This window comes from Bubalus bubalis, chromosome 4, assembly GCF_019923935.1.
Source record: "Bubalus bubalis isolate 160015118507 breed Murrah chromosome 4, NDDB_SH_1, whole genome shotgun sequence".
Taxonomy (NCBI): Eukaryota; Metazoa; Chordata; class Mammalia; order Artiodactyla; family Bovidae; genus Bubalus; species Bubalus bubalis.
This window is the reverse complement of record NC_059160.1, coordinates 9,937,242-10,185,436: the sequence shown is the minus strand read 5'-3', so window position 1 is coordinate 10,185,436 and position 248,195 is coordinate 9,937,242. Positions and strand designations below refer to the sequence as shown.

The window sequence follows — 248,195 nt, the reverse complement described above, 5'->3', positions numbered from 1 at the left end:
ACACTAGGCCTCCCCGTCCATCACCAACTCCCGGAGTTTACTCAAACTCATGTCCATTGAGTAGGTGATGCTATCCAATCATCTCATCCTCTGTCATCCCCTTCTCCTCCTGCCTTCAATCTTTCCCAGCATCAGGGTCTTTTCCAAGGAGTCAGTTCTTTGCATCAGGTGGCCAAAGTATTGGAGCTTCAGCTTCAGCATCAGTCCTTCCAATGAATATTCAGGACTGATTTCCTTTAGGATGGACTGGTTGGATCTCCTAGCTGTCCAACGGACTCTCCAGAGTCTTCTCCAACACCACAGTCTGCCTGGATTACCTTCTCTTCCTCCATTACTTCCGGTTTTTCCTCTTTCCATCTGCAGGCCCCTCTCTGGGAGGCTCCATCATTTTGACCCTAAAGGTGGTGGTTGTGTCTCAGTGTCCTTGCCTTTCTGGCTCTCTCTGCCCCTCTGGCATCTTGTCTGTCCTCAGCTGGACGGCTCTCTCTCTCTAGCACCTGGCCCTGCTCTCAGACGCTCATCTTTCTCTCTGTCTATTTCTCATCTTTCCCCACCATCCCTCACCTGCTCTGTCCCTGTACCAGGAGGTGTGTGTGGGGGTAGGGTGGGGAGGGTGTTGTTGCCAGGGGTCGGAGGGCCCTGGGAAAATGAGAAAGATGGGGAGAAGCGACTTAGAGAGGCTGAGATTTGTACAGAGCAGCTCTTGAGGCCGAGGGTGCAGGGCCTCCTGTCCCGACCTTCAGGGTCCTCCCCACCTGGCTCCACGCCACCTCGCCCGGTCCACCGCCGTGCCCTGGGCCCCTGCTGCTCCCTCAGGCCTGTGCTAGGACTGTCTTCCTCTTGTTTCCAGAGTCACTGCTGCTGCCTCTAGGGCCCTTCACCCTTGCCCCCACTGCACCGAGTCTGGGAGGTGGACTGGCAGGAGATGGGGCTGGAGGATGAGTTGATGAGTTCGGGCCTTCCTGGGGCCATCCTCATTGAGTCAGACCCAAGGATTTGTACCTGATCCTGGGGCAGGAGGCAAAGGTTGCAGATACTGGTGGCAGAGCTGGTGTTTGGATCCCTTCGTGTGTTAGTTTTCCAGCGCCCAGAGAGTCAAGCTGATTTGCTCAAGGTCACGCAGCAGGCCCATGGAATTGGGACAGTGGCAGTGGGATGGTGGAAGGTGGACATGGAGGGGAATGGGGAAGGGAACAGTGTCTTGGTCGAGAAGCCAGGGACTTGGGGACAAGGCTGTGCCACAGACTTGCAGAGGGATGGGACCATGCTCTCCTCCCTCTGGGCCTTAGTTTCCCCATCTGGGCAGTGAGGGCTGGCCTCGATGGCTGGCGCAGTGTTTCCCACTCATTGTCTAAACTGGTAGGGGTGGGGGTAGGGTAGAAACAGGAAAGGAAGAGATGGTGGGTTTTGACTCAACAGACCAGTTCCTCCCTGTCCTCCAGGCTTGGAGGATCAAAAGAGGCCACGGGCACCTCTTGTCTCTCCTCAGTGACCTGCCAGGACAGGTGGCGTCTGGCCTCCAGTCCTGTTAACCCCCTCGAGGCCGGGGCGGGGCCAAGGGTGCATGCCTTCCAGCTGCCCCTTGAAGGAACCTCTCTGGGGACCAAGACATCAGGCTGGCCCCAGGGTGGAGGCCGTAGACCCTGGACCTCCCAGACTTCGGTGGAAAGGCCTTCTGGCCACCAGGGTCTGGCAAGAGCCCTCAGGGGAGGGGCTGGGGTCAAGCTCCCCCAGGAAGGTTGAGGTGGCCCTGCTCTCCCATCATGGGGATGTCTTTCCAGGGGCTGTGGGCTGTAGGAGCCCTTGTTTCTCCTCAACACCCTTTCTGCACCCCATCCCCTCTCGGTCCCCGGCCCTGGGTGTGGGGACATGCAGAGGAGCAGCCAGGAGAAGGGTTAAGTCAGAGACTCTTGGGATGGCTTTGGCCACGGCTATTCCTCCGGGAGAGGAGAACAAGGGGCCCATTCTGTGTGTGGGAATTAATAGCAAAGAGTCATCTGGGGTGTCATTCAAGCCCTGATCGGCTCCCAGAGGAATGCAAGGGAGAGAGAGAGAGTAAAGGAGTTGGGGTAGGTGGGGGGGGGGCGGTGGAGATGAGGCCTGAGGCAGAGATGTCAGAGGAAGGGCAGCAAGGTCCGGCTGGGAACCGGAGCCGGCCCTGAGGGTCCACCGCCCTAAGATGAAGTCCTGCTTTTCGTCACAGATGTGCCCCTCAGCCTAGAGACCTCCCCCGCACACCCCGCTCCACCTTCCCTCGCCAAGCGTCTGCTCCTTCTGTCTTCCCTTTCTCCCAGAATGGCTGTACCCTGTACCCCCACGTGACTGTCTCCCTCGAGCCCTGGAGCTCAGCCCGGGCCGTGGGCCTGTCGGGGCGGGCCTTCGGGCCTGCTCTCCGGGCAGCCCCGGTCCACACCCGCATCTGCCTGAGGGTCCCTGGTGTGGCCTTCCATCTGGGAACAGCCCCATGGCCGGTGCCGTGGAGTGCCAGCCTGGGCTCCTGAGTGGTCCCCTCTGTCCCGGGGTCCTGTGGCCTGGCTCCGGGTCCCGTTCGGACACATTCCTGCCTAGTGACAGCAGGCACCTTTGGCCGCGTGCTTGTGGAGGGCACCGGGGCACTTAAGTCACCACAAGGCTGCAGCCTCCCCACTCTCTGCCAGCCTCAGCCCGTGGCCCATGGGCCTGCAGGCCTCCGAGGTGTCCTGAGTGTCATGGCCCAAGGAAGGGCCTTGGGGAAGGTCCAGGTCAGACCCCTGCTTGCCCCCTGGGTCACCTATCTCTCAGCCCAGTGCCCTGACCCCACCCCGCCTCCCAGGCCACTGGGCAGCAGCTGTGGGGTTCGAGGCCGTCAGAGCAGGGGACCTCCTTCCTCCTTGTGTGACGGGGGTGGAGCTCCTTAGTCTCTTGAGCCTGGGGGGGGTCTCGTCTGTAAATGGGGTCCTGTAACACTCACCCGACAGCTCTGTTGTGAAGTGAGAGAAGGTAACAGGTGTATAGCGCCTGACACAATAGAGGCTGCTGAGTGCTGTTGTTGTTTGTATTGTGATTATCATTATTTTTGGCGGTCTGGGCGACATCCACTGCCCTTGGCTGAAATCCACTCCAGGCAGGCTGTGTGCATCTTCTTGGGTGAGTCTTAGGAATCCCATGGTCGCCGCTCCTGGGCTGTGGTTTCAGTGGGGGTGAGATTGCCAGCCCCCGAGCCTCCTGGTGCCAGCATCATTTCCACAGCTGGTGACTCACCCTGTGGGTCCTGCTGGAACTTGGTGCCTCTCCGCCTGATAGTCAGGTGTGGGGACAGAGTGTGCGGCCGCTGTGGGAGCTCTGGAAAGCTCTGGGCCTCTGTCTCTCCTCTGTAACAGGGCCAGCCTCCTCACCGTGGTAGCCTCTGGGCATGTTGAAGCTGAAGGGATCTTAGAAGTTGTCCGGTCAGATCCTCTTATGGTAGAGGTAGGAAATGGAGGTTCAGGAAAGAGGTCTTCCTGAGGGACTGAGAGCTGAACAGAGCTCCCAGGCCCCTCTGCGTTGGGCTGGAGTCTGGACTCCTGGGTCCTGGCCCCAACTCTGCCTTGAGGAGCCAAGGGGGCCTGGAAAATTCCTTACCCCTAGCTGGGATGGAGAGAGGGTCAACTGAAGGAAAGGAGGGGGTGCCTTTTGCAAACTGAAGTCTCCATACTTGGGAGGTTCTCAGGAGGGCCTCTTGGGGCCCCGCTGGCCTAGAGGTCCAGGGAGGAGGGCAGCAAGTGGCCAGGCCTGTCCCTGTGCTCTTCTGAAAACCCTGTGTAGTGGTCTAGGGTCCAGAGGATGCTGCACTGAGGCCCCTCCCAGAGGGACAGACTCGACTGGTAGGGCAGGTGGGGCAACCCAGGAGTTCCCTGCCCAGCCTGGGAGGTGGGCCCAGTGTTTGAAGGTGACATTCTCCAACATCCTCAAAGGGAAGGGCAGGCAGATGACGTCCCACTGTCTCTCTGCTCTGGGCTCAGTCCCTGCCCTTGAGGAGCTCACAGCTCCTTGACCATCACTCATTCAATCCCATAGACCTTTCCTGAGTATTAGGCATGGTGCTGAGTACTAATGGCATTCATTATTTTAGTTCTAGTTCTCAGCCTGGTGCTCAGCTCATGTACTCAGGAAAGGTCTATGGGATTGAAGCGGGTGATGGTTGAGACAACCACTCCAGTGGCGGGATGGAGTGTATAGGTGGAGGCAAGGTCTGCAGTTTGCCTGGAAGCACAGTGATGGACGTGGCGTGAGTGAGGAGCGATGGTGGGCCCTGTGGCCGGCGAGGGAGGGGTGGGGAGGGATGTTGAGGACAGTGAGTCAGACAGTCATGAGTTCATGGCCTCACTCTGTGAGCTCCTACTTGCAAACCAGCTCCCTGCTCTGAGCCTCAGTTTCTTTATCTGTCAAATGGGGATAATAGGATCTATGTCACAGAGTCGTCCTGAGGATCCAGAGAGGTAACATGTGCAGGCTCTCAAGGGCATGCATGCTGGACACTCACACGGTGTGATGTGAACAGGGGTCTTTGGAGAGAATGGATATAAATTACAGAAATATGTTATAAAAATATAGTCGACAGGTACAGAAGTAAATGCAAGTTGCGTTGTCTTAGATTCAAAGAGACGAAAGATAGATTTTTAGGGGAGTTCATGAATTTACCCATTCTGTGGACAGTGCCTGAGTGCCTGCTCTGTACTGCTGGCTGCTGGCCATACAGAGAGAAATTAGGCACTGTGTTGACACTGAGCTTCATGGTCCTGAGAAGGACATAGGTAGATAAACACCTAATTCACTGCACCCGATACATGGGCAGCACTGGGCGGGGTAACAGCACCAAGGGAATCATCTTAACTATTGGGAGGAAAAGCTTTTTTCTTTCTAGTTTTTTTTGCAGCACTCTGCAGCATCGGCATCCTAGTTACCTGACCAGGGCTCAAACCCACGCCCCCTGCATTGGCAGTGTGGAGTCTTAACCACTGGATGGCCAGGGAAGGACCCGGAAGGCTTTTTATCGACCCATAAAATGTTTGAGAGCTAAAGAAAAAAATCACCAGCTTCAAATTATGTAAAGAACCAAAAAAAAAAAAAAAAATGGGGAAATTAATCAAAATTTCAAATGAAGAATTACAAACATCCTTTAAAAACTTGTTTAAAGCCAAATGATTATATTTAGTATGTAACATGAATACATTTTAATGTGTTTGATTATGCTGTGGGATCAGTCTGGTACTTACGAGGGTCTGATGAAATGATTCTACACACCAGGAATTGAGAGTGAACTTTAAAAAACACTCTGGGGACTTCTCTGATGGTCCAGTGATTAAGAATCTGCCTGCCAATGTAGGGGACATGGGTTTGATCCCTGGTCCAGGAACTGAGATCCCATATGCTGCAGGGCAACTAAGCCCATGGGCCACAACTATTTAGCCCAAGCACTGCCACTACTGAGCCTGCGTCTGCCAACTACTGAAGCCCATGTGCCCTTGAGGGTGCTCAGCAAAGGGAGCTGTCTGATTGTCTGGGGCAATCAAGGAGGGCTTCTCAGTGGAAGTATTGATATTTGGGGCAAACCTGAAAGAGAGAGGAGGGGTTGAACAGAGGGAAAAGCAGCCTAATGGTAACTGAAGGAGCTGCATGAGCAAAGGTGCAAAGGAAAGCATGTGAAGAATTCGGGAGAAGACCGAGATGTTTTGGTTTTAGGGTACGGTGGACAAGCGAAGGTCCAGAGTGGCACTAGGAAGGTTGGCAGGACACTTTATCTGGAGGACAATGGGAGCCAAGCAGAGTGTTTAGGAAGGAGAGGGGGTGGTGACATGGTCAGACTTCTTTTTTTGGCTGTGTTGGGCTTCGTTGCTGTGCACAGGCCTTCTCTAGTTATGGTGCGTGGGCTGCTGACTGCGGTGCCTTCTCCTGTTACAGAGCACGGGCTCCAGGGCACATGGGCTTCAGTAGTTGGCAGGCGCAGGCTCAGTAGTGGCAGTGCTTGGGCTAAATAGTTGTGGCCCATGGGCTTAGTTGCCCTGCAGCATATGGGATCTCAGTTCCTGGACCAGGGATCAAACCCATGTCCCCTACACTGGCAGGCAGATTCTTAATCACTGGACCATCAGAGAAGTCCCCAGAGTGTTGTTTAAAGTTCACTCTCAAAGCATCATGAAAGATGCATGCTGTGTGGAGGAGAGGGAGGTGCTAGAAGAGAATAGAGGCAGGAAGGCCAGTTGGAAGGCTGAAGTGTTAATCCCAGTGAAAGATGAGGACTTGTGCTGGGCAGGGTCAAGATGGGGAGAGAAGAGGAGGAGAGATTTGAGAAGTAATCAGGCAGTGATTGGAATGAAAGATGCTAGAAACAGGTGTTATACCAGCACCTGCTAGTCTCCCAGACTTCTGTGGGTCTGACATTTTCATGGTGTATCTCCTGGCTGAATCCCCATGAGAGGAGGCGGGCTTCTCTTAACGGAAATCTGCATTGTGTGATCCTTCAACTAACCATAGTCCTATGTGCCCTGAATTTTAAAAAATGTCAAAAAGGAAAAAAAAAAAGCCCACATGTAAATGATATACTGACAAACTAGAAAATATAGAGAAGCAAAAATAAGAAAGTAAAACTCACTCTTAATTCCATCCTTCGGAGAGTGGTAACAGTTTGGTATAAATGTGTGTGCAATTAAGTGTACATCTGAACGTTCCTGTGTGTCTGTCTGCCTGAGCAGTTCAGTGCACAGTAGATGGGCTCGTCTCTAGGTGGAGGACAAGGTTGATGTTTGGGGTTAATCTCTGTACCACGAGGCTCTGAGTGTTTCAACTTCATGGACAGCAAGCTGTTCTAGAAAAACAACTTTTTGCTCACTGCAAAAAGTCTCTCTGTCAGGGACTGAGAGAAGCTGGATCAAGTTCCCTATACTTTGTTTTTTTTTTTTAATATGCATTTACCCTGTCACTTTATTTTTTAATTTAATTTATAAATTATTTTTTGGCTGCATGGCACTTGGGATTTTAATTCCCTTGCTGCTGCTGCTGCTAAGTCGCTTCAGTCGTGTCCAACTCTGTGCGACCCCATAGACGGCAGCCCACTAGGCTCCTCTGTCCCTGGGATTCTCCAGGCAAGAATACTGGAGTGGGTTGCCATTTCCTTCTTCAATGCATGAAAGTGAAAAGTGAAAGTGAAGTCGCTCAGTCGCGCCTGACTCTTAGCGACTTCCTGGACAGCAGCCTACCAGGGGTCCTACCAGGGGTCAAACCTGTGCCCACTGTGATGGAAGTGTGGAGTCTTAATTGGATCTGCCAGGGAAGTCCCCCTTATTCTTAGCATACTTCAATTTCTCCTTGCATCTTCTATAGTTTCCATTTTACAGATGTTGACACTATGTTATTTGGTGCATAAATATTTATATTTTTATATCTTTATTGTGTTTAGTGTTAGCTTTGTAAAGTCTACTTTCTCATCATTTTTAATGGTCTTTGACCTAAATTTAACTTTGTCAGATCATAAGGTTGCAAACCCTGGTCATCTGTGTATGCCTTCACCATCAGCAAACAAATATACACTATAGATATTTAAACGTTTGAACTCCAGAGGCCAATAGAACTGAGTTGGAATCCTGATTCTGATACTTGTTGGATGTGTGACTGAGTCCCTTAAAGTTTCAAATCTTTATTTAAAATTTTTTAAAATTTATTTACTTATTTGACTGCATTGACTCATAGTTGCATCACTCAAGATCTTTCATTGTAGTGCACGGGCTCAGTAGCTGCAGAGCGTGGGCTTCTCTCTAGTTGTGGTGGGCAGGTTTAGCTGCACCGTGGCATGTAGGATCTTAGCTCCTTGCCCAGGTATCGAACCTGTGTCCCCTGCATTGGAAGGCAGATTCTTAACCACTGGACTATCAGGGAAGTCCCTAAATCTTCATTAATTTTTTTTTTTAAGTAATTTACTTATTTGGCTGAGCTGGGTCTTAGTTGCAGCATGCTGGATCTAGATCCCAGACCAGGGATCGAACCCGGCCACCTGCATTGGGAATGCACAGCCTTAGCCACTGGACCACCAGGGATGTCCCCAAATCTTCATCTTTTATGAAAGAGACTCATAACAACTACACAGGGTTGTTGTGACTGAAGGAGAAAAGTCCAGCATTAAAAATAAAAGATTGTCATGAATGGGCACCCGCAGGCTCAGGGCCTTGTGCTGAGGGCAGTCCGGGAATTTCTAAGCAGCCACTTCCAGGGCCCATAGGGCACGAGCATATTCACATGCAGAACTGATCACAGTGCCAGGTGGGGTACCCGGTTTCTACAGGAGTGGCCAGGGGAAGGGCTGCTGGAGCGCAGAGGATGGAGGCAGGCAGCCTAAAGGTCTTCGGGGAAGACCGAGGGCTCAAAAAATCTGGAAGCAACTTGGATTTTACCAGTCACAAGTGCTCCATTTTTCAGTGAATTAAACAGAGCGGTTTGGAGAGGGCCAAGGATACGTCTGAGGTCACCAGTGGGAAGCAGCAGCTTGGGTCCTTGAACCTGAATCCTGACTTGAGGTCCAGCACCCAGCACCAGGCACCCCAGGACCTGGAGCAATATCACAGCAGGGACTGTGTCTTCGGTAGGCGCCCCCGCCTCAACCCCTTCCTCACAGGGTCCCCTGACAGCGCCTGTGCTGGACTGCACCTGGGTGGGAGGCACCTCCTGAGGGGGTGGCAGGTGGAGGGGAGCAGGCGCGGGACAGGGCAGGCCCTGAGGAGCCGGCAGGGTGGCTGCCGGGCAGGAGGGGCACCCAGCTGCAGGGACTGGAGTCCTGACTCGTGAAGATGAGCCAGAAAGAGGAAGGCCCGGGGCTCAGACGAGGTGGGAGAGGTGCAGGAGCCAGGATAGCAGAGAAGGAGGAAGCCGGAGAACCCAGTGGTCAGACCGGGGGGTGGTCAGACCCAGCTCAAACTGTGGGGCAGCCCCGGTGCCTCCCAACCCTGCTTCCACAACCGCAAGATGAGGGTGGGGGCGATGCCTCCCGGGGGTCCTTGTGGGGGGCAAAGGGCAGAGCTGCTGCCATGGGTCCTCTGGTTCCCAAGAAGGTGGGCCCGAGGCCCTCTGAGCCTCCCAGGGACTGTGCACACAGGGCCTGTAAATACTTGCTGAATAGTGAACCCACGACTGCCTGAATGAGGGGCAGGGGGAGACTAGTTCTAGCCAAGGCCAATTTCTGTCCTGAGGACTTTGAGAATTACAGCCCTGTTGGCTCCCCGTGACCCGTGGGCAGGATTGAGCCCCACTCAGAGTGTGGCCTGCATGCACTCCACTTCCCTGCAGAGCCCTGCCCCCTTTCTAATGAAGACATTTGTTGTTTTTTTTTTAAATTTTATAAAGAGCTTGCAGTTATTTATTTGCTCATTTATTTGCCATACCACGAGGCATACAGGATCTTCGTTCCCCGACCAGGGATCGAACTCCCGCCTCCTGCAGTAGAAGCACAGTCTTAACTCCTAGACCACCAGGGAAGTCCCAAGCCATTTATTTTTCTGGACCCTTCTACTCTCCCTCACGTTCCTCCTGGACCAAGGCAGAGAGAACACCAAGAAGAAACCAGGAAGGGTTCTGATTGTTGTTGTTGTAAGATCTGGTTCAACCTCTGGAATTGGGGTGGGGGCGGGGCCGCTGGCGTGGTTGGGAGGAATCAGGTTGTAGCTGTCAGGTGTGACCAGAAGCTGTGACCTGGTGAGCCGGCCACTGGGGAGGAGACAACAGAGCACTGGCTTAACAGCAAGGTTCTGGAGTAACTCTGGGCATGCTTCACCTCCCTGTGCCTCAGTTTTCCCATCTGTAAAGTGGGGAGAATTATAGCACCACTTCTGGAGGTCACTATGATCTATGAAAAGCACTTAGGACTCCTGGAATGCAATAAACATTCCTTTAACAAGTATCTATGGAACACCTACTTGGGATCCTCAGATTACATCAGGGAACTATACCAAAAGCACAAACTCCAATTGAGGGAAACAAACAAAGCCCCAAATAAGTGAATTCTATATGGTTTGATAAGGCAAAAGGGGTGTCACAAGTAGGGGGAAGGGTGGCCCACAGCTTTAAGCAGGGCCATTAAGGCAGGCCTCACTGAGTGAAGACCTGAGGTTTCCAGGGTAGTTGAACATAGGGGTCTCTGGAAAGAACATTCCAGACAGAAGGAGCAGTCAGGGCACAGGTAAATCAGAGGACCGGCAGATTCCTGGCTGTGTTTGTTTTCCCTTTTTAAAAATCACTGTGTTTTAACATCTTTATTGAGGTGTAGCTAACATACAATGGGCTTCCCAGGCTCAGAGGGTGAAGAATCTGCCTGCAATGCGAGAGATCTGGGTTCGATCCCTGGGTTGGGAAGATTCCCTGGAGGAGGGCATGGCAACCCACTCCGGTATTCTTGCCTGGAGAATCTCATGGACAGAGGAGCCTGGTGGGCTACAGTCTATGGGATTGCAAAGAGTCGGACACGACTGAGCAACTAACACTAACGTACAATAAACTGCACATGTTTAAAATGTGCACGTTGATGAGTTTTGACACATCCGTATACACATGTGAAACCATCACCATGGTCAAGAAAATAACATACTTGGGGACTCGCCTTCCAACGCAGCGGGCCTGGGTCCGATCCCTGGTCAGCCTCACTGTGTCCACCACCTGTCCTCTGGCTTACCTCAGTGGCTTCCTCACCGGTCTCCTGCTTCTGCCTGGCCCCTCAGGCCGGTCTCAGACCTCCTCACTCACTGCTCCTGTCCCTCTAGTGCTCAGGCACGCTTCCCACCTTAGGGCCTGTGCCCTACTCCTTCTGCCCGGTAACTAAGCCGAGTGCTGCAGGGAGGAGCCCTCGTGCCATGAAGACCTGATGTAGCAAAATAAAATTTTGTCCCTGTCCTTTAAAGAAAGAAAATAATATATTCATCACCTGCAAAACTTTCTTTCTGTCCCTTGGTCATTCTTTCCTCCATTTCCACCTCATCCCCAGGCAACCATGATCTGCTTCTGTCCCTGTAGATTAATTTGTATTTTTAGAGTTGTATGTAAATGAAGTCATATACTCTTTTTTTTTTTTTGGCTTGGCTTCATTCACTCAACTTAATTCTTTTGAGTTTATCCATGTCACTGTGTATATCGACAGCTTATCCTTTTTATTACTGAAGAATATTCCATTGTATGGATAGACCACAATTTGTTTATCTGTTCACCTGTTGATGGATGTTTGAGCTGTTTCCAGATTTTGTCTATTACAAATAAAGCTACTGTGAACATTCATGTAAAGTCCTTGTGTACATATGTTTCCATTTCTAGTAGGTAAATACTAGGAGTGGAATGTCTGGGTTGTGTGCAAGGTGTATATTTAACTTTTTAAGAAACCATCAAACCATTTTCCAAGGTGGTTGTACCATTTTACATTCTCCCTGGCACAGTATGAGAGTTTGACTTCCTCCACAGACTTGGTATGGTCAGTCTTTTTTTTTTTTAATTAAAAAATTTTTTAAAGTTGGCTGCTGTGGGTCTTCATTGCAATGCACGTGGGGTTTCTCTAGTTGCAGATCACAGGCTGTAGCGTGCCTGGGCTCCATAGCAGTGGCATGACGCTTAATTGCCCCGAGGCATGTGGGATCTTAGTTTCCTGACTTGCGTCCTCTGCATTGGATCAAACCTGCGTCCCCTGCCTTGGAAGGCAGATTCTTAACCAATGGACCACCAGGGAAGTCCCTGGTCAGTTTTTTTGAAAAAATTATTTATTGGCCACGCCAGATCTTAGTTGAGGCATTTCAGATCTAGTTCCTTGAACCTGGGCCCCCTGCACTGGGAGCATGGGAGTCTTAGACACTAGACCACTAGGGAGGGAAGTCCCCCCAGGTCAGTTTTTCAAATGATAATTTTAGCCATCTAATAAATGTGTAGTGACTTTAATTTGCATTTCCCTAGTGAATCATGAACTTCTTTTCATGTACTTATTTGCCATCTGTATATCTTCTTTGGTGAAGTGTCTCTTCAAATCTTTTGCCCATTTAAAAAATGGAGTTTATTTTCTTTTTATTGAGTTTGGAGTGCTCTTCATTTATTCTAATTACAGTTCTTTGTTAGTTATACAACTTGCAAATATTTTTCTCCAAGTTTTTGGCCTGTAAAGGTATCTTTAGAAGGGCAAAATTTTTAAATTTTGAAGAAATCCAATTTATCATTTTTTTCTTATGGGTTGTGCATTTAATGCTGTATCTAGGAAATCTTTGCCTGACTAGGGTCCTCAAGATTTTCTCCTATATTTTCTTCTAGAAGTTTTACAGTGATCTGTTCAGAGGTATTGAGGTTTTTGTTTTTCTTCTGCAAATGGCTATTTAATTGTTTGAGTACCATTTGTGGAAAAGACTCTCCCTTCCCTGATGATTCGTCTTTTGCACCTTTGTTGAAAACCAGTTGACCATATGTTTGGGTCTGTTCTTGAGCTTTCTGTTTTTCCCGTTCACGTTTTTCTTTATGCTAATACCACACTGTCTTGACAATTGTAGCCTTATAATAAGTCTTGAGATTAGGCTGTATAATTCTTCTGACTTTGTTCTTTTTCAAATCGTTTTGACTATTCTAGATTCTTTGAATTTCCATATAAATTTTAGAATCAGCTTGTTAATTTCTCCAAAATAGCTTGTTGGGATTTTTGTTAGGATTTAAATAAATCTATAGAGCAATTTTGGTGGGGGGGAACTGATATTATAATAATATTGAGACTTTTAATCCATGAATGTGTTGTATTTCTCCATTTATGTCTTCTCTAATGTCTCTCAACAATGTTTTATAGATTTCACATTTTGTCCAATTTATCCCTAAGCATTTTTATTTTATGCTATATTAAATGATATGATTAAAAAACTTTTTAGTTTGAAATAATTTTAAACTTACAGAAGAGTTGTAAAGACAGTACAAAGAGCCCCTGTATATCCTTCATCCAGTTTCCTCTAATGCCTGTTTTTTTTCCCCAAGATCCAAGTCAGGATCCCACATTGCATTTAATTGTCGTGTCTCCTTAGTCTTGTCCCATCTGTGACAATTTCTCAGGAATCTTTCATGACCTCAACATTTTTGAAGAATACTGGTCAGACATTCTGTAGAATGTCCCTCAATTTGGCTATTTCTGATATTTTCTCATTATTAATCTGAAAGTATGAATTTTGGAGACAAACACTACATGGGGAGGTCCCCTTCTCATCACATCATATTAGGCGTATGTGCATGCTAAGTCATTTCTGTTGTGTCTGACTCTTTGTGACCCTATGGACTGTAGCCTCCCAGACTCCTCTGTCCATGGAATTCTCCAGGAAAGAACACTGGAGTGGGTTTCCATGTCCTTCTCCAGAGGATCTTCCTGACCCAGTGATCAAACCCTCGTCTCATATCTCTTGCATTGGCAGGTAGTTTCTTTACCACTAGCGCCATCTGGAAAGCCCCTTGCATTAGGGATAACATGATATTGATATGGCTTGTTAATGGTAATGTCAACTTTGACTCCTTGGTTAAGGTTGTGTTTGCCAGGCTCTTCCATTATAGGGATACTGTTTTCCCTTTTCTTACTCTATCTGTTAGAAGTGAGTCACCAAGTCTGGCTGACAGCTGAGGAGATGGAAATTAAGCTCTACTTCCAGCACGACCTGGACAGGAGACCTGGGGTCGATCCCTGGGTTGGAGATCCCTTCTTCCTTTGGAGAAGGGAAAGGCTACCCACTCCAGTATTCTGGCCTGGAGAATTCCATGGACTGTATAGTCTATGGGGTTGCAAAGAATCGGACACGACTGAGCAACTTTCACTTTCCAGCACAACAGAGTTTATTCTAGGCTTTCCCTATTACTTATTTGTAATTTGTTTCTTTAACACAGAGAAATAGAGCTCTTATTATCTATAGCATATTTACCTATTTGTTCAAACAGTGAACGTATAAAACAGTCTCAGAATTGCTAACCCATGCCTTGTAAAAAATAAATTCACCAACTAATATATAGTATTTGTAAACAGTTGCTTTTGTCTCTTGCTTTACAGTGTCTAGTAAAAACACCATTGTATGAAGTTCCCTAGGTCAGGTCTTCTCTACTTCTTAAGCGTTATTATATCATGAATTTATAATATGAATTTATCCCTATTTCACATGTTATACTTTTATGTTAAATGACATGGAAAATCTTAAAACTTCTACTGTTTTACGAGTATATAAAAATATAGTTGGTTTGTTTTGTATATTGATGTATTTTGCAACCTTGCTAAACTCACTAACTTTTTATAGTAGGCTTTTTCTGTAGATTATTTAGGATTTTCCATAGAGATGATTCTGTTGCCTATGAATAAAGATAGTGTTGCTTCTTCCAACCTATATGTTTTTTATTTCATTTTCTTGCTCTATTGCACTGGCTAGATTTTCCAGTACAATGTAGAATAGAAGTGAGACCGGGCATTCTGGATATGTTTTGAGGGTAGAGCTAATCTTATTTCCTAAAGGATTGGTGTTTAGTGATTATTATGAACACGGCTTTCTTCTGCTGGAGGAATAGTCAATGCCCACATAAGGAGCCTGGGGTCCCAGCAGGGATGGTGGGGATGGTTTATGGGGGGCAGGAATGGTCAGAGTGTTATCAAGAGACCCCTTCTTAGCAGAGGTGAGAGGTGGGTGAATAGGAGACTTTCTTATGCATTTTCCTTCTTCCAGTTTGGGCTTAAATGTGAAGGGACTAAGAGGATTCCATGCAATTTTTTTTTTTATTGAGGGAAGACAGGCTGAAGTTCATTTTGAGATTAACTCCCAAATAGGTCATTAAGCACTTTTTTGTCCCATAATCCCAGATTCCTAATTTGAATGTCCATCCCAAACCAGTTGAGTAAGCAGGATTCCTGGGTTTGGAGTATGGAAACTTGGTTGGAATCCTGGGTCTGTAAGCACTAGCTATGATCCAAGGGGAGTTCCAGCCTCATCTGCCCATCTATACGACCATGTTATGAAGCTCAGGCTGGCTGTGAGCACCATACCATCACCACCATCAACTGTAATAATAATGGTCACACCTATTGAAATTTAACTACATGCAGGCTCTTTTCTAAGCATCTTATTTGTATCAGTTCATCTTTCCAAGTATCCTTTGAGGTGGATATTTTTCTTATCTCCAAGTTGCTAATGAAGACCTTGTGGTCAAGTGGTGGAGCAGGATATGTGATTCCTGACCACTTTTGGGGACTGTCTTGCTGGTGCTGCCTCCTCAGCTCAAACATTACCTCCTGCCAGAACTCTCCCCTGATTTTCCTTCCCTGGGCTCCCCCACTCCCCTGGGCTCCCCCACACCCATCAACCTGTGCTTTCCCAAATTAGGAACTATGTCTGGCTTATCCTCACACCCCAACATCTAGGGAGGGACTCAGCACCCACTAGGACATTGGAGAACAAATCTTTTGCCCTGAAAGCAGGGCTCAGGAAGCAGCCTGCGTCGCCATCTTGTAGATCTAGTTGCGGCTCTGGTCACACCTCTGGGGGTCACTAAGAAGAAGGCCTCCATCAGTGAGGCTGTGACTCCAGATGAAGCCCATGGCCTGAAGGCATCTTGGAGCCTGCTCCTCCTCCCCCTGCACCATGGCCAGGCAGCTCCAGGAAGTGTTGTGCATGACACACGCCCCCCACTCACCACCTCCCAGAGAAGGGATCATTGTGTCCGAAGGGTTAATGAGGGATGCGAGGAAGGGGCCCTTTAGCCATGATGCCCTCTGACCTTTCATAAATCAGAGGGGATGGGGGACAAGGGGGCTGCTTGGCAGGACTTGGTGGGGTGGGGGCTTAGAAGCAGCTGCGCGCGACGTTGACATTGTTCCCACCATTCTAAGTGCAACAAATCCCTCTATTGTGTTCCTGGTTTATCTGGTTCCTCTTGTTTATTAGCAGGGCTCCTTTGGCAGTGGTTCCAGCCCTGGGCGGGTGGAAAGAGTGCTGGCACGCACCGTGGGGGGAGGGGGCTGCGAGGGGGCCTTCGTCAATGCCCGCATTGTCCCGACACTTTTTGTTTCTACTGTAATGACATGTTGGAAGAGAGAGAGGAGGGGAAAAAAAAAAAAGACGTGAGCTGGGGAGGGAAGAGGAGGGCAGAAAAGAAAGAGGGAGCGAGGGCCCTGGTGTGGATTGATGTCTGGGCTTGGGCGGATGTGCAGGCAGCTGGGCGGCCGGTGGATGGAGCCAGGCCGGGATGCCTGGGGGGGTGGCGGCACAAGGGGCCGTCCAGCCCCCCATCCCAGCCTCTGCCGCCTGGCACCAGGTCCCCCCACCATCCTCCAACCCCACTGGGGCAGCTGTGGGGCCGTGTGAGTGGGGCAGGTGCCAGGGTCTGGGGTCCGCATCCTGACGTGCCCCTGCCTGGCTGTGCCATCCTAGGCAGGCTGCTCAGCCTCTCTGGTCTTTGTGTCCCAAGTTGACAAAATGAGGATGAGGGGAGGGCGAGGCCACGTGGGCATTTTGAAAACGGTGGCAAATGTCCTGCCAGTCCTGGGTGTGTATTTCTGAGCCTAGGGCGGAGCGGGGACTCACACTGGGACAGAGAGCCTGTCTGGGATGGAGTGACAGTGCCCGATGGCCAGCTTGGCGAGGTGGGCCTTGTCTCCCGCCTATGCCTGGTCCAGACAGCTTAAAGGGCTGGTCAGAGGAGTTGAGCAGGGAAGGGTGGAGCTCTGGTCCCACCTGGTGGGGCTGGGTCTCTCCCTCCTGAGATGGTGGCCTAGAGGCCTTCCAGGTGTGGCCATCAGGGTTGGGAGGAAGCTGTTGAGTGAGGCGTGAAGCTTCCTTGACATCTTGGGGCTGGGGGGCCCTCCACTTCCTGTAGGCCTCTCGCCATCCGACAAGTCCCCCACCTCTGTTGGCACGCCTCCAGTGACATGGCACTCAGGCCTCTGCACGCGGCTCATTCTGTCCTTGCCCAGACCAGAAGTTTGGGAAATGCTTTCTGAAATGTCTCCCTATAGCGTCTGTCTTTCACTTCCTGTTCTATTCATTGGAACCACGCGGAACAAGTTAAGCCTCCATGCGAATCGGTTTCCTCACCTGTAAAATGAGGATAGACCCCACCTCCTGCCACGTGGCAAAGGCTGTCATGTGGCTCTTGTGGAAAGTTCTGCAAGTCTTCCTAGGCTTCAGCTAAGGTTTCCTGAACTTGGGAAAGGAAGGTGGGGCCAGTCCTTCTGTGAACAGAGGCAGAGTTTTCTGAGAGGACTGGTTCTGGACAAGGCCTCGGGCTTCAGTCAGGATCAGGGCTAGGCTACAGTCAGGGTTAACACTCAGTCTGGGGCCAGGGTCAAGGCTCAGGCTGTCACTGGGGTAAGAGTTCATTCTGGGAGAGGTTAAGGGCTCTGTCTGGGGTCAAGATCGGGACTCAACCTTGGGCCAAGATAAGGGTTCACTGGGGTCAAGATCAGGGTCATTGTGCTTTGGAACAGCACTCAGTTTATAGACAGTGAAATAGTTGATTTTGGAGTTAGAGTCATGGCTCAGTCTGCCATCAGGGCTCAGGCTGTGAACTAGAAAAGTGTTCATGTTGGGTGTCAGGATCAGGATCCAGACTGTGGCCAAGATCAAGGCTTTTTAGTATTCATTTTTGGTTTAGGGTCTGGCCTGAGGTTGTGGTCAGGGTCAGGGTCAGGCCATAGGCATAGAAGACCAGGGTCAAGGTTCAGGGTATCAGCCAGATTTGATGGACAGTCTCTAACTGGAGTCAAGGCTCCATCTGTGGCTGGTTTGCGGTCAAGGCTCAGCTGTGATATGGGTCAGGACTTGGTTGGAGGCTGTGTTTTGACTACTAGGTGACATTCTTCAGGGCTGAACTCCGGAATATGCATTTTTTTTTAAAATTTTTGAGGGGCTGCACAGCACAGTTTATGGGATCTTAGTTCCCTGACCAGGGATCTAACCCACACTCCCTGCAGTAGAAGGGTGAAGTCTTAACCACGAGTCCACCAGGGAAGTCACCTGTACACACATTTTTTGCATCTTACTCCCTAATGACTAGGCTCACCAAGGTTTTCATGGCAAATTCCAATCTCCAGGAGCCGTCACCAGAGCTGGAGGCACCAGGGTGTGCCACGAGAGCCCAGCAGGGAGACACATCTCTCCATGCAGCCCAGGGTGTGGTGCATGTGAACAGAGGAGGCTGGGGGTCAGATACAGGGTCAGGGTCAAGATGGCCTGGGCAGGTGAAGTCCTGACTCACCAGGGGTGTGAGAACTAGGCTACCACCCTCAGGAGTTCCAACAGATTCTTGGGGGTGGTATAGTTGTTGGGACACCTGGCTGATGTGGAGAAGAATGGCCAGGGTAGGGTGGAAGTGAAAGAGGGTGGAACAGGAGAGAAAGAATGATTTCAGGAGCATCCGGCCCTTCTTTCTTGCTTGATGAATCGTGAATGTGTGTGTAGGCTTGTGTGTCTGTGTGTGGGCTGGGAGGGCTTTGATGGGGAAACACTTGTGCCTGTGAGCCTGAGTGTATGGATGTACCTGTGTCTGAAAGTGGGATAGTGACAACACACGTGTGTTTGGGTGCACAAGTATGGCTGTGGGGGCTTCCCAGGTGGTGCTAGTGGTAAAGAACCTGTCTGCCAATGCAGGAGACATAAGAGACTCAGGTTCAATCCCTGGGTCAGGAAGATCCCTTGGAGGCAGGCATAGCAACCCACTCCAAAATTATATTCTTGCCTGGAACATCCCCATGGACAGAGGAGCCTGATGGGCTACAGTCCATGGGGTCGTAAAGAGCTGGACATGACTGAAGCGACTTCAGTTCAGTTCAGTCACTCAGTTGTGTCCGACTCTTTGCGATCCCATAGACTGCAGCACGCCAGGCCTCCCTGTCCATCACCAACTCCCGGAGTTTACTCAAACTCATGTCCATTGAGTCGGTGATGCCATCCAACCATCTCATCCTCTGTTGTCCCCTTCTCCTCTCACCTTCAATCTTCCCCAGCATCAGGGTCTTTTCCAATGAGTCAGTTCTTCGCATCAGGTGGCCAAAGTACTGGAGTTTCAGCTTCAGCGTCAGTCCTTAGCACACACATATGGCTGTGGGTGGCGTCCACGAAGAGTAGGTTGACACTGTCCTCCGCCCTCTCCACCCTCACTGTCCCCAAGTTGCTGGTGCCCTTTTTTCAGCTCCCAACTTCTGCATGCCCTGAGGGTCTTGGCCATCCCTCATGACTGGCATCTGAGCCCTTGACAACCCATCAGCTGAGAGCCCGTGACCCACCGCCTGGTAGCAGGAGATACTCTGGGCGCAGCCCTCTCAGACACAGTCGTGACCTTGCCAAGAACATCCTCAGGAGGTGGTGGGGGAGTGAGACTCTCAGGTCGTGGTTATCACCCTGTGGACCACACAGCTCCCAGGTCACCCAGGAATAGCCTAAAACTGTCTCCATTTACAGGAACCTGCTAAGTGAAATAGACCAGTCCAAGGCAGGCAGAGGGGGTGCTATGGGAGGACAGGGGTGGGCACAGAGTGGGAGTACCTGCTGAGCTCAGGCCGTTGTCCGGGAGCAGGATGGCCTTCCCTTGTTATATGGATGTGGCCCACTACCGTCAGGGTCTTTTTTTTTTTTTTTGATTGTGTCAGGTTGTGGCGTGTGGGATCTAGTTAGCTGACCAGGGATCGAACCCAGGGCCCCTTCATTGGGAGTGCAGAGTCTTAGCCACTGGACCACCAGGGAAGTCCCTTCAGTGCCTTTTGAGAAGGTTGGGTGGTTTTGAAGGTTTCCTGCTTGCCCCTCCCGCCCCCACCACTGTTTTCTTGGTTCTGTTTCACTGTCAAAGTCCATGGGCAGAACAAGTGGAAGGTGGCTCCTGGACGTCTCTACCCCCTCGTACTCTTGCTTTCTCCTTTTCTTAGCCCCTCTTTCCCTCTACTTACCCCCATTCCTCTGGGGTTTCTTTGTGATCCTAAGGTCAGCTGCACATTGACCTTCCTCGGGGTCAGGGCCACTGTAGAGTGTCGTTGTCCAAAGGGACCCAAGTCCCACACCCGCACGTGTGGCTGAGTAAGAAGGCTGCCTGTGTGCGTCACTCCTGCCCCTTCACTCAACTATTTACTGAGCCCCATCATGTACCAGACGTGCCAGGCCCCCGGCCAAGCATCCAGGGCACAGTGGAGGGTCCTCAGGGAGCCCACTGCCACATCGGGGGACTACAGCCAGCAACGGGAAGGCCAGGCTAGGGGAGGGCCCACCTGGGGAAAGGCAGCCTTGAACCTGTTCAGGTGTGTGGATAAGGAGGCATGGCCAGGCAGGGGGTGTGTGTTGTGGGGGAGTGGCCCAGAACTTGCTGATAAAGAGGGAACTTGGCTTCGGGGCTGCATTTGCCAAGCTCCTCCTCTGGTTCGCTGGGAGGCACTCTGGAACACTGTGTTGTTGCTCAGTTGTGACTCTGCAACCGGAATAGTATAGTCTGAGGATTAGATCCAGGTGGGTTAAGTCTTGACTCTGATGTTTTCTAGCCTTGTAATCTTGAAGAATGTGCCTTTCTGAGCCTCAGTTTTATTATCTATAAAAGGGCATAATGGCATCTGTCTCCTGGGCTCGATGTCTCCTGGGAAAATTATAGTCTCACCTCTTCCATCCTTTAAATGGGGCCATAAGACTTCACTCCTCCAATGGTCCAAGCAGCTCTCTCTGATTTTTTTAAATAACCAGCTCTCTCTCTCTGATTTAAAAATAAATAAATAAATATTTAAAAAATATTATTTATTTGTTTGGCTGCCCCAGGTCTTAGCCGTGGCCCGTGGGATCTTTTTTAGTTACGGCATTTGAACCCCTAGCTGTAGCATGTAGGATCTAGTTCCCTGACCAGGGATGGAAATCTGAGCCCCCTGCTTTGAGGATGTGGAGTCTTAGCCACTGGGCCTCCAGGGATGTTCCTGATGCTTTTGATTGTGTATCCTTTTCAGTAAGAATGTGGGGGCACAATGTCCCAAATTTGTACGAATATTCCTCACCATTAGAATCTGTTTGGCTCCTGAGTTGAATGGCAAAAATCAGAGGCCAAGTTTGATTACTGAGGACATTGTAGAAATACATTGGTCTGAAATATATTGGTTCGAATATACTTGAATATATTAAAATATATCAAATATATATTTGAAATATATTGGTTCCTGAGTTTGGGGTGTGAAAGATATCACAAAGAATTTCTCAGAATGTATTCAGTTCCTGGGTCAGATCTAAAGGCATTTGTTTGTTTATTTATTTACAAATTACACACATGTACTACTATAGAAAGGCTTCCGTGGCGGCTCAGTGGTAAAGAATCTGCCTGCCAACGCGGGAGACCTGGGTTCAATCCCTGGGTCAGGAAGGTCCCCTGAAGAAGAAAATGGCAACCCACTCCAGTATTCTTGCCTGGAAGATCCCACGGGCAGAGGAATCTGGCAGGCTATAGTCCACGGGGTTCCAAAGAGCCGGAGAGAACTTAGCGACTACACAACAACTCCTGTAGAAATATACACAAAGCAGGAGTTTCCAAAGAATAAGAGTAAACTTATACATGGAAAGAAATGCTAACCTTTCTGCACGCCACTGGGTCATTTTGTGTTTCCTGGGGGTGCCCTACCCTTCTCGGAAGATTCCTGGGCTGAAATGAGGGGTGTGGGGAGGGAAGGATGCATCTGGAGTGGTCCCCCCAGAGGGTCGAGGGAACCTCGTCAGAGAAGCCATTGGTCACCAACACGCTTCGCTGTGCCTCGGAGCCACCTACGCCCTTCGCTGGGCCGGAGACGCCAAGGAGACACGTCTGCCTGGAGGGAGTGGGTGATGTCCGTTCATCTTTTTCTATTATTCCTATCAGGTTACACAAAAAGACAACTGTTTCCTTCTATTTAAAAAAAATTATTTATTTTTTTATTGACGTATAGTTGATTTACAATGTTGTATTAGTTTTAGGTCAGCAAAGTGATTCAGATACATATATGCATATATACGTATTCTTTTTCAGATTCTTTTCCCATATATGTTATTACAAAATATTGCGTATAGCTCCCTGTACTGCACAGTAGGTCCTTGTTTTTTACCTATCTTGTATACAGTAGTGTGTGTCTGTTGCTCCCTAATTCCTCTTTTACCCTCCTTCCCACCTTTCCCCTTTGGTAACCGTAAGTTTGTTTTCTATGTCTGTGAGTCTATTCCTATTCTGTAAACAAGTTTATTTGTATCTTTTTTTTAGAGTCCACATATGAGTGGTATCATATGATACTTGTCTTTCTCTGTCTGACTTATTTCATCTAGTAATGATGAAATCTTAGTAATGATGATAATCTCCAGGTCCATCCATGTTGCTGCAAATGGCATTCTTTCATTCTTTTTTATGGCTGAGTAATGTTCCATCGTCTACACACACCACATCTTCTTTACCCATTCATCTGTCGAGGGACATCTAGGTTGATTCCATGTCCTGGCTACTGTAAAGAGTGCTGCAATGAACATCGGGGTGCATGTATCTTTTTAACTTATGGTTTTCTCCAGATATAAACCCGGGAGTCAGATTGCAGTATTCTATTTTTACTTTTTTTTTTTCTGCTTTTTAAAGAAACCTCCATACTGTTCTTCATAGTGGCTGCCCCAATTTACATTTCCACCAACCGTGTAGGGGTGTTCCCTTTAAGAAAACTATTACTTAAAATCTAAAAAGAACTTCCTTGAAAAACTCTTTGCCTGGTGCTTTTCCCCCTCAGTGGTAAACTATACACGGCGTAAAATTTACCATACTAATCATTTTTAAGTATATTTAAGTACACTTTAAGTACATGAAGGACGTTTCTATTGTTTATGTATGTTTATATTGTTGTACACTTACCACCGCCACCCACCTCCAGAACTTTTTCATCTTCCAAACAGAAACTCTGCCCATTAGACAATAACTTCCCATTCTCCACTCACCCCTCAGCCCCTGATAACAGCTGTTCCATTTTCTATCTCTATGAGTTTAACTACTCTGTGTATCTTATATGAGTGGACTCTAACACTACTTTCCATTTTCACTTAGCCCCCATCCTCAAAGTTCACCATGTTGTAGTATTTGAGAATTTCCTTCGTTTTTAAGACTGAATGATACTCCACTGTATGTATAGACCACATTTTGTTTATCCATTCATCTGTCGATGGACACTTCGGTTGTTCCCATCTTTTGACTATAGTGAATAATGCTGCTATGGACACAGGGGTACATATACCTAATTGAATCCCTGTTTTCAATTCCTGGTGTCTTTTACAGAGAGGACTCTTGGATGAGTTTTCCCATGGTTCTGAGTCCAGGGACCACAGTTTTGTAAACTACGGCATGCCATGAGGATGGTCTCAGATGTATGTGGGAGCACAGGACAGAGTTATAGGGATACAGGAAGGCAGGGAGAGGGATGACTCGGGGAAGGACCAGCACTTGGCTGCTGAGTGACTAGGATTCTCCAGTCAGATCGCCAGGGGAGGGCAGAGCTCAGAGTGTGGCAGGAGGGTGGCTGGAGGCACAGGGAAGGTGAATTGACCCGGCTGAAAAGTGGGAAGAGCAGGGCAGGGACCAGACCATGGAGGGTGTGATCGACCCTCCGAAGAGCCTGGGTTTCTACTGGAGGGAAGAGGAAGCCAGGGAGAGTCTTGCATAAGCATGGTGGGGGTGCCTAGGTAAGATGGCTCCACCCAAGATTGCTGGTGCCTCCTAGAACCAGGGAGGCCTGGTGGAGAAGAGGCCTCAGCCCACAGCTGCTCTCTCCCTTCTTGGTGCCTCGTGGCCTCTTGCTCATCCAAGTGGCCTGGTCTCCTTTCTGGTTCCTCCAGCCGCCATGAGAGAATGTTTTCCAGCTGCTTGGCCACTTCGCGCATCTGACCTTTCAGTCTTAGCTCCATCCCCTTCCCCAAGAAGCATCCTAGGTATGATCCTGTGTCCGTACACACACACACACACACACACACACACACACACACACACACACACGCTCCTGTTTCTGCTCTCACTCATGTGTGCACTTGCATACAACCACAGCACCCCCACACACACGCACAACTCACCCTCTCACGTGCATGCACACTCACAACACCCCTCACTCCTACATGCACACGTGCACAGTCACTCGCACACTCGCACATCAACGCACTCGTTCATACATGTACACGCATGTGAGCACAACACTCTCACACACACAGTCTCCCCTCCCCAACTTGCTCCCATCTCTCTCATTTCCAGACTCCTCGGGGGTGGCATGGGGTGGGGCAGCAGATTTAACGTTTTCTGAGAAACTCTGGGGTGTCAGTCACTGGGTTTGGCTCTTCTCCCACGTGCTCATGGCAGTCGTCCTGGGTGGTTACCATCCCTGCATCCCACAGGTGCACAAACAGCTGGGGAGCTGGCAGTCTTACGGGAGCTGCTGAGCCCTAACTCTGCACCCTCATGTGCTTTTCATGGCCAGCTCAGGGTTTTTCTTCTGTCATAAACTCACTTTGTCTAGTTGGTAAGATCCCCAAACCCAGGGTCAGAATCATGTTCTCTCCTCTGTGCCGCTTACATGGCCTAGAACTCTGGAGATGCTCAATAAATTCTGTCTCTCTTTTTTTTTTAATTATTTATTGGCTGTGCTGGACCTTCATTGCTGCTGGGCTTCCTCCGGTTGTGGCAGGCTGGGGCTACTCTTTGTGGTGTGCAGTTTCTCATTACGGCGGCTTCTCTTGTTGAGGAGCTCGGGCTCCAAGATGCGCAGGCTCATGTGGGATCTTCCTGGACCAGGGATTGAACCCATGTCCCCTGCACTGGCAGGTGGACTCTTAGCCACTAGAGCACCAGGGAAGTCCTCAATAAATTCTCTTAAATCAATGACTCCGAGGTCAAGCGGTGGTGTTGGGAGTTGCAGTTGTGCCCTTGGGCTGTCTCTGCTGCCTGGAGTGTTCACCCATCTCACGCTCAAACACACCTCTCAGGGCCCAGCCCTTGGGCCATTTTTTAAAAGAGCCTGCCCTGAAGATCCCAGTCCTCTGTGTTCACAGGGTTCTGTTTGCACCTCACTCCCCACGGGACTCTTTCACGCTAGTTGTTTACTCATCTGTCTCCCCCGGGGGGCCAGGAGCTCCTTGGGGACAGAGCTGTCTCTGATTCACCTTTGGGAGCCCAGATGCTCCCAGGGTCCACGCAGAGCCGACTCCTGGAGAATGTGCCTTGAGTGGGAAATCAATGCGGGATCCCAAACCTTCTCTGAATGCGCATTTGGTTCAAATGAAGCGAGGTCTCCTGCCTGCTCCTGGGAAGGCTTTGCTGGAGGACTCCCGACTGGCGCCACTGTCTGAATCTCCCGTCGCCCCACACATGCTGCCTTCAGATGCACCGGGATGGGGAACAGGCGGGCTCGGTGGGTGCCCTTGGCCATCCTCCTGGGCACTGAAGCCCCAAGTGGGCAGCTTACTAGCAGAGCCACCAGTTCTTTCTCTCTTTTTCGTTCCTAGGGCAGCTGGCTTGGTTGATCTTGGGGACCTGGGGTCCCATCCCTGAAGCCCCTTCTCTTCCAGCACAGACAAGCAGTGGGTACAGATGCGAGAGTCCAGGGTCCTGGATCAGCCCTTTCTCTGCCACCAGCCACCTCCCTGGGCCTCAGTGTCCGTCTCTGTACCACTGAAGGGGGGAGGGTTCCCTGACCCTCAGGCCCTCCCCAGCTGTGTCCTTCTGCGACTGTGAGATTCTGAGAGCAGAGGCGGGAAGGAGCGATGGCCCCTCTCCCCACCACCTCTCCCTGTCCCTCAGGGTCACCCCAAAGACACCCCCTCCCCGGCTCCCTGGAACTTCCCTGCAGCTGCAGGCCTGGTGAGACAATTGGGTGTTTTAGAGAAATACATTTTTGGGCTAATTTGCCATGCATAAGTGTTTCTCTTACCCTTTAAAGGCGGAGAACAAAGAGGCCTTTCTGCACCCGTGCAGGCTGCTAGGGAGGGGACCGCAGCTGTACCGGGCCGAGACCCTCCTCCCTCATCCCTTCGAGCGCCTCGCCATGCCGCCCACCGCCCCCCAGGAGAGAGCCTGGACTTTCCCAGCCTCCCCCAGTCCCCTGCCCCCACTGCCGCCACCGCCACCGCCACCGAGGCCCCTCTGGCCCTGCCCCGCCCCAGCCCCCACCCTCCCACCAGCTGCCCCAGGCAAGAGGGAAAGTGTGCGTGGGTGGGAGGATGGATGAGGAGGGGGCACAAAGGAGAGAGAGCAGCTTTCCACGTGGCTCGCGGGGGTGGTGAGGGCCTGGTGCGGTGTGTGTCAGAGTTCCTGTAGCTTGGGCCCTGTGGTCACAGAGTGCGTGATGGGGGTCTCTCATCCGGTGAATCGCCAGTGTGTAGAGGGATGCGGCAGTCACCGCCTTTGTTCACTCATTCATTTGTTCATTCATTCATTCATTCATTCAACTGATTGCTACCGAATCCCCGCCATAGGCAGGTCTCGGGTTCCTGTCCGGGAGGGATAGAGAGACCCCAGTGACTACAGGGAAGCAGGTTAAGTTTACACGTTGTTTGGAGGAGATGATGCCGATGGGCGGGGGGCAGGTGCCGCGTGGAGGAGGTGACATTGATAGGCAGGGGCTTCAGGAACAAAGGTGCAGAGGCTTGAAAAGCAGGCGCGTTGTCCTGCGTGAGGCTGGGACCTCATGCATGAGGGGGCACAGAGGATGGAGAGCAGCCCCCATCCAGTGCTAGTGGTGATGGTCCGGGAGCTGGTGGGTTCTGCAGCATGGCCCTCCCAACTCTGGACCACTGTTCCTCATCACCAAGGCCTTTGGCCCTTGGATTTCAGGACCACCTTTGTTCAGGCCACTCCTCCACCTGGAACTCCCTCCTCTCACTCTCTTCTGAGGCCCCACCTCTCCTCCTGGCCCCCCGACCCTCTGCCATCAGGGATGGCACCTCAGCTGACCCGGCCTGTCTCCCCGGCACACGCAAAGCCAGATGCCCATGTGTAACACGGAGGCCTGGAGCTGCTCTCTCCCTGTCTGCACCCTCCCCCATCTTCAGGAAGTCACAGTGGGCAGGACCGTGGGTGTCTTCGCAGCACCCAGCACAGGGGCCGTGCTCAGGAAAGGAGCAAGGAAGGCTGTCCTGCCCTCCCCCCACCATCCCGACTTCTAGCAGCAGCACTAATATTTCCTGAATACTTACTGCTCACCAGACACCCGATGTGGACACATCTGTGAACTCATTCAGCTGTGACAACTTAATAAGGCAGGAGCTGTGACCTAGCACTGTTCACAGATGGGGAAACTGAGATCCGGAGAGGTTTAGGATTTAGCTAAAGATTATGCAGCTCCTGGGAGAGGAAACATTAGAGTCTGGGCTGCAAACCATCATGTCTGCATCACCGTAGAGACACTGCTCCCTGGAGCCTTCTGGGCTGGACTGGCCCACACTGCCTTCTCTCTCCATGTCTGCCGGTTTGCTCTGTGGGCTCCATCCCTGGGCCCTGAGTCTGCTCCAGGCACCTGTGAAAGATGGTGAGACCCCAAGTCCTGCTGCAGGGGGTCGCCTCACGAGAGCTGCAAGGGGCTTAGACAAAGAGTCAGGACCCGGATGGGTGGGATGGGGGAGCGGTGGCTGCACAAGGCTGCCTTGGGGCAGGGACAGCCTTTGGTCCTTGGATTTCAGGACCAACAGGGGATTCAGAGCCCCTTCTAACAATCCCATCAGGTCCCCTCTTGGTCAACATGCCCAATGGCATGAGTGACACCTCTCCAAACACCGGCACAGGGAGACAGATCCGCAGCTTCACAACTCCCCTGAGTGGACGTGTGTGTGTGCATGTACGTGTGTGCTCTTGCATCTGCCTCTGGGTGTGCTCAGGTGGTGAGGACAGGGCAGAGAGTGAGAGGGGACAGTAGCTTCACAGCCACCCGAGTCCTCTGCGTGTGATGGGGAGGGAAGGGCTGCCATCTACCCCCCTACACACACACATACACTACTGTACACACACATGCTATGAAAGTTGGAGCAAAACAGGCAGAGATTGGGATGTGGCTGTTAGCCCTGGGGGCTCAAGGGGGAGCTAGGCTGTGAGGGGCCGGCTGCTCTGGGCGAGTCTGAACAGGGATGTTGAGACTTGCCAAAGGGCCCTGCAAGTCTCGGCTGCTCCCTCACGGTCCATTGACGGGTGCTTATGGGTGCTGCATGTCTGGCCTGCAGATGCGCGAGACCACCACTCTTTCTGAGGAGCCTCTAGTCTAAGGGAAAGGGCACCCAGAAAAATGGGGTCCAGGGGTCTCAGGCTGAGCAGTGCATCTGCTGAGGGGTGTCTGGGGGAGAGGTGAAGGTGGCTGAGGAAGGGGTGTCACCCACTAAGGAGTTAGAGAAGGAGACTAGAAGGGGAGAGACTCATGGGGAGGGGCGTATAGTCACAGAGCCCTAGAATGTGAGAGGTGGGTTCTTGGCGATTAACCTCGTTCAAGTCTAGTTCATTCCAGGGGCAGGGGAGAGGAGGCCTCGGGGAGAGGAAGTGACTTGCCCAAAATAGTGATGGAGCCAATCCAGCGTGCAGTTCCTAGACTTCCCTGGTGGTCCAGTGGTTAGGCCTTCACGCTTCCATTGCCGGGGGGGGGGCACGGGTTTTAATCCTTGGTGGGAAGATCCTGCGTGCTGCTCAGTGCGGCCAAAAAACTCCCAAGCAGTCCCTAAGTCTGTGGAGCACCGGGCTGAGGACTCAGCCTTAAATAAGGTCTGAAAGTGGTAGTCGTTCAGTCGTGTTCAACTCTTTGTGACTCCATGGACTGCAGTCCACCAGGCTCCTCTGCCCGTGGGATTTCCCAGGCAAGGATACTGGAGTGGGTAGCCCTTCCCTTCTCTAAGGGATCTTCCCAACCCAGGGATCAGACCTGCATCTCCTGCATTGCAGGCAGATTCTATACCACCTGAGCCACCTGAGGCCTCTCCTGCTTCAGCTGGCTGTGATCTAGTGGATGATGGACACACAGACAGAGAAGCACTGCCCAGTGCCAGGTGCAATCATAACAGCAGGGGGGCGAGGGGGTAATGGAGGGCTATGATCTGGGCAAGACCTCTCGGCAGAGGTAGCATGTGAGCTGGATTTTGAAGGATGAAGAGGAGTCCAAAAGGCTGAACACAGAATGAAGGGATTCGTTTCCAGGTGACCTGGTGGTTTCAGTCGATTCTTGCTTTTGCCGCCCCTGAGGGCAGCTATCAGTCCGTCCTCCATTAACACCCCATCTCCCTGGAGACCACAAGGCTCGGATTGGCAGGAGGATTTTGGTGTGTTTCCGTCCTGAGGCAGGGGAATGGATTCAGGGTTTCCCAGAGCCCCAGGCTCTGCAAAGACTCCAGTTCAGTCCTGGGTGTAGAGGCTTCAATTCACCCTTTTCCATTTAGTCAAGGAATATTTACTGACCACCAATTATAAATAAGGCTGACAGAGCAGGGAATATTTCAAGAGGCAGAGATGAGGGATGGGTACTTCAGGAGTGGGGAATGGCAGGAGCAAAGGCCTGTTCAGGAAGAATCCCCTTTTTTTCTCCCACTGGAGCACAAGGGCAGGAAGGGAGCAGTCCAAGACGCGGCAGGAAAGACCAGCTAATGCTGGGACTGGAGAGCCCTGTGGCGAGCAGGAGATGCCACTGGATTTAGCACAAAAGCAACTCCCCCAAGAGCCCAAGACTGGGCTGGGTGCTTGGGAGAACCCAGAAACTTGCAGGGGAGTCAGGAGGCGGGACTGCTGGGCAGTGGTGTGCTGGTAAGTGCTTAACAACCGGCTCTGTCAGGGAGGGGATGGCTATAGAGGAGTGAATCGCTAATGTTCACACTGTAAAACTCTCACTGGGGCCGATTTCAAGCTTCCAAGGTGACATAACAGGCTTGGAAAATTTCAGAAGGTTTAGCAATTGGCTCTCACGGGCCGACACCAGCACATGACTGCACCCTGAGTTATAAGCTGTGCTTATGGGTTCTGGTGCTGTCCTCCTTGTCCCCTGGTTCACTCCCAGGGTGACTGCAAAGTAGGGGCCCAGGGATGGAGCAGTATGGAGAGCGACCTGGTTTGTCCAGACCTCAGAGGGCTCTGCCAGGGTCTGAGACCCCAGGCCCTGAGGGTTTGAGCCTTAGCTCAGCTGCTCACGTGCTGAGTGGTTCAGGCCAACCCCTGCCTCTGCGGGGCTGACTCACTTTTTGCGGGATCACTCCTGGGATGAGAAGACAGTGCTGTGGGGAAGAGGGGATGGGCCAGGACTGAGCTGTGAAGCCCTGGGAGCAGGGGAGAGGGGACAGGCTGCACCCCCACCCCTCCACCCCTGGCTCATTCATCTGACAAATCACCAGCAAAGGATGGGGTAGGTAGGTGGGGCCTTGTGAAATGAGGGGCCTGGGGACAGGGTGGGAGGCGGGGTAGGAGGCCCCGGGTGAGAGGCTACAGACCCTCAAGCCCTGCTGATGAATGGATGGTATTCCGGGCCTTGATACACGTTGATTCCTCTGTCCTGTGTCACCCCTCCCTCCTTGTCACTTGGGAAACTCCTACGCATCCATCAGGCCTCAGTTCCAGAACACTGCATCTAAAAAGCGGGCCTTAAGAGCAAGAGTTTGGGCATCATGAGACATATAAGGCCCTGGACCAGCCGCTTAGTTTTCTCAACTTTATCTGTAAAATGGGGACAATGCGTGTGCATAGCGTGTGGGACGGTTGCTAGGATTACAGGGGATGCGCTTTGGGCAGGGGCCCCATTTCTGATAACCCTGCTATTATTATTCCTTGGTTACTGCTCCTTCCCTCACATCCCCTGCGTCCCCACATTGCCTCGTGGACACCCCATCAATCAGTTTGCAGTGATGCCCATGTCTGTCTCTCCCAGGGGACAGTGACTCTGGTCTCAGTCTCCCAGGGTGAGGACTGGGTCTGACTTGCCTCCAGGACTGACCCCTGCCAGGCCCCCAGCCTCGGTCATGACATCAACCGCTGTAGTGTCCCAGCCAAGTGGCTGCTCCTCCCAGAGCCTCTGTGTGACCTGGATGGTCTCTGAGGCTGCTTCCAGCCCCAAATGCTGTGCATCTCTGTCCCAGACCCGAATCACCATCCTGCCCCCAAACTAGCCCCCCCGCCACCCTGCTTCCCTGCCCCCATCAATGGCCCCACTGTTCTCCAGTGACCCGGGCGTGAAACTTCAGAGTCATTTTTGACTCATCCGCCCCTTCATCCCCCCGCAGCTAATCATCAACCACGACAGTTTTTCCTTCAAAACGCGGCTCACATCCGTTGTCCCCTCCCTGGTAGTCTAGTCCCCTCTGTCTGAAGTCTGGATGATTCCGTCCACTTTCTAACAGGCCAGTGTCCCCTCACCTTCCATCACGCCCAGCAGAGCTCCAGAAATACCACCAGTACACTCCTCCTAGGCGCGCGGCCCTGTGACCCAGCAGGGGATGAGCTGACCTTGACTCAGTCGACAAGGAGCCAGATGCTCCCTCAGTCTGAGTGGGCACCGTGGAGACTGGGAGGGTCACGGTCTTGGGAGTAGAGGGAGCCCCGAGTGGAGGCTGGGGATGCATGTAGTAAACTTTGACCCCTCCCTGTCCTCTCCTGAACAGGCTACCTCCTGATCAGCTCTCCCGGCGCTCAGGCACACGTGCACACACACATTGGCTCGCTCACACCTGTTGACGCTGTTAGGCCCAGCGCTGAGCGTGGGGCAGGGACTCCAGGGTGGTAAAGACACAGGCCCCACCCACACGGAGCTCACACACTTGCTGGGATGCTAAGATGGCTAACGCCACACCTGACATGTTCATCCTGCCGAATGTACCAGGGGAAGTGGGTGCTGCTCGCCCCCCTGGAGTCAGGATGCTTCCAAGAGCAGGGACCATTGAGCTGGGTCTTGGAGGACAAGGAGGACTTCTGCTGAGGAAAGACCGTGTTCAACGGGGCGAGCACCCTGTCTATGGAGGGGACAGAGGTGTTTGGGGGTGGCTGGTGCTGAGAGGGACAGGGTGGGCCAGGGGCGGGCTCCTCTCTGTTCAAGGGTAAGCAACCACAGGGACCCCATATCATCACCTGTAATTCACGTTCTCCTTCTTGGAGCTGACTCCCAAGCCGGGGAGGCAACTCCTCTCTGTAAAATATCAAAGTGAACATGCGTGGGCCTGGTTCTTTACAGCTCACGCAGTGCCGTCCTTCTCTAGGCCCAGGTCTCTCTCTCCGGCGCATGAGGTGGGTCTGGGCAGGCCTTGTTGCTCCCATTTGACAGATGAGGCCACTGAGGCCCACAGCAGCTAAGGACTTGCCCAGGGGACCAGCTTCTCCAGGGCAGAGTCAGGCCTGGAATTTCCTTGGCCCTGTATCCCAGAGTCTAGAGGTCGCTGGGAGGGAGGGAGGGGGCTCAAGCTCGATGCCCCAGGTCCTCCTGGGGAGGGCCAGCCTCTGCGCGACTAGATGGGTGGACAGGCCCGGATGCTGGGAGCCCCGGGGCTGAGGACCGTGCCCACTGGGTCTTGTTAGGGCAAACCTTGCTGGGCTGGCTGGCCTCTTGGGTTGAGCCCCATTCCGGGGTGCGCTGGGGGGCAGGGGCCTGGCCCAAGGGAGCGGGAGGGCCTGGGGTGGCGGATTTGTGTTTCCACTTGATTTCCTCAGTTGTTTTCCAAGAGCGGTGGCAGGATCCCCAGGGGCAGGGCGGGGGCGGAGAGGCCACCGGAAGGCGCCACGGCCCCTCGGCCCGCCCCCCATGTGACTCCACTGGCTGACGACAGTGCCGCGTGGAAGGGCCTCGAGGCTTCCGCCCCGGTGAGGGTGTGACGTGGGCCCGGGCACCGCGCCCGCGCTGGGTGACTTCCCGCGTGACCCACAGCGTCTCCAGTGCTCTTTCCACTCAGCCCAGCCCTCAGCCTGCGAGTGCCCGTGACCGCCGCCTGACCCCTGCTCCCAGCACCAGCCTAGGGCCGGGCACCGGGGACCCCAGTTCTCCCAGTTCTCCCCCTCCTCCTGTGGCCAGCTCCCCCTCTTCCTGCTGCCTTGCCACGGGCCATCGGCCCCCTGCCACCCTGGGCTCTGGCCTCACAGGTTGACTTCCCTGCCTTCCAGGGCTGCCCGTGGTCCCTGGCCTCAGGCCCGGTCTCTCCCCTTTCACTCAGCCCTATATCCTGGGCCTCTTTGCACCTTCTCAGACCGGTTGTGGGAGCAGTGGGGTCAGCCACTCCCAGCGTCAGGATCCGCCCCAACACCAGGATCTGCCCTGCCACCTCCCGGTGGCATGGTAGCACTTGAATTTCAGCCCTTCTCAGGGTCCAAGAAGAAAGAGGTGCCCGGCACAGGGTGGAGCGGGGAAGGTAACATAGGAGTTCACAGGCGCCAGGCCTCTTGCAACGTTAGGATCCCAGCTCTGACGCCAGTCATGCACCCCTGAACCATGACGATATCTCTCTGAGCCCGAGTTGTCTCCTCTGTAAAATGGGTATAATAATAGTTCTTTCCCATTGGGACAGCACGAACTACTTCCAGGGGAGGGATTCTCAACCTGGCTTGGGGCTCAGGGAGGACTTCCCAGAGAGGGTCTTTTTGCCATATAGCTCTCAACAATGGGTTGGCCAGTAAAGACATGGGGTGTGTGCCCCACAGGGAGGGTAGGATTCGAGCAGAGGCCAGAGATGGAAATCAGGCGCTTTAAGCCCAAGGCTGGAAGAGGTGGAGGTGAATCTCCGAGCTCTGGCCTAGGAGGCTGTGGGCTTCCCAGGATCCCAACCCCAGCTGCCCCACGCCACCTTGCTAACAAGGGCTCTGCCCTTCTTGTTCCTGTTCTCCCTGCTGGTTCCCTTCTCTGTGCCTTTACTTGTGCTAGCCCTTCTGCCTACAAGCCCTCCCTCGCCTCCTGGCCCATGCAAACCCTCCCATCCCCCATGATAGTACAACTGGCTTCCTCCAAGAAGCCGTCCCCCCTTCCTCCCCCATTCCCTCTCTCTCCTGCCCCTGTTTTCCCTCTTTCCTCTGCAGCCCTGCCTGGTGCACAAATCCACCATGTTAGATCATTTTGTCAGGGGTGCACGGGCCTGGAAGCCAGCAGGAATCCCATATAAAGTCCCTCCGGCTCCCTGCGTGCCCAGCTTCCCACTCATCTGATCCTCACCACCATCCTCTGGGACCAGAGAGGAGGGGGCCCGTTTGACAAAAGAAGATGCAGAGGCTTGAGAAGCCAGGCTGCTTACAGCCAGTCGGGGTGGGGGTAGGGGGAAGTCAGAATCACAAGGTGCCTCTCTCTCACTCTACCAGGGTGCCTGCCAGGGCTGGGGTGCTTTCTGTTCAGTTGGAACGCCCAAGTCTGTCTTGCTTTGTCTTCCTGGGTCTCACAGCCTACCTGTCCTACCTGCTGATGGTTCAGACGGTGAAGAATCTGCCTGCAATGCGGGAGACTTGGGTTCGATCCCTGGGTTGGGAAGATCCCCTGGAGAAGGAAATGACAACCCACTCCAGTATTCTTGCCTGGAGAATCCCATGGGCAGAGGAGCCTGGTAGGCTACAGTCCATGGGGTCACAAAGAGCTGGACACAACTGAGCGACTAACACTTTCATTCCTACCCACTGGCCCCTCTGCCATCTGAAGCCCCTCGATACTGTCACTGCTTTCTGTAGTATCTGCCCTGCTTCAGCATGCAGCTCTGGGCCTTAGAGGGGACGGAGCTGAGGCCCCACAGGTGTGTCAGGAACATGCAGAGGTGCAGGGAAGGGCCTGGCATTAGGGGTCAGCAGGTACTGCCCCTTCCAACTGGTGACCAAGCTCCATCATTCACCTCTCAGAGCTTGTCTCCGCCCCCTGAGGACTGAGTTGTACTCAGCAGAGCTGCGAGGTCCATGTGGTGTTACAGATGAGGAAACTGAGGCTCTGGGAGGCCAGGGACCTGCCTGAGGTGGGAGGCGGGGCACTGAGCCCCTGCGTTTCTGGGCTGTTTGCTGATGTCACAACACAGTGGGGCTTGGGGAGGAGGGTCCTGAGAGCCCCTTGTGAAGCTTCAAAAACTGCCCAGGCTTCATTCTTTAACCAGGGGTCCACAGGCAAGGCTCGTCCTTTATTGGGTCCCCTTTGGGTGCCTGGGACCCCTCCAACTGTGAACCGCCCCCACCCCCGCAGGGCAACCTTGCTGTCTTTAGGATCCTGTCTGGCTTAAAGACCAAACACCTCATTCTTAGCACCTAGAAGGTGCTGGGCCAACATTTACTCGGAGAATGGTTGCACCTACGATGGGAGGGTGGGCAAGCTGGGGAGGAGGAGTGCTGGGGAGGGGAGCACACAGGGGTTAGGGGGTATGACAAAAGTCCTGTTAGGTGTTCAGCTCTCACCCTTGACCCCTGCAGTTTATTCCCCACAAGGCAGCCAAAGAGTCCTTGTTGAAATGGAATTCTGACCACGCAAACCTTGCTCCAAGCTCCTGCGGGCCCCCACGCGCCTGGGCTCTTCCACCCTTCACCATGACCTGACCCCCTGATGTCTCTGCTGCAGCCACTCTGACCTCCTGGCTCTTCCCAGACTCCCCAGGACGGTGCCCCTCAGGGCCATTGCATGCTGTGCCCACTGCCTGGAAATTCTTTGCCCGAGTGTTCCTCCTCTCTCCATTCAGATCTTTGTGAAATGGCAGAGCCTTGGGGGGCTTCCCCCGACCAGCATTTCTAAAGTTATCCCTCTTGTCACTCTTTCTCTTTGCCCAGATCTGTCACCATCAAGCTTGCGGCCACCTGCCGTTAGCTTGTCTTTGCTTTTTTATTGCCTACTCCCTGGTGGCACGGTGGTCTTTTTGGTCCACTGCTGAGTCCCAGAGCTAAGACAGAGCTGGGCACATGGCTCCACCTGTATTTCTAGAAGGAAGGATGGAAGGAAGGAAGGAAGGACGTCTTTCTTCTGCTTATTCATGGGGTGCCTCCTCCGTGTGGCCCTGTGTTAGCTGTTTTTAGAGTAAGTGGTGTCGGCAGACAGGGTCACAGCTCACTCCCCCCAGGCGGGCCCTGAAATGCATGTGAGGGGCCCAAAGCACAGCAGCTGCTTCTTCTGATATCTTCCCCCTTCCTACCAGGTATGGTCTCTAGGAGCCTGAGAACCAGTGCTGGTGGGTAGAGGATGCACAGGGCTGAAAGAGATTTAATGAAGTTTCAGGAAAAACTTAACAGCGAAACTGTGCAAAGATGGAAGGGACTTCCTGAGGAGGAACTATGCCGCCTGTCAGCCAAGGGAGGCTTGTGGAGGTCATGGGGCCCTGGAATCAGGGCCAGTCCTAGGACCTGCAGGTGTAGAGTCTGGACTCGGAGTTGGGGGGTTGGGGGTGCCCTCGGGGTGGGCCAGGCCCTGGAGCTGGGAGCAGGCAGAGGTCACACATCTGGCCAGGCCCAGGCAGCAGAAGCCACGGCTCCAGTCCCCTATCCGAAGGCTGCTGGGCTGCAGCCAAGCGGCCATGTTGGGACTCTGGATCCTCCGACCGCAGACCAGGCCTGGGAGACAGGAAATCACGGGCTCAGGGCCCGAAAGGCCCCCAGTGGGCGCTCGCTCCCTCCCGCCTCCCACGGTGCCCTCGGGCCCCTGTGCCCCGCGCCCATGGGGTTAACTCTCTCCCGGTCTCTCTCTGCTCCAAGTTGTTTTCCAAGCGAGGCAGAGAATGGTTCTCTTGTTACCAACATGGCTTCTGGGCATTGGGTAATGCGCTCCTCTTCTCGCGGCCGCTCCACAAAGGGACCTTTTGTTCACCTCCCTGCCCCTCTCCCTGGCTCTTCCCGGCCCCCCGCCCCCCCACCCACCCCACTCCCTCCTGGCCGCGCCTCCCGCCCCGCGCTGCACCCCCGGGGCCACCAGGAGTGACCGTGGCCTGGCCGTGGCGCCCTCCCTCCCCGGGCGCCCTGCTAGCGGGCGCGGGCCCTGCTGGCTGCGGCGGCCATATTGTGGGCGGCCATGCGGCTTCGGGGAGGCTGCGGGAGCAGGATGTGGGGTGGCTGGGGTGCGATGTAACGTCCTGGGGTGCACCCCCGGTCTCCAGAGAGGGGGACCCTCCGCCCTCCACCCCAGGCCACCTTCCTGTGCTGAGACAAGTCGCCTTCCCAAGTACCATATCGCTTCATCAGCACAGCAGCCTCCGGCCGGGAGTGACAGCCCATCTTTCGGAGGTGGAGGCTGAGGCTCCACAGGTGAGTGTCCCAACCAGGTGCTCAGCTGGACCCGGCTATGTTCCCCGCTTCCCAAAACCTCCTTGAGAAAGAGCCCTCAGGTCGGGAAACATTGAGATGGGTATGGGTCTCCAGAGAACGCCTAGAACCAAATTTCCTGGAATTTTTTTTTGAAAATGAAAGGGAATGTGTCTGAGATGGGAGTGTCAGGAAGCCAGTACCTCAGGGAACACAGTCTCTGTCTCCTCCCGACAGCCCCGCAAGGCAGGCTGGGATGAGCTGAAGTTGCTATGCTTCAGATGAGGAAACTGAGACACAGAGAGGCTGCTCAGTCAGGACTTGGGGCTCACCCAGGTGACTCCAGCCCTGGTCATCTCTCTCCAGGGCTGCAACCCACCCTCCCCTTGAGAGGCCTGGAGGCTTGGGGCGGGGGATCCCAACAGCCCTGGTCCCTTGTCTGGAATCACAGAAGCTGGAACCCTGGGGAGATTGTGCTCAGATGCTCCATTCAACAATTTGTCCATTTCACGCTGTCCCAGCATTTATCGTGTCGTGAAACAGAGCAAAGTGACTGCTCATGGAGCATGCACACGGCGCCAGCAGCGTGCCCTCAGATGTAGCCTCAGGGCTGGGCTGGGGCCTTTGGGTCATGGCGAGACCGGAAAAATCAGTTGACTTGGTGATGGATGGGGCGTGACGGAGGCCCCCAGGTTTGCCCTCCAGAAACCACAGTCCAGGAGGAGAGACAAATCAGTAAAGAATCAGCGTGCTGGAGACAGGCGGCCTGGGGTCTCATCTAGGCTGGAAGGTTGGGGAAGGAAGGCTTCCTGGAGAAGGTGACTGTGCCCGGAGCCTCAGCAGATGAATATAAGTTCACCAGGCAAAGAAATGGAGGGAGAAGGTGGGAAAGGAGCTGGCATTGGGGGTGAATCTGGGAAGAAGGTGAGTGGTGTGTGCTGGGGTGGGGAGGCCCCACCAGGCCGGTGCACTGGATCAGGGTGGGGCAGGAACAGTGGGAGAACTAGGCAGGGGGGAGGGGCAGTGCGGGCTGCAGAGGGCAGGGAGGAAGGGCTCCTGAAGACCCAGGGTGCCCTGATAAGGTACAAGGACTGCATCCTGAGGGCAGTGGAATGGTCACTGAAGGATTTTCAAGGGGTCCGATTTGTGTTCTAGGAAGACCTTATGGGCTGGGTCTATGCTGGCTTTATTACAGTTTTCCCAGCACCCAGCTCAGTAACGAGCTTCCCAGGTGGCGCTAGTGGTAAAGAACACATCTGCCAATGCAGGAGACGTAAGACACGTGGGTTCGATGCCTGGGTTGGGAAGATCCCCTGGAGGAGGGTATGGCAATCCACTCCAGTATTCTTGTCTGGAGAGTCCCATGGACAGAGGAGCCTGGAGTGCTACAGTCCATAGGGTCGCAAAAAGTCGGACATGATTAAAGTGACTTAGCAAGGACTCAGCTCAGTAACTGGTCCACAGTAGGGTCTCGATAAATGTTTTCCATCAATACATGATTACCAACATGATTACAACTGGAGGCAGTGGTTGACTCCAGCTGCGGGCCCTTGGGCCTCAGTTTTCTTATTTGTAAAATAAGGGTAACAGCATCTGCCTCCTGGAAATGTCGTGATGGTTAAAGAAAGCAGGGCATGCGAGGGCTGCCTCGGGGTCCTGCACGTGGTCAGCCTGTCATGACCGGCACTGGAGGTGCTGCGGGCAAGGTGGAGGTGGGGACCGGGCTCAGAAGTAGTGGAGTCACTTAAGGGAGAGAGTAATATTAATAGCAACAATAATGCTTATCAAGAACTTAAGCTGTTCATATATTTTATTCATATAGTCCTCAAGACAAGCAAATGGCGAAGGCATTCTTTTATAGGACATTTTTATTTTATCATCTACCGAGGGACAGGGAGGCCTGGTGTGCTGCAGTCTACAGGGTTGCAAAGAGTCGGTGACTGAACAACAATTTTATTGTCCAGGAATCTGAGGCTCAGACAGGTGAGGTGACTTGCCTGAGGCTCCTTGGCCGGTGAGTGGTGGACAGAACTGCATTGGAGACCAAAGCCCAGCATTGGACATCAGAACCCAGCTCGTGACCACTAAACTGGTGATGGAGGCAGGTCGGGGTGACCACCAGGGGAGGGAGAGTGGGGAGGACATAGTCAGACTGATGGACCAGGTGGCAGGGGTGGGGGAGCAGGCATGGGGGAGGGGTGCCCCTCGTGTCTGGTCTGGATGACCAGGTAGACGGTCATTCCATTTCCTGAGTGAGGGGCACGGCGTGGGAAGGACAGGCAGGCTTGGGGAGGAAGGGAACGCTCAGTCTGAGAGGCTGTCAGGATGTCTGGATGGGGATGCCAGGGAGGTCTAGCGTCTAGGCTGGGGGTCTGGATAAGGGGGAAATGAGCTCACAGGGCAACTGGAAGGCATGTGGACGGGCGGAGGAGCCCAGGCCCTGGAGATGATGTCGACAGCAGACTTTATACAGCGTCTACTCTGCACCAGACATGATCCTAAGTCCAGGTGTTATTTAAATTCTCTGACCAAATCCTGTGAGGAGGAACCATCACCACCCCTGTTTTTTAGAGGGGGAAACAGGCAAGAGTTCGGTCTAGAATGTCCAGAGCAGGTACATTTGTAGAGACAGAAAGTAGACTATGGTTACCTCGGGCTAGGGAATTGAAAAATGGTGGCTGAAGGGTACAGGGTTTCTTTCTGGGGGTGATGAAAATGTTCTGAAATGATAGTGCTGATGATGGTTGTACAACTCTATAAATACACTAAAAAACATTGAATTGTGCACTTTAAATATGTGAATTGTACAGTACGTGAATTACACGTCAATAAAGCGGGCTTCCTTGGTGGCTCAGTCTGTAGAGAATCCGCCTGCAATGCAGGATACCTGAGTGCGATGCCTGGGTTGGGGAGATCCCCTGGAGAAGGAAATGGCAACCGATTCCAGTATGCTTGCCTGGGAAATCCCATGGACAGAGGTGCCTGGAGGGCTACAGTCCATGGGGTCACAAGAGTTGGACACGACTAAGCAACTAAACCACCACCAAAGCTGAGAGAACCAGCTGTATAGCACAGAGAGCTCAGCTTGGTGTGGGAGGGAGGGGATGTATGTATACATAGAGCTGATTCACTTTGTTACACAGCAGAAACTCACATAACACTGCAAAGCAATTATACTCCAAAAGGAGAATCCGGTGACACAAAAAGCTGAGAGAGAAAAAGACACTCAGCAGTAGGAGGAGGCAGGGCTTGGAGGGGCAGGGAAGCTTTGGGAGCTGGAAGGAGGACAGAGGGGCAGGGAAGCCTGGGCGTGGGGCAGAGGCGGTTTGGGTGAGAAGTTTGGGCAAGAAGCTGGAGGAGGATGCCGTCTGTAGCGCTCATTTACTCCCAGCTGGTCTGGGACTGACACCTGGACATTCTTTGGCATTAGTCAGTCCAGGTTCCCTAGTGACCTGGTCCACACTGGCGGGTAACCCAGCCCTGTGGGGGGGACAGGCCCTTTTGGGAGAGGAGATCTCGGAGGAGCAAGGCATCCTTTTAGACCTGGACATCCTGGCCCCTGGATGGAGATTTCTCCACCTCAGGAAGCGGCTGACCTTCCACCAGAAGTTTTTGGAGGCTCGCTGCCCTTGACTTTGGGGGTGGAGGTTGGGGAGGGCTGAGGGTGGGAATATGCCTCAGCTGGGTCTTCCTGGAGGAGTGAGAGCCCCAGTCAACAGCTCACCTGGAAGCCTCACACCTCAGCCTTTCCCTTAAGAGGGCTCCAGTGTCTCCTGGGAGACCAGGAGGCCGAGAGGGTGGGAAGTGAAGGCTGGGGTGCCGCAGTGCCCCTCCCCCTCGACACCGATGGCGGTCACCAGCAGGAAGACACCCAGGCCTCCCAACTGAGAAGGGGTGATCCAAACTGCCCCGGTGCCCAGGGCTGTGACTGGCCCGTGGTCCCAGCCACGGGTGGAGATGCGTGGAGAGGCTCCAGGGATCCCCTGGGTGTGAGCGGGGCACGGGGTATCTGAAGAGTGGGCGAGGCGGTGGCTGTGGGCAGGCCACCATGCCCCTTCTGTGCGGGGGTCCATTCAGTACTGATGCCCCCTACCCCCTACTCTAGACCTCAGGCCTTGTCTCTCTGATGCAGGAGGCCGGCAGGGAGACCGGGCCAGCCCTGTGTTCGGGACCTCCGTGGGGCCTGGCTCCCCTGAGGGAGGCGGAGCACCTGTCATTGTCTCAGGAGACTGAGGCTCGGAGGGGCCTTGCTGGAGTCCTCCCACCTCCATCAGGCACTTCTCCTTGGGGAGCCCCTCACGGGCCCACTCCGTGTCTATTTCTTCTCCTTTTTGATGTGACTGTGATACCTTAGAGCTTTGATTTCCTAGATCAGAGCAGAATAAGAGAAGATCATTAGAAACATGCAGGGGCAGGAATTCCCTAGTGGCCCAGTGACTAAGACTCTGTGCTTTCAATGCAGAGGGCCCAGATTCGATCCCTGGTCAAGGAAGTAGATGCCATATGCTACAACTAAAGATCCCGCGTGCTGCAATGAAGATCAAAGATCCTGTGTGTGGCAACTAAGACCCAGCGCAGTCACATAAATCAATATTTAAAAAGAAGAAGAAATATACAGGGAGAAAGGGAAATGATTGCAAAAATCTAAACATTTGCTAAGAGGGTCTGTGGTAAAGACTATGGACTTGCCTCATAGCTCAGTTGGTAAAGAATTTGCCTGCAGTGCAGGAGACCTGTGTTTGATTCCTGGGTCGGGAAGATCCCCTGGAGAAGGAAATGGCAACCCACTCCAGTATTCTTGCCTGGAGAATGCCACGGACAGAGGAGCCTGGCAGGCTGCAGTCCATGGGGTTGCAAGAGTCGGACACGATTTAGCAACTAAACCACCACCACAGTCTGTGGTAAAGAACCCACCTGCCAGTGCAGGAGATGCAAGAGACACGGGTTCAATCCCTGGGTTGGGAAGATCCCCTGGAGGAGGGCGTGGCAACCTACCCCAGTATTCTTACCTGGAGAATCCCATGGACGGAGGAGCCTAGCTGGTTACAGTCTATAGAGTCGCAGAGAGTCAGACACGACTGATCACACACACACTAAGAGAGGACCCAGAGCCACCAGGCAACCACAGGCCACCTGTGGGCACTGCCAGGTGGCTGACCCCAGGACCCATTGAATGCCTGTCACTGCTGAATGCCTTGGGACATTCAGTGCAGGAGACCCGTGTTCGATTCCTGGGTTGGGAAGAGGGGGAGGCTGCATTTGTAGGACATTTTGTTAAAGCAAACTAGGTGTAAATAAGGACTTATGCCCACGGATGTCTGCTGCAACTGGCCACCACCTCAGTGTTCAGCAGTGTTGGGGCTTGTTGAAATGAATTATAGCACTTCCTATGACAGAATATGATGCAGCCAGTAAATATGACACTTAGCAAAAAATTGTAATTACATAGGAAACGCTTTTGGTGTAACATAAAATCAGAATATAAAACAATATGTGCATGTATGTTACATCAATAAAAAGGAAAAAGAAAAAACTAAATGCCGTGAGCTCGACTTCATTTAAAGACATATAAGGAAAAAGTGGAAAGAAAATGCCCCCAAATTCTAACCTTATATATTTCTGGCTGGTGATTTTTAAGTTTTTAGTACTTGTTCTTTATTGTATTTCCAAATTTCTACACTAAATACTTTTACGTTTTAAAGTTATTTGAAATAAAAGTGAAAACTGTATCCTGTATTTAAAGAGAAAGTCTCATTTCTCTGAAAAAATGTTTATGTGGATATGTAAGTTCTTCGAGTGTATTTTATACTTTCTATTCTTCAGTTTGAGGCATCAAAAAGCAGAGACATCACTTTGCCGACAATGGTCTGTATAGTCAACGCTATGGATTTTCCAGTAGTAATGTATGGATGTGAGAGTTGAACCATAAAGAAAATTTAGCTTTCTTCCGAAAAATTGATGCTTTCAAACATCAAAAGAGTGGTGCTGGAGAGTCCCTTGGACAGCAAGGAGATCAAACCAGTCAATTCTAAAGGAAATCAACCCTGAATATTCATCGGAAGGACTGATGCTGAAGCTGAAGCTCCAAATAATTTGGGCACCTGATATGATGAAACGACTCATTGGAAAAGACCCCGATGCTGGGAAAGATTGAAGGTGGGAGGAAAAGAGGGAACAGGGGATGAGATGGTTGGATGGCATCACCGACTCAATGGACACAAGTGTGAGCAAACTCAGGGAGATGGTGAGGGACAGGGAAGCCTGGTGTGCTGCAGTCCATGGGGTTGCAAAGAGTTGGACATGACTTAGTGACTGAACAACAAAAGGAGCTTGAACCAGGAGAGCATTTGACAACAAGTGACTGAAGACCCCACTAACAGAGAGGCAACAGGAAGTCCCCGTTAGGCCAGCCAGGGCTGATGTGGTCCAGTGATGCTGTGGCAGAAACAGACCTCCTGTTGTCCACCCTGAAATTGATGGTGGATAACCTCAGGCAGACCGGGAAGCCCAGGGCAGAGTGTGTTTGAGGGAGGCTATGCCAGAGGAAGAGATCTGTCCAAGGTCACACTGCTGCTCAGTGAGCTGAATGACCAAAGGATGGATGGCTGCAAGGAAGGCAGGATTAGAACCTGGCTCTTAACCCTTTTCTGCACTGCCAAGTCTAGCCATCTGGGCATGTGAGGCCCCAGAAAACCTGGCCCTGCTGACCTACCTACTTAGCACTGAACTGCTGCAGCTCACACGCACCCACAAGTTTACTCTGTGCTTTTGCTCATGCTCTTCCCTCTGCCTGGATGCCTTTCCCTGCTGTCCTGCCTTCCTTGGTGTAGCTTCTACTCACTCTTTGAAAATCAGCCTCATTTCCTCTTGGAGGCCTTCCTGACTGCCTGGCTGGGCTAGTGGTCCCTTTTCTGCACCCACAGGGTTCTGTGCTTGCTGCATTTACCGCACTTATATTTCTCTGTTCCCGTGATGACTCCCCTCTTCCCAGCCTCCGAGCCCCTTGAGGGCAGAGTGTCAAATTCATCTCAGCATCAACCTGGCCCCAGTCCAGGCATATTTGAGCAGAAAATCCTAGGACTGGTTATCCCTCTGCTCCCGCGGGAGCCTTGACAAGTCATAACCTTGTTTCTCTGCCCCAGATGTCAGGGAGCTGGACTTCACCAGATCCCTTCTGAGACGCAGCCATCCACAAGACAGGCAGGGCTGGCACGGGATGGCCTGTGTTGGGTGCCTGAGATCCAGCGGGGCAAGGGACCCTGGGGCAGGACGCCCACGCCGGCCACCTGCAGCGCCTGATGGTCGGGCCAGAGTGGAGGGTGCATTCTGGGCCCCCACAGACCAGGCCCCACCAAAGAGAATGGCCCGGTGACCCCACAGCAGGGAGGGCAGCCCCCAGCCATTATCAAAGGCCAGCAGGGCCCCCTCCCTCAGAGGATGACTGCGAGGGGGAGGGGATCTCCCTGGGGCTGCTAAGGCTGGACCACTGCCACTGACAGGCCAGCCATCCGTCAGCCCTGAGCACAATGCCACCATTAACCCCTGCCCCCTGCCCCCTTCCAGCCACTTCCTCTGGAGGGCTTTCTCCCTCCCCATGGAGAAAGGCATGGAAGATTTCCCTTAAGCCTTCCTCTTCAGTGAGGGGCCCAGTCGCGTAGGCCCCTTGGCTGGTGTAGGGAATCTCAGCTCCGTGTCCCTCCCAAAGCGTGAGGCCCCAGGTTTCCAGGCTGTCTCGTTCAAGTGGTGCCTCTGCCTTCTGCCACCCGTGGGAGCACTCCCTGAGCTAAAGCAGTGTGTCTGGGGAGGGATAGAGGGGGACCCTGAGAGAGCGACAGGGACAGGGTCTGAGATTCTGAGAGACACACGTTAGACTCGGGGATGGTTCTTTTCTATTTGCACAGAACATTCAAAGGAAACGGGAACAGACCAGTCCCGCTTGTGGAATTCAATGCAAGAGCCCTAAGTAAGATATTAGCAAAACAAATCTGGCAAGGAATAAAAAGGATATATACCCCATAACAGAATTTGGTTTATCCTAGAAAGATAATGCTGGTTTTACATTTTAAAGTCTATAATTTCATTCATCACACTAATAAATTAAGGGAGAAAACTCACCTCAGCACTGGCATTAAATCTTAACATCGACTTTCAATAAAAATGTCTTTGTAAACTTGGGATAGAAAGGAACTTCCTTAAACTGATAAAAATTATCTACAAAAAGCAGCACAAGCATTGTTCTTAAAGGGGCAACAGATACATTCACTAAGTCAGGGACAAATTGGCCCTCATGTGTACATCTATTCAACACTGTACTTGAGGTCCTAGCTGGGGCAGTAAGACATGAAAAAACAAAAACAAAATACCAGGATTGGATGAGAAAAGTAAAACTGGGATTGTTTTCAGGTGATATGATTGTCTATATAGAGAATCCAAAATAACCCAGAGGCAAATTATTAGAACTAAGAAGGAAATTTCACAGCTAGAAATAGGGTATTCCTATATCAAATCAATATCAAAAACCAATTGCAGCTACAACCTGTGAATGGATGAACCCTGAAAACACGATGCTAAATGAAAGAAGCCAGACACAAAAGGCCAATGATTCCATTGATAAGAAATGCCTGGAGTAGGCACACCCATAGCAACAGAAAGTAGATTAAGTTGCCAGGGACGGGAGATGAGGAGTGACTGCTAACAGATACAGGTTTCTTTGGTAATGAAAATATTCAGGAATTTGATAGAGGTGATGGTTGTGCAAACTTGTGAATACATACTGAATTATACACTTCAAAATGGTGAATTTTTTGGTGTGTCAATCATATCAATAAAAAAGTAATTGCTTTATAAACAACAGAGCAAAGAAAATATAATTTAAAAAAATCCTCCATTTAACGATAATTAACAAAAATGAAATACAACAAAATATTTACGGAGAAGAGCATAAAATATTACTGAGGTATAACCACCCTGGAAAATAGTTTGGTAGTTTTTTTAAAAATAAGATGTCCATCAATCATATAACCCACTTCTGGGCATTTATTATAAAGAAACAAAAACTCATATCCATGGGACTTCCCTGATGGTCCAGTGGTTAAGACTCCATACTTCCACCGCAGTGGGGATGGGTTTGATCCCTGATCAGGAAACTAAGATCTCACATGTTACATGGCACAGTCAAAACAAACTAACAAAAACAATGTCACCCCAAAACGCACATCCTCAATAACACATGTACATGGTTGTACACAGCAACTTTATTGGTAATAGTTAAAAACCGGAAGCAACCTAAATGTCTTTCAGTGAGTGAATGGTTACACAGACTGGTACCTCCATATCACAGAATACTACTTGGCAATAAAAAGGAATTAACAGCCAATACATGTGATGGTCTTGGAGAAGGCAATGGCACCCTACTCCAGTACTCTTGCCTGGAAAATCCCGTGTATGGAGGAGCCTGGTGGGCTACAGTCCATGGGGTCATGAAGAGTCGGACACGACTGAGCGACTTCACTTTCCCTTTTCCCTTTCATGCATTGGAGAAGGAAATGGCAACCCACTCCAGTGTTCTTGCCTGGAGAATCCCAGGGATGGCAGAGCCTGGTGGGCTGCCGTCTCTGGGGTCGCACAGAGTTGGACGCGACTGAAGCGACTTAGCAGCAGCAGCAGCACATGTGATGGTCTGGATGGTGCTCGAGGGAATTACACTGAGTGAAAGGAATCTATCTCGAAAGGTTGTGGTTTCATTACTGTGATGTTCTCAAAGTGACGACAATGGAGAGATGGAGCACAGATTAGTGGCTGGAGGAGCTGGGCAGGGATATAGGTGTTGCTGTAAATGAGTAACACGAGGGGTCTTGTGGGACAGTATTCTGTATCTTGATCATGGTGGTGACTATATGAATCCACACAGGTGATGAAATTGCATGGACCTACACACACACACGCACACGCACACACAAGAATACAAGGAGAATTAGTGAAATCTTAACAAGGTCTGTGGATGGTACAACTGTCAATTTCCTGCTTTGATAAAGTGTCATGGTTATGTAAGATGTCACCATGGGGGGGAACTACACTATTTTTGCAACTTCTTGTCAATCTGTAATTATTTAAAAAGGAAAGGAGACCAAAAAAACCATTACTGCAAGACATTCATGAAGACCCCCAAAGAGTAGCTGGGAAAAAATGAATGGGGGGATGGGAGTGGACAGGGTCATGGCTGGAGATACAGCAGCTGCAAGATTTAACTGATAAAGCTTGGTGCTGGATGAAAAAGAGCTTCGTCATTCTTTTTTCTCTAATCTTGTACATTTGAAACTTTACTTAATAAAAAGTAAAATAAAGAAACTGAAATAAATGCAGAGCGACAGCCACAAACTTGCATAAGGAGATTCAGTGTCTTAAGACTGTCAGCTCTTCCCAAATTAATGTCTAGATTCAATTCAGTCCGGATCAAACCCCAACAGGGTTTTGGTGGTGCCTGTCAAGCGGATTCTAAAAGCAGTAAGAAAAAAATAAATAAATAAAAGCAGTAAGAAAGGGCAAAGCACTGAGAATAGCTGAAATACTCCTAAAAAATAAGGTAGGGGTGCTTGCTGACTGCTGCTGCTGCTGCTGCTAAGTCGTTCAGTCGTGTCTGACTCTGCAACCCCATAGACGGCAGCCCACCAGGCTCCCCGTCCCTGGGATTCTCCAGGCAAGAACACTGGAGAGGGTTGCCATTGCCTTCTCCAATGTGTGAAAGTGAAGTCGCTCCTAGCGACCCCATGGACTCCAGCCTACCAGGCTCCTCCCTCCATGGGATTTGCCAGCCAAGAGTACTGGAGTGGGTTGCCATTGGCTTCTCTGGCTTGCTGACTAGCCAGGCTTATTAGAAAAGCTCTAGCAATTTGGCCAGTGTGGTATTTATTGGTCCAAGACAGACAGCTGGACTGATGGGAGAGAACAGAGAGCCTGACGCAGACCTGACACGTATGGATACGGAGGGCGGGGTGGAAGAAGGGCAGGTCAGAGGGGCAAGCAGGGAGAAGACACAGTCACAGCTGTGTCATGTGCCATCCCCACACCTTCCCGTGGCGCTGGCTTTGCTCTTAGCATCCTGAGATGCCATTTCACACTTGGTGGAACTCCACGAGGGCCAGGGATGCCTAAGGTCCCAGGCTCTTCCCAAAGCGGGGTCCTACTTGGCCTCCCAGCCCCGTGTCTGAACCCTGTGCCCCCATGTGGGGCCTGAGAATCTGTATCACCTCTAGGGGTGTTCTTGGATCTGCATGGGAATTAGCTTCCCATTTGTTGAGTCTGAGAACCCCTGACTCAGTGAAAGAGAGAGACAGAGCAAAAGTCAGTCCCTTGGCAGCCAGCGTGGCCGAGCTGCCAGGGGTGGAGAACAATCAGGCACTGTCTGCCCCCCCCAACCGCCTCGGGGGTCCCACCAGCTTTCATCACTGACCTAACCCAGGGGGCAGAGCACTAGGTGGGGGGGAGACAGCGGGGAGGTCAGGGGTCGGCCCATTACATGCCAAGAAGAGCCAGGAAGAGAGCTGCTTTGGGGGTGGCTGGGAGAACCTGGGGCCCCGTGGCAGCCCACATCCTACCTCTAGCCAGGGGTGGCCGACTGGAGGAGGCAGCTGAGAAGAGAGTAGAGAGGTGCCCAAGGAATGAAGGCCATGGAGCCATCAAAGGTGGAGAAAGGCTTCTGCTGCTGCTGCTACTAACTTGCTTCAGTCATGCCCGACTCTTAGCGACCCCATGGACTGCAGCCCACCAGGCTCCTCTGTCCATGAGATTTTCCAGGGTAAAGTACTGGAGTGGGTTGCCATTTCCTTCTCCAATGCATGACAGTGAAAAGTGAAAGTGAAGTCGCTCAGTCATGTCCAACTCTGGAAGGATGCAAAGGCCTTGGAGCAACGCTAATTCCCTCCTCACCCATGGCTGCCCTGATGGGAGAGGGTTTTCTGTCCCTGGGGGAATCTGGCCCCCACCAGACGGCTTCCCAGTAAAGCGGCCCCTGCACCCTGTTCCCCGCCCCCACACACTTCAGATTCAAGGAGGGGAGGCAGTGCCACCCCTCCTGTCCCCCCCAACCTCAGGCCTCCCTGGTTCCCTCAATCTGCCAGCACACAGATCTAACTGCTCTGTCCCTCCTCGGCTAGGTTTCTGTGGCCCCCCAGTGTCAGGCTGATAGGGTCTGGGGTCCTGATTCTAAAATTGGAGGCCTCTATGATCTCTGACCACTGCCTGGTCTCTGGGTTCCTGCTCTGGGTGACACAGTGATTCATGCCAGACCATGCTCGGTGTTGGTGATAGAGGCGTGACCTAAACAGGCCAGGTTCCTGCCCTCCAGGAACTTGCAGCTTGGAAAAAAAACTGTGCTATGGGTCCAGGCAGGAGACGAGCTGGTGTTCTGAACGAGATGAGCAAAGGGCTGTGGCTTAATTGGTGCCCCTGGAGGGCTTCCTGGAGAAACTAACAGGGACATAGAGATATGGATGAAATGAGGGAGTGAGCATACCTGGGGGAAGAATGTTCTAGACAGAGGGAGCTACAGGAGTAAAGGCTAGGTGGAAACATTCCAGCATGTTCCAGGAACACAGGCCGCCAGAGGCTCTGGAACAGAATGTGAATAGGGAGAAGCAGCCAGACCCAGCTCTCTAGGTAAGCACCAGAGGTTTATTCTGTGATGGGAAGACCTTGGAGGGGCTGGTCATGGACTCAAATTTGAAATCAACACTTGGGCTCTTATGATACACATTTTACCCTTTTTAAGGCTCAGAGAGGTCAAGGGACATTTCCAGGGTTACACAGCTGCCGTGGAGCCAATGCTCTGTCCTGCCCACCCACCAGCTCCCACGAATCTGCAGTCAAGCCCTTCCCACTGGGCTTCCCTTTTATTCTGGGGACCCACTCCACGCTCTGAAGTAGGTGATGTCACCAGGGCCAATGCCTGCCTCTCCCACTCATGTGGGCTCTGGCTGGGCAGGACCTTGCTTTTCTTGTCCCCTGATGTGGAGATGCCCAATATATGTTGGCTATTAGTAATACTGCGATCATCTGTTTGCTTTTAAAATCCATCCTCCAAATCTCTACGCTGCTGATGAACGGATTCCAATTCCACCCACCCCTGTTTCCTTGACCTTTCCATGGGCCTGTGATGCCAGCGGTGAGTCAATGAGGAGTCAGGCCTTGGACCTGGGGCCATGGCAACACTGAGGAGTGGGCACATCGGGCACAGCTCAGCACCCATCCCCCACAGACTACAAAGACTGCCCAGCCAGCCCTGAGCTAGGCGGGGCGGTGATACTGACAGGAATGGTAGAATGGGGGTTCTGGTTCCCCAGGAACTTTTTCTCTCAATGGCCACTGGGTGGCAGCACTTCCCCAGGAATATGAGGTTGTTCAGTTCAGCTCAGTTGCCCAATCGTGTCCCACTCTTTCCGACCCCACGGACTGCAGCACGCCAGGCCTCCCTGTCCATCACCAACCCCCAGAGCTTGTTCAAACTCATGTCCATCGAGTTGGTGATGCCATCTAACCATTTCCTCCTCTGTCGTTCCTTTCTCCTCCTCCAATGGGGTTGTTGAGGGGTAGGCTTTCCCCCAATTGAATCTGAGGCTCAGAACTCGAAAAACAGAATCATGGAGGAGACCTAGGCCCAGAGAGGACTTGCCTAGAGTCACACCGCTTTCAGTGGCAAGGCTGGGCCAGAGGTCACCCACCTACCTGGATGATCTCTGGAATAGCAGGAGAGGGAGGGGGAGTGCCTGTCCTCTGGTCAGGACTTGGTGGTGGTCTCATCACGCCTGTCACTGCCCTCACGTCTGCCTCCCCTGCCACACTGTGATTCTCTGAGGACGGGGGACTGTGCCTTGTACCCCCTGTCGCCTGCACCAGCTATGTCCTCTGCCTGGGTCACTCTGCCATTTTTCTGGACCTGGGTCCCCCCAGCACCTCCTTCAGCACTCAGCTGTCAGTTCCTCCAGGAACCCTTCACTGGTTCTTTGGCCAGGGCAGAAGCCCCTCTAGATGGCGAGGCCCGCAGGGCAGGGATGGTTGGTGTAGCTGAATAGTCCCACACTGAGGAGGCACAGACACAGTCCATTCTGAGCCTGCGACACAGTGGTCCTCAAACTGCAGGAGGCATTGAAGCCACCCACAGAGCTTTGTGAAAATGCAGCCTTCAGGGTCCCCCCTTCCCTGGGGACAGAGCCTGGGAGCCTGCATATGACATATTTCCCAGGCGAGTCTGATGCAGGGGTCTGAGCAACCTTCTGAAGGAATGGGGCAAAATGATCATGAGGAATAACAATAAAAACCTCTGATGTCTGTGCCAAGTGAATCACTCTTAAGGCATTTTCAAGCTCGTTTCTGCTTTTTCATCTTCATCTTCATAGCTTCTATCTCGGCAGGGGTTGGGGGGGGGGTCATCACCCCCATTCTCCAGGCACCGTCTCAGAGCCAAAGGTTGGTGTGTCTGAGAACTCCAAGCTCTGAAACCACAGAGCTCGGGTCTGATTTGGGACCATCTTGGGCTGGGAAAGCTGTGATCTGTGGTAAAGCCTCTGTGTGTGGATGCTGCTGCTTGTTAAAAACACACATTTCAAATTCAGGACCTAGACTCGGTCTGGTGATTCCTCCCTGTGGAGGAAGCTTGGCCACTGGCACCATCCAGGTTCAGGCCCTTATCATTGCTCTCCCTCTCTGCCCATCCAGCCCTCTCCTACAGGGCCCAAAGAACACCCCACCTCATACGAAAAACCACAGCTACGATTACCGCACGTTGTCTGCAGCCAAGTGCTGTGGCAGGCTCTGCGGGAGATACAGAGAAGGACAAGATCTGCCCCCAGGGACTTCCTGTCCAGCTGGAAAGACAAGAAGTGCTTACTATGGCGATGGAACAAGGTACTCACACTTTCTTTCCCCTCAAATGAATTCATGGTCCCAACCTGACCCCATGAATTGGCTGGAACAGGTTCCCATGCTGTGTGGTCAGACCCAGGAGAGCCATCCACTGATAAATATAGAGTGAGTCATCATATTTTCACACAAACATGTATTACAAAGCACCCTGATTTTCTTTTTCAAGTTTGTCACAGTGACACCTGTTGATGGCTTCCTGGCATCCTATGGAAGGGGGGATATGCCAGGGACTATAAAGTCAGGACAGAAAAGGAACTCAGGAAGGAGAGAGATAGGGAGAATAAGATTATGGTTTGTCAAGACAGGACCCCTAAGCCCCAATTTTAAAGGGGAACAGAACTCCCCAGGTAAAATTCAAACATGTGATAAGTGAATCAACACAGAATTGACTCAGGGAAGCCATGAAGGGATTTCACAAGATGACACATAGTTAATTGCCAAGTGAATGATCCAAATAACAACTGTTTCAGGGGCTCAGAAAAAGAGACAAGATCTGTGAGCCAGGACTGTCTGGTAAGGCTGTCTGTGACAGGTGGATTAGAGCTGGGCCTGGGAGACAGGGAAGTCAAGGAAGAAAAGAGAAGAGGCTGGGCATTTTGCCCTCCCTTGGGAAGAGGGACTGGAGTGGGCTGGCCGGGGGCGGGAGGGGGGGGGTTGTCAAGAGACTTGAGTGACATCTGTGTCATGCGAATTGTTTCCAAAGCACTCACATCTGTTTCTCCTTTAAAACAATATTTATTTTTCTCTATTTGGCTGCATAGGGTCTTAGTTGTGGCACATGGGATCTAGTTCCCTGATCAGGGATTGAACTCAGGCCCCCTGTATTGGGAGTGGAGAGTCTTAGCCACTGGACCACCAGGGTATTCCCTGTTTCTCCTTTTTATCTTGACTTTCACAAGCACTTTTGGGAGAACCACTGTCCCCAGTCTACAGATATCTGAACTCAGAGTCAGGCAGTGACTTGCCCAAGATCCCCCAGCTTCAAGATGGCAGTATCTGGGAATGAGCTAGGGCTACCGTGAGGTGGAAGAGCCACAGTCCACATTAAATAATCTGGCTTTGGAGACTGCTGATTTTTAGAATAGAAATTCTGGCCTGCAAATAGGACTTGGAAATGCCAGCCCTAGCTCTGCTACCAACCACCTGGGAGACAAGGGGCAGTGTCTCTCTGAGCCTCAGTTTCCTTACCTGCACAGTGTGGCTGACAGTACTTGTTCTTCTCTCATAGGATCAAGGTGAACTTTGAAATCCTGTGAAAGTGATCTTAATGGTGGAGCCAAGGGTACATGGAAAAGTTGCTGCTATTGTGGTACTCTGCACAACCCAGCACTCAGATAGCTCCCGAAGGGCAGGGTGGGGCTCCCATCAGGCCATGGGCTATGTGGATAATCACCCTTCTGCACCTCTCCTTCCTCCACTGCCCCTGGAGGAATCTGGACAGGCCTGGTCCCATGCTTCCTGGATGAGGCAGATGCTAGGGCTGGGGCTCTGGGAGTCCCAACCCCTCCAGGGAACTTAATATACACAATACTGCAGCAGAGGTTGGCGGGGAGAGGAGATTTGGGCTTGTCGGCTGCGAAGCACTGATGGCATTTTCAGAACCTCAGGTGCACAGGGCTGTGACCTTCAGTGTGACCCCAAGGGGGCAGCTCCTCGGGACTAAGGAAAGAGAGGGAGTGTGAGGCGTCTTTTACTAACTATCATAGAAAGCATCTGCCCCGGTGCTCTTAGTTTGCATTTGGAGAAAGGAGGTATGTAAAGGGAAAGGAAGGGAATCCAACCTGTCTGTGGCAGAGCCACTGACCACAGGTGTGCAGGTGTTAGAAAGGCGCTGGACGAGGTGGCAGGCGTCTCAGGGTTGAGATCTGGATCTTACTCCAACTGTGGAAGGCTCTGGACAAAATCTCTTCCCCTAGCTGCTGCTGCTGCTACTAAGTCGCTTCAGTTGTGTCCGACTCTATGCGACCCCATAGACGGCGGCCCACCAGGCTCCCCCGTCCCTGGGATTCTCCAGGCAAGAACACTGGAATGGGTTGCCATTTCCTCCTCCAATGTGTGAAAGTGAAAAGTGAAAATTAAGTCGCTCAGTCGTGTCCGACTCCTAGCGACTCCACGGACTGCAGCCCACCAGGCTCCTCCGTCCGTGGGATTTTCCAGGCAAGAGTACTGGAGTGGGGTGCCATTGCTTCAGGTTACATGTGCTTTAATTTGCTTCCTGGGGGTCCCAGAGGCTGCTCTCCAGACGGAGAGCAGCCTCTGGGACCCTTACTTCCCTTTACTGGCACTTAGTTTACTGGCCTGCAAAACTCAGATTAGATTGGCATCTCGAAGGATCCTTCCAGCCAGGACAGTCATTCTAGTAGAGGAGTCACAGCACCCTAACACGAGGTGCTGAAAATGTTAAAGGGAACCTGTCGAGGTTTGTAGTCCACTGAATTTCACTGGAGGTCTCCCCGTCTGAGGATGCGTTTGTTGCCACGGCAACCAGCCAGGCGTCTTGGTCTCCTGCGTCCCGCTAAGGAAGCTGGGAAGAACCCTGCCCTTATCAAGATGGCGGCGGCCATAGGACAAGGGGCGGGGTTGAGCGCCGTCGGCCTCTCCAGACCTTTACTCTGTTTCCGCTTTTTCATGCTAAGGGGGAGCTTCCGTCAATACTTATTCTCTTTCCTGGTTCTGGGATCCCCGGGAGGCTGGGAGGGAAGGGTTCCTTGCAGGGATCGGGGCAAATACCCAGGGCAGGAAGGCGGGACTTCCGTGTCCCGCCGGAAGTGACGCGACAGTCGCGGCCACGGACAGGTGGAACGGCAGGTGGGTTCAGGTGCCAGCCTGGCCCGGACCCGTCTGTGGGACTGACGCTTCCGGTGAGCTACAGAGGCAGCTCCCGAGGGCCTGGAGACCCGTGGGGCGGGCTCTGGGATCTGAGCCCCCAGCCCTGGCCTGGAGTCCCCCTCTGTACCTAGTAAGAATCACCTACCCACCCCCGACCCCGGGACAATCCCCCGTCGTCCGGAGGGGAGGAGGAGGGCCTGGCTCTCGCTGATAGCCGGGGTTGGGGTTGGTATTTAGGCACTTTGGTTTCCTAAGCCCTGCCCTCTTTTCTCATCCGGATCCAGTTCCCCATTCCCCTGCCGAGCTGGGCAGTTAGCCAGCCCACTGAAACTCTCGGAACCATGTTTGCAGACTTGGATTATGACATCGAGGAGGATAAACTGTGAGTATGTTGTTACCCCAAGTCCCACGAGTGCAGGAACCCCAGATCCCCTAAATCCCTGGACTTTCGAGTTCCACAGACCCTTGCTTCTCAGCGTAAGCTTAGAAGCTGCAATGAATCCTGCCCTTCCAGGAGCTCACCATCTGTAGGGGGCTGTGGACATATTGATGGATAGTTGCAATTCAGGACCACAAGGGCCCTAATGGAGAATGACATGGCTACAAGGAGAACCCAGCCAGCTGAGCAGTGCCTCTGCTGGGGTATTCAGGGAAGGCGGCACAGAAGAGGTGGCAATTGAGCCAGGTTTTGAAGGATGAATAGGAATTTCATAAATACACCTTCCTTCCCAGGATAAATGATTAGTGGGGCAGATTTTAAAAAATTAAGTTAGTCTTCTTGTTAGAATTGGAGAAGGAAATGACAATCCACTCCAATATTCTTGCCTGGAGAATCCCATAGACAGAGGAGCCTGGCAGGCTTACAGTCCATGGGATCGTAAAGAGTCGGACATGACTGAGCAACTTCACTTTCTTTCTTTCTTTCACAGAAGAGGTGGCAATGGAGCTAGGTTTTGAAGGATGAATAGGAATATCATAAACATACCTTCCTTCCCAACATAAAGGATTAGTGGGAGAGATTTTAAAAAGTTAAGTTAGTCTCCTTATTAGAATGTATCCTCCCTCAGAGCGAGGCTGGAATGCAGCGCCTTTCTGTGTCCTCAGCACTGATGGTACTCAGCATCAGCAGGTTGTTAGCAAATGTTTGTCGAGTGAATAAGAGAATAAATGAGAGTATTTGCCACAAAACATAAAAAAGTGCTAATGTATAGTGAAAATTGAGAGGTAATTGAGTATAACAGTTGAGAGATGGGTGATGCGTGGTTTAACAGGAGAAGGCTTCCTGGAGGTGGTGGCTTATGATTTATGTAGCTGAGAAGGTGACAAGAATAGAGTCTGACTCAACTCTTAGAGGGAAAATGAAGAACAGGGAAGGGGGACCTATTTTTTTGAGTACCTACTCTTAGCTGAGTTGGTGTTAAGTGGCTTCCATGTACTTTTGAAGTGGCCATTGTTTTAATCTATATGATTTTATGAATGAGGAAATTGAGATGCAGAGAGGGTGACTTGCTTATCCAAGACCCACAGCTGATAAATGGCCAAGTTGGGGTCTGATGCCCCATTAGCATGGATCCAAGAGCTCTGTGGTGTTCCAGCACAAAATGACAAAATGCTGTCTTTTTGGCCAAATGAGAAAGAGCTTCCCTCTGTAGCACGTGTAGCACTAGGAGGCTCTTGGGGGTTTTGGAGGGCCTGTCTCCATCCCCATCTCCTCCAGTCATTCTTCCAGGAAACTCAATTGCACGTGCTTCTCTTTCTAGCGGAATCCCTACTGTGCCTGGGAAGGTGACCCTGCAGAAGGATGCTCAGAACCTGATCGGGATCAGCATTGGAGGAGGAGCCCAGTACTGTCCCTGCCTGTATATTGTTCAGGTATTGAGTGCTTTGGAGGTGGGAGGGGGGTGCTGGAGGGGGCGAGCCACCTGGCTACTTGGACATGACAAAGGTTCATTCCTCCGCTCTGTAAAGCTGGCTCCTTCTCATTCTCTTCAGAGGGGCTTCCTTGAACACTCCCTCTCAGAAGGCCTGCCCTTGTTTTTCTGTCATTTCAATCTGGTTTTTTTTTCCTTCTCAGCACTTACCACCATCTGTACTCTCATGGATTTGCTCACTAATTTTGTATCTAGCCACTTTTTCAGACTCTCTGCACCATGAGGGCAGGATCCCAGTTTGCTTTTTCACTGCATTCAGCACCTCGTACAAGGCCTGGCAAATATTGGACCTTCAATAACAGTGTTGTCAATGAATCAACAAAACCATCAACCTTTGGTACTAACACAGGTGTGAAGCATAGTAGAAAGATTAAAAGACTATGAATGGCCTGAGTTTAAATGCAGGCTTCCCCACTTATTAACTTGTTAACCTCTCTGGGCCTCCGTTTTGTTACCTGGAAATTGGGGATGTAAAATGCATAGGTCCGAGCATCTTTGGGTTGCTGTGAAGAATAAACTCAACAATGACATCCCACAGTTTCTGGCCCTTAAGCAGCACTCCCCCAGTGGCAGCTGTTACTATTTTTACGACAATTCACTCTCCCAGATGATCTGCCAGCGGTACTTTGCAGGTTTGTGGTCCTTATTGCACAGGAGCTGCCCTGGTGATGTTCTGTCAGCTGTGACTCACAAGTGGGCACTGGCCTGCTTCACTGTGGGGCTGGTTGGAGTCAGTGATCTTTCTGTAGTCTTAGAAGGAAGCTTGCTCCCCCAGACATCAACTTGACCCGGACTCTGCTCTACTCTAACCTTCTCAGCTAAGTAGCCATTGGTGGCAGATGAGAAACATCAGTCTCTCTGAGGCTCTCGCAAAAGAGTCACTTCTAAGGCCTTGAAGATGGAGATTCCCTGGATCTGGTCTTGCCCGCTCAGAATGTGGCCTTTACAGGCTCTTTGGCCTCCTCTGACCCAGGAGGTGTTGGGGAGGCCTCCCCCAGGCCTGACCTCCTCGAAATCTGCCCTTACAGCCTCCTGTGCCACCTCCCCCTCCCTCCCCGCCCCCCCCCCCCCCGAGGGCCAGGTTTGTCCTTAGTGTGAACTGTGATTATAAATAGTAGAATTGATTTTTTTCAAAACTCAGTTTTATTTTTAATCAAAGACTCTCTGACTTGCTTTTAACAAGTCAAGAGTACTAAAAGGCCCATGTCAAATAAGCAGTTCCTGCTCTACCCCATCTCGCCGCCCTTCCCCCTCCCCAGGCCTGCCTCCACCCCAATCCCAGAAGCAACACTGCTTCCCACCCTTTTAGCTGTAGATTCAGGTCGGAGGTCCCATTTTTGTCAGTAAGATGCTTATCCCGTTACTTCTTGATCTGTCCCTTGTAAACATCTATCAGCTTCTCTCAGCCAAGGAGACGAGAATTTAACTTTCTTCCCAAACCACTGTCTCCTCTCACCCCACCTTCCTGGCGTGGTGATCTCGTCAGTTTGGTTTCAGTCTGTCACTGCAATAGGTGTCGTGTTCGGGAAATATTTTCTCAGGGCCTGGCCAGGGTATTTTGCAGACACTAGAGTTAAGAAAGCAAGAAAACAGAGGCCCTCCCCACCCCCCTCCCTCCAGAGAGCTCAGAGCATAGTAAGGTGCTGTTTTAGGTACCGAGCTTAGTGGTCTTCGGCGTTTATACTTTTTCAAAAAATATTTTTATTGTGGTGAAATTCACATAGCATACAATAATGGTTTTAAAGTATAACAACTCAGTGCTATTTTAATGCGCTCATGGAATGCAGCTACCATCTCTGGTTTCAGAACTGTCTCATCACCCAGACAACCACCCATGCCCTTGAGTGATCATGTTGCATTGAAGTTCATTCACGTTGCAGCCCGCTTCATGTTCCTTCTTTTCGTGGCTGAATAGCATCCCATTGGATGGGTTGACCACCATTTGTTTATCCATTCATCTGCTCATGGACATTTGCGTTGTTTGTACCTTTGGGCTGTTGTGAATAACACTGCTATAAACATTCATGTCCAGTTTCTGTGTGGACATATGTTTCATTTCTTTTGGATATAAATCTGGAGTGGAATTTCTGGGTCATATGCTAACTCTGTGTTTAATTTTTTGAGAAAGCCTGTAATTCTTTTCTTAACTCAATCTTCTTTTTTTAAAACAAGCAATTTCTTTTTTTTTTTTCCTTCTTTTTTCCATTTGCATTCTCCTTGTGTTTTCAGTACATTCACCTCAAACATTTCCCATCAGCTTTCTGTCCTCCACCACTGGTCTTTCCTCTTTGAACCATCCCTTCCCTCTCCTCTAGAGAATTGGATTCCCTCGTCTCCAGGATCCCTCTTTCTTGGCTTACTTCCCCATGTTGGTGGAGCATGTTTCCTGTAGCTTTCTGAGAAAGGCTGCTAGGGTGGTAAATTTTTTGAGAACTTGTATCTCTGTAAGTGTCTCGTTCTGTTTTAACGTTGTTGTTATTCTCATATTCCTTTCAACTGACACTTGAGTGGGTCAAATTCAAGAACGAACATCAAGGTTGAAAATAATTTTCGCTTAGAAGTTGGCTGGTGTCATTTCATTGTCTTTTGCCATCAGCATAGTTGTCCTTTCTGGTGATGCCAGTCTTACTTGTGATCCTTTATTTGTAGTAACGTGTTTTATTCTTGGTCCATCAAAACTCTTAGGCACTTCTCTTTGTCCTTGGCATTCTGAAGCATCGTGATGATGGCTCTTGGCGTGATCCTTTCTCTGTCTGTTGTGCTGGAACCTCAAGGGGCAGGTTCATTGGAGACCCCATGTCTTTCTCTTCTGCATCTCACATATTATCCCTGATGCTGTCCTGCTCTCTGTTCCCTCTTTTGGACTCCTGTTGGTTAAACTCTGAGCTTCCTATTGGTTAAACTCTGGGCTTCCTCTTGGTTAAACTCTGGGCTTCCTGTTGGTTAAACTCTGGGCTTCCTCCATTGATCTTTTAATATTCCTTTTCTTGTTTTCTGACCATCTCTTTTTTGCTTCCCTCTGCTTGGTTTCCGAAGTTCCTTTGGCATTTTCCATTTCAATTATGTTTCGTGTTTCTATGAGATCTTTCCTATTTTCGAAATGATCCTTTACATCATCCTGTTCTTGTTTTTCAGATCTCTGTGAAGGTGTTAATTGTACTTTTCTTTTTATTTTCACATTATATAAGATGAATATATCTGAAATATATTTGTATTATATAAATATTTCCTGTTATATAAATATTAAAATATTTCATATTATTCCATGTGTTTTCATAATATTTCATATTATTGTCCTTGCTTTGTTCCTGTTTCCTGTGGTTCTTTTTTCTATTTAAACGTTTCGGTGTTTTTCACACGGGACACTTTTTCAAGGGCCCAGTATTCCTCGCCCGTCTTTATATCTAAGAGCGAGCCCTCACAGTCACGACAGGTTTCACAGTTCTGTGTGGTGGCAGAGTCAGCTGGTGGGTTCCGCTGTGGGGCATCAGCCAGTCTCCCAGCGCCCACAGAGAGAGGCCTTTCCTGTGGAGCTGTTGGATGGGGTCCCCCCTCCAGGCTCCTGAGGCTCCAGGTAAGCCTGGCTGCCGGCGTTCTGGGGCCCCACAGGGACTATGGGGCTGTGGGACTCAACGGCACCCACTTTTGTCACCTGCTCATCCTGAGTATCTCCCCGTATCTCTGTCCTTTTAACAGACACATTCAGCCACATTGAGCCAGTGAGCACAGACCCCCTGGACGGGGGCACTTTGGGAGAAGAGGCTTATGTGTAGGGGGGCCCTTGCTCCCTGGGGACTGCAGTGAGGTTGCAGGAATTGATCAGTGGTGCTTTGGCGCTCTGAGTCAGCTCCGAGCGGTGTTGTTGGAAAATCTAAAGAAATGACTTTGGAGGAACAAAGCCTCCAGTGGGTGTGTAAGGTTGGGTGCAGTTGATATCAGAAAAGGGACGTCTCATCGTCACATTCCTGTCCTCCTTCCCTTTCCCCCAAGAAGGTGGGTCATTCATATCTGGCTGTTGGGGTGCTCTCTCCCCTTGCCCTTCTCCTCGCCATGTAAGGGACAGAGTAGAGACCAGGACAGGGCTGGTGCTGGTTGGGGTGGAGGGAATGCCCGCCCGCCACCAGCTTTGTTCCCAGCTCTCCTTTCCTCCCGCCCATCCCCTTCCACACCCGCAGGTGTTTGACAACACGCCCGCCGCGCTGGACGGCACCGTGGCAGCTGGCGATGAGATCACGGGGGTCAATGGCAGGTCAATCAAAGGAAAAACTAAGGTGGAGGTGGCCAAGATGATTCAGGAGGTGAAGGTAAGGCTGCGGCGGCAGTGGGGACACTGGCCCTTTTGAGACCTCCAGTCTGCCTGAGGCCTCGGTGGGCCTGCAGGGGGCCTGGCCCTCACCCAGCTCCCTCCTCGGCACCTCAGGGTCTATCACATCCCAGCTCCTTCAGTTTCCCCCAGGTTCACTCGGGAAATGCAGATTATGCTCCAGGACTTGTGCTGGGCCCTGGCGAGAGAGTGGGCACCACGACTCAAAGGTCCTGCCCTCGAGCTCCCAGGGGAGCTATCAGACTCAGAACCACACCTCAGGGCGAGCCAGCGTGTCCCCAGTCAGGGCTGGAGCTGAAGCTAGAAGTCCATGGTGCACCTACCTGGGTCAGTAGATACCCAGGACATGCCCTCTGAGCCGTGCTGGGCCCAAGAGGGTATAAGAGGGAAAAGGCACCCCACCCGCATTCCCTGTAGGAACTTTCAGTCCTGTGGGTCCTCCTGGGCTCGCGTATCCCCCGGGGACCCCTCTGGGCCCCAGGGCAGCTCCGTGTCCAGCTGCTAGTGTCCTGTTCAGCAGGCCAGACTGCACGCTGCCTGTTTCCTGCTTCCCCCACCCTGCTCTAGGCCAAGGCCTCTCCCTACAGAGCCCCTCTCTCCCGCCACACCCCAAAGCATGCAGCCCTTCTGCCATGTTTTTGGAGATTTTTGCTGCTGGTAGCTCTTGCGAAACCAAAACAGTGAAGAAGGCGCAAAGCCACAGATTGATTTAACACTCTGAGAGTCAAGCACCCAGCTGCCCGTTGAGCTTGGTCGAGTGTTTGGGCTCCCTCACCCCATCCAACCACACCTCTCCTCACTTCCCTCCCGTCCTCTGTGTCTTAAAGGCCTGGTACCAGCATCCCTGACGGTCCGTCTTCTTACCTTAGCCCCGGACCCACGGCTTCCACCCCCTCCCCTTTGTTCTCCTCTTCTGCTCCGCCTGGTGTGGAGTTTACTGTCCTGGGCATTTCCTGTTGGGCAGAGGAGCGCATCATGGGAGGGGGTGGGCCATGTTTCCTTCTGATACGGAGCTGGGGTGCATGTGCCCCCTCTCTGGATCCCTTTTCTCATTTCCCCCATCTCTACCCACCAGAACCCTCCTTGTCCTCCCAAGCCTGTCTCACACCAGCCTCTCACATTACCCACAGGAACAGGAGCTCTTGGCAGGTGCGCGTGGCCTTGCCATTGCCTGGGGACTCCCCAGCCCCCACGTTTGGCAGAGATCCGGGCACCCATCTCACCAGTATCCTGCAGGAGGGAAGGAGCTGCTTGTGGCCGCACGGCTGGAGCAGAGCCCAGATCTGGTCCCTCCTTGGTGCTCCTTCCTCCCCCGCAGCTGTGCTCCACGGCAGCCCTGAGCACCCTGCGAGGCAGCCTTTTGCACCCACCCCTGACTCACGGCCTCAGCTCACTTTGGTTTTCCTTCAGGATGCAGTTTTGAGATCCTGTTTTGTATCTGAATGAATTCAGCCCCCAGTTCAAGGGTCTTAGGATTTCAAGCATGAGACGGACTGTGGTGGCCTCGTGGTCAGGGCAGCCTTCTCGAGGGAGGCCGGCTACTTCTCATCCAGTCACTGGACTTTGATTGGTGTAATTCCGCGAATCGCATCAGCTTCTCTTGCTGGCCTTGGGCTCTGGGGGGCTGCGGCCACCCTTGTACCTGCTCCCTAGCACCCCCAGCACCCGACACAGAGAAAGTGCTCAGATGTGTTTGTGGGGCAAATGGCGGGACTCCTGAGAAGGGACCTGGTTTAGAAGACCCTCTCAGAGGACAGGAGAAGTGGCTCGGCAGAGGGCTGCGCTGTGGCCGTGGCGTGGGGGAGGGCAGGGGCACACAGTGTCACAGACCGCCGGGCTGTGAGCTCTGTGACCCCAGGGACCCTGTCTGCCCTGTCCTTGCCGACTGTCTGGGGCCTGGTGGGTGGAGAGACAAGGAGGAGCCCTTTCCCAGGGCTCAGGATTCTTTGATGACCACAGACACCAGGGCAAACAGGCCTCCTCAGAGAAGGGGCTGGGGCCCGGGGGCTCCGTCACAGCTCTGCTGTCCTGCTCTTCCAGGGGGAGGTGACCATCCACTACAACAAGCTGCAGGCGGACCCCAAGCAGGGCATGTCCCTGGACATTGGTAAGCGGCGCCGGGGCAGTGGCGTCCAGGTGCTCCACAAGCCCCCGTTCTGTCTCCTGTGACAGTGTGTCAGTGATCACGTGGCTGTGCCCTCTGACCCTTCTGACCAAGCCAATCCAAGCACCTGGGAGGACCCAGGGGTACTCCCCTTGCAGCTGGTCCCCGGAACCTGTCTCTGGTTTCTCCCTGCCTAATGTTTCTCTCTCCTACCTCCCCCGACCACCTGCTCTGGTGCCTTCATGCCATAGGCTTGTCCTTTGTAGGGCAGCCCTCCAGCTCACTAGGCCCAGTCCCTCACCACTCTGAAAGGGGAGGGCAGTCCAGCCCTGCCTGGTACCACCTGCCCACCTGCACACCCCACTCAACCCTGGCCTCTTCTGCCCACTTGCTGCCAGAAAGCCTTAGGGTCTGGACTGGCTCTCAGGTTTGGGGCAGAGGCCAGTCCTTCTCTGCCCACAGCATGCCCTGGGACATATTACCTCCTGCTCGGGGGCTGGGCCTTGCTTCTGTAGAAGCTTCCAGGCTCAGGAGCCGGATGGTAGCTTCGAGGTCCTCTGGACCAGCTACCTCATTGCACATCAGAGCTAGGACCCAGGGAGGCGCTGTGCCCCCAGGTGAAGAGCCACCCAGATCTCTTGGCTCTGGGGCCCAGCACCCTTTTCCTCCACCCTGGGGCCACAGTTGCCTTCTGGTTTTTAAGAAAAGAGGCTAAGGGCAGGTCAAGTCTGTCCCGGAAGTTCTTCCTCTAAAACCCTTTGGTCCCATCCCAGTCCCGTTGCAAAGACTATTTGACCACACATGCACTAACTGTCTGGAGCCTGGGGCCAGTTGTCATGGACGGTGCTTCTGCTCCCGGGTGTGGAGGAGAGACGGAGGAGGGGGGTCCTCCCTGGTTGGCCTATCGGCCAGTGTCAGGCCTAGGCAGCTCTGGATCTCAGTGGGAGTCGATAGTCACTTTGAGTGCCAAACCCTCAGTTAAGTGCCTTACATATTTATTGTTTCCAGGCTCCCAACACCTCTCTCAAGTAGAGAGTGAAAAGGGCAGGGAGCCCAGAACCCCCGCAACCCCCGGCCAGGACCCTCCCTACTTCATAGTCACCCCCGCCCCAAACCCCAGTTCCGGCCCTGCAGTGCTCCCAGTTGAGTCGTGATGGAGCGGGATTGGCCCCGGGGGCCCAGGCTCCACCTCATGAGTCCTTTTCTCACCTGGTCCCAGTGTTGAAGAAAGTGAAGCATCGGCTGGTCGAGAACATGAGCTCGGGGACGGCAGATGCTTTGGGCCTGAGCCGGGCCATCCTGTGCAATGGTGAGTCCCCTTCTCCCAGCCCCCACCTCCAGTCCCAGGGGACTCAGGCCCAGGCCTCCGGGGGAGGGGCGCCATGGCCGCCCACCAGACCTGTGTGTGTCCTGCTGGCCTGGGCCGGGCCTCTGCTGGTGGGGCTGATACTCACATCTCTTTGCCTCCCCGGAGGCCTCTCCAAGCTCCCACAGAGCACCCACAGTGCACAGTGAAGGCCTCTTACAGCCCGTGTCCTCCCGCTCTCCAGCAAGGGTTCACAGGCCCAAGTCACAGATGAGAGACTCCTGGTGGGGAGGTGCCTCCTGCCAAGCTCCCCAAGCTGGTGCCTTCGCCACTGCCCCCTAGCTGCTCTCACACAGCCAGGCCACCCTCACCCCAGCCCCAGTCACCCCAGCATGTCCCGGCTGCTCCCGGGCTGCTTACCCGGCCCCCCGCCTCTCTCCAGGAGGTGGTGCTGCTGCCTGAGTCCCAGCAATTCCTGCTCAGACCTGGAGGTGGCTGCGCTCACCTCCCGCAGCGGGAAAACCGAGTACACGCACATTCACACCCACACATGCCTGTGCACACACACTCTCTCCCCACACATTCACACCCACCCATGCGTGTGCACACGCGCTCTCCCCAGGGGGTTGGGGGGGGAACCAGTGAAACACTCAGTCCCGTTCCTGCCGTCACCAGCCCGAGTTTATAAATAGCAGCAGCTCTGCTGTGTACGTGTGGGGACAGATATAAATACCGATATAAATTGTAGGCTCAGCTGGGCACACTGGGCTTTATGGCTGGGACGTCGGGGTGGGGTCTGAGCTTGTTCCAGAGGGTGTACAAAAGTGGCGGCTGCTATTTCCAGCTTCTTGGTGCCTATAAATCCCTGTTACTGTAGTTACCATGCGTCGAGATGAAATTAGAACTGGTTGTTGTGTTTTTTCCCCCCCAAACCTTGCAATTTCCCCAGCCTTAAATAGGGTTTCTAAAATTGAAGCTGTCATGATGTCCCATGACCCAGCTAAAAACAACAGCATGGCGCTTACGTGGCTCCTTCGCTGCCAGGCTGGCCGGGCGCCAGGGCTCTGGGGCGATGGGGCCTGGAGGCCAGCCCAGTGGCTGAAGCCTCTGAAGACCTCTGAGGCGCGCCCCACCAGCCCCCAGAACCTAAACCTTCCTCCCTGACAGCCTGACACACACTGCCTTCTCTGCCTGGATTTAAGAATCCAGACCCGGCTTCTACAACCCTCTTCCTCTCCTGCCACTCAGAAAACCCTGGCCCAGGTCAGCACAGGAAGCTGAGGGGGCAGAGGGCACCCTGGCCTGCACAGCCCTCGCTGTGCGCCTTTGGGCAAGTTGCTTCACCTCTCTGAACCTTGGTTTTCCCTGTAAGATGGGGGAAGTAATCTGCCCCGGAGGGCTCATGTGGAGAAAGGACTGAGCTGGGTGGAGGGCTTCACTGAGGCCAGGCTCTGTCTTAGGAGGCTCTGGGCCAGGCAGCCACCGGCATGGACCCTGCCCCGCACTTGCTGCCCGTGCTCCTGGTGGGGAGGTGGGTGTGGACCTCACCCCATCAGAGTGGAGGAGGGTGGTGATCACTGCTGGCCGGAGCCCCGTCCCACCCTGATCTGGAATGCAGCCCCGGCCCTGGCCATCCACGTGTTCCTATCTTGAGCCCTGGAGGTGAGGCAGCTGCCCCCACCCCTCACCCGGCAGCCCTTACTGCCCCTGCCAGCCGTGGCCTGGCCACTGTCAGTGCTAGACCAGGAGCCTGGAAGGCACCACTCAGATTTCATTCACCAAGGTCATTCCCTGGCCCAGCACAGGGTCTGGCACATAGTGGGTGCAAGATAAACACCTGTGAAGCCAACGAAGACGATCACCAAGGCCCACTCCAGTGCAAGCTCTTCCTCAAAGCCCTTCCTGCCTTCCTCTCCCCTCCCAGATTGCTGTCTCTTCTGAGCTGCCAGGAGGTGGTGGGCTGCCTTGAGCCTGCCTTAAGAGTTACTGTCAATGCATCCCATCTCTCCCACTTTCTCTGATTGCCTTGCTTCTTGGCCGTCGGCAGGGTGTGTGTTGGAAATTCTGGCTAGGTCCTTGACTGCTAGGCAGGGGCTTGCCTTCCACCGGCCGTGGGCAGCTACCCTTGGGGAGGGCCCAATCTGGCCTTCACTCCTCACTTCTGGAAGCACCCGCATCCTTGTCACCTTTCTGCCCCTTCGGTGTGTCCAGCCTCCTGGGGTGGTGCTTATCACAGGAGCCTCCTGAGGGTTGCCCCGCTGCCCCGCCTTGTCTGGATGTACTTGTCACAAAACACCTGTAAGCCCAGCCGCCCTGAGGTGCCCAGTCCCCGTCCCTGGGACCCTGTCCTGTGCTGTTCCTGGTTCTCCTCTGGGGGCCACCTCACCCTTCCCAAGCCTGGCTCCATGATCCCTGGCTGTCTCCCCTCATCCCTGGCTCTCTGATCCCCACAGATGGGCTCGTCAAGAGGCTGGAGGAGCTGGAGCGGACTGCTGAGCTGTATAAAGGTGGGCAGGCACACCCTCCCGCCAGCAGCCCTGGGTGGGTGGGGTGCTGCACTGGAAGTGCCCGGCCCCGCTTCTCCCCCAGGTGGAGCTCCGGAGCCCTGCTCTAAACGTGATGGCAGTGAGGGGCAGGGTGCCAGCCACACAATTCGAGGACCATAGTCATTAAAAATTCTTAAGGAAGAAAATCCAAAGACCTGCTTTTTCTGATTATAAAAGTAACGCGTGCCCATAAAAAAGAACGGCACACGTAAACCTAGTGAGAAAAGTCCGAGCCTCAGGGACAGTGTGGGCCTCCGGGGTGGGGTGGGGGTTTGGAGGCTGTGTCCTGGGCCAGTGTCGTCCCCACCGTGTGGTTCTGTCCCTCTAGTTTTGGGTCTTTCCCACAGGGATGACAGAACACACCAAGAACCTCCTCCGGGCCTTTTATGAGCTGTCACAGACGCACCGTGGTAAGGACGCCCTGAACCTGCTGCATGACCCTGGAAAAAACCCTGCACTCTGGGCTCAGCACCTCCCTACACCCCACAGGGAGGGTGAGGGCGAGCTCCTCTCCGGGGCCTTTCTGCTGCCCAGGCTCAGGCAGACCCTGCAGCATCTGACCTCCTGTCAGATTTGGAGGTGTGATGGTGATGAGGCCAGCGGGGAGCCTCTCGACCAGCTAGGCTTCTGTGGGGTGCAGAAGCTCCCTGTGCAGGCCCTGCCCTGTCTGTCTGTACTGCCGCTTACAATGTACAAGGCCTTTCCTTATTCCTGATCATGTTTCCTACAAGTTTGTTAGCTTCAGTTCATCCCATTTTACAGCTGGGAAAACAAAGCCCAGGTAGAAGCAGCAGTAACCCAGCTCCTTAGGGGCAGGGTTGACCTTAGGACCAGATTCCTAGACCAGTTAGTTCGCTGTTCCCAGACAGTTTCACCTCCTCCACTTTGACCCAGTCTTAACCCCTATGGTCTGGTCACTTCAGGAACCAGGTCAGCTCCTTGGATGTAGACCCACCTTCCTTCGGGGTACAGGTCCAGCTCTTAGGGGTGTAGATCCACCTTTCTTGAGGTTTAGACCCACCTCCCTGGGATGTAGACCACCAGCAGACCTCAACCTCTGACCTGCCACGCCCCCCACCGTGCTTCTCCCCAACAAATCCCTGGCTTCTCCGTTAAGGGGTCAAGTAGGGGCGGCCTTCAGGACAAACTTGTCACGCAGCCTTTGGGGACGTGTTCTCTGTGATCGGGGTGCGGGAGCCTCAGCCCGCTGCGAGTGAGGCTTTTGTGAAATTCGCTGACGCCCACCGCAGCATCGAGAAGTTTGGCATCCGGCTCCTGAAGACCATCAAGCCGGTAGGTCACGTGGAGCATGCGTGGGTCCGTAGGTGAGCGGGGAGGGGCAGTGTGGCCAGCAGAGAGTGTCCTGTTCTGGAGTCGGAGCATCTTGGGGCTGGTTTGGGGGTGGGCTGCTACAGCTGACCATGGCTGAGTCCTTCCTCCTCCACGGCCTCAGCACTGACCTCCAGGCTGGTTTCTGGCCCTAGCTCCACCAGAGTCATGACTTGCCCTTGGCCTGGGCTGTCTTCTCCTCCTTGGAATGGACAGGGCGGTCTGGGAGCTCCCTTCGGCTCTGACACCTGCGTCCACTAGAGGGTGGACACATCAGTGCCATTCCTTGTCACCCTAGCCGGCCTTCATCGTCCTTGCCCATGGGGGCCTAAGCGTCCACCCCACCTCCCCTTCCAGATGCTGACAGACCTGAACACGTACCTCAACAAGGCCATCCCAGACACTCGCCTCACCATCAAGAAGTACCTGGACGTGAAGTTCGAGTACCTGGTAAGTAGGCCCTGGCCTCTTGGTTGCGGGTGTGGGCCTGGCCGGCTGGGGTTGGAGCCCGCCTGGAGGTTTGTTCCTCTTCAGTTGGCCGCTTGGCGGCCAGCAGGTCAGGGCCAGGACCTTGGGGACACCTGACTGAGCACGTGGGGGCAGGGCCCTAGGGAGGTGTTCAGGGATCAGGCAGCAGCCTAGGCCCAGCTTGACTCTTCAGAGGAGCTCTGGGGTGGGTGGAGCCCTCACTCTGACCCCATGGGAATTTTTTTCAGTCACTCTTTAACAATGGATCAGTCTAGGTCACTGGTTATAACGTGGATTTTCATGAGTCTTATGTTCAAATGATAATTCTGTGGTCAAAGGAGTTGAGGAAAAATACTCCACCAAGCAGGCCCAGGTCCTTTGCTTCAGGACTTGTCAGAACCTTCGATAGACCCATGGGTAACGTGGATCTTCAGGGCCTTCCTCAAGTTCTTTGGATCCTGGAATCCTTTAGCCCAGAGCATCTCTTGGGACTTGAGTGTATACACTGGGCTCCCGGGCCCTTTCCATCATCCCAGATGAGTGCCCTCACCACCCTGAGCCTCCAGGGCAAGGGCCAGCCTGAGCAAGGGGCCAGCCTCTCCCTGACGCGTCTCAGCTCGTTCCAGCTCAGGGTGTCCAGGGCCCACAAGGCCTGGCACAGCTGCTTCTCTGGGTGGCCGAGGGCTCCAGGGTGGCGCGGGAGGAACTGGGGCCACAGGGTGAGCATCCAGGCGGTGCAGCCCCCCTGACAGCCTGGCCTCACCCATCCCACAGTCCTACTGCCTGAAGGTCAAGGAGATGGACGACGAGGAGTACAGCTGCATTGTGAGTGGGGTGGGGGAGCATGGCCCTGGTTCTAGAGTGGCTCGGGGTGCACACACCACTCCCTGCCTGCCTCCCAGAGCCCCAAGAGCGTCCTGGGCCTGCCAGGGACACAGGGTGGGGCGGGCCCGCCCAAGAGAGGCCTGGGGACTTGGCCAGGCTCCTGTTTGTGCAGAGCTGGGGGCTGTCCTTCCCTCCCTCCCCATGGCCTTTGCAGGCCTCCCAAGTGCTGGCCATTTTTGCCATAGAACTATCCCCACCACCTACTCCCAGACCAGCTGCCCTCTAGACTTGGTGAGGCTCCTGCAGGAAAAAAAAAAAAATGCCCTTCCTCTCACTCCTGAGAGCCGGTTTTTATCACTTGCTACTTTGTAATATTTTTGATAGCAGGGTCCATCTGTGACTCAACACTCATTTAATGTGGCAAGAGTCTGGGTTTTTTTTGGTTTTGTTTTTCACAAAGCTATCCCTAAGCACTTCTAGCAACTGCAGGCGTCTCAGAAACGGGGAACGGTGGCAGCTTTGAAAAGTGCTGTGTGGCGGGGGTGGGGGGGGGGGTTGCGAGCTGGCGGGTTCTCTGCAGCCTCCCTGCCGCCTCCCCCACGCCCGCCGCCTGCCCAGGGTCCCTGACGTGCTCCCCCCCCCCCGCCCCCCCGCCCGCCCAGGCCCTCGGGGAGCCCCTGTACCGCGTTAGCACAGGCAACTATGAGTACCGCCTGATCCTGCGCTGCCGCCAGGAGGCGCGCGCCCGCTTCTCCCAGATGCGCAAGGACGTGCTGGAGAAGATGGAGCTGCTCGACCAGAAACACGGTGAGGGGCCGCGGGCCCCCGGCACCATCCTCCTCCCATTTCAGAGAGGTCCAGCACTCACCCGAGGTCCCAGGGACAGCCCGTTGCAGACTGGCTCTGAGTCAGACCCGAGATGGGAGCTTCCCAGAGCCTGGCCATGGTGGGATTGGCCGTGTCCCGTAGACTCCTTGGGGTGTAGTCCCACCACCCCCACGCCCCACCCCACCCCGGCAGTTCTCTTCCACTCCCTGAACTGGGAGCGGGGAGGCCTGGGTACTGTGCAGGGCTGGGCAGCCCTGGCTGGCCTGGCCCCCTCCCAGGGTGCCGGGGTCAGTGAGGTGCATGAAAGGGAAGCCCAAGGGTGGCGGGGTCGGTCGGGCCCCACGCGCAGGCAGCCTGGCCCACCGGTGCCGTCTGCCCACCCCTCCCGCCCCAGTCCAGGACATCGTGTTCCAGCTGCAGCGCTTCGTGTCCACCATGTCCAAGTACTACAACGACTGCTACTCGGTGCTGCGTGACGCCGACGTCTTCCCCATCGAGGTGGATCTGGCGCACACCACGCTGGCCTACGGCCTCAGCCAGGACGAGTTCACGGATGGCGAGGATGAGGAGGACGAAGACGAGGAGGACACGGCAGCCGGGGAGCCGCCCAGGGATTCGCGAGGGGCTGCCGGGCCCCTGGACAAGGGCGGGAGCTGGTGTAACTCCTGAGTGCCCCCTCGGGGTGCGGGTCCGGGGGGCAGGGTGAGCGGGAGGACGCAGCACGGGAGCGGGGGAGGGGCCGCCGCACGACAGGGTGTGCGGCGCATAAAGGCCTGCTGCCTTGGGGCGCGTGCCTCCCTGCTGCTCTGTCCTGCACAGCGAACCCGGGTTGCCTGCCCAGGATGGGCTCTGGGGCCGTGGCCTGGGCCCTGGGCCCTGGCCCGCTCCATCTCCACCCCTCACCCCCATCCCCCAGCTCCCCAGCCAGCCAGAGAGCTTGGTCTCCCAACCTGCCTTAGGAAGGAGAAAGAGGACAAAAATGAAGAGGGGTTGGAGGTGGCAGGATTCCAGGACTTGCTGCTTGTAGGCACCTCCGCTGGCTCCACCCCGAGCCTCCCGGGAGTCGGGGGGCCCGTGGGTGGCCAGCCGAGCTGGGGCCAGCGTTTCACCCTCGCCTCTCCTTAGGCTGGCCCCACCCCAGTCCACACTCACCTCGGCAGCCTTTATTTATTTTATTCCCCTGGCTCAGCCACTTCCCTGGGGAGGCCTGGGCGCTGGGCCTGTATTGAATAAACACAAACCCAGATGGAGCCAGGCTCTTTGCAGTGGCCTCAGACCCTCTCTCCCCTCGATGCCCCCTCTCCTGCTTCCCTCATCACGGAGTGGGGCAACATGGTTCACCGACATTGCCGTTTCGGCACTGACTCCTCACGGCTGTTCTTTGGATGAGCACTGCTGTCCCATGTACAGATGGGAAACTGAGGCTGAGAAGAGGCTTGCTCAAGGCCCCGTGGTGTATGGGGAAGAAGTGAGATTTGGACTCAGATCCGTCAAATTCAGAAGACTCCACTTTCCCCACTGCCTCCCAGCTTTCTGCTCTGTGGAGCCTTTTATATCTTCTCTCCTCTGTGACCCTTCAGTGCTTGAACTAAACCTTTATTTGGGGAAAGACGGGATAGATACTGGGTCAGGCGGATCCAAGGCCTCAAATGGGGAGAGTGTTAAGGGTGCCCTGGCCATTCCAGGCCACCTGTTCTGCCAAGGCCAAAGAGGAGGGACCCAGTGAGTGGTACCATGCTAGTACTCCATGTCTTTGCTTCTCCTGGACAGCTCCGGCCCACACCTGTGATCGTAGTGGGATTATTAATAGTGACCCTTGTCACCATCCAAGTGTCCCTGTTTGGACAATGAAATTTGTGCTCATCCAGAGAATGGGAGGGGTGCAAGAGGCTGTGAGAGGTGGGTAGGGCCCACAGTGGCCAAGGAGGGGGATGGTTTCCTGCTCATTAGGTTTGCATGTGTGGGTCCCGGGCAGAGATGCCAATGGGATCCTCAGGCAGGATTGGGAGCTTGGAGAGAGGGACCAGCTGTCACTCCGTGTGCCCCCTTCAAGCCATCAGACCGCATCACCTCTCTGAAGGGGCAGCCAGCAGGGAGGCCAAGGGCACAGACTGGAGCTGGCAGCCTAGGTTCCAGGCACAGCTCCTGTGACCCTGAGCTACCTCCTAACCTCCTGGGCCTCAGTTTCCCTACCTGTGAGTGTGGCTAGTGAGGGTACCTGCCTCCTTGGGTCGTTAGGAGGATTGGATGGGTTAACCTTTGTGAGGCGTGTAGAATGGTGCCTGGCACAGTCGGCGCTATATTCGTTAAATAAGATGTAGTCACTGCTCTAGAGGCTCGGGGGAAACTGCAGACACAGTGTCAGTTGGCCGAGTGTGTGCTGGGCTTTCCTGGGGCATGGATGGAAAAGGAGACCAGTAGGGAGGCCTCACCAGGGGGGTGCGTTCTCCTGCGGAGTGTGGACGAATGGAGTCATGGGCCCTGGTCACCTGATTTAGAGGGAGGGAAGCAAGAAAAGGGGTGTCCCGTTTGTGGGAAGAGGGTGAACACGTAAGAGGAAATACATCCCTAAACCTTCCCAGCCAGAGTGAGACCTGGAGCTCCCCGTACTGGACTGCCTGTATCGCTGACGGGGGGCAGGGTGGGGGGGCGGGGCAGGGGGACTTCCCTAGTGGTTCAGTGGTTAAGAATCCGCCTTGCAATGCAGACGGCCAGGGTTCATCCCTGTTCAGGGAACTAAGATCCCACTGTGCTGCAGAACAACTAAGCCCACAAGCCCGCAGCTGCCGAGCCCCTGCAGCACCACTCGAGAGCTGGTGCGCCACAACGAGAAACGATCTGGCACACGCAAGGAAGACGCCCCACCTCTGACAACTAAGACCCAACCGCAGTCAAATTAAAAAAAGAAGTGCCATCGAGGAGCTCTCTCTAGGACTCCTGGGAACTGGGGAGGGGAGGCCAGCAGCCATGTGTCCACAGGGACACGTGTCCAGAGCAAAGGCCCCAGGAAACCCGAATTTATCCCCTAGAGAGAGGAGGCTGGGTCTTTAGAGAGAGGGTCACTTTTAGAAAGGTGAGGGGGGCAAGGTAGGTGCCATCCCCCAACCCTCAGCCCCAGCTCTCCCAGCCGCCACAAGATGGAGTTATGGAGTCACATACGCTCACCTACACTGTGAGAGGAGCCAGGATCCAGCCCTGGCCCGCTGCTCTGGGATGGGTTCACCCATTCTCTGCCCTGGGCCCCTCCAGCAGCACCTGCCGGTGGGGCTTCAGTGCGCAGAGCCAAGATCAGGGCCACCTTCCCCTGCCATCCTCCACCTCTGCCACTCCATCCCCAGTGCCCGCCAGTTCCCATCAGAGGCCCCAGGGGAGAGCCTCTTGGACTCCCTGGCCCACGCCTCCCCACCCCCCAACCCCTAGGGAGCAGCCAGAGATGCAGAAACAGAACTCTTTGTCAGCTCAGTTTTATGAACTTCAGATTCACACAGGCTGTGCAACAGCGGCCTCACTGGCGGGACCAGGGCCACCCAGGGCAATTGAGGGTGGCAGCTCCCCTCATGGACCCCCAGAGGTGACCCCCAGGAGCAGCCCCCCACCCCCACCTGGTGTGGGGGCTCTGAGAGGGGAAGCCCCATTTCTTAAGTCCCTGCCACCTGGCACTACACAGACTCAAGAGTCCAGCCCTGACTCTGTCTTCACCTCGGGTTGCGAAGGCCCAGTGCCCGGGCTCGGCACCTCCACGGCCTGGAGGCCACCGGGCTCCTCGGTGCCGGCAGGCGGGAGGTCAGAGTCCACTTCGGCCTCAGCCTCCTCCCCGTCGCCGGTCCCGCCCTCGGTGCCTGGGCTGGGTGGGCTGTCCCTGGGGTGGCGCAGGCAACAGTTGGTGGCCACAGCCATGAAGATCCCCGCCAGGGCCACCTCGGAGCCTGCCAGGTAGAAGATGATCTCGTAGTTCTTGAGCGCGTCCACCAGGCGGCCTGAGGGGAGGGCGGATGGGAGGTGAGGGCAGGCAGGGGAGCCCACCCTTCACACACGCACACGCAGTGCTCTTGGTGGGGCTCACGGGTGACACACACCCCAGTCTTTGTTTCAGATGGCAAAAATCCATGAGGGTTCTGCCGTCTGTGACCTTAAAACTGTCACTTCTCCTCCCTGGATCTCAGTTTCTTAAGTGATATGGGGCTTCTCCGGTGGCTCAGGGGTAAAGAATCTGCCTGCAATGCAGGAAACATAGGTTCGAGCCCTGGGTCGGGAAGATGCCCTGGAGAAGGAAATGGCAACCCACTCCAGTACTGTTGCCTGGAGAATCCCATGGACAGAGAAGCCTGGTGGGCTACAGTCCATGGGATCACAAAAGAGTCAGACACGACTGAATGACTGAGCACATGGGGCCTGAGGTGAGGCAGCACTTTATAGGGCCCTGCTGTTCCCCAGATTCAAACTCCACATGTACCCTGGAACTGGCCCAGGTGGGGATATTTGACCTGGGAGTTGGGAGAGTACAGGGCTCAGCCTGGGGGCCCCAACTCTTGCTTTTTCCACCTAACCACCTTGGTCTTCAGGGGCCTGGTTCAGTTCTCTCCCAACCTCCCAGGCCACCCCCTCTCCCAGGGGACCCCATGTAACTCAGACTGAGCTATCATCAGCATGGGACTGGAGGCAGGGTTTGTGGAGAGATTACTCCTCTTCTCTGTATTTTCCAAGCTTTCTATCACAGGTACCTCTTACTTTCATATTCGGCGAAGTCTTTTTATCTCCCCAGCCACGCTGCATGGCTTGCAGCATGCTAGTTCCCTGACCAGGGTTCGAACCCAGATTCCCCACAGTGAAAGTGCAGACTCCTAACCACCAGACTGCCAAGGAATTCCCTCAGGAAAATCTTTAAATTCCAAGTATTTCCCCTGAAGTGTGGCTCCTCAGATGCCTTGCTCTCTCAGGGGCCTCCTTGTAGCAGTCCATAGCAGGTTGTGACCCTCTTCGTATGCATCTCAGTGGCCTCAGGAGGTTCCCTGGTGGTCCTCAAGCCAGCTGCCCACCCTGGGCCCCTCTGAGCAGCACCCTAAACTTGCCTTCCTGACGCTAGCCCAGCCCCACCCCACACGCAGTCCTCACCTTCTTCTCACCCCAAGTACCTTCTCTGCCTATTAGATCCACCCCAGGGTCACACAAGAAAATGAAAGATGAGTCTCTGAGCCTCTGGCTGGTTTATAACTTTTGGTGGTGGGCTCGGGGGCTGCTCACACGGCTTCAGGAGCTTTGTGGTTCCACTGGGTCAGGTGAATTGGCAAAATTTGATGAGGGCGCTCAGCTAGCCTGGGCCATCTCAGCTGCAGCCTGGGCCCCAGCAAAGGTGGCCCCTGTCATGGCTCCATCCTGGAGCCTGTGACCTCAGCTCTCTCCTGCTCACGGGCAGGCCTCCTGCCATTTCAGGGATAGCCTGACACCCAGGAAGACCCTAGGAACTCCCACCTCCACCTTTCTGATCCTAGTTCCTGCCTTACTTGTACAGGGACAGTGTCCCCCAGACACACCCTGTGCCCTCTCCTGTGGGGTCCTGGTCTGCCCCGAAAGGCCACGCTCATGCCCACCCTGCAGGAAGCCTTACCCTGCCACCTCATCAGGATGACTTCCTATGTGAGTGTAGAGCACCCAGCAGGCAGTGTGCACAGCGGAAGACCCCAGTGCCCTGCCCCCTGTGAACTCTGCTCCTGGTTCCCCAAGGACACTCCCTATTCCAGTCACCCCTAGAGGCTGGGGAGACTAAACACTCAGATGTAGTATTTCAGAGGTGTGGGCATTAAGCACTGGGGGGGCTCAGATCTGATTCTGGGACTGGCAACTTGAACTTGGCCTCTGTGCCTCTCTGCAGAAGGAGAATAAGCACCTGCACTTCACAAGGCCTTTGTGCCATCTGCTGGAGACCACCCACATTGGGTTCTTCCTGGCACATTCCTGGCTTTTCCGGCCCTACCCTGAGTGGGTGGTACAGCTTGGAGGGGAGGCTAGTTGGCCATGGGAAGGGGAGTGTAACCGGGCTCTCTCTCCCGGAGGGGCCCTTCCCCTCCCCCGTCCCCGGATGTTCCATCCAGGATAAAGGAGGGGGGGGGGGCTTCCCTCGGACCCCGGGGCACTAGGCCACCCTCTCCTCCGACGGGGCGCACCGGCAGAGGGCGGTCCGATGAGCACAGCCACAGCCTCGAGGAGGAGGACCAGGCCCAGGGCACTGGGGAATCGGGGCGCGCCCACGGCCGCCATGAGCACCTCGAACTGCAGGGCGCCCACCATGCCGTAGGAGAGGCCGAAGGCGATGCAGAAGGCGACAAGGGCGCCGTAGCTGCGTGCCCGCGCGCTGCTCAGGTCCGTGAGCCCGTTGGCCATCAGGGCCAGGCTGAAGAGGTAGGCGACGTGTGGCCGCAGGCGCGCCAGGCCGGCCAGGGCGCCGCACGCCGGCCGCGCCACGATGTCGACGAAGCCCACGATGGAGAGCAGGAAGGCAGCCTCGGAGTCGGGCACGCCCGCGTCCTTGGCGTAGTTCACCAACAGGATGGCGGGCACGAAGAGCCCGAGCGCCATCAGGAACTTGGTGACGGCGTACACCGCGAAGGCGCGGTCGGCGCACACGGTCACGTCCAGCAGGCGCCGGCGGGTCCGACCGCCAGAGGGCGCCTCGCGCACGCGCGGTCCCTCGAGGTGCGCCTCCGCCTCGCCGGGCGCGTCTCCTGCGCTGTCCCTGCGCGGCCGCGGGCCGGGCCCCGGGGGCGGCCGCATGACGGCGCCGCACGCGCAGCAGTTCAGCAGGAGGCCGCCGAGCAGCAGGAAGCCGCCGCGCCAGCCGAAGTGCTCGAGCAGCTGCTGGCCGAGCGGCGACAGCGCCGACAAGAACACCGGGCTGCCGGCCGCCGCCAGCCCGTTGGCCAGAGGCCGCCGCCGCTCGAAGTACAGCCCCAGCATGATGAGCGATGGCTGGAAGTTGAGGGCCAGGCCCAGGCCTGCGGGCGAGGCAGTGCTGTACGGGGCTCTCCGAGGGCGCTCCCAGCCCAGCCCGCAGCGGGAAGCAGGGGCGAGCACCCCCCCCAGACACACACCCCCGCCCCAGGGCGGACAGACCAAGGGATGGGGTGAACTGAGCCGAGGGACGAGGACCGCCCATCATGCGGAAACTGAGGACAAGGAGGTCTGGTGGCAAGGTCTCCTGATCCCACCCGCAACCCCATCCCCAAGGAGGGGAGCGGTGGGCGCCCTCACCTGTGAGCACCCCAGCTGTCAGGTATAGCTCCAGAAGGCGCGTGGCGAAGGATGCTAGGATCATGCCAGCCGAGGCCAACAGCCCACCCACCAGCATCACCGGGCGACATCCAAAGCGGGTCACGAGGATGCTGGACACCGGGCCTGTGGGCAGAGCAGGGTCACCAGTCGGGCTGGACCCCTCTCTGGCAGACACTCCAGGCTTTGTACCTCCCAGCCTTGAGAGATGACTTGAAGGGATGAGGTCACTCGCCCCCAGTTCAGAGAGCGCAGGGGCTTGGGCAAAGTCACATAGCTTGGCTGGGACACACCAAAGAGAGCCCTATGGGGGAACACAAGGGGTGGAGCCTGTACGGGTCCCCTGCCCACCTGAGACCATGGAAGGTAAATAGCAGAAGGGGCTTCATTCCTTTACGAACTTCCTTCCTCCCCAGGCTGCCCCCCCTCCCGCCCACCCCTCACCTCCATCATCCACGCGGCTTGGCTAGGAGGACTCCAGCATCGCCCCCCATCCCCACCCAGGTGGTTTAGGGCTTTGGGATTGGGAATCTTATTTAGATCTCAGTTTCCCCACCTGTAACATAGGCGGGTGTGGGTCTTTTGACAGAAATGGAGGGGCCCTTCCAGCTGGCCCAGCTTGCCAGATCAGCCACCTGGGGGTGGGCTCCACCAGTGGCCACTACTCCCCTCTCTGGTGCTAACGCTCCCACAGGAAGGCAGGGGTTTCCATGCCCTCCCCGAGGGGCCTGGGGGATGCTCAAGGGGTCAGATGTCTCCTGGTCCCTGGTCCCGATCCTCAATCCTGGGCTTGGGGGAATGGAGAGGTGTCCGCGAGGAGGGGGCGCGGACCTGTGCCGTAAAGCATGGCGAGCATAATGGAGGACACCCAGGCTGTGTCGCTGTAGCCCGCGCCGAAGTCGCGCATAAGCGCGCGGAAGAAGACGCTCACGGCCTTGGGGAAGCCATAGGCGAAACCCGTGATCACGAAGCAGGCGCCCAGCACGGCCCAGCCCCAGCCTCCGTCTGGGGGGCCGGGGCCCCGCCGGGGACCGCTAGCGCCCATCGCTGCCGCCTCTGGTGGAAGAGAGGGGACAAGAGGTTGTGGCGAGGGTCTGTAGCCAGACAAGAAAGGGAGATGGAGACCCAGGGTGGGGAAACTGAGGTACAAAAGTACCAGGTGAGCCCTGCTCAGAGAATGGAGCCAGGAGCGGAAACCGAGGTAGCACCTCATCCCAAGCCTCCCCTCCTTCAAGGGACGTGAAGGATGAGGGGAGGGTAATAGAGTCGTTCCCACCTGAGTCTTGACCTCAGGAAGACTCCCTCTGGAGGGCACTCCTTGTCCCTCAGGACCTAGCACTGTCAGGAAAAGGGGGTTCGGGTGAGTGGGAGAGGGTGACCATCGGTGTGTGACTGGAGGCATGTGTGGGGACCGAAGAAGTCCCCAGTGTGCACATGTGAGGGTCTCAGGACAAAGGAACAAGCACAGTGGAGCGGGAGACAAGTGCCAGCTGCAGAATGGGTGGTGTTCATTTTCCTCCTTGGCCTTGGGCTATGTTCTTAATTCTCCTCAGTGATCAGGAATGTCTACTGTCATTTAGAACATTATGGAGGAAAAATCAAAGCACGCTGTAATAACATCAGCCTTGTCTCAGAAGCCAAGGGAGCGGAGTTCCAATTCATCCCAGCTTAGCCAGGGATTTGCTCTGTGATTTGGGCCAGTCCCCTCCCCTTGACTGAGCCTCAGTTTTCCCACCTGTAAGATGGGTGACTGATCATCCCACGTCAGCCGGGGATCTTGGTGGGGGGTGGTCAGATCTCTGGCTCCGCTGGACAGATGGGAACCTTTGAGGAGGCACTGGAAGAGAGACCCTATCCCTCCAAACCCTTAGCAGCCCCCCATCCCCTCCACACCCCCCGAACTCCACCCAAGGGTTCATGCAGCAGCCCCAGGTGCCTCTGTAACAGACCAGGAGGAGGCTCTGGATGGACCAGCCCAAGCTGGGGACAGAAGCCTCCCTCCCTTCTGCAACCCCTCTGTGCTGGGAATCTCCTTCCTGACCTTGGGTAATGCCAAGGTGTCCAGGACTCTACTCCCCACCCCAGGACCAAGTTCTGGCTTTTCCTGCATCAGCCCCTCACCACAGGTACAGCCACTTGAGCACCAAGACAAGAGGTGGTCCCAGGCAGCCCTCCCCCCACTCTTACCTGAGCTGTCCCGTGGGTTTGGGTATCCAGCCTCACATCTCCTGAGGCATGCAGGAAGGGGCCAGCCCACCAGCTCCCCCGTGAAGGCCTAGCCAGGTGGGGTCTGCCTCCCAGGCTTCCTGCAGATCAGCGCTGGCTGGACTCTGGCAGCTCGCTCCCCCAGGCCTGGGGCTTAGTGCTCCCCCACCCCTATCCCCTCTAAGAGGCTTTCTGCTGGGAGCTGGGAGGGGAGAAGGGACAGGGCAGCAGCCGACCCACAAGGCCAGGCTGCCCTCCACGGTGGGGCTCCCTGTCCCAGGACCGTCCAGTGAGAGCTAGAGATAGGTGGGTCCCCTCATCTCCTGGGGCCTTGGACAGAAAACACACAGGGCCCTGCCCTGTGGGGTCCTTGTGGTACAAGGGGCACAGCCCTGCCCTGGAGAGGCCCCACCAGCCCTAATCACCTCAACTCCTCGCCTGTCCCCTACCCCGAGGCCACATTCCAGGAGAGCCCTCTGTGGCTTTCCCCTGGATAAGACTAATCCAGGCTGGGTGGGGAGGGGCCAGAACAAAGGGTGCTGTGTCCCAGGGTGCCAGAAGGTGACTTGCTGGTGGTCCCAGGCCTCAGTGACTTCCACCCCTCCCTCTCTGGGGAACTCACAGCAGAAATGAGCCTGGGCAGAGATGGGGGATATAGCCTGTAGAAGTTAGGGCAAACCTAAAGACTTGCTTGGGCTTCCCTGGTGGCTCAACGGTAAAGAATCTGCCTGCCAATGGAGGAGAAAGATTCAATCCCTAGTTCGGGAAGATCCCCTGGAGGAGGAAATGGCAACCCACTCCAGTATTTTTGCCTGGGAAATCCCATGGACAGAGGAGCCAGGTGGTCTACAGCCCATGGGGTTGGAGTCAGACACGACTGAGTGACTGAGCATGAGCACAAAAGGCTTGCTTAAAAGGAGGGATGTGAGGGGCTGGGAGTGAGCGAGGGCTCCCCACCTTTAGGACCTTCTGGACTTTCCAGTGTGAGGTCTCCATCCCAACCTGCCCCTGTGCACTTCAGTCGCTCAGTCACGTCTGACTCTTTGTGACCCCATGTACCGCAGCATGCCAGGCTTCCCTCTCCATTACCATCTCCCGGAGCTTGCTCAGACTCATGTCCATCAAGTCAATGGTGCCATCCAACCATCTCATCCTCTGTCGTCCCCTTCTCCTCCAGCCTTCAATCTTTTCTAGCATCAGGGTCTTTTCCAAGGAGTCAGCTCTTCACATCAGATGGCCAAAGTATTGGAGCTTCAGCTTCAGCATCAGTCCTTCCAGTGAACATTCAGGACTGACTTCCTTTAGGATGGACTGGTTGGATCTCCTTGTAGTCCGAGGGACTCCTAAGAGTCTTCTCCAGCACCATAGTTCAAAAGCATCAATTCTTTGGCGCTCAGCTTTCTTTATGTTCCAACTCTCAGATCCATACATGACTACTGGAAAAACCGTAGCTTTGACTAGATGGACCTTTGTAGGCAAAGTAATGGCTCTGCTTTTTTATATGCTGTCTAGGTTGGTCAAAGTCAACCTGCCCCACCCTGTCCCCTAAATCAGACTCTGCCAGGCCGGCTGATGTGTTGCACTTGCTTTATTTCTCACCATTTACAAAAGTTAAACAGGGAGCTATGCGGGGTGGGAGAGGGGGTGTGCAAAGGGCTTCTCCCCACTGGGACAGAGAAGGGGGAAGAGTTTGAGGGGGCACAAGGTAGGCCCCCAGGGAGAGTCCGGAGTCCCTGGAGGGGAAGAAATGGTTCTGTCCCCTAATTCCGCCTGCTTTCGTTTGAAGGGCCCAGACCCTAGGCCAATGCCCTTGGAACTGCTCAGGCTGGGGTGTGGTTTGGGGAGGGGCGGTCACCCCCCGGTACCAAGGCCCTGGCTCCTTGGATCCACTGCTGCTGCTTCCGTTGCCGCCAGCTCTAGGCAGCTGGGCAGGTGTGGGTGGCAGGGACGACCTCAGACTCCAGGTGGAGGAAGGCGCCTCAGCGGATGAGGGGTGCCGACCGGTCATTGGTGACGGTGGGACGCAGCTTTACGGTAGCAAAGGGGTTCGTACCCCTGCCGGGGGTGGGGGGAGAGGAGGGAGTGAGAGGGGCCAGGTCCCCAACTGGCTGGGGATCAGGGGGAGGCATCTGGGCATCTGAGCCAGGGGTCCGCCCCTACCTCCTGTGCCCATGGGGTCACCTCCACTCAGGCCCACCGTGTCTCCCCCACAGCCCTCTGCTGAGCCCAGCTCCCTCTGACACTTGCTCGGGGACTCACCGAGGGAAGAGCTCTGGGGGTTGCTGCTCCCAGGACGCAAGTTTCTGCAGTGAGGGGGAGGGAGGATTGGGTTTGGTGGGGAAGGAGCAAGCGAGCCCCCCACCCAGCTCCCCACTCCAGCAGGGCAGAGGACTGGCCCAGAGGCCTCTGCAGTGCCAAGCTCCTGCGAGATGAGGTCAAGCATTTGAAAACACAAAATGCTGTGGGTGTAGACTCAAGGAGCCTCTGGGCCAAGTGCCATCTCCCAGGACTAACACCGCCCCAGAGGCGGGCCTTTTCCAGTGCTCCCATCAGGACCCTGGGGCTCCCCTCTGCTAGAGGAATCTTTCCCCCGCCCCCCACCCTCCACCCTGGACTCAAGAAGCCCATTCTGTCCTTCCCTGCACAGATGGGCAGGCTGCGGCTGGGCTGGGAGGGTCCACTCCAGCCAGCCAAGGGATGGCAGGGAGGGTTACCTGGTCTCCCTGCCCACTGGCCCACCCCGGGGTTGAGAGCAGGCTGCAAGAGGGGGCTCACCTTGACGTCACTGGCCACCCCCATGCTGCCCATGCTACTTCGGCGGCTGCTGGGCAAGGGTGTAGGTGCGGGGCTGGGGGTGCGGCTCGGGACGCGGCTTGGGGTTCGGGAGCGGGACTGGCCATCCCAGTGGTCCGAAGATGCTGTGGAGTTGCCCGGTCGGTCCAGGAGGTCATCAAGGCTGTGGCTACCCCGGAGCGGGTAGGACCTGAGTCCAGAGAAAGGAGAGAAGAGAAGGGAGTCAGGGTTCAGGCCCTGCTGCATCCAACCCCATCTGCTGGGCCCCTGAGCATCCTACATCCTCTTCCCCTGGGTGAAAGGAGACTGTTGGCTTGAAGGCAGTCCTGAGAGGAGGCAGAGGGATGGACAATGACCTTCAACCTGTAGTGAGATGGGGGCGCCCTTTCTCCGGGGCCAAAGGAGGCTGGGCCCACTCAGGACCGCAGCTCAGAGATGCCCTCCCTGGTGGGTGGGGCCACTGCCCCCGCCACCCACTGAAGCCCCTGCCCTACCTCTGACCAGCGGTACCTGGAAGGCAGCTCATTCACAGGGCTCCTGGGGTTCATGGAGGTCACCGGGTTCAAGGGGTTCATGGGATTCACAGGCAGCTCTTCCAAAGGCTTCACATAGGCCTCAGGGAACCAGCCGCTCCTGTAGGGTGGAAGCAAAAGGCCCAACAGCAGTGATCAAAATACCACTTCTAAGAGGGGTCGACGACTACTGGGCACTGCTGTGTGCCAGGCTTGGCTCAGAGTAACTCATTTCATTCTTTGAAAGAGGTCTTTGCTGTCACTCAAAGCCACCCGTCCAGACTCATGGGTCCTACCAGGGGCTGGGGTGTCTTAGAGAGGGGGAACTGGAGATCTGAGAAGGAAATCATTGTATCTGAGGACATGGAGTGACAGTTTCATTCCCTGCTCACTGAGCACCCACTACACGAGGGCCCATGGAGAGCCAGACGCAATCCCTGCTCCCCTGGGGCTCCCAGCCCGGCAGGGAGACAGATCCACAAACAGATGATTACAAGGGTGATGCCCAGGGGAGAGGGTGGGCTGGGGTGGGGGACCACAGGCAGCTGTGGGAGCCCAGAGGAAAGAGCACCAGAGCCAGGGGTGACTGGCTACTAACCCTCCACCCTGGGCCCCCTGGTTCTGGTGACTCTGGGCATCCTGCCCGTGGAGTCTTTGTCTGATTGGAAGCTCATTACTGCACCTTCAGAGCAGCCAGGGTCAAAGGAGAGACACTATGATCGATGTTCCCTAGCCTTTTCAGATTCCACGGAATCCATCAGATTTTGCAGAACACCTGGGCAAGTGTTCTCCAAAGAGACGCCCCACCTCAAACCTGATTGACAACATTCTCACCTAAAGGTAACTGGAAGCTATTTCAACTCAAACTGACAGAATAAAACCATTTTCAGAGCATTTTAGTTCTCTTTTCACCATAATATGCCTACTGATGAAACTTGCCATCGTTTTCCCTAACCTGAATCACAGAAAGAATAATGATGTCCCAGGACTGTGATTTGAGACCTCTGATCTAAAAATCATACCTCTGATTTTTTAAATTAATTAATTTTAATTGGAGGCTAATTACTTTACAATATTGCAGTGGTTTTTGCCATACAGCGACATGAATCAGCCATGGGTGTACATGTGTCCCCCATCCTGAACCCCCCTCCCCACCCCATCCCTCAAAGTTGTCCCAGTGCACTGGCTTTGAGTGCCCTGTTTCACACATTGAACTTGGACTGGTGATCTGTCTCACATATGGTAATACACATGTTTCAGTGCTATTCTCTCAAATCATCCCATCTCACAGAGTCCAAAAGTCTGTTCTTTACATCTGTGTCTCTTTTGTTGTCTTGCACATAGAGTCATCGTTACCATCTTTCTCAATTCCATATATATGTGTTAATATACTGTTCTAGGCGGTTTTATAATCAGGTCTTCCCAGGAGGTTGGCTACATGCCTGTTTAGGGAACTTTCAGGGCGGCACCCTGCTGCCCTCTGACGTGGGCCTGCAAAGCAGGTGTCTTTCCCACCACCTGTGTTCTTGGTCACGTCTCTACCCATTGGCTCCTCCTTCTGTTCCTTATCCATTCAGTCATCTGCCATCCACCCATCTATCCACACAATCATGCTGTCCATGCATCACTCATCCATGAGGGCAACCACCCCAGGGTCGCCAATCCACTAACCCATCCATCAGCACTTGCCCACTGCCCACCTCTCTGTCAATCTACTCACACACCTCTCCAATTAGTCTAGACGTGCACCCCCCATCTGTGCATCTTTCCGTGCCCCCTTGCATCTGCCCATCTGCTCATAGGAACAAGCATCCACCTGCCTACAACACCCTCATCCAGTAACCACCTACTAACCCACCTGGTGAGCACCCTCATGTGCACCTGCTGACTCCTCTGTGGATGTTTCATTCATTCATCCCCTCTTCTTATCCTCACTCATTCCTCTCTCCTTAGCGTGAGTGGGCCTGGGCACCACACAGTCTCTTGCCCATAAAGCCCTGGGGGGAGGGCACTGTGTGGCTGCAGCGAGCTCCCATCTTCCCTCTTTTCTCCGGCAGAAAGAGTGGTCCCTGCTCTCCTCCAGGCTTGCAGCAACTGCAGTGTACTCCCCCGCCTCCCCCTTTTCTACTGCCTGGTGTCAAAAGCAGCCCCCGTTTATGTTCTCTAAGGATTTCCCCCGTGCCTGCCTGCGAGGGAGTGAGCACACTCAGCTTGCAAGGTCCCAGCATCTCCCCTGCACCTGGCCCACCTCCCTGTCCAGTCTCTTCTCAGAACTTGGCTCACTTTGAGGTGCATGGTGGGTGCTCAAGCAGTAAGGTTTCATAGTGTTCCCATTTGTGAGAGAACCTTTCCCTTCCCCATCCTCTACCATCCTCTCAAGGGCCACCACCCTGAACTTGGTAAAGAGGTTCTTCCTTCCCTGCCAGAAGGGATGAGGAAAATAGGGTGGGACGAGGAGAGGGATGGGAAAAGGGGAGAGCTGTCCGAGGCCTCAGGGACAGCCGCTATCCTGGAAGACTCGGAGCTGGAACCCAGGCCATCCAGTCCTCCTTCCAACCCACCCTGCGCCCCGGGGCTCCCACTCACGAGGATGAGCCCTCCAGCTTGCCATAGAGCCAGCCGTTCTGGGCTTCGGGTACCAGCACCTCCACGACGTCTCCGGCCGAGAAGCGCAGCAGCGTGTGGTTGGCGCCCTCCGAGTGCGAGACCAGGGCGCGGACTCTCCGGGCGCCGCCGCCGCCCCCACCGCCCGGGCGCTCGCCGAAGGAGTTGGAGCGCGAGCGCTGGGTGCTGCTGCTGTAGAGCGAGGCTGCCGGAGGGGCGGGAGAGCGCCGCGCCACGTGGATGGGAAGTCCTCCCTGGCGTCTACCCTCGATCCCTCCTGCTGCAGCGCAACCTCGGTTCCTCTTCCCGGCCCCAGGTCCCCAGCCTGAGACCCCGGCCCTCCCTCTGCGCTCCGGGGGCTACTCACAGGCGGAGGGCGTCCGGGGCAGGGACCGGCGGTGGTCTGGCTCCAGCTGGGACGCGGACCTCGCCTCGGCGGGCTCGGGGCCGTAGGAGCCGGAGCCGTGCCGGCTGCGGGGGGAGCTGAACTCTCCCAGGGCCCTCTGGGGCTGCTAGGGGGAGACGGGCAGGGGAGGGTGGGGCGGGGAGGGGCGGGGCGCGGCGCCCTATTCCAGCCCCCACCCCCAGTCCCAGGCGTCGGCGTAGGGGTTCTCGGGCCGCCGGCCGAGCCACCACGGGGGTGCGGAGGCCGCGCCGGGGCGGAAGGAGCGGCGAAGGGGCGCTGCGTAGACCGGCACCCTCGGGGGGAGGAGGCTCCAGGCGGCAGGCCTCAGCCCCCAGGGTCCCGCGGAGGGTGCCGGGGGCGGCGGGGGAGCGAACGGCGGCGGCGGGGGCGCCCAGGGCCTCACCATGTCCAGGCGGGTGGGCGTCAGGCGGCCCGAGGGGTAGGGTGGCCCCAGTACGGGGCCCAGCAGGCCCGGGGAGTGGGCGCGCGATGGGCTGCGGCTGGCCTCCGACTGCTCCTTCCACAGCAGCACGCGGTTCTGGAGCATCCCCCGGGCCTGGCCAGTGGGGGACGCGAGGGTCAGCGAGGTCTGAGCAGCCAGCCCCCAGACTGCCCAGGGGACAGAAAAGTGGCACCCTCGACCTGGAAACTCGGGCCCTGCAAGCTGAGGGTGGCCAAAATTTCTAGCTGGAAGGAACCAGAGATCGCTGTGGTCACTTTGGGGTCACACACCGTCCAGGCCTCCCGGTCCTTTGTCAAAGGCTCTTCAGTTTTCCTGGAGGAGCCTCCCCTGGCCCCTCTCTCAGTCTGCATGCTTTGAGTGGGGCTCCGCCTCGATCTGATACCGGGGTAGGGGTACAATACAGGTTTGACCACTTGGGTTGCTCCAAGACTTCCCTGGTGGCTCAGACGGTAAAGTGTTTGCCTACAATGCCTACAAGGTTCCATCCCTGGGTCGGGAAGATCTCCTGGAGAAGGAAATGGCAACCCACTCCAGTATTCTTGCCTGGAAAATCCCATGGACAGAGGAACCTGATAGGCTACAGTCCATGGGGTCCCAAACTGTGGGGCACAACTGAGCGACTTCACTTTCACTTCATCCTCCTGGCTACAGAGATGGAGTCAGGGATGGGCACCTACCCAAAAACTGTGTCTGAAGAGCCAGTCCCAGGACTTGCCCTGAAATAATCTGGGAAATTTTATTCTCTCACCTCATGGAGTTTGCTCGATATCAAGAGAGGGTGAAGGCAGTGGAAACTTCAGCTAAGCAACAGAGAGGGGCAAATTTCTGAAGACAGCTTGTGTACTCCTGGATCCAACTATACCTGAAAGGCTCGAACTTCCCAGTGACTAATAAACACTTTTGTGTAAGCCAGCTTGAGTAATTGTCTAGAAGAAGCCTTTCAAATAGTTCTTCCAGTAAGCATCCCTTTTCTAGTATACCCAATACATGGGCATCTAACTCTGTTTGAATACCTTCAAGGACAAGAAACTCAGCAGCTGACCACATAGTCCATAAAAACATGGGACCAGGGAGGGCTTTAAATGTTAGACCTACTGTGCTTATTAATCATGTTTTAAATTTTCTGTATTTTATGTTTTGACATCCTTGTGTGTGTGTATGTGCTCAGTCACTCAGTCGTGTCCGACTCTGCCACCCCATGGACTGTAGTGCGCCAGGCTCTCTGTCCATGGAATTTTCCAGTCAAGGATACTGGAGCAAGTTGCCAGATAATGCTTTGACATCCTGGGCCTTGCTAATTCTGAAAAGACTGCACCTCACAGGGCTAGATAATTCCTAGAGATAGTAAACAATTTGAGCACACTTTTCATCAACCAGTCAAAACCCCATATCCTGGGACTTCCCTGTGGTTAAGACTCCACACTTCCACTGCAGGGGGCGCTGGTTACATCCCCAGTCCGGGGAACTAAAATCTCATGTGCTGGGTGGTGCAATGAAAAAAATAAAACAAACAAACGAAAAAGCCTGCACCCTCAATTATCTCCTTCCCCTGCCCTAAATCATCCAAGCCAGGTACTGGACAACTAGAGACAACTCCTATAGCCCAGAGCTCACTGAAATCATTAAAATCATCTAGTTCTAAACCTGCCGACCCTGTTTTGCCCATCCCTTCTCACAGAAACCATAATCAAGGTTCTGAGCCATACTTTCCCTTGGCTCCTTCTGCCTCTTAACCAAACCCTGGTGTTACCCCAACTTGGCCCTGCATGTCGTGGCATGGCCCTTTCTCTTGGAAAGTGTGATATGTAATAAAACTTCTTTCAGTGGCATGGATCGCTCTGTGTGGTCACTCAGGTCATCCTAGGTACAATCAGAACACCCTGCTCTCCAGTTATAAATGTCTCTCCATTTTCTATTCAAACATTCGCTCCCTCAAGGCCAAGTTCAGGACTGTCGCCTTAGGAAAAATAAAAGCTGCTTTTTGGGGACCTCCCTGGTGGTCCAGTGGCTAAGACTCTGTGCTTCCAATGCAAGGGGTCAGAGTTCAACTTTGGTCAGGGAACTAGATCCCATCAGTGGCAACCAAGGGCTTTCCCGGTGGCACTAGTGGTAAAGAACCCACTTGCCAATGCAGGAGATGTAAGAGACTCGGGTTTGATCCCTAGGTCTGGAAAAACCCTGGAGGAGGGCACGGCAACACACTCCAGTATTCTTGTCTGGAGAACCCCATGGACCGAGGGGCCTGGTGGGCTTACAGTCCATACGGTCGCAGAGTCAGAAACGAGTGAAGCGACTTAGCATGCACACCGCAAACCGAGAGTTCGCATGCCAAAACTAAAGATCCCACGTGCCACAACTAAGACCTGGAACGGCCAAATTTGAAAAAGTATAAAACAAGCTTCCCTTTGTTGAGCATCAACTCTGTGCCAGGCCCAGGGTTAAAGGCTTTACCTCCATTATCTTACTAGATTCTTCCAATGGCCTGGGAGGTAGGTGTCATTATTACAAAAGAAGATGCTGAGGATCAGAGCAGTTAATGACTGTCTCAAGGTCTCGCATCTAGTAAGCAACGGAGTGGCCTGTACTTGTCTGTCCTGAGGAAGCTTCCTGTGACCGTACTTTTCAATGATTGTTCCCTTCAGTCTGGCCCAGTTGCTGAAAATCTGATCTCAGGCAGCAAAACAGAGCTCACATCACAGGAGCAACTAGTCCAGTTGGTCACCAGGTGTCCACCCCCTCTTTGCCTTGCATAATTAATTAGCAAAACAACAGAAAGACAAAATGCCAAAGGCCTTTGTACACTTGTTTTGGAGGCAGTTAGCAAAGCACGAGCATACGATTCTGCTTACCATAAAGAAGGGTTTTTGTCCAATCTGAGAGCACCTGCCAGGGTACTAGGGGAGTCTCAGAGTCTTGGCCTGGACAAGACTCAAGTTGACTGGCTCCCCTCAGCCCTGCATTTAGGCAGCTTAGTCGGTGGTTGGGAAGAAACATAGAGGAGACCATGGGAGAATTTCAAAAATCGTAATGGAGAGCGAAAGCCATTCTAAGTATGAGACAACTCCCCCAAACTATAGAAGACTGGTAAACCTAACTAAAAATATATATTTTTTAACATGGCAAAACTCACAATAAGCAAAATCAAGTGATCAATGACAAATTGGGAAAATGTTTGCAACTCATCACCAAGAAAAGGCTCCTTTCAGTAACATATCAAGAGTTCCTATAAATTCATAAGAAAAATGGAGGAAAAGATACTGACCTGTCACAGTAAAGGAAATCAAATGGCTCTGAAACATGAAGAGATGTCAATCTCACTTATAAGACAAGTGTAATGTAAAACTACACCGAGATACCATTTTAACCTTTCTGATTAGTGAAGATCACTGTTGTCAAGGAAATAGGGAATCTCCGACCTTGCTGGTGGAAATATAAATTGGTATAGCCAATGTTTCTATCCCTGGACACACTAATCCCATTTCTAAGTACTTATCCTAGAGATCTACTTGCACAACTGCGATAAACCCAGGGTATAAAGGCATGTTATTGATTAGACTTGGGCTAAGCAAGGGCTGATCACTGGAGACAGAGGAGAAAGACACCTTTTTGAGCTTTGGCACTTAGAGTTCTTTCAAATCTTGTGCATTCTGCATATAGAAATAGTTAGCAGGTACATATTTATATTTAACTGTCTTAGGAGTTAGATCTTGTATGTCCTAAAGCCCAGCTGGCTCAGAAAACATGCTATGTATTCCCCCATACCTACGGGAAGTCTGGTTCATTCAATCAACTGCTTTCCTTTAGGATCACCTCCTGAGAGGTGATCACTCAGCAGGAAGCAGCCAATGGAGGGGTCATCTCTCCTCTTAATGCTGGAGTTAACTGTTCAGGACACAGGCAGAAAGAGGAGTTTCCTTCCAAAGAAGATATATACACGGCCAACAAGTAGGTTGGATCATCGAAAAAGCAAGAGAGTTCCAGAAAAACATCTGCTTTATTGATTACGCCAAAGCCTTTGACTGTGTAGAGCATAACAAACTGGAAAGTTCTTCAAGAGATGGGAAAAACAGACCACCTTACCTGCCTCCTGAGAAACCTGTATGCAGGTCAAGAAGAAACAGTTAGAACTGGACGTGGCACAACAGATTGGTTCCAAATTGGGAAAGGAGTATGTCAAGGCTGTATATTGTCACCCTGCTTATTTAACCTATATTCAGAGTACATCACGAGAAATGCGAGGCTGGATGAAGCACAAGCTGGAATCAAGATTGCAGGGAGAAATGTCAATAACCTCAGATATGCAGATGACACCACCCTTATGGCAGAAAGCAGAGAAGAACGAAAGAGCCTCATGGTGAAGTGAAGGAGGAGAGTAAAAAAGCTGGGTTAAAACTCAACATCCAAAAAAATGAAGATCATGGCATCTGGTCCCATCACTTCATGGCAAATAGATGGGGAAACAATGGAAACAGTGACAGACCTTATTTTGTGTGTGTGGGGGGGGGCTCCAAAATCACTTCTGATGGTGACTGCAGCCATGAAATTAAAAGACGTTTGCTCTTTTCAAGAAAAACTATGACCAACCTAGACAGCATATTAAAAAGCAGAGACATTACTTTGCCAACAAAGGTCCATCTAGTCAAAGCTATGGTTTTTCCAGTAGTCATGTATGGATGTGACAGTTGGAATATAAAGAAAGCTGAGTGCAGAAGAATTGATGCTTTTGAACTGTGGTGTTGGAGAAGACTCTTGAGAGTCCCTTGGACTGCAAGGAGATCCAACCAGTCCATCCTAAAGGAGATCAGTCCTGAATTTTCATTGGAAGGACTGATACTGAAGCTGAAACTCCAATACTTTGGCCACCTGATGTGAAGAGCTGACTCATTGGAAAAGACCCTGATGCTGGGAACAGTTGAAGGAGGGAGGAGAAGGGGACGATAGAAGATGAGATGGTTGGATGGCATCACCAGCTTGATGGACATGAGTTTGAGCAAGCTCTGGGAGTTGGTGACGGACAGGGAAACCTGGCATGCTGCAGTCCATGGGGTCACAAAGAGTCAGACATGACTGAGCAACTGAACTGAACAAGTACGTGAAAGATACCCTGCATCATCAGCCATCAGGGAAGTGTAAATCAAAACCACAATGAGACACCACTCCACACTCACTAGGATGGCTGTAATCAAAAAGCCCCAGGGGCTTCCCTGGTGGCCCGGTGGTTAAGAATCTGCCTGCCAATGCAGTAGGACACAGGTTTGATCCCTGCTCTGGGAAGATCCCACACGCCATAGCGTCCATGCTCTGTAACAAGAAAAACCACCCAAAGAGAAGGCCGTGTGCTGCAGGGAGGAGTAGCCCCTACTCACTGCTACTAGAGAAAGCCGGCCTGCAGCAGCGAAGACCCAGAACAGTCAAAAATAAATAAATAAATACATCTTTTTTTTTTTAAGTGCCAACAAGTGTTCACAAGGATGTGGAAAAATTAGAAACCTCATAAACTGCTGGTAGGAATGTAAAATGGTAAAAGAATCTGGAAGTTCCTCAAACAGTTAAACAGAGTTCCCATATGACTCAGAAATTCCACTCCTATATACCCATGAGAAATGAAAACACACGTCCACAGAAAAACTTTTACGTGGATACCCATAGCAGCATCCTTCATAAAATCAAACGGCAGAAACAAGCCAGCTGTCCATCAGCTGTGGAATGGATAAGTAAACGTGGTACATCCAGATGATGGGATCCTATTTGGCAGTAAACTGGAATGGTGTATGGATGCATGCTCCAATACCAATGAACTTGAAAAACATGATGCTTAGTGAAAGAAGCCAGTCACAGGGGGCCAAATACTGTATGATTCCTTTTATATGATCTTCCCAACCTGGGAATCAAACCCAGGTCTCCAGCATTGCAGGCAGATTCTTTACCAACGGACTACCAGGAAAGCATGAAATGGCCAGAAGAGGTAAGTCTATAGAGACAGAAAATAGACTGACGGTTGCTTAAGGCAAGAGGAAATGGGAGGATTGGGAAATGACCAGTAAGGGGGACTGGGTTTTTTTTAGGGGTAATTAAATGTTCTGAACTTGAATGTGATGGGACTTCCCTGGTGGTCCAGTGGCTAAGACTCTGCACTCCCAATGCTTAAAGATACCACATGCCACAACTATGACCCAATGTAGCCAAATAAATAAATATTAAACAAAAAACCCTTGGGGCACGGATGCACACCTCTGTGAATATACTACACCACTGAGCTATGTACTTTAAATGGGTGACTTGCATGGTGTGTGAATTATATCTCAATAAAACTGTTGAAAGGAAGAAGGGACTTCTTGGTGGTTCAGCAGCTAAGACTGTGCACTCCCAGTGTAGGGGGGCCCAGGTTCAATCCTTGATCAGTTCAGTTCAGTCGCTCAGTCATGTCTGACTCTTTGCAACCCCATGAACTGCAGCATGCCAGGCCTACTTGTCCATCACCAACTCCTGGAGTTTACTCAAACTCATGTCTGTTGAGTTGGTGATGCCATCTAACCATCTCATCTTCTGTCATCCCCTTCTCCTCCCGTCTTCGATCTTTCTCAGCATCACGGTCTTTTCAAATGAGTCAGCTCTTCACATCAGGTGGCCAAAGTATTGGAGTTTCAGCTTCAGCATCAGTCCTTCCAATGAAAATTCAGGACTGATCTCCTTTAGGATGGACTGGTTGGATCTCCTTGCAGTCCAAGGGACTCTCAAGAGTCTTCTCCAACACCACAGATCAAAAGCATCAATTCTTCTGCGCCCAGTTTTCTTTATAGTCCAACTCTCATATCCATACGTGACTACTGGAAAAACCATAGCCTTGACTAGACAGACCTTTGTTTGGCAAAGTAATGTCTCTTCCTTTTAATATGCTGTCTAGTTGGTCACAGTTTTCCTTCCAAAGAGCAAGTGTCTTTTAATTTCATGGCTGAAGCCACCATCTGCAGTGATTTTGGAGCCCAAAAAACACTATTTCAACTGTTTTCTCATCTATTTGCCATGAAGTGATGGGACCGGATGCCATGATCTTAGTTTTCTGAATGTTGAGCTTTAAGCCAACTTTTTCACTCTCCTCTTTCACTTTCATCAAGAGGCTTTTTAGTTCCTCTTCACTATCTGCCATAAGGGTGGTGTCATCTGCATATCTGAGGTTATTGAGATTTCTCCCAGCAATCTTGATTCCAGATTGTGCTTCTTCCAGCCCAGAATTTCTTATGATGTACTCTGCATATAAGCTAAATAAGCAGGGTGACAATATACAGCCTTGACGAACTCCTTTTCCTATTTGGAACCAGTCTGTTGTTCAGTTCTAACTGTTGCTTCCTGACCTGCATACAGGTTTCTCAAGAGGCAGGTCAAGTGGTCTGGTATTCCCATCTCTTTCAGAAGTTTCCACAGTTTATTGTGATCCACATAGTCAAAGGATTTGGCATAGTCAATAAAGCAGAAATAGATGTTTTTCTGGAAATTTCTTGCATTTTTGATGATCCAGCAGATGTTGGCAATTTGATCTCTGGTTCCTCTGCCTTTTCTAAATCCAGGTTGAGCATCTGGAAGTTCACAGTTCACGTATTGTTGAAGCCTGGCTTGGAGAATTTTGAGCATTACTTTACTAGCGTGTGAGATGAGTGCAATTGTGCGGTAGTTTGAACATTCTTTGGCATTGCCTTTCTTTGGGATTGGAATGAAAACTGACCTTTTCCAGTCCTGTGACCACTGCTGAGTTTTCCAAATTTGCTGGCATATTGAGTGCAGCACTTTCACAGCATCATCTTTTAGAATTTGAAATAGCTCAACTGGAATTCCATCACCTCCACTAGCTTTGTTGATAGTGATGCTTTCTAAGGTCCACTTGACTTCACATTCCAGGATGTCTGGCTCTAGGTGAGTGATCACACCATCATGATTATCTAGGTCATGAAGATCTTTTTTGTACAGTTCTTCTGTGTATTCTTGCCACCTCTTCTTAATATCTTCTGCTTCTATTAGGTCCATACCATTTCGGTCCTTTATCGAGCCCATCTTTACATGAAATGTTCCCTTGAAGAGATTTCTAGTCTTTCCCATTCTGTTGTTTTCCTCTATTTCTTTGCATTGATCGCTGAGGAAGGCTTTCTTATCTCTCCTTGCTATTCTTTGGAACTCTGCATTCAAAGGGGTATATCTTTCCTTTTCTCTTTTGCTTTTCGCTTCTCTTTTTTTCACAGCTATTTGTAAGGCCTCCCCAGACAGCCATTTTGGTTTTTTGCATTTCTTTTTCTTGGAGATGATCTTGATCCCTGTCTCCTGTACAGTGTCATGAACCTCCATCCATAGTTCATCAGACACTCTGTCTATCAGATCTAGTCCCTTAAATCTATTTCTCACTTCCAGTGTATAATCAGAAGGTATTTGATTTAGGTCATACCTGAATGGTCTAGTGGTTTTCCCTACTTTTGTCAACTGAAGTCTGAATTTGGCAATGAGGAATTCATGATCTGAGCCACAGTCAGCTCCCGGTCTTGTTTTTGCTGACCGTATACAGCTTCTCCATCTTTGGCTGCAAAGAATATAATCAATCTAGTTTCAGTGTTGACCATCTGGTGATGTCCATGTGTAGAGTTTTCTCTTGTGTTGTTGGAGCGGGTGTTTGCTATGACCAGTGCGTTCTCTTGGCAAAACACTGTTAGCCTTTGCCCTGCTTCATTCTGTACTCCAAGGTCAAATTTGCCTGTTACTCCAGGTATTTCTTGATTTTCTACATTTGCATTTCAGTTCTCTGTAATGAAAAGGACATCTTTTTTGGTTGTTAGTTCTAGAAGGTCTTATAGGTCTTCATAGAACTGTTCAACTTCAGCTCTTCAGCGTTACTGGTTGGGGCATAGACTTGAATTGCCGTGATATTAAATGGTTTGCCTTGGAAATGAACAGATCATTTTATTGTTTTTGAGACTGCATCCAAGTGCTGCATTTTGGACTCTTGTTGACTATGATGACTACTCCATTTCTTCTAAGGGATTCTTGCCCACAGTAATAGATACAATGGTCATCTGAGTTAAATTCACCCATTCCAGTCCATTTTAGTTCGCTGATTCCTAAAATGTCGACATTCACTCTTGCCATCTCCTGTTTGACCATGTCCAATTTGCCTTTATTCATGGACCTAACATTCCAGGTTCCTGTGCAATATTGCTCTTTACAGCATCGGATCTTGCTTCCATCGCCAGTCACCCGTGATGGATGCACTGGTGATGGAAGCAATCCTTGATCAGGGAGCTATTAATAGATCTCACATGCTGTGACTAAGAGTTCACACGCCACAACTAAAGATTCCGCGGGCCCCAACCAAGACCTGGAGCAGCCAGATAAATACATAAATAAATATTTTTAAAAGACGAAGAAGCAGCGGCTCGTCCCCGGAGGATCACTCAGTGAGAAGAGGGGTACGGGAGAAGGCTCAGCCCTGAGTCGAGGGCTGGGTGCGGTGACAACTGAGGAATGTCAGCCACGACGGAGATGAGTCACTGGATCCATTCGTGGCTCCTACCTCAGCTCAGCACCAGAGGGCCCCTGGGTTCAGAACCAGAGACTCAGACAGGGCCTGGCAAGGTAGGGACGCTGAGGTGGAGAGGCAGGAGTTGGCTGCTGGCTGCTGGGGGCAGCTGACTGCAAGGAGTCTGGTCTCCTGAATGGTAGCCTTTGTTTTCATCTTTGGAGCGGAGAGAGCAGGGGCAGCAGGCCCTAATCCCACTGGGCTCCTGCCTATGCCAAGCTCCACCCTTGTGCCAACCTTCTGCAGGGGCAATTATTTCCCTTCTTTTCCAGATAAGAAAATAAGACTCAGGTCTGAAATCACTTGCCCGAATTTGTAGCCAGGGTGCAGTATTTGGGAGACTAAAGAAGAATACAGGGAAATGGAAAGAGAAACTAAACAAGACCACAAGAAATCGGGACTTCCCTGATGCCCCCGTGGCTAAGACTCTGAGCTTCCAATGCAGGGGGCACAGGTTCAATCCCTGGTCGGGGAACTAAGATTCTGCATACCATGTAGTGCGGCAAACAAACAAAAACAATAAATGAATGACTATCTGATGATACAAATAAAGAAAAAGAGTAAATAAATAAAATAAATATCTAATACCTACATAGTAGAAGGAAAGAAGGGGATGGGGAGGGAGGGAGGGGAATTCCTGTGCACAGCCAGCTCAAGGAGAGCACAGCCCCTAGAAGGTTCCATTAGTGCTTCCCCGGCCCCAGCTCACCCGGCCAAAAAACTGCAGGAAGGTGTTGGAAAGCAGCAGGTGTTTCTCGGCCAGGAAGCGGTAGCGCCGCTTCTCCTCCAGTTCAGCGGCCCGCTGACTCTCAGACACGAAGGCCTGCATCTGCGCATGCAGCCGGTTCACACTCTCCTGGGGGAAAGGGAATTCTGGCTGGAGGCCAGGGATGGGTCCCTCATCCAGCCCCGAGTGCCAGCTGTCTGAGGCCTCCCTCTCGGTGAACCAGCCACCTCCTCCTGGAGGCCTCCCCTGAGCACCCAGCCCCCACTCTCACTTCGGAGCCTGCCCTCTCCTGTGAGTCTCAGCTCTGCCTGCGCTCCAGCCTGAGGGTACTTCTCCTAGGTCGGGCTGGTGTCTGAGCCACCACTCTGTCCCCAGAACCGGGCAGAGGGCCAAGCCCAGAAGTGAGGCCTAGGAAAGTTGGTTTAATGAAAATGCAAATTAATGGATTAATAACCCCTTGCTTGGGAGGAAAGATTCCAAAGAGGAGAGAGATGAGCTTAGTAAAGGAGCCAGGAGAGGAGGCAGGAGAGCAGATAAGGTCTTGGAGATGGAGGCCAGGTGTGGGGCCCTGACCTAGGGAGGAGGGGCTGGGCTTAGCCAGGGGGCAGGAGGTGTGCGTGCCGGGGAGAGTGACGGGGCTGCTGGTGGGTTACGCCTTTGCACCCTGATTAGGGGCGGCGTGACTGAGGACCTCAGGTTTTCCCAGTGAAATAGGAGAAGGCAGGGAAGCCCAGGGAATGCAAGGAGGGCCACACAGTGACTAGGCAAGGAGCGGTGTTGATGGTGTCCCTGTGACCAGGGGTGCCCGCCAGGGGCCGGCTGACCCCTCCAGCTATGCTCACCACACGGGGTGGGGCAAACGACACTCCTGGAGTAGGGCCGGTGCTAGGTGGGGGAGCTCGGGTGGGTGTTGGGGATCCCTGAGAAGCCCGGGGTTGTCCCTAGCCCCTGCACCTTCATCTCCCGTGCGTTCTTGTCCCTCTTGCGCTCCATCTGCCACAGCTGGGACATGCTCTTCTCTAGGTTGGCGGCTCGGTGGCGGTACTCCATCTCGTAGTGCTGGCGGCTGTCCTTGGATGGGGTGGAAAGAGGAGGGAGACCCCCATGTTAAAGGGCTCAAGGCACCTGGCCTATGGGCCAGAGCACTGGACAGGGGCAGGGGGCTCAGCCGGGAACGTGTACAACCTGGGGCCAGTTAGTGCCCAGCACTGGCCTCAGTGTGCTCATCTGTCAAATGGGGAGAGGCAGGCCTGCTGGAGATGGGCTGGGGGGCCAGGATGGGTGGCCAGACTCACTTTGATGAACTGCATGTCCAGCTTGGTGTTCTTCTCCATGTGCTGCAGGAGGTCTCCATGGAATGTCTGCACCTGTGTGGAGTGCAGGGTGGGGTGGATCAGGGCTACTCAATCATCCCCCGGCCCCAGTGTTCCATTGCCCACCCTGCTCCTGACATACCAGGCTCCTGACCAACCATCAGAGAAATGGGTATAACAAGAGACCTGGCTGGATGCAGGATTAAACAATTAGACATACAAAATATTTAGTGCAGTACCTGGCTTAAAACACACCCTCCATAAATGTGTGATACCTTCCGTTTCTCTGTGCCTTGATTATGCCTACCAATCTTCAAATACCAACTTCCCTACCCCCTCTGCTGGGCGGCCCTCCTGACTCCTTAAGCAGAATCCATTACTCTTGCATTTTGTTTCTAGAATGTGTACAACTTCTTTGGTAATGACCAAATTTCATTCCTCCAGCAGTAGGATGGAATTTGTTGCTGGGCCCCATTTGTGGGAGCAGCAGGAACCAGGTATGTCCCATCTCTGTATTCCTGGCACCGTGGGCTGGGCATGGCCCAGCAAAAGTGGTCACAACTGTTCACAGGAGTGGCAGCTTCCCATGGCAGGTGGGAAGGAGGTGGCTGACCACCCGGGTAACCAGGAGGACCAGGAGGGCTATTGGGCTCAGGCTCAGAAGAGCTTCATTCTAGAAGTTTTAGTTCTTCCTCCAATTTGCTCTGTAACTTTGGATGAGTTGCTGTCCCTCTCTGGGCCTCTGTTTCCCCATCTGTAATGGGAAACTTTTGGCCGGATGCTTGCTAGGGTCCAGCTCTAGAACCCAATGAACGTTAATTCTGGGAGCCTTGGTGATCAGCTGGCATGTTCCCCTTTGTCCCCTATCAGCACTCCGTGGGTCACTCGGTGTTGTTGGGACATTGCACCTAAATCTTCCCAGCTGCCCCCTTTGCTCTCAGGTTCAGACTGACCACTGCCACCTCGGGGGACCCTTCCACCTCTGCTCAGCCTTCTCTGTCTTCCTGGCCTTTCCTTGAGGAAGCCCTGCTCAGGAACCCTCGGTGGGTCCTGCCTGCTGCCCCAGAGGTCCCCAGGCTATGCTGTAGGAGCTCTGTCCCTCAGGAAAAGGAATGCTGGTAATCAGAAAGGCCAGCAAATTATAAAAGTTCTCAGTGTTTCTTCCACAATTGTTTCTGAAACCTCGTTAACCGGTCTTTAAGGGAGCTTGGGTGTGACCTTCTTGGGGCTGGCCAGGCCTTACATCCCCGGTTGTGGCTGTCAGTGTGTGTGCTGGGGGTGGGAGTGTTTCACGCTGCTCTGAGTCCCTGTTTCTGCCCCAGAGGGGCCCTTTTTTGCTGGATCCAGGCAATAAGAAAGGGTGACTTTCAATCTGTACCTGCAGGACATCCCAGGTCAAGGTTTCTGCTCAACCACAAGATGTATGTTCCTGAAAATTCCCACATCTGGCAAAATCACCCAATATATAAACAGGGCTTATGGAAGATGCAGGGTTGGGGCCGACCCTCGAAACCCTGGCAACCAGAGCACTAATGGAGACAGTGAATGGTACTGGAGGGATGAACTTGAACCACACCAAAGGCCATGGGAAAGATTAAAAATGCACGAAACCAACAGAAAGGACACACCGGCAACACCTTAGTTACTGCAGAGCTGGCATGCTGAGGCAGTACAGGAGGCGGTGGGGCTGCCACCACGGTGAGCGTGGGAGGTGGCGACACCTGCTCCCAGCTGAGAGTCTGGGAGGCTCGGAGCCCTTGCTCTCCCCAGGGAGGCCTGGGTGCACGAGCTCTTTTTAAAATGTTCTTAAAGTACAGCTTAAAGGGCTCTTGCTGTCAGTGCAGTGACAAGTTGGGGGCTTTCCCCTTCTTCTTATTTCTGTTTGCCCTGTTCCCCTCCTCAATACTTAGGAGGCATCACTTCTGAATAAGCCACTCCCATGTCATGGGATACGGCTCCTTCTGCTTCCAGTCACGTAGGAACTGAGTCACACCACAGAAATGAGTGTTAGGGCAGGACAGGTGGATTGCAGTTCTTCCCATTACCAGGGCTTGGCTGTGATCACCGAGAGTGTAGAGGTCACAGACCCAGGATGCCTCAGTCAGACAGGGCACCGGCACCACTGGGTTAATGGAAAGTCATCATCAAGCTCTTAAAGAAATGGATCTAATAAGAAGTTTGATACTTGAAGAGACCTTTGAGCTCTTACTCTTGGGGAACCAGAGGTCTGCCTATAATTAAGCAGGTGCTTCTGAAACAAGGAAGTCGCCTACTCCAGCACGGGCTGAGAATTCCCAGCAAATCGTAACAGAGACTGGGGTCCCCTGCTCCCCTCCCCATGGGACATGCTCCATTAGCAGGTCCCATGAGCTCCTCCGTATAGAAGATGAGAGCAGACCCGCTGTCACGAACACGCACTGTGAGTTCCATGTGTTGAGGCCATCCAGCAACTGAATCCATCGATACAGGAAAAACCCCTTTCAAAGAACTGTCTCTGTGGGCTGACCACAACTTTCCTCCTCCAATTTGCTCTTGAACACCCTCCTTCAGGCTACGGCCCCACCAACTACACCAACAAGAGTGTTGTCAAAATCACCAAGATTCCATCCACATCACTAAGTCCCATGATCAATTTTCAGGACTCACCCAACTTCTCCTGTCGTCATCATCAGACATGGCTGACCACTCCCTCTTCCTGAGACACCTTCCTCCCTCAGCTTGCAGCCCACCCCCTGTCCTTGTTTCCCTTGCATCGCCCCCTGACTGCTCTTCTCCATCTTCTTCTGATTCCCCCTCATCTCTCTGGTCCCCGAAGGTTGAGTTGCCCTGGGGCTCAGGCCGTGGGCCTCTTCCCTTCCCTGTCTACATGGTGACCTCATGTGGTCCACAGGCTGCCGACTCCCAGATATATATCCTTGCCCAGACCTTCCCCAAAATTCTAGTCTCATTTGTATGTTATTTGGGCTCCATTCAGCCAAGAGGAAGAGACCAATACTGAAGATAGGCTACAAAGGTATTAACATAGCATACAGATAATAAGTGTCCCTGAGAAAGAAATGCAAAGAAAGAACAAAAAATTTTCTAAAAAACTGTAATTAAAGAAAAAAGATATCAAACTACATATTGAAAGAGTACACATAACAAAGAATATTGTCCCAGACTGACCAATATCAAGATATATTCTGGAAAAATAACTAAACTTGAAGAAAAAGAAAAAAATTGGGGTTACCCTGCTTATTTAACTTATATGCAGAGTACATCATGAGAAATGCTGGGCTGGAAGAAGCACAAGCTGGAATTAAGATTGCCGGGAGAAATATCAATAACCTCAGATATGCAAATGACGCCACCTTTATGGCAGAAAGTGAAGAGGAACTAAAAAGCCTCTTGATGAAAGTGAAAGTGGACAGTGAAAAACTTGACTTAAAGCTCAACATTCAGAAAACTAAGATCATGGCAAATAGATGGGGAAACAGTGGAAAGACTGTCAGACTTTATTTTTTTGGGCTCCAAAATCACTGCAGATGGTGATTGCAGCCATGAAATTAAAAGACGCTTACTCCTTGGAAGGAAAGTTATGTCCAACCTAGACAGCATATTCAAAAGCAGAGACATTACTTTGCCAACAAAGGTCCATCTAGTCAAGGCTATGGTTTTTCCAGTAGTCATGTATGGCTGTGAGACTCGGACTGTGAAGAAAGCTGAGCACCGAAGAATTAATGCTTTTGAACTGTGGTGTTAGAGAAGACTCTTGAGAGTCCCTTGGACTGCAAGGAGATCCAACCAGTCCATTCTAAAGGAGATCAGCCCTGGGTGTTCTTTGGAAGGAATGATGCTAAAGCTGAAACTCCAGTACTTTGGTCACCTCATGCGAAGAGTTGACTCATTGGAAAAGACTCTGATGCTGGGAAGGATTGGGGGCAGGAGGAGAAGGGGACGACAGAGGATGAGATGGGTGGATGGCATCACCGACTCAATGGACATGAGTTTGAGTGAGCTCTGGGAGTTGGTGATGGACAGGGAGGCCTGGTGTGCTGCGATTCATGGGGTCACAAAGAGTCGGACACGACTAAGTGACTGAACTGAACCGAAGGCAAAAAAGATGGTTGGATGGCATCACTCATGACTCATGACTCAATGGACATGAGTCTGAGCAAACTACGGGAGATAGTAGAAGACAGGGACGCCTGGTGGGCCACAGGTCATGGGTTTGCAAAGAGTCAGACACAATTTAGTGACTGAACAACAACAACAAAGGCAAAAAGAGCAAATGATTTACAATGGAGAATATAGATTATTAGACTTTTCAATGGCAACATTCAAGATGAAAGAGAAAGAAAGAAGGAGAAAGAAAGAGAGGGGAGGAGGAAGAGAGTGAGCGAAAGAGGAAAGAAGGAAGGAACATGAGGCAAGGATTTTATGTCCAGCAAAACTGACTTCCCCCAGTACAAGGAGAACAAGCTGTTATCTTGGTGTCACAGCTCAGAACATTGTTCACATGAGCCCTTCAATCAGAGAACAAGACCAAAACAACAATCAAAACATGGACATGGGGTTGGAGGTGAATATTAAAAGTATAGCTACTTTTAAACAAAGATCAATGAGGTGAAAGGGGAGCAGGCATGGTGCAGTGGCTCTGGGTTCTGACAGCATAGACAGAACACAGCTGCAGATACTGCGCTTTTCACATGTTGAAGATTTATGGCAACTTTATGTCGAGCAAGTCTACTGGCACCATATTTCCAACAGCATCTACTCACTGCCTGTCTCTGTGTCACGTTAGCAATTCTCTCAATAGTTCAAACTATCTTTATTATTGTCATAATCTGTTAAGGTGATCTATGATCAGTGATCTTTGATGTTACTCTCACAAAAAATTGTGACTTGCTGAAGGCTCAGATGACGGCTAACATTTTTAGCAACAAAGTACTTTTATTTTATTTTATTTTTTTTACAGATATAAATTTATTTTTTACTTTTTATTTTTTTTGATTTTGGAAGACAGTCTATTTTATTTTATTTATTTTTAATTTTTTTAAAAATTTTATTTTATTTTTAAACTTTACATAATTGTATTAGTTTTGCCAAATATCAAAATGAATCCGCCACAGAACAAAGTACTTTTAAATTAAGGTATGTACATTGGGTTTTTTTTTTTTTTTACATAATACTATTGCACACTTAATAGACTACAGTGTTGTATAAACATAACTTTTATATGCACTGGGAAACCAAAAAATGTGCCTCACTTAATTGTGGCATTTGCTTTTTTGCAGTGGTCTGGAACAGAACCCACAATGTCTCCAGAGCATGCCTTTGAAAGTGGTGGAGGGGGGGAGGCTGCAGAGAGCAAATGTAAAACAGACTTTAACTGTTTTCAGAATCATATTGGTGGTGGTAGAATTAGTTTCATCATTCAGTGACTGTTGTGTCTATGTTGCATGTGGTATAGCAAACGGTAGCTGTGGGATATTCTTCTTTCTTTTTCTGTGTGCTTGGGAATCAGGACTTTTGGAGGGAGGGCACACTGTCAGCTTGCAGGATCTTAGTTCTCTGACCAGGGATTGAATCTACACCCTCAGCAATGAAAGCATGGAGTCCTAACCAATGGATTGCCAGGGAATTCCTGAGTATCAGGACTCTTGATATGGAACAAAAGAGATACCAGTGGAATAGAGAAGAGGTTAACTAAAAACCTGGTGCTAAATCTGCATTGGAAGTATCAGTATTAATTATGAAGAATTCTATCTTTATATGTATATATATGCGTGTGTATATATATGTGGTTTGTATAAATGTATATATGTATCTATGTACACATGCATCTGTGTATGTATCTAGGCATATGTATCCTATCTATTATATACACATATGTTTTTATATATAGTATTGACCACTGAAAAAGTCTAGGAACAGTGATGAACCCAGTAGCAATGGACACCCCTAGTAAGCAGATAATGGTCTTGAATATCACTTTCTACTAAAAGAGAAAAATTTTTAAAGGGGCTTCATGAAGAGATGACTGATTCCATTTGTAGAGCAGAAGAAGTATCAGATGAGAATAATCTTGTCAGGCTAGATAGCGAGGAAACTATCAGAACCATGAGGGTTGTGCCAAAGAATTCACGTGCCAGGCTGAAGAGGCTTCTGCTGGTCAAAGAGGGGACACTGTCAACGTCAATGAAATAATGATTGCAAAGGAGTAAAACTCATCCCCTCCAGGCATGCCAAATGGATGGAACCTGAGTCTGAGCCATCCTCTGGATCCAGAGGACAAAGGAACAGCTGAGCTGCACCAGGAATGCTCAGAAAACCAAGTCAAAAGGCCCCAAGTCCTTCGATGGATAAATTGTAAGGAAAAGAAAGGGATGGTGGAGGAACCACTAGATTAAAAGAGACTCAAGAACATATTTTGAAAGAGAGAGAGAGCAAGACAAGTTCTAGTGTCTGGGGACATCGGACTGGGTGGTCAGTTACGGAGAAGCACGAGGCAGTGTCAGGCCAGTGGTCATTTTTGGAGGCAGAGAGGGTCTGTGATTTGATGGGGGCCCATGTTCCAAACGGAGAAGGCAATGACACCCCACTCCAGTACTCTTGCCTGGAAAATCCCATTGATGGAGGAGCCTGGTGGGCTGCAGTCCATGGGGTCGCTAGGTGTCGGACACGACTGAGCAACTTCCCTTTCACTTTTCACTTTCACGCATTGGAGAAAGAAATGGCAACCCACTCCAGTGTTCTTGCCTGGAGAATCCCAGGGACAGGGGAGCCTGGTGGGCTGCCGTCTATGGGGTCGCACAGAGATGGACACGACTGAAGCAACTTAGCAGCAGCAGCAGCATGTTCCAAAGAATAGCAAGAAGAGATAAGAAAGCCTTCCTCAGCGACCAATGCAAAGAAATAGAGGAAAACAACAGAATGGGAAAGACTAGAGATCTCTTCAAGAAAATTAGAGATACCAAGGGAACATTTCATGCAAAGATGGGCTCGATAAAGGACAGAAATGGTATAGACCTAACAGAAGCAGAAGATATTAAGAAGAGGTGGCAAGAATACACAGAAGAACTGTACAAAAAAGATCTTCACGACCCAGATAATCACGATGGTGTGATCACCGACCTAGAGCCAGACATCCTGGAATATGAAGTCAAGTGGGCCTTAGAAAGCATCACTACAAACAAAGCTAGTGGAGGTGATGGAATTCCAGTTGAGCTATTTCAAATCCTGAAAGATGATGCTGTGAAAGTGCTGCACTCAATATGCCAGCAAATTTGGAAAACTCAGCAGTGGCCACAGGACTGGAAAAGGTCAGTTTTCATTCCAATCCCAAAGAAAGGCAATGCCAAAGAACACTCAAAGTACCACACAATTGCACTCATCTCACACGCTAGTAAAGTAATGCTCAAAATTCTCCAAGCCAGGCTTCAGCAAGATGTGAACCGTGAACTTCCTGATGTTCAAGCTGGTTTTAGAAAAGGCAGAGGAACCAGAGATCAAATTGCCAACATCCGCTGGATCATGGAAAAAGCAAGAGAGTTCCAGAAAAACATCTATTTCTGCTTTATTGACTATGCCAAAGCCTTTGACTGTGCGGATCACAATAAACCATGGAAAATTCTGAAAGAGATGGGAATACCAGACCACCTGACCTGCCTCTTGAGAAATCTGTATGCAGGTCAGGAAGCAACAGTTAGAACTGGACATGGAACAACAGACTGGTTCCAAATAGGAAAAGAAGTTCGTCAAGGCTGTATATTGTCACCCTGCTTATTTAACTTATATGCAGAGTACGTCATGAGAAACGCTGGACTGAAAGAAACACAAGCTGGAATCAAGATTGCCGGGAGAAATATCAATAACCTCAGATATGCAGATGACACCACCCTTATGGCAGAAAGTGAAGACGAACTCAAAAGCCTCTTGATGAAAGTGAAAGTGGAGAGTGAAAAAGTTGGCTTAAGGCTCAACATTCAGAAAACGAAGATCATGGCATCTGGTTCCATCACTTCATGGGAAATAGACGGGGAAACAGTGGAAAGAGTGTCAGACTTTATTTTTTTGGGCTCCAAAATCACTGCAGATGGTGATTGCAGCCATGAAATTAAAAGACACTTACTCCTTGGAAGGAAAGTTATGTCCAACCTAGATAGCATATTCAAAAGCAGAGACATTACTCTGCCAACAAAGGTCTGTCTAGTCAAGGCTATGGTTTTTCCTGTGGTCATGTATGGATGTCAGAGTTGGTCTGTGAAGAAGGCCTAGTGCCGAAGAATTGATGCTTTTGAACTGTGGTGTTGGAGAAGACTCTTGAGAGTCCCTTGGATTGCAAGGAGATCCAACCAGTCCATTCTGAAGGAGATCAGCCCTGGGATTTCTTTGGAGGGAATGATGCTGAAGCTGAAACTCCAGTACTTTGGCCACCTCATGCAAAGAGTTGATTCATTGGAAAAGACTCTGATGCTGGGAGGGATTAGGGGCAGGAGGAGACGGGGACAACAGAGGATGAGATGGCTGGATGGCATCACCAACTCAATGGACGTGAGTCTGAGTGAACTCCTGGAGTTTGTGATGGACAGGGAGGCCTGGCGTGCTGCGATTCATGGGGTCGCAGAGAGTTGGACACGACTGAGTGACTGAACTGAATTGAACTGAACTGAACATCGAGGGGCTTCAGGGAGGCTGACAAAGTTCCTGACCAGGATGGGAGTTTCAAAGGCGGTCTGCTTGATAATGATTCACTAAGCTCGAATTTGTTCTGTGACATTTTTTGTGCCGGTATTTTAGTTTATTTTTTGGCCACAAGCCATGTGGGATCTTAGTTCCCTGATCAGGGATCAAGCCTGTGCCCCCAGCATTGGAAGCAAAGAGTCTTAACCACTGGACCACCAGGGAAGTCCTGTGCCTGATTTTAGTTTACAATAAAAATAAAAAGGTTTGGTTTAAAAAAAAAAACAAAAAACAGCCCAGATCCTGTCATTTCTTTGCTCAACACTCTCAGAGGCACAGACAGAGCCTGACAAGGTCCACAGGGCCTGGCCCGTTAGCCAGGGGTCATCTCCGCACTGGCCCTCGATGCCTCCACTCCAGCCATGCGGGCTTCGTCAAGCCTTCCTGTGTGCTGACCCCTCTGCCCAGAAGACTTCCCGCAGTTGTCTCCCCGCTTACTCCCTACCTCCTTCAGGTCTCTTCACAATGTCACCTCTCTAGTGGTATTGTCTTAAATATCTGTTAAAAATCACATCCCTCCAACACGTTCTACTCCCTTCCCTGTTCTCTTGTCCTCCATAGAGCATTTTGCATCTAACCCATCACACATATGCTCACTTATTTGTCCTGGGTTTTGTCTGGCTCCCCCTTGGGGAGAGCAGGGGGTTTTATTTGCTGTTCCCCCGCCGCCCCGCCCCCGCAGTGCCCATTGCAGTGCCTGGCATAGGGCAGTGAATTGCTGTCAAATGAATGAGCCCGAGGGGGAGATGGCCTCTGGTGTGTTGGGCCCAGTGTGGCTCTGGCCAAGGGCCCTGCCCTGTTGTCACAGCCAAGACACTGGTACCCAAAGAGGGCAGCTCTCTTTACAGAGCGGGCCTGGGTGACACTCATCTCTATCCAGCCCAGGTGTGCCACGAGTGACATGACAAGCCTTCAGACACAAGGAGAGGAAGTCACAGGCTGCCAGGGTGGCCTGTACCCTGCAGCTCCGCACCCAAGCCCCGGGAGATGACACAGGCTTAGCACTAAGCCTCAAGGTGTCTGGGAAATGGGCCAGGGATATGGTGTTATCGAGTGGAGGTGGATGCTTGTTTTCCACTGGGGAAACTTCCCCATTTCGCCATGGCTACCAAACTGGTGAGTATTTTATGGCGTCCCCAAATTGCACCCGGACGTCCAGTGCTTTCCCACGCACACGTTTGGGAGCCATGCAGTCACGGTTAGTTGAAATTTCCTTCTGAGCTTCCCAAGGCCCTTCACACCCAGCCCCGCTCACCCCTCCTCTCCACCAGCTCCGTCCCCAGCTCTCTTCTGCCATGCCATGCTCTGCCATGCTCTGTGCATGCTCAGCCCAGAGCGCCCCCCCAGAAGGCCCTCTCTTCTCCTCTCCCTCTGGCCCACCTCTGCTCCGTTTTCAGAGCTTGTTCTCTCCTTTCCAGGCAGCGAAGCCCTGTTCGGCGCCAGGCCCCCATCCCAGGCCTTGGAGCCACAGAGAAGACCACATCCCAGCCCTGGCACAACTCGCAGTCTTGGCAGGGGTAAAGACAGGGCATCAGTTCTGCTTCTAATCATAGCTAAGGTACATAGAGGGCTACAGGTGCCAGGGTCAGTAATTTATACTTATACTTAATCCTCATAAGAATGCTACGAGGCAGTTTCGATTATCTCCATTTCACAGACAGATAAACTGAGGCACTGAGGTTAAGTAGCTTGTTCAAGGTCTCAAAGCCAGCAACTAGTGGAGCTGGGCTTTGAACCCAGGTGCTCTGGCGCAGAGCTGGTTTTCTTCACCACCACTTGCTAAGAACGGACTTGTGTGTGTTCTCGCTCAGTCAAGTCTGACTGTTTGCAACCCCATGGACTGTAGCCTGCCAGGCTCCTCTATCCATGGGATTTCCCAGGCAAGAATATTGGAGTGGGTTGCCGTTTCCTCCGCCAGCGGATCTTCCTGACTCAGGGATGGAACCTGCGTCTCCTGCCTTGAAGGCGGATTCTTTACTACTTGAGCCATCAGGGAAGCCTAAGAACAGATAGAAGCATCTGTTGGAGTCAGAGGAGAGACTGAACTTGCCTGGGTATCAGGAAAGACTTCCTGGAGGAGGGGACGATGGTGCTGGCTAGCAAGGGTGGGGGTGAATGGGTCCTCAGCTGGAGAACAGCGTCAAAGCAGCCTGCAGTGGGAACACCAGGCCATGTGTGCAAGAGGGCAGCTCTTCGGAGGGTCTGGGCTGTGACTGGGGTACCAGGGAGGCTGCCGGATCAGCAGGGCCAGGAATCCCTTACCAAGTGGCTGAGTTTAGTTCTGCGGGTGGCAGGGGTGTGGAAATGTTTTCTCCTGGGAGTGATAAGGTCAGATCACTGGCTGCTCCCTGGGAGAGTGGAGGGAGGGGTTGGGGAGGCCGGTAGGGGCAGGGCCCTGGGCCTTTCTCTTCCTGGCTCCTCCACTCACTCTGGAATCTTGGGTGAATGACTAGATTCCTGACTCAGTTTCCTCCTCTGTGAAATGGAGATGGAAATGCACCCGCCTCCCATGTCGCAGATGTGCCGGTGAATGTGCCCAGCAGAGCCCGGCCCTGGCAGGTGCGCCCAAGGCCAGCCGCAGTTGTCATGTTACCAGAGTCCTCTCTGAGAAAGGGTGTGGAGGTTGGGCCCTTGTCCTCCACGGACCGCCGCCCACTCTCCCAAGTGACCCCTCAGGGCCGCGGGATCTGAGACTCACCACCACCTCCAGGTCAGAGTTCAAGTGCCGCTGAGTGTCGGACATCTGCACCAAGATCTCACCTGGAGGCACGGAGGGCAGCGGCCTCAGTTGGGGGGCTTGTCTCATCACCCCGCTTCCCACCAGAAGGGCCTGCCCAAGCTGGGTTTGGGACCAAAGTCCAGGGATTTCCCACACGACTCTGGGACTCTGGGACTCTGGCAGCTCCTGTCCTACCCTGGAGAACTCCTGCAGGGAGGGGTGAGGAGGCGCATGGGTTCCAGAAGGAGAGTCTGGGAGCTGGGCCCTTGGGCTGCAAGGCCTGTGCCTTTGGGGAGGACTTCCTGGAAGAGCCAGGCTGTAAAAGGAACCCTCTCTGGGACCCGAGAATGGGGGCAACGCAGGCCCTCGGCCTGAGGGGAGGTGCCCAGGAGGCAGAGCCTGGGCAACAGGAGGAGGTGGGCGGTGAGGCGTGTCCCCCAAGCCCCAGAGGTCAGCAGAGCGATGGGGAAGGGGCGTGCCTCACCCAGAATCTGCGAGGTGGAACTCTGCAGGGCCTGCTCCCCAATCTTCTGGATGGCGTTGAAGTACACCTCGGCCGCCTCGGACAGAGCTGCGTGGAGACGGGGAGGCGTCCAGACGCAGCCCCTCCTCTGTGTGCTCCCCACTTCCCATTCTGGAGGGCTCTCCTTTGGTCAGGAGAGTGTGGGGTGCTCCGGGCGAGGCGGGGGTGGAAGAGGGAAAGCGTGCCTGGGCCGCGTGTGTGTGTGTGTGGAGTAGTGTTGGCCACAGGAGAAGCAGCAGGGGTGGGGGGCGCGGGGGGGCTCTCCCTGGGGGGCAGGACCTTGGCCCGTCTGTCGTGGGTGGGGGTGCAGGCATCTGTGTGTGTCAGAATGCAGGTGTGGGCAGGGGTGTTGGGAGGCTCAGGTGTAGAGGCTCAAAGTGGGGGTGGGGTGGTATGGGTTCAGGTCGCTGGTGCAAGGACTTTGAAGTCCTAAAAAGCAGGGAGGGGTTGGGTGACGCTCAGCCCTGGGTGTGTCCCTGGCTTGTCCATCTGCTCCAGAGCTCACAACCCTCTGCTGATTAGCGCCGGGGGTGGGGGCAGGGATGTCGGGAAATGGTGGGGATGAGAGCTCTTTGCACAGGTGCTGAGTGAGGGGTGAGGTTTGGCTGTAGGTGGGTGGATGGGGGGCCAGTCAGGGTGTCAGACTGGGGGTGCCAAGGTGGTCTGAGTATGGCAGTGGGCTCAACAGCTGGCACTGGGGTGACGCGTAGAAGTGTGTGTGGTTGGGGTTCTGTGAGCCCACAGGACTGGACACTGCATCTCTGGGAGCATCTAGGGGGCACATGAAGGTGTGTGAGGGGTCTCAGGGCGTGAGGGTGACCGTGATGCGTGGGAGTGTGCAGGGACGAGGATCACTGGGTGCATATGTTACAGTGGAGGGTGCGATCACATGGGTGGGGCCGGGCACTCACCGTGGAAGGCCCGGAGGTAGTTGTTCCCCAGGTACACCAGGTTCTCCAGGGCCGGGTTGAACTGCTCCAGGATGCTCTGGAGTTGGAGAGCAGGATGAGGGAGGGTGGAAGAGGGGAACAGAAGATGGAATGAAGGATGGGCCTCAGGATCAGGGCGCCCCTCAGCCCCAGTGAGAAGCCTGACTTGGGGGAGCCCACTCAGAACCCTGAAGTCACCCAGAATCCTGGCTCTCGGCTGCAAGGGCCTCAGAGGCCAGGATGCAGGCCAGCGTCCCCTTGGCCATCTCCCGCTCACCACCTGCCCAGTGGGCACTTGCGTCTAGAAGGTTCTCCTCCCACTGGGCTGAAGCCTACAGTCTGTCACAGCCCCCAGCTGGGCATGGCTCAACCTGCCCTGAGTCCAGGACCTGTGGGCTGCTGACAGCCACCTCTGGGGCAGGGGCAGAGCTTACCCTGCTCAGAGTAGAGCCCCTCGGGAGCCAGGCTATGGCTGGGTCATGTGGGCCACCACATGGCCAGTGGAGAGCACCCTGGGTGATGAACTTAAGACTTGGGTCTTGATTCAAAGCCCAGCATGCCCTCTTCCTCCCTTGATGATTTGAGCAGGGTGTTTCACCTCTCTGGCCTCATTTTTCTTATCTGTCAAATGGATTATTTCCTACTCCACTGGTGGTGTGTTGTGAGGTTTACACATTGCAAGGGTCCTGTACACAAGAGGTGCTCAATAAATGCCTATGGAGACCACAGCAACCCCTCTGGAGTGGGGTAGGAAGTTGGAGTGTGAGGCTTGGAAACCAGAGAGAGACAGGAGAGGCAGAGACAGGGAGACCCAGACAGAAAGAGACAAAGAGAGAGACTCCTCCACCCTGGGGGTCCAGGTGGCTGGGTCCCCTGCTCCCAGCTTAGGCCACCCTGGGTCCTGTCCTGCTGCGTCCAGGGTTTGGGAATTGGGGGCTCCGATTGAGTGCTATCTCAGCAGGCCTGTCACTCACAGGATGAACCCCTGTTCTGGGAGGCTCAGGTTGGGGCTGGAGTGGCTAGCTGCCCCCAGGGGTCCCCACCCCCAGACCCACAGCTCAGCCCAGCCTGGTCTGGGCCTTCTTTCCCAGAACAAGCTGCCGCCCTGCTCACGCTCTGTCTTCCAGAGCCGGCTGAACTTCGAGCCCTGGGAGGGGGCCCACACCGGGCATGCACTCACCTTGTAGATGGCCATGGTGGATCTGTAGAACTGGTCCATCTCGGGGGCCATGGAGCGGGCGTGCCCAGGCACTGAGCAGGAGGCGTTGGCAGGGCTGGGAGTGCTGGGGGTTGGTACCCTCCGATGGCCACTGCTCAGCGGGCAGTGAAGGAGGCAGCAGAGTGGGACCCAGCAAGGGAGGGCCGGCCGAGGAGGAGGTGGCAGCTTAATTATTCACCAGCCAGGGATGTCAGAATGTGATCTGGGGTGTAACCAGACCCGGCGGGGAAGGCATCCTGTGACGCGGGTGGGTTCATGTGACCTGCCCTTCAATTATTTACCCCTGAGCCGCGGACCAGTGGGCACCCGTGGATGGTCACTCTCCCAGGTCACCGCCTGCAGGAAGAGCCTTGTCCGGGCCAGCAGGGACCCCTGCTCACGTGGGGCCCCCCGCCCTCCCACCTGCCTACACTGGGCAGGGCTCACCCTACTGGGTTTGAGCTGTGCAGTGACCACCCTGGACCCTCCCTGACAGCCCCTCCCTGCGGGTGGAACACACCCACATCTCTTCACTGTTCTCAGCCCCTTCTCTTCCCTGAGCCCCTCAGACTTGCACCCCAAGGGCTGAAGCTCCCACCTCTGCTGCCGCCCGTACCCCCTTCCTCCACATGCTGGAGACGGGGCGGCATGAACCTGGGAGTCACACAGGCCTGAGGGCACAGCTGCTCACTCGCTGTGTGACGGTGCCCGAGCACCTTGCCCTCTCTGGGTCTCAGTCCCTCTTCTAGCAAGTGGGGCTCTCCCTTGCCCTCCACTGTGGGCCAGGCGGGCCTGGCTGCTGCCTCTGAACACCCTCCAGGCCGGTTTGGGGGAGACTTAAAAGGAAGAGGTGTCCCTGCCCTGGGGAGCCTGGGAAACAGAGCTTCTGTCCTTCCAGCGTGGACCCAGGCGTTTGACGGTCAAGGCTGAGGGGGGCTGGTGGGTGGGGGGCACTCACACCACACTCACACACACAACACAGGCCAACGGGAATCAAACCGTTTATTTCACGCTTAGGGGCTGTCCCCTGGAGCCCGCTCTACACATAAATCACTTCCTGGCGGGAGGAATAACTGAAGTCACAGGAGCGACCTTTGAGAGCCGCGGAGAGCTCATGGGTGGGGTGGCTCTGAGCGGGAGGATGGCTGGGGTGTGCAGAGGGGCAAAGTCGAATGGGACACCCCACTCCGGGGTTCCCTCCTGAAGGGGCAGTGATGGCCTGTTTCTTGAGCCCCACCCCAGGGGAGAGGGCCGAGGGTGGAAAGGGTTGTGCAGCCCCAGGGACCAGGAGGAGCCTGGGGCCCTTGGGGAGGCCAGGGCTGGGCACAGGCCCCGGCACCCTTAGTGTTTGACCCTCCAGGGCAAGGGGCCCGAGGGCCGTCCTTGGCGGTTAGGGAGTGGCCAGAGTGAGGCTCGAGGCTTTCTAAACCTGGAGTGACACAAAGTGCCAGGAGGTAAGGACCGAGGGGGACAGAGGCCAGAGGACCAGCCTCAGGCCGGAAGCCCGGCACCCCCAGGCCGGGTCTGTGGACCCAGAGCTGCCTGGGCCTGGCTCTGCCCAGCAGTGGCGTGGTGGTGGTAGGGGGAGCTGGGGGAGGGGGGATTTGGGGGCCTGGCAGCCTCACGGCGAGAGCAGCAGCTGGACGAGCTTCTGGAACTGCTCCCGATGCTCGTAGATGTAAACCTCAGTCTCCCAGAGGGCGTTGACCAGCACTGTGTCATTGACCTCATCTAGCATGATGTCCGTCCCCAGCTGGGGGTTCAATCTGTCCGGGGCAAGGAGGAGGGGTCACGACCCCAGGACACTCGGCCCAGGTCGGGGGACAAGAGCTAGGACTGGGGTGGGCTTGGGACACAGAGCAGCCTCTTGGGGAAAGGGACAGTCCAGCCTGGGGGCTGGGGCCGGCCGAGCCCTCACCTGAAGTACTGGATGCCGACCATCTCGCACCAGGCCTGGGCCCGGTCCACGGCCCGCCCATCCGGATCCGTGCACTGGTGAGAAGAGGCCCCTGTGAGTGCTCAGCCCATGCAGCGCCCACAGCCCCTGCCTGGGCTCCCCAGGTTCCAGGGTGGCTTAGCTCCCAATCAGCAGGGTGACTGGACAAATCCCACTGCTCTGTGCAGCAGCGCCTGTCCCAGCTACGCAATCAGAGGGGCATGGGCTGTGGCCGGGACAGGTGGCTCAGCAGGGTCTAGGGTTGGTGAGCGTGGAGGGGCTGAGTGGACAGGCCTCCATCTCCCGGCCCCGTTAGCTTTTGTCCATCTGACATTTTGGGCTTCCACATGGGCCGTGCGTGAAGGAAAGAATCCTCAGCTAAACAATAACTGAAAACCCCGCTGCAGGTGGTCACCGAGGGTCCTGCCAGCACTGAGACTCTGTACTGGGGATCCCCCCTCCTCTGAGCTGGCTAAGGAGGGTCCACAGAGCCCTGCCATCTCCCTGACACCCAGGGTTCCCACAGGAAGCCTCATCCTGGGGCTGAGACCCCGAGGGGAGTGGGCTGGGGAGAGGCCATACTCACACAGTCCACCACCATCCTGCCCAGTTCCTTGGCCCCAAACACAGTCTTGGCCAGTTCCCAGGGGTTGCTGGGTCGGAAGACGTCCACACAGGTCACAGGCACCTGCGGGGACCTCCCTGTCCCCAAGGAGACGACAACGGACAGCTTCTTCACCTTGCTGTCCTGACCCTGTGGGAGCAGGACAGGTCAGAGCGGGCCTTCCCCTTGGTGGACCTTTCCACAGATGGGGACACCCGGGGTAGAGGATGGGGGACAGAACTCTGATGGCAGAAGCACAGCTTCTCCTTTGCTTTGCTTCTCCTTTGCTCCTCCTCTCCTTTGCTTCGGAACAAGTTCTGCTGCCTATCTTCTGGGCGACCTTCGTGACCCACCTACCCAGGCTCCTCATCTACCAAGACAGGTGCCATCTGAGGACCCTTCCCCATCTCACAGTCTCTCAGCGATTCCCTCTCTCCCTGCCCTTTTTCATTTGGCCTCTAGAGGGCACTCGTCTCTCTGCAGCTTGGGGCTGCCTCAGGGGCTTGGTGCCGACCGCAGTGACAACCACAGCCAGTAGAGATATAGGACACTCACGGTCAGGCACTGTCCTAAACCCTTTGCAGATAAGAGCCCGTGGAAGCCTCACAACAGTCCCCAGGCAGTGGCTGAAGTGAAGCATGGGCAGAGCCAGGCCCCACACTGCCTCTCCTAACATGCGTGGGCCTTGCCCGCCTCTGCACTAAGCTCCTTGGGCTCAGGGCCGCTTCTTTTCCTCCGGATCACTGACTCTGCACTGTCTCCTCCCCAAAGGCCTTGGGATGGGCTTCCTTCCTCCGTGAGCCCTTTCTGAGCCCCCAGGCCTCTGGGGGCGGGGGATGCTCCTGGGCCCTGCACCAATCTCTGTCACAAGCATTTGAAACACTTGGATGGTGTGTGCTTGTTTAGGGACTGTCTTCCCTAAATGTGAGCACCCCAAGGGCAAGCGTGTGTCTCCAGGCCGGGCAGTGTGGCCAGGCCTGTGACTGGCAGGGACTGGTCTGCATGCTGTCCTCCCCACAAACAGCAGATGCTGTTAACTGATCATTAACAACCTTCACCACCTGGTCTGGACTGCACCTCAGAATCCCTCTTAGCACAGTGCTTTGGGCAGACACCAAGCAGGTTCAAGAGTGAGATAAAATTGCTGTCAAGGGCACAGATGAATGATCACATGAATAAAAGACATTTGCTCTCCCAGGAGTCAGTCCGTAGTAAGACTTGCAGAAACAAACTGCCATGGGTGGTCACATCCAGCTCCCCCAACCTGCGGTGGCTCTCACCTTGCGGATCAAGTCCTGGTTGTACTCATGGATCTCGGTCATGGCGTCCAGCGTGGGGTTGTTGGCCAGCAGCCCGCCATCCAGGAAGCGCCCATTGGGCCGGAAGTAGGTGGGGGCTGCCCCACTGCTTCGGGCTGCCCGCCACACCAGCTGCTCTGGGGGTGGGGGAGGAGAGGGTTCAGTAGCACAAGAGATGTTGCATTTCAGATCTCAGGGTGTGTGTGTGTGTGTTGCATTTTAGATCGCAGGGTGTGTGTGTGTGTGTGTGTGTGTGTGTGTACACGTGATGCTGTGTGAAGATGGAGAGGCTGGGGACGCTTCAGAAACAGGACGGACAGGCCATGCTTGGCGGAAGGTGGGGTGCAGCCTGCCTGAAGCCTGATGGCTCCCCGGCTCTGCCTGCCCTCAGCTGATACACTCAGGAGGGCAAACCAGGGCAATGGGCGGGATGGCGGTGGGCTGGGGGTGCCTGGCAGCCAGGCTGCGTCTCCCACCCACCACCTTGCAGCCTCTCGGGCCAATCACTTCCCCCAGATGCATCAAACATGGTTTTCACCTGAGGGATGCGTTGGAGGCTTGAGGTTAGTGTTCTGGCTGAATCGAGGCTCCCGAACACACTCTGGAGCCTCATAATTCCGGAAGAGATGCAGTTCAGCTGGCTGCCGGTCGGACAGCGTCCCTGTGAGCATCACCCTGGAGAAACAAGGAGCAGGACGCTGAAGCCACCGACCCACCCATCCTTGACAATCTACCCTTGGCAATCCTTATCCAAACTGCCCACGCACTAATCCTGAAACCCAGCGTTTCAACTTCTGGGAACCCATCCTAAGATGCTCGCACACATGTGGGAGATGGGCACACACTAGGCTATTAATGACCTTAAAGCAAATGACTGCAAACAACTAAATGTCCATCAGCAGAAGGGTTCGATACACTGAGGTTCAGTGGGTCTGTGTTGCTGGAGAACGGCTGTCAGCACCAAGATTTATGTTTAAGTGGAAAAAGCAAGGTTCAGGATGGTGTGTGTATGTGTGTGCGTGTGTGCTAAATGGCTTCAGTGGTGTCCAACTCTGTGACCCCATGGGCTGCAGCCCGCCAGGCTCCTCTGTCCCTGGAATTCTCCAGGTAAGAATGCTGGAGTGGGTTGCCATGCCCTCCTCCAGGGGACCTTCCCGACCCAGGGATCAAAGCCGCGCCTCGTGCACTGGCAGGCAGCTTCCTTACAACTAGCACCACCTGTGAAGCCCACGTGTAATACGCCACTACTTGTTTAAAAACAAACCCCAAAAGGCCCCATGTACCTATTTGCTCCCTTTCCACCTCTAGAGGGTCAGACAGTAACTCTGGAAGGACCCGTGTAACAGTGAGCGGCCTCTGGGGCACGGGACTGCTTGGGGGCTGCAACTCCCAGACTGGAGTCAGGGGAGAATTTTCAGCGTGTCATCTCTGATACTTCATCAGTGTTCTACCATGCGAGTCTGCAGTCTGTTAAAGAAGACTCCTAACTGTCTCAAGAGACAGACATTCTTAGATACCGAGGGGAGTGTAGACTGCCACAACCCCCCGGAAACTAGTATGTATTCAGACCTTTACAGATGTCCTGGCTCTTTGACTTGGGAATTCCATTCTGGAAAATTTAGCCTAAAAGAATAATCTTAGTTACAATGAAAGCTTTTTGTTTAAGGCTATTCATGCAGAGTAATTTATTACAGTGAAAAATGAGCGGCCTACATGGAAAGAACAGGAGGGAGTGTCTAAACAATGGAATGCTTTGCAGCCATTTCAAATGGCTACCAAGGAGTTCAGTCTTAACACCGAAATGTATTTGTTACACTGAAAAATATAAAGAAAAGGGAACAAAAAAACTCTGCATAGGAAAATAAGATTAGTTTTCCACTTTGAAGAATCTTGTGGAAAGGTTATTCGAACGTTTCTCCCACTGAACAAAAAACTAATGTTGGAAAAATTTTTTTAAAAAAAATTAAATCTTAAAAGCATAGAAGATCTGACAAGGTAGAAAGGTAAGACCAGGATAAACTAAGGATAAGCAAAAACCGAGAGAGGTAAAAGGAGCACAAACCCAGCTTTGACCTGAAGGCAGACACCAAACTGTCAATCTGAACTTCAATTGAACTGCTGATGGTCTCACTGGGCCAAATGGACAGAAGTCAAAATCCAGGGTTCACCAAAGGTTAGGGATCTAATGGAAGACCCTCCCCACATTAGATTGTAACCCCAAAGGACTACCCACCTGGATAAGGGTAAACCAAAAATAAACCTGCCTCCTTCCCACTCCTGGAAGCTGTGAGTAAAGTTGCCTGGCATTGAACAAAGGAAGGAGAAAAAAAATCCCTGAAAATGTATAACCACAAACGAATCCTCCTGCAGATCTGTAGACTAAATTCACACCACCTGGGGGAGGGGGGAGTTCCAAAACCTTCATGCCAAAGATTTAGTTACAGTGGCCCTAGATGGTACTGTACATGGGTACCTGGAAGATACCACATAAAGAGAGAAGATACCCTCATTCTAAGCTCCATAGAATCTGCATATATTATATCTCAACATTAAGGAATACCACACAGTTTCAAAAATGATGAAGAGGGGGAACATCATGAAATAAAACACCATGGATGAGAATAAGCATAAACCAACACAGACAGCAAAACTACTTATATAGACAGCAGTTATTTCAATCCTGAGACAAAGATTATAAATCAGCTATGCTTATAACGTTGAAAGACATCAAAGACAAGCTTGATAATATTTTCAGAGAACAGAAAACCAAAAGTAATGGCCTATAAGATTTGAAGATAAACCAAAGAGTACTTCTAGAAATTTAAATAAATAAATACTTGAATTATTTAAATGGAAAATCAGGTAATGTTAAAGAGAGAATTAGTGAATTGGAAAATAGGTAAGAAGAAATTAACCAGAATCCAACACAGATAAAATGAAAGAATATATAGAAGAAGTTAAAAGACATGAAAGACAGAAAAGCTCTAACATGTTTAATTGGAGTTCCAGTAGGAGAGGCAAAAGAAATTTAGGCAGAGGCAAGGTTGAGCAGATAATGACTCAGGCTTCCAGAACTGAGGAAAGACAGCAATCCAAAGATTCAAGAAGGCCAAGAAATCCAATGCAGGATAAATTAGAAGGAATTCATATCTAGATACAGCATAGTACAACTGTAGAGCACCAAAAACGAATAAACACATAAATAATAGCACCCAAATGAAAAAGACTACTTACTTTCAAAGGAGCAAGAGTTAAACTGAAATTGACTTCACCAGTGCAACAATGGATGCTAAAAGATATAGAATGCTATCTTTCATGTTCTTCAAGAAAACCACCAGCCTAGAATTCTATACTCAACAAGAATAAGAGAGAAAGGAAAGAATGTTCAGTTGATGAGGGTGAAATAAAATTAGTTTTAAACGGTGAGGATGAAAAACACCTATTTTCAAACAACTCTGCTAGTGGAGAATTCACTTCCAGCAGACCATCTCTATGGGAAAAACAAAAGAATGTACTTTAGGCAGAAGGAAGGTGGTTGCAGGAAAGACTGTAAAGCAAAGATGTGATACACATATATACACACAGATACCCACACTCATACACATACACACATACATACCCAACGGTGTGCTGAAGCCAGCTCATACTGGCTTGTGAGAACCTATTGCTAAATCTCATGGGCTGGTTGTTAAAATGTTGGTGGCCTGAAATCAGCCATAGTGGGAGTATTATCACCATGGGAATTGGCAAACAGTACAATCCAGGGTTTTCCTGCTAAGAGGTCGAGTTCACCAGTGCACTGCTCTTGCTGCTGCTGCTAAGTCGCTTCAGTCGTGTCCGACTCTGTGCGACCCTACAGACGGCAGCCCACCAGGCTCCCCCGTCCCTGGGATTCTCCAGGCAAGAACACTGGAGTGGGTTGCCATTTCCTTCTCCAATGCATGAAAGTGAAAAGGGAAAGTGAAGTTGCTCAGTCATGTCTGACTCTTTGCGACCCCATGGACTGCAGCCTACCAGGCTCCTCCGTCCATGGGATTTTCCAGGCAAGAGTACTGGAGTGGGGAGTGTACCACTAGATAAATATAAATAAACATCAACTTCAAAAAACAGTATCTTGTGAAATTTTTTTAAAAAAGATAGATTTAAAATACAGAAAAGTCATTATAAATAAGATAGGGGAAAGAAAATAGAATTAAACATTTAAAAATACTTGATTATCTGAGGGTATGGGTAATGGTATCAATTAAATTTAGACTTTTATACTACACACTAAAAAAAAAAAACCAGAAATGAGTGCATAAATTTCAAACTATTGAGATTGGGGTGCAGGGTAATGATTTACTATTCAGTAAATCCAAAAGAAGGCAAGAAACACAGAACAAAATAGGATGGCATATGTCATCTCCAAAATATGAGTAATTATGTCAATATAAGGAAAACAACAATTGGGAAAGACTAGAGATCTCTTCAAGAAAATCAGAGATACCAAAGGAACATTTCATGCAAAGATGGGCTCGATAAAGGACAGAAATGGTATGGACCTAACAGAAGCAGAAGATATTAAGAAGAGATGGCAAGAATACACAGAAGAACTGTACAAAAAAGATCTTCACGACCCAGATAATCACGATGGTGTGATCACTGACCTAGAGCCAGACATCCTGGAATGTGAAATCAAGTGGGCCTTAGAAAGCATCACTACAAACAAAGCTAGTGGAGGTGATACAATTCCAGTTGAGCTATTCCAAATCCTGAAAGATGATGCTGTGAAAGTGCTGCACTCAATATGCCAGCAAATTTGGAAAACTCAGCAGTGGCCACAGGACTGGAAAAAGTCAGTTTTCATTCCAATCCCAAAGAAAGGCAATGCCAAAGAATGCTCAAACTACCACACAATTGCACTCATCTCACACGCTAGTAAAGTAATGCTCAAAATTCTCCGAGCCAGGCTTCAGCAATACGTGAACCGTGAACTTCCTGATGTTCAAGCTGGTTTTAGAAAAGGCAGAGGAACCAGAGATCAAATTGCCAACATCCGCTGGATCATGGAAAAAGCAAGAGAGTTCCAGAAAAACATCTACTTCTGCTTTACTGACTATGCCAAAGCCTTTGACTGTGTGGATCACAATAAACTGTGGAAAATTCTGAAAGAGATGGGAATACCAGACCACCTGATCTGCCTCTTGAGAAATCTGTATGCAGGTCAGGAAGCAACAGTTAGAACTGGACATGGAACAACAGACTGGTTCCAAATAGGAAAAGGAGTACATCAAGGCTGTATATTGTCACCCTGTTTATTTAACTTCTATGCAGAGTACGTCATGAGAAACGCTGGACTGGAAGAAACACAAGCTGGAATCAAGATTGCTGGGAGAAATATCAATAACCTCAGATATGCAGATGATACCACCCTTATGGCAGAAAGTGAAGAGGAACTAAAAAGCCTCTTGATGAAAGTGAAAGTGGAGAGTGGAAAAAGTTGGCTTAAGGCTCAACATTCAGAAAACGAAGATCATGGCATCTGGTCCCATCACTTCATGGCAAATAGATGGGGAAACAGTGGAAACAGTGTCAGACTTTATTTTTCTGGGCTCCAAAATCACTGCAGATGGTGACTTCAGCCATGAAATTAAAAGACACTTACTCCTTGGAAGGAAAGTTATGTCCAACCTAGATAGCATATTCAAAAGCAGAGACATTACTTTGCCAACAAAGGTCCATCTAGTCAAGGCTATGGTTTTTCCTGTGGTCATGTATGGATGTGAGAGTTAGACTGTGAAGAAGGCTGAGCGCTGAAGAATTGATGCTTTTGAACTGTGGTGTTGGAGAAGACTCTTGAGAGTCCCTTGGACTGCAAGGAGATCCAACCAGTCCATTCTGAAGGAGATCAGCCTGGGATTTCTTTGGAAGGAATGATGCTAAAGCTGAAACTCCAGTACTTTGGCCACCTCATTCGAAGAGTTGACTCATTGGAAAAGACTCTGACACTGGGAGGGATTGGGGGCAGGAGGAGAAGGGGACGACAGAGGATGAGATGGCTGGATGGCATCACTGACTTGATGGACGTTGAGTCTGGGTGAACTCCGGGAGTTGGTGATGGACAGGGAGGCCTGGCGTGCTGCGATTCATGGGGTCACAAAGAGTCGGACACGACTGAGCGACAGATCTAATCTGATCTGATGTCAATATAAATGGATCAATCATATAAACTATTAGATTAACTATATGAAGGTTCTGATAGTCAAACCAAACAGCTAAAGCAGACAACTAATTAGATAACTTAAATATATTACTATGCAATAAAATCTATAAATAGACAACGCATAGATAAGATAAAGAACAAATCGAACTATATAGGCTACTTGCAAGAAAGACATCTAAAACATAAGGACCAAGAAGGTTGAATTAAAGCATACCATACCAGACATACCATGCAAATATAACCATGAAACCTAGTATAACTAACATCAGGCAAAATAAACTTTAAGGCAAAAAGCATTCTTAGAGATAAAGAAAGCTACTTCAATCACCAGAAAGATTCATAGAATTTTAAATTTATATGCACTTAATCACACAGTATCAAAATATTAATGTAAAAGTTGACAGAAAAGTCAAAAGACAAATTCCCAGACTGGAAGATATTATCTTTCTCAGTAACTGACAGAAGAAATGGACAGAAACATTAATACAGAAACTGAAGATTTAAAACTTTTAAATAAATGTTCCTAGCCAGCATGGGAGAAGGCAATGGCACCCCACTCCAGTACTGTTGCCTGGAAAATCCCATGGATGGAGGAGCCTGGTAGGCTGCAGTCCATGGGGTCGCTAAGAGTCAGACATGACTGAACGACTTCACTTTCCCTTTTCACTTTCATGCATTGGAGAAGGAAATGGCAACCCACTCCAGTGTCTTGCCTGGAGAATCCTAGGGACAGGGAAGCCTGGTGGGCTGCCGTCTATGGGGTCACACACAGTCGGACACGACTGAAGTGACTTAGCAGCAGCAGCAGCCAGCATGACTTAATCAACATGTATAGATACTGGCATTCAACAAATAAAGAATCCATATTCTTTTAAATTATTCATGGAACATCTATAGAAGCTGAATGTAGAAGGCCATGAATCAAGTGGCCTTCTAAAAAGGACTACTTGATTCGTGGCCAAAAGGACCAAAATCAAACACAGCACGTCCTCTGACTACAAAGCAATTAATAATAAAAAGATAACTTGTAAATTCCTAAGTTTAGAAACTGAGAAATGCCATTTATTAATAATAATCACAATGGTTAAAGAATAATAGTAAAAACTAGAAAATATTTTGAACTGAATAATCATATTCTAAATGCACTTATGGGATATAATTAAAGAAGGAAAATGTTTATTTCTTTTTTTGGTTTTTGGCTGTGCAGCACAGCTTATGGGATCTTAGTTCCCCAACCAGGGATTGAACCCATGCCCCCTGCAGTGGAAGTGTATAGCCCTAACCACTGGATTGCCAGGGAATTCTATGGAGGAAAATGTTTAGATTTACAAACACACACACATATAATATGCATACTTATACAGTACAAGAGAAAAAAAGGCCAAAGAATCAATGAGTAAGACACTTATTTCAAGAAGTTAAAAAAACCCTAAAACAGCCAAATAAACTTTAAAAAGTACAAGAACCAATAAATATATGTACAGAAATTAATGAAACAGAAAATGTATATATAATAGAGAACCAATAAATAGCCCAAAGTTACTTTTTTGAAATACTAATCCAATTAAAAAGCTGGTAGTAGCAAGACTGAAAACATGAAAAATGGAAGTGTTAATCATCAGGAATGAAGAGGGCCATAACAACGTGCTGCAGGCATTAAAGATAATAAGAGAATTTTTGGACAACTCTATGCCAACAAATTTGAAGATGTATATGAAATGAACATATTCCTAGAAAAATGTAACTTAACTAAAACTAACTCAAAAAGACATTTGGAAACCCTAAATAGTCTTATAAACATTAAAGAAATTGATTCCACCATTAAAAATTTTCCTACCAACCAAACTCCAGTACTAGATGATTTCACAGGTAAGTTCTACCAAATATTCAAGGAAGAAATAACTCACTATTATATGAACTCTTCTGGAAAACAGAAAAAAAAAAAAAAAGAGAGAGAGAGAGAGAGATACTCCCTTGAAATCAAAACCCTGCAACCTAAAAATGGGAATAAACAGGTCAATCTTACTCATGAAGATGGATACAAAAAGCCTAATGAAATATGAGCATAGAGACACTTCCCTGGCGGTCCAGTGGCTATGGCTCCGTTTGCTCTCCCAATGCAGGGGGCCCAGGTTTGATCCCAGGTCAGGGAATTAGATCCCACATGTCGCAACTAAGAATTCCCATGCCGTAACTAAAAAAAAAAGATCCTGTGTGCCACAACTAAGATCCAACACAGCCAAATAAATAAATACATATTATATATATACTTTTTAAAAGTTAGCATATTTGAGTGATTTGAGCCCGTAAGAATCCTCTCTGTAAAAGGCACCAGGAAGTGAAAGCAGAGATAGATATGATTACGACTGAGCGACTTTCACACACACACCCAGGTGCACAGCAGCATTATTCACAGCAGCTAATAGATGGAAACGAACCCATCAAAAGATGAATGGATAAAGAAAATGTGGTCTATAAATGCAACAAAATATTATTCAGTCTTTAAAAACATGGAAAATCTGTCACATGCTGAAATATGTATGAACTTTGAGGATATTATGCTAAGTGAAATAAGCCAGTTTTAAAAAGGCAGACACTGTATGGTCCCACTTACATGACGCACTTAGAGGAGTCAACTCATGCAGACAGGAAGTAGAATGGTAGATGACAGGGGCTGGGGAAGGGGAGGAATGGGGAGCTGCTCTTTAATGGGTACAGAGTTTCAGTTTTACAAGAAGAAAGAGTTCAGGAGAGTAGCTGCAGGACAATGTGAATATACTTATCACTACTGAATTGAAAAGTAGTTAAAGGTGGAGAAGGAAATGGCAACCCACTCCAGTATTCTTGTCTGGAAAAGTCCATGGACAGAGAAGCCTGGCGGGCTGCAGTCCATGGGGTTACATGACTGAGCATGTGTGCATGAGGGTGGAGGGTGATGGGTTGGTAGTAATAAACTGGTGGAACTAAAAAAAGAAAAAAAAAAAAGTGGTTAAAGGGAAAAAATGTTTAAGAGTTAATTTTATGTTATATGTATCTCGCCACAATTAAAATTTAAAAAATAAATGGTATTTCTAAATGCAAGTCACAATTAGAAAATGAAATGTTTAAAAATGCATAATTTACAGCAGCACAAAATATATGCAGGTACCTAAGGATAACACATGCGTAAGATCGCTATAGATAAAATTTTAAAACTGTACTAAGAAACTAAAAACAAATGGAATGTTTTCCTATATTCTCTAATTGGAAGACTCAGTGTTTTAATGTGTCAATTCTCCCCTAAATAAGTTTACAACAAATCATTATATCTAAAATAAGCGACAGGATCCCACTGTATAGCACAGGGAGCTATGTTCAATGTCCTGAAATAAACCATAATGGAAGAGTGCGTGTGGGTGGGCGTGTATAGCTGAGTCCCTTTGCTGAATACCAGAAACTAACGGAACACTGTAAAGTAGGTTTAGCAGCAGTCGTGGTGTAGCTTTTCAGTCCTGACTCTCTGCGACCCCGTGGACTGTAGCCCGCCAGGCTTCTCTGTCTGAGGGATTCTCCGGGCAAGAATACTGGAGTGGGCTGCCATTCCCTTCTCCAGGGGATCTCCCCGACCCAGGGATTGAACCTGGATCTCCCACATTGCAGGCGGATTCTTTACCATCTGAGCCACCAGGGAAGCCCCAAATATACTTCAGTAAAAGAGTAATCATACAGACTCATGTAATCACAATAAAAATCCCAACAGGATTTGCTTTTCTGTAGAATTTGACAGTCTGATTCCATTGATATAGTTTCTATGGAAGTGCAAATAGCAACAAGTAACCTGTATGCTACACAGCACTTCTACGTGCTAGGTGCTTTTCTCATAAACATAACGTTTTTACTTTTCATGAAAGCCCTGGGAAGCAGGTGGTATATTATTTCCATTTTTGAGAAAAGGAAACATCAGAGTCCATGCTCTTAACCACTTCTCTAAAGAGCCTCCAAGAATAGCCCTGAAGAAGGACAAGGTGGGAAGCCCTGCTATAAACTTGCTGTACAATTAGGACTCCGTGGTCAAAAACAGACCCAAGAAGGATCAAGGCCTGCAACATGGAGGGAAAGACAGACTTTTCACCAATGAGGCTGGGGGAAACTGTTTGTTCATGTGGAAAACAAGAAATTGGATCTCTCCTGATATAAAAATCAATTCCAGGTTGCTAAAAGACCTAAGTTAATAAAAGACTTTGATTGATAAAAGGCAGAACGAGGGAGCTTCACGACTAGACACAGGAGACAAACTTCCTGCTTCCAGTTAGAAAGGGTTATTGAATGGATAGGAAAAGCACAAGTCATAAAAAGTAAAATATTTATAAATTCTACTGCTTTAAGAACATCTGTTGATCAACAAAACACTGTAAGGAGAGTGAAAAGACAAACCTAGAATGGGAGATTCCAAATCCATGTATCCATCAAAGGCCTAGGTTTCAAAATATAAAAAAGATAATTAGGAAGCCTCACAACCCCCAAATCACCCAACTCAACTGTGCCAAAAATGAGTAAAACACTTGAACAGGAACTTTACAAAAGAAGAAATCCAGATGGCCTTTAAACATATGAAAAGGTGTTCAACATCACTAGTTAATCAGAAAAATGAAAATTCAAACCAACAGAGACAGCACCTTATAGCCTCCCCCAGTTTATAAAGATATAAATGTTACAAAGATAAATTGCTTTGACAATCATCATTGTTAGCAAGAATGCAGAGCACCATGCATGCATGCTAAGTCACTTCAGTTCGCGACCCTATGGAGTAGCCCACCAGGCTCCTCTGTCCATGGTATTCTCCAGACAAGAATACTGGAGTAGGTTACCATGCCCTCCTCCAGGGGATCTTCCCAACCCAGAATTTTGAACCCAAGTCTCTTAGGTCTCCTGCATCGGCAAGCAGGTTCTTTACCAGTGGCGCCACCTGGCAAGCCCATGTAGAGCACCAGGTACTCTCAAACATGCCTAAGGGGAGTGGAAACAGAAACCAACACTTTGAAAAACCACGGGGTAGAATCAAAGGGTTGAGGCCATGCCTCCTCCAAGACTTGGCAGCTCTACTCCTAGGCATGTGCCCCACAGGGTCAGAAAACGAGGCCCAAAATGTCCACTGAAGACTCAAGAGGTCCAAACAGGAAAGAACCCAAGGGCCCATCAAAGGTGTTTGGAGAAATAAACCATGGGGGTGTAGTCACATGAGCAATGAGAATGAATGAAGCACAGAGCTTCACCCAACAGCAGGCACCAGGCTGACCAATGTGGCATTGAGGAAAGGAAGGATAAAACGCAAAATGATTCCATCCAAACCCAGAGACAGGCAGGACTGAACCATGCTGGAGCCTGCATTCAGGTGCCGGAACTAGATAGAAGATCTGGGAAATCCAGTTCACACCAGTCAAGATAGCAGTTACTCTCGTGGGCGGTGGGGAGAAGGAGCTGTGATGGGGGCAGGGCACACATTTTGGCCTTGGCTGGTGGTCATACATGGGTGTCTGCTTTAGATTTATTCACAGAACTTTTTAATGTACTTTTCTAAATGTTCTATTTCACCATAAAATAGAAAAAAAATGTCTAGGATAAAATATACAGAAAACATTTTTCAAAACATTATCTTTCACTTAATAAATCATGGATGATATATTTCCTGTTCTTTTTACTTTCTGTATCTTCCAAATTTTCTTAAAAAACTATGCATTATTCTTAAATGGGAAAAAAAAAAAAAAAGCTTTATTATGAAAAGAAATCCTCCTAACCCTCCAGAGCTTGCTCACACCTCACTTCCTCCAGGAAGCCCTCCCTGACCACTTTGTCCACAGTCCCTTCTCCCCTTCTTGGTCCCACAGAGACTCAGTTGCTGAACACTTTTCAGGGGCCTGCTCTGGGGCAGGCATTGTGCTAAATGCTGGGGCTACAGAAAAACATGACAGTCACATTCCTGCTTCAGGGAGCTCACAGTCTGGCAGGCAAACGTGGCATGAAGCAGAAAATCAAGTAATTCCAGGATGGAAAATAAATACTACAAAGAAGTGGAGGTACTGAAGGTTCTTCTGGAACCTCTTAAGCACATGGTACTTCGCATGGTTGCCATTTTTTTAGGTCAGTTATCTCCCAATCAGATCATAAGCCTTCCCACCTGATGGCTGCATCACCACATCACACACACACACACACACACACACACGCACGCAGAGCCATGCTCAGCAAGTATGTGTGTGATGGACGAGAATCAACCGGCTCTGACCCAGGGATGTGCTGTGTGGATGGAAAAACACCAGACATGGGCGGAAGGTGTTCTGCACCTGTGTTCCCCAGCACCCCCCACCCCTCCCCGCTCAGCTTTTATCAGACCAGGGCAGGGAGGCTTCTGCCCCAGGAAGGGCCAAAAGGGGTGCATGGCTGGCACCCAAGCCATCCACGTCCCACCCGGGAGGCTTACTTGGGCTTCTTGACGTCCGTCATCTTGGTGTGCTCTCCAAACTCCCGCTTCAGGAACTCCTCCAGGGGCCCCGACTCGTAGGGCCGAGAGCCCCGGAAAACTTCATCCTTCATGCGAAAGTACACACCACGCATGTAGGCCATGGACTTGCCTAGGAATGAGGAGGGCGGAGGTGGGGAGAAGATGCAAGGGCTGCCCTGACAGAGGGCCTGGCACAGGAACTGGGGCTGGGAGGGGGCACCGACTGAGCCGGGGCTCCTGGGACCCTCCTCTGCAACTTCCCACACAGGCAGAAATCCCCTTCAGCGGCCCCATGGCTTGGTACTTAATTTTATATTTGTAATTTGTGTTTTTTCCTTTAATGATGGGCCCCGAAAGTGTAAAAGCTTATACATCTAGATCCACCCCATCTGTCACAGAATAGAAGGACCAGCCCTGTCCCGTGAGAACAGACAGTGTCCCGGGGCAGGCTGCACCTCATGGGACGAGGAAACCACTAAGCACCCCTCAGTCAGGCCAGGGGTGCACAAGCAGGGGACTACAGAGGTGGGGGCTTCTGCCCCCTGGAGAGGATAAACTAGGCGACTTCTCAGATACCTCCCATAGCCCCTGGTAGCCTGAAGACCCTGGATGGGGGATAAACATCCCCTGAAGAAGGACGTGACCCTCTCTGGAGGAGAAGTGAGGACCTGCGCCCACTCTGCCCCACCCCCAGACCTCATGACACCCCACCCCCCGGGCAGAGGCCGGCCCTGAACTGGCCCTTATCTCAGGGAAAACCAGAGAAGGGACATGGGGCCCCAGAGGTCGGGAAAAGAGGTCCCAGCAGCTGCTGGCTGACAACCCTCCTCTGCCCGGAGCTCCATGGACCCTCCTCTAGGCCACTTCCTGGGCTGGCCGTGTCCCCTGTCCCCCCACACCCTGGAGGCCACAGCCTCCTCTCACAGTGAACACCTAATGCCCGGGGGCTCCCTGAGGTGGGGCGTGCTCTGTCCTGCCCCCTGGCACCAAGCACAGGCCTGGCTGATGTCAAGGAGGGGGAGGGTCCTCTCCTGGTGCCTTCAGGTCTGGAGGACGAGTTGGAGGGCCTGGAACCCGACCCAGGCAGGGGTGCTGAGATAATTCCTGCGGGGTGGAAGCTGGCTCTAAGAGGGCCCTCTATAGGCAGCATCGCGCAGCCAGACAGAAGCTCCATGAACGAGCCATCGCGTGACTTGAGTCAAGGCCTAACCCAAGGTCTGTCCAGCAAGCAAAGTGCCGCCATCACCTCGGTGAAGCTGCAGTGAGAGCAGACTGCCTGTGGCCGTGGGATGTGCTGGCCTGGGAGCCCTGGGGACTCCTAGGCCAGCACCCCCTGGGGTGGGCTGCGTGACTTAGGGCCACCCCTCTCCCAGCGCCTCCATGTCCCTGGGGTAAAGTGAAGTGCGCAGACCAGGGCACCGGCATTCGTGACTCAAGGTGGCTCCTAACACTGAAAGGGAGGGGACCCAGCTCTGTCCTCTGCAGCTAGGAGGGCATCACCGTGGCCCACCCTCAGCCCTTCTCCTTCCAGCCTCAGACGCCAACACCCTCTACGCCACCCACCCACCACCCACCCCCCCTCCCCGCCCTCCGCCCCGCTCAAACCGACAGAGGCCTTTCGGGTCCTCCCCTCCTCCATGACCTCTGCAAAGCTCTGAAAACAAACTCAGCCAAATTGGAGGGCCGGTCTCAGCCCCCCCCCATCCTGCCCCACAGCCCAGGGGCGGCCCTCACTGTGCAGGATGGCCAGGGCCAGGATGCCCCCGGTGCTGGTCCCCGCCACCCAGTCGAAGAGATCCTTGGTGGCGATGCCCGAGGCCTTCTCGATGGCAATAAGCAGCTGGATGATGACGAGGCCTTTCACGCCCCCTCCGTCCAGGCAGAGCAGGTGGTCGTGGCTGTGGTGGGAACAGCAGTGTGAGAGAAGAGGGTCCTATTACAGCCGGCACTTTGTGGGCCGTGTCCCTGAGCATCTGCCCAGTGGCAGCAGCTTGAGCCCTGGAGACCAAGCCCTGGAGCTCACGTGCTACGGGGGCTTGGGGGTGGGGGCCAGGGGTGGGCAGCACAGTCAGTCCAGGAATAAACACGGGACTTTAGGAGACCAGAGGTGCAACAGAAAGAGGATCCAGGCAGGTAAGGGCAGCGGGGGGTGGGTAAGACCTTCTGGCCAGGTACCACCTCAGCAGACACCTGGGTCTGTCTCCCCCACAGCTGGTAAATGTGGGAGTATGTGACACCCGCCTCCGGGCTCCCTCATCTTTTCCTGGACAAGCTGCCCAGCCCTGCAGCAAGCCCGGAACGTGGCGGAACAGGCTGTGCTGTCGCTGGAGGCCTGGGGGACCCTTGACCAGGGAGGCTGGAGAAAATGGGCAAGAGACCCTTCTGAAGATGTAGGGCTGGCAAAGGCGGGATCAACCCGGAGGAAGCAGGGCTAAGCTCTGCATCTCGCAGACCAGCGCGGGGAGGGCCCCACAGGCGTGTCCTGACCCTTTCCTCACTCCTCCTCTGGGGGAAAGGGAGGCTCCTGGGGCTGTGCAGACTCTCCTGGCCCTGCTGGAGCATCTGCATCCTCCCTCCTCTCACTGGAAGGGGCCTGTTGGTCTTCCCTCGGGTACCCCTCGGCCCCTGCACTGGTGGGGGGGTGTGTGTGTGTAGGGGTGCAAGGAGGGAAGTGTGAGAAGGCTGCTAGAGCAGGCGCACTCCCAGGGTGCATGTTCCAGGGTGGCTGAGGAAACGAGTGGGCTACAGCTTCTGAGGGGAAGCCGACCCTTCAGAGGTGAGGCGGAACCACCGATACGGCCGCCGGGTCCCGGGAGCCGGGGCTGCCTCTGCTTCCAGGAGGGAAGGGCCTTCCCTGCAGGGGCGGCCACAGGGGTGCGGCTAGGAGAGAGCCCGCGGGGAGCAGAAAGGGCACGGACTGTGGAAGCCCCGGGCTGCTCTGATACCGACTCGGTGTGACCTTGAGCAAGTGACTTGCCCTCACGTTCTGCATCTGCCAAGCGAGGTTACTAATGAGTGCCTCCCGAGGAAGGCTGTTAGGAGCACAGGATAGTAAAAAAAAAAATAAAAACAAAAAGAGAGAACAGATGAAGTGAAAAGTGAAAGTGACGTCACTCAGTCGTGTCCGACCCTTTGTGACCTCATGGACCATAGCCTACCAGGCTCTGTGGTCCATGGGATTTTCCAGGCAAGAATACTGGAGAGAACAGATAAACCACCTCTATTATTAAAGGGAAGGGTGGAGACAGCACAGCCGAAAGGAGGTATGTTTGTCCTGGGAACTCGCTGAGCTGGTGGGCACGGGTCCTGACAACCGTGGTCACCAGGGACTGTGTGCGGGGACAGGGTCTGGGCCTCGCTTTGCACCCATCACCCTGGCCTGCCTCCTAGAACGGGGCTGGGTGGACAGCAGGGGCTTGGGACACCAGCCCTACTCCTACTGGCTGTTGGAGGGAGGGAGGGTAGGGAGCGGGTGGCATCGGAGGGAAGCAGGCTCAGCACTGATGCCACTGAGGGCTCTCTCCAAAGGAGATCTGGGCCAGCTCCCCCAATGACCTGGGACGGGGTGGGGAGAGAAGGGACAGGACCACAGCCAGCTCCATCGTGTGACCGGGAGCCTGCAGGGCGATTGATGAAGCAGACCCAGGTTCTCTGAAGACTCAGTCTATTTGCTGTGAACTGCAGAGGGCGCGAGCCACCTCACAGAGCCAGATGCAGACTAGACAACAGTCCCAAGCCCGCGAGAGGCCTTGCATGTGTGCACCGCCTGCCCCCCCCCCCCCGGCCCATCCCCAACACTCACGTCCGCTTCTCATCCCTCATGGAGCTCAGGATGAAGGCTGGCTTCCGGGCCCGGGAGATCTGAGTGATGTCCTGCAGTTCTGTGGGGCACAGGGCAGGGTAGGCAGGGGCCAAGCAGGTGCTGGTCCCCCCTCCAACGGGTCCTGGGGGCAAACCTGGAGCTGTGCCCTCACCCCTCTGTCCCTGGTGGGAACATCTGCCTCCTACTCCCTGCAAGGGCTCTTCATCTCGGAATACAACTGGCCCCTTGGGGAGCAGGGGGCTTGGAATGTGGAGGGGACCCCATTGCTCTGGGCATGGCCCCCCACCCTGCCTGGCAAGCTCTCGATTTTCCTGTATTTTCCCCCCAGAGCCCCGAAGCACAAGCACCCCTGCCCTGTGTGCTGTGTATGCACTTCACACAGCGTTTCTTCATGCATGCCAGCCGGTGCTGTGGACAACCACCTTCTCCAGAATCCTTATCCCCAATTTACAGATGAGGCTCGTCTAGCCAAAAGGGCTGAGTCGAGACATTCCCCGGGGTTCGACTCCCTGAAGGAACAGAGATAGCCCGACTGCTTCCCAGACGCCTCTTGTTCTGATCCCAGGTCTGGAAACTTCCTCAGCGGCCTCAGAGCGGTGCCCTCACCCGCAGCATGCATGTTTTGCCTGGGTCTGAGGCCCACCCCGTGCCCAACAAATGCATTAGCTGCTCTCCTGACAAGCAGCCTGGCCCTGCAGGGACTCGTCATCCAGATTCTGACAGGCCGTCCCACCGCTGTGCATGGAGTCTTAGAAGCAGCGAAGCAGGACAGCAGGCTTCCAGGCAATGTGTCTCCCCCTCACCAGGGCAAGGGGCCAGAGTGGACGAGATAAGCACGAGCCTGGCCGGGAGAGGTGGTGGACAGAGCGCCAGGGAGCATGACATGCGGCTGAGACAAAGGAGAAGAGGGGACTAGAGCTGCATCTAACTCAGGGCACAGCGGGCCCTGTGGCTCCTCTAGGCCCAGGGCATTACCCATCTGATGCCGCGCCCCAGGCCCACCATCCGGCCTGGCTTGGGTGACTGATTGCCTGTAAAATTGAGAGAGAATGATGGGGGTGGGGGGCGGGGAGGAAGGGTGGCGGGGAGAGAGGCAGAGCCAGAAGGACTAACTGTGGCTGCCCGCTCTGCCCTGTCCTGAGTTCAGGGTTGGCCAGGCTATCCTGTCTAAAGATGCTGGTGTCTGATTCCCCAAGAGTTTAAGAATAGTGCCGGCTTGTGAAGGATCCGTCCCTGGCTGCCCTGTTCAGGGAACCCCCACTCCTAAACAATCCAGGGTTCAGGGTGGGCTGGGCCCACAGGAAGCCCAGAGAAGGTCTCTGCCTCTTTGGGGGCTGTCTCCATGGATACCGAGGATGCACAGGGGCAGATGCTAATTGCCTGGCCAGTAGGTCACTGAAGGGGCTGGAAGAGGAGCACAGCGGCCCCGGGCCTGATGGAGATGCAGCAACGTGGCGGAAAGGCTCCTGGTAGAAGCCAGAGAACCCCAACAGCCCTGAGCCCCCAAGAGTACTCCTCACTGCCCACCTGAGCTCCCAGGGCATAGAGAGGTCAACAAAGTGCCCACCTTATAGGTGTCCAAGGAACCCTGTCAGAGGAAATGGACCACAGGCCATTAGCCAGGGACCCCACCAGTCTCCGGACTCTATGCATTGCTGGCTGCCCCCCAAAGGCTGACAAATGCTGCCCATCGCCCCTTGCTTCCTTTAACAACCTCTTCCCTGGGCCCCATTTCCTTCTTTCTTTCGGGATTGCCTGACCCAGGGACCTGGGAACCAGGTGGAGAGGCGGGGGCATGGGAAGGGCCAGGCCTACCTAGGTTGTTTAAGCTGATCGGTGGGGGATGAGATCTTTCCATGGAGAAGGAGGGAGCTGCCGCGGAGCACTGCTCCGTTGAAAACCCTTGCGTGAGTGGGAAGCGGTAGTCGGCCCCCACAGTTCTCAGCAGAGTGAGGAGCGCCTTCCTGGTGACGACTTGTCATGTATGGGGAGGGGGAGATGGCACAGGATCAGAAACTGACCGGATGCAAATGAGAGGTCCTTTCTGCACCTGGTCCCCCATCCCAGGCCACCTGGGGGGGTCGGGAGTGCCCTAGAGCCTGCCCCACCCTGACACAGCATGTGGACTCTAGTTTGTTACACCCAAAGCAGCTTCTGGGGTCTCAAACTTGGAACATGGATGAGAAGGTTGGTGTTTGAGGAACCCCCTCTTTCCCTTCTACACCAGTCAAGAAAGCAGGACTCCCACCTCCATGTTGAGCAATTCTCAAGGCTTTCAGAGCTCAACAGGGATGAACCAGCCAGTGGGTATCTACTCCCACCTACCGGATGGGATCACTGAAAACGCACATGCGCACGCATGCACGCTCGCTGGAACACACTATGAGGTATCACCCACAGCAACCTCCACAGCTCCCCAGAACCTTCCAGAGGGCTCCAGGTGGCTGGTAAGGAGGATCTGCTCTTTCCAGCCCGGCAGCCAAGCCTCACCGAGTGAGCACGCAGTGCATACACCGTGCCAGTGTGCAAGGGGGGCACATGTGTCATGCAGCACATGTCAGGGTGCAAGGGGGCACATGTGTCATGCACATGCCTGTGTACAAGCGGGGGGCGGGGGGGCACACGTGTCATACAGCAATGCCCTGGCCTGAGGCTGTTCTTACAAGTGATTCCATCAGTGAATTCTCCAAGAGTGGGGAAGAGGGCTGCTCCCACTGCCTTCCCCACCCCCATCCCAAGTCCTGGCACCCTGAGGTGGGCGTAGGGGTCACAGGGAAGAGGACACTGGTTCGGCAAGCCCCCAGGGGCCTCAGTCTAGTGGTCAGGGCCCCTGTCCTTGGGAACCAGAAGCTTCCCCTCGGGGCCTCCCAGGTGCTCCCTGCAGGGAACAGTTTGGGGGGGTGGACAGGATGCAGGCACCTGATGGCTAGGACCTCCCTCCTCCCTGCACCCCCACCCCCCAACTCTGGTCCCAGAGTGCAGAGCACGTACGTTTGCTGATCCTGGAGGCTATGAATGCAGGGGTTTCTCCAAAGTCATTTGGGGTGTCCACCTCTGCTCCAAACACAATGAGGGCCTTGATCATCTCTATGTTGTCTTTCTGTTGGGGATGGGGGGGGGTGAAATTGGCAACAGCTCAGGGACACGTGGAGAGAAAGGACCTTGGCCTCTTCACCCCACAACCCATCACCTCGGGGGGCCTTTCACCAGGATGGGAAGAGACACTGAAACCCTTCTGACCTCCACCCGCAGTCAATCCCATACTGCAAAGTCTACAGTTGGAAGGCCAGTGCCCTGACAAATAGGCCTATGAGTATCCCTGTAGGTGAGAATCTAAGAACCCAGGTAGAAACTGGAATGACATCCCCCTCCCCCAGCCTGCCAGCTCCTTCTCAAAGGAAGCAATGCATCTATGACCCCTGACCCAGAGACACAGGGACACTGAAGGGTCAGCTGCTGATCGCTTGCAGGAGCAGCAGGAAAGCGTGATCAAGGAAAGGCCTCCCACTGAGTCCAGGGGGCTGGCTGAGTCAGGAAGAAACTGAGCATGTCTTCCCTGATAGCAGCCCCCTCCCCAGAGCATGCGCAGTGAATGTCTGGAGGTGGGGCAGCGGGGCTGGCTGGGCACAGTTCCCAGGACACACCAACAGGCCGGCCGCCAGGAGACCTGAGCGCTGGGCTTACGTCTCTCTCTCGGGTGGATTCCCTTGCCTAAAGCATGAAGAGGTGTGTCTAGAATGCTGTTTTCAAAACGGCTGTTCACACCCCATTAGGAGGTATAGGGGCACAGGTAAAAGTGTTTCAACTATTAGTTATGTATTCCTTCTTCGGTTACCTTTTATTTGTGGCCCTGGTTTACCACCTATGGTGATAATAGAACCGACCCTTCAAGTATCGGTTTGCTGCTGCTACTAAGTCGCTTCAGTCGTGTCTGACTCTGTGAGAACCCACCAGGCTCCTCGGTCTATGGGGTTTTCCAGGCAAGAATACTGGAGTGGGTTGCCATTTCCTTTTCCAGTAAGTATAGGTTTAAGTAAGTTTGAAAGCAAGCCAGGGCTTCTCTGGTAGCTCAGTGGTAAAGCGTCTGCCTACAACGCGGGAGACCCCGGTTCGATCCTGGGTCGGGAAGATCCCCTGGAGAAGGAAATGGCAACCAGTATTCTTGCCTGGAAAATCCCATAGACCAAGGAGCCTGGTAGGCTACAGTCCATGGGATCGCAAAGAGTTGGACATGACTGAGGGACTTCACTTCACTTTCTTTCAAAGTGACTAAGCAGCAGCAGCAAAAGCAAGGCAACTTAAAGCAATGATTAAGTACATCATTATAAAAGCGGTTCATGAATCTGCCAGAAACGGTGCAGATGGAATGCGGGTGATGCAAGAATGGAAGCAGTGGCCTAGGTCAGCACTTCTCAAGGTAGGAACTGTGGACCCCCATGAATACGGAGACACTTTAGAGGGTTCCAGAGCTTAGAACTGTTTCATAAAAATAGCAAGATGCTGTTTGCCTTTATGCAGTGGCTGATTTTTATATAATCGTTTGTTTTCTTTTTGGCTTAGTTGTGGCATGGGGGATCTTTCAGTTGTGAGAAGCAAACTCTTAGGCTTCCCAGGTGGCTCAGTTAAGAATCCATCTGCTAACGCAAGAGACGTGAGTTCAATCCCTAGACTGCAAAGATCCCCCGGAGAGGGAAAGGGCAATCCACTCCAGTATTCTCCCCTGGGAAATCCCAAGGACAAAGGAGCCTGGTGGGCTACAGTCCATGGGGTCACAAGAGTCAGACACAATTTAGCAACTGAACAACAACGTGCAGACTATTATTTGCAGCGTGTGGGATCCAGTTCCTTGACCAGGGATCCAACCCTGGGCCCCCTGTATGGGGAACTCAGGCATCTTAGCCACTGGACCACCAGGGAAGTCCCATGGCTGACTTTTGTACCAACGGTGTAAAAACAACTATGGATAAAACTCCCGGTGCCTTAAGCATGAAGCAAAGCAGTGTCCACAGACTAACTGTTGTCATGGTTTTCTTCTTTGCCACATGCTCAAGTAAAAAGTAAATTCATTCATTAAAAAGCCAGCTTCGGGGGACTTCCCTGGTGCTCCAGTGGTTAAGCCTCAGAACTCCCAATTCAGGGGACACAGGTTCAATCCCCGGTTAGGGAACTAAGATCCCACATGCTGCAAGGTATGGCTAAAAAAAAAAAAAAAGCCAGTCCCTTGATGAAGCACTAAGAAATGTTCATCTTACTACATTCCTACACTGGTGTTTTCAGTGTCATAAAATGGAGAGTGTGCACACGGCGTGTCTGTGGCATAACCAAATACGATGGTTGTCACAGGAAAATTCCCATGTGACTGACTGAGTCGTGAGCGGAACAAGCTGCTTGTTTTTCATGAAGCACTGTTTTCACTTGAGAAACGACTGGCAGGCAAACTACGATTGTTCAGCTTTGGGAATCTAGGAGGCGTTTTCTCAAAAATGAATGCAGTGAGCTGCCACTTCAAGAAAAACAGCTGGCAGTATTTTGTGCCAGTGACAAGACTCAAGCTTTCAAACAAAAACTGGTAAAGTGGTATACACCATGAAGGGCTCCAGTGGTTTCCCCAAATTTAGAAACTGTTCTGATGAAATCTTAGTGATATTTACAAATGTGGGGGGGTGTTGAGACTGTATAATGAAACAAGTCAACATTTGGAAGCTGGGGATACTCAGCAAACTAGTATTTTCCAAAGATGACACGGAATCGTGCATAGGTTAAAAGATCCATGCAAAGTGCAAGAGATGCCAATAGATTTGACTGTAACAAAGTGTGAAAAGTCTAAGGAGATGGCCTAAGAGTGTCCACTGCACTCAACTTGTCAGAAACTACCCCTTGTCAAGTTTTGGTGCAGACCATGAATCTGAGCAAACTCTGGGAGATAGTGAAGGACAGGAGAGCCTGGTGTGCTGCAGTCCATGGGGTCGCAAAGAGTTAGACATGACTTAGTGACTGAATAACAACAAAGAATATCCAAAATTATCTGAAAAGGTACAGTTAACCTATATTTTCCAACTATATGCACATCTATGTGAGGCCAGATTTTCCTCATATTTTTAACACATTCAACAACATACTGCAACAGAATAAATGCAGCAGAAGACTGGAAAATCCATGCCTTCTCTGAAGCCAGGCATTAAAAAGATTTATAAAAATATAAAACAATACCAACTGTTTTCTATTATTTTCTGTTTTGGAAAATAAAGTTGATTTTCCATAAATATGTTACTTACAATAGCATGGGCTTGGTAAATCATTCTTGTTTTTATTTTTTAAATTAAAAAAAAATTCTTTTTCTGTCTTTTCTTCTTTGGCTGCACCAGGTCTTAGCTGCGGCATGCAGGATCTTTGATCTTTGTTGCAGCATACAGAATCTTTAGTTGTGGCATGTGGGATCTAGTTCCTTGACCAAGGGTCAAACCTGCTTTGGGAGCACAGTCTTAGCTACTGGACCACCAGCAAAGTCCTAATCATCGTTATTTTTAAACGAATTCATCAGTATCTTGAAAATCCCTCACTTGTAATTTTTAATATGGTCAATATGGATAGATAAAATTCAAATAAACAAATTCTATGAGATTCTCAATAGTTTTTAAGAGTATAAAAGGATCAGACAGACCAAAAAGTTTGAGAACTGTTCAACTACATAATTCAAAGGGCCCATTCAGTGCTAAAAATGTTCAAAATTCTATTTATAGTTTCAGCCTCTTGGGCAACATCCCCTCTACAATTATGACCTTTGGTATAAAACAGGATGTCTTTGAATTTGTCCTAAATCTACTTCTTGTAGAGTCCCAGAGAGATTTTCTAGTTTATGACTCTAAGACAGTTGAACAGAATTATGGGTACCTATGGTTTATGAATTACGGGTACAATCACACACACACACACCTGTAACAAATAACACTCCCTCCTCTGCATTTAATATGTTCATGCTGTAGTTTTCTAACCAGACTGAAGGTGCTTTAAGGGCAGAAACTGTGCTCTATGATAAACCAACAAAGGTGACCAGTGCCTGCCATGGGCCACCAAGATGTGTAAGCAGGCCTGCCTTCCAGAAGCTTGGAGCCTTCCAGGGAGGTAAGAGTGACATGCAGATGAAATTTGCCCTGATGATGCCAGGATGAGAACGAACATCCTGGGGATGCTCACTCTGTGCCGGGTCTTACACATGCTGCTTAGACATCCCTCATAGAGTTACAGGGTATCTACCACTGAATCCACTCAACACCTCTGCCAAGCGGGTACCGACACCTCCATCCTCCAGATGAGGAAGTCAAGTCTGGCAGAGGTGATGTGAGTTGCCCAGGGCCACAGTCAGTAGCCAGAGCTGTATTTTCCCTTCTCACAGTGTCCAGATGTCACATGGAGGCATGGGAATGAGAGGTCCCAGAGCGCAGAGGAAGCGGTTTTTATTCTGGACTCAGAGGGGGCCCTGCCCTGGCCCGGGTGGTCACCTGACCCCTGCCGCATGGGCAGCCAACCTGGGGCTCACCGACATGGCCAAGTGCAGCGGGGTGTTGCCGTGCTCGCCTCGGGCGTCGGCGTTGGCCCCGTGGGTCAGCAGCACCATGACACAGTCGAAGCGGTTGCGCATGACAGCCACGTGCAGGGCGGTGTTCCCCGCGGAGCTGGTGCCGTTCACGTCGCAACCCCGTTTCAGCAGCAGGCGGGCCATCTATGGAGACAAGAGTCCCGGCCCCAGTCAGCTGGGCGGCTGGAGCGGCTGTGGCCTGTGGCACCTGATGGCACCTGGACACAGCCACATCCTCAGGCCTTGGGCCTCTGGAAAGCTCCAGCAGCAGGAAGAGCCCAGGTGGCAGGTGGCCCCAGACCTTGCCTTCCACACCCCTCAGGAACTAGGGGACAAAAAGCTGAAGACGTGGTGACTTGAAAGGGGCTTCTGGGTCCTTTCCTGGAGTTCACAGGACCCCATCCTTCCCTGCAACGGTTCCTCTGGGCCCTGCCCCAGAACTGCCCCACTCACTATGACCCTGCCTGGGACCCTGCAGAGGTATGACCCCCTCTCCGTGCCTTGGCAACACGCACCCCCGCTCACCAACCGTCCTGGGGGGCCTGGGCTCCGGAACCTGACAGACCTGAGCCCAAAGCTCAGCCTTCCTTCATCCCCACTGTCAGCTGGGAAAGGCCACCACACCCTTCTGCACCTCAGCTTCCTCTGCTGTGAAAATGGGGGTGCGAGTTCCCACTTCACAGAGTGAACAAAAGCCCTACAGGAGGGCCTGACTTGGCATCTAGCTCCCAGCATGGAGGTGCCCACAGCGGCTGGCAGGCTGCTCCCTCCTGGCCCGTCACATCTGCAAGCAGGCCATGACCTTTGAGGGCACCCAGTGCACTGCTGGGCTGTGCTTCCTGGAGATGAGAGATCAGAGGCCTCCATCCTCCTGGGGCTCAGAGTCTGGCGCAGGGACAGGCCTCGGAGGAGACGCTCGGCCAGGCTCCCTGAAGAAGTTAGAGGCGCCGCCATCGCCAGCACCGTCCACCATCTTTGATTTGCAAAGTACTTGACGATTTATGAAGAAATCTTCTCATGCACTGCTTTGCTGACTTCATGGTACCTCCAAAGGTAGGCCATGGACCCCTAGTTCACACACGAGGGAACTACGGAGGGGACACGGTCACCATGCAAGGCCAGGATGTCACCTCTCCTTAGGCTTACCTGCCTGGCGGGCCCACTGCGAGATCAATCCCCTGAGTGTTATCCTCAGAGGCCTCTCAGGAACCCCCTTCCTGTTGGCAGCTAAGGAACAAAGGGCTCCAGGACCCTCAACCCTGCCCACCCAGCTCATCCTTAGACCCTGCCTACCTCTGCGTTCTTGGCCCAGTGGAGGGGGCTGGCTCCATAGCGGGGGTCTTTGCTGTGAATCTGGCTGCTGTCCATGCTGACAATCATTTCAGCACACCTGGGGAGAGAGAAGCCATGTGGGAATGAAGAAGGCTGGCGGGGGCAACCTGATGTTGAAAGAGGTCGTGACTTCATCGACTGGTGAGGGAAAGCTCCTGCAAACAGAGTTGCAACAAAACCAACCAGCAAGCATGTCGTGGCATTTCAATGGTATCCTGAGTCCCTCAAGGCACATCTCAAGCCCCCTCCTCCAGGAAGCCTTCCTTGATGACTTCAGTCAGCAATGATCTCTCTCACTGGTGCTGGCTGCAGTGTTAGACAGGCTTGAGGTTAAGCCCCAGCTTCCTGCTGGTGACCTCTGGAAAGTGGCCCGGCCTGTCTGCAACATGGGAACGGTCCTAACAGGATGGGATGAGGAATAAAGGAGGATTAAAGGATAAAAGATATTCTAGCACCTGGTCCTGGGCCTGGCACACGGCCGCCCTCCATCGTCCCCCCGCCTCCCTGGTGTTTCAAGCAGGGACTGCGTCCTGTAGGAGGCGGTAGGCAGGGTGGTTAAGAGTACAGCTTTCCACTCCTAGACTCATCGGCAGAACTGCACACAGGGGCTTCAGTAGACACTGTACGCCACTGCTGACTGCAGCACTATCCCCAACGGCCAAAAGCTGGAAACAGCCCAAGTCCCCATGGGCAGACGAATGGCTACGCAGGATGTGGGCTAGATTAATACTATGGAGGACTACTCTGCCTTAAAAAGGAGGGGCATTTTGATACCTGCGATGACACTAAGGAAGCTTGAAGACGTTAGGCGAAGTGAAACTGGAGCTTCACAGACCCAGCTCTCTACAAAGCTCAGCTGAGTTGACACCAACAGCAGAGGGGCCTCCAGATTAGGGCTGCGTTGGAATCAGTCCCAGTAGCCCTAACACCTGTGATTCTCAGAGTGCAGCCGCCATGTGGTGGCAGAGGGATGTGCCTCCTGGGGGTCCTAGAGGCGTGTGGCTGCGTGCAAGGCACACTGAGGAGTGAGACAACTGGTGCTGTCTTATGCGCAACGATCCACACGGGAGGCTTGGGATGTGGCTGCGGGTGTCGGAGGAGGAAGCAACCTGGACAAGTGTCTTCCGTAACCTAGAACAAGCAGGTTCCTGGGGCCGCCGTGCCAGCCCTTGAGTATGGGAGAGCATCACCCATCACATGTGCCCATTCAGATCAGCAACTTGGTAACCTGGTGACTAAGCCGGGGCAGGGGGGAGGGTGTTAGGATTGTCTCCAACCATTTGGTCAGGTCTTTCTGAAAGTTCTAGTTTGTCTTGGCTGTGTGAGTTGAGAATCAAGGTAAGGAGGGTTTGCTGAGCTTGGACCAGACCTTTGAGAGGACAGCAAGGCCCTTCAGAGGCCAGCAAGGTGGGTGCAAACCCCAAGGAAGGAAGACTCTGAAGGAGGGTAAGAGTGCCTGCCCTCCACCCGAGGGGGGCCTCTCCCAGTTCTTTCTCAATGCTCATCTAGCACTGAGGTAGATGGAAGATACTGGAAGGCACTGTGTGACTCCTGTGTCCCCTTGACCTGGACTTTCTCTCATCCACCTCTGTAAGCCAGCGCTTAGCACAGTGCCCGGGACTGAGGGACCATCTGACTCATTCACTCGTTCATTCATTCCAGATACTGTACCTGCTTGGTAAGATTTTGAAACAGTCATCTCTTTTACCCGACCCCGCCCACATGCACCACACACACACACACACACACACCAATCATGGAGAATTTTCTTGAGACAGGGCTCTCTAGGGCTGGGGAGAAAGGAACGAATGAATGGTCTAGGGACTCCCCTGGCAGCTAAGACTCCACGCTTCCAGTGCAAGGGGTGCAGGTTCAATCCCTGGCCAGGGAACTAAGGTCCCACAAGCCACATGGCACAATCATAAATAAATAAAACAGCTAACTTCTTTAAAAAAAAAAAAAAAAAAAAAAAAGAGTGGTCCAGAGCTACCCAAGACAAGGCCCTGGCACCTGCGTCTCAGCCGTGCCACCAGCCAGGAAGGAAGGACGCATAAGGTGGACGAGATCTGGGGCCACTATGCTAAATGTTCTTAGGCTTCCAGCTGGGCACAGAAGCCGCAGAGCCCTATAGCCATGAAGGCGCTGTTCAGATCAGACTGAAGGGCTTGGATGGTAGAGGATCTATTCACCCTCCTTCAGGGGAGGGGGGCCTCCTGCACTGGGGCATCACCTGGGGGAGCAGGAAAGGGGAACCCCTTGAAAAGTTTAAGATTTTTTTTCTCCAGTTTGGTAGAGGGAGGTACCTATTCAGAAATTCAGGTGCATCACTGAACAACTGTGAAAGTCCTATTCCTGCACGGTGGAGCTGGTGGACTGAGATTCACACGCCACCACCACTCCCATTTATCAGATATTCATACTTTCTTTGTGGCAGGGCAGCCCCTGGCACTCAGATCTGACGTGCATCTAATGAGGGGGGCCACTGCTCGCCTGAGTGGAAGGACTGGCCACACAGAAAAGAGGCCCAGAGGACCATGCAGGGCAGGGCAGGGTCTTACCCCTTCTGGGAGAACTTCATGGCCGTGTGGATGGGGTAGCCGCCGGGTCCCATGATGTTGCAGCGAGCATTACACAGCAGCAGCACGCGGACCATCTCCTGCTTCCCCAGCTGGCAGGCCAGGTGCAGTGGGGTCAGCCCCTGGTTGTTCACCTGGTTCAGGCCGCCGGACGCGTTCTTCCCTAGGAGCTGACAGCAAGACCGTGGGGTGGGCACAAGAGCCAAACACAGCGAGGCCCCCGACTCGTCCCTCCCCTAACACCCACCACCGTGGCCGTCCCTCTCTGGGGCTTCAGGGGAAGGGAAGAACCCAGTGAGACTCGGTGAGAACCCAGCCAAGAACTTTAAGAGAAGCAACGGAGAAAGGAGGCTCCAGGGGCAGGAAGAAGCTGGCTGTGCCAGTGCTGGCTGGGGCGCTGGTCTGGCCCGACTTTGGCGTGCATGAAAATTTTCTCAATCAGGAAACTTAAAAGCAGGTTGTATCTGGGATGGGCACTGGGGGTCTAGGAGGGAGTAAAAGACTTGCTTTTCACTGTATATCCTTCTATCCTGCCTGAATATTGTTTTGCTCTGTGTAGGTATAATTTCTTTAAAAGAAAACAAAACAAGATACCAGTATTCATAAGATAACTGCAAGGCTTTTATTTCCTTGGTTGTGGCTGAAAATTGTCTCCGTGAGGTTAATTATGACCCCTGTGGGCCCTTGTGATTGGCTGGGTCTGAGAACAGGTTGGGGACCCAACAGGGAAGCTGAGGTGCTGGCATCCAGGCCTGACTCAAGGGCAGTTCTGCCGCTCACAGCTCTGTGGTCCTCCCTGGGCACATTTCTTAACTGCACTGAACCTCGGTCTCCTTGGTGAGGAGAGGACAAGAGCCCCCATCCACAGAGAATTAACTAGAACACATATAACACTGAGTGCAGGGCCAGATGCAAGACCAGCGATGAAGGACAGGTATTGATGAGTGTGTCCCACCCTCTGCTTGGAGCCAGGCTCCATGTGGCACTGTGCTGGGCCCATAGGGGGGTCTCAGTAAGGGTGAAGTTCAACAGTGGGTGCAGAATTCCCTTCCCGCTGAGCACTAATCATAAGACAGGAATCCACATTTTCTGGAATAATGTGGTTCCATTCTAATGCCAAGGGCAGAGACAAGGATATAATCTTTGGAAGAATCTTCTAATTCTAGGCAATAAAATACAGCCCAGTATTCTGTCTCTTCTATCTGATATAGAAGGTAGCTTTTTCGTCACTTGATCTACTCGCCCATAACTTTTATTTTTTATTTTTCTGCCCAGCTAATCAAAACTTTAACAGAAGGGGCCTCTCTGGCACAAATGCCCACAGCAGCCCAATGGAGTTTTATTTGCTTGAGTTCCTGTAAAAAGTTAAGCCCCAGGTCCTGCTGGACCATGGGCACCTCAAGGTAGGAGCTGAAATGCATTTACCCAGCCCAGGGGTCAGGCCTATGGCGGGTGTTTGGGATAAACTGATGGGCGGGTCTGGACTTCGAGCTCAGTTTGCTGGGCTGGAGGACTTTCCCTGGGTGACTGGACCAAAGGGGTCAAGGATGTGTCTCCGTGACAAGCTTGCAGAGGAAAGAGTCGGGTGGGGGGTAGACCCACCATGGAGGAGCTCAGGCCTCAAGGATCAAGGTGGGGCAGTGACACCTGAGCCCAGGGTCCCAAAGACAGCTGTGGGCACCGTAAGGTGTGGCCAGCACCAGTCGCCCTGTCTCCATGCCTGCTCACCTGCAGCACCTGGGAATTGTCACTCTGGACCGCGTAGTGGAACGCGGTCTCTCCGCTGTTGTCGGTGACGTCCATGTTGGCGCGGCAGTGCTGCACAAGCTCCGCCAGGACCTCGGTGTCGCCCTTGCGGCAGGCCAGGTGCAGGGGCGTGCAGCCCTCCTCATTCTCCTTGTTATTTGCGCAGCTGCAGGGGAGGGAGGGCTGGGGGGTGAGGGGTGTGGCACCAAGTGGGCGGGGTGCTGAGAAAGCCAAGGGCACACTCAAGGGAGGTGGGCGAGGAGTCCAAGAGCGTTCGTGCCCTGCTCGAGCCGTCTGGTTCAAACCCAGGGCTGAGTCACCGAGTTATTGTATCAGATGTCATTTTCTCCTCCATTTTTAGTTCAGTGTGCACACCTGTATGAGGGACGTGCCCAAAGGCCACTTCAGCCTGAAGTGAGCAGTGGGGTGGTGTAGAAAGAATCGCAGAAGACAGAAATCTCACCAACCTTGGGCAATTCACTTAAGCTTTTTCTAGGCTTCAATAACCTTATCTACAAAACTATAAAAAATAAAACCTGCCAGGCCTGCCCTAGGAAACGGATAGAACTATTGTGAGATGAAACACCATGACGTCCGGGAACAGGCTGGTTAAGCTGTAAAGGACGGTGAAGGGTTTTGAGCTTTGGGGCTGGGAGCGGAAGCAAGATGTCTGAGGCGGAAAATTGGAGGCATGGCTACCTCAGGGCAGGATGGCGAGCTGGAGTCCGCTGGCCGGCACAGGGTCCTCACCAGGGGTATCCACTGACACGTGTTGGCCGAATGGACATACGAATGAAAGTGCTGCAGCTTTAGAAGGGCAGCCAAGCCTTTGGAAGGAGACACCAAGGCACTGGAGCCTCATCAGCTGAGTGACCTTACAAGACGCATAACCTCTCACTAGAGTGACACTACCTCGTGGGCATGTCGAGAGGATTCAAGTTCATGGTGTATCGAAAACAGTGACCAGGGACCTGGCACCTGGTAGCCACTCCGGAAACGTTTCAGTGCTCTCTGACTTCAGTCAGCATTCCTCCGCTCCAACCCAGAGGCAGTGCGGCCCCCTTCTTAAGTCAAATGTTCTGGGCCACCTCTGATGCTATGGAGGGAACTGAGGCAGGGCTGAGAACTCCCCATCCCCACACCCAGTGTCTCCAGGGTCCTGCCCTCCTGCCCCACCTGGTCAGGTCCCCCGCCCACCTGATGATGCGGCTGTGATGGAAGCACTCTCGGATGCCCAACTCCACCGCCAGGTGGGCCACCGACCAGCTGGGGTGGCTGCGGATGAGGTCGGTCAGCTGCTGTAGGACCTCAGCTTGCAGGATGTGGGTGGAGCTCTCGTAGAAGGGTGGCAACTGGGAAGAATACTGCTGGAAGTTCACCAGGGCATCAGCCTCTATCTCCAGCTGGAAGAGTCTGAGGAGCCAGGACAGAGGAGGAAGACATGAACATGAGCCAGAAGAGGCCCTCAGCCCATGCCCTTGATGGAATCCGAAGACTTGCGTCCCCTCAAACAGGTCCCTGCCTGCTTCCAGGTGTGGACTGACCTGCTCCAGCTGGACTCTCCTTCCTCCCACACACACCCTTACATGGAAGTGGTGCTGCCTTTTTATCTGAAAAGATTTCCTGTCTTTTCTTTCTTTTTTAAAAAATAACATCACATGTATTTCCACAAGCACTGCTGCATATCCATGGCCCAGCATGTAATCAAAACTCACCAGGCCCATGAGGAGATAAGAAAATATGAAAGAAAACTAACAGAAACAATACACAACAGAAACAGATCTATAAATAGGGGTGGGGTGGAGCTGCAAACACTGAAGCTATCTGATACAGACAAAATAACTGTGATAATATTCAAGAGGGCAAAACAGACAATTTTGGCAAATCACCTTAAACTATTAAAAACAAGAACCAATCAAGTGGAAATTGAAGAACTGACAAATACAATAGCCAAAATTAAGAGCCCAGTGGCTAGGCAGAATAGCAGATTGGACAACGCTGAATAGAAAATTAGTGAAAAGGAAGATAGGTCAGAAGAGAGTAAACAGAATAAAACATGGAGAGATAAATCTTAGAAAATACAGGAAAATAGATAAAAGACATAGAAACCCCATGGCAAGAGGAGCTTGGCAGGCTACAGTCTGTGGGGTCACGAAGTCGGACGTGACTCAGTGACTAAGCACATAGACTATATAATGAAAAGATCTTGCACACAGATAGGGGGAGCCACAAAAATGGAATAGAAAAAGAATTATATAAGACCTTTCTGGTGGTACAGTGGATAAGAGTCTGCCTGTCAATGCAGGGGACATGGGTTCAATCCCTGGTCTGAGAAGATTCTACCTGCTGCGGACCAACTAAACCTATGTGCCACGATTACTGAACCTGTGCTCTAGAGCCCATGAGTGGCAACTACTGAGCCTTTCTGCTGCAACTATTGGAGCCCAGGCACTAGAACCTGTGCCTCACAACAAGAGAAGCCACCACAATGAGAAGCCCACTCACCACAACTAGAGAGCGGCACCCTCCCTCTGCAACGAGAGAAAGTCTGTACGCAGCAACGAGACCCAATGCAACCAAAACCAGAACTGGTTCATTAATGTTTTTAAAAAGAAAGAGAACTGTATGAAACCACACTTGAAGAGTTAATGACTATGAACTTTCCAAAACTGGTGGAAGGCATTATTCCATCAATTTAAAATATCCAATATATATAGGATATAAAATATCCTATATCCTAAATTACTAATCTACCCCCCTCACCAAATCCACACTTATACTCCTCCCACTGAGCCACTGAGCAGTGTCTTTATTCTTTAATCTTCTCTTGTGGCTCAGATGATAAAGGGTCTGCCAGCAATGCAGGAGACCCAGTTTTGATCCCTGGGTCAGGAAGATCGCCTGAGAAGGGAATGGCTACCCACGCCAGTATTCTTGCCTGGAGAATTCCATGGACAGAGGAGCCTGGTGGGCTACAGTCCATGGGACTGCAAAAAGTCAGACACAACTGAGCAACTTTCTTTCACTTTTTACCTTTTAATTTGGCTTTGTAACTGCTTTACAAAGACAGTATGATGGAAGCCAGGCTTCAGCAATATGTGAACCGTGAACTTCCTGATGTTCAAGCTGGTTTTAGAAAAGGCAGAGGAACCAGAGATCAAATTGCCAACATCCGCTGGATCATGGAAAAAGCAAGAGAGTTCCAGAAAAACATCTACTTCTGCTTTACTGACTATGCCAAAGCCTTTGACTGTGTGGATCACAATAAACTGTGGAAAATTCTGAAAGAGATGGGAATACCAGACCACCTGATCTGCCTCTTGAGAAATTTGTACGCAGGTCAGGAAGCAACAGTTAGAACTGGACATGGAACAACAGACTGGTTCCAAATAGGAAAAGGAGTTCGTCAAGGCTGTATATTGTCACTCTGCTTATTTAACTTCTATGCAGAGTACGTCATGAGAAACGCTGGACTGGAAGAAACACAAGCTGGAATCAAGATTGCTGGGAGAAATATCAATAACCTCAGATATGCAGATGACACCACCCTTATGGCAGAAAGTAAAGAGGAACTCAAAAGCCTCTTGATGAAAGTGAAAGTGGAGAGTGAAAAACTTGACTTAAAGCTCAACATTCAGAAAACGAAGATCATGGCATCCGGTCCCACCACTTCATGGGAAATAGATGGGGAAACAGTGTCAGACTTTATTTTTCTGGGCTCCAAAATCACTGCAGATGGTGACTGCAGCCATGAAATTAAAAGACGCTTACTCCTTGGAAGGAAAGTTATGACCAATCTAGATAGCATATTGAAAAGCAGAGACATTACTTTGCCAACAAAGGTTCGTCTAGTCAAGGCTATGGTTTTTCCTGTGGTCATGTATGGATGTGAGAGTTGGACTGTGAAGAAGGCTGAGCGCCGAAGAATTGATGCTTTTGAACTGTGGTGTTGGAGAAGACTCTTGAGAGTCCCTTGGACTGCAAGGAGATCCAACCAGTCCCTTCTGAAGGAGATCAGCCCTGGGATTTCTTTGGAAGGAATGATGCTAAAGCTGAAACTCCAGTACTTTGGCCACCTCATGTGAAGAGTTGACTCATTGGAAAAGACTCTGATGCTGGGAGGGATTGGGGGCAGGAGGAGAAGGGGACGACAGAGGATGAGATGGCTGGATGGCATCACTGACTTGATGGACGTGAGTCTGAGTGAACTCCGGGAGTTAGTGATGGACAGGGAGGCCTGGCGTGCTGCGATTCATGGGGTTGCAAAGAGTTGGACACGACTCTGCGACTGATCTGATCTGATCTGATGCTATCCTAGTTTCTAGACCAAGGCTTTCAGAGACTGGAAGCCTCTATCTCTTTTTTCTTGGTACTCAACCATCACACTGCAGGGAAGCTGAAGCACTTATGTGGATGACTCTTAGCCTTGAAACCTTAACCCTGAATGAACTCCCAGTCAATAGCCAGCACCAACTTGCCAGTTGTTAGTCATCTTAGAACTAGATCATGCAGTCAAGTCACCCCAGATAATACCATGTATTGAGTTGGCCAAAAAGTTCATTTGGGTTCAAACGTACTTTTTGGCCAACCCAATAGAATCAAACTGAGCCTTTCCCATTAAGGTGTGCTCAACTCATGGATTTGCGGGCTAAATAACAATGGCACCCCACTCCAGTACTCTTGCCTGGAAAATCCCATGGGCAGAGGAGCCTGGTAGGCTGCAGTCCATGGGGTCGCGAAGAGTCGGACACGACTGAGTGACTTCCCTTTCACTTTTCACTTTCCTGCATTGGAGAAGGCAATGGCAACCCACTCCAGTGTTCTTGCCTGGAGAATCCCAGGGACGGGGGAGCCTGGTGGGCTGCCGTCTATGGGGTCGCAGAGAGTCGGACACGACTGAAGCGACTTAGCAGTAACATACTGTTTTAAGCCACTAAGTTTTGGAGGAGTCTGTTGCATAGTAATAACAGAGAGTAACATATATTGGTCAACATATTATAATGTGGCGATAACTGACACATGTGCCACGTTATAGCTGCTAAAAACAAAATGCAAAGAGAAAACATTTAAAAAAAGGAAAGAGGAAAAAGGTTATCTTCAGAAGGCAAGCATGAGACTCAACAATGAAGCTCAACAAGCTCAACAATGGAATGAGATAATGAGATGACATCCTTAAAGAATTAAAAGAAAATAAATGGCATTAAGAATTCTACACCCAGAAAAAAATTTCAAGTATGAATTTGAAATTAAAATATTTCACCAAACAAAGGATAAAAAGAGAGAGAAAAGCAAACAGGTTGACCATTTCATTAGTGGACCCAAACAAAAGGAAATATAAATGGATTCTCTTCAGGCAGAAGGATCTTGACCCTAGGTGGGTGGTCAAAGAGGCAGGAAAAAAAAAAAAATTAAGCACCATAAAAATAGTAAATATGGGAATGAATCTAAATAAATACTGAGAGTATAATGTCTTATTGGATTTAAATTAAAAATACTATAAAAATAATAGATGGCATAGAAGTCTTGATGGGGATAAATGGAGTTAAAGGGTTCTAAGACCCCTTTATTGTTCTGGAAGATGTCAAAGTGCCAATTATAGTTCTGTAGGGTCAAGGATCATCAAAAAAGCAAGAGAGTTCCAAAAAGAACATCTATTTCTGCTTTATTGACTATGCCAAAGCCTTTGACTGTGTGGATCACAATAAACTGTGGGAAATTATGAAACAGATGGGAATACCAGACCACCTCACCTGCCTCTTGAGAAATCTGTATGCAGGTCAGGAAGCAACAGTTAGAAGTTGACATGGAACAACAGACTGGTTCCAAATAGGAAAAGGAATACGTCAAGGCTGTATATTGTCACCCTGCTTATTTAACTTATATGCAGAGTACATCATGAGAAACGCTGGGCTGAATGAAGCACAAGCTGGAATCAAGACTGCTGGGAGAAATATCAGTAACCTCAGATACACAGATGACACCACCACAGAAAGTGAAGAAGAACTGAAGAGCCTCTTGAAAAAAGTGAAAGACAAGAGTGAAAAAGCTGGCTTAAAGCTCAACATTCAGAAAACAAATTTCATGGCATCTGGTTCCATCACTTCATGGCAAATAGATGGAGAAACAGTGGAAACAGTGGCAGACTTTATTTTTTGGGGCTCCAAAAGCACTGCAGATGGTGACTGCAGCCATGAAATAAAAAGACGCTTACTCCACTTACTCCTTGGAAGAAAAGTTTTGACCAACCTAGACAGCATATTAAAAAACAGAGACATTACTTTACCAACAAAGGTCCATCTAGTCAAGGATATGGTTTTTCTAGTAGTCATGTATGGATATGAGAGTTGGACTATAAAGAAAGCTGAGCACAGGAGAATTGATGCTTTTGAACTGTGGTGTTGGAGAAGACTCTTGAGAGTCCCTCAGACTGCAAGGAAATCCAACCAGTCCATCCTAAAGGAAATCAATCCTGAATGTTCATTGGAAGGACTGATGTTGAAGCTGAAGCTCCAATACTTTGGCCATCTGATGCGAAGAGCTGACTCATTGGAAAAGACCCTGATGCTGGGAAAGGTTGAAGGTGAGAGGAGAAGGGGATGACAGAGGATGAGATGGTTGGATGGCATCACCAACTCAATGGACATGAGTCTGAGTAAACTCCAGGAGTTGGTGATGGACAGGGAGGCCTGGCATGCTGCAGTCCATGGGGTCGCAAAGAGTCAGATACGACTGAGCAACTGAACTGAACTGAACTGAACTGAAGGTCAAGGATGTATGTTACAATCTCTAGGGTTCTATCAAGAATTGTGAAGGGTTTCAGATTTTACCCTAGTTGCAAACTAACAAGTGAGTCTGACAGTTTCATGGATGCTGACAGAAGACTCAAGATTCCTGGATCAAAGACACAGGGCAACTTATTATTCACAGCAATAGCATTTGTGCCAGAGGATCAGCATTTGCGCCAATTCTCTGGGATCCATTTCCCAGAGGGTGACATGAAGAGGGTCAGGTGACACCTGCTCATGTTGCCTTAGAAGAGAGAAACCCTGAGTGCAGGGAACTTGAATCTGTTAAAAATCATCAATGAGAACATCTGTCTAAGCTTTGCTCTGGAGGAAAATATTATCTTGATTACACAGTAGAGTAAGCAAACCTACACTTTGCTGTAGAAAAAGAACCTGCCTCTATCTTCCACGGCTGTTCACAAGACAAACATCCTTGCGAAGTTAGAGTGGAACAAAGGCAGTCAGAGGCTCTGCTTGTAAGATGTACAGAAACACAAAAGGCCCATGGAGAACTACCTCCCAAAAGATATCATTAAAAGATAATAATAGAGTACAGATTTCCAAGCTGATAGAGATGGGTAAAATGGAATAAGAAGAAGAAAACATTCAATCATGAATTGCAAAAGCACTATGCTAAGTGAAAAAAGTCAGATTCATAAGACTACAGGCTGTATGATTAAAATTAAAGCTCTCAGAAAGCTGGGAATAAAAAGGAACATTCACAATGCAACAGAACAACACACGGAACCAACAAAGGTGTGTATCACTTTTGAATCCTGCAACTTTACTAAATTCATAGATTAGCTCTAGTAATTTTTCTAGGGTGTGTATCTGGAATCATGCTCATCCTCTTGCTCAGTCGTTAAGACACATCCAACTCTTAAGATCCCATGGACTGTAGCCCACCAGGCTCCTCTGTCGATGGGATTTCCCAGACAAGAATACTGGAGTGGGTGGCCATTTCCTTCTTCAGGGAATCTTTCCGACCCAAGGATCAAACTCACATCTCCTGCATTGGTAGGTGGATACTTTACCACTTAATCCACACAAGTGCTAAAGAATCCACACAATCTTGAAATACAGACATACAAAATACCCCTGCCAAAACGCTGTAAGGAAAAGAACTTTATGTTTTAAATGTTCAAGACAGCTGAGCAGGTAGTTGCCCAAAGAGGACTGCCAATTGGTCCATCAACATATCGAAGGGGCTCAACTGCATATGTCATCAAGAAAAGGCAAGTTAAAACCGTAATTATGTACTACAGATCCAATGGATCAGAGGATGTGACGCAACAGGAAATCTCACTTGCTGCTGGTAGAATATGAGATGGGCATTATTCATGGACGTTGAGAATATGTACTGCATCGACCCAGCAATTCCACTCCTGGATAGATGCCCAGCAGAAATACAGGCATGTATGCACCAAAACCAGAGACAACCCAAACATCTGACAATACCAACAGATACATAAAGTCAGGCTGAAGTTACACAATGGGATTCCACTGCACTGAAAAGGACTGACACAGCAACGTGCAAAACGCAAACCTCCAGGCAAATGCTGGTCAAAGAAGCCAGACACAAAAGCAGTTATAAAAGTCAGATTAATGATCACCTTGGGGCAGGGGGGAAGAGGGTCTTCCGGGGTGCTGCAATGTTCTACTTCTTGACAAGGGTGGTGTGATTTGTCACAAATACCTCAGTAGCCATCACTCCTGGGTATATAGCCAAAGAAAATGAAAGCACTAATTCAAAAAGATACATGTGCACCAACGCTCATGGCAGCATCATTTACAACTGCCAAGATATGGAAGAAACCTATGTGTGCATCGACAGATGAACAATGGAATACTACTCAGCCATAAAAAAGAATGAAATTCTGCCGTTTGCAACAAGGGTGGACCTATAAAGCATTATGCTTAGTGAAATAAGTCAGACAGAGAAAGACAAACATAAGACGTTATCACTTATCTATAGAATCTAAAAAATAAAACAAATGAATGTATGTATCAAAACAGAAACAGATTTATGGATGCAGAGAACAAACTATTGGTTACCACTGGGGAGCATGCAGAGAGGAGGGGCAAAATAGGGGAAGGGGATTAAGGGATACAGAAAACTACATTTAGGGACTCCACAGTGGTCCAGTGGTTAAGAATTTCTCTTGCAATGCAGTGGACACAGGTTTCATCCCTGGTCGGGGAACTAAGATCCCACATGTCACGGGGCAACTAAGCCCCCATGCCACAACTAAGACCTGCTGCTGCTGCTGCTGCTGCTAAGTCGCTTCAGTCGTGTCCGACTCTGTGCGACCCCAGAGACGGCAGCCCACCAGGCTCCCCCGTCCCTGGGATTCTCCAGGCAAGAACACTGGAGTGGGTTGCCATTGCCTTCTCCAATGCAGGAAAGTGAAAAGTGAAAGGGAAGTCGCTGAGTCTTGTCCAACTCTTAGCGACGCCATGGACTGCAGCCTACCAGGCTCCTCTGCCCATGGGATTTTCCAGGCAAGAGCACTGGAGTGGGGTGCCATTGCCTTCTCTGAACTAAGACCTAGTGTGGCTAAATAAATAAATATTAAAAAAATAATTATGCATAAAATAGATGGCAACAAGGATATATTATACAGCACAGGGAAATAAATTCACTGTTTTGCAATAACTTTAAATGGATTACAGTCTATAAATATATTGAACCACTATGTCATAAACCTGAAACTGTAAATCAAGTAGACTTAAAAAAAAAAGATCCAGAAAATAAAAAAACAAAGAGAACAAACAGGAGGAGAGGAAATGATGGTGAAATACGTCAAACAGGAAAACTGCCTGAATGCGGGCCATACCTGAGGGGGAACATGGAGTTAAGGAGATTTTTTTTTTTAAAGCTTATTTGTACATCAATAGGAAATATCTAGTGAAGAGGGGGGAATTATGTGGGAGAGAGAAGAAAGAACTGGTGAACTGATGTCCTGACACGGAGAGGAGACGATGATCTGGAGGCGGGAAGGGGCTCGGTCAGATGCACGGCTGGCGTGTCTCGAGTCACGACGGGGATGGGCCTGGATGTGGGTACAGGTTGGGGTTGACGGGGTGGAGGGAGCTCTTCTTCTTTTCCCCTGGTTTCTGCTTTCTCAGTGAGACAGAAGCCAGGTCATCAGAGCACAGAGAGGAGGGACTGGAGGCGGAGGAGGGAGGACCAGACGCGCCTTCCAAGAGAACCAGAGAGTTTCTTTATTAATCTGGAGGCCCTAGGTCTTAGTCGTGGCATGGGGGCTTGGTTATCTCATGGCATCCCGACCAGGGATGGAACCGGTGTCCTCCGCATTGCAAGGGAGATTCTTAACCACTGGACCACTAGGAAAGTCCCTACGTGTAGGCTTGCCAAACGCACAGGCTCTCATCCAGCCCATCCACCCTGAGATCTGAAAGTGAGAGTGGTCAGTGTGGAGGGGTGTTCCTCCAGCCATGGTGGAGAACTGGAATTAACTTGTGTTGGGGTTTTGCCAAGTAAACATGATGAACAGAGAGCACAACAGGAAAGCAGAGTGTATGCAAGTGTGTGAAGATAATGATGTGCTGCGGGGCTTACACTAGGTAAGGAGTGAAATTTGGAAAACTCAGCAGTGGCCACAGGAATGGAAAAGGTCAGTTTTCATTCCAATCCCAAAGAAAGGCAATGCCAAAGAATGCTCAAACTACTGCACAGTTGCACTCATCTCACACGCTAGTAAAGTAATGCTCAAAAATCTACAAGCCAGGCTTCAACAGTACGTGAACCGTGAACTTCCAGAAGTTCAAGCTGGTTTTAGAAAAGGCAGAGGAATCAGAGATCAAATTGCCAACATCCACTGGATTATCGAAAAAGCAAGAGAGTTCCGGAAAAATATCTACTTCTGCTTTATTGACTATACCAAAGCCTTTAACTCTGTGGACCACAACAAACTCTGGAAACTTCTGAAAGTGATGGGAATACCAGACCACCTCACCTGCTTCTTGAGAAATCTGTATGCAGGTCAGGAAGCAACAGTTAGAACTGGACATGGAACAACAGACTGGTTCCAAATTGGGAAAGGAGTATATCAAGGCTGTATATTGTCACCCTGCTTATTTAACTTATATTCAGAGTACATCATGAGAAACACTGGGCTGCATGAAGCACAAACTGGAATCAAGATTGCCAGGAGAAATATGAATAACCTCAGATATGCAGATGACACGAACCTTATAGCAGAAAGCAAAGAACTAAAGAGCCTCTTGATGAAAGTGAAAGAGGAGAGTGAAAAAGTTGGCTTAAAATTCAACATTCAGAAAACTAGGATCATGGCATCCGGTCCCATCATTTCATGGCAAATACAAGGGGAAACAGTGACAGACTTTATTTTTTTGGGCTCCAAAATCACTGCAGATAGTGACTTCAGCCATGAAATTAAAAGATGCTTGCTCCTTGGAAGAAAAGTTATGACCAACCTAGACAGCATATTAAAAAGCAGAGACATTACTTTGCCAACAAAGGTCCATCTAGTCAAGGCTATGGTTTTTCCAGTAGTCATGTATGGATGTGACAGTTGGACCATAAAGAAAGCTGAGCGCTGAAGAACTGATGCTTTTGAACTGTGGTGCTGGAGAAGACTCTTGAGAGTCCCTTGGACTGCAAGGAGATCCAACCAGTCCATCCTAAGGGAGATCAGTCCTGGGTGTTCATTGGAAGGACTGATGTTGAAGCTGAAACTCCAATACTTTGGCCACTTGATGTGAAGAACTGACTCATTTGAAAAGATCCTGATGCTGGGAAAGATTGAGGGCAGGAGGAGATGGAGACAACAGAGGATGGCATGATAGAGGATGACAGGTTGGATGGCATCACTGACTCAATGGACATAAGTTTGAGTAAACTCGAGGAGTTGGTGATGGGACAGTGAGGCCTGGCGTGCTGTAGCCCATGGGGTTGCAAAGAGTCAGACACGACTGAGCAACTGAACTGAACTGAACTGAAGGAGTGAAATTCACAATAGGCGTGGGGACGGTAAAAAGGTGGCAGGGTCCTTGCCTCATCTGCAGGGGGACACCAGGCATTCAGAGTACCAGAGGGAAGAAGCAGATAAGTCAGGAGGCAGAGGTCAGAAAGTGGGATGCTTGGCATTTGTATCTATGGAAGAGTGGGCTGTTACTGGTGATGACTGGGCTCAGGCCAGGAGCCAAGAGCCCTGGGTGTTAGGCGTGGCACCCTGTGAATGAAACAGTCACCAAGAGCCAAGCCAGGAGCAGTGATGGTGCGAGGCAGGTCCGAGCCACGGGCTCACGTCTTCGAGGGTCTGGGGGAGATGCTGCCGCTAGGGGAGAGAGTGGGTCTTAGCCTAGGATGCGGTGCACTTCATGACTGATGGGCAAAGAGGACACCACCCCACTTCCAGTCCCAGTGGGAGGGAACCTGGGAGGGAAAACTCTTGGGAGGCCTGCAGAGAAGCAGCGCCCTCGGGTGGAGTCAGGTCCAGGTTAGAACAAGGAAGTGAAAGAAAGATCTGGAGAAAAGGGGAGGATCTAGCAGACACATGGGGCAGTATTTTTTCTCTCTTCTAGAACTGAGCCTGCAGACTAAAGCACCCTGGCATCAGTGTGGGAAAGCCTCTGCTTTGGTGGAAGGGGCCTGTGGAAAAGGGGGCCCCTTATCCAGGGGGCCTGTGATTTAGGAAATGGCAGGCAAATGCATGGATATGCATTTAGTGGGGGGACAGGGAACCCTGAGACTCTCAAGGGGGTCCTGGAATGAAAAATGGCCAAGAACCATTGGGTTAGAGGGGTTTCTAACTCTCTCCCTTCTCCCTCCCTCAGTGACTTTGCTCTGATGCGCTCTCAGGCCTTCTCCTGTTGAAATCTTGCTCGCCCTCCCAGGCCATCTCTAACCCAAGCACCCCAGAGAAGCCTTTCCCATCTCTCCTGTCACATACACTTTGACCTTCAGTGGTCACAGGTTGGTCCATCCATTCAACCAAAGTTTACTGCTGTGTAGTTGTTCAGTTGTGTTTGACTCCTTGAGACCCATGGACTGTAGCCCGCCAGGCTCCTCTGGCCATGGGGTTCTCCAGGCAAGAATACTGGAGTGGGTTGTCATTTCTTTCTTCAAAGAGTATATACAGAAACCAGGGAAAGGTAGACGGTAGGTACACTGAAGCCGCGCCCGCTTTGCATCACCTCCTCTGAGATGGTAACAGTGTTAAATGTTGTTCTTATTGTAACCTTCATTCACAGACAGACAGCAAAGTTTCATAGATGGATGGTTGTAGTTCAGCGGACCTCCGAGGACAGAGCCCCAGGGTTCAAACATCTGCCAAGTACTGGATACTAGCTGGGCGTTAACAGAAATGACTCAGACCCAGGCCCTGTCCTTCCTGAGCTCTGCGGGCTGGTGGGGGAGACAGATGGGCAATCTAAAACAAGAGGGATGGACAGAAATTCAGGCAGTGGTGAGGGAGAAGAGAAGGGTAAGCACAAGCTCATAGAGCAGGTGCCCGAGAGTCGTGGGCCAAGGAGTATGGGGAGAGCGCCAGGGCAAAGAGAAAGTATAGCGAGGTGAGGTCTGTACAGGGAACACGAGTCTCACATAAGCCTGTTAGGACATTCAGTCCACTGAATGCAGGTCCTACTCCACCTTTTCTGGCCACTGCCTGAGCTCCTAGAGGGCACAGACCTGCCCTTGGTGGAGACAGGCTATGGACTGGATAAACAGTGAACGGGTAAACCTCAGGGTGTGTGTCCAGGCAAAGTCCCAGCACAGAGGGCCTCAAAAGTCAACCCCCTGGGGGCCCACCCCTAGGGGGAAGTCAACCCCCTTCCCTGGTGGTCCAGTGGCTAAGACTTCATGCTCCCAGGGCAGGGACTCTGGGTTCGATCCCTGGTCAGGGAACTAGATCCTACATGCAGCAATCAAGAGTTCACATGCCGCAACTAAGACACAGTGCAGCCAAATAAATAATTAGAAAGAAAAAAAAAACCTCAGTCCCCTTTTGAGAAGAGAAGGTCACGTGTCACATGTGCTTTGATCATTCCTCCCAGGATTCCAGGGAAGTGCAGCCCTGCTTCTGCTGGGATACCAGTGGGAGGCTGGCGGGGCTCATCAAGGACCATATGTCACAAGTCAGTGTCAGCAGCAAATGATTAACTCGTACCAGGAAGAGAAGTATGGACGTTATCACAATGTACACAGCGGCGCTACAGGTGACCACCGTGGGGCTCACCCCAGAAGAGCCAGACGCCTGGCCCATATGCCAGGCTGGGGGCCCAGGATGGGCCCGGGGGGAGCTGGACATTGACCCCCACAGCTCATCCCACTGCAAAGGGGCCCGCCTGGATGAAAAGGAAGAGGTGGGTCCTCGAGCTAGAATGACTGGGTCTGAAGCCCGGCTCTGCTATCCAGCGGCTTTGTGACTTCAGCAAGTTACTTAAATTCTCCGAGCTGTGTTTCCTCCTCTGTAAGGAGGGGCCAGTGAAAGCCCTGCCTCAGGGGACGGCTGTGAAGATGAAGGGAGCTAAGTCAGGCCAGTGCCTCACACACACTAATCTAACGCAATGCTATCAGAGTTGCATCTATACTAGCCAGCATCCATCCATAGGGATGCTGTAGGACTCCCAGGCCTTTGGAAATGAAACCTGAGGATTCAGAAGACCCCAATCCCCTCCCCCATCCTGGAGCTCTGCAGCTATAGAATAGGAGCACCTCCACCTGGAAGTAGGGCCCTGACAGCCCCATCCCACACATTTAAGTACTTTGGCCATCATTCAAAGCCCTCCAGCAAGAAAAGGAGGAGACTTAAAGACAGAACCTTGACCCCTTGAAAAGGAAGTCCAATACCCCAAGCCTGCTCTCCACAAAGTGCAGGGTGTTTGGAGCAGTGGGGTGCACCCCCACCACCACCGCAATGACAACCCCCAGTGAGAAGCCCAGGGTCAGGCACAGCACGCCCTCCCCACAGCCCTCACTCCCAGGCCTTGGCATCTCCATGTCCGCAGCCCTTTGGGAACCCAGCTCCAGCATTCCACCCTCTAACCTCCACTTCCCGCCTCCAGCTCACTCCCTGGATCACAAGACAACTTGCCAGGTGAAACCAATGAGGAAGGGCCATCGGCACCAGCCCAACTCAATGCGAGTCTGCCAAGCTCCCCCGGTTCCTTGTCTTCTGGGTCCTTGGCCTCTCCTCTCCCCTTTCCTCAACCGGTTCTGCATCTGCTCGGTTTCCTCAGCCCTGTCTTGGCTTCCTACCCTCTCCTCTAGCCCACAGAGGGGGCCCAGTATGCCCTGAGAAGTACAGGTGTCCACCCCTTCCAGGCTGCCCCCAACAAACCTCGGCCAACCAGCCCCTGCAAGGACAGTCATGCTAACGACCCAGGACTACCGGCAATCCCTGGACCTTTCCCAATGTGACTTTCTCCACTTCCTCATCCTTCCTGCCTCCCTCCATCCACGTGGGCCCAGCCCCAGGCCCTGCTTCCAGGACCCTGATGGGCCAGAAGTCATCCAGGCCAGGAAGTCCCTGCCTCCTTTCTAAAAGCGGCCACCCCACCCATCACAGACCCCTCAGATGTCAGGGGACCTCCAAGCTGAGACCTGGGAGGAGTCAAGGGAGCAAAGTGGCAGTGGGGGAGGGGGCAACTGACCATTACCCACCGGAATCCGCTCTGGGGGTTCCTGGGGTTGACCAGGATGCAGTCCCATGTGCGGTTGGAAGAGTTCTGGAACAGAATCAGTTGCCCTTCCTCTCGGACCCGGCGGCGCGAGTGGTAGTCCTCAATGGTCACCTCCTTCACCCGGAACGGGTTCACAAACAAGTTGGTGACGCTGCTGAGGGTGTTGACCAGGCGGCCGAAGAACTGCATCCTCTGGGGGGCCGGTGGCGAGGCCCCACCACCTTCCCCCTCAGTCTGGAAGAAAACGGAGTCTCGGGTCAGCCGGGCGCGGTCTCCCATGCCCACCTCACCACGCGTGGCAGCTTCCTGCATGGGCACCCCGCTGGCTCCCCACCAGCGCTGTCCCCTGGATCCTGGGCCTGGAGGGACCTGGAAAGAAGAGGGGGAAATAAAGAGAAACAGCACTGAGTGGGACGGAAGGGGGGCTGATGAAAAGTTCCAGAGCTGCCACTGTGCACAAGCGAACAGTGCTGTCCTGCCCGCCGACCCAGTTTCCCCAACAGAGACTCAGTTTCCTCATCTGCGGTGCAGGGTGGTCACGATCAGAGAAGGCGGCAGACATGAACACACGTGACAAGCGACACTTCCCTGTGCAAAGCGGGGAGGGGCAGTTCTCACTCTGCAAAGCATGGAATCGACTTTTGGGAACTCAAAGAGCTTGGCATGGCTCATTTCGAGTCCACAAACAAAACCAGTGGCACCTCTCTACTGGATGCCACAAGGGGACCAGAGTCACCTCACACTCCATCGGGGCCATATATCTCAAATCTTTGGTGGGGGCTTCCCTGCCAGTCTGGTGGTTAAGACTAAGCACTTCTGCTTCAGGGGACACAGGTTTGACCCCTGGTCAGGGTAGTTAAGATACCACATGCCACGAGGTGTGGCCAGAAAATAAAATAAAAAATAAAACCTTCTGTGCCTGCTATCTCAGGCTTCCCTTGGAGTTCTGAGAGAACACGAAAGCACGCTCCCCAGAAATGAGCATGACCGTAAAACTCAGAAACAGTGACACAGGTTTGGGTGGAAATTTTGTTTCATACTCATAGGGTCACACTGTCTGCCATAGAAATTGTTCTCAGTTTGGATGACAGAATTAGATGTTATTTCCTAGGTTCCCAGAAAACACCCCACCTTCCTCAGGCAGTGCCACCAAACCTGGGTGGCAACTGGCTGAGGGCCGCCCTCTGCCTCTGTGCTAGGATGTCACCTGGCGAAAGGGCAGGTGAGATAGAGGACACAGTGTGGGTGTCCTGGAGGAGAGTGGACACTCTGGTCTACAGGCGGACGGAGGACCAACCGCAGGCATGAAAGGAAGAGTAAGAGGCCTACAAAGAATCATCAAAAAAAGCAGGCAGGGTCAATAATAACCACCACACCAGGAGATACTAAGCACTTACAAGGCAGTAGGCCCTGAGCTAAGTAAGCACTTAGTGGTCTCATTTAATTCTCACAAACTATATGAGGCAGATGGTCCAGGCACAGAGTGCAACTCTGAAGCGAAACTGTATTCAAATCCTGTCCTCACCACTGACCCTGCGTAAGTTACTCAACCTAAGTCAGTTTCCTCAACCACAACATGTGGACCACAACAGTACCTAATAATAGAACCTCAGTTAAGTCGCTCAGTTGTGTCCAACTCTTTGGGACCCCATGGACTGCAGCACACCAGGCTTCTCTGTCCACCACCAACTCCCAGAGCTTGCTCAAACTCATGTCCATCGAGTCACTGATGCCATCCAACCATCTCATCCTCTGCCATCCCCTTCTCCTCCCACCTCCAATCTTTCCCAGCATCAGGATCTTTTCCAGTCAGTTCTTCACATCAGGTGGCCAAAGTATTGGAGCTTCAGCTTCAGCATCAGTCCTTCCAATGAATATTCAGGACTGATTTCCTTTAGGATGGACTGATTAGATCTCCTTGCAGTCCAAGGGACTCTCAAGAGTCTTCTCCAACACCACAGGTCAAAAGCATCAGTTCTTCAGCACTCAGCTTTCTTTATGATCTAACTCTCACATCCATACATGACTACTGGAAAAACCATAGCTTTGACTACACAGACCTTTGTTGGCAGAGAAATGTCTCTACTTTTTAATATGCTGTCTAGGTTTGTCATAGCTTTTCTTCCAAGTAGAAAGTGTCTTTTAATTTCATGGCTGCAGTCACCATCTACAGAGATTTTGGAGCCCAAGAAAATACAGTCTGTCACAGTTTCTATTGTTTCCCCATCTATTTGCCATGAAGTGATGGGACCAGATGCCATGATCTTCGTATTTTAAATGTTGAGTTTTAAGCCAGCTTTTTTATTCTCCTCTTTCACTTTCATCAAGAGGCTCTTTAGTTCCTCTTCGCTTTCTGCCATAAGGGTGGTGTTATCTGCATATCTGAGGTTATTGACATTTCTCTCTGCAATCTTGATTCCAGCTTGTGCTTCATCCAGCCCAGCATTTCCCATGATGTACTCTGCATATAAGTTAAATAAGCAGGGTGACAATATACAGCCTAGATGTACTCCTTTCCCAATTTGGAACCTGTCCTTTGTTCCATGTCAGATTCTAACTGTTTCTTCTTGACCTGTATACAGACTTCTCAGGATGCAGGTCAGGTGGTCTGGTATTCCCATCTCCTTGAGAATTTTCCGGTTTGTTGTGATCCACACCGTCAGAGGCTTTAGCATAGTCAATGAAGCAGAAATAGATGTTTTTCTGGAACTCTCTTGCTTTTTGATGACCCAACAGATGTTGACAATTTGATCTCTGGTTCCTCTCCCTTTTCTAAAACCAGCTTGAACATCTCAATTCTCAGTTCACCATTCTCAGTTCTCAATACCACTGAAGCCTCACTTGAAGAATTTTGAGCATTACTTTGCTAGCATGTGAGATGAGTGCAATTGTGCAGTACTTTGAACATTCTTTGGCATTGACTTTCTTTGGGATTGGAATGAAACCTGACCTTTTCCAGTCCTGTGGCCACTGCTGAGTTTTTCAAATTTGCTAGTGTATTAAGTGCAGCACTTTCACAGCATCATCTTTTAGGATTTGAAATAGCTCAGCTGGAATTCCATCCCCTCCACTAGCTTTGTTCATAGTGATGCTTCCTCAGACCCACTTTACTTCGCACTCCAGGACGTCTGGCTCTAGGTGAGTGACCACACCATCATGGTTATCTAGGTCATTAAAATCTTTTTTGTATAGTTCTTCTACACATTCTTGCCACCTCTTCTTAATATCGTCAGCTTCTGTTAGGTCCTTACTATTTCAGTCCTTTATTATGCCTATCTTTGCAATAAATGTTCCCTTGGTATCTCTAATTTTCTTGAAGAGATCTCTAGTCTTTTCCATTCTATTGTTTTCTTCTATCTCTTTGCACTGATCACTTAGGAAGGCTTTCTTATCTCTCCTTGTTATTGTTTGGAACTATGAATTCAGATGGATATATCTTTCCTTTTCTCCTTTGCCTTTTGCTTCTCTTCTTGTCTCAGCTATTTGTAAGGCCTCCTCAGACAACCATTTTGCCTTTTTGTATTTCTGCTTCTTCGGGTTGGCTCTGATCACTGTCTCCTGTACAATGTTACAAACCTTCGTCCATAGTTCTTCAGGCACTCTGTCTATCAGATTTAATCCTTTGAATCTATTTGTCACTTCTACTGTATAATCATAAGGGATTTGATTTAGATCATACCTGAATGGTCTAGTGGTTTTCCCTACTTTCTTCAACTTAAGTCTGAATTTGGCAATAAGGAGTTCATGATCTGAGCCACAGTCAGCTCCTGGTCTTAAATAATAGAACCTGGCAGATAGTAAATATTCAGCACTAGCCCTCTTTAGTTCCATCACCCCTCTTTTACAGATAAGGAAACTGAGGCTTACAGAACATGATTAAAGAACTTTGAAAAGACTGTAAAGTTCTGTAACGTCTTTCCTTTTAAGATGTGTGAGCAGACTGTGAGTCAGTTTTTTCTCTTTTAACGCAAGGACAACACTCCCCTCTCCTATGTTGTAAGGATTAAATGAGCACCTCATGAGAATGCTTAGACCTATCCTATGTCAAGATCCTTCTTTCTTCCACACTTGGGAGTTGAAAGGACAGAGGAGCTGGGGTACCTACAGCCAGCGGAGCGGGGCGGGACACTAAGGACAGCCAAGGGGACTGGATTCCAAAAAAAGAATCCCCCCAAAACGGAACACACAGCACACACATCAAAGTGCATTATAACAATTTTTGCTTTGACACAAAATGGAAGCAACTTCAGTATCCAGCATTAGGGGAATTGTAAATTATGACGCGTTTACCCTCGAGACACCATGTGGTCAGTAAAAGCCGCTACTCTGAAGGTCATAACAACTCAGGAAAAGTACGTGGTGTTGTCATAGGCTCAGTCCACCCCACTGTGCTCTTCAGGGCTGCAAGCTCGGCCTGCGGAGGCCTCTGCCTCCCCTTGCAGCCTCTCCCGGTCAGTCCCCACTGTCGGCTCCAAACTGCACATGATTCCAGAAAACAATGTTGTTTCACGCCATCTCGCCTGTCTGCATTGCTTAGTCTGTCTAGAATATCTTTTGTCTCTGTTTCTAGCTGGAACACTTTATAACACAAACCACATCAAGCACGTGTGTGCCTCTTTCTGTCCTCTGGCCCCATTCCAGGACCTCTGCATATATTAATCATTTTCATCTGCACCAGCATCTATGAAATTGCTACCATTGTTATCCTCATTCTACACATGAGACAAGCAAGAAACAGTGAGGTAAAGCAACGGGCCCAAGGTCACACAGCTAGTAGGTGGAGGAGGGAAGCCCAGTTGGGCAGGCTCTGGAGAGTTTCTTAAGGGTGGGTACTGGGTCTTTTCACTTCTAGACAGTCAACCATAACCCAAGACTCAGCCCAGAGAAAGTGTGTTAAGATACAACTTAACTGAGTAAAAATTACGCAGAACAAACAAACAAAATTAATAGAAAACACACCAAATACTAAGGGCAGATGAGAGTATTAGGTTTATGGGCAATCTCCCCTGCCTTTTTTCCAAATGATAAAAAAAAAAAAAAGAGTCTATTTTTTAAAGAAATTAAGAGTATAGGCTGAGCCCCTGGGGCCTGCATCTGGGGAGCTGGAGGGAATGTGGGGGGGTCAGGCCTGGCTTAGAGCAGCTGCATAGCTTCCCAGAAGGCAGGGCCGAGCACAAGGAGTGGGGCTCACTTCTGGTGAGAAGGGAGTGGGGGAGTCAGGAGCACCCAGCAGCCACGGCCCACCTGGGTTAAGGAGGAGAGTCACCGTGGAGGTCCAGCTAAATGGAGGGAAGATGCCCCACCCCCAAGGAGAGCCCCCATCCTCAGGGTCCCAGGGTCGGTGGCAAGGGTGCCCCTCTACACACACAAGACAGCAGCCTGGCCCCACAGAGGACAGACTTGGCCCTCCTCCAGTCTTCCAGGGTAGGCGTGAGGATGAAATGACACAGCGGAGGGAAAGTGGGACGCCGGCCACTCTGGGCACACAGACAGTGGCCACTGTCATCACGAGGTGGAAGAGAGGAAACGAACACCCGGGGCCACATCCTGGCCCGATCGCAACAGGCGGCCTCCTTTCTGTCCCCTTCTTCCCGTCCCCACCACCTCTGACCCCAGAGCCCTGGTTCCTTCCAGTACAGCTGCAGGGATGGGCACGGGGCTGGGGAGCAGCTGCCACTCTGAGTGTGGGGGACCCATGTGCACCCCCTCATCTCAACCTCCCACCCACATCCCCAACCCCCGCCTGAACTGCCCTCCCTACCATCTTCACCTGCCCCAGAGCCTGCTTTCAAGACAGGGCTGTCAGACAAGTGAATAAATCCCTTCTTGACTTTCAAGACTCACTTTACCTGCCACCTCCTCCAAGAAACACACCTGGCGCCTCCCTTCCTCCCAGCCCCGGGTACCTTCCTCCGCACCCTACCCCACCCAGTGCATGCCCAGTGACCACTTCTCCTGGGATGGTGATAGAGAATCTGCGGGCTGGGGGGCCATCCCCCCCTTTATATTGGTTTATCTAAGCACCTAGCATACTGTTCCTGCCTCACAGTGGGCATTTAATGAATGTTTGGTGGATGAATGAGAAGAAATGAATGAACCACCTGGAGGTTAGGGGTGGGGTGAGGGGCCCAGTCCCTCTGTGGCACCCCTCCATCCTCTCTTCTCCCTGCGCGGTGGTAAAAGACCACACATCCCACCCCTCACCCACTCTGACCACGATAGAAACCTTCAGAAGCTCACCCTGGCACCAGGGGAACCTTGACGGGGCATCTGCTGGGCTTGCATCTGGAAAATTCGGTGTTTGAAGCTGAGCTCATTCATACCCCAGCAAGGAAATGCGTCAAGCTTGCTGCTGGACCAGAGAAGCAGGGCAGCGGTCCGGGAGGTGCGTGCCAGGAGCCCAGAGGCGCCCCGGCCAGGAAGCTGACCTCACGGGACTGACCACATGGGGACTTCTGGAAGCACGCGCGGAACTGCTTGAGTTGGAAATCGGGCTTTACGAGCCCTGGCTGCTTATGACAGGATGTCCCGTGATTGGGACAACTGACACAGGACAGCCTCCTGTGCGGTTGATGTCACCCCCATGCCCTGCTCTGGCTGGATGGTACAAGAACACGGGGTCGGATCAGAGCACCCCGCCTGCCCTGACCCCCATGGACTTCCTTCCTGCAGCGCTCACCATCTGTGCCTCCCAGCGCGCGAGTGCACCACCGCATGCCAGCCCACGGCATGTACTCTCACGGGGCCACCTCGCTTTACGGCTGGCAGGGGCTTTTCACGTCTGTTAGCTGCCTCAGAGCTCACAAACACCCATGAGACAGGGGTGGTGCCATCAGGATCCCTGTTTGGCCGCACCGGGTAACAAGGCCCAGGGAAAGGAAATGGGAGGTGCTGCCTGGCGGCTGGACTCATGCCTTCTTCCTTGGACTCAGGGCCCCCACGCAGTGCACAAGCACTCAACTAGTGCACGAGGAAAGATGGGATGAAGATAGGCATCAGGTCAAATGTCATTTCCGCCTCCCACCAGAGCCTCTGGACCTCCAAGGCCGCCTCCAAACAAAATGTCCCTCCATGGACATCCCAGGCAGTCCAGTGTGAAGAATCCACCTTCCAACAGAAGGGATGTGGGTTCAAACCCTGGTCAGGGACCAACTTAAGATCCCACATGCCTCAGAGCAAACTACACCTGAGCACCACCCTGGAGAGCCCAGGCACTGCAAAGAAAGATCCCGCCTGCTGCAACTAAGACCTAACGCAATCAAATAAATATATATATATATTTTAAAAACTCCTTCCAAATGTTCCCCCTGACCCCAGCTCATCCCAGGCTCTTCCATAAGCCATCAAGGAATAGCGGAGGGCTGGCTCCCCTCGCCTCGCATCCAGCACCCACCCTTTCATCCAGTGCTGAGTACCAGACACCTCACCAAGTTTTGAGATAATGAGCATCTTCATTCCTCAAAACACTCCTAAGAGAAGGTATGCTTCTCCCCAGGTCACACACAGCAAGCTGAGGCAAGGAGGTGATGTAATTTTCCAGGATCTGAACCCAATTCTTTGGAATCCACAGCCCCAGCTCTTAGTCCTCGAGCTACCTTCAGGAGAAAGCCTGAATGGAACGTGGCTGAGCGAGGTTTGATGCGCAGAGCCCTGTGCGCCAAAAGCTGAGGTCCTCATGGAACAGTGTGCTACCATTCATAAGACCCAAAGCAAAACGGCCTTTCCGGAATGGAAAAGGTATCTTTTTCATCCAATCTGTTTAGCTGGACAGCAAACAGCTAGAAGCAAACTGCCCAGAGCTGCTGCTGGAGCTCCCAGCACCAGAAACTCCCAGGGCCTCAGGAGGTCTTTGGGCTGCTGGCGTGGTACAGGGTGACCCCTCTTACGATTCACTCTGCCTATATTTACTGAGGACCTATTCTGTGGCAGGCATTGTTGCAACTGCCGAGAACACACTAGTGAACACAACAGACACAATCCCTGCCTTCCGAGAACTTTTGTTTAGAGAGGAGAGGGGGACGACAGAGGATGAGACGGTTGGATGGCATCACTGACTCAACGGACATGAGTTTGAGCAAGCTCTGAGAGATTGTGATGGACAGGGAAACCTGGGGTGCTGCAGTCCTCTGCAGGCGTCGCAAAGAGTCGGACATAGCGACTGAACAACAACATAATGAAGAAGATAAATAGGCAAAATATAGACATACTGAATTCAGAATACTGATTAGATGTCAAGAAGAAAAATAAATGAGAGAAGGGAGATAGAACGCGTCCAGGTGGGGGTTAAAATTTTAGATAGGGTGAACCAATCCTCACCAAGAACTTGACTGTGAATAAAGACTTAAAAGAAATGGGAACAAAAGTCATATGGATATATAGGTGAAGAGTATTTCAGGCAAAGGGAAGAGCATGTGCAAAGGCCCTGGGGCTGGACCATGCCTGGTGAGTTCCAGGAATAGCAAGGAAGCCAGTAAGGTCAAAGAGGTAACAGATGGCCAGGCAGGTACAGTGAAAGGAGAAGCTGTTACAGGGCTTGGAGCTAAGGAGCGACATTAACGCTGGCTGGATGTGGGGGGACAGAGAGGCATCGAGGATAATCTTCCAGTTTCATGCAGAGCAACTGAAAGAATACTGCCATTTCCCAAAGATGGGAAAGTGCATGAGACGGACAGATTTTGGTGGAGGCTGAGGGACGGGATGAAGGGTATGGATTGTTATTGTCGTTTAGTTGCTCAGTCATGTCACTCTTGCAACCTCATGGACTGTAGCCCACCAGGCTCCTCTGTCCATGGGATTTCCCAGGCAAAAATACTGGAATGAGTTGCCATCTCCTCCAGATCTTCCTGACCCAGGAATCAAACCTGTGTCTCCTGCATTGGCAGGTAGATTATTTACCACTGAGCCCCACCAGGAAAGCCCGAAGGGAATGGATAGTGGTGGTGCTTTAGTCGCTAAATCATATCTGACTATTGCGACCCCCCAGCCTGCCAGGTTCCTCTGTCAATGGGATTTTCCAGGCAAGAATACTGGAGTGGGTTACCATTTCCTTCTCGAGGGGATCTTCCCGACCTGGGGATTGAACCCAGGGATTGAACTGCAGGTAGATTCTTTACCGACTGAGCTACCACGGAGGGGATGGATAGCTGAAGCTTAATACTAAATACTTGAAAGGCCTAAGTTTAAGACGCTGACAGAGCAACTACGTATGTGTCAGTCATTTAGGGGAAATGTCTGTACTGGGCTAGAGATACAAATTGGGAGTTGGAGTCAGAGTAGAAACAGTACTTAAAGCTATGTCACTGAATGAAATCAGCAAAAAAAATGAGAATGGACAAAAACAGGGAAAAGAACATTTAAGGCATAGAACAATTAAAATGCTCTCCCAGAAGTCACACTCTCCAAAGTGAAGCTCGTCTCAACATCACTATTAGAGAAATGCAAATCAAAATGACAATGAGGTACCACCTCACACCATTCAGAATGGCTAAAAGACCTACAAACAATAAATGTATGTAGAAAAGGGAGCCCTCCCACATTGTTGACTGGAGTGTAAACTGGTGCAGCCACTATGGAGAACAGTATGGTGTTTCCTTAAAAATCTAAAAACAGAACTACCATATGATCAGCAATCCCACTCCTAGACACATACCTGGAGAAAACTATAAATCAAAAAGATACATGCATCCCAGTGTTCACTGCAGCACTATTTACAATAGCCAGGTCATGGAAGCAACCTAAATGTCCATCAACAAAGGAATGGAAAAAGATGATATGGTACATCTATATACAATGGAATATTATTACTCCACCATAAAAAAGAACAAAGTAAAGCCATTTGCAGCAACACAGATGGACCTAGAGACTGTATACTAAGTGAAGTAAGTTAGACAGAGAAAGACAAATATCATACGATATCATTTATATGTGGGATTTTTAAAAAAGAGCAGTACAAATAAACTTATTTACAAGACAGAGGTAGAATCACAGATGTAGAAAACAAACTTACAGTTACCACGGTTAAGGGGAGGGGAGGGATAAACTGGGAGATTGAGACTGACATATACACACTACTGTATATAAAACAGACAACTAATAAGGACCTACTGCATACCAGAGGGAACTCTGCTAAAAGACTCTTAAAAAAGACTGGAGAGAGATATATCTATATTTATAACTGATTCACTCTGCTTTACACTTGAAACTAACACAACATTTTAATCAACTACTCATGCATACATGCTAAATCACTTCAGTTGTGTCGGACTCTATGTGACCCTATGGACTGTAGCCCACCAGGCTCCTTTGGCCATGGGATTCTCCAGGAAGGAATACTGGAGTGGGTTGCCATGCCTTCCTCCAGGGGATCTTCTCGATCAGGCATCAAACCCGCGTTTCTTATGTCTCCTACATTGGCAGGCCACTAGTGCCATCTGGGAAGCCCCAAAATCAACTATACTCCAATAAAAGTTAAAAAAAAAAAAGAGTGAGGCTCATAACACAAGGTCTCCCCTTCACCACAGCTCCCCCTTTCTCCCTACACACACCCAGTAGATATGTGCAAACACACACACAGCATTTAAATTCCCCTTTCCTCTACCTCTTGGTGACGTCATTCTGCTGAGCAGGAAATTCCCTTTGGAGGTTACTGTCATTTAACAAGAAAGTAGCCCACAGAAGGGAGAAAAAGTGCTCTGGGCACTGAGACAACAGTAGGGACCCTTACAGAGCAGAGCAATCACCCCCAGACTCTGGTGTTATATAAAGTATTATATTCAGATTTCAGCTCCAACCACATCAATCAGTGTGAATCAGGAAGTTCAATTGCCCAGTCTTCCTTATTATGTTAAATGGGAATAACATTGGCTAGAAGGTAGCCTAGAGCATAGTAAACAGTCCTCTAATATTTGTCAAATAAGTGAGGAATGAATGAATAAATGGTGAAAGAGCCTGACTCATGGCAGATGGTCAATAAATCTGCCAAATGCTAAATGAAAGACCTGTCTTTCCCTCCTTGATTTTTCATTCTATCCCTTCCCCTTTTCTGCTGATGACACAACAGCAAACCCATGTATTTGTACATGGCCATGCTGTTCACAAAGCTCTGCTTTCTACATTTTCTCAAATTTTGAACCTCATGGCAGGTTTAGGAGGGCAAGAAATACAATCCCCCTGTCACAGATGAGGCAACTGAGACTCAGACAGGAAACGGCCTACAAACTCCAGGAAATTTTTAAGGCAGGGACAATAACAAAAACACAGCATTCAGCCCCAGGGTGGAGCATCGGTGTTGCCAAACCAAACCTGCCTGACATCCTGTTGGGTGGGTAAGAGGGCAGGTGAGGGAAAGACTCAGAAGTTTAGGGGAAGGGAAGGTATTTGTTTTGGGGGTCATGTGAGTAGTCCATTTAAAAAAAAAAAAAAATGGGCACAGATCCCTGTTCCACACCCACTGGCCTGCCTGTTGCAGTCACATGGTCACAAAGGTCACACACTTTCTGTCAGCAGCTTCCAAGTCACCGGTGGGCACAGGAGGTGGACACAGGTTTGGGGGACAGGGAGAACTCTGGTGTAATAGGCTAGGGGAAAGGAGGGAGCATGAGGGGAAAGTGGACAGAGATGAAGTCTGGAGGCACATGGGAGACAGTACGCAGGGAAAAGCAGGAGGTCAGAAAAGGGGATGCATGATGGAGAACAGGGAGAGACAGATACAGAAGAGAGGTGAAGTGGGGAATCGGGTAGGAACTCATTGAGGCAGACAAATCAGAGCACTTAGAAAGGCACAGGAAGGAAACTGGGGACAATGAATGGGAACCAAACTGAAAACTGGGAGCACTCAGAGACAGAGAGTCGAGGGATGAAGGAAAGGGGTTGACTCAGGCAGGAAGTGAGGGATAGAGGAGAGACTCACAGGGAAGACGCACTGAGAGGGGGTACCCAGGATCGGACCTGGGTCCCTGAGGGAACACACAGGTTAAGAGATGAGACGAAAGCGGTCACAGGATGGGAGTTGGAGACGGTCGGGGATCAAAGGCTGGAAGCTGGAGGCACTAAGGGGACAATCATGGTTAATGGAGGACAGGCCTCAGAATCGGTGAACAAGTGGGGGGCCCGAAGGACTGTCCCGATGGAGCCCAAGGAGTCTGGGGCGTAGAGGAGGTTTGGGAAAGGCCCCCCCTCCCTGGCCCCGCCTTCCCAGCGCCGTCACTCACCTCGGCTGACTCAGCACTTCGGCTTCCTTCCACTTCCGCAAACAGATGGGCCCAGGCCACGTGACAACCCGGCCACTGCTCTCCGCCAATCACTGAAGCCTGTGCTTCGCGAGAGCAAGGCGGGGGCGGGCCTCCGCCATGTTTTATAACTGCCCAATGGAAGGGGCTCCCATCGCCGAGGGAGGCCGGGCTTTGGGTTGGAGCCAATCCTCGGCGGTGGGGCGTGGCCACGTCTGTGAGAGCAGGAAGGTCCGCGTGACGGCTCCGGGGCAGACATGTTAATATCGGGCGAGAGGCTCAGTGTTCTCCACCCTACGCCTCCTGAAACGATCAGAGTCCTGAAGGTTGAACGGGACTTAAAACTACGGCTCGTAAAGATAAAAATAAAACCAGCAAAGATGTGCAGGGCATAACAATCAGGATACTGCTTTGATTTTGCCGTGTTCCTCCAAGCTAAGTTTGCCAAATTTAGCAAATGGATTAAATTTGGGTTTCAGCCGAACAAAAAATAATTTTTTTTTAGTATAAGCAAAAAAAATACTAGGTGTAGTTATGCTTAAAAAAATTGTTCCTTGGTTGTTCCTGGCAGCGCTACCCCAAGACAATCTCAGGAAATATCTCAGCGCTTTTAGTAGAAACTTGGAAGCTATGATAAACCCAGACAGCATATTAGAAAGCAGAGACATTACTTTGCCAGCAAAGGTTTGTCTAGTCAAAGCTATGGTTTTTCCAGTAGTCATGTATGAATGTGAGAGTTGGACCATAAAGAAAGCTGAGCACCGAAGAACTGATGCTTTTGAACTGTAGTGTTGGAGAAGACTCTTGAGAGTCCCTTGGATTGCAAGGAGATCCTAAAGGAAATCAGTCCTGAATATTCATTGGAAGGACTGATGCTGAAGCTGAAGCTCCAATACTTTGGCCACCTGATGTGAAGAACTGACTCAGTGGAAAAGACCCCGATGCTGGGAAAGATTGAAGCCTGGAGAAGACGGGGGCAACAGAGGATGAGATGGTTGGATGGCATCAGCAACTCAAATGGACATGAATTTGAGCAAGCTCCCTGAGTTAGTGATTGGACAGGGAAGCCTGGCGTTGGAACCATGGGGATGCAAAGAGTTGGACATGACTGAGCGACTGAACTGAACTGAACTGGGCAGATAACTTGGTCTCTTCGAACTCCTCATCTGAGAAGTGAGCACAGGGTTATTATGATGACTAGAAATAAGTAAGACCTGGTGCCTGCACACTACTGGGATTTCAATAAATGACCGTTGTTACGATTAGTAATGCTGACAATGCTTTAAAAAGAAGGGCGGAGGCTGGAGTTTAGTCACAGTTCTGCTTCTGACTGAATAGATCATGTCTCTTCTCCAGCCTGCCAGGCTTAGTTGGACAAGTTTTCTTCCCTTAACGATTCCCCAACCCTAGATCTAGATAAATCCTCCAAACTGCTCTCTGTTGACATGGGAAAAGTGATTGCTGTTTGGTATTCCCTGTGAATAGAAAAATATTTCTGCCTGTCTGTCCCAAGATATTAGTTCCTGGACTGGGGGCTGTGAATGTAACAGGGACAGCATTTAGTTAAGAATCCAGACAAGTTAATAAGACTAAGGACAGTAACTACTATTTGTACAGAGCTTTACCAGTTACAAAGTAATGTGACTTCATATCCATCATCTGGAGAATATAATTACTCTCGTTCCTACTTTCACAGGTGAAGAAACTGTTCTCTTAAACTAAGATTAAAATTTTGTTCAGAAGTGTCAGCTTTGAGTTGAGAGAATGGGAAGAAAACTCATCTTGCCCTCCACACCCCAAACAATTGACGTTAAAATGATGGTTATCAGGGAGCTTGCAAAAGGTTGGGTGTTCCACCTACTGCTGAGCAGTCTGACCTGAGAAACCTCATAGGTTCTACAGGATGGGTCCCATTCTTCAGCAAATACACTCCTGTACTCAAGGTGAGTCTAACAAGGCAGGTTTGGCAACACAGACACACAGCTGAATCTGAAATTCAGAAAAGGCAAAGGGAGAGAGATCAGTCATCTAGATCAATCTTTAGAAACACTCTAAGATCCACTAAAGAAATTAATAAAATAGAGTTGAAAGAAAGTAATAAATAGAAGAAAGTGATACAATATGTTCAATGCATGATGAAATTGAGTGCCCCTCCCATAAGGTATTTCTGGTGAAAACTGTTAAATGAGTAGATTTAGCAAGAGATGAAGAATAAGGAGTTAGTAGGTAGCATTGAGTGAGCAAGCAGTGGAAAGGGAGGGGCTAGTAATATGGAACCCTTTGGGTTTCTGCTGGATTTTGCTTTGGAGCAGTTCAAGTCAAAGAGCTTCTCTGAGGGGCTGACTAGGCCCTGCAACTAAAATCACCCCAGAGCCCAAAGGGTCGACCGAGTACCCTCCCTCAGGTTGAAATTAACTAGCATGCTCTCAGTGCAGTTTTACACTTGTTTGATCCTCACAACAATCCTGAGAAATAATCCTATTATCTCTAATAGACGGAGAAACCAAGATTCTGTGCGGGGAGATGACTGACAGTCGCATGTGCATAAGAAGCAGATCTAGAATCAAGACCTGTCTTGACTTTTCTTTCCCTAAACTGTAGGAGGACCCACTGTGTGTCAGGCGGTGTTCTTGGTGCTGAGGAAATCATAGTGAAAATAGTAGACTGGAATCCCTGCCCTCACGGTGTGGACAGTTGCAGGGGAAAGATAGACAATAATCAAGCTACAGAAGTCAGGCATAAGAGTGGGTTTTGCCAAAATCTTTGGGTGAAGTGTCATGATATTAGCATCTTTCCAAAAAGCTAGTGCGTTGAATCTGGGGTTTGTACTTGAGTGCCTTTGTACTTTTCCTTCCATTTTCTGTGTGTTAGAACATTTTTGTAATGAATGAGTTGGGAAAAAATACAGTGTGTTAGAGGATGACAAATGCTATGGGGTAAAAGCAAGGAGGGGAGATGGAGAGGATTAGAGTTTTAGAAGAGTGGCTAGGGAAGGCCTGATTGAGAAAGGAAACATTTAAATAAAAGCCTGAGGGAGGGATTTCCGTGGTGGTCCAGTGATTAAGACTCAGTGCTCCCTATGCAAGGGACCTGGGTTTGATCCCTGGTCAGGGAACTAGATCCTGCATGTCTCAACTAAGACCTGAGTGCGGCCAAATAGTTCAGTTCAGTCGCTCAGTCGTGTCTGACTCTTTGCAACCCCATGGACTGCAGCATGCCAGGCTTCCCTGTCCATCACAAACTCCCGGAGCTTGCTTAAACTCATGTCCAAGTAAATAATGCCAAATAAATGAATGTGTAAAAAAAAAAAACCCCTGAATGAGATGAGGGAGCAAGCCCTGTAATAACCCAGGAGAGAATGTTCTAGATGGAGGGAACAGCAAGAGCAAAGGCCTTGAGGCAGAAGTTTCCCACCTTCCACAAGGTGCTGCTGCTGCTAAGTCACTTCAGTCGTGTCCAGCTTTGTGAGACGGTGCAGCCCTCCCCCCCCAAAAAAGACACAGAACACCGACTTGGAGGGAAATGTACCATCACAGAGAGAGGTGCGGGCAGCCATCCCTTTTGTGAGGACAGGAGCCTGAGTCCACCTGGGGGTCATTCTGGAAGCTCGATGAAGAAAGTGGGGAGACCTGTGGGCTGGATATTGAAAGACAAGCTGAAACTGGGGAGGGAGTTTCCTGTTGAGGGGTCTGCAAAAGCTGAAGTGTGGGGGTACAGGAGAGCTCAGAGAGGGTGGTGAGAGCTGAGCGGGTAAGGGAGGCAAGAGACCAGACCTAGAAGATCTGTGGAAAGAGTCTGAACTTTGTTCTGAAGGCAGTGGGGAGCCATGGAAGCTTCTGAGCACAGGAGTGTCCTAATCAAACTTAGGTTTTAATATTCCATGTGGAGGCAGGTTTAGAAGGTGCTAGAGGCAAGAAGACCAGGCAGGAGGCTGTTGCCAATGTCCAGGAAGAGAGTTGCTGTGACTTGAACTGAGGCCACAGATGAGGGAAGAGAGTGAAGACAGAGGCGGGCACTAAGGAGATGAGAGAACATCACGGGGACCTGGTGATGGGTTAGCTGTGGGAGGGAAGGAAAGGGAGGAGAGAGGCATGGTGGCCTGGTTCCTCTCTAGGGTGACTGAGTGGAAGGTGGTATCACTAGACAGTTTGAGAAATATAGGGGGTGCACTTGGAATGGAAGGGGGACAGTGATTGGCCTTGTGGCTGTGGGCGCTGGCTGTTCGGGGAGAGAGGAGGGCAGGGGAAATCCACACCTACTGTGCAGATGTTTAAGCAGATCTGGCCCCTGAGAAACAAGAGGCGAGCCGCTGAGAGATTTGGGAGTCATCAGCGTCAGATGCCACCTGAACTTTTGAAAAGGAATAAGATTCCCCTGGGAGAAGAGACAGGGGCATCACTGATCACTGAGAGGTTGAGAGGAACCAGGGATGCAGACTGAAAAAGGAGGGAAACCCACACCTTGGAATGCAGGGGGCAGAGTGTATCCAAAGGAGGAGAGGAGAGAGCAGCAAGGTCCAGAGCTCCCGAAAGATGAGAGAGATTAGGATGGAAAATGGACCCTGGGATTTAGCAACAAAAGAGGTTGTGGGGACCTCAACAAGGGTCCCTTCAGAGCACTGTGGGGGCAGGAGTCAGGCTGAGAGGGGCAAGGAAGGGAGGGCTCAGAGGGAATGAATGAAGATAACTCAAGGGTTTGGCCATAAGGGTTTGACTTCCTTGGTGGCTCAGATGGTAAAGTGTCTGCCTACAATGTGGGAGACCTGGGTTCGATCCCTGGGTTGGGAGGATCCCCTGGAGAAGGAAATGGCAACTCACTCCAGGATTCTTGTCTGGAAAATCCCATGGACAGAGGATCCTGGCAGGCCCCAGTCCATGGGGTCGCAAAGAGTCGGACACGACTGAGCGACTTCACTTTTGGCCATAAGAGGGAAGAAAAGGCAATGGTAGGGCTGGGGTGGCAGACGCGTGATGGGGGGGGGGGGGGGGGGGTGGATGTCAGGGCTGAGAGAGAAGACAGGAGCGAGAGGGTGGGCATGAGCCTCCAGAAAGGAGAAGAGGCGGCTTTGGGGCTGGAGGAGGGACAGCTTGTGCCGGGACAGGGAGGGAGGGAGGGGACAGACAGTGTAGGGAGCTGAGTCTGGCCTCGGGGAGGGGGGGCCTGCCTCCCTCAGTGGGGGCAAAGATGAGGGGGGATTGGAGATGGGAGAGGGGTGATTAGGGCCCCCAAGCACCTGGTTGTGTCTGGAGAATGAGCTTAAAGCAGACTTTTGTTGTTGTGGGTGTTCACGGTGGTTGATTCTCTCCGAAGCCCAGAGCAGCTGGGGTGCAGGGTTAGGGTCAGGGTTAGGGTTAGGGTTAGAGGGCAGAAGACAAACTGGAGGTGCCCAGGATTATGGGTTTACAAGCTCTGGGCATGGAGGGGACTCAGACTGCTAGTGGCAAATTTGCAAGTATATTGAAGCTGTTAGGGGAAAAAGGTTTTAGAGGGAAAATATGATGGAGGGAGGGAGAGGGCCCAAAAGTTTACAAAGTACATGAATAGACAGTTCACAGAGAAGAAACCCAACTGATGACTAAAAGAATGTAACCAAGCTTATTCATATTCAGAGAAATGTAAATTTAAATAAGACAATGTCATTTGCCTAGAAAATTCAGTTCAGTTCAGTCCCTCAGTTGTGTCCAACTCTTTGAGACCCCCATGGACTGCAGCACGCCAGGTTTCCCTGTCCATCACCAACTCAGGGAGCTTGTTCAAACTTACGTCCATCAAGTCACTGATGCCATCTCATCCTCTGTAATCCCCTTCTCCTCCTGCCTTCAATCTTTCCCAGCATCAGGATCTTTTCCAGTGAGTCAGTTCTTCACATCAGGTGGCCAAAGTATTGGAGCTTCAGCTTCAGCATCAGTCCTTCCAATGAATATTCAGGACTGATTTCCTTTAGGATCTCCTTGCAATCCAAGGGACTCTCAAGAGTCTTCTCCAACACCACAGTTCAAAAGCATCAGTTCTTCGGTGCTCAGCTTTCTTTATGGTCCAACTCTCACATTCATACATGACTACTGGAAAAACCATAGCTTTGACTAGACAGACTTTTGTTGGCAAAGTAATGTCTCTGCTTTTTAATACACTGTCTAGGTTGGTCATAGCTTTTCTTCCAAGGAGCGAACGTCTTTTAATTTCATGGCTGCAGTCACCATCTGCAGTGATTTTGGAGCCCAAGAAAATAGTCTGTGAAACAGATAGATGTTTCCCCATCTATCTGCCATGAAGTGATGGGACCGGATGCCATGATCTTCAGCTTTTGAATGTGAGTTTTAAGCCAACTTTTTCATTCTCCTCTTTCACTTTCATCAACAGACTCTTTATTTCCTCTTCGCTTTCTGCCTTAAGAGTGGTGTTATCTGCGTATCTGAGATTATTGATATTTCTCCCTGCAATCTTGATTCCAGCCTGTCCTTCATCCAGCCCAGCATTTCGAATGATGTACTCTGCATATAAGTTAAATAAGCAGGGTGACAATATACAGCCTTGACATACTCCTTTCCCAATTTGGAACCAGTCAGTTATTCCATGTCCCGTTCTAACTGTTGCTTCTTGACCTGCATACAGATTTCTCAGGAGGCAGATCAGGTGGTCTGGTATTCCCATCTCTTGAAGAATTTTCCAGTTTGTTGTGATCCACACAGTCAGAGGCTTTAGCGTAGTCAATAAAGCAGAAGTAGATGTTTTTCTGGAACTCTTTTGCTTTTTCGATGATCCAAGGATGTCGGTAATTTGATCTCTGATTCCTCTGCCTTTTCTAAATCTAGCTTGAATATATGGAAGTTCTCGGTTCACAAACTGTTGCAGCTTTGCTTGAAGAATTCTGAGCATTACTTTGCTAGTGTGTGAGATGAGTGCCATTGTGCGGTCGTTTGAAGATTCTTTGGCATCGCCTTTCTTTGGGATTGGAATGAAAACTGACCTTTTCCAGTCCTGTGGCCACTGCTGAGTTTTCCAAATTTGCTGGCATATTAAGTGCAGCACTGTAATAGCATCATCTTCTGGGATTTGAAATAGCTCAACAGGAATTCCATCACCTCCACTAGCTTTGTTCGTAGTGATGCTTCCTGAGGCCCTCTTGATTTCATACTCCAGGGTATCTAGCAGAACTTAAAAAATGAGAATGCCCTGTGCTGATAAAGTGGCACTGAAACGCTCATATTCACAGAGGTGGGGAGAGCCTTTATTCACTGGCATGTTCTTAGCAAGTGGCATTGCCTCTCTAAGCCTCAGTTTCCTCATCTACACAGTGGGGACAAGAAAGACACCTCATAGCGTTTTGTGAGTTAAAAGATCCACAGAGGAAATGTCTCATAAACAGGACAATAGCTATTATGATTATCTGGATTTGTTCAAATTCATTTTTCTCTTTGTTGGCTTTCCCGGTATCTCAGAGGGTAAAGAATCTGCCTGCAGTGTGGGAGACCTAGGTTCCATCCCTGGGTTGGGAAGATCCCCTGGAAGAGAGCATGGCAACCCACTTCAGTATTCTTGCCTGGAGAATCTCCATGGACAGGGCAGCCTGGTGGGGGTCCATGGGTTTGCAAAGAGTCAGACATGACTGAGTGACTAAGCACGCACAGACAATCTGTTACCCAATACCCAGGACCCCTGCAGACAGCAGCCCAGTGTAGGGACACCATCTGTCAGGCCTCCCCCCACCCCGCCCAGCTTTCTTATGATTTAAAAGTAGGAGGGGAAAAGAGGGGGAGGATTCCTCCCACACGAGGGGTGGCCCACGTGAAACAGCTCATTTCTCTCCAGCAAAGCCCAGGGTTTTTCCTGACAGGGGCAGCGGCAGAGAGTGTGGCCCCTGAGTCAGATCAACCTGAGTTCAAGTTCTCCTCTTGCCAGGGACTAGCTTTGTGATAGTGGGCAAGTTTCCTCACCTCTCTGGGTTTCAATTTCCTCACCTGCAACATAGCGATGATAATACCTAACTTCTAAGATGGGGAGACGGGGTTAAGGGGATCAGGCACACCACACCCAGCATGGGGGGACGGACTCCCAAGGCATTTGGTGAACCCATAAACCTGATGGGCTTGATCATTTCTGTGCCACATTCCACCTCATTGGAGAAGGATACTGTAAGAAGGAGACATTGAAGTTATGAAGACACTAAAATGTGATAAAAGTACAGATAATTTTTCTGATGATTGGTTTGTTTAGCAGTAGAAGAAGAGATATGCTACGGGAAAAATATATATCATGTAAATAGATCTTAGGCATTTAGCGCAGTGTCTGGCTCAAAGGAGGCATCTCATAAACATAATAGACATAAGTAGAGTCAGAAGTAATAAGCAGTGGGACTTCCCTGGTGGTCCAGTGGCTTAGACTGCACACTCTCAATGCAGGGGGCCTGGGGTTCAATCCCTGGTCAGGAAACTAGTTCCCAGTTCAGAACTAGATCCCAAATGCCACAACTAAGACCCGGCACAGCCAAATAAATAAATATTTTAAAAAGAAGAAGAAAAAGAAGTGATAAACAGTAGTAAGAAACTGGTATAAGGCATCTGAGGGGCTTCCCAGGTGGCTCAGTGGTAAAGAATCTGCCTGCCAATGCAGAAGATGCAGGAGACTTAGGTTTGATCCCTAGGTCAGGAAGACCCTCTGGAGGAAGAAATGGCAATCCGCTCCAGTATTCTTGCCGGGATAATTCCATGGACAGAGGAGCCTGGTGGGCTACAGTCCATGCAGTCACAAAGAGTTGGATGTGACTGAGCATACATACACGTACACCTGGTATATGTGATGGGTGGAGGAGCTGGGACAAGCTAAGGTGCCTGAAGGAGCTGAAAGGGATGCCTCTGATGATCACTCCCACCAGGTAGAGGGATCTGTGGGAAATGTGGGACCTGGCCCAACTGATGGAGCCACCCTGCATATCAAGGAAGGGAAGGCCCGAGGGTCCAGGGTCAGGAGCTCACAGGGGCCTGGAAATCAAATCTCAGGGCAAGAAGGTTCTCCAGAAAACACCCAAAGAGGGAAAACTTAAAGCCAGTCTGGGTCTCCTCCGTGGCAGCCTGGCTTCTGATGGTTTATAAGGCAGGATACACTGCAGAGTTAAGTTTCATTTGAAGAAATTTCACTGTGGTTTGAGGTTGTTGAAAAACCACTGACCTGATTCTACACTCTCACTCTGCAGATGGGAAAGACTGAGGCTGGGAGGAAGGAATACCCCACTCCGGGGGCAGCCAGGGGTGGGTTCCGAGCTGCAGCCCCTGGCTTGGGTCAAGTTTGGTTACTGAGCAACCGCTATTAGGCACAGCACCCACCGTGGGCCAGGGCCCCGCCGGGACCTGCTGCAGTGCCGTTTGGTGTTTTGGGGCCAGGTAGGTGAGCCGAGACCAGCTGGGCTGGTTGGAGGTCTGCTGGACCTTGCTGGCAAAGGGCGGCTCCCTGTCACAAGGCACAAGGCTCCTTCCTGTTGACAGGAGGAGGGGTCTCCGGGCAGGGTGAGGTCCCCACTGGCTTTGCGTCACTCACCTGGGGGAGAAGCAGTTTCTCAGAGGCAGTGTCCTAGGGGACTCCAAAGGATTCATCTCTCTCTAACCCAGTATTTATTTACTGATCTCTTACTGCGTACTAGGCACTGCGCTCAGTGTTTCTCAGTGTGAACCCAATAAATTGTTTTATAAGCCACAGAGCAGGCACTATTATCAACAGTGAATCCAATTTATAAAGGAGGCGGAGAGTGGTTAAGTCACTCATTTGGTGGGGGGTGGGGGGTGAGGCTGGGATTTGAGTTTCATAGGCTGACTTGAGAGCCCCCACTTAGAACAAGCAAAGAAACAAAATCCTACTTTTTTAATTAAAACAAACATTGCAGGAACAATATCTAATTTCTATAGGCTGTTCACCCAGGTTCCTCAGTTGTTAATATTTTATCACATTTTATCTATAATCCACCCTCCCACTCCATTTGAGAGTAAATTGCATACAGATGCCCCTTACCTCTGAACACACGTCAGTGTTTTGCTTTTTAATATTTTGTTTATGTCTTTGTTTGGCTACACCGGGTTTAAGTTGAAGCATATAGGATTTTTCTAAGTTGTGGCATGTGAACTCTTAGTTGCAGCATGTATGCAGGCTCTAGTTCCCTGACCAGGGATCAAACATGGGCCCCAGCATTGAGAGTGTGGAGTCTTAGCCACTGGACCACCAGAGAAGTCCCTATCTTTCTTTTTACTTGAAGGTGGAGCTTTCTCTTCTCTTTATTTATTTATTCATATTATATGGACTCATGGATTCTTCTCTTATTCAGCAGGTCATAACCCATGTTTACTGTTATTTCTTCTGATGCTCAAATTGTCCCAAATTTGGCTGTTAGGAACCGCTTCAAGCCAGAGAGCTCCCACTTTTAAATATGACATTGCACCATGTCCCTTGACCTTGACCAGAGAGGGAGCCACATTTGCAGGGAGCAGTCCCTGCTGGGTGGCTCCTGAAGCTCTGACCCCCTAATGCAGGCAGGCAGGAGATGGGAGAATTAGGCTTCATGCTGTCTAGGAGTGTTGTGCAGATCCACTGGGGGTTCATTCATTAGTCAAACACCTACTATGGCCTCAGCTTTTGAAAACTCATTGAAAATGGAGGGTAGAAAAAAAGGAAAATCACAATTGTGCTGTTTCTAAAACTGAGAACGTTGGTACTCCAAGAGGTAATGTGAGTGGCTCTCTTAGCCATGTAGATATAAGGCAAGGGACAATTTTTGAGGGGAATACTTTGCCAGACATAGCTGCTGCAACATTTGGTCACTTGGGAAGCTAGTGGGCCAACTTGCATATGCAACCCAGGCCTTTGGGAGGTAAGGGATAGCTGTCACAATCCCAGGTGGACCAACGCTCATAGTGAGGAAGCAAAGCAAGAGCTCTGAGATCAAGGGAAGGGGGAGCCTTGTTGGTGACCACAGAAAGACCTCCTAGTTGGGAAGGTCCTTGGTCCTTCTCAGTAAAATAATGTAGGTGCTGTGATGTTCGTTTCATAGAACCTATGGCTACTGGAGCGACAGCAGGCACTTCAGGCAATGGAAACACCATGAGCAAAGGAAAAGAAGGAACTGGGACACTCCCCTATTTTGCCCCCAAAGCCACCTCTTTTGGGGTGGTTGAATACATCCCTGAATGTATTCATCCCTGAATATAGGCCCTGAACACATCCCCTACATTTATACTGGGCCTCACCCAGTTGGGCAGAATCCCAAATGTCTAGACCAGGAATTAGGTCTGGATTCAAACTCCAGTTCTTGTACTTCCTGGCTGGGTGACTTTGGAAAGTCACTTGACCTCTCTGAGCCTTCACTCATTTATTTCCTCAACAAGTATTTCCTCAAACAAGTATTTACACATAAGGGCTTGCTTATGTGCTGAGCACTGCTCTAGGCAAAAGATCTGCAGTAGTCAGGAAGATAGACAAGTTTCTACCTTCATGAAACTTGCATTTTGGTTATAATAAGCAAATATGTAAGCAAGATAATAACCTATGGAGATATTTGTTGTTCAGTCGCTAGGTCATGTCCAACTCTCGGTGACCCCATGAACTGCATCACGCCAGGCTTCCCTGTCCTGCACTATCACCCAGAGTTTGCTCAGGCTCATGTCCATTGAGTCGATGGTGCCATTCAACCATCTCATCCTCTGTCGTCCCCTTCCCCTCCTGCCCTCAAACTTCCTCAGCATCAGGGTCTTTTCTAATGAGTCGACTCTTTGCATCAAGTGGCCAAAGTACTGGAGCTTCAGCATCTGTCCTGCCAATGAATACAGGGTTGATTTCCTTTAGGACTGACTGGTTTGATCTCCTTGCCCTCCAAGGGGCTCTCAAGAGTCTTTTCCAACACCACAGTTCAAAAGCATCAATTTTTTGGTGCTCAGACTTCTTTATGGTCCGACTCTCACATCCATACATGACTACTGGAAAAACCATAGCTTTGACTAGATGGACCCTTGTCAGCATATATTAAGCTAATATTAATATGGAGATATTAAGCTAATATAAAAACCAAATTTCAGAGATGGTGGCTCCTTTAGCCAGAGCCATCAGGAAAGACCTCTCTAAGGCCATGACATTTGAGCTGACCTGAAAGATGAGAAAGAGCCAGGCAGTGAACAGAAGAGGAAACAGCAAGTGCAAAGGACTTGTGGCAGGAATGAGCTTGGTGGGTTAAATGAACAATAAAAAGGACAGTGTGACTGAAGAGTAGCGGGGTGAGACGAGAGTGACACAGGTGAGGCTGGGCGGAGACCAGATGGCTTAGGACCCTGTAGACCAAAGGGAGGAGTATAGTTTATTCTAAATGCCAAGGAAAATCTTTTGACAGTGTTAAGCCAAAGGGTGGGAGAGTGTTAAACAAGCTGATCTTTGTTACAAGGAGAATATTGTCTGGTGTGTGAAGACAGCCTTTAGGGATAAAGTGAGGAAGTTATCAGGAGGCTGTGGCCGTGGTCCAGCTGAGTTGATGGTCCCTGGACCAGGTGGCAGAACTGGGGGTGGCCAGAAGTGGTCAGATGCAAGATGGTGTTGGAGGTGGAGCCAGTGACTCGTGAAGTGAGAAAGAAGAGGTACGGAGAAAGGCTCCGAGGTCTGGGTTTGAACCTCTGAGATGGAGAGACTGGGTGTGTATGTTGCTGAGCTAGGGTTGACGCTCAGGAGTAGGATCTTGGCCGTGCAGGGCATGGAGGCCCCATCTGGTACCCACGTGGAGCCGTTGAGTGGGCAGTTGGATACAGTCTGGAACTCAAAGAAAAGCCGTTCCCTCTGGAAATACAAAATCTGGAGCTCCTGAGCCTACAGATGGCATTTAAAACCACGAGACTGGATGAGATCATCGAGGCAGAGGGTGTAGGTCGAAAGGAGAAGAGACCCACGACTGTGGACTGTAAAATGAGACAAATGACACCTTCACCTGCGTGGCTCTGGTGAGATGTCGCGTGAACGCCCGCAGTCAGCGTTCTAACCGGGATTGAGAATCCCGGTGGGCGGGGCCGGGGCCGGGGCGGGGCCTATCCGGGGCGGAGCCGGCCAGGGGCGGGTCTGGGGAGCCGGGAGGCCGCTCTGGGGCCGGGGGGCGGCCGGGGCGGTGACGTCACCGTATGACTGGGTTTTTATGAATGAAAGGAATCCTGTGAGTGAGTAATTCCGGGAAGCTCGCCTTACAACTCGGCGCGGCCCCCAGCGCTGCCCGCCCCACAACAAAACTCGGCGCGTCGCTCCGGCGATCCGGGCTCTGAGCGACCCGCGGTCGGGACCGGAGGGGGAGGCTGACCCAGGCGCGGGCCGAGGAGAGCAGCTCAGACGGCAGCGGGACCCCGTGCGTGCCAGGGACGCCAGGCGAAGCAGGACGAGAGGCGGGTGAGGGTCGCGGGGCGAGCGCGCAGGGCCAGGGGGTGGCAGGGTCTCCGCGCTCCTGGAACATGCCTGGGCCGGGGCGCCGGGCCCGACTCAGTCGGTGCCACCGTGGATCCCTCGCCCGGACTGCTGGCTTGGGAGGGTGTCGAGATGGGGGTGGTGGTGGGGGGCGGAGGTCCTGTGGGACCGAGACGCCGCCGAAACGAACTTGGCGGGGTGCGGGGTTAATGGGCCCCTTTTGGGGGCGCGGGCCGAGAGGCGGTGAAGTCGGGCAGGAAGGGGCAGCGCGGGCTGGCGAGCGTCAGCGTCCGCCCAGGCGGGGCCGGGGGCGGTGTGTGCAAGTACGTGACTCGGTGAGAACAGTCCCTGGACCGGTGCCCGCAGGCCGAGCGTGCGCGGTTTGTTTACGTCCGAGGGCGGGCGGGAGTGCGTGTGTGTTCCCTGGCCAGCGTCCTGGGTATCCTGCCCGGTGCGTGCTTGCGCCGCGTACCTTGGGGAATGTGAGAGAGAGAGAGAGTGAGAGAGTGTGTGTGTGTGTGTGTGTGTGTGTCCGAACGCTCCCAGGCGGGGCCTGTATAACCAGCGGACCGTACCTCCGAAAGAGCGTGACCACAGGAATAAAAGAAGAAGCGAAAGAAATGGCCCAGTCCATAGTCACAAGGGTCTGGGAATTCTCTCCCGGGTTGTCCCTTTCCCACCAGCCGGTGGCCGCCAGGCCCTTGCTCTCCCCGGAGTTTCCCAGGACCGCAGCCACGTGACTGCGGTGCCTTCAGCTACGGGGTAGGGCAAAATATCAAAGATCCCTCCGGGCTTCCCTCCCACCCCCGTGGCTCCATCACTCCGGTGGGTCTGGCAACAAAGTAGGCTGGTGTTCAGGTCCTTGTCCCCAGGTTTTCTGACTGCCTGGGGAAGACAGACTCTCCCCTCGGACTCTCCTTCATCCCGGGGGCTACCCAGCCCCTCAGTCACAGAAGAAACAGGAAGGGCGGGGGGTGAGGGGGTGGGGGTAGTATGGGGGGCCGGGAACACGGCAAAGGTTGGAGGTAGGAAGGGATACCAGGCTTCCTCTCTCTGGTGGCTACTCCTCTGGCTGGTCTGGGTTCTAGAGGCTGTACCTGCTGGATCAGGAAGGGTGAGAACCCAAGGTTGGGGTGGAGCTAGTTTCTGCCCTTCTGGTGGTTTCAGTTCACAAGTGGGACTAATCAGACAGAGCTATTGATGACTGGACCTGAGGAGCTAGTTGAGGACTTGGGCCAGGCTTGGTTAACAGGCAGTGGGACTACTTGTCTTGGTGCGGGAGGGGTTACTATGAGAGGGCTGGGCCCTCCCACCACTGCCTCACCCTGTCCGGCTCCTCCATCAGTGCCCTGCTGAGGGATGTTGAGGGCTGGGCTGGGGCTTAGGGCTTCCTTGGTCCTATTCTGCCCTCTCTTCCTCCCTCCCACAGAGCTACAGGATCATGGGGTGTCGAGGGGGAGGGCATTGAGCTGGACCAGATAATCTTTTAACTTTGAATCTCTGAGCTGCTACCACAGCTGGTAACTTCTGGGTCCCCATCTGTAGCAGCAACTAGGCAACATTCAAGGTGGTAGAAGGGCAGTGGGCTGGGGGAGATGTGACAGCCTCCACATACAGCCTAATTTCCAGGGGAACCATGCAAGAGAAAACAGAGCCAACAGCCCCAGGCAGAGGCCAGGGTTGTCCAGGAATATGTGGAATATGTAAGGGAGGTAGCCACCAGGAGCACAGGAATCAGGCAGGCCGATCTTCAAAACTGGGCAGGAAACATCCCTGAGCAGGGCTAGGGAGCAGGGAACAGGAGGAAGTGGCGGATTGACTCAGTCATAAATGGAAAGCTAGTACCAAAAGGTTTAACCTCCCACTGAATCACCCCTGGACCTTCAGTAGGGTCCAGGACCCAGTGAGGGCTCCCTTGGCCCCTGTGCCTCCCTTAGTCCTAATACTTTTAGCCTACATTGCCATGGAGCCCACCAAGGACCAGATGCTAGAGATAAGATAGTGAACAAATCAGATCCAGAGCTGCCCTCTGGGAGCTTACAGTCAAGGAAGGAAAACAAAGTGGGGGAAAGAGCCACTAAACTAAATGCAAAACCACAGCTGAGATAGGTGGTATGAGGAGGAAGTCACTGTGATTACAAAAGTAATAACAGTTCTGACTTAGCCAGGGCAATCAAGGAAGGCTTCCCTGGGGAGGTGACAGTCAGCCAGAATGTCAGATCAAGTGATAATCATCTGTGAAGACCTCAAGGGCAGGGGCTTTGATTCAACTTTGGTCCTTCAGGGTGCAGCACCAAGCCTGGGACCTACAGCGTAGGTGCTTCTTGGGTGTTTGCTGATTGAATGAATGAATGAGCCCTGGGTCAGTGTCCTAGTAAAACTCCACAACACCTAGAGAAAAAGGCCTGGGAACCCCAGGCGAACAAGAACTCCTGGGCACGGGCTGTAAGATTCTTGAAGCAGTTTCTCCAAAGCAAGCAGATCCTGCAGGGCTCAAGTGACATCTCTTACACACACGCACCCCGTGGGTCCCTTTGGGGAATGTGTGGGGATGGTAAGAGTTCGTTTGTTGTTAGCACGGGGATCCTGGAAGAGCGTGGGGAGAGAATGTGGTGGTGGCCAGAAAAGCCTACCACATGGGCTAGAGGGGAGGCTGGCGTCATAGGGTTTTGAAATGGGCCGAACATGGTCAGGTTTGTAGGTTTGTGTCAGTAATGATCCCTCTGACAAGGAGGAGAGCTGGTGGGGTCAGAGGTGGAGGCAGACTGGACGCCAGAGAGCAGGTGGTTTTGGTCTTGGTGCAGCTGAAAGAGGAAATGCTTAAGGGCTAGGCATGGAGCAGAGGGAGAGTCAAGGCTGACAGCCTCTGAGTTTGTGTTCTCAGGCCCCTGCCCCCAGGAAGTCTTCCCTGATTTCCCTTTCCTTGCTCCAGGGCCTCTACTCTGCTGGTGGTCTTGGAGTTCCATTCCAGGCCAGAATCTGACTCTCTAAACTTTGACATTGTCAGTGCTAGGAGGTACCTTAGGCTTGGTGGTTTGGCATGTTGGGCCCAGAGAGAGGGAGTGGTGTACCTGAAGTCACACAGCAAGTGTTAGTGGGTGGCAGACCCCCAGGTTCCTACTTCCCTGTGGTGCTGGGTTCTCCCAGCTCTGCTCCCCTTCCAGGAGGGAGGAGGCTCCACCAGTGCTGGCTGCCAAGGCCCAGGAAAACACATTTTTTCCTTCTGTCCTCACAGAGGAAGCAAAATGGCTCAGCAGCCAGAGGAGCCCATGCCAGCGGGTGGGCCGTCTCCAGGATGCCTCTGAGTGTACTAGGGGGCCAGGGCCGTGGCTGCTGACTGGGCAATGTGGCTGTCAATCCCCCAAGCCACGCCTCCAGGGAATGTTAGGAACCTGCAGACCCTGGAGGTCAGCGCTGCTGGCCTCAGGAAGGGAAGAAGCAGGGATGGGGGCATGGGGAGTATTCAGTTCAGTTGAGTAGTCATATCCGACTCTTATCCTTCAGAGAGAGGAGTATAGTGGCTTGCTTTGAAGAAAGAGCCCTGAGCTGGGGACTCCAGGGTTCCAGCCCACCATTGCCACCAAACAGCTGCTTGGTTGCTTCAGTTACAGAACAAGGAGGTTGGATCAGCTGCTGTCTCAAGTCCAGGGTCTACCAGACTGGCCAAGGCTGCCTGGTGGAGGACCCCAGCCCCTTGGTTGACAGCCCAGCAGCCCCTGGTCTGAAGTTGGAGGGCTGAAGGTCTGAGATGTGACCTTCTTGTGACTTTCCCTCTGTGACTGCCTGGCTCTGCTGAGCTAGGATGTTCCTGGGCAAACATGGGTGCCTCAGCTGACATGTAGCATGTGCTTGAGGGGCTGAGGCTAGGACAGGAGGAGAAAGAGGACAGGAGGCAAGAACAGGTTCAAAGCCTCCCTGGGGTCCCAAAGTTCCTAGGATCACAGCCAACAGAGAGGATGGGACCTTCAGCCATTATCTAGTATAGGGGATGGCCAGCAGTTTCCTCTTGGGCCTACTCTGGAGGGCTGTGTTGAGGAGGATTCTAAGGTTATGTCCAAGCTCAGTGGAAAACAGCGCTGTGTTGAGAAAGATTCAGGAGCTGTGTCCAACCTCAGTGAGAAAAAGTGCAGTAATTGATTATTGATGTCCGTGTAGGAGTAGAGGGAGGAATGTGGGGAGATAAACCAAGCATTTGCCACTCCTGATCTTTCTAAGCCTCTTGTTTTTACCCACGAACACTATGATGATTGTCCCCACTTTGTGAGGAAACCAAGGTCCAGAGAGGAAAAATGCCTTGTCCTAGGGGCCATGCCTCCAGAGTTCTGCATCTGCATCTGCACCCACCACATACTGCTCAGCAACTAGCGGGCTCTTAGATCACCTCTCCCATCAGGCTCTCTGTGTAGCCCAGACTGCCTGGGCATCACATAACACCCCAGCCCCCTAAACAGCCAGCCAGGAGGCCTGGATATCTGTGTGGCACTTGCAGATCCAACACAGTTCCTGGCACATCAGAGCTGGGTAGCCTTGGAGCCAGGCGAGTCCTTCTCTTTACAGGGGTGGAGAAACAGGGCCCAGAGAGGATGCTCTGTGAGGACCTCACTGCAAGGACACATGTGGTTCCATGTGGCCCCAGACCCAGGCTTTATCCACTGTTCGCTGTGTGACCCTGGACTACTCTATTGACTTCTCTGGCCATTACCTCACAGGGTTGTTGGGAGAACTGGGGTGCTGATGGTGTGAAGGCAATCAGGATTCAGTCCTGGGACCTGTACAGGTGTTCAGAATACCTCCTGATTTAGGAGAAGGCAGCCATTCACCTGCTGTGTGACTTCAGGCAAGAGGGGCCCCTCTCTGGTCTCCACCTCCCCTTGGGTGAAGTGAGGAGGCAGGGACCAGACAGTCTGTAAGAGCCTTTCCTGTGTGACCCTGGCCAGCCAAAAGACGCCAAGTCAAAGCGATGTCCCAGGAATTGCTACAGGCACTTTCATGCATTGGAGAAGGAAATGGCAACCCACTCCAGTATTCTTGCCTGGAGAATCCCAGGGACAGGGGAGCCTGGTGGGCTGCCGTCTATGGGGTCGCACAGAGTTGGACACAACTAAAGCGACTTAGCAGCAGCAGTAGCAGCAACTCCTCCTGGACAGACTCAGCAATTCTAATAACCCCCCAGGTGCTCGCTGACCTCCCGTTTGCATCATTTGGTTCCATCAAAACCCTATGAGACAGGTATTGTTCCCAACCTACAGACGGGAAAGTGGAGACCCAGAGGGGAGGAGTGGCTTGCCCACAGTCACACAGCCTGGAGAAAACAGAGATGGGATTTAAACCAGGCTTGACCCTTAATCCACTGTTCCTTTCCTTGTTTCCTATACCCTCCCTGGGAGCCAGTTATGAAGACAGAATCCCTTCGTCTCCCTCCCATCCTCCTGGTATCTGTGTGCCACCCCTATCTGCGGAAGCAGATAGAAAGGAGGAAGAATTGGAGGCAGGGCCAGGAGGTTTTTCTCTCGACAGTCTTCAGCAGGATTTGGGCTTGGCACGAGGTTCAGACCTTGACAAGCTGGGTGACAGTGTCATAGACCACCAATCCACACCTCACCAGTGCCTGCTCCCTGCCAGCCCCTGTGCTGGCAGCCTCACACCCAGAGCTGTCTGAGCCTGGTTCTTGGCTGTGGAGGTCCCTGTCTGGTGGGGAGTCAAGGAAACAGACCGTGACAACATAGGGCAGAACTGCTGGGGTTGGCGGTGCTGAAAAAGTCCTAGGAGTCTGGGAGGCCTTCCTGGAGGAAGAGATGTCCATGCTCAGGGCAGAAGGCTGAATAGTAGGAGTCTGCCAAATAAGTGGGAGTGGGAGGAGAAGTGTCACAAGGTTTGGCGTGACCCAAAGGCAAGAAGCATGGGGTGAGAGGAAGTGAAAGAAATTCCTTGTGGCTGGAGGGCAGAATAGAGACGGGCCTGGTGTGAGAGGAGCCTGGGGGTTAGTAAATGGGGTTATGTGATATGGTACAAGGGGTGTTTTAGCCAGTTTTAGCCTCTCTGAAAAGGTAGCACTGAGCAAAGATCTAAATGATGAAGAGTCTTTGGGGAGATAAAAAGGAAGAGAAAAGTAAAGAGAACAAGTGCAAAGGCCCTGAGGCTGAAATGAACCATTCAATGAGGCCACTGTAGCTGGACCACTGGGGCCAAGGGAAGTGGTATGAGATGAATTCTAAGATAGCAGGAGCCTTGAATGTGAAGATAGTAGTGTTTGTATTTTATTCCAAGTGGGAGAAAAACTGACCTTGGTCTCTTCTCTCCGCTAGGTCTTAGCCCAGAGGGTACCTTCTGCAAACATGTCTGTGGATCCCTTATCCAGCAAAGCGCTGAAGGTGAGAAGGCAGCCCTTATTGTCTCCAGTCCTCCCCTCCCTCCCTGCCCAGGCTGAGCTCCCATCCCAACTTCCCCTTCAGTTCCTAGAATCCCCAAGAGGGGCTCAGCAGACATCAGTCATTCTTGAAGCCATTCATGGGCTTTTCCAGGCCCCGCCTGGCTGGGAAACAGCGGGCCTGGGCTCTGGCCATAGGCTGTGTACTCCAGGGCAGGTCACTTCCCTCTCTGGACCTACTTCCCCATGAGGACAACGTCCAAGGAACTGTTGGACTTTAAAGGTGCTTTCTTGGGTTTTTCTGGCTGAGTCCAGGCCGGGTCGCTGGGTTAGAATGCGGACTGAGCTCTAGGGTGGCTCCTTTTGTGTCCAGATCCCTGTCTCTCCCGGTTTTCCCTCTGGGGATTCCTGCTCCCTTTCGGAGTCTTGGAGCAAGTCCAGCCACCAGCTCAGTGTCCCTGGCGCGGAATGGGGAACGCTAGCGGTGGAGGGGAAGCCGACCCCAGCACCTGCTGCGCGCCGGGTCCAGAGCTCAGGGCCCGCAGGGTAGAGTGTGACCCTGAGCCTCAGTTTCCCCACGCGCCCATGCCCGCAGATCAAGCGTGAGCTGAGCGAAAACACGCCGCACCTGTCGGACGAAGCGCTGATGGGGCTGTCTGTGCGCGAGCTGAACCGGCACCTGCGAGGGCTCTCGGCCGAGGAGGTGACGCGGCTCAAGCAGCGGCGCCGCACACTCAAGAACCGCGGCTACGCGGCCAGCTGCCGCGTGAAGCGCGTGTGCCAGAAGGAGGAGCTGCAGAAGCAGAAGTCGGAGCTGGAGCGCGAGGTGGACAAGCTGGCGCGCGAGAACGCCGCCATGCGCTTGGAGCTCGACGCGCTGCGCGGCAAGTGCGAGGCGCTGCAGGGCTTCGCGCGTTCGGTGGCCGCCGCCCGCGGGCCCGCGGCGCTGGTGGCGCCGGCTAGCGTCATCACTATAGTCAAGTCGGCCCCGAGCCCCGGCCCGGGCCCCGCCCCTGGCCCGGGCCCTGCCTCCGGCCCGGGCCCCGCCCCCGGCCCCGCCCCCGCCGCCTGCTCCTAGTGCTCTCCGAGACCCGCTCGTTCCACCCACGCCCATTCCCCAAACCACGCCCCTCCGACCCCAGCTGCCATCCCTAAGTGCCTAAGCGCCGCCTCTGTCTCCAAGTGCCATTTCTCTGCAGCCACCAGCTCTCCCCGTGGTGAACACACGTTCCCTCCCCAGATCCTGTCTTCCTCGTGCGATCTCTGAAACTGGGACCTAATGGCCCCGGGGAGGGGCAACTTTGGTGAGATAGGAAGTCGGGTGAGGTCGAGGTCTGGCGTTTCCTAAAAACGTCAGCCTTCTTAGTTTGGGAGGATGGGATACAAAGCTGATTAGAGAAGGGCCATAGAGGGGAAGATGGCCACCCCTCATTTTGTAACTGTTTGCTCAGATCGTGCCATCGGCCCGTCCCCACCCTCCACGATACAAAACTAGACTTGACCCCGCATGCCTCTGGTAGGATTGTCCAGCTGGGAAGTTGATGTTCCCGCCTCTGCTTTGGGCCTGGATGCCTGGCCCTCCAGAGCTGGAAGACTCATTAGAAATCACCTAGTGAAGCCCAATTCACAGATGGGAAAACAGGCCTCCAGCGGACTTGACAATGCCCAAGGCCACGTATGCTTAGCGGTTAAGCTGGAACCGTGTCTTTCCACTGCTGCCCTGAGATTCCAGCCGTGGTCAGGGGGACAGTGGTCGGGGCCTGAAAAGGTGATGCAAGGGCCTCCGTGGTCTGGGAGGTAGCTCTCTGTGAGTCAGGTGAACAGAAGTAGAGGGAAAGAGTAGGTGATACAGATGGAAGAGAGGGAAGGAGCTGGCCTGACTCTGTCCTGGGCTCTCCCTGAACCCAGGGAGCTGGCCAAAGAGAAAGGGGACAAAGGAAGTGACCACAGAGGCAGGTGGGGAGATGAGAAGACAGATCCTACAGTTCTGAACCCTGGGATAGGGGTCCTTAAAAAGGGAAGGGTCCGACCTGTCCATCCTATTGGGTGGGGGCGGGTCACTGCCATTGACTGCTATTCTCCTGGGAAGTCTGGCCCCAGCCCCTCCCCTTTCCCTGTTAGACAGCTGCCCCTTCCCGCTGTTTATTTATTGCACGAATCTAAGTTATTCTCCCCAGCCGGAGGCCTAGCGCCCACTGCCTGGGAAATGTGGCGTGCAGTCCTGAGCTGGACTTTATATTTTATATCTGCAAATAAAACACATTTTATCTTATATTTAGGGAAAGCCGGATAGCAAAACAACCAAAAAATGTGTTTTAAAAGAAAAGTGCCCGGCCCCCAGAATTTATTTATTTTTCTGACTTACAGTAAGCGAGTTATCCGCCTTCTGTATTTTGTAGACTTCCTGAATAAAGTCAAGTTCTCTTTTTCCACAGTTTAGAAGTATGTGTCCTGGTTTATGATTTTTTTTTTTTTTGCGGGGGTGGGTTCTGAATGAGGGCCCCAAGATGGATTCTGCTTTTAGTCCCAGGCAGAACCCTCTGCTGGGTGGGAGGGTTTCCTCCAATTTGCAGATGAAGAAACTGTGACCATCACTAATTCTAGCACCTGGGCTTGCGCTGGGGTAGGGTGGGTTGGTGGGGTTGAAGGGGGATGTAGGGTGGAGGTGGGAACCAGACAGGGTTTTGTCCTTCCATCTGGGTGCCTGGAGCCAGGGAGCCTCCCTGGGGAAGGCAAAGCCAGGCGAACAATGAAATGTAGGGTTAAATTCCCTGGGCATCCCGTCAGCAAATAAACAGTCCCACCCAGAGAGGAAAATTCCCCGATTTAAGAGGAATTGTACTTTCACATTGAAGTCTGACTTTCTACAGCCAAATAAAAAATATTTTCCTCATGTTCCGGAAAGGCACAGGGAGGCAGAGAGAGAAGTGACTTCCTCACCCCCAGCCTGCAGGCCTAGAATGCAACCCTGGGTCTCAACCTAGACCCCAAACTCCCTGCTGTTGCTGTTGTTCAGTCACTGAGTAGTGTCTGACTTTTTGCAACCCCATGGACTTCAGCATGCCAGACCTCCCTGTTAATTTAATCTGATCTGCCAGCACTTCTGGGGCACCCTGGGAAGGAGTGTTCTGTGGTCCAGGGGTCAGGGAAATTGGGGTGTGTTTTTCTCTAGCTGTATGACCTTCAATGGCTTATGTCACTGCTTGCAGCCTCAGTTTACCCATCTGTACAACTCAAGAAGTGTAAGGTTATATGTGTGGCAAACACTGGGGATGCCAGGGGCTGCAAGCTTCCACAGGCAGAGTGAACGCTTACCCCAGAGCACCTGATGGCCAGGAGGAGTTCCATGTGGCTGGGTATGGAGGGATGGCCGGGCTAGAAGGATGCTTCTGGGGAGGATGTGAAAGCTGGGAAAGGGCCAGACCACACCGGCTGGGTGGGCCCACAGGCCCTTCTCCCCTCTCAGGCTGGGGTCCAGGATCCTGATGCCGAGACACTGAGCCCAGGCCTGCGGAAAGGAGAGCAGGAAGGCGTGCGGGGGACCGAGTGGAGGGTGGCGGGCTGGGAATTTCCCCCGCCCACGCCACATTCCTGAGCACCCCTGTCAGCCGGGCCAGGCCACAGAAGGCACGCAGCAGTGGCAGGAAGGTGCCAGGTGTCTGGCACATGCCCACTACTGGGCAGGCCCTGCTCCAGGCCTCCTGCCCTGGGTCCCAGGGTGGAGGGTGGGCTCCTGGAGGCATGGCGATAGACTAGGAGGCATGAGGATCGCAGGAAATTCTTTAAACCCCAGGGAGACACCTGCAGGAATGGGGCTGCTGGAGGGTGCACGCCATTTAGCTGGTTGACTGAAGCTGGCATGAGGCATCAACCCACTGCTGGGTGTTGAGGTGGGTGGATCCCTAGTGACCAATGTCCCACTGGCCAGAAGAGGGGGAGACGCTCTGTCCAACGGGGACTTGGACCCCAATTTCAGTCTGGCAATGTGACCCCCCCCATCACTTATACCTACAACCCAGACAGAAGAGGGTTTTCTAGGACACCTTTGAACCCACAACCACTAAACCCACCCCCAAACACACATACACGGGAGCTGAGGGGAAAAAAAATCTCACCCACCAGCAGAGGAGATTTCAATACAATCTATATTATCTCATATATATATTTCTTTCTCACTGTATTTGCTCACTTCTGTCACGCATTTAAAATGTCACAGAGACCAAAATAGAGCGGCTTTCTGGTGGAACTCATGGCAGTCATACACGAGATACAAAACTAGGGGACTCTGTCTTCTCATACATCATACAATTAATTTTTCAAGTATTTTTTATGTACAAAGAGCTACTCTATTGGGAAAAAAAAATTAAAAAAAAAATAAAAAGACAAGGTAGGTTACACATCCTAGGAAGGAGGGGTGGAGTGATTGGGCACGCGTTCCCGGCCCCCATCTCCCCGAGGGCTGCTAGCTCCCTGTCATGGGCACCTCCCGTCCACCTTGCAAGCGGCCAGGGGCCAGAGCAGGCAAAGATGGGGGTGGGGGACAGGGAGTCAGCAGCCCACTTTGGCCTGGAAGGAGACTCAAATTCATGAAAGCAAATGACAGGGGCAGTCCAGAGGTTCTCCGTGGACAGCCCACACCTACCCGCTGCCTTCCTGCACAGCTTGGAACCAGCTGGCCAGGCCCATCCAACAGGGGCCCACGAGCTGGCCTCTGTGCCCCCCAACCCCGGTGCTGGCTTGGTTGCCAAAAGAGGCCGGGGAAGACTCCTGGGATGGAACCCTCTGCCTGACCTTGGCATGGTTCAGTCCAGGAGTGGCCAAAAGGTTAAGAGATGTCAAGATCCCTCAGGGTCGGGCCCCCTTCCCCTTCCCCTCCTCCAGGCTGGTGCAGCCCACACCCGCGTGCTCTCTGGGTTTCATGTGATGGGAACTCCTGCCTCAATGAACATGCATTGTGTCCCATTATCATGAGGCTCCTCCAAAGACAGTGGCCAGTGGAAGCCCGGCCTGCCTGGGGGCTCTGGCCCTGGGAGGCTCCATGCACGTGGGCGTGGAGGTGGGTGAAGGGAAGGGGACTGGTGGTCCTGGCCACCCCTGAGGCCTGTCCAAGGGTACTTGGCCCTGCACTACAGGATCCACTGAGTGCCAGCAGCTTAACAGGGAGCCCCCCAGGGAGTGTCTGGGCCAGACTGACAGCCAGGGGCAGGGGCAGTGGGGGGGTAGGGGGGCTTTCATATGTGACTAAGGCACAGAAGAGATGGGCTGTGGGGCCGATGAGGCAGGACACCAGGTCCTGTGTGGATACGGGGCCAGAGAGAGGAGTCCCCCAACTCTGGGCTCCCCGCCGCACGCCCCATCCCCCCCGCCTGCGCTGCTCCTCCTCTGGAAGCTGGTCTGCAATGCAGAGACCAGGCCCTCCCTGTGAAACAGGAGGGAGGAGCCCCAGGGAGAGACGAGGATCCAGCAGAGGAAGGAGGGCTGGGAGCTCCCGACCCTTTGAGTAGCTGGGATGCAAGGGCTCTGCTCAATATGCTCTCAAGAAGGACCCCTCGTGGGAGGGCAGTGTGGACTGCTGGCTCCTCAACAGGCCTAGGGGAAGGGGCGTGAGGCAGGCAGAAGGGGCAGCCCCGGAGGACGCCCAGGCGCCCTCTGAGGTGGGACCCATGGCTCTTGGTGTCTGGCTCTGATCCCTGCAGCATGCCAGGCAGGCCTGGGTCGGGAGGAGGGTCCGCAGAGAGCATCCGTGCCTCCTCCTCCCACCCACGTGAGGCTAATCTAGCATGGGACCAGAGGAGCAGGGTTGGGAGCAGGCGGGAGCCCGGGGGAGAAAGTATTGCACGGTGTTTGGGGGAGGGGTTTACATCTGGGGGAGGAGGGTGAGGGGCTGAGAAGGCGTCAGCCGCTGGTCCACAACACAAGCGTCGGGGCCTGGGCATGGCTGGTCCTCACAGGACGAGCCGCAGGGGCACAGGGAGTTGCTCCCACCATCCTCTCCCCGTGGTCCAGGCGGTAGAGCCGTGGCCTTGTATAAATATTCCTGAAGGCTCCTGGGTGAGCCTGGGCCATACCCTGGGCAGATGGCGGCGTCGGGCTGTTCCTCTTGAAGCGATATATGAGTGTTTCTGGTCCAATAAATTAAAGGGCGATGCCAAGGCTGTGCCAGCCGGCCTCTCCGCCTGGAGGTGAGGCCGGAGGCGGGGCACACCCTGCCCTGGGGCCAAGGGCCCAGTCCTTCCCCCCTGCCAGCAGCAGTCACCCCTAGAACTCATCGTCGGAGCTGAGCAGGAGCGTCTTCTCGTTGTCGCGGGCGCCGCTGAGGCTGTGGGAGCGAGAGAGGCCATGGGCGCCCCCGCGCCAGGTGGGCCCGGGCTCTAGGGTGGACTGCTGCGTGTACTGCTGGTAGGCAGGCGAGAAGTTGTGGATGGCGTCCTGCACAATGTCGTGAGGGTTCATGGTCTCCTTGAGGCTGCTGGAGATGCTCTTCATGGGGGCACAGCGGCCTGTGGGGAGGAGGCGGGAGGCGGGGTGAGGGGTCTGGGCAGCGGGGTGCAAGGCAGCTGGGCCCCCGCCCCTGGTCCCAAGTGTGTGTCATCTAACCAACCCCTCTTGGGACAGAGAACAGGGTCCTGGACACGAGAAAGGATGAGCAAAGGAATGGCTCCTTTGGCTGCAGGGCACCCCTAAGGGAGACAGTCAAGAGCCACAGGGCGGGGGGCAGTGGGGGGAGTCTGGGAGTGGGGAAGGGAGCTGGGGTGGAGACTGGGGTGTTGCAGGCATGAGCGCAAGGACCCCAGGGAGTTGGGGGAGAGGGCCCAGGCCTGTGGGATGCTCCCCTTCACTCTGGAGAGGAGACCAGGGGCCCACTCCACCTAAACAGGCCGACGGGGGCCTGGACCCACAGCTGAGCAGACATACTGGCTCTGGCCGGGGGGGACCCTGCCTTGAGGTGCTTGATCGCTCAGTTGTGTCCGACTCTTGGTGACCCCATGGACTGTAGCCCGCCAAGCTCCTCTGTCCATGGGATTTCCCAGGCAAGATTACTGGAGTGAGTGGCCATTTCCTTCTCCAGAGGATCTTCCTGACCCAGGGATTGAATCTGCATCTCTTATGTCTCCTGCACTGGCAGGCGGGTTCTTTATTTCTTCCTCCTAATTCCCTAACATACTGTCCTCAAGGGCTCAGGGAGGGAGCGGGGGCAGAGATGGCCCAGGCCCCCAACTGAGACGTAAGGGGCGAGCCCCACCCTGGCCCCAGTCTTCAGACCCAAATTCGCGTGCCCTTTCCCCCTTGGAATTCTTTGCCACAGAACAGAACCAAATGCCCCAATTCCCCATCAACGAGCACTGTGCCCCCAGAATGCACAGGGCATGTTCCAGGACAGTGAGAGACACGATGAAGCAGGCAAGCTCTGCAGAGGGCAACCCTTGGCAGGCGCTCTCCACACCCAGGGGTGCTTGTGTGGGAGGAGACAGGGACACAGAGAAGGAGCTAGGGAGAGACTCATGCTGGTGACAGGACTGGCGTGCAGGACAGACGTACAGACAGAGTGGAACCTACCGTAAGGGCCGTATGTCGGCACTGCCCGAGGCCAAACCCGGGGCAAAAGCAGGGCAGGGGGGGAGGGAGGGGAGCCAGAGAAACAGAAGACAAGATACAGCTGAGTGAACACCTCACGCCCATCACCAAGGCTGGCCCCTCACCGCGTACACTGCCCGCCCCACCCCAGGTCCCGCCGCCCCCCCACCCCAGCTGGCACTCAGCTGGCCCCACTGTCCCTCCAGGCCTGGGCGGGGGGGGCAGTTCTGTCCATCTAGGAGACTCCTCCTTCAAGGCTCAGGCTTTCTTCTGCTGGGGGACAAAGAGTGGACACCCAGAATGCTGGTTGGAGTTCAACCTCTGAGGAGGGACCCCCCCACCCCTTCTCTTCACGCTTGGCCAGAAATCCTGAGCCTGGGTTATGGGCGTTGCCAACCTTGCAACACTTCATAGATGGGGCGTGGAGGAGAGGGCGCTTGACAGGTACAGACCACACCACAGAGCTGGCTTTGCACCCAACTCTGATGGGGGCTGAGAGAGGCCAGGTGCTGTGGTTAACAGGTGGACAGTGGCCTAGGACCCGCACAGTGGTGGGCAAGGGCATGCAGCAGCTTTCCTGGGCTGGGCTGGGGTCCTTGCTGGAGGTGGATGCCTGGCCACACTGCTTCTGGCTGGGGGTGGATGTGTCTTGGGGCAGTGGGCAAGAAGAGAGCCCAGGTGACCGCGGAGAGCCTCTGTGGGGAGGGCCACAGAAGCAGGGCCTTAAACCATGTTAGACCTTAATGGTCTAGAAAGGGTTCTCCGCCACGGCCTCAGGCTCTAGGCACCAGGGTGACCAGGTCCCAGGGACATTGCCCTCGACACTGGGAGAGTGCTGGCCACATCTCTTCCAACTGGTGGGAAGCGGGTGGGATGCCAGCCAGCAGCGGTGAGCCCTGGCCAGCACAGCCCCTCTGGCACTAAGCGTAGAATCTGAACCGGAAAAAAGATGGAGAATGCCCAGGCGGCAAGTGTATTGAGTGAACGTAATCAGGTGCCCAGGAGTTGAGAGGCCTGGAGGTGATTCAGTCCATACACCTACAGCAGCCGCAGGTTTTTAAAGCCCCTTCTCAACCAGGGAAAGCACAAGACAAGTAGGGTGGGAGAGGGGCCCCTGAGGAGCCCTGCAAAGGCCAGGCCAGTGTTTCTACACTCAGCTCAGCATGCCCAGTGAGCCCATGGTGGGCACAGGTGGTGGGCCTAGGCAAGTGGGCCATGGGCCTTCAGCCACACACACAAAGAGCTGGCAGCAAACAACCCCGTGGGTAGATGTGTTAGACCAGGAGACTTCCTCCTCCCCAGACCCTCCTGCCTCCTCGAGGGGCGAGCTGGTTCAGGCATTGTCAGCCTCTTCCTCCTCGTCCCAAGCCTCCCCTCTCTGCCTAGCAGCAGCCAGAGGCAGCCCCAGCCCCTGCTTTTCCTGAGAGTATGTTAGAATTGCCTGGGGAGCTGGCGGCACATCCTGCCGGGCCCAACCCAAGGGCCAGTACTGCAGAATCTCTGAAGGTGAGCGTCTCCAGGGCATCTTAAAATACAACTGGGGTTGCCAACCGCTGTTCTAACAAAGCGAAGATTAGCAGGTGTAAAAAGAAAGCTGTTAAAAGCTATTACCATCCGAGTCTGTTTCTTAGAAGTAATCAGGTTAAAAAAAAAAAAAAAGCTTTAGAGACAAGGAAATACAGGACAAAATGGATAATGCTGTTCGATATTAGGAACCTTAGGAATCTGTTTATCCCAGGGTCTCTGTCCTGGCCTTCCCATGGGGATATTGTGCTTTATCATTTCAAGGTCTCCATACTCCAGACCTGCTGCAAGAGACCAGGGGTCTCTTGGACCAGTCCTCACCCCCACTGACTTCCAGGACCAGTCCCCACCCCCATCGACACCTTGTAACTGGGGGCAGGGGTGCCTGGACCTCTGTGGCCCCTTTCCTGCACCGAGGGTCCCCTCCTGACCTCCTGATCCATCAATACCGGAAGGACCCTGGGAGGCAGGAGGGGCCAGGGGCCGGGGCTGGGAAGCACTCTTCCAGCTGGTGGGGGGTCAGGGGTCGACTCTAAGACCCTGGCTCATACCTTGTGCGTCCACCCTCTTGTCGGCATAGACCTTGTAGGTGAAGGCATGCCGCAGGGCCAGAGCTGCAAAGAACATCTCCACGCAGATGATGAAGTCCTGGTAGCCAGCAGCCACGGTGCCCTCACCCACCGACACGCGGGCCGAGTGGATCTTGGGGATGGCCCCGCACTTCTCCAGGATGGCCAGGAGCATGCCTGGAAGGGGAGGTGTGGAAGGGGCGCCATGGGCCTCGAGCCCAAGACTGGATCCCCTTCTCCTTTTCCCTCCACATAGCGTCCCAGTGCCACATGCCCCCGGGAGGATGAAAGCAGGGTGTACGGCTACTCCTATTGGGTGGGGGTGCTGACACAAGCCGGAGCCTTGAGGAAACTACCCCCCAGGTCCTGGCTGGACACCAACCCTGAGATCCCCCTGTCCAGGAAGCAATCCCGCCAAAGCTCCTGGATCCAGTGAAAGGCCCTGGGGGCCCAGACTTCATGCCCCACAGGTGCTCAGTGGACAGAGGTCCCTTTGAGCTCCAGCCAGGATCGCCCATGGCAACCCCGTGGCCCAGGCCTTCGGGGCACTGGGGTTGGTGAGCAGGAGGCAGAGGATGAGGCTGAGGGGACAGGGAGGCACAGGCTGGCCTTGCAGGGGCCGGGAGGAGGCTCACCTTGCCAGAAGGAAAGAAAGATGACAGACTTGACCATGAAGAACTTGAGGACAGGGCTGTAAGGGCTGAGCAGCTCCCGGGTGGCAAAGTAGAAGAGGAAGAGGGCGTAGAGGGCCAGGCTGACGGAGATGTTGTAGATGATGGTCACGTAGAGGTAGCCGCTGGTGACGCTGCAGGAACCGGGGACATTCTCGGGCTTGAACAGACCCTTCTGAGCGACAAGGGGCCTCCTTCCCGCTTTGCCCTGCCCGCATGCCCCTTCACATGGCTCTCAGAAGGCTCCCTGAGCAGTGCTCCCCAAGCCACTGATACAAGTGGGCAGGGCACTGGTGAGCCTTGCCACCTGCAGCTCCATTGCCCACACTCCTGGCAGAGGACTCCAGGCGGCCTCGGGGGCAGGGTCTCAGTCTGATGGTCCAAGGGACAGAACCTGGCTTGGTTCTTTTCACTTGAGCCACGTTACATTCCCTCTGAGCCTCTGTTTGCTCACCGACCCCTGGGGACTGTCATGCAGGGTTACAGGGGGTGTGTGTGCAAGCTCAGGGCCTAGACACACAGTCATGTTCACTAAACCCTCAAGCGGGGCGTGTATGTCAATCTATGCAGAAGAGACTCGAGCTGGGGATCTCAGGGATCTGGCTCTCTCGTCCCCTACCTGGGAATGGTCACTGTCCCTTCTTGCCCCCCCTCCCCCCAGGGGCCCCACTGTCTGACAGATGCTCCTCTGTCAGAGGCGGGGCCAAGTGTGATGGCACCACTGGCAGGCTCCGGCCCTGGCAACTCAGGGGTGCAGAGAGGCGTGCGGACAGATGGGGTCAGGCTTGCCCTCCACTCAGACGACAGACACAGGCGTGGGGCCAGTCTGCGGCCACTGCTTCCCTCAGCCAGAGCCTGAGCCTCTGGGCAGAGCTGCCCATTCCTCCCCACACGCACCTCGGAGGAGGGGACCCGCCACTTACTCAAAGTCACCATCCCGGTACTTGCCAAACGCCTGGAGGACCACGGTGCTGACGGCCATGAGCGGCTTCACCACGCAGAACTGCAGGGTGGCCTGTTGGGGATAAGGCAAGAGTCAAGGCTGAGCACACGGACCATGGAAGCAGCACCTCCTCTGGCCAGCTGGGCTGGTGCCAGAAGCCAGCGGATGGGAGACGCCCACTGTCCTGCCCCCGGTGGAACTGCGGTCTGCAGAAGACATGAGACAGTAATAGGGCGATGCGGCTGCGTGCGAAGACAAGTGGGTGTGAAGGAAGAATGGAGGAGACGCAGAGACAGAGATTCCACAGGACAGACCACTGAACATGCTAGAGAAGGGAGGACTGGCAGAGGGGGCAGCCAGGGGCACAAGCTCAGCCCAGGGGCAGATAGCAGACAAGGGCGAGGTGTTAAGTGCTGGTGTGCAGGCAGCAGCGGGGAGCAGGCCTCCCACTCCGGGTGGGTGAGGGCCTCCTCGTCCACCCCAGGTCTGGCCCTCTGCCCCATGCTCTGGGCCTGGGTCTAGGATTTATGTTGAGCTAGGGTTTTACTGACGATGGGGATGACCCCAAAATAGGAAGTAGTCCAAAGCCCAAGAAAGGCCTGGAGTCCCGACATGAGTCTGAATTCTGGCATCATCAACTACCTGCTGCGGAAGCTCAAGGGGGCAGTCACTCAGCCTCTGAGTGGCTGTGCGTGAAGGATGGTTGTAACCAGCCCCCTGCGGCAGGGTCGCTGTGCAGGGACTGAAGCACAAGACCACACAGGCTGCCCTTGGAGGTCTCCCACCTCTGAGCACTCAGCAGAGGCCTCTGCCACTGAAAGAAGCCCTCAGGAGAGTTTCCACAAGTCCCTCCAGAGGCCCCAGTAAATGCCAAGGGGAGCTGCAGTGCCCATGTAGTCACGAGAAGCACCACTCTCTAGGGGCTTCCCTGGTAGTTCAGTTGGTAAAGAATCCGCCTGCAATGCGGGAGACCTGCGTTCGACTCGTGGGTCAGGAAGGTCCCCTGGAGAAGGGATAGGCTACCCATTCCAGTATTCTTGGGCTTCCCTGGTGGCTCAGTTGGTAAAGAATCCGCCTGCAATGTGGGAGACCTGGTTCGATCCCTGGGTTGGGATGATCCCCAGAAGGGAAAGGCTACCCACTCCAGTATTCTGGCTGGAGAATTCCATGGACTGTACAGTCCACGGGGTTGCAAAGAGTTGGACAAGACAGAGCAACTTTCACTTTACTACTCTCTGCTGCTGCTGCTGCTAAGTCGCTTCAGTCGTGTCTGACTTTGTGCGACCCCATAGACGGAAGCCCACCAGGCTCCCCCATCCCTGGGATTCTCCAGGCAAGAATACTGGAGTGGGTTGCCATTTCCTTCTCCAATGCATGAACGTGAAAAGTTAAAGTGAAGTCGCTCACTCGTGTCCGACTCTTAGCGACCCCATGGACTGCAGCCTACCAGGCTCCTCCGTCCATAGGATTTTCCAGGCAAGAGTACTGGAGTGGGGTGCCATTACCACTCTCTGCTGCTGCTAAGTCGCTTCAGTCGTGTCTGACTCTGTGCGACCCCACAGACGGCAGCCCACCTGGCTCCCCCATCCCTGGGATTCTCCAAGCAAGAACACTGGAGTGGGTTGCCATTTACCACTCTCTAGAAACCCAATAAATGTCTGCCACAAGGTCCTGCTTGGGGAGGTGGGATTAGCTTTCAAAGGCTAAGCTGGTGTGGTTCCAAATGGGGCAAGGACCTCAGAGCAGAGAAAGTAACCTGTGGAACCCTAAGTTTCTGATCCGAGAGGGGCTCGAGTGAGGTTTGCAGGGGAAGCCAGGGCGAGCTGAGCTGCAGGGCTGCCAAGAGGAGAGGCGCGCATGGTGGGGTTAGATGGGTGATGCCCACAAACCCTGCTGCCCCCCACCCCCTCAAGGAAGCAGGATCAGCACCTTTGGGGAGGGTCAGCAGCGTGTCCGAAATAAGCGCTGGTGCTGCCCTGGCTCAGCTCATGTGGTGCTCCGGACAGCCCCTTGACGTAAGTCTGTCATCACCCCCAGGGTACAGATAGGAAACCAAGGCATGGGGGGGGTTGGCTGAAGCGGCAGAGGATTCAGAGCCAGACGGTGGCCCTGATGACAAAGCCGCGGTGTCCTCTCTCCAAGGGCAAAGGGTGAGAGGTTTCTTTAGTTCTCGCCTTTGACTACCTGTCCCCGCCACCTCCAGGACCAGCAGCGGAACATCTGGGCCCACAAGGCTGGGGAGCAATTTTCAACAAGGCAACCAAGCTAGTGATCTGGCATCAACACTTCGTACACAATCTGATCCTCCAAGAAGGCAGAGAGTCACAGCTGGGCCAGCACTAGTAAACAAAGGCTCTCAGAGGCCCCACCCTGAAGCCAGGACAGTGTGAACTCTTTCCCTGCAGGTCCCGAAGGGAGGTTTTGAATTTAGAAACACCCGAGGGAAGGAAGATCTGGAAGAACTGGAGACTGGCTGTCTAAGCAGGGCTTTGAGGGTGGGGCCGTGCACTGGGCGCGGCCCCGCCCAGGAGGGAGCAGAGAGGCCAGCCTCCAGCAGGTCTGGGGATGGGCTGTGAGTTTCATTTCCCAAGATGATGATGCACGATGCTGGATGGGCTGATGGGCCCTGTGGAGATGGCTGGGGTCCTGCCAGCGGGGCACGGTGCCTGAGGCCCTCCTGAGCAAGGGATGGCAGGCTCAGAGGCAGGGCTGTGTTAAGGGCTTTCCTTCATCTGTTCCTCAAACCATCCCTTGAGGTTAAGTATCATGCTCATTTCAGAGAAAAGGAAACAAAGGCTCAGAGAGGTTTCCTAATTTAGCCAAAGTCACATAGTCAAGAGGAGAGGCTGGAATTCAAACTCAGACGGTCAGAGACCCAGACCCAGGCACTTGAGCACAACACCATTCTGCCTCCTCCCAGGCCACTCGAGACCATTGGAGGGCGGATCTGGAAACTGGAAGCTGCTGGGCTGCCTGCCAAGTGGGAAACGGGGGAAAGAACCAGAGGCTGCGCAGGTCTGTTCCATCGTGTTCTTCAATGCAGAAACCCTCCTGGCTCTAGCCACATCTGATACGTTTTCACACTGAGATTCCAGAATCCCCATGCATTTCCTCGGACTCTCACACACACACACCAAGACTTGGATGAAATGAGCAAGCGTCTGGGGCCACTTCTTGCCTGGGGGCTGCATCAGACACCCCTGGGGTACCTGCCAATGTTCCTCTGAGGAGCTCGCGCATCCCTAACAGCTTGGGGAGTGGGTGCCTCGCAGGAAACGGGAAACCTGCTGGCGGACCGGGAGCAAGGTCCTCCTGGCCTGACACCTGCCTCTACTGCTCTGTCAACCAGGGGTAGCCTGGTCCCTGCAGCTGCCGCTCCAGGGCATAGACCCAGGCTCCTGGTCCCCGGCCTGCAACTTGTGACCAGGGCAGTTGCAGGGGGTACCCACCTGCTTGCAGAACCGTAGGAACCCAATGGAGTAAGTCTTTCCCCAGAGGCAGCAGGTGCCATACATACAGCTGGACCTGGAAGAGATCAGCGGAGAAGGGCTGGTGAGCAAAGAAAGAGCTGGGACTCAGGAAAGCTGGGACTCAGTGGCGGGGGCAGGCCACCCTCACTCCTTCACACCCTGACAAGCCGGGGTGGAGCGGGCCAGGGTGGGGATCAAGCTCGGATCCTGGGCAGTCTTTGAGCCTGAGGCCAAGAACTGGGAGAGACACAGCATATGCGGCAGGAACCCTTGGGATAACAAATCAACCTGAAAGGCACTGAATGTGAAAACTGCAAGAGGGAAAACATAGGCAGACAGGAAAGGACAGGAAGAGAGAGGAGGAGAAAGCCAGGCAGGCCCTCCCCAGAGTCCCAGTGAATGACCTCGCTCAGGAGGTGCAAGAAAGGCAGACTAGGTCAAGGTCACAGGCAGAGATGGTCTGTGTGATTGGCTGATGCCAGGACGGCTCAGAGAACATCAGGCCCAGGAAACAGGGCGGTGGGGAAGGCTCCCGGGGACTTTATACTCACTCGATGGGCTTCCCTCTGATCTCTGACATGATGGAACTTTCCCCTCCGAGGTATTCATAGCACAGGCTCAGGAAATTATAGATGACCAAGGCTGTGAAAACAAAGTCCAGAGAAAACCACTCAGATCAACAGAATGGATAAACAGATGGCGGAATCCTAAACAGCAGCGAAAGTGAATGAATCACAGTCGCAGGCAGAGACTGGAGGTGGGGAGGACTGGAAGCGGCAGGGGTGCGGGCGGACCTCGGGAATGTAAGAACCCACAGTGGATATTCCACTTGTATAGTCAAACTCAGGCCCAGCTAAACCATGGTGTTCACAGACGCTGCTGGTCTCCCGTAAAGAAAGGCAAGAACGTGATTACCACCAAATGCAGGATTGTGAGGGGCGAGCTGGACAGGCAGGCTGGGGGCTTGAAGAGCTGGCAGGGTGCACATTCTGGGTTTTGGCCTTATAATTGTTTACTAGTTTTATGCACTTTTCTGTTCTGTGTTACAAATCACAGTTTTATGACCAAGCAACAATTAACCATTCTCCAGAAGGATCTCAGGAGAAATTCTCAGCAAGAATGAGACAGAAAGAACCCTTATGCATTCATCAGCATGTAGCAGCATCTTAGCCTTTGCACAATAAGCTACAACAAAACGTATGAGAGGTGCCCAAAATACAGTGCAAATGTTTCGGGAAGCTGGGCCAGCGCGTTCTGAATCAGGACACAGCTTGACATCGCCCACAAAGATACAAAATCTGCAACAGCCTCCAACGGGAGCACAGTAGAAGTATGCTGTGAGTGCTATAAATACCGCACGACGTTGTAATAGGTCTCCTGGTCAGAGGACTTCTGAGGGGTCAGCAAATGAAGGCTGCTGCCTGCAGGGTACTAGAAGTACCAGGATGTGCCGGAAGCCAGGGCACAGAGAGGAGGAGGACGCGTAGAGGAAAGGGGTGGGAGGCAGACCAGGGGCTGCGGCAGGGGAACAGGACAGGCGTCCGGCAAAGGAGTGAGGCCAAGGGGAGGGGCAAGGCGGGGTCAGGGGATAAGAAGATCTAGGGAGACGCACCAGCGGCCCTGCAGCCAGCAGGCCCCTTCTTATCTGACCCGCTGCATCCGCGTGCAGCAGAAAGGCCTTTGAGGCTCCCAGAGCGGGCCCCCGGCTCAGCTCAAGGTCTTTCAGCAGGTAGCCTGGTTCCTGCACACCCCTCACATTTCCTTCCCAGCAACACAAGGTGCCCCCTTCCCCTTGGCAGGGTCTTATGCCCTTCGTGCTTCTGCCCTCGGGGGTCCCACTGCCTGTGCCCTGCCCTCTGCATTCCTGGAACCGTCAACCATCAGACATCACCCTTCCTGAGAAGTCCCTGGCCACCACCATGGGGACCCGTGCATCCCACATCCACGGAACCTGCTGATTTGCAGACACCAGGCAGCCCTTCCCCCCTGGAGTGTGATCGCCAACTGGGATTAGCGTGGGCCCAGCCCTCGCCATACACGAACACAGAAGCTTGACTGCCTGGAACTGGAGCACAGCAGACCCTGGCCACATGTCTGTAGGTATAACTGGCCTTTAGCTACTTGGAAAGGGCTGTACACCCCTCAGTTGGTCTAACCTACTAAGGGTTCATGTCGGGGGCTGGGAAACAGGGGCCCAGGTGGCACCCTGTATAAACAGGACCCATAGCACCGGCCACCTGTGCTGTGACGATCCCCCTAGAGACACACAGCAGAGGGTTCGCAATGTGGCTCTGCTGGGTGCCTCTCTGTGGCTCAGTTTTCTCATCTGTTAAACAGGGGCAAAAAGAGTTCCTATCAAGTTAGGAGGTGGTGGGGTTTCTGTGAGTATGCAAGGTGCTCAGGAGAGTGGCTGGCACCCTCAGCATCGGCGGTCACGGCTGTTTATCTGCCCACCTTCCCTGGGGGCCCGCTGTCCCCCAACAAGGCTGAGCGCCCTGTATGTGGTGGGAATCTCCACTGACTGGCCTCTAGATCACTTTCCACTGACAGGAACTTTGGGCATCTGAAGGCAGGAGGTGAGGAGCATCAAGCCAAATGTGATGTCAGCCTACTAATATGGTTTTATCCAAAACCATATAAGGCCAAGAGGAGTGGATGTGTCTCTTCCAATCAGTCCAGCTATATTGTAGTCAATGGTATTTTCCCAAAGACAGCCACATCCTGACACTGACACTCCTCTGCTGAGAGATGGGGGTTTTCTTCCCTCTTCTCGAATCTGGGTGAACCGGGGAGACCATAGCGGAAGCAAAGCTTTTTGACATATGATGTTGTGGTTGGAAAAGGCTTCTTTCTTTATAACTTTTCAGAAAATTTATTTATTGGCCATGCTGGGTCTTCATTGCTGTGCACGCTCTTCTCTAGTTGCGGTGAGCACGGGGCTCCTCTCTAGTTGCGGCACGTGGGCTTCTCATTGCGGTGGCTTCTCTTATTGGGAAGCATGGGCTCTAGGGTGCATGCGCTTCAGCTGTTGCAGCACACAGGCCCTAGAGCACAGGCTCAACAGTTGTGGTACATGGGCTTAGCTGCTCCAAGACACGTGGGATCATCTCAGATCAGGGATCAAAGCCACGTCCCCTGCATTGGCAGACAGATCTTTACCACTGAGCCACCAGGGAAGCCCAGAAAAGGCCTCCTTCTTCTGGTTTATCCTCTCTTGTGATGCTGGCCCTTAGACCCGGCCATCATGCCAAGAGGAAGCCCACACTGGTCCATGTGAAGAGTCCACATGAAGAGGCTCATGTGGCAGGAACCCAGGCCCCCAGCTGATACCAGCACCAACCGCCAGCAACGTGAGTAAACCAGACATCAGGTGATCCGTCCCCGAGCTTCAAGTTCTCCAGCTCAGGCCCAAGTGTGCCCTGTCCGATTCCTGACCTGCAGTACTCGTGGACAAAATAAACTGCTGTTTCCACAAGCCTGTTTTGGGGTAGTTACGTATACAGCCAAGTGAGCGGGATGCACATAAAACCTCTTCTGGAGTCCCCACGTCATGCCACGATCTCTCAGGCCTCCCCTTGGGGGTACATTCAGGTCGCTCTGCTAAATCCCGGAGGCAGACCCAGCTGCAACGCCACCTTGTCCTTGGCTGGTTCCCTGTCTTATCGCCATGCTCATATCACACCCCACAATCTCTGTGGATACGCCTGCTCCTTCAAGTACAAGAGGCAGCATAAAACAGGCACAAGCCACGGAGCCTGGAGCCAGATTGCCTGCGTGTCCCACCACTTAGGAGCTGTGTGGCAAATTTCTTCAGTGCTCTGGGCCTCGGTTTCCTCATCTCTAAGCCGGGGATAACAGCTCCTTCCAGGTGGGGGCTGCGGTGAGGACGGGGCTCAGGGCTGAGAGTGTGATGCCTTATCTACGAGGCTGGGCTTACAGTGAATACTGCACAGTGGTACCCACTGTCTTCTGTAAACACCTTGCAGGCAGGACCCGAAGCCCACCCCCAACAGCGATCAAAGGGCTTGGCACTTCCACACTCAATCAGCAACGAAGAAACGAATGGATGGACACAGGCCACAGCTCCAGGTGAGGCTCAGAGAGGAGGGCTGTGGGTGCGGCCCTCACTGAGTCCTGCGTTCAGGGTGCTCAGCCTCTCACGGGCTGGGAAGCTGTACCTTCCCCAAGGTAATCAGATTTCCGGTCACCAAAGTCCAAGGGAGAGGCCACAGGGCCCAAGGTTCCTCTGCCCCTCTGTCCAGAACCACCGACTAGGCTATCCTGCAATCCACTTCTGGAAAGAGCTTGGTGCCTGAGCTCACATCCTTTCCTGTGTTGCAACATACGTCAGCCCGCTCCTGAATTATGTGGTCCAGCTCTCTGTCCATATGCAGCTCTGCATTCAACTGGTGAGATCACCAAACTTCATCCATCTCTCCCAATTCAGGATTTTTGACCTTTGATCAGTGCTCTGGGGCCAGACAGTCTGTAAAATCCCGATCTGCTGATGGTTTCTGTTAAAAGAATCATTAGTGAGTTGATAATGCATCTTGGAGAAGGGAAACAAGACAGAATCTCCTGGAGATGACTCAACCAGCCCACACCAAGACCCACTGACCATCTGGACAAATCAATGCCCTTCCTAGGAAATGACAGAGCCATGAAAAATACCACCCCCACGCTCCAGCATGTGTGTTTAAAATGGACAGCTCAACACACAGCCAGGGAACAAACACAGAGATAAGCTAGCCCTGAACGTCACAAGAGCAAAAAAGATTAACAGTGGGGGGTTCTCACCTGACCACGCTTCTGACCACAGCTCCCATTCTGGTTCCCTGGAGAGACCCCAGACACACAAGTGACCACAGGGGCCCATAAGGAGCATCCAGCATAAGAGAAAGAATGGGCTCTCTTTCTCACTCACCCTGGATAGTCAGGTACCTGGAACTTCCATCTCCATTCTAGACACCAAATCTTAAATGAACTAGAGACAAATGCACACAATCAGAGGCAAAAGACCACATTCAACCGCTTAGCAAACAGGGGGCACCCGAACATTCTTTCCCGCTTTTCCAGTGGCTGCTGATCATCATGGACAATAACAGATGCACGTGCTACAGCCAGGCGGGTGGGGTCTTCCCTCAGCACTGACCCCGAACTCTGAGCTGCTGCACTGGTCCTTGCTCCTCCTCCCTCGTGGCTTTTCTGCCCTTTGCTGTTCCTGCTCACTGCTGCTCCTTGCCACCCAAAAATCTGACTCCGATCCCTGTGTTCATTGGTTTCTTCTGGTTGCCTGTCTATCCTGATGAGTTGAGCTCTTCTGATTCCTGGCTCTCTCAGAGCCGTGACCAGCAAGGGCCACTACCAGCCCCGTGAGTCCTGCGGGCAGCACACTGGTCGTTGAGTCTTTGGTGGTCCTCAAGCTGGTGGTCCTCAACTGCACTCTCCCCACCTGGGAAGAAGTTTCACTTTGGACCAGAATCCAGGAATCCAAGTTCATCCCAAATTGGAAACTGGGTGAAAGAAGCATCAGTCTTTATTCCTCTCGTGCATGTAACACCTCTTCCCTTAACAAGAGTTCACACTTTTGCAGGGAAGAACCTTGTCCTGTATTCCTTCCCCAAGCTTGGCCACAGAGCAATTCCTGGACCTCAGAGACCCAGACCAGAGTCTGGCCTTTGGCAGTTACTCTCTAGGTCACAACTTGGGCAAATTTCTTAGCCTATGTGAATTTTTTTTCACATGTGAAACATGGGGATGATAACAGATACTCTGCCAGGTAACTGAGATGACAGAATGAGCTAACAGTACTGGAAACACACGTGCTGAACTGTGAAGTGCCACACAAACCTTATTAACAAGACAGTGCCCATACAGAGCAGCTGTGGAAGCGTTTCCCCCATCTGAGCTCGGCCACCTGCGCCTCTCCAACCACCATACTCCCCAGGGTGTCTCAGAGTCATCTTTAGGGGCGACCCCCTACCCCAGTCAAACACTAAATGCAGGCAAGGGGGCTGGATCCCACCCCTTCTCCATCTGCCTGCCCTGTACACCCTGGTGCTCCACTCCCAGCTCTGTGAATTCTGGCCTTTACCAGGTGGTAGACACTCAGTGGTAAAGAATCTACCTGCAATGCAGGAGACCCAGGTTCAATCCCTGGGTCAGGAAGATCCTCCGGAAAAGGGAATGGCAACCCACTCCAGTGTTCTTGCCTGGAAAACTCTATGGACAGAGGAGCCTGGTGGACTACAGTCCATGGAGTCACAGAGAATCGAACACGACTGAGCAACTAACACTTCCATTAGGGGCACTGGGCAAGCATCCACTTCTGCCTAGATAATGGAATCACTAGCTCCAATGCACAGGGTTTACCTCCATTCTCCCCTGAAATAGCCCTGAAGTGAGAAGGAATTGGGGGGAAAGGTATAGACCTTCAAAGGCAAGGACATGGCCCCAGAAGCAGCAGGCGCCATGAGGCAGAAGGATGTCACAAAAGCTCTGGAAGGTGTGGCATGGCCACTGACTTGGGGACAGGAAGGAGCCAGTAAGAACCCCAGGAACCTGTGTGACCAGGCACGCCAGGCAGCTCTGATGGCTGTGGGTACAGATGCGAACACCGGCTACAAGTCTCCATGTGGTGCTCTTGGCTTTTTCCTTTCGAGACAGTTGAGATGCTTTTGCCCTCACAGAACTTGGCCCAGCTAAGGGCAGCAATGAAGAGACTTGCAGAAAATATAGACGGGAAGTCTGAACATGAAGGGAAGATGTCCAGGGCCCTTTCCCAGCTATAGCTCAGCCCCTCAGCTTCGTCCTCCTAGAAAGCGATGAGAACATTATTCTCTGGGGAAACAGGCCCAGAATCAAGGAGCCTTCATATAATGTCTACCCCATCACTGCAAGCAAACAGCAGAGGAGCAACCTCCCTGGTGGTCCAGTGGTTAAGATGCCCCACTTCCACTATTGGAGGTGCGGATTCAAACACGGGTCAGGGAAATAAGATCCCATATGCTGCAGTAAAAAAAAAAAAAAAAAAGGTAAATAAAAGGCAGAGGAAATGTCCCACGTCCTATCCACATCCTCCACCCAACTGGGACAAGGCCCAGCAGTTTTAAGACCCATTCTTCTTTTCCACCGTTTTAGATTTCTTACTTTGGGCTCCAACGTGTACTTGGTATTTCCTTTACTTATGTGTGTGCTCAGTCATGTCTGACTCTTTGCAACCCTACAGACTGTAGCCTGCCAGGCTCCTCTGCCCCTGGGATTTCCCAAGAAAGAATACTGGAGTGAGTTGCCATTTCCTGACTCAAGGGATCTTCCTGACTCAGGGTTTGAACCCATGTCTCTTGCATCTTCCTGACTCAAGGTTTGAACCCATGTCTCTTGTATCTCCCACACGGGGAGGCAGATTCTATACCATTGTGCCACCTGAAAAGCCCAAGCCCCATTCTCAAATATATTAAAAAAAAAAAAAAGCCAAGAACACCAGACATTTGAGGAACGCTTCTTATTCAAAGGTCAAAGAGCAAAGTACACAATCAAATGGAAGAAACTCAAGAGACAGAGATAATGCGGGGAATAGAAGAAAAATGTACTTAGCATCCCCAGATAGAGAAGAACAAAACCAGGAACAAGGGAAAAAGAGCAGGGGAGAGCTCCTGACATTTTACAACATGATAAAGGAAATAAAACCTTCAACAGAAAGCTCAAAGGTAAAGATTTAAAACATAATCAGAAAAATTCCTAGAAAGCGGAACAAAGAAAGAGATGGAAAATGCCAAGAAACTGTAAAGGAAATTTGAGGCTCAATCCAAAAGTGCAATGTCCTACTTAACTTATTCCAGAAAGGGATGATAAAGTGAAGGGGAAGGAATTATCAAAGAAACATTCAGGAAAATTTCCCAGAACTTTAGGACATGAGTTGTAGCCACACTGAAAGTGCCCACCAGATGCCCTGCACAATGAACACCCCATCTCTTGTGAGATTTCAGAACAACGGGGATAAAGGCAAGATCCTAAAAAGCTAGGAGAAAAAAAAAAAAAGAGTTACATACAAGCATTAAGGATCCAGCAGACTCTCCAAAAACAACACTGGAAGCTAAGAGACAGTTAAAAACACACCTTCAAAATTCAGAGGGAGAATGATTTTCAATTCAGAAATCATATTTCCACCAAACACCAACGAACTTAAACATTATAATAAAGATATTTGCAGATAATGTTCAGATTTCAGAAAACAGAACTCCCATGCAACCTGTCTTCTCAGGAAGCCCCTGGAAGATGTGTGCTCACCAAAAAGGGCAAACCTCAAACGCGGAAAAGACAGCACCCAGGGAACAGGCGGTTCAGGACAGGAAAGATGGCAGGATTCCTGGACTGACAGTGAAGGAAAGACCCAGGATCACAGCTGAAAACTAAGAGGCACCGAGGACAACCAGTCCAGATGGGAGTGAGAAGGGCGGGGCTCCAGGAGGATCGCCGCCTGGAACACCCGGAGCTAGGAGACTGACAGGAAGGCTTCCTGTTTTATTCAACTATAGTGCTAGGGGGATAAATTAATGATAAGAAACACAAAACAGCAAGCCAAAGAGGCAGACAAGTAGTAACCAGAGGGAAAACAAAGCTGAAGAAGGAAATGTCGTCTTGGGTCATTGTAAGGCTGAGCCCTGAACAACAGTTACAGATGTATAATCCTCACACTGCACACAGACTAAGGAAAATCAGGATGCGATCACATTAAAGAGAGGAAGGAAAGAAAACGTGTGTGTTTGTGCTGTCGTTGGAGATAAGATACCTAGCTCAAAGCCTTCCTTGGACTTCCCAGGCAGTCCAGTGGTTAAGACTCTGCACTTCCACTGCAGGGGAAACAGGTTCAATGCCTGGTTGGGGAACTAAGTAAGATCCCACATGCTGCGCGGCATGACCAAAAACAAAACCCCAAAACCAAAACTAAAAGCCTTCCGCAGCAGGAAGTCACTACATAATCCTACGTAAAACTGAAACACTAAGAAATAACAGTAAAAGCCTATTTTTAGGTCACTCGAGCAAATGAAACCAGTTTAAAGAGTTGAAAGTAGGATGACTTTGAGAGTGAGAAGGAGTTTTGTTTCAACCAAGGGCATATATTACTTCAATAAAAGTAAAATTTCAGTTGTTTTAATTTTGTTCAAAAAAAAAAAGCAGATGTCTCTAAGAGGCCCGACAGAGAGTCTGGCTCTGAGCCGGCCTACACAACAGGCAGGTTCTATCTGAAATAAGAGGCCCCCAGCCCAGTCGATTCGTGTCCCTTCCTGAGTTTTGGGAGGAAGGGTGGGAGGGAGAATGAAGGTGAAGGGGGGGCGGTTCTTTTTGAATTTTAAGAGACACGCCCCATCACCAACTCTGTGGGGGCAGCTCCTGCGGGCAGCTGCAGATAAGAGCACCAAGAGGGAGGTGCGGAAAAGGCCAGGCCAGGGCCCAGCCCACCGACTCAGACACTGCGAGCTGGTGGACTCGGGGGGCAGCCTGAACTCCACGGCAGCTGCTGCGCTGTTTGTAAACTCCTTCGGAGAGGCCAAGCGGATAATAGCGTTGCTAGGAGATGTGCTTCGCAGGGCGGCCGGCTTCCTGTGAGGACCTTCGTGTGGCTGGAAGGATGGGACAGGCTGGACCTGAACAAAAGGGTTCTGGGATGGAGTAGCCGCCGACCATCTGCTGCCGGCTCTGGGACCCAGAGTGAGATGGGCTGGAGGCCCCGGGTGGTCCCCACTTCTGCCGTGAGCCCCAGTCTTCAGGGCCCTGGAGAGAAGGGAGCCTATACGTATCCCCCCATCACACAGGATAGCCCCACCGCAGGCCCCCAGTAGGAAGTGCTTTTTGCTTCCAAAGAAACCAGTGGGCAGAGGCTGCTCCTGGGCACCATGGCAAGGCTGGCAGCTGAACAGAAAAGGGAGCCCACCGTCCCCGTCCCTAGGCTTTACCACTGCCTAGGTGCCCAGCGGTTTCCCTGGGGATCCACCGCTTCCAGGAACATCAGGCTCTAAGGTCCCCGCCCAGCTGCCACGTTCTCCCCTGATGGAGCCGGGCAGGGACTCCAGCCTGGGGACTCAGTGAGGCAGTCATGTGGGCGACTGCAAGGTGCGTAGCAGGTGTTTAATAAAGTCTTTTCTTGTTTTGGCTGTGCCAAGCTGCACACACTTTCTTATTAGTTTCCCATCCAGGGATCGAACCTGCACCCCCTGCAGTGGAAGCACAGAGTCTTCCCTTATTCGTTCAAAAAATACAGATGGCGTGAGCACCTCTCACCTGCTGGCTCTATCACCTGGGCTCTCTGCCCGTGTCTACTCTTGTGGAGCTGACAGTCCAGGCTCACACGCTGTCCATGCTTAACTGCAACAGGGGCTGGGAGCCAGAGCCACGGGAAGGCCTTTCTGAGGGGATGCTGGAGTCAAGACGAAAGAGCTCTGCTGGTACTGGGAAAACAGATGTGCTGTGCTGGGTGGGAAAGGAGGCCAGCGGTGCTGCAGGGCCGGCGGGGCCCACCCGGTGCCTGCGTTCTTCCTCAAGTTCAAAGGCCACTTCCTGTGCCCTGCGAGTCTTCAGGGATACACAGGTTCAAAGTGAGATGAGAGGAGACTCTAGCTTCTTTGGGGCCAAGCATGCTGCACTCCAATATCCAGGGCCAGGGCAAAGCGCTCCCCTGCCCCGGGGTCTGGGAAGCAGATAACTAGTCGTGGTCAGAGCTTCGGCATAAGGAAAACCATGTTTGGTCATTCTACCCGAAACCATCGGCGCAGGTACGGGGAGGAGACAGGAAAGCATAGAACCATTGAGGAGGGTGGGCGTCAGAGCAGGGATCTTGAGTTCAAGGGTCCTCCTTCCTCTCCCTGCTGGCCTGCCTAGGGACAGGCAGAAGCATCGCTGGCCTGCAACCTGTCCTGGGGTCTCTGGCCTCCCCTTCCTTCACCCACTCAGCACCTGGAGATTTTCTAAACTGCAATTTCCAGTCATGTCATATTCTTGTGTATCACCAGTAAAAAAGGAAGCCTCTGTTTCCTTCTATGCCCCCAAGGCTGTGTATGTCCCCATCCCTGCCTCCCAGGTCCATCTCCTCCAGCCACTGGCCTCTCCTCTGGCCATGGCTGGCCCCCAACTCCCCCTACAGCTTCCAGCACCCCCAAACTGGCACACTGAGATTCCTCTCTGCCCAGAATGAATGCTCATCCATGCCACTGCCTGGCAGATGCTAACTCATCTCTAAGACCCTGATTCCTGCCCCACCGCCGCACCAACCCTAGCCAGGGCCACTGGGAGAGAGCACCCCTGTCTCCTTGTGCTGACTGTTTAGGCTGCACAGATTCCTGGACGGCAGGCGGGGTGAGGGCTGTCCTGCCCGGAGCCCAGCATGGGGCCTGGCCGGGTGCTTGGAGCTCGGCACAGGAGCAAGTCAAGTGTCCACACCACAAATGAGAACTGCCCCCAGAAAGGCAGCGAGCTCCTCCTGGGACAAAGCCCTCAGGATTAAGACACACAGGGAGGGAGGCCCAGCCCTGCCACTACACTACCTTACCATACACCCCGGACAAGCCCCTTACCCACCTGTACCTCGTGGTACAGGGGTACGTGAAGGCTGTGTGTGGTGGTGCCCGGGCTGCCTCGCAGACCTGGGGCCACGAGGTTACCCCCAAGATTATGCAAATCAGTCAGGGATGAGCTGGGAACCACAGCGATGACATGCTCCCTAGGGACTGGTGTGCATGGCTGGGTTTGGGAACCAGGTGCCTGATGCAGGAGTCGATTAACATGCATGTACTGTCCCTCCACCTCCACGACTTTCTAAACACCTGTCCCTGGGCTGTGGAGCGAAAACACAGGTGGCCCACCCCGCCCTGTCCCTTAACTAACTTATGGTGCAGAAGGCAGGACAGATAGGACCCTCCCTTCCACAGAAAGGAAGCCCTTTCTGTCTACCAATGAGCCACTTATTTGCTGTCCCCATCCCCACCAGAGATGCCGGCACTGAGAAAGGAGCCCTGATCCTGGGTGTCTGTGCAGGTGTTTGGGGGCCATGCTGCGAAGCGTCTCAGCAGGTGACACCTGGTTACACGTGTGCTGGGACCTGAAAACCTAGGGATGGAAAACCCTGAAGGGGTTCAAGAAGGGACAGGTGGCCCCTCCAGAAGGAAGCCGAGAAGAGAGTCTTCTAGCCCCCAAAGTGGGGGTGCACAGCTCCCAGGCCCCCCACAGCCTCTGGCTGCCGCCCGAGCCGTCCTCACCCTCGTAGCAGTCACGCACGGTGCCGAAGTACACGTAGTACTGGTCGTTGGTGAAGAAAAGGAGGCTGAGCCAGGAGTCGAAGGCGTAGATGGGCACGATGAAGAGGATGCGCACGATGTAGCGCTGCTCATTGGGGCAGCTGTAGCAGCGCAGGTGCATGTAGATCTGCGGGCGGAGGGGGCCGGTCAGCCGGAGCCCCAGGGCCCACGGCCCGCCCACCCCCACGGGAGGAGGAGCCCGCCCGCGTCCGGCTCTGCCCTCAACTAGCACAGGGACCACCATATAACTCAGCCCTGAGCCTTCGCATCCTTCTCTCTCCACTGTGATGACATACACTTCCCGGGTGAGGCTGTTATAAGCCTCCGACCAAGGGGTGCGTGAAGCCCGCAAGCTGCATGCGGTGGTGCCCAGGCTGCCTTGCAGACCCAGGGCCACGAGGTCACCCCCAAGATTATGCAAATCAGTCAGGGATGAGCTGGGATCCACAGCGATGACATGCTCCCTGGGGACCAGGATGTGTGCATGTCTGGGTTTGGGAACCAGGTGCCTGATGCAGGAGTCGACTGACATGCATGTACTGTCCCTCCACCTCCAGGACTTTCTAAACACTTGCCCTTGGGGCATGGAGCTAACAAACAGGTGTTCAGGTGGTGGCCCACCCTGCCCTGTTGCTTAACTAACTTATGGTGTAGAGGGCGGGACAGACGGGACCCTCCCTTCCACAGAAGGTGGAAGTCCTTTCTGGCTGAGTGGCTGCAGCAACAGCCTCATTCTGGGTCTCACTTTCCCATCTGTTGAACAGGGGCAGCGCTGCCGGCCTCGCTGGCAAGTTGGGAGAATGCAATGCAGTTTTTAGAAAGCAGGGGAAAAAATAAAAGCTGCACGCAAATGCCAAGAACAGCTCTAACCACGATGCAACAGTCGCAGCAGCCAGAGTCTCCCTTGTCCCAGCTCCCATGACTTCATGCTTGGCCCAGCCAAGCCCTGTGCTCGGGAGGAGGAAGACAAAGCGATTCCCATCTGCTGTGAGCTAGCCGCCTGGGAAGCAATCAGGTTCTAGCAGGGACGGGGAACCCTGGAACTGGAACGGGCTCAGCCTCCCTCTCCACGGAACAGCCTTCAAACCTTCTTCCTTGGGCAGCCAAGGCACGTCACAGCCCATGGCAGCGTCCCCTGGGATGGCGAGCCCGGGGGATGGGGAACTTGACTTCTATCCCAGCTCTGCCACCAACTTGTACATGACTAGGCTAGTGTCCCCTCCCTCTTTCCTCTCTGGGTCTCAACTTTCTCATCTACAAAGGGGTCACTGCTACTCTGTACACAGTTCCCAGGCTCCCCTATAGCTTGGGCTGGACACGTGACAAGTTCTGGCCCACAGAAGGTGGGCCTTTTCTGGTTGAGAAGGTTAAATATTCAGAGTACCTTCTACACACACCCCTCCCTGCAGTTGTCAGATAGATGGTGTCTTGCAACTATAAGATGCTGGAGCCACAGAATGGAAACTGACCGGCACTGGGCTGGCTGAGTGAGAACCTGACTCCCCAGAGGAAGCCTCTGAGATTCCGGGCTTATTTGTTACTGCAGTGTAGCCTGGCCTGGCCTAACTAACACTATGTTGGATTAGAAACCTCTCGGGACCACCACTCCCCTACCCCCGGAGGGCTGGGGCTTGCTGGCTCGCCTGGCCTGGGTACCTGGTGGCAGGTGATGAGCAGGGCTGTCCAAACGAAGAAGCCAGAGATGGCCTGAGCAGCGGTTGTCATCAGGAACACGGGCTGCTCCATGGCCGTGGGGCTGCCCTCAGGGATCACAGAGATGCTGGGCGAGGCTGCTGCCGTGGTGGGCGACGCTGGATCCGGGGCCAGCGCGGCCCCCCTCACAGTCATGGTGCCCAGCAGCAGGGGGCTTCCTGAGAGAAAGCCTCAGAATAAACGACGAGCTGGCCTAGAAACAGGGAACACAATGTTAGCCTCTTTCCAGTGTCAGCAGCAGCACCAGAAAGAACCTTCTAGGCTGTACATCTCCCTTCAAAATGTGACCAGACCCTGACCATGCCTCACTCCAGCCCCTGGATTAATGGAACAGGCTCCTGACCAATCTCTGCCTCTTCCTTGGCCCCGCCATCCACGCAGAGCAGCGAGTGAACCTTCTAAGACATCGGTCAGATTGAGTCCTTCCTCTGCTCAAAACCCTCCAATGGCTCCTGTCTCCATCAGACTACAAGCTGCTGTCCTTACAGAGGCCCACAGACTGCCTGATGGACCCTCGACACTCTCTGATCTCATGTCCATTCCCATCACGATCCTCCATTCCAGCCACACTAGCCTCCTGTGGCTCCAACATGCCATGCCTGCTCCTGCCACAGGGCCTTTGCACAGCCTCTGCCCCGCCACACAGCAGCTCCCACACACCCTGTAGGTCTCTGCCCTGACCACCCATTCAAATATGACCACCCTCACCCCAGGCGCTTCTGACCTCTTCGCTTTATTTCTCTCCAGAGCACGCATTACCACCTGGCTCCAGCTGACAAACTGTACATCAGTCACGTGTTCATTAACTGTCCGTCTCCCACACCAGACACTAGCTCCCTGAGGGCAGGGGCCCTGCTCTGCTCAGGACTGGATCTCTGGCCCTTGGAACAGCGTGGCCACACATGCAGCTGATGTTCGGTGACTGTCTGCGGGCTCCGCCCATCTCTACACTTCAGGTCTAGCAGGGTCACTCTAGCCCTGAGGCACCCCCCCTAACGGCAGGTGTATTTCCTCTGCCATTTCTCCCCAGTTTCCCTAACGGCTGACACTTGGTAATCACCAACCAGCTGTGTCGTGCTGGAGATTTTTGTGGCCCTTCCCCACCTGCAAACAGCTCACCTTTTAATTTAGCTCACGGACCGCTCGTCCTAAAAGCCTGCCCTGATCACCTTCCCCATTTAGGTACTTCTGTGCATTTCACCCGCCTCTGTTGCCCTACGTGACACGTGCTGCTGTTGCCATTTGCTTGCATTTACCCTCCTAAGTCCGCCCACTCTTCAGGGCAAGACCACTCTTCCATCTCGGAATCCCCAGCAGCAAGCTTAGCACCAAGACCATTTATAATCTTTATTTTATCATCCATTGATTTTCACTCCTTATTTCAAAAGGAATTTGAGGTACGTCAGAGAGAAGCAAAGAATAGGGTCGAGACAGCTGACATAAAGGAAGATTCTGGGTGGGGAAAATAAAGACGGGGTGGGTGGGGCACAGGATGGCACTCCAGCGTCCTGGGCAGTTACCCCACGTGGGCTGCCATGTCGGCCCCACACTTCCTGGTAGCAACTTCAGTACCTGGGGTAACAAATTAATAGTTTCACGCTGGAAGGAAACCATATATTACAGGAAGAACTGTTGTTACGGTTCTCCTGGCAAGTTTACAAACAAGGACCAATGCCAGGCTGGGGGCTGGCACCACTCTCAAAGAGTGAAGCCATTCCATCAGAAGTACCTGGAAAGCTCTAGGAGGAGCGGTCACTCCCCTCCACGGACTTTCTGAGACCCACGGCCCTGATGGAAGTCCCTCTCAGTGCTGCCACCTGTTGACAGGTTGGACAATGCCATCCTGGGGTCACGGAGCCTCCATGCAGCAAAGGCCCAGACTAACCTGCAACAGACCAGGGGACCGTCCAACCACTGATGCAAACAGATGCGAAGGTGAGAGCAGAAAGAGCCCTAGCTGAGGCTCAAATCTTAGCTCCACCACGACCAGCTGTGTGTCTGCACAGGCTCAGTGGACCCCAGAGGGTCTCCACTGCCTGACCCAGAAAACGGCCAATCCCCCACACCCAACCATCTCAGCCTGAACCCTGCGGTCAGCCCAGATGACCTCTCCCAGAGCCCTCCCTGTCTGAGGCTTCCTGGGGCCTTCCCGGGGTGGATCCTGACCCCGAGATGAAGAAGAGGATTCTTGCCCACATCTTCCCACCCCTCGGCCCCCGTCTGAGTCACGTCTGCTCTTAGCTATATGTTTTTACCCTGGAAGAGCCCCCTATGTTTCTATTTTCCTGTAAAAATAAACGATCTCTAACGCACCAACCGAGAGAAGAATCTCGATTAAAAACTCAAAAGTGGAGAAGGCATCTATATAAAGAAACTCAAAATTGGAGAAGGTGTCTATATAAAGACTGGTGGCGCTTTGAAAAAGAGACACGGTGACAAGTCTAAGAATAGCTCCTGTAAGTATGGTTGCAACATTGAAAACCAGTGCCAGAAATATTTCCTAAAAGAGAAGATTTGGATTGTAAATCATCATCTTTGTCTGTCATCCCAAATTAAATGAACAAACACAAGGAAACGGGAGGGGGGGTTCAGGAAGTACAGACACACTTCCATCTTCCCCTTCTGAGCAAGGGCTGGGTGTGTCAAAGGCTGTTTTGTCCTCACTAACAGCGGTGCTGACGGGACTGTGCATAGACCTCCCGAGACGGGGTAACCGCTGAGCTCTGGCCCCGCTAAGGGGTGACCCGCTAGGGCATCTATTCAGTGTGGCTGGTTTCCTGCTGGGCTTTGCTTCCTCTCCCTTGAGTGCTCTCCTTATGTAGGTCATCTAGTTCCCAAGAAGTCCACTCAGAGGGTGAGTGACTTGCCCCCACATCAGACCCAGGACTTCAGTAGAATATGTTCCAGATGCCTACTGTCTACCAACGGGGGGCCGTGGATGAGCTGCCCCCGCGGGCTCCAGAGCCCCCTTCCAGGACGGGGGTCACGGCCGTCTCACCAGGGCCCTGACTCCTAGCAGGAAGGGGAGGGAGGTACTTCCCAGGAGAGGAAGCCGCGGCCTCGGCAGGTGCTCCTGCGGCCTGACCCACGCCGGCCACGTTTCTGACCATGTCTCGTGCTGGGGCCCCGTGATTTACAGACCACTGACTTCGTTCTCAGGCGGCCCTCACTGTTTACAAACCATTTCCCCCCACATGATCTCATGCCTTTTCTCACAGCAACTCTGAAGTAAGTAGGACTGTCTGCATCTTAGAGATGAGGAGAACAATGTGAAACTGGGTTTTTACAGCTTCCAGGGGTACCACCAAACAACTCGAGGACTTTTCATAATAACCCCCAAAATACTTCTGGGGGTACCACCAAATAACTCTAGGATTTTCGTAATAACCCCCAAATACTTCAGGCAGTGTTCTGACTTACAGGCGCAGGGTCCCCGGCACCGAGAGAGGCAAGTGAAGGCGGCTCTCAGGGGTCGCCCTGCTTCCGGGGCCCTGGGCAGCTCATGGCGCTAAACCCCGCAAACTTCACAGAGTGTGGGCGCTGGTGGCAAGGGGTGGGCACTGGGTCCCATCTTTTCACACATGGGACAGGCACCTTCCTGGAAAGGACCTCTGCCTGCCTGGATCCCACAAGCGAGCAGGATGCTGGCCTGGTGACACCTCAGAACTGGGAGAAGTGGGGGGTTTTGCTCCCCAGGGGAAAGGACCCTGATAGCTGCCTTTTCTCCACACAGCCCACACACACCAGAGGGGGGCAGACACACAGATGGAGCTCAGAACCTCAGCTCTGGCAGGTGCCCTGTATGTTCTTAATCGACTGAAATTAAACTGCCAGGGTCATGTAGAGAGCCTGAGGGGAGACACTGGAGTCATCTTTCCAGCAAACACGACCTGAGGCCTCTGGACACTGTGCTGGGCATGGAAGAGCAGGTTCAAGGACTCATGGCTCCTCTACATGCCTGCTCTACGTGACTGGGGAACCTGGAGGCCTGCCCCCACCACATTGCACAAGGGAGTGCCCACTACCCAGGGAGCCCTGAAGAAGCACCAACCGCCTTGGCAAAGGCTAGGGAAAGGCTTCAAAGTGGCAGGGGCTTTGGGCAGAGCTCCAAGGAGCACACCCAAGCTCCAGCTGTGAGGTCACCAAGCCGAGTTCCTACTGGACTCCACCGCCTGCAAGCTCGACTTCATGTCTCAGAGCTTCAGTTGCTTCATCTGTAATATTTGAGGGTAACGACATCATTGTCAGGGGAGTTTCCACTTTACACAAGTCACATTAGTAAAGGGAGACAGAATGCAACCAAAAAATGACTATTTTGCAACTCCGAATACAAACAATGGACACAGATATGGATCATCAGTGGATGATAAAACCACTGGGTGAGGCTACTGGGGAATCTGATAAGGGATGGAACAGGCCACAGTCAAGGTCAACATCACTGAAGAGGGGCATGGGCTACGCAGAACACACACGACATCATCTAGGAAGGACCCTCACCCCAAAAGTGAACTGGAATCAAAGCAAGTCCCTAGAACTAACCACCACTATACAGGAGATACAGAGGGCAGCACAACAGATGAAATGATACCATGAGGAAGCAGCAGCAAAGCCAGACCATGGGACCATCTACAGGACAAAGGACCTGGTTTCTCCCAGGAATCAATGGCTTATAAACAAAGGTGGCTGAGGGGCAGTAATAGAACAAGAGGCCAAGGAGATATTACAACTAAATGCAACGTGTGGACTTTGTTGAGTTTCTGTTAACAAACCAGTGATTTAAAAAGATATCTTTATGGATACGTGTGTATGTATGACCGAGTCTCTTTGATGTCCACCTGAAACTATCACAACATTGTTAATTGGTTATACTCCAATATAAAATAAGAAGTTAAAGGAAATAAAAAATAAATTAAAAATAGAAGAAGACATCTTTGAAATAGATAGCATACGAGAATTCCTGCCGATTTTGTTAGGTGCGTGTGCTAAGTCGCTCCAGTCAGGTCCAACTCTTTGTGACCCTATGGACCATAGACCACCAGGCTCTTCTGTCCATGGGATTCTCCAGGCAGGAATACGGGTATGGATTGCCATTTCCTCCTCCAGGGGATCTTCCCAATGCAGGGATCGAACCTGCATCTTCTGTATTGGCAGGTGGGTTCTTCACTGCTGAGCCACTTTGGAAGCCCACTTTAGCTTTGCAAAAATAAAAGCGTTTATCAATGGAGGAAGAATAATCATTTCAATAAATAGTACTAGCTAGAACAACTGGATATCCAGAGACGAAAAAAAAAGAATCTTAACCTAAACTCTACACCATGATCATGGATTTAAATGCAAAATGTAGGGACTTAGCTGGTGTCTCAGTGGATAGGAATCCACCTGCCAATGCAGGGGGCATGGGTTCGATCCCTTGTCCAGGAAGATCCCATATGCCACAGAGCAACTAAGCCCACGCACCACAACTAGCCTTACTCTAGAGGCCAAGGGCAACTACTGAAGTGTGTACACCTGGAGTTCATGCTCCACAAGAAAAACCACAAGGAGAGGCCCAGGCACCTTGACAAACAGTAGCCCCCGCTCCCCTTGACTACAGAAAGCCCACATGAGAAGCAACAAAAATTCAGTGCCGTCAAAAATAAAATAATAAATCATTTTTAAAAATGCAAAATATAAGACTACAAACCTTTTAGAAGACACATGAGGAAATCTTTGAAACACAGGGCTAGGTGCAGCGTTCTTAGACTTAATGCCAAAAGCATGACCCTCTAAAAGGAAAAACTAACTGGACGTCACAAAAAAGTAAAAACTTTCATGCTGTGATTATGTGAACAGGATGAAAAGACAAGCCACAGAGCAGAATAAAATATCTTTGAGCCACATATCCAACAAATAACCAGCATCTGGAATATAAAATATAGCAAGAATGCTCAAAGCACAACAGTTAAAAAAAAAAACAACAAAAAAAACCCCAAACAATTCAGTCAGAAAATTCACAAAAGATACAAACAGATGCTTCACACGAGAAGGAGCATGGCCAACATGTAAATGGCTGTTCAACATTAGCAATTAGGAAAATGCAAACTAAAACCACAACGAAGTTATCACTACCCACATATAAATATGAAATAGTGACATCAAACATAGGTGAGGATGCAAAGAAACTGGCTCACAACACACATTCCTGGAGGCAGTATGAGAAGGTAGAACCGCTCTGGAAGAGAGTCTGGCAGTTTCTTATAAAACTAACACGCACTTACCATACAACTCAGTAATCACTCTTAGACATTTATCCTAGAGAAATGAAAATGTACATTCACACAAAAACCTATACACAAAATGTTCGCAGTAGCTGCCTTTGTAACTGTCATGGAAACATGGAAACAATCCAGATATCCTTCTACAGGTGAAAGGTTAAACTTTTGGTGCATCCAGACCGTGGCACGCCACTCAGCAACAAAGAGGAGCAAACTATTGACACAGGCAGGAGTCTAAACAGATCCCGAGGTACTGTTTGGTGAAAACAGCCAGTCTCAAAATGTCGCATACTGCCTGGTTCCGTTTATATAACATACTCAAGACCACAAATCTATAAAGACGGAGAACAGGTCAGTGGTTGGCCGAGGCAGCAAGTAAAGTGGGCGCACATATACACAGAGGGAAACTCAGGAGGTCCCTCCAGGCGGAGAGACACTTTGTATCTTGCAGTGGTGGTGGCTACATGAGACTACACGTGAAAACCCCAAAAAAGGACACACACAAGAAAACAGTCAAAACTGAGCAAGGCCTGTCCTCCGCTGTCTAGTTGGGCTGCCCTGGTGGCTCAGCAGTCAAGAATCCGCCTGCAGTGCAGGATGCAGGTTTGATCCCTGCGTTGGGAAGATGCCCTGGAGAAGGAAATGACAACCCACTCCAGTATTCTTGCCTGGGAAATCCCATGGACAGAGGAGCCTGGTGGGCTACAGTGCATGTAGAGTCAGACACGATTTAGTGCCTAAACAACAACTGTTGTCTAGTTAACAGTACCATAGGGACTTCCCTGGCGGTCCAGTGGCTGACTCCACGCTCCCAAGGCACCGGCCCCAGGTTCCAATCTCTGGTCAGGGCACTAGATCCCACATGAAGCAACTAGGAGTTTTCACAGCTCAACTAAAGATTTCACATGCTGCAACTAAGACCCAGCACGGCCAAATAAATAATTTTTTTTCAAAAAACAGTACTATACTAATGTCCACATCCTGGTTTTGATATTGGCCTACAGCAATTTTGAGATGTTAGCCTTGGCGGAGGAAGGGTACATGGGGTTTTATGTACTATTTTTGCAACTTCCTATGAGCCTATAATTATTTCAAAATTTAAAAGGTTTTAAAAGGTCCTTATCAAGTAGAGATGCATACTGAACTACTTCAGGATGAAAAAGAACATGACAGCTGGGATTTTGCTCTTTGGAAAGGGGGAAAGAGACAGATGCCAACAAGGCTGCCAGATGTCACTAACTGTTGCAGCTGAGTGACTGGCAGGTAGAAACATAGTCTACTAGGCGCTCTACTTCTCTGCGTTAGACACTTTTCATAATAAAGTTTCCGACCACAGAACAGGAGAACTTCCTACCAAATCTGTAATGAGATGGGCGCTGACTCAGGAAAGCGTCTCTATCAGAGATTTACCGGTTATCTTGTAGAAACACAATCAAAAAGATTTGTCAAACCTTATCACTGACCTCAACACATCTTTCTTTAACCAAAAAAAAAAAGTTCTACTTGCCCATTTTCCCCTGTGACCATTGGCTGTCAGAGATATGCTTCCCAAGGATGTTTCAAAAACATCTTTTGGTGCTATTTTAATGGCTAAGTCATGTCTGACTCTTGTGACCCCATGGACTGTAGCTTGCCTGGCTCCTCTGTCCTTGAGATTTCCCAGGCAAGAATACTGGAGTCAGTTGCCATTTCCTTCTCCTGGGGATCTTCTTGACCCAGGGATCAAACCCGCATCTCCTGCGTTAGCAGGCGGATTCTTTACCATTGAGTCACCAGGGAAGCCTAATAACATCTTTAATCATGTTTAACATGTCCCTCACAGGAAAGGCTTGTTCTCACAGTCAATGAGAAAGGAACTGCTCTTTAAAAGAAACCTCAGTTAGGGCAGAGGTTTCCAGAAAAGTATATATATAAAACACTTCTCCTGTTACAAGAGTATGTCACCCAAAACAATATGCTGAAACTTAAAAAAATGCTCATATCTGAGCTCCTAAAAGCCTATGTAACAGAATTTTCTAATCTGTTTAAAAATTTCCAAAGCATCTGAGTGGGTTTTGGACTCATGCGTTAAGAACTTTAAAATACCTTCCATTTAGTTTACAGGAACATCTGATTGGCCTCGGGGAGGATGGAAATGTACTAGCCAAATTTCAACAAATGCTCTGCATACGCGTGCGTGCACGGGATGGAAAAATGAGTAACCCGATTTAGAAAACAAGCCAGTGATGCGTTTTCTCTGTGTGCAGCTACGTGTCCCAGGCAGGGATCTTTTTCAGGGAGGGCAGCCATTAAAACAAAGTAACTAAACAAACTGGTCTCTCCCACAACATCAGGGCACAGTTTCCAAAAATAAGTACATGAAGCCAGAAGGTTTTTGAACTACTAACAATTTTTAAAAATCATTACATCTTTAACTCATCTTCTGATTTCCAGTTTTAGTGTAGGTTTTATGATACATGTATTGTAACAGTGTATCTTTAAGTTTTTGTGTAAACACTGGCTTCCCCAGTGGCTCAGCAGTAAAGAATCTGCCTGCCAACACAGAAGATGCAGGAGACCCGGGTTCAATTCCTGGGTTGGGAAGATTCCCTGCAAGAGGAGATGGCACTCAATTGAGTGACTAGGCTCGCAATGTGTGTGTGTGTGTGTTAGTCACTCAGTCGTGTCCGATTCTTTGCGACCCCATGGACTGTAGCCCACCAGGCTCCTCTGTCCATGGAATTCTCCAGGCAAGAATACTGGAGTGGGTTGCCATTTCTTTCTCCAAAGTTTGCAATGTAACAATAAGAAAATACAAGTATATAATAACTACAGCAGTATCCATATAATGGGGACACATGCCCCCAAAGTTCTTTTACTGATAGGGACATGAGAGTAAAGAAAGTCTGGAGTGATGCTATAAGCAGTGGGAAAAGCCAGTCACTGACATGGCTCCTAACTTTCTCTTCAGTCTCTCTGCTTCTGTCTTCCTGTTTGCCTCAGTTCCAGGCTGAACCAGAATGAAAGCACAGTCAAGGCCTGGTCCTGCCTCTCTCTTCCGGCAGCCCTCTAGCAGCAAGGCGGCTCCAAACGTGGGCCTTATTCGCCTGCCCCTGCTGCACTCGGTCGTAGGCTCTGAGTCAGGGAAGCCGGGCTGGAATCTCTGTGCCGCTACCCAGCAGTGCCTGGGAAGGTGACCGAACTGGTTTTCTGGGTGCACCATGCTGTAAGCAGGACCCTTGGGCCAAAGAGTTTACCAACTCAAGAGCTGTTCAGATTTAAGGAAGGATTGTGGTGCTGTATTGGTTGGATGGCATCACCAACTCAATGGACATGGGTTTGGGTGGACTCGGGAGTTGGTGACGGACGTGGACTCCTGGTGTGCTGCGGTTCATGGGGTCACAAAGAGTTGGACACGACTGAGTGACTGAACTGAACTGAACTGTGGTGCTGTATGGGGTTCCCTGGTGGCTCAGACAGTAAAGCATCTGCCTGCAATGTGGGAGACCCAGGTTAGATCCCTGGGTTGGGAAGATCCCCTGGAGAAGGAAATGGCAACCTACTTCAGTACCCTTGCCTGGAAAATTCCATGGACAGAGGAGCCTGGTAGGCTACAGTCCATGGGGTCACAAAGAGTCAGACTTCACTTTCTTTTTCTTTCTATGAACTTCCTAGGTGGCACTAATGGTAAAGAACCCATCTCCCAGTGCAGTAGACAGAAGAGACCTGGGTTCAATCCTTGGGTTGGGAATATCACCTGAGGAGGAAAGGGCAGTCCACTTCAGTATTCTTGCCTGGAGAATCCCACGGACAGAGGAACCTGGTGGGCTACAGTCTGTCGCTAAGTCGTTTCAGTTCAGTTGTGTCTGACCCTGTGCGACCCCACAGACAGCAGCCCATTGGAGAGTGGGTTGCCATTTCCTTCTCTAATGCATGAAAGTGAAAAGTGAAAGCGAAGCCGCTCCAGTCGTGTCCGACTCTTCGCGACCCTCTGGACTCCCGCCGGACACGACTGGAACGACTTTAGCACACGTGCATGGTGCTGTTACATGGTAACACTCCTAGAGGGGTCTGGGTGGCACCCTCAAATCAAACACATAGTATTTCCACAGAGAAAGGTGAGATATTTTTAAAGACCATAATTAGTCTCGCATCAATTCAGGTCAGATTTTTGCCACAAAATTAGCTTGCTGCAGACTTAGGAAGAACCTTTGGGATTTCAAGCGTTCTGGATTCCAGAAAGGAGGAGAAGGGACACGGCCCTGGACCATCCTCCAACACTTCAGGGAGGTGATGCTCCGGGAAGCAGGAATCAAGTGTGGTTTATTTTTTCACTTATCTTCAAAAATGCCCACATCCCTCCTCCTGATCTGAAATTCTCTGAGAATACATTAGGCTTTGATGGTGGGATGCAGAGGTCCAGAGCCCTTGGCAGCCAAGCCCCAGCCTCCCTCCCTGCCTCCTCCTTGAGTGCTGGCAACACAGGGTCCCTCTACATGTGGCCTGGCCCCTGTCCCAACACACCCTCCTCTCAGCCCTGGTCCTTGTGGCAAGTGACCACTTTCACTCACGAGCCATCCTCAGCATCACAGCCTCCGTAAGGGCCGGCTCACTCCCTCCCAGCTGTCTCCATGAGGTTTGTTCCGACAATGTTCCCGTCTCCCCACACCTGAGTCATCTATCTCTCGGCCTGGCATAGCACCAGATACACAGCAGGGATCTGGAAGAGAAGGATCAATCAGATGACTGATAAATGCCAGGCATTAAGCCACATAATGCAGGCCGCCGGCTTTCTGTCACTTGGTCCCTTCCTCGCCATTCAGAGTTCTGCTGAAGGACCTCGACGTTTGGCTGGAGGAAGGGATAGGCCAGGGCAAAGGATGGAGGCTGAGTCACACTGTCTCACACATGTCTTCCAATGTGGAGAGGCCACGTCACTGAGGGCAAAGGGATTTTTCCCAAGTGCTCCATCAGAACTTAGTCCACCTGGTGTAAGCAACAGGAAGGTGAGAACCTGCCAAGATAGGGATGTTTGAACCAACTGGCACAAGATAGCAAAATGTTCTGGCTGCTTCCAAAAGAAGGAAGCTCCCAATAAAACAGGGCTAAAGGTCTCCTGGTGCAGAGACACTGGTTGAGGAACCTCTGGAAGGTGGTTTACTCTTTCTTGTCTTCTTCCCAGTCAGCCTGCAAGCTTGTGCAGGTCAGAGGCCATGTCTCATGTGCAGCTCTGATCTCTAGCACCTACCTCAGAGCCTGGATGTGGTCAGCACTCAACAGGCTTTGGCTGGATAAAGGCGGGGGAAACCAAATGAATGTTCGGGCTCTGCAACTCCTTCCAACTCTAACATTCTATGACACCACCCACCAGCCCTGTACCAACCCCCAGGAACAACACCTTCTCCTGTGCCACCTGCCCCCGGATCTTTACCACCTCCCCCTCCTCCTGCCTTTTTAGCTGTCAACTTTTATGGACCATTACGGCTTGTACATGGCATGTCCTCCCTGGCCTTTCCCATTATCTACCACAATTGGCATTAAATCTGTTCCCTTAACATCCTGTGAGTCGGGCTCCATGAGGGCAGGGACTAAGTACCATGATGAAATGTGCTTGCTGAATGATTGCTGTGGGGACATGGTGACAAGGACACTCAGCCCGGGTGCACCCAGAGCAGGACACCTTGTCAGGTGAGGGGCATTGCGTCCTGACTGACAGATGGCCTGTGGCACTCTACAGTGGACAAAGCACTCCTGACAGCCGTGTGGAGTGGGTTTGATTGGAGTCGCAGCATCTTGGTAGGGTAACAGGGTCTTCTGGAAGGGCCTCGGGGAGCAGCAAGCCGCAAGATTGGGCAGAGCTCACCTGGCAGGTGCAGAAAGCCCGGGACTGGGGGGACAAGGTCAGGCAAACCCAGCACACAAGCGAGGAGTGCTGGTTTATGAATGTCCTCCATGCCTCCTATCAGCCCCCAGAAGGGCACCTGAGGTCACAGGATCAGCGTACAGGGAGATGGGAGGGTCTCAAGTCAAATTCAACCAGGCCCTGGCAGGTTTGATGAACCACGCCACAGCTTAGCAAACAACCCGGAGTGACGCAGACGCTCACGGCTGCTAATAGAGCCCCGCCCCGTCCTTCTCTGGGAAAGACATCTTCTGGCTGATTCCTGTTCTGAAGACACCCACCTTTTCCAGAAAAGCTACAGAGCTATGTATAGTCCCCAGACTCAGCCACCTGCCTTGGAACTTAGGTATTTTACTGTCTCACCCAGACTTTACTCTATCATCTCACTCCATGCTTGGGCGCTATCTCGCTGTTTCGTGTCCCCTGCAGATTTCCTGTGTGGACGGCTGAACAATGGCATCCCAAAGATATTCACCTGAACTTGTGAACACTTTACCTTAAATGGCCAAAGGAACCTTGCAGGTGTGATTAAGGCTCTTGAGATGAAGAGATTATCCCAGATTATCTGAGTAGGCCAGACAGAATCACAAGGGTCATTACAAGAGGGGAAAATAAAGGCTTTGAAGCTGGAGGAAGGGCCCTGAGCCAAAGAATGCAAGTGGCCTCTAGAAGCTGGAAAAGGCAAGGAAATAGATTCTCCCTCCTCGAGCCTTCAGAAGGAACGGGGCCCTGCCAACGCCTTGACTTCAGAGCCATGAAATACATTTCAGACTTCTGACTGCAAAACCCAAAGATAACAAATTCATCTTTTAAGTCACTAAGTTGCTGGCAGTTTGTGGCAGCTGCAGTGGAAACTTAATACGCCTAGTTTACAGATGAGGAAAACAGGGGTCTGGAGGGCGAAGGCCATCTGCCCACAGAATCCTGGTAAAAGGCTCCTCACGCTGCCCGCGCCGTCCTGTCAGGCCCTGGATTTCCAAGGGCTGTTAAAGAGCCGTGAGCTCTGGAGTCAGACAGCAGGACTTGACTTCCAGCCCCATCACCTACTCACTCTGTGTCTGTGGGCAAGTTACACAACCTCTCCTTGCTGCAGCTTCCTCAGTGCTAAGATGGGGCTGCAGCCACACTTAGGCTCGAGAGAACTGTAAGGAATCAACAAGTTACTACACAGCACCGAGGACAGGGTCAGGAGGGCATGGCGTTATCTGTGACAATTTGCTCCCGTTTCACAGGCATTCCCTCCTTTGGCCAGGGTGGGAAGGCACCCACCCAACAGTCTCTGAGACCCGGGCCAGTCCTGTCTCCAGTGGTCGGCTCTGTTTTAAACCTTCCAAGGTCACATTTTCATTCATATAGGTTCTGATCCAAACCCTTTTGAGCTGCAGCCACAAAGTGCTTGCTCGGACGGTTGCTACACACCCATGAGCCAAGCTGGGCTGGCAACGCGCTCACCCGCACATCTCTGGAATATTAACACAGCCCGGGAGGGATTTCAGTTCTTTAAGATCCATGGAGAAACTTTCACCTTCGCAGAGCTCACTAGGCAGCACTTGATTTGAGCACAGTTAATCTGAACTGGCCGCTGCTCCCACTTCAGCCACCGGGGGGATGACGGGCCCTCCGGTCTCCAGGGGCTATCTGCTCTGGGAACTTCTGGGTGGCTGCCTTTTGGGGGAGGCTGAGCCACATCAGAGCAGGTCAACAGCCCTCAGCCTGGCCTTTCTCCAGAGGGGATTAGAGGGAAAGAGCAGCCAGGGGCTGGGCGGTTCTGCCTGGTTAGCCTCTGGAAAGAGTATCACATGCCCTCCAGAGGGGGCAGGGTCCTGTCTCTCGGTCCCACTCCGCTGGGATCAACACAGACAAGCCAAGGCCACTCCAGTGGCTCCGCATCTGTTCCTCTTCTCCTGGGGCCAAGTTCCCACGAATCTCTCAACAGGAAAGAAAAACCATCCAATCGTGTATCTATCCTTCACTTGGTGGTAGGGACAGGGGATAGGTGCAGAAATGAAAGAGAACAAAGTAATCCAAAATCCTTCAGCAAGAGCTTACTTAATTCAGCCTTGTAATTAAGTTTTGTTTTGTTTTGTTTTTTTCCAATACATACCAGGCCAAATTTTGACCCTTACAGTTTTCTCCCAAACTGAGAACAGATGGGCCAGTGCTCAGCCTCTCTAACTAGACTCTGTGTCCCTCTAACGAAACCACCTTTTCAGCCAGCTAAACCCAATCCAGCCCTAAGCAAATGGGTTCCCTTTGGATGAGAAACCCTGAACCTCAATAGTCCCACTGGCCCAGAAGAACAGACTGTGGAAGCTGAGACCCCTGAACCTGCCCTGACCCCTGGGACTCCTCTGGCAAGAAGTCCAGTTTCAGCCCTGGGTACCCAGTGAGAAATCCCAGCCTGAAGGTCATTCATGAAAACATGTACGAACTGAGTGGGCTGAGCCAGCATTCCACCCTGGGTGCACACCCCACAGGAATCCACATGTGTCCCACAGATAAGAACAAGACATTTCATAGCAGCCCTGTTTAAAACACCCAAAACCTGGACACAAACCAAATGCCCAACCTCAGAGTGAATAAACAGTGGTCCATGAACAGTGAGTGAGGGGCTCCAGCCCTCGGGCGTGGAAAATCCACACATAACTTACAGTCAGCCCTTTGCATCCACATCTGTAGATTCAACCAACCATGGATCAGGCAGCACTGTGAGCACATTTATTGAAAAAAAGTCCATGGGTAAGTGGACCCACATAGTTCAAAGCCATGTTCAAGGACCAACTGTATATTGAAACAGCGTGGACTTTCATGCCACAGTGAGCAAGGACTGCTCAACACAACCTGGGTGACTCTTCTAAAGACATGACTCCATTTTCAAGAAGGCCAGATCCAGTCAATAGTGGTGAGGTATGAGCAGTGGTTCCCTCAGAGGTTTTGACCCGGAGGAGGCCCCAGGGAGCCCCAGGGAGAGGTTGGGAATGTTCTGCAGCTTGAGCTGGACAGTGGTTTACACGGGTATTTACAGATGTAAAAATCATCGCACTGTACACTTACCCGTGTACTTTACTATAGCAGGTTAATGAACATACACCTTCAAGCACCTTCTGTGTGCTAAGTCCAAAGGGTATCTCAAGCAAGGCTCTAGCCCTTAAGAGCTCACAGTCCAGTAGGGAAGAAGATATTAATACACTCAAATAACAATGCAAGGTTGCCCGTGACCAGTGGGGCAGGTGATGCGAGTTGGCCAAGGGATTGCTGGCATCACTGCTGAGTCAGGGAAAGGGGTAGAAAAAACTGATCCAATGCAGGAGTTTTGGAGGCAGCCAGACCTGTGTCTGATCCTGCTTCTCACCGTGTGACCTGGACCCGACGTTTGCTCTGCTTCTTCAGCCTACGGGGGAACCACAGTGGAAAGCACAGCATTTCCTGGGTCCTTGCGAGGATCAGGGAAAGAATGCACACAGAGCACTGGGCCGTGAGATATGTTATTCCTGCCGCGAGGCTGCGCCCACCCTGTGCCAGGCACCACGGTTCACAGATGAGAAACGGGCCCTGCCCCGCCTCGGCTCCTGATCCCACCATGAAGAGGGCAGCCACCACTCACCCCCTCTATCAAAAGTGCAAACATCTAACAAAACAGGGGCTGTGAAGTGGACTTGGCCCTAAAGGAATCTGCAGCCCAGTGGGGAATCAGACACCTAGGACACAATGTAAAAGGCTTAAGTGCCAGTGGAGAGAAGAGATAAAGAAACGGAGGAGGTCAGAGGGCAGAGGGAGGTGGAAACTGAGCTGGGCCTTCAGAGGTAGATAGGATTTGGGCACATGGAGACCGCCTGGGAGGGAGAGGCAGGCAGGCAGAGGGAATGGCGTGACCAACAGCACGGAGGTGGGCAGGCGAGGAGGCACCTGGAGGAAAGGGCGCCCAGTCAAGTGTGGCTCAGCCAGGGGCCCAGTAAGCAGGGCCTGGGGCAGGGACTTCATTCATGTGTCAGAGGGGGAACCCCTGAAGATTTCAGGGGTCAGAAAACAAACATATCAGAGCAGGGATTTAAATACCAAGCTAGACAACAGCGGTGCTTCAGAGGGACCAGAGGGAGGGGGCTCCATTTCTCCAGGGCTGGGGCTAGGGGCCAGACCTCCCAAGAAACACCCAAACTTCCACGTCTGGTCCCCTTCGTGAGACCCAAGCTTGCATTCTTGATTAACCTGATGGTCAGGGGCTCCCTTGGACAGCAAGGAGAACAAACCAGTCAATCCTAAGGAAATCAACCCTGAATATTCACTGGGAAGGTGATACTGAAGCTGAAGTTCCAATACTTTAGCTACCTGTTGTGAAGAGCTGACTCATTGGAAAAGACCCCAATGCTGGGAAAAATTGAGGGCAGGAGGAAAAGCGGGGGACAGAAGATGAGATGGTTGGATGGCATCACTGACTCAATGGACATGACTCTGAACAAACTCTGGGAGATAGTGAAGGACAGGGAAGCCTGGTGTGCTGCAGTCCGTGGGGTCGCAAAGAGTTGGCCACGACTATAGCAACTACAACAAGGGCCTGAGTGAGGACGCTGCTCCTTGACAGGGCAGCCTTGGCCTTCCTGCATTGGCAAGAGGTGAGGATACATTTCCTGTGCTTCTTGTTTATTTAATTGTATTCATTTTAAGTTTTTGAAAAAGTCACATAGTCACATGAATCGGCACTCAAAAGGTATGAGGGGTCTCCAGTGAACAGCTCCTGGGCACCACCTCGACCCCAGAGGCACCCCAGTCACCGACTTTGTGTGAACCCCTAGAGACCCTGAGCACACACAGAAGCAAATGCACTTTCCACTTCCCTTCACTTTCACACAGATGGAGGCACAGCAGACACACACGTCCTGCACCTGCCTCGTTCACAGAAATCCATTTGGTGATTGCTCTGTATCTGTGGATGGCAAGCAGTCTCCATCTAACTTTTCACGGCTGCACAGTGGTCCATGGTGTGGATGGACCATAATTTGTTCCTGGCCCTCTGCGGATGGACTTTCAGGTTGCTTCCAACCTTGTGCTATTAAAAAAGAGGCAGCTGTGACTAACTGCAGTCACTTTGTACATGTGGAATTTCATCTGTAGGGTAAATTCCTAGAAGTGCAACTGCGGGGTGAGAGCCTCAAGCATCTGTAATTTTAAAAACATTGCTGGAGACGCAGGATACATTTTAATTGCTCATCCAAGAAAGAAGCCGAATTATTGAGGAAAATACTGACAACAGGTAGTCCCACGGACATCCAGATGAAGAGAAAGTAAAGCCCCGTTTTCAGCAGAGAGCACTGGTTCAGGAGATGGCTCTAGACCTGGAGCGGCCCTGGTTTGCTAGTGCCCTGGTCCACAAACTCGCATTTCCTCACCTGTGAGTGAAGGGCCAGACCTGCTCAACCCCTCGGCCCTTCCTGGCACAGACAGGCTCTGGTTCCAGGGCCAGTGGGAGTGCGGACGAAGACGCAGTCACCACGACACCTGGCTTTAATTGGTCTCTCTGGGCAAAGGTGCCAGGGGAGGGGCGGGCAGACCACGAAGAAGGCCTGGTGGGGAGGGGTGGGAGTGCAGAGCCCGGGAAGGCGGGGTGCTTTCAGTCTGGCCATCCTGATCCAGTGACACGCACCTGCATGAGCTGGAGGGACACCTCAGCCCTGCATGACACATTCAGGCTCCATTCCATTCACTGCTGCATCCATCAGACCTGTTACGTAACAGCCACGGCCACCCAACCCTCGCTCATCAAGTGGCGGCCGGCAGAGGACGGAGGCGGGCCTCTGGATGCCTCACGTCCTCCCTGTGAGATAGGACAGCTGGGTACACGCAGCGGGCAGGGTGGGGCTCCCTCCCACTCCCACAAATCCTGCTCAACGACCCAGAACTGCAAATGGAAGAAGTGGTCTTCTGCCCCAGTCGAGTGGGAGATACCTCTTGGCAAACCAAAGGCAGCATTCGAGGGGCAGAAGGCTCGCCAGCCTTCCCCGTTCCCAGCCTGTGCTCTTGCTCCAGCAGACTGGATGGCCAGGGCCTCCTGCAAATCAAATCATACTCAGATGCACGGAGGTTATGGCTGTTAACACTTTTGTAACCACTGCCCTGTGAATCAACCTTTCTTTGTGAAGCAAATACGTACCACCTTGTCAAGTCCAGACTTTCATACATACTATTTGTTTAAAACCCACCAACCAACTCACAGGGAGACACACTTCTCTTCCTGGAAGTGATGCCCTGACACCTGCTGTTCCAGACGAGCTCACTCCCTCCGCTCCTCCACTCACCGGCCTGGGCCTGTGCTCCGGGTGGCCCCCCTACCTGCAAAGCCTTCTTCGGCTCCTCCACCTGCCCACTGCCACTGTCCATCAGAGCCCCGGCTCAGCTGCCCTCTTTCTGGGGAGTCTCAGCTCCTCAGCTCACCGGCAGGCAGAGCATAGGGCTGCCTCCTGGGGCCCCCACAGCTTCAACCAGATTCTCTATTAACACGCTTTCCAAGTCTGAGAGGCAATTCCACCTGCCAGGCTTCCCAGTGGGACTGCAGGCTCTCTGGGGGCCATGGCTGTGCTGGAGGCCACTCAGAGCAGCGAGGGCACAGGATTTGAAACTGAAAACCTGGGTGCTTCCTTTCACAGTTTCTTAGGCAAATTCACCCTTCTGAGCCTCAGTCTATCCGTCTACAAAATGGGCGCAAAATTTCCAAGATGCCAGGGCCTTTGGGAGGATTAAATGAAATGTTATTTGTGAAAAGTCATTCACAAACTGCAAAGCCTTACACCAATCCCAGTGAGGATTAGGAATATTAGTACTAATTAATATAAGAACATTGATTAATATTTATTTCTTCACACACATCCCTTAACACCTATCATTGTGCCTGCAGGCACCCGAAACGACTACTTGTGGAATCTCAGGTTCTCTGTTCATTCTAGATGGAAATAAAATACACAGCTGCTAGAGACATAGAGACCAAGAGCTCTGCCAGCAGCTACAGCAGCCGCCGCCGTGGGGTTAGTTATTTTCGCCTGGAGCTTTCCTGTAAGTGATGACCCAGAGGGCTTTGGTGAACAGCCCTGCCCAGCAGGATGGAGGTACCCAGCCACCTGCCAGAAGAACAGGGCCTCCCTGGGTGCAGGCTGCCCACAGGGGCTACAGTAGGAGAAAAATAAAGGTACCAACCTCCACACACATTTCACTCCCGATGCGGAGGCTGTCAGATCTGAAAATCCCTTTCAGGGTGACAGACATGGTAACTTCTAGAGGTCTCTCGCCACCCCCTGCCTTGAGGTGAGGGTGGGGGACAGCCATCCTGGGACCACCCTTGGCCAGAAGTTACAGGGCCCACAGTTCATGGCTCCCCAACCAGGAGACTGAAGTCTTCCGGAAGATCGCCAAACACACTTCAGGTTGGAAAAGAAAACGCACACACACACACCCCTTCTCCAGCCATCTTCATGTGACGATGAAGACGGCTTCTCCCTCCAAAACAGAAACCAGGCCCCTCCTCTGGGGGGTGGGAGGAAGTTCACGGTTTTCTAACCTAGGACCTCTTCTGGGCCCTGTGGCAGCCAGCAGGTGACGAGCAGCCCCACTGGAGGGCAAGTGACTGCACCGAGGTCAGCACCAGGCTCTCTGACTCTGGGCAGTGTTCCGCCTGCTCCTCACACCGTAGGGCCATCCAGCAAACAGGGTGGGGACCCCGTCTTTCCCACAGAAAGCATGACACAAAGCACTAGGAGGCACTGCTTCAGCCCCTTTCCGATCCTTTCACATCGACGGCTACCTTTTTCATGGCATGGGTAAAGGCCTGTGCCCCACCGTGATATGAACAATGAGATAACGCAGGATTATGCCTAGGAGGATTATGCCACTTTTCCACAGTGACTATTTCTTGGTTATTGGAAATCCGGGGTGATGTTTATTCTTACCCTCCACTCTCTTCTGTGCTCCAAATTTACTATAACCAACAAGTACTATTTTCAAAAGCAGAGATGCCTATTGTTTTCCATAGGCTGAAACATCACAAGCTTTCCGTGAAACGCTCATTTCGTCGTGTGTGACTTTATAAAAACACAGTAAAGCTGGAAGTGACGCAGGTTAGGCACAAAGGCTTTCTGGGTGGGATCTTCCCTCTCTGGTTTCCGCCCCAGAAGAGAAGGAAAAGGAGGTGACTGTGGGACTTCCTGCCTCCCAGCCCAGGCCCGAGACCTCCAGGCCATCAGACAGAGCCTGCCCTTGGGCAGACCCAAGGCTGTCTAATGTACCTGTCGATTTTTGATATAAGCTCAGTCCTAATAAACAATGTTGTTCTGACCTGTCACTTCTCAAGAACAATTCTAGCTTTATTCTGAGTGGCAATGATATTAAGCCATCCAAGTGTTGGCTTGTTTGGTCAAAAACTATTTCAGCACCTACTCTGTGCAAGGAATCATGCCAGACACTGAGCCACCATTAACTCCAAACTGGAAAAATGACCAACGAGACAGAGGCAGGCCCGTGTCACCCTTGTAAGTTCTGCCCTGGCATAGGGTTTCAGATGCACCAAAACAGCAGCAAACAGGAATGCGAACAAGTGCTGCCTAATTCCAGTGCCGCCCCTCCCAGGACTTGGGCAAAGTGGGGGCCAAGCCTGAGTCCCTGATGACAACCCAGCAGCTTAACTGCTCTGAATTAAGGTACCTGAACTGCAGGCCACTTGGCAGAGGGAGACAAGACGGGGAGGGAACATGAGATAACCTGAAACTTGGGGACCATCCAAATCTTCTCTCCTGGGCCCTTCACACTGTACTTCTTCCCCTTCCTGTCCTCTTGGAGCCAAGAAGATCACATTCAATTAACATTAACCGAGGGCCTACTATGTGCTGAACCCTGATGCCAAATAGTTTTGCAGACAAAGAACTCAGACCTTTGCTCTGCATATGCTGTTCCCTCTGCCTGGAACCTGCTTCCATATACACCAGGTGACAGCTTATATGTTACCTGGTCAGAGAAGTGCCTGCCCAGGCAGGAATGCCCCAACGTTCCCTCAGAGTACCCATGACACCTGGAGCGGTTCTCTTCCCAGATGGATACTCGGCTCCCTGCACTGACACACAGGTGTGCAACAGCTCTTTCCTGAATAAGCGAAACAGCTTGGAAGGTAATAATAAAAGCCACTGTTCACTGAGCACGTACTATGGGCCAAGAGCTGTGGTAACTCCACGCAGACATTAGAACACCATCGGCATGTGACGGCTGCGCTCTCACTCCTGCCCTTTCACAGATGAAGGAAATTGCATCATCTCCCCCTATTTCTAAAGAATGGGAATTAGAACCCAGTCAGCAACTTGTCCGAGGCCACGCAGCTAATGAGAGTGAAGATTGAACCTCAGCTCTCAATTGTCTCTCCAGAAGGCTTGGCTGACCTCCCTCTCTCCCCGGACCCCAAGGGGCGCTTCTTGGCCCTGTGTTCCCAGTGACCATTTCTGTCCCGTTTCTGAATCCTCAGCCTCCTCTCCCAAGGCACTCCACTCAAAAGTCATCTCTGACTCCTCCCCCCACGACCTACACCCATGGGTTCCCATGCTGATGTGGACCCCCTCTGCTGTGCTTCACCGGACATCCTGTGCAAAGACCCTTAGTCTTTCAGCCCTGCAGGGCGGGACAGGCTGGGGCACTCAGCTGGCTACTCAACACCCAGCAAAGCAGGCGGCTAGGGCAGGCATGCCCTCTGTGAACCCACAAGTGGGATCGAGCAGTTAAGCCCAGCTCTCTATCCCCACTTCCCGCTATGTCCCTAGCCCCACCCCTGCCTGTATTTATAGCACTCATGAGCGTGGGGGCCTGGAGGATGCAAGATGGGGAAAGGGGCTGCCCACTTAGTCCAGATCCTCAGGGTGAAAAGTCAGGGAGGACCTGCCAGGCCCAGAACAGCCAGGAAGAACCAAAGTTCCAGCTCAGAGAGCCACCCCCACCACCAGCCACAGTGGCCAGGCCAGAACCACCATGACAGCAGTGGGCTCCAGAGGCCCGTCCTGCGTCACACAGGGCTGTCAAGACCAGAAGCTGCTGGAAGAACAGAAGGGAAAGGCCACAGGGACCAAAAGGATGCCACTGACCTGAGGGAAAGCAAAAGGAAGAAAAGCCCAGTGTCCTTGGAGTTACCTGCAGGAAGGAAGCAAGGGGGAGAGGCACCAACATACTGCTCTGGAATATGCAGTTGAGGATGTCACTTCCTTTTTGAAACCTTCAGGACTCCCTGCTGGCCACTCTGGGGTCAAGTCTGAACTCCTTAGCAGGGCCTTCAAAGGTTTTCAGGCCCCGGGCCCTTGCAGCCATGTCTGGGAGGTGAGGTATTTCAGGCCTTTGCGCCTCTGCCCAGAGGCTCCCTCTGCCTGCAAGGCCCTCTCCCTCTCCTTGGGCAGAGCATCCCTGTCCTTCCAGGCCTGGCATACCCCACGGTTAGTGGGGAAGAGCGTGGGCTCCAGGGTAAGCTCCCCAACCAGTACAGCTTTACCCTCCTAGGCTGCCTCCTCTGAAAAACGTGGAGAAAACTGTCCCCACCTAACTGGGTGGTGGGGGATGAAAGGCAGTAATTCACGAAAGCACTTTGAACTGTGCCTGGCACACAGTAAGTGCTTAATAAACGAGCTGTTGTTCCTATTGTCCTCTGGCTCCGCTAGGGCCCTCTGTCTTCACCACAAGCAGAGCACTGTCTGTCATGTATCTGTTACCCGGTGGACAGCCTCAGCCAACCACTGCCTCGCAAGAGACACAACCCACGACTCAGCACAGTGCTGGGCACACAGTAGGTCTTTAGCAAGTGCTCACCACCTATGAGGGTTCAACGGCAGACCCCCTCCCCCAGAGCTTTTCCAGGGCCCAGCTGCTTCCACAGCTCACACACCAAATCCCCAGTCTCCAGGCCCAGCAGAGTGAGGAGGGCATTCACAGTTACTTGGTTTCAAAACAATGAAGGGCTGTCCTCTGCCTTCCCAGGCTGCTTCCACTCCAGGGAATTCACAGGGAGAAATGAGCACAGCAGGGACTGGAAATAGCATGGAGCCCCTCTCGGGGAAGAGAGCACGGCCGGCCCACCAGGAACCAGGAGCAAAACCTCAAAGGCAGAGGAGAAAACAGCCTCCAGACAGAAGCCCAAGCTCCGCAGAACTCGGCCAACCCCAGCAAACTAGGACAAGATCACTTGCACCCATTCTGCCTTGAAGCTCTTCTTCTCACCCTCTTGGTGACCTTTAGATGGGGTTCCTGGTATAACCCACTACTACCACGTTGGAGCAACTGACAACACATCCCCCTTAGGCTGCACAAAAGAACCAGGTCGCCTGAGGTTCCTGGAGGGCGCTAACGGTGACTTCCCCTCGCACACTAGCTATCAGGGCCTCATGTCTGGATTGAGGTCACTATCTACGCCCATCTCCCAGCAGACCAGAAGCCCTCAGAGACCAGGCACCAGGTCCCATTCATCTTTAAACCCCTGTGCCCCTAGCATAGTGCCTGGCACATAGTAGATGCTCAGTAAGCTGTGCGTGCTCAGTTGCTAAGTCCGGTCCGACTCTTTGTGACCCTATGGACTATAGCCCGCCAGGCTCCTCCATCCATGGGATTTCCCAGGCAAGAATACTGGAGTGCGTTGCCATTTCATACTCCAGGGGATCTTCCCGACCCAGAAATCAAACCCACATCTTTTGTATTAGCAGGCGGATTCTTTACCCCTCAGCCACCTAGGAAGTCCCTCTAGGTAAGTTACAAGGCAGCAAAACCTGGCAGCAAGAGAGTGGCGCTGGTTCATGGACCACTCCATCCGGGCCTCCCACATACATGGACAAGGAGTCACGTGCTCCCTCTGGGTCTCGCTTTCCACATTTGTAAAGAGGGATAACAAACAGTTCTGTATTCTCACAGCCTCAGAGAGAACTAACTGGGGAAACACACATGGAAAGCACCATAGCATCAGAGGAATGCTAGTTACCCTTCCATTTCAGCTCAGCTCTCTCTGCACCTTCCCACCTCATGTTGGAGCCCTTTCTGCTGGCCATGTGCCCCCTCCCCCAGCACTGAACCTACTCTGCATTTCCTCTATTGTTTTATATCTTTCACATCATTGTGACTACTTGGTTTTAAGTTGGATTCCCCCACCGACCCAAGAGGTCCCGAATCCCAGAGGCACCATGTGTTCCATGTTCAAAGCCTGATAAAATGGGCACGCAGGCCTGACTGCAGGGCCCCTCCCACCCACAGTCCAAGCTCTGATACACACACACACACACACACACAGCACCCTCCAGCACACCGAAAAGGGAGATAGGAAGGGACGCTGCACAGGTAACCTGTGAAGGAGTCACACCTCTGAGACCTGTGCCTCCTCGGCAGGTGTGTGAGTTTGTTTGCCTGGCTGCCTCCGCGGCACAAGGGCCTCCAGGGCACTGATTGCTGCTTCTTTCCTTACATAAAGCACCAAGCAGTCAGATAAATAATACATGGCCTTTGCCTCACTCGCAGGTATCAGCCGTGCAAACACCTGCTTAGTCCCACAGTGCCCTGGGTGTGTGTGTGTGTGTGTGTGATGCCTGGGCTTACACAACTCCAGAGGGCATATATGAGTTGGGAACTGATACTCATGTCCACCTCTCAACCCTATCCTCTAGCCTTGGCCTGGAGTCCATCAGCACTAGACCCCAGCAGCTAGTCCAGGGAGGAAACCTAGGGCAGGCATGCACACACCCTAAACCAGTCTCGGGGGTCCTTTCCCAAGAAAACATCCTTGGAGCCCCAGGTCCCTGCTGGTGACCCTCCAGACTGCAGACCTGTATGCAAGCCGTGTACACCTTCATGCACGCATTCCCGGGAGGCCTTGCCAGGCCAGCCACCATCCCAGATCACAGCTCGCCCCACGCGCCCGCCCCCCCACCCCAGCACAGGAGCTCCCCCACTCACTCGGTCGTGCCAGGCGCCAGCACACCCACCAGGCGCACACAATCCCACTTGCAAAAGGCCTGTCCAGTCCGCCTCCCCTCTTCCCCGAGCCACCCCCACGGGCAGGTCCGATTACACTCCAGGCGCGGGCCCCGCCACGTTGGCGAGGAGGGGGCCAGGGCACACCCACGGGCGGCCCCGCGACCTCGCAGGGCGGGGAGAAGGCGCAGGGCTAGGCCGGCGGGGCCGCAGACGCCCCCTCCCTCCGCTGCCAAGACAGCCGCCTCCGTCCCCTTTCCCGCCTGAGGACCTGCGGCCACGGCGACCCGCGGGGACGACCCCCCGAACGGGCCCCTCCAGATCGGAGCAGCCCCTCCGCTCCCGAGAGCCCTCGGCTACCTCCCCCCGCCTCGGGGCCTCCAGCGCAGGGTACCTCAGGAGCCCATGGCGGCGGCGTGTGCGGGCGACGCGCGGCAGCCGGACTGGGAGAGCGAGGCAGGCAAACAGCACCGCGGCCCCGAAGTCTCGCCGCTGGCCGGCGCGTCCCGGGCCCAGCCGAGTGCCGCCGCGGCGCGCCTGCGCACTGAGCGCGCCGCCGGGGAGGGCGGGGCGGCGAACGGGAGGCTGAGCTCACTCGCCCGGCCTTAAAGGGACCGCGGCCCCAAACCCCCTGGTGGTGGGCGCGATCTCGGCTCTCCAGCCGCTAGCAAACCAGTCGAGTCGCCTCCCCCACCTTCCTCCGACCCCCCCGCAACCCCGCCCACCACTGAGCTTCTTGGGGTGCTGGGACAGAGTCTTGGTCTCCAAGCTCTGTCCTGGCACTCGCAGGCTGTATGGAACTTCACTTCTTTTAACCCTAATTCCCTCCATTTGGGCCTATTTGAAAATGAAACAGTA

At 52.2% G+C, this 248,195-nt stretch overlaps 5 protein-coding genes and 1 long non-coding RNA gene across 23 annotated transcripts; 3 read left to right on the top strand and 3 right to left on the bottom strand.

The window, feature by feature from the left end:
* The first annotated feature begins 36,763 nt into the window (after positions 1-36,763).
* Positions 36,764-41,644, top strand: LOC102412875. Its single transcript, XR_003108612.3, has 3 exons — positions 36,764-37,125; positions 39,087-39,227; positions 41,585-41,644. It is a non-coding gene; the product is annotated as an uncharacterized LOC102412875 (long non-coding RNA).
* Positions 41,645-53,328: 11,684 nt separating this feature from the next.
* On the top strand, positions 53,329-71,778 carry PICK1 (protein interacting with PRKCA 1). Of its 4 annotated transcripts, none has more exons than XM_045165242.1 (13): positions 53,329-53,347; positions 55,152-55,249; positions 56,628-56,739; positions 60,974-61,102; positions 63,163-63,229; positions 64,446-64,535; positions 66,986-67,039; positions 67,426-67,488; positions 68,238-68,371; positions 68,765-68,857; positions 69,650-69,700; positions 70,363-70,507; positions 70,923-71,778. In XM_045165242.1, exons 2-13 carry the CDS (start codon positions 55,209-55,211, stop codon positions 71,195-71,197), a joined length of 1,254 nt encoding a protein of 417 aa, XP_045021177.1. In that variant the 5' UTR covers positions 53,329-53,347; positions 55,152-55,208; the 3' UTR covers positions 71,198-71,778. The 4 variants fall into 4 exon arrangements, with proteins under 4 accessions (XP_045021177.1, XP_006071425.1, XP_006071426.1 ...); XM_006071363.4 differs by lacking the exon at positions 53,329-53,347 and adding an exon at positions 54,689-54,846; XM_006071364.4 differs by lacking the exon at positions 53,329-53,347 and adding an exon at positions 54,689-54,899.
* A 2,419-nt stretch (positions 71,779-74,197) lies between these two features.
* Positions 74,198-78,842, bottom strand: SLC16A8 (solute carrier family 16 member 8). Its single transcript, XM_006071361.4, has 4 exons — positions 78,623-78,842; positions 77,774-77,917; positions 76,690-77,517; positions 74,198-74,505 (listed from the first exon to the last, which is right to left on the bottom strand). The coding sequence occupies exons 1-4, from the start codon at positions 78,834-78,836 to the stop codon at positions 74,198-74,200; spliced, it is 1,494 nt and encodes a 497-aa protein (XP_006071423.4). The 5' UTR covers positions 78,837-78,842.
* A 2,724-nt stretch (positions 78,843-81,566) lies between these two features.
* PLA2G6 (phospholipase A2 group VI) lies at positions 81,567-173,855 on the bottom strand. Of its 12 annotated transcripts, none has more exons than XM_044940873.2 (30): positions 173,702-173,855; positions 161,473-161,726; positions 147,232-147,447; positions 146,017-146,200; positions 144,271-144,458; positions 141,674-141,770; positions 140,342-140,524; positions 135,796-135,904; positions 134,620-134,778; positions 132,784-132,862; positions 130,716-130,879; positions 128,961-129,111; positions 116,840-116,976; positions 116,284-116,438; positions 114,986-115,153; positions 114,382-114,455; positions 112,446-112,575; positions 111,248-111,323; positions 110,298-110,384; positions 109,793-109,854; positions 98,353-98,424; positions 98,012-98,128; positions 97,040-97,186; positions 86,715-86,867; positions 86,273-86,417; positions 85,888-86,110; positions 83,300-83,422; positions 82,772-82,979; positions 82,256-82,299; positions 81,567-82,023 (listed from the first exon to the last, which is right to left on the bottom strand). In XM_044940873.2, exons 2-30 carry the CDS (start codon positions 161,679-161,681, stop codon positions 81,585-81,587), a joined length of 4,299 nt encoding a protein of 1,432 aa, XP_044796808.2. In that variant the 5' UTR covers positions 161,682-161,726; positions 173,702-173,855; the 3' UTR covers positions 81,567-81,584. The 12 variants fall into 12 exon arrangements, with proteins under 12 accessions (XP_044796808.2, XP_044796806.2, XP_044796805.2 ...); XM_044940871.2 differs by having other exon boundaries at positions 161,473-161,861; positions 173,702-173,780; XM_044940870.2 differs by lacking the exon at positions 173,702-173,855 and adding an exon at positions 167,733-167,993.
* Positions 173,856-186,769: 12,914 nt separating this feature from the next.
* On the top strand, positions 186,770-195,927 carry MAFF (MAF bZIP transcription factor F). 2 transcript variants are annotated; one of them, XM_006071352.4, is made up of 3 exons: positions 186,770-187,107; positions 193,432-193,497; positions 194,089-195,927. In XM_006071352.4, exons 2-3 carry the CDS (start codon positions 193,462-193,464, stop codon positions 194,569-194,571), a joined length of 519 nt encoding a protein of 172 aa, XP_006071414.1. In that variant the 5' UTR covers positions 186,770-187,107; positions 193,432-193,461; the 3' UTR covers positions 194,572-195,927. The 2 variants fall into 2 exon arrangements, with proteins under 2 accessions (XP_006071414.1, XP_006071413.1); XM_006071351.4 differs by having other exon boundaries at positions 186,772-187,111.
* A 1,693-nt stretch (positions 195,928-197,620) lies between these two features.
* TMEM184B (transmembrane protein 184B) lies at positions 197,621-247,883 on the bottom strand. 3 transcript variants are annotated; one of them, XM_006071346.4, is made up of 10 exons: positions 247,732-247,883; positions 222,192-222,441; positions 220,497-220,662; positions 208,797-208,887; positions 208,225-208,300; positions 204,756-204,847; positions 203,797-203,966; positions 203,144-203,338; positions 201,051-201,071; positions 197,621-199,993 (listed from the first exon to the last, which is right to left on the bottom strand). In XM_006071346.4, exons 2-10 carry the CDS (start codon positions 222,381-222,383, stop codon positions 199,752-199,754), a joined length of 1,245 nt encoding a protein of 414 aa, XP_006071408.1. In that variant the 5' UTR covers positions 222,384-222,441; positions 247,732-247,883; the 3' UTR covers positions 197,621-199,751. The 3 variants fall into 3 exon arrangements, with proteins under 3 accessions (XP_006071408.1, XP_006071410.1, XP_006071411.1); XM_006071348.4 differs by lacking the exon at positions 247,732-247,883 and adding an exon at positions 227,198-227,312; XM_006071349.4 differs by lacking the exon at positions 201,051-201,071.
* Between the last annotated feature and the right edge of the window lie 312 nt (positions 247,884-248,195).

Coding starts and splice junctions, on each gene's coding strand:
- PICK1 (XM_045165242.1), top strand. CDS start 55,209: ATGTTTGCAGACTTGGATTATGACATCGAGGAGGATAAACT. Junction 67,040..67,425: donor GACTGCTGAGCTGTATAAAG/GTGGGCAGGCAC, acceptor TCTTTCCCACAG/GGATGACAGAACACACCAAG. Junction 68,858..69,649: donor ACGTGAAGTTCGAGTACCTG/GTAAGTAGGCCC, acceptor CCCATCCCACAG/TCCTACTGCCTGAAGGTCAA.
- SLC16A8 (XM_006071361.4), bottom strand. CDS start 78,836: ATGGGCGCTAGCGGTCCCCGGCGGGGCCCCGGCCCCCCAGACGGAGGC. Junction 77,918..78,622: donor CGCCATGCTTTACGGCACAG/GTCCGCGCCCCC, acceptor CTCTGCCCACAG/GCCCGGTGTCCAGCATCCTC. Junction 74,506..76,689: donor CATCGGACCGCCCTCTGCCG/GTGCGCCCCGTC, acceptor CCCTCCCCTCAG/GCCGCCTGGTGGACGCGCTC.
- PLA2G6 (XM_044940868.2), bottom strand. CDS start 167,813: ATGAATGAGCTCAGCTTCAAACACCGAATTTTCCAGATGCAAGCCCAG. Junction 134,779..135,795: donor AGCCTCCAGGATCAGCAAAC/GTACGTGCTCTG, acceptor ATACATGACAAG/TCGTCACCAGGAAGGCGCTC. Junction 130,880..132,783: donor ATGAGGGATGAGAAGCGGAC/GTGAGTGTTGGG, acceptor TTCCCACCACAG/CCACGACCACCTGCTCTGCC.
- MAFF (XM_006071352.4), top strand. CDS start 193,462: ATGTCTGTGGATCCCTTATCCAGCAAAGCGCTGAAG. Junction 193,498..194,088: donor TATCCAGCAAAGCGCTGAAG/GTGAGAAGGCAG, acceptor CCATGCCCGCAG/ATCAAGCGTGAGCTGAGCGA.
- TMEM184B (XM_006071346.4), bottom strand. CDS start 222,383: ATGACTGTGAGGGGGGCCGCGCTGGCCCCGGATCCAGCGTCGCCCACC. Junction 220,663..222,191: donor TGCTCATCACCTGCCACCAG/GTACCCAGGCCA, acceptor CTCCGCCCGCAG/ATCTACATGCACCTGCGCTG. Junction 208,301..208,796: donor ATCAGAGGGAAGCCCATCGA/GTGAGTATAAAG, acceptor GATCTCTTCCAG/GTCCAGCTGTATGTATGGCA.